Below are 236,847 nucleotides of genomic sequence, written 5' to 3'. Positions count from 1 at the left end.
ACTCTCCGATGGGGAAAGGACTCCTGCGGGCAGCTCCTGGTGCTGCGATGCCGGTGGGGAGGGGACACGCAGGCCGTGGCTGGAGTACAGAGCTGAGCTGTGCCTTGCTGCGGGAGGTGGAAGGAGCAGCTTCAGCGAGGCTCACCCAAAACGTGCCCTTACCTGGAGCTCACAGCACGGGGATGGAGGCTGCCACCCCCCCCCCCACACACACACGTCCCGGGTTTGGCCCCATTTCAACGGGGCTTGGCACCATATGGTGCACGCTTTATTTGTTCTGCCGCCACTCGGGAAGCAGGGCAGGGGCTCATTGTCTGCAGCAGGAGGTGGGACGCAGCGCGGGGCCGTGCCCGTGTCCCGGGTGCCTCCCGCTCGGCGCAGCGCGGACCCTCAGCACCCCGAGCCCCGCGGAGCTCCCACGCGCTCAGCCCCCGGCACGCAGCGGGACTCGGGCGGGTGGGAGGAACGCGTGGCAGCGCCGAACCTGACTCATCGCAGCACAGGCAGTGATCCTGCGACAGCGATGCTGGGCTTGCCCAGCACCAAAAAGTGACAGCTCGCTCCTCCCACCCGGCTGCGGGAGCGGGAGCGGGAGCCCTCCCTCCCCTGCACGCCCGCGTCCCCTCTGTGCGCCCGCACCCCATCCCGCAGCCCCCGTTCCCATCCAGAGCTGCTGTTCTGTCCCGCTGCTGCTCGGCGCTTGGCTGCTCCGATTCGGCTACAGAAATGGGGGAAGGGGAGAGGATGCTTAGAGCCTCCTAGGCCCATCCCTGCAAAATTTGCATATATATTTTTTTTCCCTGGGCCCTAAATAAGACGTTTCTGAGGGGAAGCGAAAGCGTCTCCTTCCATCCTCGTGGGTGCTGCGTGCTGGGACAGCAGCAGCCGCTGGTGGAGGGGATGTGGCCCTGTGCCCACCATGGGAAGGCTGCAGGCACAGCCGGGCTGCCCCCCACTGCTCCCTGCCCACCCCATCAGAGCCCTTTTCTCAGCAGCTCCACAATCCAGAGGCTCTCTCTCTGCTGACCCAGGATCAGGTCCCGCTGCACACAGGAGGAGCCCTGAAGGTGCCCGGCTGCACAGATCTGCACCTTTTTTCCTTTTTTTTTTTTTTTTTTTTGGCCAGAATTTCCAGCTCGTCCCTCCTCTCGTGTATAATTCAGTCGCATGAAGAGAAGCCGTGCGCGGAGGGGAGAGGATGGGGAAACTTGCAAAGTCAGCCGCGGAGAGGGAATCTGTGTCAGAAAGCATTACAAAGGGAGCGGGGGGATTGGCTCCAGTTGCTTCCAGTTGCTGTTTGTTTGTGCCAACCCCTTCGGAAATTGCCCAGCGCAACGCACGGCTCTTTCTTTCCCTGCGTCCCTCTCTCTCCCTTTATTGCACTGCAGACTCCGGCTGGGACAGCCCATCTCTGTTGCTATGGCTGCAATATGCTGGAAGGGTTTGGCCGGATGATAATTGCGAGCATCTCTCTCCTTCCTGCCTTGCGGTTCCCCGTCCCCCGTCCAGAGATTCTGGCGGATCCTCGAACCTCTCCGTCTCCCGCACGGCGAAAAGCCGCGCGGCGGGGTTTTAAGACGCATTCGATCCGACAGCGCTGTCTGTGCGCGGGGCGGCGGGGCCGTGCGGGCAGCCCCGATCCCGCAGCGTCGCCGAGGGCCCCTCCTCGGGGAGCGGGGGGGCACGGCTGGGGCGCGGCGCAGCTGATCCCGAGCGCGGAGCGCAGCTGAGCCCCGCCCGGCTCCCCCCCAACCCCCCCCCGCCTCCCACCCCGGCAGCTGCCGCAGCGGGGGCAGCGCGGAGCCGGCCCGGGGGTGCGGGGCGGCGTGCGGGGCGGTGCGGTGCGGTGCTCTCTCTCCTCCCCTCCGCCCCGCCGAGCTCTCAGATCCCAGCCCGGACCGGAGGCGGGGGATGAGGGAAATGAAAGTGGCAGGCAGGGGAGGGCAGGGCGGAGAGAGCCGGAGCGGGGAAAAAGGGGGGAGACGTGGGGGGATGGGGGGCGGGGGGGGAGCAAATCCCCGGTGCTGGGAGGGAAAGAAAGGGCTGCGCGCGGGCGGGGGCGCCGGGCAGGAGCTGGAGCCGCGCCCGGGCGGGACGGTGCCCGCAGCCCCAGCGCCGGGAGTGAGGAGCGGCGGCTGGGCGGAAAACGACGGGCTCTGCCGGCTCCTTTCAGCCCCCGGTGCCGCCGCCCCGCAGCAGCGGGAGGTTGGGGGGGTTGGGGGGGGATGCGGCCGCGGGGCACGGAGCGCCGCAGCGCGGAGCCGCGTCCCGAGAAGCAGCGCTGCGAACGGGAGCCGAGCGCTGCAGCAGCTGCACGGCCCAGGGAGCCGCGCCCGGCCGGGCTGCGCTGCGCTGCGGGCTCTGCCATCGCCCGGCACCCCGCGAAGCTTCCCATGGTGCCGGAGCCCGGAGCTTTGTAGGGCTGCTTGAGGAGAAGCCCCCGGCTGCGGGCACAGCTCCATCCCATGAGCTGTGCTGGCAGCGGGGGGAGGGGGGGGGGCGGCAGCAGCACGCCAAGACCTCGCCTTGGCTCGCTTTGCCCTGTCCTCGCCGTGGGGCCATCTGTGCCGTGCAGCTGAGAGCCGCAGCGGCCGTGCCGTGCATTGCCGTGCACTGCTGTGCCGTGCCTTGCATTGCCGTGCCGTGCCGTGCATTGCCGTGCATTGCCGTGCCGTGCCGTGCCGTGCCCTCCTGGGGCTGCAGCCACACTGCGGAGTTTTCCCCATCGTGGGTGCCATGTGATGGGTTGGGATGAGTTGAAATGGAATGGGTCGGGATGCGATGGGGTTTGGCTGCAGCCTTGGACCCATCGTGAGCACTGGGTCCCTCTGCCCCCGGCTCCTGCTCCCCTCTGCGCCGTGCCCTGTGCCTCCCTGCGCTCCTGATTACCATCTTGTTTTGAGCCTCTACAGCGGCTGTAATTTGATGCTCTCAAAGTTGGTGTTTACGAGGGACGAGGCAGCCATCAGAGGGCTCTTCTTGTTCTCCCAGTGAAAGAATATTCCTCCGTCTGAGCGCGTGCCCGCACCGTGTGCCAAGCACTGCTGGGTTACACCCGGCGCCTTCCAGACATGCTCACGGGGTCAGCACCTCTGGATCTACACAGCAGAGCCTGAGGGCACTGCATTGCTCCAGGCAGAGGCGGGGAACCACGGGGTGCTCAGCGGGGTGGGTGGCACTGAGCCCAACAGCACCCAGCCATGTGCTTTGGGCCTCCCACCGGCCAGGGGGTGTGCAGGGCAGCCCTGCGGGACTCATCAGCTCCCTGCTGACAAATCTCTTCACTCACAATAGAGCAGAGCACAACGCGGCTCGGTCCGAGGCCCCCCAGCATGGCTGCAGCCCTGCATTGCTACCTCTTCACTCCATGGGGCTGGGCAGCCGCCACCACCTCCACCACAGCCCCCAGACCCCCCCCAGTGACTCATCCACAGGCCTGGGGGGGTTGGGTGGGACCCTCCTGCTCTCACAGGGACTTAAACGGAGCCGGGGATCAGAGCCCAGCTCAGGTCCCGTGTGGGTGCGGGCCCTTTGGCAGCGCTGCTGCAGCACAGCGTGACACCGGGCAGCGCCTGCAGAACAGATGGCACCGCCTCACTGACAGCAAAGGACCCGCTGCCCTCCAGCCTGTTTGTCACAGCCGGGAGCGGGCAGCCCACCCCAAGGCCCTCGGGAGCGGGCTTTGCAAAATGCCATCGACAAGGGCAGGCTGTGCTCCAGGCAGCGAGCGGCGCGGGGATCAGCAGCAATAAAAGCTGTGCGAGCCCTTTGTGCTGCGCCATGTTTAGGCAGTGCTGTCTATCACAGGGCAGCAGACCCTCCCTTTTTCTTTTTTTCTTTTTCCCTTTTTTTCTTTTCTTTTTTTTTTTTTTTTTCTGTGCCCCCAGCTGATGGGAATCCCGCTGGGAGGGGAGCGAGGGATAAAGGCCAAGCAGCTAATGAGAGGGAGAGATGTTAATGGGGGAGCCCTGGAGTGGGAGAGGCTGGGGGCACTTGAGCAAGGGGCTGTGGGGCAGGTTAAAAATCCTACGGGAGGGGTGTGGGGAGGGCTGCCTGTGGTTACCGTGTGCCCTACATAGGTGGTGGATGGTGACTCCTCTCTCTGTATAGAGCCAGCTCTTCCGTAGTGGAGGCTAAAAATACCAGCCTGCCTGGTTCAGTAACCAGATGCCTGGAGGTAGCCCCCAATGAGCCCAGTGTTTCCTATCGTTATTATTTTTAATCAGCTCTGACGGGTGAACTGCCCCGACGTGGCGTGTTGTGCAGCGAGATGGGGCTCCTCCATCACCATCCCTTGGCAAAGGGAGGGAACAGGGACAGTTGGTCTTAGGTTTTATTGTGTTTTGAATAACTCTGGACAATGAGGAGAGGGTGGCTGATGTGACGGGGCTCCTGCCCCCCTCCAGCCAGGGGCTGACTGATGCTGCCTGAGTGGGGCTCAGTGCTGTGTGCCCGTGTTTCCATTTGCCCCAGCACTCTCAGGGCAGTGGCATAGGACTGTCTGGTGGTGGATGTGGTAACCATGGGTGATGCTCACGGCTCTGCCTTAAGGTGGTTCCAGGGCTTCTGCCAGGGAAGCCCACGTGGAAAAGGGCTCGTGGGAACTGGGGGAGATGGTAATGCCAGAGAGGTATGGGGTTGGGAGGGGGGTACTGCTGCTGAGAGCCATGGGCAGGGGGTAAAGAAGGGGAGGGATGCTTGGAGGGAGGGAGAGAGGGAGGGAGGGAGGAAGAGGAGTGGATCTGGAGGGAGAAATGGGGAAGGGATGGATGCCCACAGCGCAGATGTAGGGAGCCGTGCTTGGAGGACGAAGGGCGAGGTCTGGGGAGCAGTAGATGCTGGGGTGGGTTGGGATAGCTAAGGGCAGCGGGGGGCTGAGACAGGGATGGGGTAGGGATGGGACGGGGAGATGGGGCTGCGCCGGGATGGGGCTGCAGGCACAGCGCAGTGCTTTGGCGCCCCCTGCTGTCCACACCGCGCACTGCACGCAGCGGGGCGGGGGAAGGGGAGCAGCGCGCGGTGCCCGCAGTGCCCCGGGTCGGCAGCGGATGGGGGGCTTTGCCGGGGGTTCCGCTCCTCCCGCCTGGGGAACCCATCTCGAGCCCCGCGGGGTGGTGTGGGAGCATCGCTGCGGGGTGAATTCGCGAGGACAGTGAGCAGAGCCGTGCTGCTCGGCGGGAGCGAAGCTCGCCGCCCCCTATCCCGGCTACTGTCCTCTGCCATCCGCCATCCCACTCTGCTGCGAGACAAAGCGTGAGCAGGATTGGGGCTGGGGCTGCTTCCCCGATCCCATCGCCAGGGCACTGTGCTCGAGGGCCGGCGCTGCTCTGAGGTTCAGCGCTGTTGCTGCAGATGTGCCAATGGTCGGAGACGAGGACGGCACGAGGGCTCCTCGCCTGCTTTGCAGCAGCACCGTCACCACTGGGACCAGCGAGGGCGCGTGTTGGAACAAAGATGCTCCGCAGCGCTGCGCGTTGTGTCGGCAGCGCAGGGGTTAACGCCGTTTTCCCTCTCTTTCCATGGCGAACTCGGTGGCGTGGTCGGGGATAACCTCATTAGCGGCTGCGCTGCAACAGCGATGCCCCTGGGACAGAGCAGACCTATAAAATGGAGCTGCGCGCTGCGGGGAGCATGGGGAAATGGTCGCTGTGTGGCGAGGAGCAGGGCACTGCCCTCCGGTGTGGGGCTGGGAGTGTTGGGGCACAGCGGTGGGATACAGGCTGGGCCCATCGTGGTGGTGGGGGAGGGGGGGGGGCTGCTAACAGAGCTGTGTCTGTGATGATGCCACTGCCACCGGACCTGGACTGGAATGTTCCAAGGGTGTGGGGCAATGTGAGGCACTGGGATCCCCTCCCTTTGGAGGGGCTGCAGGGCTCCACCACCACCCTGTGCCCGGGCATTATTTGCTCTTTGTGCTTTTTTTTTTGTGCCATGGGCCCCCATTCTGGTGGCCACCTCCCCGTGCTGCAGGAGAAGATGGGTTCCTTATGGCTGAGCATTCATTCGCTCTGCTGATCGACAGCCTGCGGTCTGGCTGAGCAGCCCCAATTGTTCCCAGAGCGCCCGGACAAAGAAATGCCTCGAGAGATGGCACGGCTCGGGGACGGAGAACATGCTAGGAATATTTCTGCTGCCTCACACACCACCAGCCTTTCGTCCTCTTGCAAGAATGGGCGGCAGCGCTCCAGGTTCACGCATCCCCACGCCTGGAGCAGGGCTGCAGCGTGGCTGTTCCCATGCAGGCTGTCCCCTTGGCCCCACTCCGGCCACCACAGCCTCCCCGCAGAGACGGGGCCGGTGCTGGCTGCCCCGGGCAGGCTGTGGGGTCAGCACCATAATGCAGTGTTTGTTTCGGGCCGTAGAGGTCACGGAGGCCCCGCTGTGCGTAGCCGGGCTCTGGCCTCTGCTGCGAGGAATTTGCTGATCTGTGGGTTTGGGGCACCTGAACTTGTTCTTGCGATTGCTGCAGATTGATGTGGAACTGGGGCTGTGTTCCCTGCCTGCCCCCAGTCCCTGCGCTCACCATGCTGGTGCTGCAGTGCAGGGCTGTGCTGGGGGGCACTTGGCTGCTGGTTCCAGCTTTGCATCCCCCTCCCCGCCTGAGCCCCGTCTGCAGGAGCTGGGATGTGTCCACGTGGAGCAATCCCCAGACAGCCCCCTCCTGCCCAGGTCTCCTGATGGCTGCCGCAGTGGGAGCTGCCTGTGGCAGGAATGCAGTGGTGCTGCAGATGGGAACAGCAGGGCACTGGGATAGTGGAGGCGATTTGAGGTGTGCAGGCAGGGAGCAGAAACGGAGCCACGCACAGCACAGTGCCTGCATCACAAGGCAGATCCCATGCCTGCAAACCCTGGGTGCTGAACCGGGGCTGGGGCTGGTGCACCATCGTCCCATAGCTCCTCCAGGGAGGTCTGCCGGGCCCCACAGCCTTCTTTCCTGCAGCAAACACTTTCTAGGAAAAGCTCTTGGCATTCCTCCATAGGTATTTGTGTGTTCTGGTTGCTCCTGGTCCAGTTCCAGCTCCTGGAATGGGAGACCTGGAGTGCAGAAGGGATGAGCGTGGTGGGAGAGATCACCCTGCCAGGCAGGCAGAGGTGAGGGGCTCTGCCCAGAACAGAGCTGGCCATCTCCAGGGATTGCTGATCACAGCAGCACTGAAGCTGTGCTGGGGGCGATGGGCCCTGGGGGAGCAGCCCCCACATCCCAACTGTCACTCGCCCTCGTGGGACTCTTGTGGGATGCATGGGGCCTTGGGATGGCCTCATACCCATGGGGTGGTGCGGTCCTTGACAGCCTCTGGGTGGGAGGAAATGGGTCAAAAGAGCCCCAGGGGAGGCAGAGGACAGCAGCAGTGTGGTTAAGCTTCACCCCACACCGCGAGGGGCCCCGTTTCCCCCACTCCTGCTGTCCCACAGAGATTAGCTCTCGCAGGCGGCCGCAATTGGCAGCACCGGTACTGCAGAGACCCAGAGCTACCAGGAAACCCAGGCAGAACCAGGCTGCTGCCGGATTGCCCACAGCCCTGCACCCCTGCACTCACCTTCCCGGCCCCATGCAGGACGAGGCCACACCACATCTCCCAGCCTATGCCAGGATGTCCCTCGCCTGGGCCTGGTTCTATCACACGCAGCCCAACGCAGGGATGAACGGGGCTGTGGGTCACCATGACCCCATGCTCTCTGGGGACCATGGAGCAGTGCAGAGGTGGCCCCCACGCTTGGGGTCGGTGTTCTGTGCTGTGCATCAGCCCCACAGAGCTTCATCTGAAACAGGAGATGGGGATCCTGACCCGGTCTGAGCATCTTCCAGCACAGTGGGACAGGCTGAGCGCTGCGGCACCGGGGGGGTGAGGGGAAAAGGGAGGAATGGCCGACAGAAAATGTAAAGCAAAAACATTCCTTTTGTCTGCAGAAAGCACTCTGGGGCTTTTCCTGCCACCCAAAAGGGAGATGGAATATTTTGTAGGGTGTTATGTTAAAAAACAACCCAAATTCTTTATTACCTTCATCACGTGACAAAGCTTAAAATGCTCGTGGATGGCCTGCTATGTCAGGAAATAAATATGCAGATACTGCCCCCAGGCTTGCCAGCAGGATTCCCTGTGCTGTGCTCCAAGCACGTGATTCAGCCTGTCCTCACCACAGGCTCCAGTCCCTCATGCAGGATTGCATGAAATGCAATGTGGAAAAGTGCCAGGTCTTCTGCAAGCTGAAAAGACCAACGTGAAAGAGGGGAGGTGGAGATGGGATGTAAGGGAGGTTTCACAGTGAGGACAGTGGCACAGAGATGAGGTGGGTGCCTGTATGGTAACTGTTGAGTCGAGGCCTGGAGCACTGATGGAGCACCTGGGGAAAGGCCCCTGTCAGCCCTGGAGCACAGGTGAAGGCGATTCAGCAGTGAGACAGGAAGGGGTGGAACTGGCTGCACCTCTTGGACCTCATTTAAGGGCTGACTGCCCCTAGGAAGGATCTCTGGTTGGAGATTCCTCCCTTGTTAACCTGAAATCTCCTGATCCAGGTAAGCAATCTTTTCCCTTTCCTTACAGCACCTTTTCTATTGAGCTGATCCTGCCATTGTACTCAGGTCAGGCTGGGGGGCTCTGAGCACTGGTGGAGCTGTGGGTGCCCCTGCTCACTGCAGGGCCAGATGGCCTTTAAGGCTCCCTTCCAACTCAAACCTTTCTATGGTGATTCAGTGCTATTTTGCACAAGATGTGACTGGGAAGGATGCAATCATTCCATTCCTTGATACAAGGAGAGGCTCAAAGTGGGTGTGAAGTGGTTCAGCAGGCTGGATGCTCTCCTTGCACCCCATCCATTTCTGCTCCATTCTTCCTAGCATAGAAGCGATTCTTTGCTCTGTTTCTGTCTCAAGAGATCAAATTCTGATACAAACAGAAGGATGGGGATGGGTTTATTTCTTTGCCATTTTAGTACAGGTATCCACGTCAGACAATTTCTCATGATAGTATTAAAAAAGGGCCAGGTGGACTCGTAATGCCTTCAAAGCATTTGCCCAAGTTTTGGCTTCTGAAGGACTTCTGGCACAGCTGTTGGTTGCACAGCCTCATCTTCTCTTACCAGCTGGAACAGAGCAGATCTGCAGGTCCACAAGGAGAAATTAAACACCCTGCACAGATGACAGGTCAGGTCCTTGTAGCTTCAGCCAAAGCTTTCCAGTGTGGTTTTGGCTCTTTCCATTTCATGCAGGAAACTGTAGAACTGGGGCAATGTTAACTCTGTAGGCAAAAAAGAAATAATAATAGAGGTATAAAACCTTAGATGTCAGGTTGCAATGAAGGCTGGAGAAGCCACTCTGGTGCTATCACAGAGCAGCTCACGTTCACCTAAGCTAGGTTCACTTCCTTCCTTTGCCATGCTGCTGTTTCCCAGTGCTCCATGGCACACCTGCATCTGCTTTGTCAAAGACATGAGGGCTGCCCAGCAGTCGGTGCTCCCAAATGCTTCCCTGATTGCATCAAGGAGAGGCCGGAGGAGCAGCATCTCCCAGCAATGCTCTCACAGTGACCCCTGCTGGGTCTGCCCCCAAAGCTCCCCCACCTCCCCAAACACACAAAAGCTCTGAGCTACAGCTCGGATTTCAAGCTCTCTGCTGCTTTTCCAGAATGCTTAACTCACCTACATAGACATTTTCCATTTGGCTCCCTTTTTTAATCACCAGCTTCAGCTAGGGGAGAAAAAAAAGCAGAGATGTATCAATGCAGAAGCCTGTATTTCAAGCACCATGAATAGACAGGAATCTGCTCTGAGTTCTAGTGCAAACTGCTGCACAGAACACACATCTGTCGGGCTTTTCAAGAAGTGTCACTGCAGGAACAGATAAGGGAGGATCTCTGGGAAGCCCTTAGAAACCACGGCCTTCCCCCTCCCTCCCTGAGACAGCACAACCTGTGCTAAGATGAAGCTTTTCAGAGTGGGCTGCACTTTTGTGATGCAGCTCTTCTGAGAAGTAACAAACAGCAGCACGCCTGCTATCTGCTGGCAGCTCGCTCAGAGCACTGAAGATGTGCCACTGCAAAGCTCCTACGAGATCCAGCTTTCCTCTGCTTCCTCTGGCAGCCAGTTCCCCCCACAGCCCTGGCCACGGCTCGTTCCCTGACCATGCTGTGATTTCCCCCATGCAGGGCATTTACCTGTAAGAAGATACTTCCTACTTTTTCAAGTTCGCTGCTCCCGGCTGTAACTGTGATTCAGAGAGAGCAGAAGGGAGAGAAAGTTAGTTAAGCTGTGAAACAAAACCTCCTACAGCCCAAAGGTGCTGTTGGGTTTCCCAACCCGGTCAGTTTAAGTCTTAGCTCCGTTACCACCAAACTTCCACTCCATGTCTATCAGCTGGTTAATCATCAGTGTCTGACCAACAGCCAGGCGTGTCAGGGTGGGGGCATTCAGCTTCCACTGCAAGAGCAGAACACACCATCAGTTCAGAGGGGCTCCACGTGTGGTGCCTGTAATTTCAACACAAATCACAAAACAGCTGCCCAAGTGTGTGTGTGTGTGATGGGCCAAGCTAATGCAGCCAGGAGGGCTCCCAAGGATGAGGCCTGCAAGGATTTCCATCTGCCCCGTCACTTCTGGCACTGGCTGGTTTTGTTTGAACATTGGTTCTGTGTAACAGTATCTGCACAAAAAGTCATGTGTTCGTGTAAGTGCGTGACCCCGGGGCTCCAGGCATGCAAAGCAGAAAAACAATCAGATGGAAGCCACACGGCTGCAGGAATCACTGAGCCCACAGGCTAGAGGCCACAGCAAAGCACAGCACCATTACACAAGTGTTTCTTATCACTGGGGATTTTCAGCTCAAAATTCAGAGCTGGATTGGAAGAAAGCAGCTGGTGCATCTGACTGAGTTTCTGTTGGTTAGAAACAAGCAAGGAGGTCTTCGTACCTGCTCTGCAAAATAACTGGCTTTCTCTTCGCTGAGGCCTGTGGGAGAAAGCACACGAGGTTACTAGAGATGATAAATGTTAATTAGCTTTTATTTAGCGAAGTCACGTGACCTACCTAGAGCAACAAAATCTGCTCTGACTTGTTCGGAAGACAGATTTCTCTTCAGGGCACCTGAATAAACAGTGCAAGGGGAAAAAAATCAGCTTCTACTGAGTGGAACCAGTCCTTACTGAGGCAAACAGATGCAGGGATGGAGACCTTGCCATAGAAAGGCTGTTCTTGGACTGTTTTGAAACAAACCCCAGCTTGCCAATAGGCAATACAGTTGTGTCTGCTGGTATCTTTGCAGATGCCCAGTGCTTTAAAAGTCAGTCCTGTGGAAGTGCCTGGGAGAGAGAGGGAGAGATTTCATTGCAGGTAACCATGGTAACGGCAGCAGCAGTTGTGTTTTGAAGTTGCTGCTTTCTCTCCTATAGAAGCTCTGCTTGTTAAGGGGGAACTGTTAAGGCTGGCAGGCTACTAATTTGACCTACCTGCTGTGTTTTGGATTATGGGTGTGAACGTGTGCATATAACACTTTCCCCTGCTGTGCCTGCCTCCTTTGTTCCGGAGCGCAGGCAGCACATGGAAGTTTACAAGGATTCTGTTCTCTGAAGCCAGGAGCAGGAATTGTGAACATTCAAAGAGACTGGCAGCCCCACGTGGCTCTGTGTAGCACAGAGGCAAAGTTATCTGCTGTGTTCTGCTCTGGTGCAGCCCGTGGCATCCCGGAGCTTCTGAGAAGGTGTAACAGGACTGGAACCAGCGCTCGCAAACAGGAACTGTGAGGCTGAGTGCAGCCAGTGCACAAACAGGAAGGGAGAAAATGCTGATTCTGCACTGAATCCCTCCAAGGCAGTTGTAGGGAAGGAAACTATTCAGTGCTTCTCTGGGACAGGAGAAATGGCTTGAAATAGTAGGATGGAAGTTTAACCCGAATGCAGGAAGCCGCTGTGCGCGGCCTCGCTGCTGTGACGAACTCTGTGGGAAATGGGGGACTGAAGGGTATTTCTAAGCAACCATTGATAACGAGGATCACCAAGGCATGAATGTGAGTGAGGGAGGATGTCTGATGCAGCGTTGCGTCCGACAGCAGCCAAAACATCAGAGCAATCTCATACGGCAGAGTCCGAACAGGGCATGCAAAGGGAATTCTCCCACCCCTCTCCTCCAGTGTTTGTGAATGAGAAGTCACTGGAGGCTTGTGTGTTTTTCTAAAACAAGACTACAAGGACAGACATCACGTGTGCAAGGAACTGTGCCTGCTGGATCCCAGTCTGCTCCAGGGGGGCGTGAATGCAGCCCTCAAATGGTGCTTTGTTCTCATAGGAGTCACAGCGCTGGGTTACTGGGATGGAAGTGCAAAGATGTGGTGCCAACATAAGGCTGTGCTGGTTTAGCACAAATGAATTACAGGTATGGGTTGAACCAAGCTCTGTTACCATCACAAAGTGTTGTGCCTGCACTTAATAAGCAGGGGAGTGAGTGTAGCCAGGCCTGCAAAACGTGTATGTGGGAATGGTGTAAAGAAGACAAAGCCTGAGTCATTCAGTAGGGATGCGGCAGCAGGGGAGCACTTTCTGAATTTTTGATTCTTAAATGCTAAGCTATTTATGAGTTACTGTTGGCATCATTGTGCAACACAGTTCTGGAGACATGGGGCCTTTAGCAGCATGCAGAATGGACGCAGCAGTTTGGCCTCAGGGCAGCATATGCATACGTACCACTTACCATTGGGTACCAGAAGAATACTTTTGACAATGTTTTTCAGGGGGCCCAAGCTGATTTTATTCATGGTTGCAAAGTCGGAGAGCTGAGTCAGAAACCTTTCTACCTGCTCAAGAGAAAGAGCAATGACACAATCTTATCTCTGCATGCTTCTCACCTGAGAGCTGCTTTTGTGCTCTGTGCAGCCTTACCTCCTTGGGTTCTGTCAGAAAGCCGAAGAGCACTTCGGTCAGTGCTGAGAATTGCTGTGAAGAAACAGGGTGGTGTCAGGAGTGAAGCATCAGCATGCTTTGTTCCTCAGCACCTCACTTCATTCTTCAGCACCTCGTTTCCCCTCTCACCATGCAGTTTGGGGCTGATGTCCTGCCCTGACACAGCTCTTCCTGTCTCCTTGTGCTGGTGCTGGAGTTTGAGCTCCCAATCATCAGCAAGACCATCCAGTCCAACCGTCCTCCCATCGCCACTGCTACCACAAGCACTAAACCAAATCTCCTAGCTCCTCATCCAGATGCCTCTTGAACACTGCAAGGGATGGTGACTCCACCACCTCCCTGCGCAGCCATTCCAGTGCCTGACCATTCTCTGAAAGAAAAAGTTCTTCCTTATGTCTAACCTAAACCTCTGGTACAACTTGTGGCCGTAAATGCTGAGGTGTTCCCCCAGCCCTTGCCATGACAAGATGCCTATGGGCAGCATTTGCACATGGGCTCTCTTCAAAGACAACCTGAGGGGTTCGTGCACCCAGCACCAGCAGGCCTTTTGTGGCCGTTCCATCCCATGCGATCCAAACAGCAACCAACGGGAGAGGATGCAAACATCCACTCCAATGCACCAAAAAACCCACGGGGTAACCAGAGCGACTCGGCAGACAGAAGCACGGCTTCAAGGCCTCGCCGTCACCCCCGGGCCCAGCTGCGGGCAGATCCCACCGCCTCCCAGCACCGCCGCCACCGGCGCGGCCCGCAGCCCAGCAGAGCCTTCACACCGCGGGCCGGGCTCGGGGCCCCGCGCCTCAGAGCCGCTTGTTCGCCCTCTCCGGGCACCGCCTGCCCCCTCCTCCCCCTCCCCCCGGCCCCGCACCTCGGCGCTCAGCTGGTTGAGGTGCTGCACGTCCCCGCTCCCCGCCTCGGGCCCCGCGTCGCGCCCGGCTCTCAGCAGCCCCATGGCGGCTCCGGCCCCGCCCGCCCCGCCGCACCGCCCGAGTCAGTCTGAGCATTGGCGCTCGCACTTTCCACGGAGGGCCGGGCAGGCCGCGAGGAAGGCGTTGCTTCTACGGGACTTAGGAAAAAAAAAAAATAATAATTAAAAATTAATCGTTAAAAAGCTGTCGTGGGGGGGTCGGATTTTATCTATCTATTTATTCATTTATTAGTACATCCCCCGGGGATTGCAGCCAGCAGCAGGCGAAGGATAAAATCACCCCTTGATTATTCTCCTCTGTTACGTTACCCAATTTCTAGGAGAAAATCCCCAAACTCGGTGTGTTCCCCCTGAGGACCCCCAGCCCTTTTTCTCTTTTTCTTTTTCTTTTTTTTTTTTTTTTTTTTTTTTTTTTTTTTTTTTCTCTCTGAGAGCAGGAGCTGCAGGAGCAGCGCTGTGTCCACATGTCTGTGCCTGAGCCCTTCTGTCCCAAAAGCTGTTCACCTGTAAGAAAGCCTTCATGAAAGGCAAAATCACGCAGTTCACAATCGTAAACGCCAGCGTGGGATATTTCCATGGGTTTGCAAGCAAGGAGTCAGGCAGCGAAACATCACAGATGATGAAGAGTTAAGAGAGATTCACTCCGTGTCTGGAAATCACAGCCCTGCGCCCATTCCTTCACCCTCCGCCTCCCAGCTCAGCCCAGAGATCCCCACTCCATGCCCAGCATGGCGGGATGCCGCTCTGACCTAACAGCACTGTGGGGGTGGGAAGTTACACGTGGGACCGAGTGGCTGCAGGATTTGACCCTGGGTGTTCAGCACAGCCCAAAGCAAGTATGGGTTTTTCACCTAGCTATTGCTACGATGTATCGGGTGAAGTGGTGGAGTGGCCACATTCATTCATGGTCAAAAAAAAAGAAAGAAAGAAAAAGTGGAAAGAGGCAATCCTCAGTTTGGATTGCAAGCCAGGATCAGCCGTGCTGCAGCAGACTGTGACTCATCCTTAATTCCCCGTGTCTTTCTAGGGTGATGCTTTAGGAACTAATTAACAATGGTCTCAGTACTGGTGTGTGCTTGTGTGAGCATGCACATGGTACGGCAGAAGGGAGAAACCCATGGAGGTAAAGAATTTCCCAGGCAACAAACCAAATTCTTGGGGAAAGTTGAGTGACGGGATCCACGAAGAGGAGTTTAAATGGAGAGATGTGCTCCTAACATCCTGTTTGAACGATCAGTGGGAAATGCATCCACCCTGCTGCATGGGACACGGCTTTATGGCAGCGTGTGCTGAGCACCACCAACCTTCTGTGCTGAGACCTGGCTGTGGGGTTGGGCAGTGATTGTTGGGAAAGGATTTGGGGTTCATCTATGAAGAGGAGGCTGCAGGCCATCAGCCCGGGGTGCTGCATTGGGGCATTCTCATGCAGAGTGTTGCTGATGGGCTCGGAGCTGCGGGTGGCATCTGGGCGCTGTGCACAAATGATGTTATCCACAGGCATTGCAGCAGGAGCAGCAGCAAAAAGCAATGGGAGGAGGAGAGGTGAGGAAGCAGGGTGTTCCAGTGGGGTGCTCCAAAATAGGAGGAACCATGTGCCCTTCTTCAGATACTTTTTCAGCTTCATTTCACCTGTCCACCCTGGGCTTCCTCCCTCCCCTTCCCCTTTGTATGGAAAGCATCACCTCAGGAAGGCTCCCTCCTGTCTATTCCTAAAAGATCAAATCCCAGCTGACACATCCAGCTCGGGGGGCCTCAGATCCTTCCATGCAATCCCCCATGACCAGACCTGGGGCACATTTCTGGGACAGGAAGGCCATCAGCTGCAGCTTCCGTGGGGAAGGCCCAGAATGGTAAGAAACTGCCAACGATCCCAGGAATCACCCCAGCACCTTTCACCCCTCCAGGATCAGCTCTGTTTGTTCTGCTGATGCACAACGTCCCTTCCAGCTGTGCGGATTTGGGAGAGCATCCCTCCAAGAGACTGAGGAATGCTGACATTCTCCTCTGCTCTTGTGATGGATATTGCCCAGCTGGAGGGGGAGCACTGTTCCTGCAGAGGCAAATGGCACCTTTGAGATCAGGATTTCAGTTTCTTCTTGCAGCTTCATGCCCTTTCCTTTCTCTCATTGCACTCTGTGCTGTTTGCTCCCAGGGAAGTGCTGCTGCAGGAGCCCATAATTGCAAAGGCAGCGGCGGTGTGGCAGCACGGGCTCTGGGTTCTGCTATGCTCTTGTTGCCTTGTGACCACAGGGAAAACATTTCCTCTGCAGGGCTCTGCCCGCTGCTGCCTGCATTCACAGCCTGACGTTTGGGGCCTCTGCTCTTCAGGTTCGACTGCAGCAAATGCATCCTGTTTTCTAGAAAAAAAAAAAAAAAAAGAGGATTTTGTGGCCAGAGAGGCACAGAAGATTTTTCTTTGTGTGCCTTCTTGTTTGAAGTTCACACGCTGGTTGTCAGTCTTTCGAGATGTTCTGGTTACATGAGTGCCAATTGGTTTTTAATTTATTTTTATTAGGGAGTTACGGCATGTGGTCCTGGCCAGCCCACAGGAAGGGCTCGAAACGCCGTGTAGGAGGGAGAACACTTCCTACCTCCATGTCAACAGCAGCTCCCCGCAGATGTGAGCAGGCAGCCCAGCTCTGCACAGGCTGCAGGCTCCTTCCCACATGTGGCAGCAGGCTGAGGCTTTCCGACAGCTGAGGCAGAGCCTCCAGCGAAGCCCAAACCCTGCAGAGATGGCACAGGGCTGTTTGAGGATGTGGGCATGAGGCACAGAGCCCCCCTGGGGGAGGAGGACAACACACCTCAGGAGATGCACTCCCTGGGGTCACTAGGAGGGTTTGTAATGGTTTGCAGTGTTTTAATGGTGCTGGTGCTTTGCTCTGCTCGATGAAGGCTGAACAAACACCTCACCTCCACCAGGGCCTGGGATCTGCAGCCACCAGAGATAACAAGGATGCACTGCTGAAGGCTGTAGGGAATAAATCACAGTTGCTCAATTGCTTTATTTGTCTGGGATGTCCAGGCAAGCTGTTTGCAAAGCGCAGAGCAGTTTCCAACCCAAACCCTTTGGTGCAAAGTAAGAGACAGCAGGTGCCCAGAGGAGACAGGGCAGAGCTTTAGGAGGAAGCAACATTGGTTTGCCTGGCCAGGACAGCAAAGGAGAAATTTAGGAAGAGGTTTGGCAGGAAAGAATAAGGCAGATAGCCAGGATCAGATAGCTGCTGTGACCAACCTGGGCACAATTCCCAGCCTCTGGCAGATGCACTGGTGACAGTGGTGAGCTCCAATCCCACAGCTGCATCCCACTGCTGGTCCTCACTGGGGAACCTCAAGCCGATGGGGAACAGTGCTGTGATTTCAGTAGCACTGCTGTGACCCAGCATAGCCAAAGTGCCCAGCAGGGACCTCGATACAAAATCTCCTTTATGATTTCATCTCCTTTAGGTTCCTTTATAGGGACCTTTTTTTCCTTTCTTTCTTTTTTTTTGGCCCATAAAATGACATACTTACTTTCTTGATGGGTAAGAAATAAACTCGCAGCACCTCTCCGCGGCTGTGTGCAGCGGTGATGGGGTCAGGGTTTAGCTCATGATCTGCTCAGAGAGGCTTTGTTCAGTGCCGTGCCTTTTTCAAACCGTATGCACAGAAGTGCTCTCCTGAATTAAATGATAACCGAGGGAAGAGAGGGAAAGAGGCGTTTCCACGGGCAGGAGATTGATGGCAGGTCAGCGGGGCCAGCGGCGGCAGGAAGGTTTTGCTAGAAAGGGAGAGGAGCCCGAAGGTCCTTGAAGTAAGGGCTAATTCCACTCCTCATGGTGGCCTGGAAACACACAGAAGCATTTTGCTTCTCAAAATTTGGAAAAACCAAACAGGATTGCTTGGATTTAATCTATTCAGCAGAGCTGCAAATCAGCTTGAGGTTTATTTGGCGTGTGTTTATTTGAATGGTAATCTCCAGCATTCCCAAAGGCTTCCCCAGACCAGATTTCTCATCTCCTTCTCTTGTTCACTTGCAGGGCTTTTCTCTGCTCATGCAGCCACATTTTTCATGCTCGCGTTGTGCACAGTGGGGTGGTGGTGTGGGGAACCTGCTGTATGGGCCTGTGTAGGCACTGCGTACAGGTTGCTGACGCTTTGGCTGCCTCATTTTTCCTCCTAGCCTTGAGAGCTTATTTCCATCGCAGCAGGCTAACAATATTCCCTCTCCTTCCTGATATCCAGTTTTCTGCTGTACCCAGCAGCAATAACAAGGGAACAGAGAAGATTATACCCCACGTGGACTCGGGATGCTTTGTCTGGGGCAGGGGACGTGCGGACTGTTTTCCTCGTCCCCAGTGCAGCCTTTCCAAGTGCTCACCACTGCATGGGAAAGGAAAAGGAGGAAAAAATTATAAACTATTGCGAAACTTGTGTGGCTTTGTCCATCCACGCCGTGGTGAAGGGCCGTGGGCAGGGGGATGCTCAGCCCAGAGCACCCGGCAGGGCTGGGGGGCTGCATTGTAGAGCACTGTTAGGGCTGAGCCCCGGGAGGATGTTGAACCCTGGGGGGATGCTGAGACCCGGTGGGACGTTGAACCCCGGAGGGATGCTGAGCCCCGAGGGTGCCAGCATTGGGGGTAGAGCACCATTGAGGGATGGAGACACCCGGGGGGGTAGGGGGAGTGTGTGGAACCCCGGAAAGTGGATGCGAGGCATGGCGAGGCGGTGGGAGAGGAGCCTCGAGCGATGCGGAGAGATGTGGAGCGATGGGGGAGTGAGCGCTCGGGGCGCCGATGGCGCGGGGCACTGGTGGAATGCAGGGCACGTGGAGGAAACTCGGGCGGGGTGGTGCAGAGGCGCAGAACCCCGAGAATGCCGGGCTGCTTGGGGGGGAGCTGCGCGGCTCGGGGGCGGCGGCCGGCCCGGGGGGTGCGAACCTCGCCCTCCCCTCCCCCGCCGTGCGGCGTGGGGCGGCGGCGGCGGCGAAGGAGGAGGGGCTGCCCAGCACGGGCAGGGTTAAAGCGCCATGTAACCGGAGCGCGGGGCTGTCGGGGGGCCGGCCGGGGCGCGGGAGGCGGCGAGTGGCGGCGCGGCCCCGCTGGACGGCGCGTCCCGTCGCGGCGCAGGTGAGCGCGGGGCCGGGCACCGGGGGGAGAGCCGGGGGTTCCGGAGCCCACGGGGCAGGAGCTGCGACGCATCCTCGTGGGCGGCTTTGTTGTTCGCGGCGGCGGGGGACAATGGGGCGGGCGGGGACGCGGTACCGGAGCGCGGCGCCGGGTCTTTGCGGGAGCGTCCCGGGCCCCCGTCGCTCCGTGCCCCGTTACCGGGGCTCGCGGCACGGGGCAGAGGGCGGTGGGGAGGGACTGCGGGCAGCGGCCTCGCCGCCACTTGTTGCCGGCTCTCGGCCCCGGGAGAGCTGCGGGACTCGGCGACGGGCGCGCCCCGGGTTCCCTCCTCTCCCGGCCCCGCCGGCTCTTGTCGCAACTTCGCGAGTTACCGGCGCTGCGCTCCGCGGGGCTCGGCCGGGGCTGTCACGGAGAGGGCGGGCACTGGGCTTCTCCCGCGATGCCGGGACGGCCGAGGCACGGCAGACCACGGCAAAGCCACAGTGACTCGCGTTCCCGACGGCGAGGAGACAAGTGATGCCTTCGGGGCTGGGAGGGTCCGGGGATGCTGCGGTCATCAACCCCGCGGGCACTGGGGCAGACGGGAGGGCTTCCGGGAGCCCGGGTGGCATTGGCCGTGCTCGACATGAACACCTTTGTTTTCCTCCCCGTGGGCCGGCGATGTGTCAGTCCATCTTCTTTCTCTCTTTCTGCAGGAGAGCGGCTCCCGGTGGTGCCTGAAGCGTGAAGTCATCCCTCGAGCTGCGCACGGAGAGCAGCGGGCGGCCGGAGTCGGGGTGCGCTCAGCCGCGGGGCAGCGGCGGAGGGTGCGGGGGAAACACCTCCACCTCCTCCTCGCCCTCCTGCCGCCGGGCCCGGGGAGATCCCGGGGAGAGAGACTGCGGGGGGTGTCCCTGCGGTGCGGCAGCGCTGTGCCGGGGGCTGCGGTGACACCCTCGGGGCGAGGGGTCAGGGGACACTGGGAATGCTGTAGCCTGAAGGGGAGGACGGCAGTGTTTGAAATCGCTGCCCCGCAGGAGGATTTCCATTCCCGTCTTTCCCCGAGCCGCAAAGAAGGTCGGGTTGTCCCCGAGATGGGGAGGGCGGGTGGGAGACGGGGACAGCGAGGTGTCATTGTCATCACTCCGTTCCCTTTGTGCAGGGCAGCGGGGATGCAGTAGCCGCTACCGAGGGGACCCGGGGGCCACCGCCTGACCTGCCCGCCGGCACCGGGCACAGCGATGAGCATGGTAACGAGCCTCGAGCGGCTGGAGCAGCGGCTGGCCGTGATGGTGGCTGCCCAGGAGACTTCCCAGGCCTGGTCTTCGCTGGGAGAGGAGGGGCCGGTTTGTGGTTTTTTTGTTTTGTTTTGTTTCTTTTCTTTCAAGCGAGCTTTTACGGAATGCAAAGGGGCAATGGAGCACGGGGCGGGGGGAGGGGGGCAGGGAGGGGGCACAAAAGGGCTGCGGCGGTTCGGCGGGGAGCGGGGCAGGGAGGGCAGAAAAGGAAACGGGGGGGAAAATGGAGGGAAATGCCGCAGCCCGGCGTGCGGGGAGGGAGAGCGGCAGCGGGGAAGGGGCCAGGCACAGGAAGCGGGCAGGGGAGGGGAGAGGCCGGCACGTTAATGAGCATATCTGCCCCAATGCGCTCCCTTTCTTACTAAACTGCCAACCCGGCGACTCTTTTCTTCGCAGGATTAGAGGGAAATGTTCGGTTTCGGGGAGCGTTAAAGGCCATTTGTGTTGCGTGATCACCCGGAGCCGGCTGCAGAGCCGGGGTTGGAGGGAGCCGGCCCCGACCATTGGGGGCTTTTAGTTCTTTTTGTTATTCAAACAGGGCTTGGGTGATGGCTGCCATCCCAGCCATCGCGCAGTGCTTCCCTCCAGCCTTTTGATATGCATGCCCCTGTCTGGAGGCAAAGTCCGCCCGTCTCCCCTGCAATCTCTCCACCTACTGGGGAAACCGACCTGATAAGGGCCCTTCTTCTGTTTTCTTAAGAAGGAAAACTGAAAGCGGCCCGGAGCTGCCCCGGCCCCGAGCTGGGGCCCTCCAGGTGTGCTCTGCCCGGAGCTCAGCCGGACACAAGCGGGCATTCCCGGCCGCGGGATCCCTAAGCAGTTAATGCCATGGCACGGGCTTCAAGCAGCTTGGCAAACCGTAAAGAAGCTGGTATTGCAAAACTAGGGCGGGATCTGGAGGCAGCGGGTTTATTGTCTCCATGGGGTATGGCTGCAGGGAACGTCCCGGTCACCGAGGCAGTGTCATGGGCTGCCTGAGCGCCAGCTTCTTGGGGAGCCTCGAACATCAGAGCTGGAGTGCTGGAGTCGTTGGTTCTCCATAGGTCCTATGGGCTGTATCACCGTAGCGTCTGTCTGCTTGCATTCAGCAGGGCGAGCGCTGCGGTGCTGCTTTTCTCCTCCCCCCTGCCAGAGAGAAGCATGCGAGGGGAGTGCTCTGTTTCTTATTATTTTCGTAAGGCCCTATCTGCACATGTTGGTGTGCTTCTGCGAGGGGAGGTGAGGACAAAGAGCTCTCCAAGCTTGCAGCAGGCGGAGCTGAATGGACCGGGGTGACCGTGCTGGAGGTGCACGGCTCTGTGTCCTGGTACAGAAACTGGCATGGGGAAGAGAAGGAATGGGGATGGCTGCCCAGGCAAAGCCAAGAGTTCAACTAGCTTTGCAGCCTGTGTTTTGGTATAATGTTCCCTTTCCCGCTTGCGTATCAGAGGATGGTGATGAGATGTCCTTGAGTGATCCCAGGCTGTGCAGCTGGAGGAGTGCACGGAGCAAGCAGGCCCCTGGGGCTGTCCTCCCCACACCTCAGAGCCACGTGTCCCCATCCCTTGCTGCCTTTCTCTGTCACATTTCCTGGCACTGTCCCTATCCATCGCCTGTACTGAAGAGAGCAGCGTGTCTGCGCTCAGTTTATGGCATTCTGAGTTAGACATGTTTGTGAGATGCTCTGGTTAGGGTTAAGATGCTCTGGTTTTACTGGCAGCATCACTGCTGCCGATGATTTGGGGCTGGGGAGAAAATCCCCAGCAGTTGCTGTTGTGGGGCTGTGTCTGCAAGCATCCAGGGCAACTGGGGGCACACGGTGAGTCTGGGCAGCTCCTGGGAGTTCTTCACTAGTCTGGGAGCAGATGTGCTGCAGCAGTGGGATTTCTGTGCACAGCTGTAGGGCTTTATGTGGTTCAGGCTCCCGCCAGTGCAGTTTCCCTCCTCGTCCCTTTGTTACAGAGCTGTGTCTCTGGTGGGGGGAGGATGTGTGCCTGGGGTCCCTGCCCGGAGTGGTGGGGGCCAGGCACCTGATTCCCCTCGCATTTGGGTTTTACCGGGGTTTTAATGCAACCCTCTGCATCCAAAACATCAAACCCCGACTGGTCTTTGTTTGCCAGAGGTGCTGACAGATGATCTCAAAGCAGAAATCTCAATTGTTAGTGAAGCAGTCGGAGGCGATGCTGAGAGCGGGAGCGCTGGGGAAGGGGCGGCCCGGCTGGAGCCCGGGGCTGGGGGTGGGGGCTGCAATGCATCCCTCCCCCCCAGGGCCTTGGAGGGGTGAAGCCGTTCGCTCCCCGACTCCTCGAGCTGATCTGCGTGCTCCTGAAATGACGGCGCTGGCGAAGGGGCAAGTCGCAGCACAGACCCATAGCCAGGCAATGAGGCAGCTTCGTTAGCACCGTCCTGGGTGCCTCTGGGAGAGACTGGGAGCTTCTGGGAGCTGGCGCTTCCGAAAACACGATCCAGGAAGGGCACCCGCGGGGAGGCAGAGGCGGCGGGCGCAGGCGAGGCGTGTCCCACTGCTCCTGGAGCCCTCCGCTTCCAGCGCTGCTGCTGTGAAATGGCTGCTGCGGGGCAGGGGGTGCTGCTGGGGAATGGGAGAGGTCTCCGTGGCGGGAATGTTTGGCAACGCCCAGCTCGGGCTCAGCGTCGCTTTGCTCTTTTGGGGTCAATCTGCCTTTGGCCTCGGAGCTCCTGGCGGTTTCGGCTTTGCGGGGGTCTTGTGAAAGTGTGGCTAGTGTGGCTACAGCTGCTGCGGGGAGCTGGGAGCTGCCTGACCCTGCGTGAGGAGCAGCAGGGCCGGCTGACGTGCAAATGGCTGCACATGCAGATGTTTGCACCGGCCCGCATGCCTCTCGGGGGGCTGAGCAGGGCAGGCACAGGACTTTGGCCCCACGGTGCTGCTGGCTGTGCCCTGTCTGCAATGATCATCCACTGCTGCAGCTGTGGGTTGTGCAGGGCAGGAGCTCAGTGCGTGGGGCTGGGGGTTGGGGGCAGGATTGTCCCCACGTGCCGCATGCATGGAGGGCATGGGAAGGGTCTGAGCCACGGCTGGGCACAGCACGGAGCCTGGGAGTGCTCCATGGACACGTGGGGCTGGGAATAGCTCTGGGAATAGCCCTGGTGCTTCTCTAGGGGCAAATGTGTTGGGTTGCTGGAGCTGGTGAATCTGCAGGGCCACGTCCAGGGAGGTTTTGTCCAGGTGCCCATCAGCACCCAGTGTTACTGCAGATGCATCCCCAGCCAGAGCCTTCTGCCTGCCCTGGGTGCTGTAGGAGAGCTGCTAAGGGAATAGGCTGTGCCTGGCCTGAATAGTTCACACAACCTGCTCTGCCTTTCCCAGCCAGAGAGCTCTCTGGCTGGCTAAGTTTATGATCCCCTATTGCTTCCACAGGCAGCCATGAAAAAGGAGAAGAGCCATGGCCGGGATGAGGCGGACTGCAGGGCAGAGCTGATCCTTTTCGACAGGGACTGCACCGATCCTACTAAGGACACAGCTGCCCTGCTGCTGGAGGCCAGTGGGAAGCCCAGCACCCCAGGTAAGTGGGACTGGGGGGTCCAAGCTGTGTGCTGCTGGGGTCAGGATGTGCCCCAGCTTTATAGTGCTCGAGTTGTGGTGCCCAGATTCTGGCTCTTGGTTGGCCAGATTGTGGGAGAGTTTCTGCTTTGGAAAGGGAATGAATAGCAAACTTGATCAGACTATCAAAAGTGTTGCTCTCACTGCGTTGTCTGAAAGATGAGGCTTCAATCTCTTCCCATCCCAACACACCACTCTCATGAGATCAGCTCATAGAGCTGAGTCTGCTCTGCTCCCTTGCACAGATGCTGGGAGCCTGGGGCTGGCACCCCTGAAGAACAAGAGGGTGAGCAAAGACCTGTCCAAGGAGGAGCTGTCCTGGCCTCTCACACTGATGGAACCGCAGGAGGTGAGTGCAGATTGGAGATCAGCCCGTGACTGTGAGGCTTTGAAAAGAAAGAGCCATAAATTCAGCCGGGGTGACAATTCTGCGTTCCCACAGTGCCACGTGCAGGGGCTGCTCACTCACAGAGCCCTGCTGTAAAAATCTCACTTCATTTCGAAAGCGCTGTGCCGGATGCCAGAAGCATGCCTGGTTTGGGCTGCTGCAAACCGCAGGGGAAAAGCTGCCCTCAGTGCCTCCTGGCTGTGGGGTTGAGCACACTGTGGGGTGTGCAAGTTCTGTTCGGGGTCTACCCTGTGCCCTCATCTCTGATGCTGTCTGTGTCCCTGTGAGCTGCTCACCTCTGCTCCATCCTACAGGTGCGGCCCCGAGGCAGTGCTGGCTGGGAGAGCAGCCTCCGGCAGAAGCCCCCCGTCCGCCTCATCTTCCAGGCAGGGCAGACCCCCCACGAGATGCAGATCAAGGAAACGAGCAGCGTGGAGGCTCTCAGGGAACTGCCGGCTCCGCTGCGGGTGAGAGCTGAGGGACCTGGAGCTGTCTGCATGGTTGGGGATGGCCTGAGTGCCACATGCCCCGTGCCTCAGTTTCCCTCTGTGATGTGTGTGTGCCTTTGAGTTGGGTGCTTTGACTGCCTGGGGTGAAATGAAGGGAGGAAAGCAAGAGCTGGCCTTTTTGCTGCGTGTCATACGCACGAAGCAGTGCTCCCTTAGCTGCACCCAGCCCTGGACCCTCTGATCCCAACCGCAGAGACTGGGGGTGGTGCTGTGCTGTAGGGACAAGGTGGTGGGGGCTGCTCCCTGTTCCCAGTGGGTTCTCACACCGCTCCCTCCCACACAGAGCTCCCGGAGGAGGACGGCCATGCCTGTGCTCACCACCATTGACTTGACGGAGGAAGACTCACGGGACTCATCGCAGAGCAGCAGCACGCTGTCGGGGAGCAGCTCCCAGGAGGGCCAGAACGGTTCCACTGAGCTGGTGGCTGAGGAGCCAGAGAGCCGGGATGCAGGGATTGCGCTGGAGTACCAGGTAGAGGGGAGGCTGTGCTCTTCCAGCACCCCCTTCTTGTGCTGGGTGGAGGGAAGGTGGTGGGTCTGTGCCCGCTGGGTGCTGGCAGCAGGGGCTGTGCCACAGCACTGAGCCGTCTCTACTGTGTGCAGCTCAGCACTGCCAGCAGCCCTGAGTGCAGCACGTGCCTGCTGGGAGCTGTGCCTGCTGGGATGGGCGGCTTCCTGCCTGCAGAATGCCTTTCTGTTGGGAGATGCTGAAAGGGGAGGTGAAAGCAGAGTGATTTGGTGCCTGATGGCATCAGGGCAGGGCCTGAGACTTGCAGGAATTGGGCAATTGCTTTTGGCTGAATAATTAGGTGCCTAATTGCTGAACAAAACTTGAACGAGTGCTCTACTCATGAGACAACAGCTCCTGTGGGAAGATCCTGGAGCCAGTGCGGTGCCAGGCTGCCTGCTGGAGGTTCTCAGCCACACCAACTGTCCCAGTATTTGCTCTCTTTGCTTTGCCTTGGTTCCTGCTGTGCCCTGGGGGCAGCAGAGGAGGGTGGGTGCCCTCTCACTATGCAGACAGATGAATGGGTTGTTGCCCCATGAGCAGGAGCTGCCTGGAACATGGGACCCAGCCCCAGCTGCCTCAGAGCATTCAGGGGAGTCTGAGGACTGGCAGCATCCTTGCAGAGCTCCACACGAGTGCTGTTGCAGCTCTGCATGGTGCCCAGCCATTCCTCTGCACTGCAGCAGCCCAGGGCATCCTTGTGTGAGTGCTGGGACAAAGTGTGCATGCTTCTGGTTCATCTGTGTGTTATCCTTTGCTTTCAGGACGGGAAGGAATTTGGAATCGGGGAGCTCGTCTGGGGGAAGATCAAGGGTTTCTCGTGGTGGCCGGCGATCGTCGTTTCCTACAGAGCCACGTCCAAGCGCCAGGCGGTGTCGGGCATGCGATGGGTGCAGTGGTTTGGGGACGGGAAGTTCTCCGAGGTGAGCGTGCTGCTTCTGGCTGGGGGTGGGCTGGAGCCCCTCCTGTGCCAATCCCTGTGATCTGTGCCCATTTCTGCGGCTGCCTGTGCCTGGGGCTGGGTGTGTGTGTCCAGCTGCAGCCTCCCCGGAGCAGGGAGTGCAGCGCTTTGCAATCTGCAGCTCTGGGACGCTCTCCTGACTCTGATGCTGGCAGCCCATCCCCTTCCCATCTTCCTTCCTGGTTTGTCCCAGCTGTACCCCCTCACTCCGTGCCCTGCTGAGCACTGCCTTCCCACAGCCCCATGCTGGGTGCCATGCTGCAGAAGCTCAGTGCCAGCAGAGGGTGCACACAGCCTATCATAGCCACGTGTGCAATGATTCCTCTGTCCTCCCTTCCTGCTGCAGCGTGGCTTGCTCCATGCAAAGCTACTGCTATCTTCTCTGCCAGAGCTGTACCACGCTATATGGGGACAGGAGCAAGTCGTGTCACTGAGTTTTTGTCCCTCTGTCCCAGGTTTCTGCAGACAAGCTGGTAGGACTGATGGCCTTCAGACAGCATTTCAATACTGCCACGTTCAATAAGCTGGTCTCCTACCGCCGAGCCATATACCATGCCCTGGAGGTATAACTGCAGAGCAGAACTGGGCTCTATAGGGAGCACAGGGTGGGGGGCAGCTGGGAGCTGGCGTGGCCATGGCACTCCCAGTGCTGGAATCTGGCAGCTGCTGCTGGGAATGGGAGGGGACCATCCCCCCCCCCCCCCCCCCCCCCCCCCCCCCCCCGTGCCTTGTCACTGTGCTCCACTGCCCTCCTCTTGCAGGTTGCCCGGAGCCGCTCAGGGAAGACTTTCACATCTGCCCCTGGGGAGTCCCTGGAGGAGCAGCTGAAGCCCATGATCGACTGGGCACTCACTGGCTTCAAACCACTGGGTGTGAAAGGGCTGCAGCCACCCAAAAGCTCAGGTGGGCTGGTGGTAGGAGCTGGGCATGGTGCTGGGGGCTCCAAAAAGCACGCTGAAGCATTCTCTGAAATGTTGCTGTTGGCAATGAAATGTGATCTGTGGCCACCTTGGGGCTGTGGATCTGGGGGCTGCAGTGGAAGCACAGACCCCATGGGGAGGGGAGCAAACAAGGTCAGGGTCCCACTCAGCTCCTCCCTCAGTTCATCTGCTGAGAGGAGGAAGAAGGAGCAAAAATGGTAGTTCTGCCCTGCAGTGGATGCCAGTAGGCAGAGATGATCTCTGCTGATTTGCAGGGTTGTGGCATCCCATATGAGCACTGCACCCTGGGGTGAACCGGAGCCTCGAGGAAGGGTTCTGGGGTGGGACTGTGACAAAGCTCAGGGGCTGATGTCCCCATGTGTCCCCACTGGAGCTGCCTGTCCCTTGCAGAAAACGGGGCCCTGAGGAACGGCACAGAGGAGGTGCTGTGCCTTGAGCATTGTCCTCCCACCAAGAGGCTGAAGAGCAACCCCTGCAACAGCAGCAAGGAGCAGCGCATGGAGGAGGACCAGACTCGAGGTACTGGGATGTGGTGTGGGCAGTGCATGGGTTCCTAAGCAAAAAAACCCTCTATGCTCTGGCTGGCCTTAAAGGCCAAACTGTGACTGCAGAACTGCAAGTCAGGCTCCGTTACCTGCTCAGTATGAAAGTTACTTTATGGAATGCTAAATCTTTTTCTTTTGTTTTTTTTTTTTAAAGAACAAATGGTTTCCGAAGTTACAAACAACAGCGGGAGTCTGGAAGGTAAGCATTTGCCTGTTCTATCCTGATATAAGGGCTGGGAGTGATGGAAGTGCTGGAGGGCGGCACCAGAGAGAACCCATCGGTCCTTTTTTAAATGCACTGTGCTAAACTGGGGACAGGGCTGCAAGGCTGGGACCTGCCCACAGCTGAGGTTGATGTCCCCAGCCCCACTTGGTCCCTTGGCCACGGGCTGTAAGGAGCCATGGGGTGAGTGGAGCTCTCTCTGCCTTCAGACAGCTGCTTGTCATGCGGGAGGAGGAACCCAGCCACCTTTCACCCGCTGTTTGAGGGGGGCCTGTGCCACACCTGCAGGGTAAGAGCGGCCAGCAGGGCTGCAGCCATCGGGTTGGGAATGGGATGGGGATGATAGGGGAAACTGCCAGACCTGAACCTGCCATGCTCACCTCAGGGTCATCCCTTGGCATGGTCCCCTCTGAGTTCCCTGCATGCTGTGGGTGGTGCCCAGGGGGCACTGAGGATGCATATCTCTGAACTGGGGGCTGGGGGGGAGCTGAGTACAGATCCTGATGCTCTCTTCCCATCTGCCCTCTGCCAGGATAGATTCCTGGAGCTCTTCTACATGTATGACGAAGATGGCTACCAGTCCTACTGCACCGTGTGCTGCGAGGGCAAGGAGCTGCTCCTCTGCAGCAATGCCAGCTGCTGCAGGTGGGTCCCCCGTGCCTTGGTAGTCCCTGTAGAGCTTGGTGCTGGGCTGGGGGTCAGGGGGGAGTAGGGGACTACACTGGGGCAAAACAGAGCTGGCTGTACTTGGACAGGTCCTGGGGAGGGTGGTAGGAGATTTACCCAGGCCTAAGTCATCAGTCTGTGTCAGCAGCCCTAAATCCTAAGATGCTGTCAGTCGGGGAGAGCATCCTTCAAAATGGGACAGGGCTGCAGGAGAAGCTGGGCTGACACCCAGGGGTGCTGTGTCTGGGCAGGTGCTTCTGTGTGGAATGCCTGGAGGTCCTGGTGGGACGAGGCTCGTCAGCCAAGGCGAAAGAGCAGGAGCCTTGGAACTGTTACATGTGCCAACCCCAGAGGAGCTACGGGGTGCTGCAGCGCCGGCAGGACTGGAGCTCACGTCTGCAGGACTTCTTCACCAGTGACAAGGGGCAGGAATATGTAAGGGATGAGGGCAGTGAGCCTGGTGCACAGGGTTAGGGGAGAGGGGTTAATGGTCCTGGCCCTGCCTCAATCTCATCTAGGCCATCCAGGTGTGCTGGGCTCATCCCCCCCATGGATGCTCCCTGCGAAGGGAACTGGACTTGGGGAGCGTTGCAGCACTGCCCTGAGCTCCGCAGGGCTCTGCTGCAAGGGGAAACAGGGTCTCACAGCTGTCTTCCATTACAGGATGCACCCAAAATCTACCCAGCAGTGCCACCAGCCAAGAGGAGACCCATCAGAGTGCTCTCTCTGTTTGATGGCATAGCAACAGGTGAGGTGCTGGAAGAAGGTGCTCTGATAGCCTCAAGCCTATCAGAAAGCTTGGGGAGAAGGGGATGGGGCAGGTGCATCCCCATCGATGGAAGCAGGGAGGAGAGCAGGGGGTGGGGATGGTGCCCACAGGCTGTGCTGGGCGCACTGGCTTCACTGTGGGCACTGTGGTCCCATTGCAAAGCCCTCAGCCCCCAAATCCCCGGGCAGGGTACCTGGTGCTGAAGGACCTGGGCATCCAAGTGGAGAAGTACATCGCCTCCGAGATCTGCGAGGACCCCCTGGCAGTGGGCACCGTGCGGCACGAGGGCAACATCACTTACGTGCACGACGTCAGGAACATCACCAAGAGAAATGTGAGCTGCGCTGCTCTTGGCTCAGGGAGGGTTGGGTAGGTGCTGTGCCCCGATAACCAGCTCTGTCTGCCCGCTGCAGATCGAGGAGTGGGGTCCCTTTGACCTGGTGATCGGCGGCAGCCCCTGTAACGACCTCTCGCTCGCCAGCCCGCCCAGGAAGGCTCCGTACGGTGAGGCTGTTTGGCCCCACGGGGCTGGGAGCCCCCAGGCTGCCTGGGGCCGGCGACGCAGTTCTGCGGTGGCTCCGTCCGGGGATGCGTGCCAAGCGCTGTCTCCCCCAGGCCCACCAGAGCCCGTCCCCACGCCTCAGCCAAACCTGCGGGGCCGCGGGCGGTCCCCTCCTAACACCCCTGCTGGGTCCCCCCGCACGGAGGGCACCGGGCGGCTCTTCTTCGAATTCTACCATCTGCTCAACTACGCCCGTCCCAAGGCTGGAGAGGAGCGGCCCTTCTTCTGGATGTTTGAGAACGTGGTGGCCATGAGGGTCAACGACAAGAGGGACATTTCTCGGTTCCTGGAGGTAGGCATCGCTGCGGCTTTGGGAAGGGCGCAGGAATGGGGCACCCACACTTACCCATGGAGGGCTGCTCCCAGCAAAAAAAAAAGCCCTGACCCCTCTGCTAACTTGCTTTCCTTCTCTCGGGCTGCAGTGCAACCCTGTTATGATTGATGCTATCAAGATATCGGCTGCGCACAGAGCACGCTACTTCTGGGGCAACCTCCCAGGGATGAACAGGTAACGTTCAGCCATGGTTTCACTTTGTGGTACTTGCAAGGTTCTGTGCCGCTTGACACTGCAGTGGTGCTGTCCCCAGAGCTGCAGCCACTGTAGGGAAGTGCCACTGCTGTGCACAGTGCTTGGATGTGTGTGGAGATGAGCCCAGCTCGAGGCTCTATTCATGACTTACAGCAACCCCAAATTTGCTGCAAAGTGCAACACGATGAGTAGAGCAGACTGCAATTGCTAGCAGTCCTGCACTCCACATGCACAAGGCTGAGTTTTCGCTTACTAAGGCCTCAGCCAGCAAACAGGCTCATTTTTTTTTTTCATTTGTTTATATTTAAATTGCCAATATTTATTGGAATTGAAACTAATTAAAGCTGAGCCAGAGGCATGCAGGGATTTGAAAGTTAAACAGCAATTACTGAGCCATTGTCAGGCCGTGCCCTTGGAGATGTGGCAGTTGAACTCCCATCCAAGCAGTGGGAGCACCGGTGTTAGCCAGAGGATCCTGGGGCAGTGCTGGGAGTAGGTCTCATGGTGCAGGGTCCGTGGGCTCAAGGCTCCTCCGAAGGTGTTACTGGGAAAAATGTGCAGTGGTGACATGGGCTGACATTGAACAAACTGTGCAAGGTGCTCTGAGATGGGTGGGCAATAAGCACAAGCCAAGATTACTCTCTTTATTTTTGACCTTAGTACGGGAGCCTGGAGAAATGACTCCCTGCCTTCCCTTGGTTGTGGTGCCTGTCTGTGGTGCCACCAGGATGTGGTGGCTGTGGGGTGTGATGGCACTGAGGTCTGTTGGCACGTGGGGACTGTGAGGGGTGGCTGTGAAGCCGGGAGGCTGGATAGGAGCCATATGGGCACGAGGCAGCTGCTGAGCATCACCCATCCCTCTGCTCTCCAGGATCTTTGGCTTCCCCCTGCACTGCACCGACGTCTCCAACATCAGCCGCGGGGCTCGCCAGAAGCTGCTTGGAAGATCCTGGAGCATCCCTGTCATCCAGCACCTCTTCTCCCCTCTCAAGGATTACTTTGCCTGCGAGTAGCCCACGCTGCATCCCTCGTCTCTCCGTCACAACGCAGCTCTGCTGCCCGAGGAGGGCTCAGCCCTGTGCTCACCATTCCCAGCACTGTGCCCCCCGCTGCCGCAGGGCTCGGGAAGCGCCTTCAACCAAAGAACCTGGCCAGGTGCCTTCCTGATGGGACTACAGACAGCACTGCCTGGGAAATGATGGACAAAACGAGCTTTAATCACCCAGCACAAAGCTGCGTGCATCACTGATGAGGCGAGAAGTCTCTTCCAGAGCATTGAATGTTCCACTTGAGCCCAGAGCTGGAAAGCAGTGAGTGGTGGAGGCAGCTGCTGGCGTGCTGCAAATGTGGATACAGAGCTGCTCACCTCCTAAACAAGCATAAACCTCTCTTGAAATGACTGCCAAAAATCCTCAAGCTGCAGCAGCAGGTGTGAGGGCCCCGGGTCAGGTTATGTACACTGAACATGCAGAACACGCAAACCAAATCTTTTTTTATTTTTTATTTTTTAAGACCTTTTGTAAAACTTTACATTTTGTTGTTTAATGTCTATTGCTGCTTTAAGGCATTACATAAGAATGTGGAGACTCCTAGACCTGAATGTAGCTGAAACTGAACTGTGAGATGATAGAATTACTTTTCTAGTTAGGGAGATACTGTTTTATGCGTTCGGCTGTAGTTTACAGATATTCACTACGTCCTTTTCCAAGCATTTCCCTTTTTTTTTCCTGACGTTTCAAAATCCTGCTGAGTGGGTTGAATGGTTTCATTGGGGCTGGAAAATCGGGCTGCAGTGACCGGAGGGGAAAATGTTCTGAGAATGAGTGCATGGGGTGGGCAGGGCGGGCAGTGTTACCACCCCCTGCTGTCACCCAGCAGCAGCCAAGGTCCATCCATGGGTGCCACCGGGGTGCCCATCCCTCTGCCACCCCATCCCATGAATTTTGTTTCTTAAAGCCATGCGGGCTCCTCTCTGTCGCATCCTCCATTTCGTGTGCTGGATCTCGCATCCCTTCCTGTCTGATCAAAAGGAAAATAGAGAAAAAAAGGACTTGGGGAAAGCAAACAAAGATAAAAGGGGAACGAGAACGGTCCTGGCATTAAGCTGACTTGATGAGAATCGCAGTAGACAAGTCTTCCTTGGAACGCTGCCTTTTATGGCGCGCTCATAAACACGTTGCAAGGAGGTAGACTCAGAAATGCCTTTTTTAATGCTTTGTAAAGGTTTCTAACTCTCCCTGGTGCTATTTTTTTAGTTAAAGGATTTTTGATGTCCAAAGTTTTGTGGGTTTTTATACAATCTTTTAAAATAAGAGGAAAAGAAAAAAAAAACCATATTGTTTTGTTGAATGTGTTTCATATGGTGTTTTGGTTTGTTTTTTTTTGTGCTGGGAACTCAAAACGGTGCGTTGGCCGAGCAGTTTACCGATTTTCATATGGGGAAAGGAAAGGGATAGATGATTTCGCGCTTGCCACGCAGCACCGCCGTATTAAAAGACTGAAAGCCGTGTTTCTGCGCCAGCCGGCGGCGCGCATTGCGCGCACCGCGTTCATTCATCGCCTTGCCCCGCCGGCACGCGGCATCCCGGCGAGCGCTAATGAATGGGCCGCGGAGTGGGCGGGGCTAGCGGGACCCACCAATCGCAAGCGAGCGCTCAGGAGTGGGCGGAGCCGCACGGTGGCCCCGCCCTCCCGCACCAGCACGCCGTTCTTCCTGCGCTGCGGCCGCCGTGACGTTGCGCGGGTGACGTGAGCGCGCCGCGTGCGCGTGACGTGGTCCCGGGCAGCGGGCGGGGCCGGTTTGAACGCGGAGGAGACGGGGCGAGAGCGGGGCAGGTAACGGGCCGGGAGGGGCTGGGCGGCCGGGGGGACGCGGGGTCGGGGTAGCCGGGTGCGGGCGCGCGGGGCCGGCGGGCGCGGGGAGCTCGGGTGCGGCGTGCGGGGCTCGGCCTGGCTCCGGGCGCGCCCCTCCGCGGGGGCCGCGCGGCGGAGGAGGGAGGGGCGCGGGCCCTGCGCTGTGCTGCGGAGGCGTGCGGGCGGCCGTGCCCGCCGCGGGTGCTGCGGGGAGGCGTCGCTTTGTGGGGCTGGTTCGCCCCGCGGGGAGGGAAGATCTGAGCGGGTGGAGGGCAGGGAGGTGCTGGGGGGAGGGGGGGCAGCGCTGCGTGCGGGGCTCCGAGCCGCGATGGGGCTGCGGCGTGAGCGGGTGCGGCGGTCCCACCCGCTGCTCTGTCTGGCAGAAAATGGCTGTGAATGTGTACTCCACGTCGGTGACGAGCGACAACCTGAGCCGGCACGACATGCTGGCGTGGATCAACGAATCCCTGCAGCTGACGCTGACCAAGATCGAGCAGCTGTGCTCAGGTGAGGGGTGCGGGGAAGGACGTCCGGGTTTGGTTTGGAGCTGAGAGGTGGTGAAGAGGTCCGTGGAAGCAGCCGTGTGGCTGTGTCTGTAGTGGGAGCGGAGCTGTGGGCGGTGCTGGGCCTGCGTTTGGTGTTATAATGGTTTGGAGTTGTACTGAAATGGTTTTTAATAGTGAAAAAGTGATGGGAACGTAATGGGAAGTTAGGATCTTCTGATCTGCTACAGCAAAAGTGGGATGAGAAGAAATTAGGGTCAATGTGGAGAAAAATGCTCCTAAGAGAGGCTGTTTACTAGTGGGGAGCCCAAGTATTTAGCCTGAACAGGCAGGAGAAGTCCTGGGAGTGCAGTAAGGAGCATAAACGGATGTGATCCCTTATGGGGGAAGACCATAGGGAAGTGCCTGCGGGTTCAGACAGGGCACAGGGGTGTGAGGGAACACACTGGTGGGTCTGGGTTCACCCCTGGGAATTCCCACCCCCTCCCCTGTAGTGAAGGAGCACCTCAGCCTGACCCGGAGTCACTGTGAGCTGATCTGCCGGAGCTGAATGTCTGGTGTGCAGCGAAAGGGGAAGTGCTGGTGCTCCAGAAGTGAAGTCACATGTCATCGTGCAGGGAGGAGTGTGGGGGAGGAGGCTGGGTGAAAGGAAGAGAGCAATAATGGGCTGTGGGGCAACGCGGAAAGAAAAGCAAACCCAAGGCTAAGAAGGCAGCCTGGGTGAGAGGTGGTGATTTGAATAACTGCAGCAGGGAGATGAAAGGGCCCGGGTAGGAGAGGTAGGAGCACATCTCACACGGTGAGGTTGGAATAAGGCGGTCGGGGGCTGAACAAAAGGAGGCAGAAGTTTACGTTTGGAGCTAGCACTGCAGCGTGGGGATGAGGAAGGAGCGTTCCCAAAGATGGAGAGAAGGAGGGAACTGAGAATACACGTCGGGCAGGTATTTCTGGTGGCTTCTGTCTAATAAGGTGATGCAGGAAAAACTCGGGCTGAAGGAAACTGAAGATCTGCAGCCACAAAGAGGAGAAGCGATGAGCACTGCTGGGCTGAACTCAGTGTGCTCCACCTCAGTCTGGGGCCCAGAAGCTTTGCAGGGAGCTGGGCTGGCTCAGGGCAATACAGTGCACTGCTTCTTGGCCTCGTGCCCCTCAGACGTTTGCCATGCAGCTATTTGTTTTAAGTTAAGGCTCCCATTGCTCTCTGTGTCCTCTCAAATGTTTGATGTGGGGTGAGATGTCACGCTCAGAATGCTGTGCTTGTGTTGCTGATGACACACAAGTGTGCATCATCACTGCAGCGTAATTAACACAGTTTTAAGCTGTTTTTTTTGGGGGGGGTGTTGTGCAAAAGCTCATCATTGGGGGTGGCTCTCTGCTTGAACCACCCCCCCTATTACAGTGAGAGCTGTATTGAAGGACTTGAAGGATTTAAAATGAACAGGAAGGAAATAGTGTCTTATTTCAGTTCTCTGATTAAAGTATGACTTAAATACCATAGAATGGTTTGAGTTGGAAGGGACCCATTCCAGTCTCCAACCTCTGCAGTGAGCAGGGACACCCACAGCTCCATCAGTGCTCACAGCCCCCAGCCTGTCCCGAGTGCCTGCAGGGATGGGGCACCCACCTCGTCTCTGTGCCACTGCCTCACTACCCTCACTGTAAAAACCTTCTTTATATCCCATCTAAACCTCCCCTCCTTTATCTCGGTACCATTCCCATTATCCTGTCACACAGACCCTGCTAAAGTCTCTCCCCTCCTTTCTTACAGCCCCTTCAGATGCTGAAAGGAAATGTGATTCAACTTACTTTACTCTCTTACTTCTGAGAGCACCTTGAACTTTGTAGGTAGTATATAAGACACTATTTTAATAACAACTAAACATAATTTTTAGAGGAATACTTCTTCCAGTTCAGCTCTGTTAATGTTGATAAGAGTTCTGATGCCCATGAGGGATGGGACGCCACATTGAGTTGGATTTTCCCTCTTGGAATTACAGAGGTGTTACTGCTCTTGGGTACAAGAGCTCAAGCCATGGGGCCAGACCCTTAGTTCTGCAGCTTGTTTACAGCCACGCTTCCAAATCAGGCCAAGGGGTCCTGTTATGTCCTTTCTGTTCCCCTAAGGGCTTTGTGCCCTGGTTGAATGAGGCTGGGCAGTGTGCTGCTCTGGCTGATCATCTGTTGTTCATCATGGAATGCTATTCTTCTCTCTCACAGGTGCTGCTTACTGCCAGTTCATGGACATGCTCTTCCCAGGTTCAGTAGCTCTCAAGAAGGTGAAGTTTCAAGCAAAATTGGAACATGAATACATTCAGAACTTCAAGGTTCTACAAGCAGGTTTCAAACGAATGGGCGTTGACAAAGTAAGTTGGGTTGGAGTTGCTTCTCCCTGTTCCTGGCATCCAAACGGGTGGTTTGTACTTTGCAATCTGGGGGGCAGGGTTTGGTTGTTGGCTTGCAAATCTCACAAGTTTTGGTTCACACCTAAATTAATGCAATATTTACTAGAGCAAAGGTTGCGTTTGCAGTTTTTAATGCTGGAGATAGTTTCTTCCATATTAACTCAATTCAACTTATGTAGTGTTGACCAGTACTGAAACCTGAGAAATCATGTTTGAGCTTATGTGGCGTGAGGCTGTTCCTAGCAGTGCGTCCCAATAATCTGTTGGTGTGCTGCTCTTAAGGATTTCCCATTCCTCTTTACCAGTGTGTGTTGTTCCACCAGTGAGAATGGGGTCTTTGGAAACACGTGTTTGGATCAAGTGAGTGCTGTGCTTATGGAAGAGTGCTTTATGGAGGTAGAAGTTATTGGTGGCGTGCTTGGTGCAGTGCAGAGCATTCCCTTGCTAAAGCTGCTCCCAATGAAGAGGGCATCTCGTGCTGTGTTGGCCAGCAGCTCCAACACTGCATCTCTCCTCTCCCCCTGGGGCTGTACCTGGAGCAGTGTGCCCACAGCAGGGCTGTGCTCACAGGGAATCAAATGGGGAATCAAGGGAATGCCTTCTGCCCACTGCCAGACCTCAGGCTCTCAACTCGTGGCTTACAGGCAAGACTTCACAATTTACTGCTTTTTCTCCAAAATAAACAAAGAATTACATTTGCTTCCAATTTAAAAACCCTTATTATATAAGGCAGAGAGGTTCTTTCCCCTTACAACACGTTTTATTATTTATTGCTATTTTTTTTTTTCTCCAGATAATTCCTGTGGACAAACTAGTGAAAGGAAAATTTCAGGACAACTTTGAATTTGTTCAGTGGTTCAAAAAATTTTTTGATGCAAACTATGATGGGAAGGAATACGACCCTGTGGCTGCCCGACAAGGCCAGGAGACAATGGCACCAAACCTCGTTGCTCCAGTGGTGAACAAACCCAAGAAACCTCTCGGTACTGGCAGTGCAGGTAGAAACGAGTTCAAGATGATCTCGAGCCCTTAAAAACTGAGGGAAATGAGGCTGGGTCACTGTTTCAGTATCTAAAGGGGTTGTAAGAAGGAAGGGAGCAGACTCTTAAGCAGGGTCTGTGTGATAGGACAAGGGGAGATGGCTTGAAGCTAAAGGAGAGGAGGTTTAGATAGGATATAAGGGAGAAGGTTTTGACAATACAGGTGGTGAGGCAGTGGCACAGAGATGAGGTGGGTGCCCAGCCTTGCAGGCACTCGGGTCAGGCTGGGGGCTGTGAGCACTGATGGAGCTGTGGGTGTCCATGCAGAGGAGCTGCACCCGTGGGTGCACTGCAGGAGGTTGGGCCTGATGGCCTTTAAGGATCCCTTCCAACTCAAGCCATTCCATGGTTTAAAATTGGTGTATGAAGTTGTCGTGTCTCATCTCAAATGCTGGGCTTCAGTCTCTGAGTGAGTTACAGAGAGGAGTTACAGAAAGAGAATGGCAAGGGTTGGTGTCAGGGTGTGCTGAAGGCAGTGGACGTGGGGGGGGGGGGGGGGGGGGGGGTGAAGAAGGAACACTTCATTGATGAACGTGCCTTCAAATCGTGACGTGCCTGGAAGGGGGACCCCACCTCTGGGGGAGGAGGAGGGGTGTTCTGAGAAGAAGTAACAGCACATTTATCTTGCAGCCCCACAGAGGCCCATTGTTGCACAGAGGACCCCAGCAACTCCCAAAGGCAGCACTGGGATGGTCAAAAAGGCTGCGGGAGATGATGAATCAGCGGGATTGATTGAGCAGGTGTGTTGCCAGAATGACCTGAGGTACTGACCTGGGCTTTCTGTTGGATGTATAGGTATAGATATTTAATAGCATGAAATGGCTGTGCTGGGGAGAGACAGATCGCTTTCTTCTGTCTAGTAGGTTCATTTAAAGTGGCTTAATCAGAAGCCTTTGGTGTGCTGGCCTTGCTCTCCTGATAGCAGCAAAGCCCCTTTTGCAGTACAAGCCCCCAGACATTTAAATCTGCTGTGTCCCATATCGCACATAGCTTTGCTTTCAAGTATTTCCACAGCTGTGTTGCAGCTATCACAGCATTCCAACGGAACTATGAGCAGCTGCTGCGTCCCCGAAATGCTGAATGCAATGGAGCTGAAGCTGCCACCAGTGAGGGCTGCCCTGGAGGAATGTGTTAGCAGAAGAAGCTGCAGGCAGTTGGATTTTTACCCATGTCATGCAATAAGCCTTTAGAATTTCCATGTGGCATTGCATGTGTTGGGCTGGGTGTTGGCTGTAGAAATACTCCAACTTGAGAAATAGAACCTCCTCTTGCCCTCACAGCCTTTCCCTGATGTCTTGCTTACTTCTGAAATGCTTTGCTTACAAACACACCTCTGAGCATCTTGGGGGAACCCCCACCTTAAGGATAGATGCCTCTGGTGGGTAAATCATTATTGATTCTTGTGGGCAGATCAACGTGTTGAAGCTTACTGTTGAAGACCTGGAGAAGGAGAGGGATTTCTACTTTGGCAAATTGCGGAACATTGAGCTGATCTGCCAGGAGAACGAAGGCGAGAACGACCCAGTGCTGCAGAGGATTGTGGAAATTCTTTATGCCACAGATGTAAGTCGTCCTCCCCCCCTGTCCTGCCTCACTGTGGGAAGCTGTCTTGTTTCTTCTGCTTGTTTTCTTCCCTTTCTTTGTCCCCTTTAAATTTATGGCCAGATACCATTGTTATGGTCAGGCCACAAGCGTGGTTGGGCTCACCTGAGGAGTGTGTAACACAGAGGTCAAAGCTGAAGAAAGTGAGTTTGCTGGGGATGCTGTGAGTGGTTGACTGAAGGGTGCTTCATTGTCAGGATCCAAAGTAGGAATAACTAAAATGGAAGGAGCGTGCAGGGAGCTGGGAAGTGCTCAGGTGTTGGCTTCTCATCGAGCCTCGTTGTGTTCCCTGCAGGAAGGCTTTGTGATACCTGACGAAGGAGCGCCGCAGGAGGAGCAAGAAGAGTATTAACAGACCACACACTGTACCAGCAGAGCAGCAACATCGGAATTCTGTGCCCCAGATCATGTGCTTAACTGTAAAATACTCCACTTTATTCTTAGAGGACTCACTGGTTTCTTTTCATAAGCAAAAAAGTTACCTCTTCTTAAAGTGCACTTTGCGGAAGTTTCACTCTTTTTGCAGTGGGTTTGAGTTAGAAACTCTCTCACTCTGTAGCAGAGCAGTATTCACATCTAGGTGGTATATTTAGGGAGCAAGAGGCTGAACATTTGGAACTTGTTGGTTTGCTGGTAAACACTGGTTCGTGGAAAGACTTTTTTTGTACCTGAGGTGGTGTGTAGTAGAGAACGTAAAGACTGACTCGTGGAAAGATGGAGTTCATGTGAAATTGCAGCACGGAAATGATAATAAAATGCCTTAAGAGTATTTAAAATATGCTTCCAAATGCCAAAATTGAAGTAATGTGACAGGAGATTTTATGTGCTTCATCCTGGGGAGACGCTCCGCTCCGCTCCCCTCCCTGCTGTCCGAGGGGCTCTTAAACAAACCTCCATTCCTGCATAAAGCTGCTTACCGAGTGATTAGTTCTCAATGAAATAGGCCTTAATGTTGCCTGTCACAAGATTAGAGGGAGTATGAACAGCTGAGACACATAAATTACCTTGAGGACTGCTAAAGCATTTTTTTTACTATGGCATTGTGGCTGATGGCTTTGCCAAAACGTACTGTGTTTTCTGTATTAAAGAAAAAAAAAAGCTCCATAAATGAAAGCAGAGGGCACCAGTCTTACTGCCTACAAGGTTCTTCTGAAGTGCTTTCCTCCTTTCTGCTTCTGTTTGTTTCTGTTGGTGTGCTTATGGCCTCGCACCCTTCCCTTCCCATCCCAAGGTGCTCTGGTCCAACCCCGTGGTTGCAGCAGGGTTGGGCTGTGTGTGCAGCTCATAGAATGAAAGTGAATTGAGCACATGAGGATGATGATTTTCTCTTTTCTTTTGTTTTTTCTCAGACCAGGGCTTATCTAATAGTAACACTTGCCAGTTCAGTGGTCTTCTGGGGTCAAAACTAAGAGATGCTGGCTAACAGAGCTAATGTTATTGCAGAAAATACAGTACTGAGACTAACTTAAATATTAATATTTAAAGTACTTTCTTTAATTGTCCCTTTTTTTTTTTTTTTTTTTTTTTTTTTTTTGCTCTCATGCCCCCTCATTACTGTTGTGTTTGGCAAGATCCTGCAAGACTTCTGATCCCCCTCCACTACTGAGATCCATCAGTCCTGTTGTGCTGTATTCATTCGTTCCTGGTGGTAGCTTGTCCTAAAACGTGTGTAGGAGAGCATCTTATGGTAATTGTTGTGTAGTGCATGAATCTTTGTGAAATTCAGAGAAAAACCCAAATTCAGTGAATGCCAAAAAAATGCAAGTATCCAGCCATTGTTTGAAATCGCAGTGGTGCTATTTCTCTTGTGGCCTTTTAGACTTTTGTTGCCCTAAAACTCCATTTTACTGAGAAAACCATATTTGACTTGGATTTTTCTTGACAGGGTTTTTCTATTTTAAGCAGTTTCTAAATAAAGTTCTGTATTTCAAGAGTGTCATGTCTGCTGGAGTGTCTCGTGCTTTCAGATGTGGTCAGGCAGCCCTAGAGCTCGCAATGCTTCTCATGGTTGGAGCATTGAGGACCTGCAGTGTCAGCTCTCACCCTCCAACCCCTAGCTGTGTGTCCCTGTGGGTAGCAGGAATGCTGAAGCTTCCCTTGGAGTGTGCTGGGGGAAGCATTGCTGCAGTTCATCCCCACCACTGAGATGTTGTCCTCCTGCAGTGCTTTGTTCTGTAGGGTGGACATCACTGGTGCTGGAGCTGGGGTTGCACTGCAGGAGTGCAGATGTGGAACCCGGGGGCTTTTGATGCACATAAAATCTTCTTGACCATTACTTGGTTACTTGGAGCTCAGAAGCATGCTTCCACCGACTTGAAATGCTGCGTTATTCCACCAGTGATGTGCTGGGATGTGGGGCTGCCTGAGGTCTGTGTGGTGAGGATGAGGTTTGCGTGGGACTGCGGGGCACCCAGGTCAACCTGTGGGCTGTGTGGGGTTGGTTCTGAGCTCTGCTACTAAAAGCCAGCACATGTGCTCTGCTGGGAGTCAGAAAGCTGTGCTTTGTGAGACTGGACGCGCGGTCCTACCTGATGTGCATTGGAACTCAACTGAAACTGCAGTCTTCTAAGTCAAATGCTGCTAAGATTTCCAGTTCCTTACATCATTTCTGTGCCTCCAGGGTGGGGGGCAGCCTCGTGGTCAGCTTAAATGACCACATCTTAGGTAATGTTGGTACAATCTGTTGCTGGTGTCCTTTTTGGGAAGCAAATGACAATAAGCCCAGCTCAAACCCACAGACCTGACACAGCTGCTCTACTACTTGGTACAGTATGTGCTGTTAATCTGTTGTACTGCTCGCCTATGGAGCAGCCCAGCCTTCCTTAGTGTCTTAGTTTTGTCAGATATTTGAAATACAGGGGAATGGAAGGACCAAAAGCTCAGTCTCCATTCTGCCTGACTTGGGCTCGTGGATGTTTTCTAACTTTTATTGTTCAATTTTTTTCAGAATTCCTGGTTTGCAATGACAATTCTTACTGTAACTGTTGAAAGCCTTCAAATAAAGGCCAAAAACTTGCTGATGTTGTATCATATCAGTATTTCGTGGGGCTGCTTGAGATATGAGACTAATCTGGTGACCATCTTTCTTCATTTGTGTACCAGCACGAGGAATAATAGCGTGGGCTTATAGCACTGCTGGGATAACTCCAATGTGCAGAACTTGAAACCAAGGATACAGGCTGCTTGGTAAAGGTTGGACCAGAAGTCTTTGTGCTTGGCTGTTAGATGAGGTGTATCTCATAATGAAAGTTGGGAAGGGGAAAGCACGTAGCTGGCCTAAGATCTGGGAGGATGGGTGTACTTACATCCTCATTAAGACAACCTCTGTCTTCCAATCACAGCATTGTAGGGGTTGGGAGGGAACTTCATAGAGTCCAACCCCATGCAAATGTTTGTCTTTCCTCTGTAATAGAGAAGAAAGGAACAAAGTTCAACTTCAGCTTTGGTGTTTTCTGAGATCAGAGTTGAAGGCAGTTTCAGCTTTGGTGGCACAAGGGCTGATTTCTCTTCCCTCTGAGCACAGCTGACTGGCTTGCTGAACCGTGGTCTTCATATATGTACACTTATAATTGCATTTATTTATACAAATGCATAATATAGAGAATGCAGTTTCATCTTCCAGGACCCCGTTCAAATCTACAGGGCCAGGATAAGAGCATCCCAGCGCTCAGAACTGGCTGAGCTGCTCTCCGTGTCTGAAGAATGGTGACTGTCAGGTGAAGTTCTCAAGGCCTGGATATGGATGGGCAAAGTGCAACAGCTACAGCGGGGACAGATGCTTTGGTATGTGTGCTCACTGCTTTGGGTGTCTGGTATCTTGGAGAAGCACCTTCAGACACTTCATGTGTCATGGCAACGACACTCAGGCTCAAGATGTAACAGCAGAGCAGTGGCTGCAACCTGCAGCTCCATTCCAACTGCCTCAGTGAAGCTTTGATTAGCAAAGGGCATTCACAGCACGACTTCAAAGTTGCACAGGGGGTTCTGAGTGCAAAATCACTGCATGCATGCCTGCTGCTTTCCATCTGGCACGTGTGAGCAGCCCATTGCTGGGTATTGCTTTTGCAGCGCTTGGTTTTGCAGGTTTGGATGCAAATAGTTCTGCATGGCAACGGATAAAAGTTACAGGTAAGATTAGTGATAAGGACTTTGGTGTCTTCCTGCTGCTGGCTGCGATGTTTCATAGCTCAGGTAATGTCACTGTCCTCTGGTGAAGGATGAGGGCATCCTCCTGGCTGGCATTGGCTTAATGAAGCACTTCCTGATTTTGGAACGGTGTCCCTTATAAGATGTGCTGATAAATGCCTCCTTTAAGCAGGTTCTTTTTTGGGATTTGGGTTGGTGTGGCTGTTCTCCTTCATGGCTCTATGTTTATGCAGATGGAACGGCCCGATTAGGAAGATTGAAGAATGGAGGTGGCTCTCACCTGGAGAAGGCTGTGGTGAGTTTGGAGAGGGGGAGTTATGGCACATTCATGGGGGGAAAGGACTCAAACTGCTTGGGCTGAACCTCATGTATTCATGTGGGCAGCCTGCCAAGCCAGCTTTCCTAAACCAAGCATAAGGTAATGAATGAGGGCTGGGTGCTGGAGAGCTGCAGTCAGACCGCAGTGCAATCAGGGAGCTTCAGGCTTACTCATTTCGTAGGTTCTCTTGTGCTTCTTGGTTTTCTCTTGGCATGGAATTCCTGGACATCAGTGGGATCTTTTGCCTGCCCAGAGGGGACAGAGATGCTGTGGCCTTGGATTATGGGATGCAGGTGGAGTCACAGGAGATGGGGTGGAACGACTGATGTACAGTGTGAACCTGGGACCTGCTGGGAGAGGTCCTGCAGGAAAAGCACTGCTCACAGAGCCAGGTGCATCCCCTGAGCTGCAAACCAATGCTCTGCTCCTGGAGGCGACGCTGTGGGTGCAGCACTGAGCACCATCAGTGCATTACTGTCCTTGAGGTCTTCATGCAGTGCCTTCTCTGGATGTTTGTGCCATGCACAGCCCTGCTGAGGCTGAGGCATCCCCCAGGAGCTGTGTGCTCAGCAGTGATGGCCTCAGAGCCTTTCCTGTAAGGCAGTGCAGTATTTTTATTGCTTGTAAGCCACCAGCAAAATATAAATATTAATACCCCCTTAGTCCCTCCTGCTTTCTACTTGCTCTCAGTATTTAAATCCACTTTCTATATTCTAATGGGCTCTTTCTTTTTTGTGAAGCAGCATGCTGGGCTAGGTGGACGCCCCATCTATTCCCCTACAAGCAGAGCATTTGCTGTGAAACATGGAGGCTCAAACCCTGGTGCCATTAGGTGAAATCTTTCTTCTCTTCCAGATGCTCCTGGGGAACTGGTGCCACCAGATAAAGCTCATTCCTGAGCTCAAGCTTGTTGCCTCCTGCTCAGCAACTGATAAGGGAGCAGCGATGCTTGCTTGGCCATGAAATAACACAGGGGAACTCCAGTAAGACAGGTCTCAGCCTCTGTTCTGTAATGTATCTGTTGCACAATGGTACCGGGCGATGCTGCTGGCATCTTAATGTTGCCTTCCCTCCAGGTAAAACCGACCCGTACCAAACTTTTTAGGGCTGTGGGAAATGTGAATTAGGGAGAAAATGTGGAAGAGGCTCAGTTTTGTTTGCGCTGTCCTGCGAGTAAATGAAGCTTTTGAAAGCTCCTGCAGGAGGAGAATGAATGGGTGCAGGATCAGCTCCTATTACATCTGGGGGCATCCCCTGGCTGGGGCAGGCTGTGGGTCAGGGGGGCTCAGAGCTGACGGCTGTGCTGTGCTCACCCCTAGGATGCTCGAGGGCTCCTTGCTGCCTGCACGAACTGGGCATCCTCCTTGGTCTTCACCTCCCTCTATAGCTCAGTTTGGCTTTCAGTCCTGTTTCTCTGCCTTTTCTTGTATGTATTACACAAATTTCATTCCCACCATTTGAATTTATCTTTTCCTTTTCTTACCATCACTCCCATGGCTGTTTTTGTATGCTTCTCCTTCCTGTCTCATTCGTTTTCTCCCCACTTTTCTCCTCCTAAGGTTCCATGTGCTTGCTTTTCCCTTTCTCCAAAGCGCTCCAAAAGTAATGCCTCCTATTTTATGGTGTTGCCCCGTGATGTCAGAGGCGGATGTTGGTGGGATGTGGCAGTAGAGGTTGTACCTTCTGTGTATCTGAATACTCAATTCCATGTTGTTGCCATGTGATGGATGGCAGCAGAGGGGCAGTCTGCCGGAATGGCATCTGAGGTGGAAGTGAGGATGGAGCAAAGGTGTTACACTGAATGCCTCCATGCAGAAAAAAAGACACCTGCTGACATTCACTGATGTTTGGTGAATGCTGACGGAGCACAGTGAGGCGGTAGGTGATGCACTGCAGAGTGGAATGGTTTGCAGGCTCTTCATCGCTGCCTAAAAGGCACAACTCATGGTGGTGACCGTTAAAGAACGGTGTCACGTGGCTGAGAATCTGCTCTATCGAAAAGCGTCGCCGTGCTCTTTGTAGTTTCCGTGGAAACAAGCAGGAGGCATTACTTTCGGAACAAGGGTTCCGAGGCAGTCCCTCCTCGGGCCGCGCGGTTCCGGAGCGCAGCGCCACCAGGGGGCGCTGTTGGGCCGCGATTCACACGGGCGGCGCCGTCCCTACGCGGTGATGCCGTTTCGTTTTGCCGCTCGCTCTTCGCCCTCCAAGCGGCTTTTGCCACTTCTGTCCCGCTCCCCAAATATTCCCACATACAGGCAGCTTTTCGTTCGTTTTTCCCTTTGCCTCTTTTTCCTCTCTTTTTTTTTCCATTTTCCCTGATTTTCTATCACTTTTGCCTCGGGACCCCCTCTGCTCATAGCCCGGCGCTCTCCTCCTCCTCGCTGACCCTTTCACACACATCTGCCCTCCACAGCCACTGCTGAGCTCTGTGCTGTGCTGCAGGGGGCCCGCAATCGTCTCCACGCATAGCCGTCCACCTCTGCTCATATCCCACCAGCGATTGCTTTGAGAGAGAGGCATCGTCTGTTTTAATGGCTCCCTGGAGACGGCTGCTGTAGGCAAAGTGCCATGAAGGTGTTTTCTTTTTGCTGCTCTGTGGTTGAGACGATGCACGCTTATCATGGCTGTTATTTCTGATACTCGCTGCTTCGTTAGCAGCGCAGAGATTCGTGTCTTAATCAGCTGCTCTGCACTGATGGCAGCAGGGAACTGCAATGGTTCTGTAGGAGCTGCTGAGCAGGAGGCCCTACAAACTGAATTTCAGACCTCGCCTGCCACCTTCACAACAACTCAGCAGCATCACACAGTTGGGATTTTCCTGCTGCCCTGCTTTTTTTTCCCCCGTCTGACTTTAGTTGTGCTCACACAATTTTGCCACCCTGCGTGTGACGGAGCGCTTTGTCTGTTGGTAGGAATGTGCTGATGGGCGGCTCTGTCTGTGCTGTTTGTTACAGCACGGCAACTTCTGCGCATGCATCACCTTCCGGGGCAAGCAGTGTTGGTGGGAGATGGGCAATCCTCATGGGGAGATGAGCACTGATGAAGTATTTCAATATCTGCTGAGATCTAATGACTTCCTCGTTACTATCACAGCACTGCAGGTGCCCTTAATGCATTGTTTCTCCTTTAGCATTGTCACAGAGCCTCCAGTTTCAGTTTAGAGATCTCCTAAACTCGGTTATCATGCTGTATCTGATTGCTATCGCCTTCTGCTTCTGTTGTGAGCTAGCAATGAGTTTGTTCTTGTTTGCACAGCTGTGTAAGGAAGAGCTCTGGAGTTTCTTGCTGGAAAGTACTGGTGCATGCCTGATGTGACCCCAGGGCTGTGGGTGCTGGCTGTGCCCTTGGCAGAGCATCCTTTGGGTGATCTTTAAGGTCTCCCCAACCACAGCTGCGATGTGACGGCTCCCAGTGCCTGTGGCAGCTGATGCTGCTGTGCTGCTGGTGCTTATTGTTGGAGCCAGCAGACAGCATTCAGTGCCCTGTGACGTAAGGACAGCCGGGAGCATCAATGGAGGCTTTCACAGGACGTGACTCACCGCCCATGGAGGAGCCAGGAGGGATCCATGAGAAGCGTGCAAAAGGAACAAAAAGGTTTTGTGCAAGCTCTGAGCCAGGCTGATGGCAGGGAAACCCGGCGGGGGACCTCATCCACCCCGTCTGAACAGTGCTCTGTGTGTGCAGCGCTGCTGCTGCTTTGCTTTCCACTGGGCTTCGGCATCTGCCTCCGATGCATTTGGGAGGAGCTGAAGGGAACTTCAGCAAGTAGAGGTTAGCCTTCCTCCCACGGTGTCTCCCTGTTCTCACTTCTTTCAGTTCTGCTTTGCTTGGTTTCCTGATCGCTGGCATCGTTGTGCCAAGAGAAAACCCATGGAGAGGCAGTTGGTGCCTGCAGCCATGTGTGGGTCACGCAGCTTTGTGGGTAGGAGCTGTGCCCGCTGCTGCGAGCTGCACTGAGCCTTTCTTAAAACATACCTCCTCTACATCAAGCAGGCTTGTTTTGACACCTAATTAAGTTAATTTAGGTGGCTTAATGCAGTTCAGCAGCAGCTGAAATCACAGTCTCCCATCCGATCTGATATATCGATTCCACCGGTGCTTTGTCCGTAAACCTCCTCCTGTCTCTGTGCAGCTGTAATTGTGTTTGAGAAAGGGAAAATTATATCTGTGCCCACACACCCAGAGTGTGTAATTACTGCACTGAAATACCTCTGGGGTGAGCTGAGACCGCCCCAGGGACAGGAAGGAGTTCATCAGATCTTTTCTCTGTGGGTTCTGAGCTGTTTTAGAGCTGTTGGCTCCTATGCTCAGGTCTGGAGGGGATGGCAGAGGGGCTGCAGGGCTTCCCAGCAGCTGCCAACACTGCCAGAGTTTGTGGGGAACGGTGCTGCTGCTCTCATCAGCATCGCTCGTTCATTGAGGTCAGTGCAATGAGGAGCTCTCCCCTGTAGTCAATGTGTGCTTCCCTCTGGTTTTGGGCCGCTGGCAGCAGATGGCTCTGCTGGATCCAATGGAGGATCCTCTCCCAGGGGGTTCACGTGGAACCCAGAGCACCTTGCACCCCTGCAGCACTGTGGGCTCCTGCTGGAGCAGTGATGGTGGCAAAGCTCACCCAGCAGAATCCTCCTCCCTGCCATGCAGCGTGGGGCAGAACTTCAGCAATGCATTCTGCCGATTTTCTTACAGAGCCATTTCTGCCTTTCAGATCAAACTTCTCCCAGAACCCTCGAGAGCTTTTGCTCTGGAAGCAGCATTAAATGAAATCAATTCCTCATCCACAGGGATGCTCCCTTCCCTGAGGCCGTTTTAGCCAAAAAGTCCTTTTTAGCAGAAGCCAGGAGCAAGCAGTGTGAGCGTGGTTCTGTTCGGTTTGTTTGGGTTCCTTTGTTCTTTTTCCCCCCCTCTGAAACAATTTAAGTGTCTGCTCTTTGCTGAAGCAGTTGCATTTCTAATCACGTAAATTCAGAGCCAGGCAGGGCTGGGAGGGCTCTGGGCAGCCCAGCATTGGGTCTCAAAAGGAAATCAGTTACATATCTGCTCTGAGCCTTTCTGGTTTTTCTTCGCCCCTCCTCCTGATGTGTGAGTTTTGAAATGTTCCTTAAACTGCACGTGGTTCATGCAATGCAAAATGGAATTTTCTTCTGCCATTGGTGACAAACGCTGCAAAGCAAAACCAACAGCAACAAATTCAGCCTTGCAACGTGCTGTGGGTTCCAGGCCTAGGAAGAACACTTGTTTGTTTAACCGTATTCTTTCCTCCTCTTGGTCCTCTTTCCAAAAATAACCCGTCTCTGTGACCATCCCCCAACCTCTGTGGCTGCCTATTGCTGCTGCTGGGGTTCACAGCTCCATCGCCCCTTCTTCGCCAAGCAGACGTTTCATACCAGTGAAGACATGGAGTGGAGGAGAGGATCTGCTCTTTGTTTGCAATACGGGAGCGTTGTCGTGGTGCTGCGCTGCACAGCGCACAACCCGGTGTGCGGGAGGAGCTGCTGCTGCCCGACCGGAGCGGCACAGATGGGCGTCATTCTTTGTTCTAAAAGTCCGATGGTTTGAAGGGGGAGGAGGATTGCATCCCCTCTTGCAGAGCTGCACCTCGCGAAGCTATCAGGAATTGCAGATACGGATTAGAGGACTTGAATGCGAGGTGTGTTCGGTCACCTAAATCCTATTGGCACCGTTTGAGCTTTGTCTGGGTAATTGATTCACATGTAAATCGGATGGATAAATCCTTTACAGCTGAAATGCGCTCTCTTTTACCCGCGTTTCTTTGCTTCTTTCTCTTGAATGGCGCAGGACTATAATCTCACAAAGGGAGTCCTTTGCCAGGAGGGCAGAAGCCAGGTCCTATGGTGCTTGTTTCTTGCATTCCTCACCTGTTAATGGCTTGGCTGTCGCTTCTGGCCCATCACCTGCTTGTGCAACCCTCCTACGAGGCCAGGTGCGCCTTTATTGCCCCAATGTTAGCTAAGGGCTGAGCACGGGACAAATCTCTTTATTTTTAGCCAAGGAGCGGAATGCAGTTGTGAAACGGGTGCCCCGCTGGCAGCCCAGGTTTGTTTGCTTTGGGGTTCTGCACAGAGGGACTCGAACTGGCGGGAGGAAAAGCCTTTGTGAGCGCTTTGCTTTGTGAGCATTGAAAGCTATGTTTTTCCATAGGGCTTCGCTGATGTTCCATTAGGGACAGGGCTCCCACAGAGGAACGTTGCCTAAGCCTCCCTCCCAGCCCACTTCCATTGAACCAGCAGTGCCACAGATGGCAATTCCTGGAGGCAGAGCCTTGCAGCACAGCCCCTCACCCCCGCCTGGCAGCGATGCCATCATCCCCATAGATCACACACTGAGCTGTGTGTGGCACAGGGTGTAATTTGGTAATGCACATTGCCAGCTGCAAAATGCTGTTTTTCCACAACAACCACCCTGTGGCTTGGAATTAGATGATCTTTGAGATCCATTCTGTGCCATTCTATGATTCACTGAACATTGCCACACTATTAGCTGTGCATTTTTGCAGGCAATCCACGTTCTGCTCCCATCAAACTCTGCACCAGCAGAGCTGCCCCACTGCTGAACTGCACCACCCCCCACCTCACTTTGCTCACCACCACTCTTTGGTCTCCATCAGCTTTTTCCAGATGTCAACGAATGGCAATGGGGGTCATTTTTTCTGCATGGAGGGATTTCGTATCACACCTTTGCTGCATCCTCACTACCGTGTCAGACAGCATTCTGTCAGACTGCCCCTCTGCTGCCATCCATCACACGACAAGAAAACATAGCAGGATGTTGATGTTGGTGGAAAGGTTCAACCTCTGCTGCCATAGCACCAACATCCGCTGCCAGCTGCCACTGTGGGCCGACAGCTTAAGATAGGAGGCATTACTTTTGGAGCAGCCCTGCTGAAGAATGTGGTTTGTGTACACAGGTAACAAAGCTGATTTTAACCTTGATTTTTTATTTTTATTTTTAAATTCAACCACCTACAAAAAGAGGGCAAGGAAAACCCGAAGCCAGTGGGATGTGGGAGCCATGGAGGTGGGTGCAGCTCTCCTGGTGCTGGCTGGGGTCTGCGGTGGGGTTTTACTCCTCCTGTGCTTCGTCCTTGGTAGCAGCTGTTCATCCATGTGGGCACCACCAAAAAGTGGTGACATGAATGAGTTGCGATGGGGAAGTGAGGGGTGTTTCTTGCTGGAAAGAGAGAGAGCTTATGAAAGTCTGGGGAAGAGGCAGAAGCAAAGTTTTCTTTGAGTTGAAGGTCTGGTTGCAGCTCTGTCTGTTCTGTTTGAAAATTCACAGGTAGTGTGTTTGTGTCAGCAGGCAATAGAATCTGCTCCCCGTGTGCCCCTGGGAATGCTCAGCCTGCTTTGGAACCTAATTAATGCCTTGGCTTTGGAGATGCCCTTTGGCAGCATTTCCCATATTTGAACCATCCATGTGAAAACACATTTCCTCCCGCCCCCAAATCCCTGCTTGAGCCGCTTATGCTGCAATCCTGTTTGCTGGAGGTGTTCTGCTGATGTGATTTCTTTCCCAGTGCTTTACTTCTGCCTCTGCTTATCTGCCCGCTCCCCTCCGCTGTGCTGGGGGGCACTGGGGTGGGATGGCCCCATCCAGAGCAGAGCATTGCCCCTCACCTCCCCATAACGGTGTATGGGGGTCTTGGAACCCCTGAGGTTCCCTTGGCTTAGGGCTGAACTGATTTGTTTCTGCATTTGTGTAACAAAGGCTGCTGTGTGCCTCCTATCATCGCTGCCAGCTGTTGAGCATCAATATTTATAGGGTTTGTTATACAGCTTCTTGCATCTCCATCGTGGATATGGGGAAGGGAAGAAAAAAAAAGCCAATCAAATGGTTTGTGCCCACTGCTGCCATCGTCCAGAATGTGAATTTCTCTCCCCATCTCTATATGGGGTTGCCACGAACAGGGGATTTTGGGCCTGGCTTTGGCTGTGTGGAATACATCCATAAATCATACAGGGAGCAGCTGCCGCTCTCCGCCGAGCCAAAATGCATCAGATATAAAGCACTGCTCAGTTCCTCAGTTTGGTGGGGATAAAGTTGCTGTAGTGGAACGTTGTTACAGGCTGCTGTTAATTCACCTCAGGGCTGCTCGTAATAGCACAGCACAATTCCCCTGTGAGAAGGAGATGGGTGTTGTGACGTCAGGCAGGGATGGAAGGGAGGTTTTAGGAATCACAGCTTTGAGAAAGGAATAACTGCAGTTTGTGCTGTGATACGGGGAGAGTTCCCTGCTTTGTTGCTGATGGAAGCCCTGACAGTTCCAGGCGGTTCTGTCACAAATCCCACAGCAGCTCAGCACTGAATGAGAGGCTGAGTGCTGCTGATGGTGACCAGGATGGCTGCTGGGTTTGGTTCATCCTTGTGTGGTTTTCAGCTGTGTGCCAGGCAGGAATCCTGCTTCTGCCCAGCTCCTGGCTTACGGCTGCTTTCACCCAAGCAAAACAGCTTAGGAAATCTGTCCTAAATGTTTGACACTAGGCTCAGTGCCTTGCAGAAATGTCATTGGCACCGTGTTCAGCAGCGGGCCGTGGTGCTGCTGGTCTGACACAGTGCTGTCCCTTCAGCCTAGAGGGGAGGGAAAGCAATGGGGAAAGCTGCACTGTTTCCTGAACAAGGAGCCAACATCTGATCAGGGCTCTGCTTTTTTCCTTAGAAAATGAGGCTTCAAAATGTCCTATCTACTCCTTGCACAGTGGCTGGGCTGAAAAAAGTGAGAACTGGGTGGGTTTGAAGGCGTTACCACGCTGTAGGAGGACGGAGCTGCCGTGCTGCTGTGTTGTGTGGGGTCCTTCAGTGCCCAAGCCCCTTGTGGGCATTGGGATGAGCAGTGGGAGGAAACGAATTACAATCCCTGTTCTTATCAGATCCTGAGCCTGATGCTCTGCATCCCGTGCAGTGCTGCTGGTGGCTGCGGTCACATTAAGTGTGCTCCCTGCAATAGCCTTCCATTTCTGCTGGAAAAGAAAGAAGTGTTTGCAGCACGAGCAGAGCCCAGGGAGAGGAGCTCTCAAACTGTTAGAGCTGACCCTGGTGCGATGTGTGAGGGCTGCAAAGTGCCAGCATTCAATGAGAGTATTTCTTCCGAGCTGCGCCGCGCCGACTCAGGGAATCTCAGGGCTGCGTTTCCATTTCAGTAACGCTGCAGCAAATGAGGAGCTGGGTTTTGGATTCAGACTGCTCCAAGTAAGCCTCCCCAGCTCTCCCCTCCCACACACAGTGCTGCTGAGTGGGGCTGCTCAGTTCGCTGCTGTGCTGGTGCTGCTGGTCTCTGTGTCGCACAGCAGCTCCCTGCGGACGGCGGCCGCTTTGATGCCACTCGATGTGAAGCACATGAAAAAATCCTTCGCTTGGGTTCTAAAGTCTCACTAAAAAAAATCCAGCCGGGACTTTGATGTTGAGGAGACACCGCTCAAAGTGCCCCAACCCTCTGAAGCCCGCCTGCCTGCCCTTATCTCAGAGGCAGAGCAGCGAGTGGGCGCCTCGGGCAATAAAACAGCAGCAGCGGCAAAACTGTGCGCTGATTACTTATGGTCTGAGCATCTGCAGGCAGGAGAGGAAATCGCCCTGAGAGACCTGTGGTGCCTTGAAGGACCCTGTACTTTGTTATGGAGGCTGTGAATGGCTGCTTGAGGACCTTTCGCCACCGTGCAGCTGAGTGATGCCCCGTGCTGGGATGCTGCTGGGTTCAGGGCAGCTGTGCTGGGATGCAGCAGGACTGCTGGTGGCTGCTGCTGTAGGATCAGACCGTGCTGCTCTGGCATTCCCCGTGCCTTGCTGCTGCTGTGCGAGTGAGGGAGTGAAATTGGCCTCGAACCAATTTGGTTTTATTATTTTTTTCAGTTTTATTTTAACTTCTCTCAGCAGTGTGACATACCAGGGCCGGGTGTGTGGTTGGCTCCTGTGTGCTGTATTTGTTTTCCAGGGTGATGCTCGGTGCTCTGCAATGTGTCACACACTGCACCAAATTGCTTTTCACAGTTAAGAGGGAATTAAACGATCTCCTTTTTTGTCTATATTGCGTTTTTGTGCACAGGAATCAATCTGACCCCACTGTGAGTTGGTTTAGGAATGCTCTCCTGCCAGTGACTGCGAAATAATTTTCTGCACAGCATTCCCAGCCCATTCCTGTTTGGTGCTGGCTCTGACGGGGTAAGCAGGACTGTGCCTGATGGTGCCAGGCTGCAGAATAGCTTTTGAGTTCACTGCCTGCCCCATGGAGCAGCACCAGGCCTGGTACAACCCCATAGGGCTGGAGGGATGCGCCCGCTGTGCTGCCCGCCGGCCGCCGGTTCGAATCCCACCTCGGCACTTTGTGTGGTGAGCACTGGGGCTCCCTTAGAAATGGGCATTTATTTATATCACAACTAGTGGCAGGGCTGTGATTTACCCCCAGAGGGATGTCTGCACAAAGCATGGTGCTAATTCTGTATGCTGTGCTGAGGATGTGTCCAGAGATGCTGTGTCCTGTCTTCATTAAAAGCTGAGCGAGATGGAAGGCTGAAATCTTTGCTTACAGAAGACATATGTGTGTAATATAAGGCTGCTGCTAATTCTTCCCTGGGATTGATAGAGAACATCGAGGACAAATTCACTCAATATCGTGTTTGCTTCTGTAAATGAAGCTTCCCCGAACCTGAGGCAAGACAGAAACATGACTTGGTGTCTGTGCTGCTCTCTTTCAGTCAAATGGAAATAGCTGTCTTTATTTAAGAGGTCTCTGTTGGCACTGCGGTGCCGATGCTTCCTGAGACAATGCAATGGACAGAAATCTATTTTCCAGGCTGGAAGGAAAGCAGAGAAACAAAACAAAGAAAACACCAACAAATTGGAAGAATGAAGAGTGAGGAGGAATTGAAGTGTCCACAGAGTTCACAGTGCGGGTGACTGGAAGTGATGGGGGAAAGGCAGCGAATGCTGCTTGTGTAACACACAGCACTGGGTCTGAATGCAGGACTGCTCTGCCTGTGTCCATGTGCAGCACTTGGTAACAAGGTCTGTACCCTTTGGTTTGATAACATTCAGTTCACTGTACTTCACTAAGCTGGGAAAAGATGGTTTCCTGTCTATAGAATTCCTGGTGATGCTGATTTGTTGTTTATCCTTGTAGTGTTTGTGCTGTGTGCTCTGCTGTGCACCCAGAAGCCAGCACTGCTGTCCCTTGAACTCATCTCCTCCCTCAGTGCTATCTGCTCATCCTTCCTGAGATTGTTTCTACATCCTGAGTTCCATATGTAGGAAACTGCACAGGTGAGTGATCAGACACAGCCGCACGGAGGGACGCCTCTGACGTCTGTTCATGCTGTGCTGCAAGCCCCGTGGGCACAGCCAACAGAGAGCAATGTGTGCCCCAGGTCAGCATGAGCCTGGGCCTCCCCGAGGCTCAGTGCTGCTATGGGTGCTCAGCCTTGGGAGCTGCTGAGAGGTGTGAGCACGGCTGGGGGTTTGGTGGCCCTGGGATGGAGCCTGGTCCTGACTGCAGGGCTCAGTGCCTGCGGCTCTGCTCTTATCTCCGGGAGTTTCCATGTCCTGTTTGATCAGATCTTGCTGCTAGAAGTGAGCTGCTGAGCCCAGTTTTGGGATGATTCCTTCATTGCAATCTGAGCACTCCCATAAACAGGACGGGGAAATAACCCTCTGCTATGCAGGGCTATGAGGCAGCGTGAGCAAAGCACTGAAGAACATTGCTGCATGTTTGGTGGTGGCTCCTGGGCTGCGTTGCTGCTGCCCATCACAGTGGTGGAGACCTGCTGCACACACTGTGCTGTGCTCCCCAGGAGAGGGGAGAGCTGGGGCTTACAGCAGGTACAGCTGCACTTTGGCTGTTCTGGAACCAGGCTGGGAGCTGTTGGTCTGGCAGCAGCCTGCATTAGTACGTTCTCTGTATTTTCTCTTCCCCAGATGTTGCTCTAACAGCCCCGCTCCATTCATTTGCCGTTCCATTTCTATACCCGAGTGCTTTCTCCCTTTCCGCAGCGCTGCTCTCTTTGGCTGGCTCCTTTGTTTTGTTGACATCAGAGAAATCACTTTCCATTGACATTTGAGCAGAGCACTTCCATTCATGCCCTCAGCAGCTGCTCACCACCCCACAAGCAGCAGGCAGTGTTTGCTCAGGGCAGTGCTATCAGAGGGCACAATTCGTGCCACCAGGTTTAGTTTTTTCCTCTCGAGAGACAGTGCTCAGTTTATGTATTCTTAATACGGAGTTTCTATTTCCCCTTTGAAGGAGTTTTATGGGCTGAGGTTACTCTTTCTTTTTATTCACCGCATAACAATAAAGCAGTGTTGTGCTCCCGCAGCCTGCAAACCTCCAGCACGTATCTCAGCCATAAAACCCCGGTGCTGTTATTCAAACTGGGGCAGAAGAATTCTCCGTATTTTCATTCAGGTTGCTCACTCTTTTATTTTATGACACGTGTGTGGTTCTCCCTGAGCTCCTACGGTTCTTAACGCTGGAGAATAAGAAATGGCAGATTTAATCACGTTGAATAACGTATGTTTGTTTGCTTTAACACCGCTCTGCGAAGCGCCTCGGGGCTGCTTGGGGCATCCACGTGCAGTCTCTCTCCCCAGCCCTTCTGCTTTCCAGCCTTTGTGTTGTGACGATCTCTTCCTGAGTTCCTTGCGATGCTTCATTTTAATATATATTCCCTTGTCACTGCAGAGCTGAGCTCAGCCTTCCTGTAAGTGACACCTGAAGCATTGCTGCGAGGGGAGACTGAGATCCAGGTGAGCAAGAGGAGCAAAGGGTGGGACTGAGCAGCAGAAACCCATGCAGAGAGGAGGAACACCCGTGCTGGGGCACAAAGCACACTGCCTGCTTGCAGTGTGAGGCACTGGAGCTTGGATGCTGCCGTCCCAAAGGGCACAAGCTGCGATGGGAGCACACAACCCTAAGGGCAGCAGCGTGTGTTCCCCTGCCAGCTGCTCCCTGAGAGTGATGCTATCAGCTCAGCTTTGTTCTGCTGCGTGCAGCCTCGCTCTGCTGCACAGCACCGAGCAAAGCACCGATAGGATCTGCCCAGCCCTGCACAATGGAAAGTGCCACGGCACCCAGCCAGGGCCCGACCTCAGCCCTCCTTTGGGATCTGCTCCTGCAGCACTGCTGTGTCACACTGATGCTGCTGGCTTTGTGCATTTCTGTACAGCTGCGTTTCTCACTGTTGTTCTTTACAGATGCATTAGAAATCCATCTGAAGGTCAGTCTTAACAAAGCCGATGCTTATCAGCTTTCTCCAAGTTGCTTTTTTAATTTTTTTTTTAATATGTTGGTGAAGAAAATCTTTTTCCAATGCTGCATTTGAAACATCCTTGAGCACTGTTAATCCCACAGCTCCTCAGGGTGAGGAGATCCAGTCCCATCCCACCCCACAGCCCCATCAGCCCCCGGTGTGACCTGTGTGCTTCAGCTCCCCCAAAAGATGGCTTCCTTCCAGCATGGGGATCCCACAGGTCACCACTTTGGACACCTTTGTAAGGCAGAGAGGGGAAAAAGCAGTGCCCAGGTGAGTGCCCCAGGATGGGAAGGGAAGCTGCTGCTGGGAAAGGCAGCAGTGACGCGGTGCTGTATAAATCAGCAGCCTGGCAGCTGGGTGTTGCTGGCAGAGATGCAGGAGGTGCCCACTGCTGGGATGCGAAAAGGTGTGTCCAGGTGGTGGCAAATGTGATATAAGGGCAGCTGCTGGCACTGCTGCTGCAGCACCAGAAGAGCAGGCAGGAGCCGGGTGCTGTGCAGAGCCGGGCTGAGACGGCATCTCCCAGTGCAGGTGACAGCAGAGCTGTGTCTTGCAGTGCCATCCCTGTCCTTTTGCACTGCTCATGCCACCGCTTCCCCTGCTGCAGGATGATGAAGCCGCTGAAGCTTTTTGGAATGGTCATCTTCTGTGGGCTGCTCTCTCCCACCCAGGGGGTTCTGTCTGGCTTGTCCTGTGCCGTCAGTCCCAGGGCCACGCAACAAGGTAATGGGAGTGGTGGTGGTCCCATGGGGCCGGTATGTGGTAAAACCCCTGGCTGCTGTCATCGCTGTACGCTTCCTTGGGGCTGCAGGAGCCATCGCTGGGTTCACAGGGAGGGAGACCTTCTGTCTCCAGGACAGGGGTGGCATTCTGCTCCAAACAGCCACGCAGAACTTTAGGATTCTGGATCCTTTCCTCTCCTCTTTGTCTTTGTTTTCATTTCCCTGTTAGAGCAGCCGATTTTTTTTTGCCAACAGCCACGGTGAAGTTTAGCAGCCACCTTCATGTGCACAGTGCTCTGGCTTACTTCTTGTTGCTGCTGTTCCAAAAGCAGACTAAAGGAAAGCAAAACCAATGCCCTTTGGAAGCAAGCAGCAAGCAGTGGGCTGCAGCTGTGTCATGCTCCTGCTGAGCCCAGTGAGGGCAGCTTTGTTATTAGGCATTATAAGACATCACCCCCCCTATTTGACCACACGGATGTTGGAAATGGCTCACACAGGAGTTTGGGGAGAGGTGGGAGCTCACACGGAGCTGTTTTGCAGCGCTGTCCGATGCCATCATTCAGAACGGGCTTCTCCAGAAGCACCTGCAGGGCCTGGTGCTGCCGAACATCATGAGTGACGGGGGTCTGCTGAACTCCCCCACCATCATCACGGGGTGAGCAGGGCTGGGCATTGCAGGCAGTGCTTTGCCCTCGGGGTGCTCTGTAGGTTTGTGATGGCTGTTTGCTGCTTTTTGCAGGCTGCACCTGGAGAGGTCCCGGATGCCCACGCTGTCGATGGAGCTGCTGCCTGGGATTGGGATGCAGTTGGTCATCACCGTGCGCCTGGATCTCAGTGGCAACTGGTGAGTGTGCAGAGCTCCGGGATGCTGTCAGGTCTGCATGTGTCCCACAGCACAGTGTTTTGAGTCCTGCGTGGGTTCACCTATAATAAACCCACGTGTAGCAGAGAATGGCTTGTGGCCTTCACCACAAATTGCTGATGATGGAGGTTTTGCTGAGCGCCTCTGGTGAGCGGAACAGATTCCATCTCTCAGCCTCTCATTCGCCTCTTTCAGCTTGCTTGGCCTTCTCTCCGAGGTAATTGTTATCTCTGCGGATGTGACCGTTACCACAAACATCAAATGCTCAAGTTTCGAGTCGGGTGCAGTCCAGGTCATTGCTGATGACTGCTTCTGCATTCTTGGTGCTGTAAAGATCAAGCTGCTCTCTGGGTAAGTGCTCGTGGGTTGATATTTTCCATTGCCCTGGGCTTTATCCCATGATCTGGACTGGCTGCCAGCCCTGTGCCAGCAGAGCCAGGGAAGAGATTCCTTTCCTGCTGCCAGTGCTGGTTTCTCAATGGAAAATTGGCTGCTGGAAGATGAGGGCTGATGATCTGAATGACAAGGTTTAGCATCAATTCCAATGCAGTTCTGTTAGACCTAGCTAGTGAACTGATATCTGAGACATACTAACCTGAAGGTGGGGGGGGAGAGGTGCTAGGAAAGCAGCCCCACTGGTGTGCCTTGCTCTGTTCTCCAGTCTTGCCCTTTGGCTGCTGTAGCAGAGGGGCATTGGGCATTTGATCCATCAGTCTGACCACTGTGGGGCTGTGTGATCCCATGCAAGTGTCCCCTCTGCAGGGGGTGGGTATGTGTATGCCCAGATGTTTCATGGTGGATCCTCAGATGTGTCTGCAGGGAGAATCTCCTGTAAGTAGAGTGCTGCATGGCGAGTCCACACCATCTGCAGATTGCAGCACTGCTGTGTGTTCGAGCTCAGTAGTTCAGAAATGTATTGATTCTCAAGCTGAATGTCTCTGCACTGCCTGCAGGCAGCATATAACCCAGAGTGATCTATTTAGCAGCAGTGAGGGAATGCTTCACAGCAGATTTCTCCTCTTGTTATTCCACATGTAAATATTTTGTTTCCCATAACTAACATGGAATTCACAGCAACAACACCTCCCCTTAAGTACAGCACTGATTTAGATGCCAGATGGAGATGGCCAAGCTCAGGATACGCTGCGAGAAACTCTTCCTTGCCCACAGTGGTGTCTGCACACTCCAAGTGCTGCAGCCATGAGCCCAATCCTTCCTCCTTGAGGCACACAGCCCTTCTGCTCGTGGGACAACTGGGGCTGGGGCTGTGTGGACAGTGAAAGTCGTCTGCTTTGCTGCAGTGTCGGGGAGTTGTTGGTTTTTGGCTCTCATACATTCTCTTTTGTTTTCTTCCCTCCTTTCCAGCTTACTGTCCCTGTCAGTGCATGACATTGTGCTCAGCCACCTGACAGCAACTTTGCCTGGTTTGGTAAGTCTGAAATCAGCCTTCCTCCTGTAGCCAAAATGCTATTTTGAAATACTGGGGAGAACGCACAGCATGGCTGCAGTGAGCTGTGGCATGCCCGTGCTTTGCTCCCACGGTGGCAGTGTGCAAGGTGGGCAGCCTGGCTGCTGCTGGTGCACTTTGCCTGAGGTGTCCCCAAGCAGCCCAGGGCACCTCCACCACCCCAGCCCATCCCAGTGCCTGCTGGCTGCCCCATGGCTTCATGCTGTGGCTCAGAACCATCAGGGCTGCCAGAGCCGTGCAGGGCACACATGAGCTGTCCTGTGTTGTGTTCTATTGCAGCTGTGTCCAGTGATGGATATTGTCTTCAACATAGTGAACATCCAGCTCCTGAGCACTCTGGATGGTATGTCCCATGGGAAGATGTTTGCTGTGTTTGGGTGGTGGGATGCACACAGTCCCGTGCTGCTACCCCAGTGCTTTGGTGTCCTAAAAGCTCCAAGGGCAGAGATCGACTCTGAATGAGAGCATCTCACAGCCTTGGGTTTCAACTCCTATCTTTGAGCTACATCCTCAGCTCATAACCCACAGAGTTTCATTTGGGGACGTTTTGCCAATGCTGAGTGGCAGCGATTTTACAGAGCTCCCCCAAAATGCAGGTGCTCTCTGTGTGCTGCTCCCTCTGGCTGGGACCTGGGGCTGGGAGGAGCTGTGTGTTCCCTGACCATCACCAGTGTTTTCCCCATGCAGTGGTGATCCCTGTTGGCTCGAAGGGGACGGTTCACTACCACCTGGCTGGCCCACCATTCACCTCTGGTTCGTCCCTGATTATGGATTTAGATGTAAGTGAACACTGGATATCAGTGCCCTGTGCACCCCAGGCTTCATTCAGCACAACCAAACGGATGGGCTGTGCTGATGAGCTGTTCTGACAGCCAGCTAAACGTGCCAGCCCCTATCCGACCCCATCACCAGGTGATTGGGTGCTCTCTTTTGCTTTAGTGGCAAATTTGCTGCATTCTGCCCATGTTGTTTGCAGGCTGCATGGGATGAGCAGTTGCCACCCCCCTTGCACTGCCTGAGCCTGTGGTGCAGCATTTTGCTTTTGCTTTGCACTCTGTGTGATGGGTGACTGCTAAACCAAGCCAACAGATGTATTTTTTTTACTGCTGCCTCACGGGAAAAAGACTCAAAAAAACCAAACAGTAATTTCAAACAGGAGAAATTAAATAAACAGAGCTAGCAAGAAGCAACTGGCAGGTGAGGAGTAAGGGCTGAAAGAAGACTGAGTGCTCCACCTGACAGGGCAGCAGTGCTCTGTGCGTTCTTTAGTGCAGATGTCATCAGGATTGGGCTTTGCTCCCACAGAGTCAGTCTTCTTAGCAAATAGGTGACATTAGCACAGGTTTGTTGCAGTTGGAGCAATGCTCTGTAGGGTGACATGGAGCAGTGGTCTGGGATTTGGGCAAAGCGTGCTCGTTATCAGGGGCTTCAGTTACACACAGGAGTCCATCAGCTCCTTTCACACACTAAATCTGGAAGGAACAGCTCTGTGTGCAGTGCAGGACCACGTTGCTGTTTGCTCACAGGGCACGGTGCAGCAAATGGGAGGCAGCATCGTCCCGCACGACTCGTACGCCTCTGCCTTGCCCCCGCTGCTGGACAGGCTGCTGATCATCGGTGTGCGCCAGAGCTTCCTCAACTCCCTGCTGGCCCTGCTGCTCCAGATCCAGCCACACACCTTCCCCTGCTCGTCAGAAGCTGTGAGTGCCACGGTGCTACGTTGCACATCAGCAGCCCTTCCTGCTGCTGGTGGCTCTCACCTGAATGAGTGAGCAGCACTGCTCTGCACTGGGGAGGCTTGGGACTGGCTCAGGAGTGTGACTCAAGCGTCTGGGAGCAGACATGGGAAGTGGGTGGGTGGTGCTGGGACCTGCAGGGTGCCCACCTGGGCTGGATGCTTCTTTCCCTGCAGTTCTCTGGAGCCAACCAGCTGAGAGATTCCATTACAGCCCTTTATCCCACTGGGGTGAGTGACTTTGACTGGGTAAGTTTTGGGTAAGTCTTGCTGGGTCCGAAGCCATCTACAGAACGCACCTGGACAAACACCTGAGCCATCTCTGGTTCTCTGCAGCCTTGTGCTTCTACTTCTCTCTGCTGTCTGGTTTTGTTCTCTGCACTTGGGTAAATCTGGGCTTGTCCAAGGTGTGCATGACCTCAGGGGAGCCCCACAGAGCTGTGGGGCTGTGTGTGTCCATGGGCTGAGTGCAGGCAGCCACCTTCACGTCCGCCATCCCTGCAGTGCAACAGCTGCCCTGGGGCCAGTCCTCTGAGCATCCGTGTGGAGTCTGTGGGGAACCCCATCCTTCTCTTGGAACCCAACAAAGCCACCGTTGAGCTGTCGGTCCTGCTCCAGGTGTTCGTTAAGCGCCCGGATGGATCCATCATCAACCTGCTGCTCCTGAAGGCAGTAAGTGGAACACAAGGTGCCTGGGCTGCCAGCACGGATGGGGCCGTGGCGTGGGCTGACTTGCTCACTGTCTGCTTGCAGGACCTCAGTCTGAACGTCCGCCTGTCGATCTCCAGGGGCAGCCTGGTGCTGGCCTTCTCCCTGGGCAGGTAGCTTGTCCCCCCCCGTGGTGCCTGGCCTGGGGCTCTGCTGAAGCTCATGGTGCAGGGGTGTGGTGACACAGCATGGCAGGAAGGGCAGCGCATCCCACTGGGATGACCTGAGCAAGCTGGAAGCAATGGGAGCAGAGCGCAGTGTGGGAGTTCAGCCCCATTCCAGGCTGCTGGAAGCCTCTCCAAGGCAATGTTGGCTCTGGAGCTGCTGCCTGGGCATTTTTCAAATGTGGCCCCCAGCTTTCCCAAATCTGAGAATTCCACATCTGAATGGTGGCACAAAGTGGAGGAGTAATACTCATCACAGTGGTGGGAGAGTTTTAGGAGCATGGAAGGAAATCTGTGTCCACTTTATAACCAGGAGAGATGAGGCAGTCTGAAAAACTGTACCAGTGTCAGCTTGACTTTGATCCTGGGCAGCACTTCCAAGTGCCTGATATTGGACATGGGTGATAAAGGAGCAAAGGAAAATGCTATCGTTAGTGCCAGTCAAGGTATGATTAAAGGTTGGGAAGCATTTCTTACAGCGTGAGGTCTGAGGAATTCAAGCCATTTACCTTGTCAAAGGGTTAGATTTAGAAGCAACATTGGCACAGCCCATATGCAGTGATACAGACAATGGAAATGCATCAAAGGGCTTTTAATTCAATAGACAAAGATATAACAAGATTCAAAGGAAGCAGAAAAGAGAAACTCAAAGTGGAAATAAAGCAGAGGTTTTAGCTATGGAGATAACTGTGTGATTGCAGTGACAGATTGGGAACTTTGGCAGATTCTCCTGAGCTCATGATCCTTATGTTTGGGCTGGGTGCTTTTTCTAGAAGCTCTGCTCTCAGCTAAACAGAAGCTGATTCCTCTCCTAAGGTGAAAAGCTACCTGGGCACAGGAGAGGAGGGGGAGTCCCTCACCCATGGGCTGAGTAACGCAGTGCTGGGGGTGTTGGGCTGGGGGCTGAGCTCCTGCTGCTGACCCACTGACTGAAGTGCCATTGGCTTTTCTTTTCTGCAGAGTTTCCCTCATCTTGCAGTCATCTGACATTGGCATCAGTGATGTAAGTCCCCCATCAGGAGGGCCCTTCCCATGGGGTGTGGGGGGCACGGTGCCGGGGGTCTGAGCTATCAGCTGCAGCTCTGCACACTGTGGCAATGCTTTTGCTGCCTTTTATTATTCTTATCAATTATTATTATTATTGTTATGCCTTTTCTAATAATGCAAATGCAAAGCCTGAAGTTTGTGCTTATTCACCCTTGCTTGGGTTGAGCTCACTGAGCTCCAGCTGAAATGTTATCCCTAGAACTCTTCCCAAAGGAGGCACCAAATACAAACAGAAAGAAAAGTAGTTTTGATTAAAGAAAAGGCCATGTGCTGAGCTGAGCTCGCTGCTGCCGCACTGCTGCTCATGGTGCTGTTCCATCTCTGCCTCAGATCTCCAACCTGAAGCCACACCTCGTTAAGCTGCTGGTGGAGACCTACCTGCCACTTCTCAATGGTAAGGAGCCTGGGGCAGCCCTTGATTTGGAGCACTTTTGTTGTGGAGAGGGGGTGGTTTCTATATGGCAGGGGGGTTGCTGTGTCCAAGCTGAGGCTGCAGCTGTGCTCCCACAGCCAGCTCTCAGCACTGGGGGCTGTGTGTCCCTGCACTGGGTGAGGCTCTGTCTGTCTCGCAGCTGCTGCAGCCGTTGGGATACCCCTGCCTGATGTGTTCAGAATTCCTCTGATAAGGGTGGACTTCCAGATCTCGTTGGTGAGTGTCGGACGTGGCTCTGCCCTCCTGTAGGCATTGGTGTGAGTTGGGTTGCTGGGGTTGTTTCTGGCACGTGGGTCCTGCTGAGGACATGCTGCAGGGGCAGAATGTACCACCGACTTGGAACATCCTGCAGTCCTTTGGAGCACTGCTACACAAAGAGCCCTGAGTCATGCCAAGCTCTGAGCTCTGCAGAGAAAGGACCTGGGGCAATCTGGTGCCAACAGGGTGAACAGGAACCAGCCGTGTGTCTCTGTGTCCAAGAAGGCCAATGGTGGCCAACAGGGGGACCGAGAGCCAGCAGTGTGTGCACTGGTGGCCAAGGAGAGGCTGGGCAGTGACGTGGCCATGTTACTTTGCAGGGACTGTTGTTGATCCTCGTGTGAGCCATGCACTGTGCAGGCAGCTCTGGAAAGAAAGAGGGAGGAGATCCGGTCAGGATGAAGCGTTGGAACCAACATTATTGTCTTTCCTTTCCTAAATGTACTGCAAGGTTCTTGGTAATATTTAAGGCACTTTAAATTAAATTGGCTTACATGGTACTGAGATGCTCGCATAAGCCAACACCAGTTAGGCAGCTCTGTGTAGAAATATTTATTTAGAGAAATTAGGGCGAATTAGAGGACACGGTTGCAGAAGTGGCATGTGATGCTGCAGCTGAAGTGTTAAATTCCTTGAGAATTTGGTCTTTGGGAAAGTTGTTGTCTGTGTAATGAAAAAGGGAAATTTTGCATGTGGCTCTCCAATGCATGGTGAGAAGAGTCCAAAGTGCTGAGCAGGAGCTCGGGATACATTTGTCATTGATTCCTTCAGTAATAAACATGCATTCTTTTTTAGTGCTCAGAAGGAGGTTTGTGATGTTCTTGGGGATGCCCCCCTGTGCCTCCTGCTGGAGGATCTGTTCCTCTGTGACAGTGCTATGTTGGGGTTCGGTTTGAGCCCTTCCATCCCAAATTTCTAACAGCACTCTCGGATTGCCAGTGGCTCCTGCTGTTGGGTTACCCTTTGCTAAAACACACGTAGGAATCAGAATGAAACTGCATTTCCAAACCAGCAGGCATCAGCTCCTGTGTCACTCAGGGTGCCCTGGGGCTGGATGAGCTCTGAGCACCCACGTCCCAGCTCAGTGATGTGGGTCTAGCAATGCCAACCCGGTGCCAGGAGGGGCTCAGGGCATGGTGATCCTGGCCCTTTGCTGCCAAGCTAATGAACGCTTTTCCTACTGCAGCCTATTCCTCTTGGGAAGCTAGGTTAAGATATATTAGTCAAGGAATAATGGTTGCAGCTCTACCAGCAAACTTTTATTAGGAACAGTTCCTGCTATTGCCAACCTCGGGCATTAAAATCATTAGTCAGGTCCCCAGGACGAGCATAGAAACCTTCAGGTTTTTTCCCTCCCTGCAATAAATCACACTGGCTTGTTTTGTTTCCTTTCCTATCCCCGACTCTCTGAAATATGAGGTTTTCAAGTGCTTTTCAGCTGCTCCAAAGGCTGGAAATGATGTGGACAGGGAAAGCAGATGGATGTGTAATTAACACAGCTCCGTGGGCTGGGTGCTGAGCGCACTGCGAGTGGTGTGGGCACTTCTGGGCAGCACGTGGGGACCCTGTCCTCCCACCAACCATAGAATCACAAGGTTGGAAAGGACCTACAAGATCATCTAGTCCAAAAATGACACCTCTGGCACCGTGGCACGGGGTCTGACCGGTGCTCCTGCCCACCCACTCTGCTACAGCTTTGCCAGAAGCATGTTGGAAACATGACCAGCTTTCAGGCTAATATTAGAAACCATTGTATAGATGATGGGTGATTTTTTTCTTCTTCTTCTTTCTGGCCCAGCTCACCAGCTTTTTGGTTCCCATAGTAACACTAGAAGTGGAGGAATAGCCACAGGGTGTCTGTGGTGGGTAGGGGCGATGCTGTGCTGCATGGGGCTGCCTTGCATCCACAGAAATTAGTGGAATTTTGATGCTCCCTCGGTGAAATCTAAGGGCTGGGCATTGGTGCTGGCACTCAGTGAGATGGAGTTCGTCCATCTTTTGGTACGTTGAGGGGGAAAATAATTGATACCGTACAGGAGAATGCAACATTAAGGAGAAATGTTTAATTAAAGCACGGAATATTGTTACAATCCATCCTCCTCATGCACCAAGAATGCAAAGATCAGGGTTAGAGGAGGAGGACTCTAATGCAACGTTATCCTAAACGTGAGAAAGTGTTGTTTTACTTAAGAAATAAAATTCTTTGTGTTTTGTGCAGTGAAAATCCACAAAGCAGAGTGGTTTTCCACTGCTTTCACCCAAATATTGTGGCAGGTTCAGGCCATGGTGCTCCGCAGCTTCAGGTTGCATGGGACCAGGACGTATTCCTATAGATAGAGGGAAGCAGGCAGGGGCAGAGCACACCCTGCTCCTCCCAGAGCATGCTTTTGGCTTGTGCTAATGTGCTTAGTGAGGAATGCCCATGCAAAGCAAGGGAACGTGGTGCTGGGAGGATACAGCTCAGAGCTGGGAGGGAAGTGTCAGTCCTCTTTAAATCAAGTATAGCAGGAGCAGCTTAAATGCCTTGTTGCAGGGAGCACTTTGTGTGTGCTGCTCCTTACCTTGTGGATCACAACGCTGACGTCGGTGTAGGTGAAGTGGGACAGGTGAGGCAGCTGCACGCCTTCCCTCAGCACATCTGGGAGGAGAAATGGGGAAAGCAGACAGGGAAGTTCCCAGCAGAGCATTGCCCTGTGCCCAGTGCTGCCTGCAGGACGTGCCTGCTGCTCACCATCCATCCATGCCGGCACCTGCTGGCATACAGGGGCCAGGAACAGCTCCTCCAGCAGTGCAGCCTGCAGGGTGAAACGGGGCAGAGTCAGCTCCAAAAGGGAGAGGGAAAAGGCTGGGGCTGGCAGTGGGGTCCCGGTGTGCTGCCATGAGCACTGTGAGCACACACTGCCCTGCTGCTGGCCCAGCTGGGTTGTCTATGGTGTGAGGTTGGCTGAGGATGGCTGGGCTCAGCGCAGTGCCGTTAGGGGCCTGACTATGCTCCACTTCCTGGGGGGTTCTTGGGGCACCTACCGGCACCAGGCCCACATTGGAGGCAGCCAGGCTGAGCTCAGCATCCCTGCAAAACAAAAGGCAGCACCAGGCTGTTGCTCAGCAGCCCTTTGGCCCAGTGGCTGTGCAGTTTTCCTGAAGCACCTGTGCTTGGTGACAGGCACAGGCTCACACACTGGGCAGTGCCTGGCCAGCATCTCCCTGCAGCCAGGCACCTCCCAGCTGGCAGTGGCACTGCCTTTGCCCTGCACACGGCAGCATGGAGCTGGGGGTGCCTGGCCCTAGGGCTGCAATGAGGATTTGCTGTGAGTCATGGGATGCTTGGGGTGATGCACAGCAGCGGGGCACTGTTTCTGTTTTCCTCTCACCACTTCCTTTGGGCTAGAGCTACATCTGCAAAGACAAGCTATCAGAGCTAAGGAATTCCTCGGACTGCTCTGCCTCTCCCATCCCATTCTATGGCTGGGCCGTGTCCCCTGCAAGGCTGCAGAGCACAGACAGGTTTGTTACTCTATCACTGCTGTGGAGATCATCATCCGTGTGTCAGAGACGCTGAGCTGCAGTCCTGTGGTCACGTCCTGCAAGGAGAACAGGGTCAGAGTGAGCAAATGGTGTCACTGCGGGTCGGAATGCTGGGATGCAACGAAGCTGTCTGTGTGCTGCCCCTGCAATGCCCTGCTCACACCCTGCTCATGCAGGAGACCGATGGCACAGGGTGCTGTGCCCACTGCAGTGCTCACTCACCGCGCTCACACTTAGGAAGCTCTGGAAATCAGGTGAGCCTGCCCCGATGTGAACAGTGAGGAAGAGCTTCAGAGCTGCCCGGCCTTCCTCCAGCATCACCCGAGGAGAGCTTCGGAGCGCAGCGCTCAGCATGATGGGCAGGTCCTCATGGTACAGGGAGCCCACCTGCAGGGATGTGTTTCCAGCCTGGCTGTCCTGTGCTGGGGGGAGGGCAGTGGGGCATCGCCCCATGGCAGCAGGACACAGCCACGCACCTGAGTGATCTTCTGTGCCAGCGTGGCAGTGGTCAGCATGCTCTGGAAGCAAAATGCAGCTGAGGTAAGAGCACCAGGGGGGATGCGGTGTGGCTCCGACAGCAATTGCTGTCGTTGTGTCCTTTCCTTCTCCCTCGCCTGCTACTCACTGGGATGGTCATGTTGAAGGCTCCGGCCCTCTCGAGGCTGAAGTAGAGGCTGGTGTAGAAGTGCTCAGACAAAGCCAGGATGAGATGGGAAGTGCTGGAGCTTGCCAGCTCAGGCATGCTGAAGGGCACGGCGGGGCTGACCGGCACAGGGACAACTGCCCCCTCCACCTGGAATGTCGTCTGCAGAGACATGGGGAGGGGAAAAAGGGCTGGGGGTGCTCAGGGCATGCTGCAGGAGGTGCAGTGTGCAGCACAGAAGTGGGTGCTGCAGAGCCCTGCCTTACCTGCAGGGACAGGGCAATGCCCTGCTTGGAGAACACGGGGGCAGCCAGTGGCAGGTACTGGAGCTGGCAGCTGGGGGTGACGGGAAACAGCGCTGCAGAGTGAGCAGAGGAACACTCAGAGGGGAGCAGAGGTGGAAGGCTGTGCCTGCGACCCTCCTGCGTTTCCCGGAGGAATCGAATTCAGAAAGGGAGAGCAGGATTCATTTCTCATGACGTTCCGCCCTCCCCACTCCCAGATTTCTGGAGCCTGGACCTGCAGCACTGCTCACCTGTCAGCGACATCAGCTGCTCATTTGGAAAAAAGAGCAACTTGGAGACATCCAGGCAAAGCTACAGGATAAAGAACAAACCCTGAGAGGTGGGAGATGAATGCAGGGGCTGCCTCACTGTCCCTGGGTGCATCTGCTGCAGACCTTCCAGAACTTTGTCTCCTGCTGCCTCCTATCTGTGCAGATTTTCTCTTACCTTATCGACATTCACCTCTTTGTCCAGGATGGATCTGGAGATCTTGCTGGATGAAAACAGCAGAGCAGAGGAGGTTAGGCAGCACCAGCTGGGCCAAGGGACCCAAAAGGTGTTCAGAGATGTCGTTATCATTACTTTCAATCATCTGTTAAACTGTGACTATAGTGTGGAACCCTTGCTTTACTTGCACTAAAAATGTTCCTGCTCAGTGCTTGGAAACATCTGCTCCCTTCCGAGAGAATGAAACTCAATTAAGAGAGAGGTGAGGACAATGCCGCAAACGGATCAAAGCTTCTGCCTTGAGGCTAAAGCATTTGTGTTAACCTCTGTAACCTTTTAGGTCAGCGGTCAGCTCTCAGTCCTTCCACCTTCCTGCACAGCAATGCTTTTTGCTCAGTGTCTTTTTCCCTATTCACCCAACCGTGTGCCCAGGGAAACTTAGAGCCGACCTTTCTGCCTCCCTGGTGCTCTGTGCATGCACAGTGGGTCTGCAGGCAGAGGTCAGCAGCTGCAGGTTGCCATCGGGTCCCACGTCCACGTGGAGGTCAGCCTGGATGGAGAGCCTCGCCAGCATGGGCACGGAGCTGCAGGGGGAGGCAGAGTTGGGGTTGCCCCATGGTGCTGAGCTGTGCTGTTGCCCCACTGCCCCACTCTGTGGGTGGATGTGACTCACTGCAGGGGTGCGATGCGCAGCTCCACTTCGATGCCCAGCCGCAGCCCGGCCTCTGGGATGAGCGACAGCCACAGGTCAACCACTTTTACAGAGGTAATTCTCTTCCTGCTCAAGGAAACGTGGGTGTAAGGAGCCCTGTGCTGCTCCTGCCCCAGGGTGTGTGGGATTGGTGCATTGCACCTGAGGGTGGCATTGGGGCCAATGCCATCGGATCCCAAAGGAGGAGCCAGGAGCTTGCTTCTGTATAGATGTTTTAAACTTTAGTGTCAATTCCTTTTGCCTTTTTTTATTTTTATTTTTACAAAACCTCCATGTGAAGCAGCAAAGCCCTGGGCGAGGCAGAGCCAGGCACTCACCTGCTGGGGTCTGTAGAGCCAAGGAACAGGTCTGAAGCTCTCTGGGCCATCAGGTCCCGTCTGAGGGCCACCTCTGCATGTGGCTTTGAGACTTCAGCGACTGTGAAACAGAGCAGACACCTTATGAGATGCTCCCAAGCCCGTAATCCCATGCACAGGGGTAGATGGACTGAAATCTACCTGAGAAGTGCACTTCCCCCTCTTCCTAAACCCCACTGTTGTCAGATGATGGCTGAAAGCAATCCACTTCATGCACAGCAGTATCAATGTCCTGTCCCACTGACTGGCAGGAAGGTCCCCTCCCACCCCATTGCAAGCTGAGGGTTGCATACTTACGGTAGCTCAGTCCCAAGGGTGTGAGGATGCCCCCACAGTCGGGGGCCCTGGTGGGCTGCACAGGGTCCATGAGGGCCAGGATGGCACCCATGGTGCAGAGCAGGGGCACAGCACTGCCTGCAGGAGGGGGACGTGAAAAGCACTTTGGAATTGCTGATATACCAAAAGTTGTGGTGCTCTTAGGGTATAAAGAGAACAACTCAGTGAGTTCAGGCATCCCAGCACCATGCATGCCTGTGTCAGCCTTAGCAGAAGAGGACCTCTGCTCAGCACCGATGCTCAGAGACCCCCCAGGTACGCGCTCACATCGCTCTCACTGTATGAACGCATCTTTACCTTTTCTGTTTGCTTTTCCCATCCTCCCGAGTCCGTCTGTGTCTTGCTGTGGCTGCAACAAGGACTTGTGCTGGCTTTATATACCTACCTAACTGGGGCTGGGGGGGGGCAGGGATTGGCGGAGAGGGCTGGATGGGGTGCGCTGGGCGGCAGGGCTTTGTTTTCTGTGCCATTTTTATTGTCTCTCACAGACCTGATTACATTGGCCATCGACCCAGCAGGGTGACATATGGAGCAGCAGGTGCTCGGGCAGCTTGCCTCCATTGTGGGGCTACTGAGAGCACAGAGAAAGGTCCCAGCTCCCAACTTGGAAGCAGAGCCACTGCCGGAGGTGCTGCTCAGCCTTATTGCAGCATCGGTAATCCCAGCAGCACCAGGGATGTATTTATGGTGTTACCATCATCTAGAAGGGCACAAGGGTGTGGGGCTGAACTGATGGGACAGTAGGGTGCTGCGGTGCTTACATGTGGGTGTTCTGCTCCTCAAGAGCTGCTCTGGACATGGCAGTCCTCATGGAGGCTTATTAATGAGATGTCAGCTTCTAGCAGTGACTGAGCACGAAGGTGTCTCCCTGGTGTGATGGGCTCCTCGATGGAAGCCATCTATAAATCCTGTTAGATGAGATGTAAATCTCCCTGACTGCGCTTAGAGCCACTGAGTATATCACGGCGGGAGGTAACGACAGATTAAGCCCCATGACATGTTTTATATGGAGATGAAGAGAAGAAATAAATTCCGTGGTGCTGCAGGATCCCGGCAGGGCAGGCTCTGGGTGGCACAGGAACAGCCACAGCCTGCCTGGGGCTCCCCTCATTGCCCCCAGGTCCTCCCCTGGCACTTGCAGGAGCTCTGCCAATGTGGGGAGTGGGTGGCTCATCCCAAGGGACAGACACATCCCTGCTGTGTCCCCAGAGGCACAATTCACCATCACCCTTCTCGGTCAAGGAGATCAGTTTTTCAGATGCCACATGTGAAGCTCTGTGGGCCCTTCCTGAGTGTTGAGCAATACTCAGGAGCTCCACCCTTCACCTGCAGCTCCGGTGCTTACCCTGACCTTCAGGTTACTGGTGGAATTATTTGTGTTGGAAGATGGCAGAATCACCGAGGGATTAGTTTTCCATCACAGCAATTACCCAGCTCCTTAATCTGTTGTTTTCTCCTCTTTCTCAGCTAGGGCTCTGTATATAAGGGCTGGCAGGAGCTGCCTCCAGCTGATTGCCTCTTTGTGTTCCTTCAGCCTCCAGAGCTGGATGCACGCTGTGCCATCCATGACCATGCTGTGGTACATTTTGCTCCTTGGGGGCTACCTGTCAGCATCACAGTGTTCTGGAGACCCTGAGGCCATCCTTAGAATGGACATTGGAACCATCAACCGTGGTAAGCTGGGGCAGGGATGCAGGGATGCAGGGATGGGTGCTTGTTGCAGCAAGGATGTGTTACCAACCCTGTTCTATGGAGGTGATGAGTTTCTCTCTGCTCCAGCACTGTCTCCCCCCCAAATTGGGCCATCAGTTCTGAGCCTCTTGTGTGAATATTTCAGCGGTCTCCACCGTGCTGAATGACAGTGATGTTCTCCAGAAGCTGGTAGAGGGAGCGACAGAAAAAAAGGCAACCACGAAACCCATCAAAGGCATCTTCGTGTGAGTGATGCTGAGCAGCCTTTCACCGGGAGCCTGAATCTGGAAATCACAAAATAAAAGCAGAAGGTTTGGAAGTGTCAGCCCGGAGGCAGAAACAAATCACTGCCCGCTAACAAGCGTGATATTAAAGGTGGTGATTTTTCCGCATGGCTGTGTCTGCAAAGGGGAAAATATAACTTAAAGGCAACAAAGCTTGTTGGCTCCTATTTCCAGCTAGGGGGGGTGGGAGGGTTGCTTGTCCAGCAGTACCCCTCTCCCTGTGCTTTTCTTCTCTTTTACCCCAGGCTGGAGGTGATGGAGCTCTGTGCCATGGAGGTAGCGCTGTGGCTCTCACCTGGTGTGGGGGTCTCTATGGCTGTGCCAGTCCGGATGACCCTCATGGGGAAAAGGTGGGGGAATGGCAACACAAGGGGGCTGCTGGCTGCCAGGGAAGTGGCTTTTCTGTGCTGATGATGCTCTGTCCTGTGCAGCTTTATTGGAGGAAAAATGGAGATCCCGATGGCTGCCAACCTGAGCACCAGCAGTCGGATGGTGCAGGACATGCAGGGCTGCCCCCGGCTCAGCACCAGGCGCTGCCACGTGGCACTGATCCACAGCTGGGCCAACCTGCCCCACCGGTGAGGGGGGTCAGTGCCCAGGAAAGGGGTTCTGCAAAGCTCAAGCTCTTTTCACTATGAATATTCATTTACTGAAGGTCCTGGTTTTTTCCACTATGAAATGCCAGATGTGTTATGGTTGAATCCAGGCTGGTCCCATCTGTGTCACTCCATGCAGCACCCATTTTTGGCCAAAGTCCTTGTAGAAGTGCTGTGCTGCTTTCAGGCCTCTTTTAGCTTGTTTAGATGGCATTCCTGAGAAAAGCCTTCTATATAGGGAAATATCTTCCACTGCACATCATGCCAGCTGGGTGTCCTTAGCATCTGACTTCCTGGCATTTCAGTCTGCAGTCAGCACACGCTGCCTCATGGCTCTGCTGGCTGATGGTGTGTTCTCTGCCCAGCATGCTGCCCTTGATCATGAGCAAGTTCCTGGATAGCACCCTCCAGAAAGTGCTGCATGGCCTGGTGAGTGCTGCCCGGTGCTGCACAGCATCTCCTTGGTGTGCTCTTACTCCTGTTCCTGCTCTGCTGCTGCTGCTGCTCACTGTTCCAGTGGAAGTGAGTGGATCAGCTGGTGGGTGTGTGAGGGGATGCTGGATTTGGGCATAACTCAGCCAAGGTGAGCCTGTCTGGGTAATTAGGAGCAGAGGGTACCAGTGCTGTGAGGCAGGAGCTGTGCAAGCCTGACTTCCACAGAGCTGTGTTCCCCCCCTGAGCTGCCATGCCTCTCACAGCTCTCTTTTCACCCTCCAGCTGTGTCCAGCCATGGCCATGGTGCTCGACCTGGTGAATGCAAAGTTTGCCAATATGATGCGTAAGTTGGCACCTATCCACGTGTTCACCCACCTGTCCACCTCTCCATCCACACCCCTCCACCCATTAAGCCCTTGTGTCCATCCCAACCCCACACCTGGGTTGGACTCGGGTCACTCCCCAGTGGGGCCACTTGTGTGTCCCTGTTCAGGCCTGGGAGCACATGGCACCAACTGGCATCGCCAGCACTGGCAGGGAGGGAACAGCATGGAGCTGTTGTAGTGCTGCCAGCATGGTTCTTCTGAGCCCCCCCCGCCTTCCTGCAGATGCAATCCCTCTTGGGAATGCTGGGATGCTCCAATATGCCCTGCTGAACCCCCCCATGGTGAGAGAAGCTTTCATCCAGCTGGAGCTGAAGGTCAGATGCACCCGGTCCAATGTGCACAGCCCAAATACAGACCCTGGCAGTGGACCTTTGCTGACATTCCTCTGTCCGTGGGTCCTTTCAGGCCACTCTCCACAGCAAGGAGGGAGAGGAGGTTGCCCTGCGCTCAGAGCTGCCACCTCTCACTTCCCTCCCACCGAAGAGGGAAGCAGCCACTCAGCTCATCCTGGCTGCAAGCTTCCTGAGTGCTGAGCTCTCCATCATGCAGGCATTCTTCGGCCTGAACATTACCAATGGCATGGTGTGGTAACACCATGAGGCTGCTGCCTCCTGCAACCTCTCCCCACATTGATGCCCCCAGCTGCATGTCTTACATCCCTCTGACACTTCCTCAACAGGTTTTGGGGCTTGTCCCGCTGGTGACCACGATGCTGGGAGCCCTCATTCCTGAGGTGGGTGGACTTCATGCAGTCCCGCTGCTCTCTGGCCATCTCAGGCTATTGATGGTGCAAGTCAGTTTGGTGCTTCTTGTGTTTTATTAACAAAAGTGGTGTGAATAACACTGCCTGGTCACCATGGACTTTGGTGAATAGTCCTGGTGCTCAGCAGTCACCAGTACAATCCCCAGAGAAGAGAACTGGGAAGGAATGGGAATATGTCACCTTTTGCTTTGTTTTCTCCAGATCTCCAGCACGCTGCCTCCATCACGGCCAGTGGTGATTGAAATGCAAGAGACACAACCACTGCTGGTGACAATAACCCCAGAGAAAAGCACCGTGCACCTCTTCAGCACTGCCAAGTTCTGGGCTTCCAGTCCTGGCTCTGCTCCTGGATCCCTCTTTATCCTGGATGTGGTGAGCTGAAGCCTTTGGCAATGTTAATGGGATTTGGTCACTACTGCAGAGGGGCGACAGGAGTTGTGAGCGAGGGGCTGGAGCTGCTTCTGGGGATCTGCTTACATGCACACATATCCCATAGGGGACCCGCTCCCCTTTTCTCCCTGCAGCACTCTGAGCTGGGTGTGCGGTTTGCTGTCACAGAAGAGAGGCTGCAGTTCTCCCTGACGCTGCATAGGTAACAGCACAGGTCTGCCTGCCCGCTGCCACCACCAGCAAAGAGGCAGTGGGGTGCTGGGCAGCAATATGTTTCGCACCTAGCTGGTGCACTTCCATCTCTCCTCATGGGTTTTTAGTGGTTGGTACTGGCAGTTATGGGGGTCTTGGAGGAGTGTGAGCTGAGGTTGGAGGGGTGCTGCAGGGCAGGGCAGTGACCCCATGCTCCTGTCCCCACAGCCTGTCCCATGTGGCTGTGGTGAACTCCTCCATCGGTGCGTTCAATGTGAGTCCTGCAGGGTGTGGGCACAGCTCTACTCTGTGGGTCTGAGTGCTGCTGGGCTCGAGCAGGATTCCCTCCCCAGCATCCGACCCCGTTTCCTTCATTATTAATAACAAATGTATTGGAACTCTAAAGAAAGTCAAATTGAATGCTGAAGATGAACGTTTCAAAGGAAGATGTTGTAAACAATAGAAGAACTCTCAAAACCTTTTGCCCACAAATGCTCAGACCCTTCTCCCTGCTCGCAATGCACTCTGTGCATTCCTGGGAGGTCTGGGCCACAAAGCTGGGCTGCCCACTCCCCACACCAAGTATGCTGGGTGCTCGAGTGCCCAAATCCTGCTCCAACCCCATTGCAGCAGCAGAGCCACACAGGGGGTGATGGTGAGCAGGGTCTGTCTGTGTGCATGGGGCTGGGTGGTGATGAGGAGGCACCGGGTGCTCACAGTGCTGCAGGTGTGGGGAAGGAGAGACTTTCTGACAGCTTGCACTGAAATTTAGAAATTCTCAAATGTTCCCATTCATCTCAGGGTAGCAGGGGGGGGACGTGCAATTTTCCTGTGATTTGAGGCCGCACCGGGGAAATTAATGGAGGGGAGCCTGACAGGTGCGGCTGCCGGCATTGGGAAAGATGGGCCACGTCCATCACCACGCTGTGTTCCAGGTGCTGCCGCTGAGAGGAGTCCTGGCAGACATTATTCATGTGGCTTACGTGCCATCCATCAACAGTAAGCATGCTATGGCTACAGCAAAAGGCTCGCGTTCTGCACAGGGAAAATGGTCCTAATCTTTGCCAATAGATTGTTGTTACCTGCTTTTGGAAATGACATTGGCTGGCTGGCCTTGCCCTTGGGGGTAGGGAGTGATTAGCCTGGAAGAGCTGCTGGTGGGGCAGTTATCCCATGGCAAACGGTCATTAAAGCAGCCTGCCATAGAGTATCCATTCATCTGCTGAACTCCTACGGAAAGTGTGCCAAGGGATGGGATCTCATTTGTGCTGCTGTATTCAACCCAGCATGCCAGCACTGCCTGCTGTCCCCTGGGTCTGGTCCCCACATTCTGCCCCTCATACTCCCCCAACCACTTGCAGGAGCACTGCGAGGAGGGGTCCCACTGCCCCCACTGCTGGGCACCCCGTACCGGCGTGTGGAGCTCAGGAGGATGCAGGTAGGTGCAGCATGGGGATCCAGGCACCCTTGGTGGCTGAGCCCTCATCCTTCACACCCATTGCAGTGGAGTGATGGAGCTCTGCCTGTTGCTTTTTCTCTCTAACCTGCAGGATGGGCTGGTGTTGGATGTGCCTGTGGCGGAGTCCTGATGCACGGGGAGGGATGGCTGCACTCGGTGGGTGGGAGAGGGCTGCTCTCCTGGGGTTCTCTTGCTCTCCCCTTGGCTTTTCAATGTTTCGACTCTCTGGGCTAAAATAAAGAAGCATGTTGCCTAGTGATGGACTCTGGTACTGCTGGGAGTGCCAGAAGGGGTGCGGATTGGATATTAGGGGAAATTTCTTCTCCAAAAGAGCAGAGATGCACTGGCACAAGTTGCCCAGGAAGGTGGAGGGGTCACCATTCCTGTAGGTACTCCAGAGCCGTGGAGATGTGACAGTTTGGGATGCTATCAGTGGGCACAGTGGGATGGGTTGTGGTGTACTTTAGTATTTCAGGAGCAAATCCTGCCACAGCCATCGGCTGCAGTGCAGGTATTGATTCTGAGCGTATCGCTCATTTATTGCTGGATAATTACGTGTCATTAGGAGGTCAATAAACAGCTTCGATCCCCATTTCATCGAACCATCGTGAGTTGAACATTCATTCCCGGTGGCAGGTGGCTGGTGTGGAACTAAGATTGTATTTGAAAAAAAAAATCATTGCTTTTTTTAAGAAATTGTCCCAGAGGGCATCGCACTGCAAGGCTGGCTCTGAAAACCCCATTTGTTTTCCCCTGTGTGGTGCTGGGTGTCTGGGGGAAATGGTCTCAGTTCAGTGGGACAGCAGTCACAGCTCCCTATGAGGATGGCTGTGACGGTGCTGTTACAGTTCCTGCCCTCCTCAGTGCCATGTGAACATTCACAAGGCCGAGCCCATATGAAAAAAGCAGAGAAAAAAATTTCCCTTGTTGTTCTTGCATTAGCTAATAGAGGACCAAAGCCTTTGGGTTTGAATTTCTCTAAGATGAAATATAGATCTGATCTCTCCAAGGAGAAACCAGAGCTGTGCATCTCAGGTGGCACCCATTTGGCCTGCCATAATGCATGTCATACAGTGCCAGGCCATGGTGTCATGTAACTGCAGCCTGGGGTGGCTGCTAGGTGCAGCTCAGAGCCATTGGGCCCCTTCCTGATCTGGGAACAACACAATTCCCTCTGTGCTAGGGCAAAAGGGAAAGGATATGAGGGCCCTCACCCCAGTGGACGGGGGAGCCCATATGCTGACACCAGCTCCATCAAACTGGGATACCCCAGATCTGTTGCAGTCCCAATAGCGCATTTCCCCGCAGTCATGGAATTGCCCACCTTCAGATGGTGCCTGCTCTGCTCACATCAAGATCTCCAGGGCTGGTTGGGGCTGCTGCTGCCCACCCTCCCCACTCATCTCCCTGCTGATCCAGGCGTCAAAGCGATATTCATCCTTTTTCTTCTCTCTTTGTTCTGCTTTACTCTGTGTGTCTGACTTCCTTTGCTGATTTGGCTCCTGGTTCTACAGGCTTTGAGAATCGCTTTGGTGAGAGCTGGACCTTGAGATGTCATTCTCTTTATGGGAACCTGCGTTGGTTTATCTAAAATGTTTGGTCGTCAGAGACCTCTGCGTTCAGCAGTGCGAAGCCCCGTTGCAGTCAGGCCTGAAAGGTCACTGCACAGGAGCTATTCCCAACGCCCAGCACCGCGTGTTGACCATCATTGGGCCTTTCTTTACGGTCAGTCAGCCTTCCTAGCATGATTGATTGCCAAAGAGTGAAGCGGTTCAGGAGGGATGACAATGTGATACCATCTTGTTAACACTCTCTTCCATCTTATCAAATGCCACGATCTGGCAGTGACGGCCTGGCTTTGTGCTCTGGGGGTGTCCGACCGATCGGGTTGCAGCACAGTGACAGCTCCATAAGTACTTTGGCATCTTTGTCATCCCCTCCTTGGCCCCTAGCTAAGGTATTTCTTAAAGCTGGAATTAACGTGTGACAGAAGCTGGCTAATCTCCTGGAAATACTTATTTCCAAGTTTGCAGAAAGTATTAACTCTGAGCAAGCGTTTTTTCTGAGCTATTACTCCTCCATGTTGGGGATCAGCCCGTCTAACCCTGTCCTTAATCATCTCAGCAGTGGAGTGAATAGTTCACGGCTGTCACCTGGGCTGGGCAGTGTGTCCTCTGCCAGGGATGCAAGGTGCAGGCCTGCAGTGGGGCTGTGTGGGTCTGCAGCCCCCAGAGAGGGACTGTTCTGCACTGCCCAGAGCTGCTGCTGTGCTGCAACTCGAGGAGCAGCTCCACAATGCTGGGGCCAGGAGTGAGGGGACAAGGAGAGAGTCAGGGTGACTGTGGGTACACATGGCATGTGTTTTCCTGCCATCTCACCTCCAGTCCTGCAGCACGTGGAGGTAGTGATGGGCTCAGAAGCGATGTCTGAGTCTGCAATCAGATGGAATCTGTAAGTTCAGGGTATCCACAAACCACGACACCTCACCCATATGCCCTACGGCGGTGTTGCTACTCCCTGTTAATTCAGTGTCTCCTTCTATTCAACTATCAAACAGGTTCTGAGCCATTCAGGTCACTGTTGGTAAATGCTGTGTGAAGTCACAGGCTGTAGGCACATTGGGTCTTGCCTTGCAGGCATGGGGAATACCCAGCTCTGACACCAGCCCCATGGACTGCTGTGGCACGGGGATGGGTGCTGTATGGCTTTTTCTTCAACATCCCTAGCACATGACATGCACCCACTGCATGGTTACCCAATGTTTTGATGCAGCTTTCAGTCTAGGCCTTAATTTCAGATGGAAAAAAAGAGTGTTTTACCTGAGCATGACTTTACAGCCATGTCCACGTCTTGATACAGCCCCAAACCACACTGTTCTATCCCAGCAGCAGTGTATGCACGTCCCATGAGCACTGGCACCCAGCGCTGGACTGACGTCTGCTGCTACACCTATTGGTCATTGCTCAATGCTTTACCCAACTCCTAATATCTGTAAGGAAATATTTGCAGTGGAAGTCACCAGAAACCATGTCTTGTTTGCTTTGCTCCCCGCTAATTATTCTGGATGCCCTCGGTGACATCGTTTGCCTCATTCCTGTTGAAAAGTTCTGTATATAAGGATGCCTGCTGTGGGTCGTCTGCAGAAGGCAGGGACAGCGGCTGGAGACATCCTTGCTCTGCAGAGATCAGTCAGGTAAGAGCAAATTATTTCTCAAACAGCATGCTCTTAGCTTCTGCTTCTGCAAACCCCAGTTCTTTCCAAAGGAGAGGCCTTGATTTTAGCTTATGACTGTGAACTTTTTAACAAAAACTTATTCTTGCTTGCTACAAGAGATGGAGAGGTACCAGGAGCTTTCTCTCTGCTTTTGTCTTCCCTGAGAGGCATTCCTCCTTTTCTATCCTCCTTCCTGTTTCCTGCAGCCATCAGCTAGTGCTCACTGTCCAGCACTACATGATGGCAACTTCTTCCTCTACTTAACTAGGACCGAAAATGGCTGTTCTCTGGGTGGTTTTCCTCACTTGTGGCCTGCTCACCTCTTCCCAAGGACTTCCTGGGAGCGCCCCGGTGTCTGCCAGGGTGGATAAAGATGTGCTAGAAAGTGGTAAGTGTTTGGAAGAGACAGGATTTATCTTCATTTTGAGACCACTTCTGCTCTTTCTGTCACTTGACAGTACTAAGAAAATCAGAATCTGGTTCAGATCTGTTCAGGCTATGCAGACAATGCATTTATGAAGCACTTTGAACATGGCACTTAAGATGCTGTGCAGAGCCTGGAGCATCACCCCTGTTGTATAAAGGGGAGAAAAAGGGGCAGAGATGAGGGGAAGGTCAGCCAGGCTGACACAGCATATTTGCCTGCTGGATGTGCATGGCTCACAGTGACTTCTCACCCATTTCTTCAGCCATTACAGGGTCACTAGCCAACAGCAACCTTCTCCAGGGGCTACTGGGTGGTCTGCTCGGCCCTGATGGACTTCTTGGTGGTCTGCTAGGCTCCAGTGGACTTCTTGGTGGTCTGCTTGGTGGCGATGGACTTGTTGGTGGTCTGCTTGGTGGCAATGGACCTGTTGGTGGTCTCCTTGGTGGTGATGGTCTTGTGGGTGGTCTCCTTGGAGGTGGTGGACCTGTTGGTGGTGTCCTGGGCGATGATGGTCTTGCGGGTGGTCTTGTGGGTGGTGATGGACCTGTTGGTGGTCTCCTTGGAGGAGATGGACCTGTTGGTGGTCTCCTTGGTGGTGGTGGGCCTGTTGGTGGTCTCCTTGGAGGAGATGGACCTGTTGGTGGTCTCCTTGGTGGTGGTGGGCCTGTTGGTGGTCTCCTTGGAGGAGATGGACCTGTTGGTGGTCTCCTTGGTGGTGATGGACCTGTTGGTGGTCTCCTTGGTGGTGATGGACTTGCTGGTGGCCTCCTTGGTGGTGATGGACCTGTTGGCAGTCTCCTTGGTGGTGATGGTCTCGTGGGCGGTCTCCTTGGCGGTGGTCTCCTTGGAGGAACTGGCAACCAGGGTCAAGGCTCACTTCTTGGAGGAGGTCTCCTCGGCAAGGATGGTCTGCTGGGCACCGTGCAAGGACTCACAGGGTGAGTGAGAGTGGTAGATGTGTTCCCGAGCAGCGCTCCATCATTGGCCATGCCTGTGGTCTGGACATGGCGCTTACCTTCTCCTCTTAGGGCGAGTTCATAAATGAGGGTTGAGAAGTTGGGAGCTTCTGCCACGAGGCTGCATGTGCTTATCATGAGCTGGCCCTGGCTAAAAGGGAGCCCTATGTCCCAGGGTGCAGGGGACCCCAAGATCACAGCTGTGTGACCTCAGCACTGGGGGCCGAGAGGATCCCAGGGAAGTAAGAAGGAGCAAATACGTTATTTACTGCCCTTCCTTGTTCCAACTCCAGGCTGAGAATTGTGAACATCACTCTCCCCAAAATAACTCTGCGCTTCCTGCCAGGCGTTGGTCTCCAGCTGAATATCTACACCCAGCTGCTGATAGACGGCAATGGGTAAGGAGCATTCACTGGGGGCACAGCTCAGAGCAGAGGCTGCACCATCTTGTTGCAAAGCAGATGGCTAGAAAACCCTCTGAGATGTGCTCCCTTGGGCTGTGCAGCGCCGTGGGCAGTCTGCTCCAGCTCCAGGTGGAAGCAAACATCACTGCAAGAGTGCGGCTGGCCCAGGACAAGTCGGGGGCTCTCAGGCTGGTGGTTGAAGACTGCAAGACCCTTCTTGGAGACATCAATATCCGTGTGGGGTAGGTCTGTAGGGGAGTTTTGGGTGATATTTAGGCACTGATGTACAACCCTGCATGGTGCAAGCAGTGCCTCTTGTTCAAAGTACACTTATTTTTCAGCTGCTCACCATCATCCCATTTTGTTTCCTATTTTCCTGTTACCCAGACCCAAAGTGCCACTTGTGGAAAAAACCCTAAAGAGCGTCCTTGGGAACGTGCTGCCCAGGCTGGTAAGTCTGGGTGAGGAGCGTCACTGTTGTGGGTGGCAGGGCTGTTTGCACAGCTGCAGGCTCACCTGGGACACCCAGCCCCATTGCCTCCATGGCCCTGGAACATGAGCAAAGTGTTCATGTGATGGCCTCTGTGCACCCATGGCAGAGGCAATGCTGAGCCCTGCACCAGACCCATGCAAATCCCAGTGCAAGCAGGAGGGGGTGACGTGCCCCCAGCCCTGGTGACACCATGCAGCCATGCTGCTGTGTGCTGGGGGCCCTGACACCCCTCTGCCTCTCCAGCTGTGCCCCGTTGTTGACACCGTGCTGGGCGTTGTGAACTCATTGCTGGGATCTGTCACCTGTAAGTGCTGGTAGCCCCCTCCTGTCCATGTGCCCTACTGAGCTCTGCCCTGCACTTAGCAGTTTTTGCTGCAGAACAGTGCCATAACCCCTTGTCTGGCTGGGCTGGCTGCACCCAGGGGCTGCCTACAGAACGGGGTCTTTGGAAACCACAGTACTTGTGGGCAGCTCATCCTTGCAGGTTAGAAGATCTCCTCCCTGTGTCTTGCAGCTGTGCTCCCTCTGGGAGCTCTGGGAAACCTCCAGTACACTCTGTCCTCCCTTCCCATCATTGGTGACAAGTCCATCCAGCTGGATCTGAACGTAAGTGCTGCCTTTGAGTTTTTGGGTTTGGGTAACTGACCTCCATAGGTTGGCTGCTTGTGGAGGAGTGCTGGTCCCCAGCTCTATGGCAGGGTGTTCACAGTGCAGCACAGCCCAGCCAGCTCTGTGCTCCTGCCACAGCTGGGTCTGTGTCTGTTCCATATTTGCTAATCCTTGAGGGCAGCATGAGTCAGACCGGCTGGACGCTGGCTAATTAAGTGTGATTGCAGCACTCACGGTGTCGTTCATTAGAAAAGCCCTGTGTTAGCATTTTGTACAAGAGCAATGGGTCGCCATTTATGCAAAGGTTCCATTTGTAAGTGGTTTGTAAAAGTTGGGTGTGTAATTAATGGGGATTATAATTGCACAAGAAGGATTGTCAGTGTCTCTTACTGATCACAGTGCTTTACGCAGAGAGCTGCAGCGAATGCAATCACTGCCTGTGCCAAAGCAGTAGAAACCAGCAGTGCATTGATTATTGGGGTGCTGATTAATGACACGGGTGGCACCGCTCATGTCAACCTCCTGCTCTGCTCTGTCCCTGCAGCTCCTCCTCAGGGACGCGGAGGGCAATGTGGTGGAGCCAGCAGGAGGTCTGTCAGTGCCTGTCACTCTGCCGCCAGCTGCAGGTCCTGGGACACAGCTGGGGCTGTCGCAGGGCGTGCTGAGTGCTGTGCTGGCATTGGCACAGCGGCAGGGAGCCTTCAGCATGGACATCTCCAGCTCGGCGGTGGGTTGGGGCTGGGATCAGGGGTGCTCCCACCGCCCCCCGCTTGGACTGACCCCATCACTGCTCCTACAGGTGCCCAACAGCATCCCGCTGACCACCTCAGCCCTGCTCTCAGCCTTCCCCCAGGTCAGCCCCCTTTGTAGTATCAGTGATGTTTGTGTTTCTGAAGCCCAAATCCCAGCCGTGCCAAGGCTCTGATGGCATCTCTCCCTCCAGCTCAGCACCGTATTGCCTGGGTCGCTGCCTCTGGCACTGCGTGTGCGCCTGGCTGACACACCTGTGGTGGCCCTGAGGGACGGGAAGGCCACTGCCACTCTGCGAGCAGCCATCGATGTCCTTGCACAACGCCCTGGCTTCCCCCCACAGACCCTCTTCAGCCTGGACTCAGTGAGTGCCCTGAGCCATTGCTTCCCCTGCACATTGGCAATGCGCTGCCTGGTGCCACAGTTGTGCCCATAACCACGCAGGTGAAACTTTTGGGGAATAATTCCCAATCTTGGGGGGATATCTGTGATGCCACCTGTCCAAAAAATGTTATTTCTAAGCACAGACAGGTGTGCTTTTCACGGCCTGAGTTACTTCCAAATATTCCGGCTTTTCTCTGGGAGGAAATAACTCCTTTTCTTCTATTGTCACAATGGCAGGACATCGTTCTGGACATCACCCCGTCTGTCTCTGGCGGCCGTCTGCACACCGCTCTGGCTGTGGACAGGTAGAGCCCTGCTGGGGGCACAGAGGCTGGGTCTGAGCATGGGTAATGGGGCTGTGATGTGGGTGTGAAGAGCTCAGAGCTGCCCCAGAGGAAGAGCTCGCCTGAAGTCAGGAGAGTCTTTTGAAGAAATTGAGTTGTTTGCGTGGTCAGAAAAACATCTGGACTGAAAGGGGTGTGAGCACTGCTCAGAGCACTCAGTGGCAGCCGTTCCGGTGGCACTCCTCCTTGTTTTTATCTTTTGCAGAATAAATCTCAGACTGGCATCCTCGCGGCTCGGCTCCATCAATGTAAGTACAGGGCGCAGAGCTCAGCTCTCCCCAGCACCGCCACTCTGGCACTAACTCATACCTCCTCCCACCACAGGTCTCCCAATTGGAAGGATGGGTGAAGGACATCCTTGCAGCTGCATACGTGCCTGCCATCAACAGTACGGCAGGGGTGAACCCCCTTTCCATGCCCAGCCTGTAGCCCCCTCCCCAGCTGGCACTTCTGGGGTTTCATCTCTGATGAGCTGCTCTCTTGGCCTTGCAGATGCTGTGGGTATGGGGATCCCGCTGCCCAACATCCTCAACACCAACTTCGAGAACGGCCAGGTGGACGTGGCTGATGTAAGACTCACATTTGTGCTGGCCCCATCCTGAGGAGCTGCTGTTCCTCCTACGGGGCTTCTCTGTGCAAAGATGCACCGGTCAGATGTAGAGAAGAGCTGGGGAAACCCAAGGGAGAAAACTGACTCATTTTTGTCCTTCTTCCTGGCAGAACACTTTTGTGATCAACCAGAGCAGAGAGCTCTGAAACCAGCTCATACCAGAGGAGCCTCCACTTCACTCCTGGGGTGAGACAGACGATTCCCCACAGAGCCCTGGCCATCCCCAATTGCTTTGTTTTTATTTTCTCCTGAGCACCATTTCAGGTTATCACCGCGGCCTCAGACAGAGGGCTGCTTCTGCTCTGTCCATCCTGTTGCAGCCCAAATTGTGGTATGGAGATGCTGCTCAGCTGCTGGATGTCAGGGGGGACTTTTTGTGGCCAATTCTAACACCCAAAGTCTGGAATCGCAGCTGTTGTTTAGGCACCAGCGTTGCTCTCAAATTGCTCTTTCAATAAAATCCTTCACTGCATCAATATTTCTTCCTGAATATTCATTGGATGTGTCTCCAGCTGCCAGAGCCCATTAGTCTCTGCAGTGCCCTGCGCCATACGGCCACGGAAAAGCAAAGTGGTTTGAAGTGGGGGCCTTACCCATGGCAAAGAGTTTGGTAAGCTGGCACCTTGGGGAGCACGTTCCTGAAGCTCAGGGCTGTGAGCAGAGGCGGGGAACAGGGCTTGAACCTTGATGGCAGAATAGGAGCAGAGCAGGTGGGCTGGGAAGGAGCACCACTCACAAAGGTTCCTTTGCCTTTGGAGCCGGACACGAGCTGAGCTCTGCGTTCCCACTGCTTTGGTTTCTGGATGTATTTTGCCACTGTTACATAAGATGCACTGGGTAGCTTTAGCTGGGCTCTGAGCAATGTGTTTTATCTTGGGAAGGCATTAGCCTTCCAAGGCACCAGGACAAAAGAACTCCTGTGATCTGTGGGCTGACACCCAACCCGTGCTTCTCAGGGCTTTCCTGTGGCTGCAGAAATGCGTTCAGGGCTGGGGCAGCTGCACGGGTTGGGAGGGTAATCCTGGGGAGCTGCTTCTCAGGTTGAGCAATAAAGGAGCTGAAATGTCTCCCAGGGCTTGTCTGGCTCCTATCCATGTGCTTGCTGGAAAGCTGGGCAGGGCTTGAAAAATCACCCACAGGTGTGCATGGTTTGTGTCTGTATCCTGGTGCAGATGTTGGCTGAATGTGCCCACACAGCCATGGAACAGGATGGTTTTCCAGCATCTCCTGTGGGCCTGGTGGCAGCTTTGTGCTCCTGAGGTTCAGGGATTTCATCCCTTCCTCTGAGCTCTTGGCAAACAGCACTGCTGATAAGAGGGGATCCAGTGACCTATTGCACAATACTCAGCCCCAGTGCACAAATCCTTGCTTATACTGGAATATAGGAAAACCGCAAATGCTCCTGGATGGGCACAACCCACCAGTCCACCTTTATGTAACTCTAGGCATCCCTGCATCAGTTTTGCTATATAAGAACCCCCCTGTTCCTCACAGGGAGGAGGTGACAGGTGGCTGAGCTACAAGGTCCCCCGCAGGCCAGGAGTGGAGACAGGATAGGGCCAGGTAACAGTGGTGCAGCTGGGGTGCAGATCTTTACCACCTCCCTTATGCTGTGCTCTGATGAGTGAGAAAAACAACACAAACATGGGGAAGCTACCAGTCATGGCAGAAATGTAGGTAAGTGATTCTGGTTCAGCTGAAAACTCAGAAAGAGGATACGAAGTAGAGCTGAAAGGCTGTATTGCAGTGCAGTGAGTTTGCACATGGAGTGGGGGTCAGCAGGGGAAGCTCAGAGCAATCTCTGGGTTATGGGTAATGATTTTGAACAGCAAGTTTAAACTCGTGTCACAGCGACCGGAGATGGAAAGGAGTGAGTTGCTTGGCTGCGTGTGAGTGGCAGCAAGCACACAGGTGTTGTGGCTGTGCAGCAATCCTGCCTGCAGACATGCCTACGGGGGCCCTCCCTCTTTATACCCTTTTTCACAGTGCATCCAAATCTGTTTGCTGTATGGGGCTCAAACACACGAAGGCTTTTGGTTCTCCTAAAGATTTGCTGTTCACTGAAAAATGTGTGGCTTGCTCAGAACCCCTCAGGGGTTCCTCTCCTCCCAGTTTCCCTCCCCAGGTTGCTGTTGGTGTCTCGGTGCCAGCAGTGCGAGCTGTCCCCTGCACCCCCATCCTGCCACACCAGAGGACACCATGCTGACAGCTCTGAGCATCGCTGTGCTCTGTGCCCTGCTGTCCCCAGCCCTCAGCCAGCTGCCAACAGATGCTGTTCTCCGCCTCAACAAAGGTGTTCTGAGTGATGGTGAGTGTGATAACAGGATCCTCGGTCTGAGGTGCTGTGCAGCCCAGTGAGGCTGGACAGGGAGGGTGTTGGCATTGGGGTGAAGGAGCCTGAAGGTTGCATGCATACTTTCTCCTCAGATTGAATCCTGACTCTTTCTTTTGGAAATTTCAAGTAGCCAGGCTTCCAGAATTACTCCCATTTGAGAGGGACAAAGCAGTGATGCTGCTTCTCTAGGGGCTGCTCCTCTGCAGAGATGTGAGCCCTTTGCCTAAGTGTTTGCTACCATGTCAGGCTCTTCACTATGCCAGGCCCCTCGCTGTCCCACCTTCACATTCCCCTGGGCACTGTGCTCCTGCCCCAGTATCTACATGGTACCTGAGCCCTTTTCCTGGGCTGGGCACAAATATCACAGTACAGGCAGTGACCAGGATGGAGAGCACAAACCTCTCCATGACCCACACCAAGACCCCGTGTGCTCATCCCAGTATGGCTCTCCAGCCCTTGCAGGTTCCCTGCAACGCGGAGCAGCCCTGCAAGGAGCCCTTGGAGATCTGCCCATCAGCAGCATGGATGGAAGCAGAGCACTGCAGGACGGCCATGGAGGGGGCCTCCTGGGTGGCGGGGGGCTGCTTGGCGGCCTGCTGGGTGGCGGGGGGCTGCTTGGCGGCCTGCTGGGTGGCGGGGGGCTGCTGGGGGGGCTGCTGGGCAGTGGGGGGCTGCTTGGGGGACTGACGGGTGGCCTGCTGGGTGGAGGTGATGGTGCTGGTGCTGATCTCCTTGGTGGAGGACGCGATGCAGGTGGTGGTCTCCGTGGCAATGGGGATGCTTCCTGGGTGGCCTCCCGCAGCCGTCCACCTCCCAGAAGCTGGTCTGTTCCCAGGGGGTCCCTTCCTGTGGATGTGCCAGGTGCAGCAGAGGGGCAGGGGGCTCTGCTGGATGATGGAGGCCCCTCCGGCTCAGCTGGGCTCCTTGGAGGAGGCTTGCTGGGTGTCCTTGGGGATGGAGGCCTGCTCAGCACAGTGCAGGGGCTCACGGGGTAAGTGCGGCTCCTGGCGGAGCTCTGAGTGCTGTTGGGTGCAGAAGCTCAGGTGTGGTTGGGTGGTGATGGTCCAGTGTTGGTGCTGCCTGCGACGCCCCTGGGTTGGCACTGAGGCTGCATAAGGACCTCTCAGAGGTGCAAGGGTTTGGAGCCTGGAGTTGCTTCCCATAGGGGGAGCTCAGAGCCGTGCATTGCTTCCAACCCGCTGCTGGGCTGTCTGCAGATTTCCTGCTTTAACTCTTGAAGCCCAGCAGAAGCACAAAGACAAGCAATCATAAGGCAGCCAGAGCACAGATTCTGATAAAACAGGAAAACAGCTGAGAAAATGGGGTCCCTTTGCTGTCCACGCAGGCTGAGGATCGTGGAGCTGACTCTGCCCAGGGTGTCCCTACGGCTCCTGCCCGGCATCGGCCTCCACCTCAACCTTTACACGCGAGTGGCCCTCAATGGCAGAAGGTGGGTCTGGCTGTGCCTCACTGCCCTGCCAGCCTGGCTGCCAGGGGATGGAGGGCTGAGCTGCTCCTGCTCCCCCTCACAGCCTCCTGGGTCTGCTGGACATTGCTGTGGAAGTGAACATCACCTCGCAGGTCCGGCTGACCATGGACGGCAGCGGCTCCCCCATACTGGTGGTGGAAAAATGCAACACGCTCCTCGGGGGCATTAAAGTCAGACTGCTGAGAGGGTGCGTGACATTCGGAGGGACGCTTCTGTCCCTTGTGCTGTGTTTGAGATCATTCCGCCCGAGATCGCGTGGGGTCCTCTGAGGTGTAACCATTTGTCACGTGAGGCACAAAAAGCTCTCGGGCTGAGGCTGCTGCTGCTCATTTAAGGAGCCTATATACCAGCAGATAAAAGGCAGCACTAAATTTCCCACTGGCTATTTTGGGATGCCAATTAGACTTATCTCATGCAAAATCCAAGCATAACAGTGCACTTTGCTGCTGCAATTGCCTTTCTCCAGGAGGTCTGCTCTGCACTCATTTCACAGGGAATTGTTTAAAACTCATTTACCTTGCAGCAGGTTTTTTTTTTTTCTTTCTTTTTTTTTTTTCATGGAGATCCTTTGTTTTTCCACAGCCTGCTCCCAATTGTGGATAATTTATTGGCTAGTGTCCTAAACAGGCTTCTGCCTAATCTGGTAAGATGGAAGGAAAAACCTTCATGGTGCAGCTCTGCATCAGCCAAGCCAGAGCCAGTTGGTACACCTGATGTGGGGCTGTAGGGCTGTGCCCAGCTCTAAGCAGCTTCTCCTCGTCCCTCCACAGCTCTGCCCAGTACTTGATGTTGCCCTGGGACTTGTCAATGATCAGCTGGGGCTGGTCAACTGTAAGTAGTGGAGCCCCTCACTCTGCCTTTCCCTTGGGTCGTGCTGGGTGCATTGAGGCTGTGATGCTGCAGCCCCTCTGCCAGCAGCAGGGAGCTTTCAGATCCAGGCAGAGCCTGCTTGGGGCGAGCTCTGTGCTGCAGAGCTGCAGCAGCCACCGAACCACATCCCTTCCACCAGCACTGGTGCCACTGGTGCCACTGGGCAGTATCCAGTACACCGTGTCCAGCCTGCCGCTGGTGACCGGCCAGTTCCTCGAGGTAGACCTGAATGTAAGTCCTGCACCTTCTCCTTCTGCTCTGTGATATCTCAGGGGGTTGGGTACATCTCCTGGGCTGTGCTTGTGGTCACACACGTCAGACCTGAGGGGGCTGTGAGAGGATCGCAGAGGTCCTGGCTCCACGCCCTGCTCCTGCGCTGCTATCGTCACGAGGCTCACATTTCATGAGATTCTGGAGAAGGAAATGCAATGGGATCTGACTTGGGTGTGCGTGCGGTGATTTCACATCCATGGGACATGAAGTTAACCGTAAAGGCAAATATTGCAAACCGCTGCAACCTTTTGCCTCGTGCTTCCTTCCCTGTAACTGCAGACTGTGGTCGGAGGAGTAGCAGGAGGTCTGGTTGACTACCCACTGGGAAGACCAGAAAGTGTCCCCATACCTCCACGGGTCCCCATGCCGCCTCTGCCACCGATGCCGGACACCAGCTCCTCCCAGCTGGGCCTATCTGTGAACTTCCTCAGTTCAGTGCTGGCTGCCCTGCAGAAGGAAGGAGCCCTGGATCTGGACGTCTCCAATGCTGCGGTGAGCACTGGAACTGCCTGCCTCTTTCAGAGAAAGCTCAGGTCTTCAGCAAACTGCTCTCGATTTGCAAAGCTGTTGCACCTTGTCACTGTTGATCAGGATCTCTGATCCCTGGGAGTGATGAGCCGTGTAGTTTTTGTGTATCACTCGGACACTGTAGGAGATCTCTGCTGAAAACCAGCACGCACCCATGCAACGTTTCCCCCTTTTGTCTGTGACAGTTTCCTGAGCTTCCACCACTGACAACATCGACTCTTGGAGCCCTGGTTCCTGTGGTGAGTCCTGGTTCCACCACACACTGCAAGCATCTCAGTATAGGGAGCACCCAGAGACAGGGCAGCCCCTGCCTCATCATCTCACGTGTCTGATGGAAGAGCTTTAACTTTATTCCCAAGCCAGAAACCACAGCAGGCTACAGCTGGGTTTGTCACCTTGTCCCCTGCACCTGCCCAGTCACCGAAGTCCCTTGCAGAGCCCCACAGCCAGGACCAGACATTCCCAGCAGGGTTTGGGGCACCCCGGTGACTGAGCTCCCACCTGGCTTGAGTTCAGCGGTGAACATCCTTGAGCTGGAGCAGCGCAGGAGCAAATCCATCCCCGAGAGCAGCAGATGCTGCCCAGCAGGCAGCTGGCCCCATCCTTACTCTATTGCTCCCAATGTGCTTGCTCTGCCTGGTCACCACAGGCTTTCTGCCCTTGGATGCTGCAGGTTCTTAAGGCGTACCCTGAGCTGTGCGAGTTGCTGCTGAAAATCACAGTTCCCAAAGCACCTGTGGTGACCTTAAAGAAAGATAAAGCTGCCATCCAGCTCAAGGCTACGGCAGAGGTGGTGGCCATCCACTCAGCTGACGTGCAGAAGTTTCTCTGCCTTCTGAATATCGTACGTACAGAGGGGCAGCTGTGCCAACGTGTGTTGGAGCCCAGCAGCAGGCAGCTGCCTCCTGTGTGGCTGACCCACACCTGTCCTCTGGCTGCAGAATGCGTCCTTGATGGCTCAGTTTGCTGTTGAGGCCAACAAACTGAAGATCAGCACCGGCCTTGAGAAGTAGGATGCTGCTCTCTGCCTTTGTTCCTGCTGGTGTGGGGTGGGATGTGATGGTAGGATGGGCCTTCGCCCTTCACTTTGCCTCTGCTTTCTTCTGCAGAACTGAGCTCTCCTTGGTGTCTTCATCCATTGGAGATTTTGATGTAAGAACATGAGCAGCCTCAGCAACGAGTGACATCGACCGCAGAGAGCAAAGTGCCCATAGGGATTGGCTGGGAGAATTAAGGGCCAATTATGCAGTGTCATTTGTGTTGCATTTTTAATGGGACCTTTCTTTCACCTCTGCAGATGCGTTTGCTCCATGGATGATCCATGAGCAATCTTTAGGAAAAAAAGACCATAGACCTGTGTGGTGAAAGACAGAATTGGGACATGGGAACCATCCCGCTCACTGGCACTACTTGGTGTTGGGGCACACACAAACAAAGTTGGGATCCCCAAAGCAGTTGTGGCACCACTGCAGCACTGTGGGTTTGGTATCAGAGCTGAGGGAGCTTTAGCATGGTGCAGGGAGTGCGTTGCTCAGTTTGCACCTCCAGTTTGTAAGCAGTTTGCATGAATTGGGTGTAGAGTTGGAGCAGCAGTGTGCAAGGAGTGCCCCTACACCCCAAGGACGGGGTGAGGCATAAGGGACCCCTCTCCCTGTTGTAGATCTCACTGCTGGAGACGCTGATCAACGAGGTCTTCGATACTGCCTTCCTGCCTGCCCTGAATGGTGAGAAAGCTTTGGTGCCTCATCCACCTCCAGGGAACTGAGGCACACAGTGCTGGTTGGGGGGCACAGGAGGAGGGGGGCAGGCAGGGCTGTGCTAACCATGCTGCTGTCCCACAGCTGTGCTGGGCCACGGGGTGCCACTCCCACGCCTGCTGAACATCGACTTCACCAACGCTGACATCCACATCATCGAGGTGAGCACAGCCCTGCAGCCCCCCTCCTCCCCGGGCCCCACATCACACCGAGCCCTCTGCCCCACCAGGACCTCCTCGTGCTGTCAGCATGAGCCACACGTTGCCCAGCTGCCCCCAGGATGGGAGCCCAGCCTGATGCTGCCCACCAGCACTTCCCTTCACGCCAATGCAAGCAAACCAGCTCCTCTGCAGAAACATCACATCTGCCCTTTGTAGCTTTGAATACAGAAGGAAACACGGGTGGTCGTTGCCTCTCAATGTTGCGTTCTGGTCTCTTCCTTTTGCAGATGCTCAGCAGGTTGCAGTGGGCTCTGCATTCTCACGTGGGCATGTTACACATGATGTATGTGACCCCATCCCAACCGGTCCGTGTAAAGCCTCCTCACCTGCCTACAGCACTGCCCCATTTCTGGGGAAGCCATTGAGCACTGCTGGGCTGCGGGGAGCACATTGGGACTGCTCTCACACTGCTGCCTTCCAGCCTGTGTGCTCTGCCAGCCCCAGTCCTCCCAGAGAACCCCCCAGAGCTGGCATGGGCTTTTCCTGCCATCTTTCCCATTCTTTTTCCCTTCTTAGTTCCCTCCCCAAACCGCCCAGATCTCCCTTTGGGACACAGCCACCTCCTGCTCACCTCTGGTAGCGCTTGGTTCTCCCCAAGCAGTGACAAACCCACACACCCTCTGGTTGGCAACGACCTGTTTTGATCAGCCTCTCTCAGCTGCCATGCACAGTGTGCTTGCCGGGGGCAGCCTTCCTCCTGCTGTGTGCAGACACGGGCGCTCAGTGCTGGCAGCACCTCTGGGTGTACGAGCCCTAACGGCGTTCGTTTCCTTTGATTCCTTCAGCAGCATTGAATCATTGATGAGAATTAATTTTTAAAGCCAGCAGAGCTCTTCCTTGTCAAATCCCGCGTTTATTTTCGTGCTGTTAAGTTTATTACACTGACCGAGCTGGAAGAGATAAGCGGAGCTCTTTAATTGTTCTCGTTGCCCGGGATGCAGAACAATTCTCAGCATCTCAAATCTAATCTCAGCTGTCTGCTAAACCGTACCAACATTCTGCATGTGGGAGATGCTCCGCTCCGGTGTGAGTGCCACCAGCCAGGTGGGCACGGCTGACACCTGCACAGACATTTCCCTGCTGTCGCACACATTCTCTCTAAGAGCTCTTTTTAAAGGCCTGAAACAGTTCTGGCATCCTCTTACCATGCTGCACACGTCCTGCAAGGACCCTCTGACAAATCCCACTGATTTTATTTGACACCGCTCTCAATCGAAGCAGCTCCAGCCTCTATCTTTCTCCTCTGCTCAATGATCTCAGCTGCAGGAGCGGTGCATCATTACGTGCTGATCAAAGGGAAATGCAGAAGGCAGACTGGTGAATTAAAGTCTGATTTAATTGTGCCAAGAACTGTCATAGAGGGATTGTTAAAACGGATCTGGAGCAGGTAAAGAAGTTGTTCCGAGTGACCTAAATAACATTATTTCTCGGTGCTGATGCGCTGCAATATGCAGATCCAGTGCTGTCTTTCACCGAGGAGACGCTGCTGGGACAAAGGTGGGTGGTGGTGGAATGGAGACCACAGCACTGGTTCACTGACACCTTTCTTCCTCCTCAGCAAACACAGCGTGGCAGCCTCAGGAGTGGCACAGGGAGGTCCCACTGGGTGACCCACGGGGACATGGGCAGCTCTGACACGGCAGAACAGGCGCTTAAAGGATGAGTGGAGCAAAGTGGGAAAAACAAACAACCTGGCCACGGGGAAGTGAAGCTGATTTTGGCTGCGCTTTGAGCTTTAATAACGCAAGGTGCTCTTCACGAGGTACAGAAGGACACAGCTTTGACACGTACCATTTTTTATCTGGCTGTGCCCCTTTAACTGCTCTCATTTCAGGGCCGTTCCGGAGCAGGTTGAAGCGATCCATCTCCTCGCTCCAAGGTCCTCCGCCTCTTCTCCTGCTCATTCCACAGCGCCGTTCCTCTCCCTGCAGCCTCCCTGCGTGGATGCTCTGTGCCAGGCATGGGGATGATCCCTGGTGTGAGATGTCCCTGCTTCGGGAACCATCTGACAGCAGTGGGATGGGAGCATGGCAGTCCGTGGTGCTGGGGGTGTGGAGCGATGGGCACACAGGGCCACGTTTCGGTGACGCAGTCTCTTGGCAGGTACTGGGATGGAGATGTGGACGCTGTGGTGTCTCACCCTTCTTGGAGTCCTCTTACCCCCCTGCTGGGGGCTTCTCAGCTTGGGGAGCATCCTGGGCTCCAGCCCTGCACAGCCTTCGAATGGTGAGCTCAGGGTTCTGTCCCTGCGGTGCCGGTGTGTGTTGTGTCATGAAGTGTTGGTGCTGCATCTCCATGTTTCAGCAGCTGGGGGAGACCTTGGGGGTGGCTGCTCACGGGGGGAACCATGCATAGGGGCTCTGCCCACCCCCAGCAAGTGCCCTGGGGTCTCCCCTTCTGGAGGACAAAGCGCCCAGCACAGAGCATTGATCCCTCTTTCCTCTCCTGAGCCACCCATGCCCAGAGGATCTCCCATGGAGCTGATGATGACACCTTTGGCTTTGGAGGCTGCGGGGCCCTGGCAACACCAAACTACCCACATTGGGCTGCTGGCAGGGCTCACCCCACTTGTAAAAGGGCTTTAGATAAGGATAGATGTGCCGTCCTGCATGGTCAGAATGAAAGGCCAGAACCTCTCCAGCAGCATGAGCCCCAGTAGGATGGAGGATGAGGTGGGATGGTGTATTTGCTCACAAACTGATGAGCAGCACGAACCCATGGCTGGCAGTGGTGGTGATGTTAGCAGTGAGGTGCCTGGCACAGACCTGCCAGAGGTACAGCTTTGTCTGATGCAGGACATCAGCTTCACCTGGGGTGGATATTCCTGCACAAGGGAGATGGGTCCTCCTGCTCATAGAGTCCCTGAAACAAATTTCCTCCTCAATGAAATTCTTCCCAGCAGTGAAAGTCTCCTTGGTAACTGGGATTGCTTGCTGCAGGAGGTCTGCTGGGCACCGGCCTCCTTGGGGAAGGTGGGCTGCTGGGCACTGGGCTCCTGGGCAGGAAAAGCCTGAGCACGGATGGCAGCGAAGGCACTGAAGGTGAACCCCAGAGCGCGGGGCTCCTTGGCACAGGGCTGCTGGGTGAGGCAGATCTGCAGTGTGCATACTCTTGGGGGAGGAGGGCTCCTGGCAGCCAATTTGGCACAGTGACACAGTCTGACTATTGCAGGAGGACAGCCTGGTGGCAGCAGTCTGCTTGGTGCGGGGCTCCTCGGTGGGGAAGGACTCCTTGGCAGTGGCGTCCTTGGAGAGAAGGGTCTGCTCGGCACGGGGCTGCTCGGCCAAGGAGGCAATGGAAGTCTGCTTGGGCTGGATGGGCTCCTGGGGCAAGAAGGACTGCTGGGACAAGGAGGGCTTGGAGAACTGCTGGGACAAGGAGGGAGCAGTGCTGCTGTCCCTCAGCCATCGCAGCGCTTTGCCTGGTGAGTGGGAGCAGACGCACAACAGTCGTGCTCACAGCAGAGCTTTGGTCCCTACACTGACTTTGTGACCTGGTGACAACTCATGTGAGCCTGGGGGTTTGACACCACAGTGCCCCTTTCCCACTCTTGCACATTTCAACTGGGAATAGCCACACAGGGAACTTGTCCAGGGGCTGCAGGACTTGTGCCTGGCTCCCAGCTCATGGGCTTTGCTTCCCGGCAGGCTGAAGGTACTGAACCTGGAGAGAGCCCGAGTGTCATGGAAGGTGCTGCCTGGGGGCGAGCTGGTTCTGAACCTGTATTCGAGGCTGAAGATCAGCCTGCCGGGGTGAGTGGGACACTGTGGGGGGACGGGGGCTGCAGAAGTGTCTGCAGATGTTATTTTTTAGGGAGCTGTGCATCAAATAGATCTGCAGTGATTTCAGATCTGCAGCTTCGCTGGGCTTTGGTCTCTTCCATCGCCATCAGAGCCGCAGTGGCTCTCTCCTCACTTTACAGAATATTTCTCTTTCTGAGCGGATCTTTGCTGGAAACCAACATCACGTCTCACATTGCGCTGACACAAGACAGTCCCGGTGACCTCAGGCTGGTGATGAAGGATTGCAGGAACCTGCTCGGAGGCTTTAAGGTCACCCTGCGGAAGGGGTGAGTGCCACATTCACTGGTGCTGTGCTGTTTCATGGTGCTGTGCAGCTTCTCAGTTGGAATCCCCAGGGTGATCTGTGAGGACAGACACACAGGGCTCCCCCTCCTTCGTAATGGGCTCGGCCAGAGCTGCCCATGCTCCCCAGGGCAGGATGGCCCCATGGGCAGTGGGCAGGGTAAATGGGAGGTGGAGGTTCAGCCATCGGGAGACCATGGGGGTTCTGCTCACAGAAAAGCCACTTTTCTGAGGAATCTGTATAAGGAGATGGGATGCTGTGAAATAGTTAAAATAATGGGCAGGATGAGGTGTGGGTCAGCTCTGTGCCATGGGTCAGCCCTTTGCTATGGGTGAGCTGTGGAATGTTTGCAGTGGGTACAGATTTAGATGTTAAGGGTCAGATGATGCTGAGCAGATACAAAGAGCCCGGAGTGCCGATAGCTCCTGTCGAAGCCTGGGGGAGCTGTGGGCTCGCAGCATCCTTTGCTGTTGTGGGGAGGGAGGGCGGTGTGGAAGCTCCCAGCATCAGCCCCAGCGCAGCATTTCAGCCCTGTCTGCCTTCTGAGAACAGGCACTGACAGCTCCATCCCCGCCTTCTACTCCCTCCAGGCTTCTCACCAACGTGGTGAGCGGTTTGCTGAACTCCTCTCTCCGCTCCTTCCTCCCTATGGTGGTGAGTGCATGAAATTCCATCACCGTCAGAAGGCGCAGCTTAAATGAAATCACCGCTCCCTGCCGTCGCTGCGCAGCAGATTTACATATCCAGATCCTCATATGTATGTGCATGCACAGCCGCACGCCCACACCCTATAACTGAATTCTGCAGACTTCCTTGATCTTCCTCACGGTCAGGATTTATTTGTTAGGAGTAATTCAAATTCCATCATGCAGCGTTACGGGATAATTTGTAACCGACTGCTTGGCGAAATGCCTTCTCGCACGGAGAAGGTGCAGTAAACAGAAGTGACAGCCTCACTTAGGAAAAAGGTGCTGGCTGGAAAATCTGTTATTCTGCTAAATAGGATCTGGGCCGTTCGGAGAAGAGGGCTGAACAATTTATAGCCTTCTTTTTCCGCGGAGGAAACGATGCTCTGGATTGCTCTGTCTTCATTTGAAGTCTGTGAGACTCAGATGATGGTGCTGAGATGTTTCCACAGCTGCCATACCTCACTGAGGTCGTTCCTCTCGTTGTGCCGTTGCAGTTTTGCCCGTTAGTGAACGCTTGGTTCAGCATCATCAACACCGAGCTGCAGTTTCTCAACCGTAAGTTGTCAATGTGCCCACGTGAACTCACAGAGCAGCAGATGGAGTGTCTGTGTGTAGCCCATGGGAGGTTTTCACTACTACCCAAAACATCCCCTGTGGGCTGTGCCATCCAGCAGACATCCCCAGGCCAATGGCTTTCAGTGCCTGTGGACCCTAAAGTGTATGAGACCTCAGAAAGACGAGAGCGTTTTCCCCTTGGCACTGGGACACCCCCACTCAGGGATGCATTCCCAGGCACGGGGCAGTGGGGCTCAGGGCAGGACGTGGCCCTGCTGCCAGCCCTGGGCTCTGCCTCTCCTCCCACCCCTTTGCTTTCTGCAGGCGTTGTCCCTTTTGGACTCCTTGGGAAGATCCACTCTGCACTCTCCAGCTTGCCGCTGACCTCAGAGAACTCCTTGGATCTGAACCTGCAGGTACGACCCCGCTGGTGTTTCAGGCTGTGGGTTTGGCCACATCTCACCCCTGTCTTTTCCCCGTCTTCCTCCACTCACAGCTCTCCTCATCTGTTGCAGAATTCTCCATTCCCAGCTGTGTTCATCGATTGGCTGCTGCGCAGTGAGTGCAGAGGAGGCCTTGGGGACAGGGGAGAACATGGAGATAAGGGACATCGGGATGGGGACGTAGGGACAGACAGACAGAAGGACATAGGGATGGGGACAGAGGGACAAAGAACAGGGGGGCAGGAGGATGTGGGCAGCAGGAGGTGATGAGTTCTGCACACTGCTGCTCTGTACAGCCCTGGGAAAGGCGCTTCACCTCTTATAAAAGGATCTCATAATATTTACCTAGTGGGAGTGAATAATGGTTCTCGGGATGCTGTGAGGATTAATTAATATTTGCAGAGGTGATTGGAAGAGCTTTCAGCTTCATATGCAGGCGAAGTTAATATAGAGAGGAAGGAAGGCAGAGTTGGAAGCCATCCCAGCTTCCCCAGGGCCCAATTCCTCAGGGCAACAAATCAGCTCAGTGCACAGAGCCGGGCACAGGCAGAGCACAGCAGGGCCGGGGGCTCATCGGGCCGGGGGGGGGGGCTCTGACCACGCTTCTCTCTCCCAGCTGCAGGTATTGACCCCAGCAGTGGGCAGTAGGTGAATGCTCCCCTGCCCTGTGGGCTCCAACGTTCTGCGCTGGGGGTGAGGCTGACCTGCACCCCTCTGCTGCTCCTCGCAATAAAAAGGTCTTTTCCTCATCTGCATTCAGCACGTGGTTTGGGTTCTTTCCAAAGGAGCTTTGAATTTGTGAGGGTTTTGCTACTCGCCTCTCCTCTCAGCTCCCGGAGTACGGTGCAGTCAGGGGCAGAGCTGCAGAAATGCGGTCAATGGGGGGAATCAACTTTCCCCTCTTTTGTATGTGTGCAGATTTATTCTGCCCCTGTCCCCGAGGTTCCTTTATTCCTTTCTCCCACCAGCAAACTAGCACTGCCTGAACACAAACTAATGCTGCTGGAGGCGGGGAGGACACCCAGACCCCCACACATTGAGGGCTGTGGGGCACAGCAGGGGGGGCTGCAATGAAAGGCCTCAGGTACAGCTGTGCCCCTCCCCATCACAGCCACCCCATGGCCCTGAAGCACTGACCTGATCCCACTCGAACCGGTGCTCCAGGTCCCCAAAGCCCCAACTGCTGCTGGCCCAACGAGTCCCACATGAATCATTTCTGATGCTAGAAAAAAGGTTATTTTTCTGCTAAATTAGGTACCCCCAGGGTGAAGCCATGGGGCTGTGGGTCTCTCCACGGCTCAGGGATGGGGTTGCAGGGCAGGGGAGAGATGGAACTCACTGCTGTGAGCAATGCCTTGGGGTGCTGTGCTCACAGGTCTTAGGGAAACAACCTGCAGAAGATGGAGTACCTCTTTTAGGTTCACATGACCCCTATCGGCTCAACAGAAAGTGAATGCTGTGTTTGTTTCCTCGCCTCAGCCATTCCCCTTGGCATCTTCGTGGATGCAGAAAGGGGAGGAGGACCGTTCTGTCTGGCTTTTCATTTTCACAGCAGTGCTCTGAATATTAATCAGCCTAAAAACAGTGCTGTAGGCACTGCTGCAAATGACAGATCTTGCAGTTGGTGGCACTTTGCTGTGTAATTTCTGCATGCAAGTCAACAACAGGGGCTGGGCAGCTAATTCTCCCCGTGACCTGACTTTGCAGATAGCAGACGTAACACCGAACACAAGCAGCCCTGAAACACCCTGATAGCTTCATTAGCAATGCCACTGTGCAGCAGTTGGTTCTCAGATCGGGGTTTTCTGACAAGGAACCAGGAGCCCTTCTTGTCCCCATCAACATGAGAACTGTGAGCAGGGGAGCCCTGAGCTGAGTGGGAGCTCCAGCTCCCTTTGCTGCACAACAAGACCTCAAACCACAGGTACACATACCTTTTTTTTCCTCCCCAAACCCAAAGGGCTGCCAGCATTCCAGACTTACTCTGTGCAGATACACAGCATTGGGTGCATGGTCCGTGAGCACTGGGCTGCCCTGTGCACGTCCAGTGATCAAATAGCGTGGCCAGGAGGGAAAAAGTGCAGGAAGATACAGAGCCATTAACAAAGAACATCAGAAAATAGATATCAAATAATGACACCGCGACAAGGGCTTATTAACAGGAAAGTCTAAAGATAAAACTAATTTAAAGCTGATGAAGCAGGACAGCTCCTCTTCAGGAGGACGGGGAGTCAATAGCGAGCTGTCAGCGCAGGAGATAAATTGCTCACAAAGGAGAAGCTGCACGACTCCAGGCCCCAGGTTTGTTCTTGGGGCTGCTGTGATGTGGGCCCGGAGAACACAAATCCTTTTGTTGGCTCTGACCTTCCTGCAGTGCTGCAACACTTGCTGTGCGTTCATGCTCTCATCCCCCTCGCCCAACTGCAACACTCTGCAAGCAGAAGGCGTGTGGTTTCATGCTGTGAAATGCATGTGTTGGGAGCTGCCTCGGGGCATGGCTGGAGCCTGAATGCAAATATCAGCCCAGCACTGCGGGCTGCGCTTGGGAACTTACCACCAAGAGCCTCATCAGAACCAAAGAGATGTGCAGGTGTCACTGGGGCTCCTCCAGCCCCACAGATGTACAGAAGCTTTGTTCCCACTCCCTGGAGGGACCCTGCAGCAAGTGCTGAGGCTCCAGGACAGGCTGAGCTGCAGGAAGCCCCGAGAGGGCAGCCTAGGCCAGCAGGACACAGAAAGAGATAGGAGCTCGATGCTCCCACCAGCCAGACTCAAGGAGCAAATCATCTCACGTGCCATACGGAAACCATGTGCCTTCCAGCCCCAGAGGGAAGGGGTGGGGGGGACGTTCCTGCTTTCAGGCAGTGTCAAATGACTTAACTCTGCCTCCAAGGTCACTGTAAGCGCTTCCTAATGGATGCTTTGCTGCCTTAAAACCCCAGCCTTCATTCCCGAGGCCTATAAAAACTAAGGAGGCGAGGTAAATGGTAAGCACTATGGCTCCCTGGGGAGTCTGTGCAGTGAGCGTTATCACCTCCTCATCAAAATGTAAAACCCAGCTCTCCTCCTCATTAGTCTCTCACTCTTAAAATAATGATTGTAAAACGACCACAGCTGGCCTCAAATCTGGCTGGCAGGAGTGGGGAGAGCACACTCAGTCTGCATTTCTCACCTGGGAATAGGTGCTTCTAAGGACAGGTGAAAACGAGCTGTGAAAGGCAGCTTTTCAGAGCACAGGCTTTGGCCACAGCTTCAAGATGCATGGGAGAGCGAGTTGAAAGAGATGCCACAGGGCAGTGAAAACTGGGCCACTTAGCAGGTGGCTTTTATTAGCAGGAACAGGCTGGCTTTACTCTTGTCACAGCTGGGAGATGTGTTTGCACCCTGCCCCTCCGTTGGAATTCCAAGCCCAACAGCTTCTTGCTGCCCCTTCCTTAAGAGCCCACTGCTAAGCTCCTACACACTGGGCAGCAGAGCTCCAAGCCCCAGTTTGTGAGGCTGGGCGAAGGCTCTGAGTTGGAGGTGGGGTGGCAGGACAGTATTTCTCTGCACCTCAGGACCCACTCACCAGTGCTGACTGCAGATGCTCTGTGCAGATGAGACTCAGCTCTGAGTTCATTAAAAAACGTATTTGTTTCTTAAACCATGGCCTAACAAATATTCCTTGAACCACACTGCTTGCAAAGAGATACCATTATATCCCAGGTAAAGTCTTCTCTCCTGCTCAGCTCTCCAGCAAAATGGTTTCATGCTTGCTAAAAAATTCCTAAGTCCATGCAGGTGCTCCTCTATGGAGCGTTGGTCAACTCTTCCTTCAACATCCCTCTGGGCAGAGCTTTTTTACAATGATTTCTTTTAGTAACACTAAATCAATACTGAAAGGTGTGATTTTTCCCCCTCAAACCTCAGAGGAGACTTTGCTTACAAGCGCAGGTTACAGGCATTTGTTTTAATCTGGCAGAGCAGGCTGGAATATGACACAACAGCTAACTGCAGGCTCTGCTAAAAACAAGCCACTGTAAGATGTGCTTACAAAGTTATCGGCCTTTTAAATGGGCACAGTTTCTTTCCTCTTGCAAAGCAAAAGGAAAGACTTACCACAGAAAATGAGTACAAAGCTGTAGTTAAAGATTTAACAGGCTAGTGAGAGAACCCTCAGCTGGAAGACAGTTCCTCCCATGCATTCATTCCCTTAGGCCTGGAGACAGGGAAATCCCTTCCAACAAAAAGACAAGCAACCCCAGAGCAAAGGCAGAACTGTATTCCCTCAGCCCCCAACAAAACATACTAAGCATCACTCATGTTCACTAAAAGACATTTTATATTCCACACTTTGGTGCTACATTCCATCATACAGGCACAGCTCAGGGTCTTACTTCCCAAGTATTTTGCAATCGAGGAGGTTATCGTTATTTGGAAAGAATCCATCACAAGCTTATCCTGTTCTTCAAGTAGCCTGTCTCCTCTGGCAGTTCTCCTGTGATCCTCTGGATGTTACTGGAGTTCTGTTTCCCTGGTGCTGTCAGTCTTTGCAGCTTCCAAATTCAGCTGGGCTAGGAGCAACGACCTGCTCTGCAGACAAAGCTCTCAGGGCTGGGCTGCATCAGAGGACACGATCAGAAGGCAAACCTGCAGCACTGCAAAGGTGAGCCAGGCCTGACAGCAAGTGAAAGCACCAAATCACACAGTACTGGGGTTTGGCACACGAATGTACAGCTTCCATCCCAGTCCATAAACTTGCACAGATTTAGAAGGGGCATGCTGTTGCTGAATGGGAGACAGACCCAATTATGGCAAGATAAATAAATAGATCCTGTCTCTGCCCCATCTCCACTTAACCAAATTTCTTGTTTCTTTCTAGAGAAAATAAGCCACTTCTGCCCACTGGCAGCAGGGATACCTCAGGGACAAGCTGCAGAGCGGGAGAGGGTGGTACGACAGAGCAGAACTCCCTTCAAGGTCTGAGAGCTGGCAGAGGTTACCTGAAAGAAACAGAATAACATTCCTCAGGAATAAAAAGGCTGAGGAGGATCCATTCTAATTTTAGGCTCTCCGGGCCATAGCTGCTGTAGGAAACAGCACTGTGCAGGGAAAAACAAGAAGAGCCTAAGGGAACAAGAATTACAGGCAGGTCACCTTCACCAAAACGTAGTCCCCAGGCTGGGCTCTGACCAGAGCCTTGCAGCCCCCAGCATCTTCTGTGTGGGCATCAGGGAAGATCACCTTGATGTTGCCATCATTCCTCCCACACAACTCGGAGGCAGAGCGCTTGCTGGGCTGGAAGGAGAACAGGAAACATTACTGGCATGGCAATAGCTTTGACTAATTATTGCTGGGCTGTACTGCATCGGGAACTGAGCACCAATGTCAGTACAGAAATCCAAATTCCACATGATTGAGCATGCCACATAACAAAGCCCTACGGACAGAGTTGCTGTTGAGACACTAAAGGCAATGTTTGAAAGCCTGCACTCATTCCAGTTTAGACAGAGGCATCTCTTGCACCTATCCCCTTCCTTTCCAGGACCACCAGTCCTTGAGAAAGCAGCCTCACCTTCACAAATGTATGAAAAATCCAACCTGTTGTTTGTGCCTTGCTACCAAGCCATAATAAATCACCTCGGCTTCATCCCGTTACCTCTTCACAGACTGCTGTACAACACCCCAACTATGGAGAGCTTCCCAATATTCAGACCAAGGTTTTTAAGAAGCAAAGTCACTGAAGCCCAAAACAAGAAGGACTGCAACTTTACTTGGCACCACTTTGTGCTCAGCTGAGTGCTGTGGAAAAATCAAGCTGAACACATTGTCTCAGATACCACAGAATGCATTGGGTTGGAAGGGACCTCAAAGTGTCAGGACCGTGTGGGGAAAGGCAAGAAGTGAAGGCAGAGGTGACGACTGCAGTGCACAGCCTAAGAGCCTCTTGGACAACACGAGGGCAGACAGACAGCTCTTACAAACACGCTCACCCCCTCCACCAGCACCAGCTGGGCCTGGCCCACCATCGCCTCGTTTGCCCTTGCAGCCTCCTCTCGAAAGACAGCGATGAGCTCCTCCAGTCGCCTCCGCTTCACATCTGCAGGCACATCATCCTGCAGCCGGTGAGACGCCCGAGTTTTCTGCAAGCAACAGAGTTTTTGCCACAAGAATGCTTGTGGCTGTGTGAAGCACAAGACCTGCAGCTGCAGATGGGCACTGCCTGACTGTTCGCAAGGACAGGAAATGGATTCTACCACCTCTACTCTCACTGTGCTGAAGGATGATCCATAATCCTTTTTTCTTGATGTTTCCCAATCTTCTGCCCTCTTCCCCCATCAACAGCTTACACTTTGGAGCATTCTAATAAAAACTTGTCGACTGCTCAACTTTTCTCCTTGAAATACCTTCTGAAAACACATCAGTTCTCTCCAGACTTGATTGACAAAAAGTCTCTATAGCTGGGCTCAAGTCCAGCTACATCAGCACAACTTTTCATCAGCAAAAAAAGACGGACCTGCAGCCAGTTCAATGCTAGTGTGGCTGCTTTGTTGCAATTACTCTAGGACACCTGCAAAACCAGGCTGCCCTGTCAGTATTCAACCCTGATGCTTGCACAGGAGAGCTGGAAGCTTTTCTGGCATAAAGATGGCTCTTGCAGCACCAAATACACTTGGAATGCTGCATGCAAGCAAAACAAGTTTGCCAAGATACCATGTTTTTAGGTATTATTTTCAACAGATTTTGCTACTGTCTCACTGTGAGAAACAGCACTTAAGGAGTTAAGATGTCCAGAGAAAAGACTCTTCTCCATCAGATCTTGCACTCACCTGCCTCATGCTGTAGGCAAAGAGGAAGCCCACGTTGTAGCGCACTTCCCGCAGCAGGGACACAGTCTGCTGGTGATCTTCTTCTGTCTCCCCACAGAAACCAGCAATGAAATCACTGCTTAAAATCACTCCTGTCACAGAGATGCAGATTTACACTTCGCTCAGGGAAGACAGGAACACTTCATTCAAGAAAGGTCAGCTGTGCTGAGCTCAGGTCAAGCTACAGGGAGTCCCTACCTGGGATGGTGTTGCGCACATGCTGTACAAGCTCTAAATATGCTTCTCTTGTGTATCTGAGATGAGCAACACAGGGATTTGTCAATCAGAAAACTCTGAGATTGGTGAGGAGAAAGCAGCACTGTAAAGCAGGCAGCAGGGCACAGGGCTCCCCATGGCCATCGCTCACCCCCGCCGCATGGCTTCCAGGACCCGAGTGCTTCCACTCTGGGCTGGGAGGTGAAGTTGTTTGCAGATGTTGTGCCGCTCCTGGATAAGCTGCAGGACCTGTGAGGTGTATTCAGGCACATTCAGGACACAATATCACAGGCAGTTCAGCTCTACCAGAATGCTAAAGAAAAGAGTCTTCCCCAGATAAAAGACAGCAGATGGAAAAACTGCCAGCTTTGGCACACACATTCCCCTTCCTAAGCTCCTATCCTGTGATTCTTTGTTACCTCCGGGAAGGAAGCACAACCCACCTCTAACATTTCACAGCTGTCTGCCTGTAAGATAGAGGCCCAGGTGTTTATTTCATACTTGCCTCATCAGGAAAATCCTTGGGGTGTGGAGAAGTGAAACGAATCCTCATTTCTGGATCAATTCTAGAGACCTGGTCTAGAAGATGTGCAAAACGCAAGCCTCCTGGTTTAGCTTTGTAGACAGTGCTAAAGCCACGGCTGAGGACTGGGGCAGCAGCTGAGTGAAACTGCACCTCAGACATGTCTCGAAAGCTGTTGACATTCTGACCCAAAAGGGTCACTTCTTTCACCCCCTACAAAGGCAAACAGAGAGAAAAGAAAAAAATATGGTCCAAACAGGATGGCTAAGCTGCAATGGCAGCCATGGCTCCACTCTTACTTCACGAGAAGACTCCAAGGGGAACCTTCTCTTCCCTGTCTGTCTCAGAATATTACAAGGGGAATGAAACAGCAACTGGTGGAACCTCAAACAATCTCATTCCAGAGATGAAGCTGTCATCGGTCAAAGCTACCACTGAACATTCACTGAGAACCCACACAGCATTTGGGACAGCTGGAAGCAGGCTCTGCCCCACCTGATCTGAGAGTATCTTCACTTCCTGCAGGATGGACGCGACGGGGCGGCTCCTCTCTCGGCCACGTGTGAAGGGCACAATGCAGTAGCTGCACATGTTGTCACAGCCCCGCATGATGGATCTGCCGGGAGGTGAAGCACGGGTCACACTGTGATCGCTCTGCAAGAATCATCCGTGCTCAGTCCTGCCCTGCTTTGCCCTGTTCCAGCACTGCTGCCATCAGCCAACTCACCTGTGTGCAGCACACACAGCTCTGAACACAGCACTGCAGCTTTCTCTCATGCATCATTCCAATTAGAGCTGACTTCTGCTCGCCCCCAGCTAATACTTCACAATTTTCCATGCCCATTTCCAAACAACTAACCCAGAAAGCAACTGATCTGACACAGACTTGCACTGCAGTCTGGCAGTGAGGCAGGATCCTTCTGCACTCTGCACCTGCACAGGGTGAAACCTATTTCTCTGTGCGCTAAGGTCACACCTAGCAGAATCTGACTTCATTACTTAGGAATCTTAGTATAAAATCTGAACAAAAAGAAATAAAACCAACAAAAATTACAGTGCATGGAGGATTAGAAAAAAGGAGACAGCAAAAGGAAGGGGATGACAGAAGGCACAGACTTGACAGGCACAGACATCAGTGGGACAGAAATCACTTGCTGCAGCACTGTGCTTAAACAAGCAGCATTCTCAGAGGAGAGCAAGAGAAGCCTGCAGCCAGCCAGAGCACGGGTCAGTCTCTCCAGCACTCAGTCAGACAGCAAGAAGACAGCAAACACACAGTCTGGTAGGCTGGTGCCTCTGGGCTGGGGGATTGAGTGCAGCCAGGCATTGCCTCTCTCGGTAGCTGCTGTCACTGACACGACTGCTCAGCACAGCAACATTTCCAAACCAGAATGACAGAAATACACACAGAAAAAAAGGTACTTACACAAATGCTGTTTTGCCACCTGCACTAGTCTGGACAGGCAGAATATCTGCATAAGTCTCATCTAGTGATAACAGGACATTAGCAGCTTGCTGCCCAGATTCAGCCACGGCCAGCAGCCGGGGAAGGTCCCGATACGCATCAGGGCCCGCCACAATATCGACCAGCTTCTCCCTATGAAGAATCTCCTCCTTAAGCCTCTCAGCCATGCATCCTGCCACCAAAGGAGAAGGATTCTTATGAGCAAGCGTCCACCTTCAGTGAGCACTCTGCACCCTTTCCCTAGCTGCTCTCTCCCAGCAGAAAAGGCTGGACTCTAGCAGAAGGAAGAGGAAACGCAGCATGATGGCACATGGCACAACAGCCTGCGCTCCCTGCTGCTGCACATCCCACCTCATACCTAGGATCCCAATGCGCAGAGGCAAGCACGCCTGGCGCCGCCGGGCCTTCAGAGCCTTGAGGTGCTGCAGGCGGTTCCAGATAGCCTGCTCAGCCTTGTCCCTGGAAGCCAGAACGACAGGAGTTATTCCCATTACTGCACATTAACAGTTCTCCAACCCAGAGCTGCTTGAGAGCATCTACAGTGTAGAAATACCTCAGGGATTTTTGACAACTGAGATCATACAGAGGAAAAGTAGGACTTCACCAACAAATAGGAGCTACCTTGCAGGTGACAGTGCACAGAGAAAAACACAGTTCCCTATATATTTATATCCCGAATCAACCCCAAATGTGTTTCCCACCAGGACAGACCTTATACTCCTACTACAGTCACTTCAATAGGAGACCAAAACATAAAATCATACAAGCACAAATGTGTGTGGATCTCATGAAGCATATACATAGCACACACCACCAAAGAGCTTTTCTCACCATACTGTAATCTATTACACAATCCATGCTATATATTGTAACATCAGCTAGCTCTACTCTAAACAAAATACACTGTTTGACATCTGTGTGCTGTTTTCATCATGTAATTCACTTTCTTGCCTTGGTTTTCAAATTGTAATTCCTTAAGAGCTACCAAAAAATAGCAGTGACAAAAGTTTCCTTACCTAACAGAACAGGTCACAAGTAGAATCACATCCGCCTAGATTGAAGATCACATAAAAGGAAGGAGAATTTGTAAAAGCCATTTGTAAAAAGCCTAATGCCCTGCACATATAACCTGAAGTACAACCTGAAGAGGCAGACTATAAAAATCACTTCACTCAAAGAAAAAAGATCTGCCTAAATGCTCAGTGGATTTCAAAGAACAAAGTCACAAGAAAACTCAGCAAAGCCTTCATCTGAATGGCAGAAGTAAACCCGAGATGAGTCAGGAGCATCCTGCTGTGCCCAATCTACTCTCCAACTGAGAGAACCCAGCGGTTTAAAGGAGTAAAAACAACCCACAGCCTTTCAGCACGCTTGTTAAGTAGCTTTCTCTCCTGCACAGAATTTAGACTGCAAAAATCCCACTGCCCTGTGTGACCATAACTCACAATAAAACCTGGGACCTGACCGCAGTGTGAAGCCCTCTCAGGCCTTCCTTACAGACAGCTGCCAAAGCGCCTCACCTCATCTGCTTCCTTTGTCCTGGTGTAGCCACTCTTCTGCAGGATAGCCCAAGCAATCTCTGTGTCATTGACGTTCATCTGGCAGCCATAGGTCTCCAGGTACACTGCAACAAAGACACAGACGGGTTGATCCAACACTGCTGTGAATCTCTCTCATCTACAAGCTGTTTCTGTGACTTTTTCCATAGGAAGGAAGCATCAGCTCCACAAAAGAAGAGATTCAGGAAAGCTGTATAAGCAGTACATTCCCTGATGGGGAGAAAGAGCAAGCCAAAAATACAGACAGGCTCTTAGTAGCACTTGGAAACCTGAGTGCCTCAAAGCGCATCACTGCAATACTGCAGGCCTGGACTGCAGCTTGCAAAGCAGCAGTGAGTACTGCCACATGCGGGCACTGAAAGCCTCCTCTCCCCAGAGCTGGGCACAGCCCTGCAGGCAGCCAGGGCAGCAGGGAGAGACCGTAGGGAAACACAGCGGGGAGGAGGAGGCCGCCGGGCTGGGCTTTTCATGCTACCAGAACCACTCTGAGCCCAAACCCCACAGCCTCGCGCTGCTTCGCCTGCGGGCACCGTGAGCTCCAGCAGCGCTCGTAGCTGGGCTAGGCTCGGCTGGGCCAATACAGGGGCACACCGACCTTTCCCGAGACCGGAGGTAGAGCCCCGCCCCGCCTCCGGCTCCGGCTCCAGCTCCGGCTCCGGCTCCCCGGCGGGCGGCGGCGCGGCGGCCCCTCTTAGGAAGTGCCTTAGGTCCGGCCCCGCGGGCAGCTTGGCCCTGCGTCCCTGAGGCCTTTCGCTCTGCCCACAGTGCGCTGCGCGGGAGGCCCCAGGACGGGCAGCGGCCCAGCGGAGGGACCCGGCCGCCCGCAGCGCGCGCCCCCAGACCCGCATGGCCGAACCCGGCGGGAAGGCCGTGCTAGGCCGCGTGAGCAGGCCGCGTTGCCATGGCGACGCCGCCCGAAGAGGGGCGCTTCCCGGGAGCGGCCCCGCGGTGCACCGCCCAAACGATTCCCCCGCCCAACGCACAGCCCCGCCCTCGCGTTCCGCGCCGATGCCGTTCCGCCGGGCGGAGCCGGGTTCCTGCGGGCAGCCACGCGACGGGAAAAAATGAAAAGATGATTTCTTTTTTCCGTGGTGTTTTAACACGACGAGGGGAATAAAAATATCCCCCAAAGGCGCTCCCGGCCACCTCCCTTCCCTCGGGGAACGTGCTGGGAGGCAGCGAATAACAAACACCTCTGTCACACTGCTTGCTGGTTTCACCGCGATGTGTTTATGTGAGGGCTCCGAGCGGGGGCTCCCCTGGGCTCTGGGACCCCCCTGGCCGAGCGCAGCACCACTCAATGACGGCAAAGCACAGGGAGAAAGCAAAGGGGCAGCCGGTCCAGGCTGTGGTCGGCCCCAGCGGCCGCTGTGCGGCTGTGGCTCACAGGGACCTGGGGGATACAGGGTCCCCCCCGGCTGTGATGGAGCCCTCAGCCCAGCCTGAGCCGTGGGGTTTGGCTTTGGCCCCCGCCCGCGCGTCTGCGGTCTGTGCTGGGCCGGCTGTGAGTCAGGCTTGGCAGGGCCGCTTGTTTTCTGTCTCAGCAGCGGGGATGGCGGGGGGAGCAGCTGAGGCTGCAGCTGAGGCTGGGAACCTAAGTGGGGGACGGGAACAGGGTCCACCGGGAGGGACAGCGCGGGGCAGGCAGAGGAGCCGTCCTCGTGGCGAGAGCCCCTTTCGTCATCGTTATCTGCGCTCCCGGGGCGTGTAGTGCACATCTGCTCCGAGCAGCAGGAAATTCTGGGAAAAACAGAGAGGAGGGGGTTGTGAGGCATCTTTGCAGCTGTTTTCAGCCCTGCTCCTCATCACCCGCCCGCTTTGTGCTGCTGCCATCTTCCGTGGCTAATTTTAGCTTCAGAAGGGCTCTGAAGATGTTTCACAGCTACACCCTGCCAGCAGCATCCAGCATCCAGCCCATGGCACTCCTCTGGGACCTCCCCAGGCCCTTCAAGGCATCAGATTCCTTCTGCTCCCGGGACTGGCTTTGTCCAGGGCCCGCATTACTCACCTGGTGAAACTGCACAAGGATATTGGAGAGCTGTATTCGGTCTGGCAGCGGCAGTGGGAAACCTTCAGCTAACCTCTCTGGAAAAGACAACAACATGGCTATGTTAGGACCAGAGCAGGGAGCTTGGGGCTGTGCAGACAGATGTTTCCTCCAGCCCTTCCCTCTCCCTCCCAGTGCTGTGGGTAGGCAGAGTGGTTCCTTCAGGCTACACGGAGGTCTGGGGCTGCATGTTATTCTGTGCCGCCCCTTCCCAGACCCATGGCAGCCACCAGCCCTGCTCTGGGCTGATTTGCTCAGCAGTAACAAAAAGCAGTCAGTGGGGGAGAGGGTCTGGAAATCATTAGGATGTGTGTCAAACTCATTTTTTCCATTGTGTTCACTTCTGAATGCACGTCACAGCACGGAAAGAGGCTCCTGCACTCAGCTACCCACAGCTCGCCTCTGCCAGCCCCAGACAAGCTGGGCACTTTGCTGCATCCTCCTCTTTCTGAAGGTTCTACCCACTGAGCAGGCCTGGCAACAGAGATTTAATTAACAAGCTGGGCCTGCTCAGACAGAGTGACATGGCTGGTGACTGTTCCCACAGCCCCATTCCTCCCAGCAGGTTATTACCATTAACACGTGGGAGCAGGATACTGGAGGCACATATATTCATTATTGACTGCAGCATTCGTACCTGGAGTTGCAGAGAGAGAAGAAAGGAAAAGAGCTTTAGCAAGTGACCAGACCCTGGAAGGCAATTAGGAGGAGGAAAACGAAGGAGCTTTGTGCCGTGCTGGTGGGGTGGGAAATGAACAAGGCAAGGGTGACTCTGCTCCTGTTCCCAGGCTGAGACACAAGTACGCTCCCAGGTCCCATGTTGGTGTGAGAGGAGGGGTGAGCCGCCTCCACAGCCCCCAGCAGGCTCCCTCCTCCATGCTGGGGGTTCTGATCATGGTCAGGAACAGCCTACCTGGAAAGTGCCAACATCTGAATGCTTCAGAGAGAGCTTCATCCTGCACAGAGAGACGTGGTGCAGTGCAGGCTGCCCCAGGGAAGGAGGTGTCCCCTCCGTGCCCGTGCCAGTCCTGCTTCCTCCAAAGCCCAGCTCTTTGCCTCCATCACAGATTTCATCCCCAGCACATTCCCAACTCACTGCCCCCAGCCACCACTTAGCAGCAACTCCTCCTGGAGCTGTCCTGCTCCCAGCTCACCTGCCCACGCTCAGATTCCCAACGATGTGGCCAGATTTCACATCAATGGTGGCGGACACGTTGCCTGTCTGGAGAGGGAGGCAGAGTTCAGTGCCCACCAACCTCACTCCAAAGCAGGCACAGGTGGAATTGTTCAGACCAGCCAAAATGCAGAGACCCGTGTGCACCCAGTGTGAAAACTCGCATTTGTGATCTTAAAGGGCTACCCATCCAGGACTGGCAGCCCCATACAGCCCAGGTCCCAACTCACCAAACTGAGGAGGAACAGATGGGCCAGGCTAGTGTTGGGAAGGATGGCATAAGCTTGGATGTCCACAACGGGCTGGAGTGAGATCCCACCTGGTGTGATGCTCAGGAATGGGGCAGAGGGAGCAGACAGCCTGAGCTTCATCAGCATGTTGGGGTACATCGTGTCCAGCTGAAAGGGAGCAGAGGGAGGGAAGGAACCATGGCACATGCATGGGAGCACAGAGCCTCCTGTAGCTCCTTCCCGCGCCACCAGCCCATGGGGATGCTGCACCCGGAGGGGTTGAGCAGCCCCCCCTCTGAGTTTGCTCCTGCCCATGGGGAACCCAGGGCTGTGCTCTTGGGGAACGTCTTGTGCAAAGCCTGTGCTGGGTAGAAGCTGGAGGACAGAACTGGGGCTCACCTGGGGAATGAAGGCCGCAAAGGTGGAGGTATTCAAATCGAATTCAACACCCTTCGGGATCTGTGGGAGGAGGATGGTCACTGCTGGGCAACGCAGCACAGGGCTGGGGCATGATCAGCCCCTCATGTGTGTACTTCATGTGTGCATCTTGCGTGAGCACCAAGCACATCTCAGCCTTGCACTGTGCTTGCATGCAGCTCCACAGGGAAGCACAAAGGAGATGCAGAGGAGCCCTTGGATCCAGCCAGTCCCATCCCGCCTGCCCTCCTCACCATGGAGTCTGTGATCTCGAAGACCAGTGCCCCAGCTGCATGGTAGGCGAAGCCAGCAGTGTTGAAGAAGTAGCTGGAGGCCCCAAAGTAAACCATGCGGTCGTGGTCAGGAGGGAAGGCCAGCACTGGCGGGGGGAAGGGAACAGCACCACGATGTGCCAGGGAGAAGAATTCACCCTGCAAAGAGGAAGTGGGTGAAGAAGGAGCTGGGGGGTATTTGTGGCAGGCAGCTGAGCCCAGCATCCCACCTGCCTCCTGCATCAGCCACCTCGAGTCTGCCCAGGGCAGGCTCTCACCTTCAGGTCTACATCCAGGGTCTGCGCAGTGGCCATTGGTGGTGCCACCAAGGAGTAATCGATTCCAGCCTTGGCATCTATCTTAGCCGTGACTGCAAGACATGGGGCAGAGGGATGAGTGAAAGGCAGACGGCACAGCAGAGCCGGGAGCAGCTTGCCTCTGCTGACATCTGCGCAGTGCTGTGCCCTGGCTTTCCCGAGCAGCAGAGAGGCAGGGGTTTCGCACGCGTTTGCTTCTGTTTAGAAATAAAAGGGACATTTCCCTCCTCATTTCCAGCCACGCAAACTAGTTCCTGGCCTGGAGACGCTGCCTGGGTCCCCTCAGGCCAGGAAATGCTGGGAGGGAGCGCTCCCTGAGCCGCATGCAGAGCCGTGCAGTACCTGGCAGGGTCTGGAGGTAATGCTGCAGATTGCTGTTAACAGATCTGACCACGCTGTCGCAGACCTGGGGAGGCAAAGGCAGTGGAGCTCAGCAATGTGGCTTCTGCTGGAGTGGGAGCCTCAGGCACACACTCTGCTCAGCTGCCCAGTGCTGTGCGTTCTTCGCAAAACTGGCTGAAATGAAAGAGTGCATAGCGATGTTTTCTTCTATTCCAGGTGACACATCATTGTATTACTGGAGATACAGGCAAATTTATACCTGCAACCATCTGCCTAGAGCAGGATTCCCACCCAGGTGAGTTGCATCAAAGCTCTTGGAAGGAATCTCAATTGTGCCTTCCGACTTCCTGCAGTCCTGCAGGAGTGCATTGTGCTGAGCAACCACGACTGGGCAGAAGAAACTGCAAGAGTTCATCTGCCCCCGTGTGGGGCAGCCCTGCGCTGTCAGGGGAGGAGAGCAAAGCCCTCTGCAGCTGCCATCTGCAGGCAAAGGCTCAGCATTAGTGGGGTACTTAAATGCATGCTGATCGCTGGGCCAGGAATTTACTGCTGGGAACAGTCCTGTAGATGGCCAGGATCATCTGCACAGGCTCTTCCAGTGTCGTAATGGCACGGGAACCCCCATGCAGGATCAGGCCAGCATCTGGCCTGCTGGCAGCAGGGTGAATAGAATAGAATATGGAGTATGGGATTGCAAGGGATGGCATGGGAGCACTGCCCAGCTCTGCAGAAAGGGCTGCTGGAGTTGGACCAGGCAGGGACAGGGCTGTGCAGGTCCATGCAGTGCTCCCAGCCTTCTCCTTCACCCTGCCTCACATGCAGAGAAAGCCCCAAAGGATTCACCCCAATGTTTGGTGAAGGGGCTCAGCCACGCTGCCATGACAGCTTTCTGAGCTGCTCCTTCCAGGAGGCACTGCAGCATGGGAGGCCCCTGCACAGCCCCACAGCGCCCACTGCCAGCCCATCTGCTGCCACAGCTCTGGGTGCCCCCAGAGAGCCCAGCGTGGCATCAGCCAGAGCCAAGTGCCAGGGCCAGAGCCCGACCTGCAGTAGGGTGGGATTTGTCAGCTCTGCAGCTGCCTCCTTCCTGAGCAAGGTTCATGGCCAGGGAGGCTGCGGCTTGTGCCAGCGAGCCTTGTAGCAATTATTGCTAACAGCTTGTTTCCATGTTTTGTTGCAGGTCTCCAGCATACAGGCTTTCGTACGGGGCTGGAGGTACCGGGGCTTCCCTGGTGCCCCCCGTTTAAACAAGATTACAAGCAGCTGAAATGCAGAGATGAGAATTTCTACCCCATTGGTCCCAAACACATGAATGAGTGCAGGCCAATGAAGGGGCAGCTCTGAGCAGGTTTCCTCTGCTACACTGAGTTTGGCTGAAGCATAAGATCTAATTAACTGACCACATGGAAAGAAAAGTCTTTGTTAATTAGCAGCTGATTATACCGGGCTTTGGCAAATGCTGCAGCTTTAGAATCCAGCCCGAGCCACACGATGCTGCAGGGACCATGGTTGGCATGTTCCTGCTCCTCAAAGCCTGCTTCCACCAACCCTGCAGCGTGCTCTGGCTCTGGTTAAATCCGTGTGTGTGACCTGAGCCCTTGTAACATCTGCTGCAAGCAAGGGCTAAAGATGAGCAGGCAGCCTGGAGCTCGCACGTACCTTGCCCTCCAAGATTTTCTTGAACCTGGACTCGACAGCACTGTGGAAGAGGTTGTACAGCCACCTGCAGAGAGGAGCGGAGTCAGAGGGTGCAGCCGAAGGGTTTGAGCAGGAAAGGGAGACCCTGGGGCTGCAGGATGCATGGGAATGTCATCCCCACAGCAATCTGGAGTTAAACATTGCCTCGGGGTTTACATTCACTACCAAAGCTGCTTGTAAAGAAGATGTAAACAAGTCTCGTGACTGCCTGGAAGCTTCACCCTTAACTGTGCAGCCACGGCAGGGCAAACTCAGAGCAGATCTGAGCACATGCAGTTGCAATGTGCAGAATAGGAAGGAAGCACACTGCCAGCAGCACCGTGTGAGGGACAGCAGGTACCCATCTGACAGCCACCTTTTCCTCTCCACTGGCCTAACGTGGGGTCTCTGGTCCTTTGCCGTGATGCTACGTACCCGAACTTGCCCGAGAAGTGGACGTCAACACTGGAGATTCGGGTGCTGCAGGCAGAAGTGCTCACAGTGGGCTTCCCCGAGGCATCGCTGCCCAGCTTCAGGTCGATCTTGATGTAGACGCTCTTCACCTTCAGGTTGAAGGATCCGTGGTCCCGGCTGCAGGGGAGGGGGGACAACAGGGGACAGCCTGCCTCCAGCTGTGCCTCATAGTGAGCATCTGGAGAGGACTGGGGAGGCTTTTAAATCCAGGGAAACCAACTTGCATGGGAATATAAGCTAGGCAAGGCAGCCTTTCAACTGAAAGAACTAAAAGCAAACAGGGGGAACAGCAGAGAAGGAAGAGAGCTCTGCCTTGTGATTCTGTGCGACCTGGTGTAGGGAACCTGCTTTGGCAGGGGGGTTGGACTTGATGATCTCTGGAGTTCCCTTCCAACCCCTACAATTCTGTGATTCTTGCCCCACAGCAGCTTTCCCAGCAGCAGCACTCTGCCCAGCTGCACGCCCCAGTGTGGGGAGAGGCACCTGAAGGGCTCCCCACGGCCAGAGCTCACAGGCATTGGGATTAACACAGTTGTAGCACAGCTGCGGGAATCAACAGGTCTGGAGGTAACAAAGCGAGAGCTGCCCAAAACACAAGGGCAAAGGAGAAGGGGAAAACCTGTCCAGATCCAGAGAGGGAAAGGCAGAGCGAAGGGCCTGAGCCAGGGGAAGGGCACCCACATGAAGTGAAACTTCACCCGCCAGTTCCCATCCACCTCGGCGAAGGCGTTGGAGATGGCGACGTGCAGCCCCACGTTGGGGACCAGGGAGATCCGAGAGTAGGGCAGATGGAAACTGCGGAGGTTCAAGCTGAAAGGAAATGTAAAATGAGAAGAGAAATAAAGGCACCTGAGTGGGATGTATGGCTGGGACAGAGCAGTGTGGGCACTGTGCTAACCACATCCCTGCTCCCTCCCTTACCCATGAGCAAAGCAGAGCCTTTGGGATCACAGTCCTTTCTTGTGCCCTTGCATTTGCCAGAGGTCACCGCTCGGGCTTCAATTGCCCACACCCACAGTGCTGCCTCCCAGGGTGCAAATAAGAGCATCTCTGCCTGCACCATGCTGTGGGTGCCATGGGAGAACCTCTGTGTCCTGCAACCCCTCCAGCCCTGTGTGGCTATGTGAGGGCTCACCTGGAGATCTCATAGCGCACCTTCCCCAGGTGTCGGACTGGAAAGTCACCTGAGATATCTGACAGCTTCAGCTTGGCCAGTTCCTTCTGCAGGACGGTAATCCCATGCTGGTGGGCTGTGGGGGACAGGGTCACAGCTATGTGCTATCCCAGGGAGCTGAGAGTATGCCCCAGGAGCACAATTAAAGGCTTAAAAGGGAATGTTCGAGGAATGGCCTGGCTGCTCTGCACTGTGTGGCTGGAGCTGGAGCTGGCTGCAGCACAGAGCAAGTGTGGGTATTGCCCAGAATTGTGTAAGTCCTGGGGATGGTGCTGCCCAGGCAGCACAGTGGGGTGGGTGCCATAACTCTGCACCCATGTGGGCAGGGGGTCACGTCCCTTCCCATGCAGCTGGTAGACCTGCAGGGTCAGTGAGCTGTGCACGCAGAGCATTTCGATCCATAGCAGCACACTGCTGGGACTGAGGCCCTGCCTGCCTCGATAAACCCAGCACGGAGCCCATCCATCTCTGTCACCACGCTTCTGGCACCTCCCCACCTCCTCCCCCAGCTTGCTGCTGGGGCTTAGGGCTGCCTGAATGTGAGACCCTGAGCCGGACCCCAAGCCCCATCAGCCCTATGCCTCCTCGATCTGGTGCCCTCCTCCCCCAGCACCTGTGTGCAGCCCCCTGGACTGCAGAGGGGACAGCAGTGTGAGCAGCCGGGTGCATCAGGGCAATGTCAGCACCCAGCTCTGCACCGCAGCCGCCAGCACCTGCAAGAGAGGACGGAGATCAGGAGCCAAACCCACCATAGTCCAGGCCCGCCTGGGTGATCCTGACCACGAAGCCGGGGTTGGTGGCTGCAGTGAGCGCCAGGCACGCAGCCAGCACCGCTCCAAACGCCGCCAGGCTCCGTGCTGCCATCCCGGCTGCTGCCCGGCGCTCCCTGTCGGTGCGCCTTTATACCCGCGCCAAAGGGGAACCACGGGTGAGGCAGGATGCAGGGACGCGGCCGCAGCCCGAGGGGCCTCCCCGCAGCCCTGTGCTTCCTGCTCACCCGCTGCCAGCTCCCGTGTGGCCAGGGAATGGCTGCAAGGAGCTGGCAGCCTCTCCGCAGCACCCACTGGGTTTGTGGGGCGCTGTTATGGCTCTCTGCTGTGCCCTGAGGACAGGAACCTGAGCTGCCCCGCTCCTGGGGCTGCCCAAGGTCTCCCACCTTGGGCTGCCTGCAGCTCCCCCACCAGCACCAATGAGAGTGATGGAAGAAGCTTTAGGCTGCTTTCATTTCCCTTTCTGGAAGCAGCAGGACATGGCACAGGAAGTCCACAGGAGCTGATGGGGGCAGATCTTGTGCTGGATCCAGGGAAGTGCTCTGGTTGCCAGAGGCAACATCCCTGCATTGAACGCTTGTGAAATGCAGCTCTTTCTCAAGCACTGTAGCCTGGTATGGCCGTGCCACAGAGCAGCTCGAGCCACAGAGAAGCCTAGGACAGCTTTGCTGGAGCCCCTGGCACATGGAAATCAGCTCTCAGCTCCTGCTGTCCTTCCTCCCAAAGTTCTGGACAGAAGCATTTGCAGTGGACCAGTGCATGGTCAGGGCACACAATGCAGCCATCACGTCCCCAGGCAGCCAGCTCAGTGTGTTCCCAGCCAGCTCTGCCCAGGATTGCAGGCAGGAGAAGAATCTTGCACCAGGGCCACACATGTCTGGGTCTGCTGCACTCTGGTCTGCTACATCCTGTGCTGTGCACCTCCAGGTCTGTTGCTGAGGCTGCATCATGAGCCCCCGAGCAGCAGCAGCTGTGGGACCAGAGCAGGCACACAGAGACAACGTGGGACTGGTGCTGACTGGGCCACCAGAGTGGGACAAACAGCTTGGGAAGAGCCATGCACCACGGAATGCCCACACACTGCCTGCACCCATCCCCAATCCACCCCGAGCCCATTGTGCCCCCAAAGCAGAGGAGAAGCTCAAAAGCCAAAACCCCATTTCAGCTTTTTGCTGGCTCCTGCTCCCCGAAGCCCAAAGTTTGTGCTGCAGAACAGTTTCAAAACACCATTTCAGACACACACTAAGGAACCAGAACCTTTTCCATGAGGAGGAATGAAATTTCATGGGGAGCGACGTAATGAGGAAGCATAAGCACAAAGTTTTCCTTCTGGGCTTGAGCAAGCTTTAAAGTTGAACTTAAAAAACCTTTCTCACCGCACAAAGCCTGACCAAACAGTCCCATGTTTGCCAAGGAACAGCTGAAAACACCTCTAACGCCAGCACCGAGCTGCACAGCTTCCTCCAGCCCCATGTGCTGCCCATCACGTGGGGGCAGTTCCGGGTCCTTCTCGGGGCTCTTTCCACATCTCCTACATGATGCAATGGCCAAAGCCATCCTGCAAGCATGGGGCACTGCGGGTCAGGCTGTGGATCCGCTCCATGGGTGCCACAACCGCAGTGGAAATTCCCTGGGGCTGGGCAGCACGTGCTGCTCGCAGGGCATCGCCGCTGCCCGTGATCTGGCTTTGACTTGTGGCCGCAGAGCCGAGCTGTGGTCTGGCAAATGCTGCCATGGGGAAACACAAGGGAAAAACCCAGGGGCACTTGGTGAGAAAAGTGAGAGCACTGCAGCTGGTTCAAAGGGAACTTGGAACAGGTCCACAGCCAGGAAGAAAACTCTCTCTTTATCTGCTTCCAGGCAGCAAGCCCGCTGCCATAGAGGGCCACTGTGAGTCCCTAGAGAGCTGCAGGGATCTCACTCACATTTCTGCAAAATGCCATTGGCATCGGGGTGCTGGCAGTTGCATCATCTGGATGCCAGGAGCTGCACGATCATCATGCTAGGAGCTGCCATCCCAGTGCTGCTCATCCTCACCCTCTGCTCCCTGCCCTGGAACCCCTCTGTTTGGCAGCACCTGAGCACACAGCCAGGCTAGTGCAGGGCCCTGCACCACTGTTTTTCCAGCTGCAGGCTCAGTGTGACCCGGTCCCAGCTGTTCCTGGGAGCAGAACAGGCTCTGGGCCAGCATGGAGTCACCAGCTGACTCCAGCCCTGATGGCTGCATCAGAAGCAGACAGTTGGAAATGCTCAGGGACACCAGAGCCAAAACAACAGGGGACACACTGAGTGCAGCGAGGAATGTTGATCTGCAGAGGAGGACTATGGCTGTGGGGACACAGCTGTCAGCAGCAGGGCTCCCGGTGGGATCCTGGCCCCAGAAAGCCACCCCCATGCTGGGTTCCCCATCCTCCCTGTGTCCCAGAGTCACGGTGACATCACAGGTTGCTGCAAAGCAGTCCTGCAGCCAGGGTGTCCCCCACCTGCTGAGAACTGTGCCCTCCATGTTGCCTTCTGACACCATGTCTGAGGGCCTCGGGTGGGGGACAGAAGGGGATCCAGAGAGCAGAAGGGGGCGAGTTTTCAGCAAAGTAAAAATAAAAATGCACAAATGGTGACCTCAGGCAGAGCCCAGGGGACTGAATGGTGGCTCTGTGCAGGCAGCAGGGCAGGGTGAGGGGCTGTACACAGCCTGTCCCACAGCTGCTCGGGGAAACGGGGCATGAAGAAAGGAAGAGGAGGGTGAGCTCATGGGGTCAGGAGCCACGGGGCACTGGGGGCCTCTGAGCTCTGTGGGACCCCGTGTGGGACAGCTCAGCCTCCAGCAACCCACTGTGCCCCCAGGTCTGGCTGTCTCAGGGCAGCGGGGGGGCACAAGGCTGGGGGGAATGTAGGGCTGGATCCTATCCTGCTGAGCACAGCACTCTGATGGGAACGCAGCTCCCACCAGGCCTGCTGTCACAGCATCATGCCCTCCTGCTCGCCTGTCCCCGTGCTGCAGGGGCACCCAGCCACCCCCCTCCTGCCTGCGGCCGCTGCAGCTTTCCAAAGGTTCTGGAGCCAAAGTGAGTTCTTGGGCTCACTTCAGAGGTAACCAGGCAATTAGAGACGGCCGGAGCATGAGCTCATACTCCCTCCTACCCTCGCACGCAGTGAAACTATAAAAAAGGCTGAAGCAGAGTCTGTGAACCGGCACAATTAAAGGAGCAATTGGCAGCTGATGCGGGGAAGGGAGGAGCTGCCCGGTGGCCCCAGTGCAGGAGGGTTCCTGGGGCTGCACTCAGCTGAGCGGAAGGCTGGTGGGGCAGCAGTCAGGCTGTGGGTCTGGAGCAGTGTAGGGCTGCAGTGCAGCTGTCCCACATGTGCTGTCCCACTCCGGGCTCCAAGCTGTGCCCGCAGACACGCTGTTGTGGCTGCAGCTCATGCACAGGGATGGAGCATCGCTGCCGAGCAGCAGCCCTCTGCCTTACGATGCACCAAACCTGCGGCTTTGGCTCGCGCACTGAGTGCTTTTGTACAACTTTTGGTCACTCAATCACACGTTGTGCCCTCAAACAGGTACTTTCCAGAGTTGAATCATCCCAAAAAGCCGTGAAAAACACTTTTCTTCTGCTCTACTTTTGAGCCAATCCAGGAAAGGAAGCCCCCGAGTTTTGAATACAAAACAGCGAGAAGTGTTTTGTATCAACACAGCGCGTGTTTATTTAGAAAGGGAAAATCCACCGCAGCTCGTCCGTGCCTGCGTGTACGAGCACACGCTCACAGTCGTGCATTTCTCCCCGCGTTGTTCCTCGCAGCCCGGGACGGGACGTGCTTTGGCCCCGGAGCCGCTCCGCTTGCGGGGACTCCGCGGGGCGGCGACGCAGAGCGGGGCGGTGCGGGACGGGGCGGTGCGGGACGGGGCGGCGGGGCCGCATCCTGTGCGGTCTGCCCGCACTCCTCGGGCCGGCAGCGCGCCAGCTCCTCCCGGGGCTGCGGGACGGCCCCACGCGGCCCCACAGCCGGAGCCTCGGCGTCCCTCCGCCAGCCCCTCCCCTCCTCCGCTCTCGCACTTTTTCTTCTCTTTCTTTCTTTTTCTTTTTTTTTTTTTTGCTGTTTTTTTTTTTCCAGCAGAACCGCGGGCGGGGGGAAGGAGCAGCCCGTCCTCCGGCTCCGGGCGGGCCATGGGGCGGGGGGGGCCGGCAGCTCCGCAGCGCCCGCGGGCACCGGGACCGCACCGCGAAGCCGCAGCCACCGAGGAGACCCCGAGGGCGGGAGGAAGCGCCGGACCCCGAGGAAGGACGAGGGAAAGCCCCCCCGGGCGCGCTGCCGCTGCCCGTTAACCATGGTAATGCCTTCTGCTTTGCTATCCTTTCCCCCGCACCTGCCGTCGGGGAGCCCCGACGAGGCGGAACCGTCGGGGGGCGGCGGTGTGCGGGGCTCGGATTGCCCCGCCGTTCTGCCGGCACCGCGGGCCGTGAAGCGGGGGCCGCTGCCCCGATCGGGGCCGAATTGAGGCTGAGCGCTGCGCTGCTCTTCTCCGTTCCCCGGTGTTCCTTCAACCCCCCTCCCCGCGAGATGGAGCTGAGCTGTGATGGGCTGCGGGTCCGGGCGTTCTCACCCCGCTCCTTCCCGATGGGGGGAGAGAAGAGGCTGTGCGGTCACCTCGTGGCTTCGGGCACGAGTTAACCAACCTTCCTGCAACCAAAACACCACTGCCCAGCCCGTCTCGTGTGGATAAATCACCGCTAAAAGTTATGGGTGTTTGGGGAGAAATATCAATCTCTATTTAACAGCACTTTGGCTTATTAAAATGGAAATGGCTTTGCAAATGTAAATCTTCTTGTGCTCCCTAATGCCTTTTGTTTCACTCCCTTGCAGCTGGAGGAGGGAAGGGGGCTCACTGGGTCCCGTTTGGTTTCTCCCCTCTCCCCACTCTCACCTCAGCCCTCTGCAGGAGCACAGAGCTCTGCGCCGATCTCAACCCAAAGCCTCTCCCATGATGAAGTGCTCTGTGACACTTAACAAAACATTTCTGGACACTGTAGGCCAAAACGCCCTTTGGCACAGCCCGGGGTGCATCCGGTGCCTCCATCCGTCGGCCAATAGTTTTCCCCAAGATGCTGTTCCCACTGCTTTAGGGAGGTCTGTGCACTTTTAGCCCGTTCCCAGGAAAACAAGCTTCTACTGATCCGCCCACAGGCAGATCAAACCCTTTGGTTGGGTTTCATTGGGGGGAAGATTCTCCTCTTCCATCTCACTGTAGGGCCATTCCCCCTGTCAGACACCCTGCATTGTCTTTCCATGGGGTGAGTCCAGACTTCTTCCCTGGCGCCTTCCCATCCCAGACTGGGGAGCAGCGTGAGGTCAGGGCAAACTTCCTGCTGCCCCAGAAAGGATGTTGGTCCACACAGCACCAATCTGCCCCTATGTCTGCAATCCCTGCTCTGGGGCTCAGCTCCAGCATCAACTGTGCCTGGAGCCAGAGCTATGAGAAGGTCACTGCCTGCTTGTGGCCGAGCTGAGTTTGCATGCTTCTTGTGGCATCTCTTCCTCGCGTGCTGTCGCAGCTCTCTGCTCTGCAGCCATGTGCACATTCACCCTTGCTCTCCCTGTGTTGCAGCTGAGGCTTTAGATGAACCTTCGGATCACTTCCTCCCATGCACGGCTGTGTCTACAAGCTCTGTGCAATGAATGTCTTTGCAAAACTGGGGAAGCAAAGTCAGCAGGGTGATCTGATGCATGACCCTAACCCTATGCCTTTGCCCGTTTAGAAAGCTGTGCTTTGCTGGGGATGGGGCTGTGACTGGGCAGCACTCTTCTCAGAAAACCCTCCAGAGATTAATTTGGAGTTCGTCATATCCAGTGAAGTGTCTGAACCCAAACATCCCATCCATCTCCAGCTGCTTGGCCTTCCTCCTCTCCTCCAGCCTCTGCATTCCTGGGATCTGCTGAGCGCACATCTCTGCTTGGACTCCGCTTAACCCCTCAGCTGCTGCAGGGCCACTTTCCCCACTGGGGGCTGTGGGGTGCAGCTGGGCTCTGAGGTGTGCTGTGGGCTCCCAGGGGTGGCTGACAGCACCCTGCTTTCCTCCCGCAGGACTCGCAGTCCTTGGATGCAGCGGTGCAAAGCGCCCTCCGCTCCCTCTATCCGCCCTTCGAAGCCACGGCCCCGACTGTGCTGGGCCAGGTGTTCCGCCTGCTGGAGAGCAGCTACCAGGGTGATGGGCTCTGCTGCCTGCTGGATTTCCTCATCCCTGCCAAGCGCCTCTTCGAGCACGTGCGGCGGGCGGCCTGTGTAAGCGGATGAGCTGCCCCGTGCTTTGCTCCCCCATGCCCCACTGTGCCCTAAAGCGTGATGCCCTGCACAGCCGTGCCCTGCCCTGGGCTGCACATCCCATCACCATGGGGAGAGCACCCAGCTCCCTGGGAATGGCCACAGGCTCAGCACGGTTTCACGAGTGGGATCTCACTGCCAGGAAGCACCGGAGCCGCAGAGGCTCTTGCTGATGCCCTGCATTCTCCCTCCCTTGCAGGCTCCCTACTCCAACTGCATCTTCCTGCACGAGGGCTGGCCCTTGTGTCTGCACGAGAAGGTGGTGGTGCACCTGGCACCTCTCAACCCACTGCTGCTGCGTGCCGGGGACTTCTACCTGCAGGCAGAGCCCTGCCAGGAGCACACAGCACGCATCGCCCTCAAGCACCTCTCACCAGACCTGGACAGCGTGCAGGAGACGCCCATCCCCGAGGCTGCTTACGCGCTGCTCTTCACCAACGAGTGGCTGGAGGAGATTAATTGCAACCATGCTGGGTCCCCCCTGCACACCTGCCTGGTGGCCACTGAGAATGGCATCACCCCGCTGCCGTGGAGCAAGATTGCCTCACCAGAGTTTGTCGACAAGCCCAAGGCTGGACCCAGTGGCACACCTGTGGGTGCACCAGGAGGCCCCAGTCCGGAGCCAGCAGCACCAACTGAGCCAGTGGCATCGATCACACCCACACCCCATGGCACAGCACAGAGCTCAGTGCCCCACAGCAACATCGCCGGCGTCGTCCCAGGCTGCAGAGACAGCCGGAAGCCAAACCAGGGAAGGTACCCGGGGTTGATCAAGGTGGAGCAAGCAGGGTTGAGGCAGAACCCGACCACTCTGGCCATTCCCAGCCTGCAGGATATCATCAGCCAGAACCTGGAGGGGGAGTACGTGGAGCTGCTGCAGCTCACCCAGCAGGACCTGGGCCTCCTGGCCACATCCCGCTCTGCAGCGGCACAGCCCTGGACAGGCTCCTGGCCCTGTGGGGGAGTGCTGAGCTCCCAGGAGGGTCCCTGCACCCCGTGCCAGAGAAGGAGGCTGAGCGGGGAGCCTGGGCCGCACGGCTCGCGCTGCCGGCACCGCGACTCCTACCTGGCCGCCCTTCAGAACCCAGTGAGCTTTGGCCCCGCGCTGATGGCAGCCATCCTGGAGGAGCCCGACAGCTCTGCACCCCTAGCTGAGCCCCTTGAGCCATGTGGGAGCAGGGCCAGCGCCCCCTGCCCCCGCAGGGCTCGTGCCAGGGGCTCAGGAAGGCAGGCGGTGGGGCAGCGCAGCCCCCATGTGCCCTCAGCCCCCACTCGCTCAGAGGCAGCAGGCTCCGGCCACAAGTTCTCCTTCCTGAAGGGCCCTCGGCTCGGGGACAGCGCAGGCAGCCAGCATGAGGGTGGCTGGAGGAAGGTGTCTGCCATTTACTCACCCAGGATGGGCAGAGCCAAGCCGGCCGGGAAAGGTGATGACCACGCGGGGCTGCGGGGTGCCACGGTTCTCTGCCCCATCGCATGTTGTCAACCCCTCTCCTCTGTCCCCATGGGCAGGTGCAGATGTGGCAGCTGCAGCCCCTGCAGAGGAACGGTCCTTGCAGAGCACCATCAGACAGAACGGCCCCTCCGTGCTCTGGCAGGAGCTGCACACCGGGCTGCTGCACTCAGGCATCGTCTGCCTGCCAGGTACAGGGAGCAGCTGCCTTCTGCTGGGAAGCGGTTTTGGGGGGCAGGTCTCAGGGCTTTGCTCCCAAGAAAGCCCCCACCTTGGAAATTTCCCTTCATCCGGGCACAAAAAAAAGTCAGGCAGCGTGCTCTGAGCAGCTGACACGGCTCCCAGCTGCACGCAGCCCTCCCACACCATTCCTCACAAATGAAGCTTTTCAGCTTTTAGCTGCCAAACGGCAAACGTTTGGATTCTTCCTTTTCCCAAGAACTGAAAACCTGTGGCAAAAACATCCTTGTTTTCTGGGGGGAAATCATCCTCATCATCTGAACCATGGCATTTCCAGGGCTAGTGAGCATGCGAGGGCCCTCGGGGGCTGGCGCAGCCCTCGCTGCCCCTCTGCGGGGATCAGGCACAACTGGATTCAGGCAGGTCTTGTGCCTGACTTCCTGTGAAATGCCAGTGTGAGCTGTGCAGAGACCCCAGGGCCGGCTGGTAGGGAAGGAGAGGTCAGTGTCCTGCTTCAACTCTGCAGGCGGCACCGACAAGCTGGGCAGGGCTCTCCTGCAAGTGACCACCAGCAGCAGCGCCTGGGGGGCCACGTGGTGCTCAGCTGCCGAGCTGGCAAGGCTGCTCCTCTGCCTCTGCTCCCTCCCAAGGTAAGGGCTGAGAGGACCTGAGCCCTCCCCCCCCCCCCGTTACCTGCATCCTGAATGCATCCTTTGGGCACATCTCACATGCACCCGTTGGGCACGTTCCATTTACACCATTTGGGCACATCCCACAGGCTCCTTGCCATGTCCACACCCCCCACTGCAGCCACCCCTGGGCGGGGGGTGCGTACCCTGTGCCTCTGCCCAGCACTGGCAGTGCCTCCCCACACTGTGCTGAGCTGGGGTTACCAATGGGGATGAGGCCCCAGCTCCAGTGCTGCTGTTTCTCCTGGGGACAGGCATTGCTCTGCCTCCCAGCAGGGTCGAATCCCAGGGAGCATCCTCTGCTGACCTGTGGGATTTGCCTCCTTGTTACTGTGTTGTGTTTCCATGTGCCAGGAAGGATGTGAAGGACAGCGGGCTGACAGCCGTGGTGGATGCCAGGAAGCAGCCTCCCTCTCCCACCCTGTACTCCGCTCTCCGCTCCATCCAGGTATGCTGGGGTTGTTCTGTAGGTGCCAGCTGTGTGCATGCAGCCCCTGTTCCATGGCAGCTACAGCACCAGCCCTTTTGAGCCCTCACATCCCATCCCCCCAGCTCAGAGCAGCCCTACAGGCAGCCCAGCCCTGAGATGCCCGAGGCTGTGCTTTTATCTCACTCACAGATTTTCCCCGTTAGCGCCATGGTGTGGATTTACTGGGACAGATATAAGCATCCTGCAGCATCATCACCATGCATTTATTTAGGAAAATCACATCTCTTACTGCCTTCTCATCCCCAGATTCCCCACAGGACTGGCAACTCTCAAACAACCCCCCCTTTGTTCCCAAAGTTGCTGCTCAGTCTCTAATTCTGGGCACGTCCACAGTGGTGCGGGCAGCCCCTGACCAGGCACAAAGACCCCATTTCCTCTGAGCAGAGCCCCCCATGCAGAGAAACGTCACTGGTATGAGGGAAGGAACTTGTTCACGGGCCACTTTCCATGGGTTCCTTCTGCCAGCGGATGTATTCTGTGGATAGGGACAGCGATATGGGGACTGGTACCATTTTTTCCCTTGGTTACCCATGGCTGTGGTTGACTTGGATCCAATGGCCAGGGCAGCGCAGCAGGGCGTGCAGGAGTGACTATCCTTCCTTCACAGAACATCTCACCGGGTTGCATCCACACCGTGCTGCTGCTGGCTGAGAAGGAGCCATCTGCTCCCCGTGAGAAGCTGCCTGGGCTGCAGGTGAGAGCTGTCTGCCCCATCCCCTCCTCGTGTCCCTCTGTTTTATCCCACGGCAGCAGCACCCCACATCCCATGGGGTGACAGCAGCCTCCCAGTTTGGAGCACCCTCCATCCCCTCACTGGAGATCCCGCTCCCCACTTTGGGGCTCACTGCTGCCGTGGCTCTGCTGAGCTGTACCAAAGGTTGCCTGGTGTTTCCCCATCACAGCCATCAGCCAAACGCAGGTGTCAGGGTGATAAATCTAAACCTGAAAGGGTTTATTGTTCATCCGGTGCTGCTCACTGTAATTAATATCATGTGAAATATTAATGAGCCCGATTACCTCGTGTGGATGTCATGGCAGATTACTGCAGTCCCAGTGATGTCCCAAGCATTCAAACACAGCAGAGCCGCAGGGGGGCACAGCCGGAGCTGCACTGCGCACTCAGGGCCGCAGGGGAATGAGGGCCACGTTCCCCAGCTCCAAGCTGCCCCTGGGGGACGGGACCCGTGCAGTCCCTCAGGAGCTCCATGCCCTGCAGGTGGAGATGCTGACATCACTGAAGGCTCTGGGCCGCTTCGTCGACAGCTCCCAGGTGACGGCGGAGCTGGAGGGCAGCTTCCCCTACTGCCACGGCGAGTGGGTGCAATTCTTCCAGGTGTCCACTATCACACCATCAGCTCCTCCTCCCTTCCCGCAGTTCCCCTCAGTCCCCAAAGTGCAGAGCACAGAGCAGCCTTCCCGTCCCATCCCTATCCCCAGCATAGGACAGCTTGCTGCTGGCCTGGCTCCTGCCGTCACTTCCCCATCCCTTCCTCACTGGCTTTCACATGATGTCCCCAAAGCACTCCCCACTCTTGTCAGTTGCTCTGGCAGTGATCCTCTTGCTCCCCACTGCAGCCCCTGCTCCCGTCCCACTGCCTGCACATCCCTGCTCACCCCTGTGCTTCCCAACAGAGGCTGCAGCCCTTCACCGCCAGCCTCGGGCGGGCATTGGAGCTGCTGCAGAGCTGCATCCAGGAGCTTCAGAGCACTGATGGTGCGGCGGGGATGCAGGTACCGGGGCTGTGCCCATCTCCATCCCTCACTGCACAGCCTGAGCTGCCCGTCCTGCAGCCCCCGCTGAGTGCAGTCTCTCGGCAGGATGCGGCCGCAGGCATCGAGAGGCACCAGGAGCTGATGCGCAGGGTGCTGAGCGACCCGCAGCTGCTGTGCCTGCAGCACGAGGGGGGCGCCGTGCTGGCCCGGCTGCGCAGGGATGCTGCCCGGCTCCGAGCCTCACCCCACGTCAGGTACGGGGGCAGAGGGGCCGGAACCACCTCCCCGCCAGCAGCACCTCCCAGCGCTGCCACCCATTGCCCAGCACCCTCCTGCCATACTCACACCCCGTGCAGGAATCCCGCTGGGGAACCGCAGGGCGCCGGGCTCTGTGCTCCGAGCTCCCAGCGCCTGCAGCCATCCCACGGGCCTGTCTCAGACAGAGCCACTAGATGGGGCCAAGCCCCGGTGCTGCTGCACATGTCCAGCGGTGCCGCTCCCATCCAGCAATGCCCATCACGTCCAGCGGTGCCGCTCACGTCCAGCTCCTGCTGCAGACACCCAGCCCTGCGCTGCCAGCCTCTGACCCTAATCTTAACCTTAACCCCAACCCTAACCCAACCTCAGCCCTAACCCTTCTCCCCCATGCAGGGCTGGCATGGACGCGGCCGAGGCGCGGTACGCACAGCTGGAGGAGGAGCTGCACCTCCTGGTCTCGCTGTCCAACAGCCGCCTGGAGCGGCTCAGCGCCCTGCGGAAGGTGCGGGAGCTGGAGGGCGAGCTGGATGAGGTGGGTGCTGGAGCAGCGTTTCCTCAGCTTCTAGCAGTGGAGGAAATGCAGATAATGACAGGATTGCCCTGGGTTTTAATTATTGGTGCTGTGCATAACCAGGCAGTGCAGGGAAGGGAAGGGCAGTGCTTGGGGCCGTCCCACTGACTCCCACCCGCTCCCCACAGGTCAGGCAATGGCTGGATGGAGAGGGAGCAGCGCGGCTGCGTGAGATGGGAGCTGAGGAGTGCAGCTCTGACAGCTGTGAGAGGTCCACAGAGCGCTGGAGTGAGTTCCTGCTGCAGGCAGCGGTACGTATGGCCACCTCTGGTGTCACCTCCCAGCACAGCACACTGCCCAGCACTGGGCACAAACATCAACATGCAAAATTAGAAGGTTCCGATGCCCTTACAGACTTTGGTGTACTCAGCCCAGCTCTCCCAGGCTGGGAATGAGACCTCTGTGCAAAATGAGTTTCTTTCAGCCATGGCTGTTGCTCCCAGCTCTGCTACCCTGGGGCTGCTCCCTGCTCACTGCTGCAGTCAGGGCCCTTAATTTCTCATTCTGCACAGGGAAGAAGCAATACAGACCCACTCAGGGCAGTGCAGTCTGTGTGGTGCAAAGCCAGGCCATGCGGAGCAGAGATGTGCAGAATGCCCGATGCTTTGCTGCCTCTCACCTGCCCTGAACAGCCTCTCCGCATGCACTGAGCACACAGCTCTGGCTCTGGCGTGGAGCGCTCTGAGCTGAGAGCTGCACTGAGCTGAGAGCCATCAGCACTGCTCCCGGTGTGAATCTCACTGCTGTGCCTACCTGCAGGCCCGGCACCGGCACGGCCTGGCTCTGTGTGAGCAGGCAGACAAGCTGCAGGATTCTGTGTCCCCCGAGGCTGAGCCCTTGCAGGCTGCCGTGGCCCTGATCCGAACGAAGCTGATGAGCTTCCAGCAGCGCATGGAGCGGCGGCAGGCAGAGCTGGAGATGCTACACGAGCTGCGTCAGTTCTCCAGCAAGGTGGGTGCACGCTGCCCGGGCGCGGTGCAGGCAGGCAGCAGGACGCGCAGCACCGTGCATTGTTTTGCAGATCACTTGCCTGAACGCGGGCTGCAGGCAGTGCTCGGCGAAGGCGAAGCACGGCGGGGTCCCCGCGGGGCGGCCCGAGGCTCTGCAGCGCCTGGAGAGCTCGTTCCAGAGGCTGTCGGTGGAGTTCTCCACGGAGAAGCTGCAGGAGATGCGGGCGCAGCTGCGCCGGATGCAGAGCAGCAGCGGGACGGGGGCCTGGACGGCAGCGTGGCACAAATACCAGGAGACGCGGCAGAGCCTGGAGGCGATGCTGGCCGAGCTGTGGGAGGGGTCGGCAGCCACCGCTCCGGGCCGTGGGGCCGTGCAGGCTTCGGGGCAGCCCTCAGCCGGCAGCTCTTGCGGCCGTGCCGCGGGCACGGAGCGGCGCGATGCCGCCCGCTCACCTCCAAGCTCCCCACGGCCGCGCTGCAGCTCCCTCCCGACATGCGGCAGTGGAACCCCGCCGCGCACCGGCAGGAGCCCATCCCAGCTCCGCAGCCCGCCCTGCTGCGTGTCCCCCTCCCCACCGCGTGCCCCCCTCTGCGGTCAGCCCCCAGCACACGGCTCAGCACGTCCTCGAGGCGATGCAGCGCAGTACTTCCAGGTCTCCAGCCATAGCAGCTTCTCCTCTGAGGACTCAGACACGCAGAACTCTGCCGAAGAATCCCCAGCGACGATCTCAGCTGTGCCTCAGGACTTGGGGCCTCCTGGTAGCCCCCAAAAGCCCTCCCCAATTGTGTATCTGGAGAACCACCGTGCCACAGGGCTGGGCAGGGCAGACGCCAAGTGAAGGTGACCCCCAGTCCTGGGGACGCATGGGGACGAGCCCTGCTCAGGGGTAAAATGTGGGCACTACTGCTCAGAGCCCATTGGTTTTTCAGTCTTTCAGCATTTAACACTCCATGAAGTAGCCATAACCCCACTTAATGGCCCTCACCGGGTTAATTGTTAATCTGCCAGGCGAGGCGATCCTCCTGCAAAGTGCATTTATCAGCACCAGGGCTGGCATGCCCATGTCCCATGATGGGCTGAGGGATGCAGAGCCCCATCCATGCCCCTGCAACCACGGTGCCATCCTGGTGACGGTGACAATGGGTGCTTTTTTTTTTGGATGCACTCATTAATGTGCCACTAATTACATTAATGCCAATAAAGCTCCTGGAGCAGTGGTCGTGGAGCACAGTGGGGAACTGCGTCCTGCTGGCTTCTGGGGGCCGGTGCTGCCAGGAGCCCCACTGCACACTGTAGATGCCACAGCCACGGTGCCGACCCTCCCAGCAGCTCGTGGTCGGACTCACCACCAAAAAGCCCTACAGCAGCTCACGGGAGCCCTCTCCCTGTTGTTAGGGTTGGGAGAAGCAGCTCTGTCTGCAGTGCTCCCTCTGTCCCACTTGCTCCCTGCAGGTCTATAGCTGATCCCTCCCATCACCGTCCAATCCTTGGGACTTGGCTCTGCCTGCTCCATCCCACAGCCCTGCATGGGACACACATGGTGCAGGAGAGCAGGCGGGGCTGGGATGGGGTGACCATGAGCTAGCCAAGGGAACTCTTGCAAAATGCAATATCTCACATAGAGTTTGGTCCAGAAAAACACAGCCCTACTCCCAGCTGTCATATGGGCACGGCTCGCTGTCCCACACGGCGCAGCTCCCCAGCATAAAGGGCACATGGTGCCCATCCCAGAGTTTGTAAGCATCAGTCATACCCCCCTCCAGCCTTGTTTGTGCCAAATGCACCAAAGTGGGCTGGTCCCCATGGGTAGGTGCTGGCGGCACAGCGATCGCTCCCATGGCATCTCTTCGATCTGCTGACCCCACTCCTCCCCACTCATTTCCCTGGTAACACTCCTGCCAGTGCCTCCTGCAATCCTGATAGCTGAGGTCTGTCTCATTCCTTTTGGCTTGAAAGGAATTACCCCATAGAGGTGTGGGTGGCCCTGTGTGACCCATTGGGATGAGCCCAGCTGGTTTGCTCCATTTTCCAACTATCCCCACAGTACAAGTTCCTCTGAGGTCCATCCATGCTGGAGTTGCTCTTCATCTCTTTCGCAGCACCGCCGCAGTCCCAGTGCTGCTGGAAGACAAAAACACTCATTGACACCTTTGTCATCTTTAGGATGGATTGTTCCAATTAATTCTGGGTGCCTCTCAGCCCGCTGTGAAAGGGTGGCTGCAGCCAAACCGGGTGGCAGCAGAGTCGGTGCCATCATATAATCCAGGAGACAAAATCCCCCCAGCAGCCCCGAGTCAAACCCCATAATGGCTGCAGGCTGCTCTGCTGGCATACAGCAACAACACTGCAGGGCTCTGAGAGGAGCTCCGTGCTGAGATGTTTCCCCTTCCTCATGTAACCATGAGCTCAGCACTGGGGTCTGCTGTCCCACCGCCCAGCCCAGCCTGGCCCACATGCTGTGGGTTTTCCACGTTGGTTTGGAAGTCAGAGAAGAGCAGCGTTTCCCATGGAGAAAGAGAATCATCTCTCAAACCCGGTTACAATCTCTTCCCAATAAAACAAACAATGGTTTTCCTGTTGTTCTTCTTTTTCCAAAAGGAGAAAAAAATCCATAATTATATGATATTTTGCAAACCCTGAGGTTAATTGATAACAGATAGGAGAGCTTCCAGCTCCTCGGCAGACAGAAAAGCATTTTCTTGTGATGCTCGGAGCTCCCTGCCCACCTCTGTGCTCATGGTGGGGTGCATCCTCCCCAAAAGTGTTTTTGTAACATTCTGCACAAATTTTTCTTAGCTCCACTGCTCCTTCAGTGCCTGATTTATGGCTCCGGGTCTGACCAATTAAGCTATAACCTTTCCAGAAAGGCAAGTGCAGGAGTTAATCAATGTCTCTTTCCCACCCAGGAAATGGCAAAGCCATTTGTCAGGAGCTGTGGGGGGTCCCCAGGAGCTGCGCTCCCCAGCGGGGCCACGGCCCACCTGCACTGCTGTGTGGTATGCTTCCTTCCAAACCAAAGGGATGAATGAATGATGGGTGCAGAAGGAAGAAAACAGAGCTGGGCAGTGGGTTCAGGCGGGCACTGAGCCCCCAGAGCTGGGCACAGGGTTCTGTGCTCCTGTTATGGCAGCCCCTGGGCAATACGGGGCACAGGATGGGGGCCTGGCACAGAGCGTGCTGCTCATGTCCAGACCTGTGCTCACTGCACACAGCCAAGGATTGGGGCTTTGGTTTCTGCAGGTAAGCAGAGTCCTGGTGCCTGGGGAGCTGAGCTTCAGTGCTGCTCTGTGTGGTGCCTTTGGCTGAGAGGAGAGATCCCTGGGCTGCATTACTGCATCCAGGCTCCTGCTCCTGCCCTAAACTGGGACAAATGCAGAGGCCAAGAAATTCCTGACAGCGGGGGCAAAGATGGCACCAAGTATGGAACACCAATGCCCAGCACAACCCCAACCTGACCTGGGGGGTCCTGAGCCCTCCCCCAAAGGTGGCACACAGCTGTGACGGGAGCTGCCCTGGGCACAGGGCTGTGGGGCACTGAGGTGACACAGGTTCATCACCAGAGATGTGAGCACATCATTCATCCCAGCGCCTGGAAAATGCATCTCAGAGGTGCACTGCCACAAATCAAAGCCCTGAGCAGGGAGTGGAGGCTGTCCCGATCCATCCAGAAAACAGCTGTCAGAAACCACAGAGGTGTGGGGTTACTGAGGAAACACGAAGGCATGGTGCGGAGAGCAGGGCTGGGGTTCTTCCAGAGAGCTGCTTGGAAATGACACCCAGCAGCTGGAAATGGGCTCACTATGGGGGGAAGCCATTCAGCTCACAAAGAGAGCACTGAGCCCTGCTCTGCACAGCTGGCACCCGATGCCACACGGTCCATGGGCAAATCCCAGGGCTGTCAGAGCGCCGGGCCTGGCATGGAGCTCAGAGCTGGATGAAGGGGGTCAAGGAGGGTTGGCTTCTCCTCATCTTAAATAGAAAACACCGGTTGGGCTGTAGAACAAAGGTCTTGAAATCACGCATTCCTCCCTGAGCCTCCCCCCAGCCGTGTGGCCCAGCACTTTGCTCCCAAGGCTTCCAGGGAAGGCGCTCATGAGCACTTTGCTCCCAAGGTTTCCAGAGAAGGCGCTCATGAGCACTTTGCTCCCAAGGTTTCCAGAGAAGGAAACTGGCTGCCCAGCTCTCCCCTTGGGGCTTCTCTTGGCACTCCTCGGGAATGGATTTGCACAGCTCAGCTTTTGCCTCTCCACTGCTGTCCTGCACCACAGTGGGGTGACGCTGGGATGATACACGGATGACACCGGGTGACACCGGGCTGACATCAGGGTGCCACCAGAGCACACCGCACCCCTCAGACCTGCCCATCCCAGACCCCCAGCACAGCTCCCAGAGCCCTGTGGTGGCAGTGGGAGCTCAGGACACCCCCACCCACTTCTGCCCCCACCCCAGCCATACAGAGAGCATCCCAGGGCGGAGGAGCCCAGCACAGGCTGAGCACTCAGAGGCAGCTGACGGCGTAGCTCAGGGCTCGGGGAAGACACTGTCCCTTTCAGGGTTTGTTTGCTCTCCTAACTCAGGATGTGCCTTGCGTGGGGCTGGGTGTAGCTCGCTGCACACCCAGCATAGCAAACAGCCGGGACACGGGCACAGCCCCTTTGAAGCTGCTCCAGCAGCGGGTGGGAGCGGGGCAGGCACAGCCCTCCGTGGAACACCTTGAGCACATGGGCTATTTTGGGCATCCAGCAGAGCAAACTCCCTCTTAATGCATCCTTGTCTTACTAAGGAGAGTAAAAATAACACCATCAGCACGGCCACCTCCCGCCTGCAGCATTTCCACTGCAGGGCAGACAGAACCCCCCTGTGTGCAGGGGTAAACGGAGAGGGCACCAACTGTGAGTGGAGGGATTCCTCCTGCAGGGATGCAGGGTCAGAGCTGGCTCCCACTGCCCCAAATGGGAGCTGAGACACAGCTATAGCCCAGGTACCACCACTACTCTGTGCTTGGCTGTGCAGGAGCCATCTTTGTGCCACCAGTTCCATGCCATCAGCCCCAGCATCGCACCCACCACGCATGCAGACTCCTGCTGGGCAGCTGATCCCGAGTTGGGGCAGAGCTGAGCGAGAAAAATCTGTTTCAGATCACTCCAAGAATTCGGTGCCATCACACGGCTGTTTGTCATGCACCAACCAGAGCAAATCAAACACATCCGAATGCTGCACCCCGGGCTGCAGAGTTTATCCAGAGTTCACAGGCAGTGAGAAGGAAGCGAGGGCTTGTGTGGACAGAAATGAGCCTGCATCCTTGGGGTGAGCCTGCGTGCATTGACACTGCATTGGCACAAAACTGCTGGTGGCAGAGGCTCCAGCACACTGCAAGTGGAGCTGGGAGTGGGGTCAGCTCGGGACAGGCAAAAACCTGCTGCCAGGAAGGACCCCAGTGCCTACAACCCTACAGTGGGGGGAGGGCATCCAGTGCCTGGGAGCTGGCAGCCCCCACAGCCCCCACAGCCCTGCAGCCCCTGCTGCCCCATGGGAATAGTCAGCCCTGCACTGCCTGTGGGGCCAGCACTGAGGGGGCCAGTAGGAGAGGGGGGAGTTCCTTCCCATTGCTGCCACAGCCTCAGTGTGCACACACAGATGATGGAGAGATGTGGGAAGGCTTCAATTAAAGCCATCTGCCCGATGGAGAGGGGGGCTGCAGAACCAGCTGTTGATGCAGAGCACACGGGGCTCTCAGTATTTCCCATGGGCTCGGGGTCTCCGCAGTGCTGATAGGGTTGGGGTGTTGGCAGCGTCAGTGGGGTTGGGGTCCGGCAGTTCTGATGGGGTTCAGGTATCAGTGATGGGGCCGTGGCAGCCTTGGGGCACACGGGGAAGGCAGGGAGCGGGCCGGGCGCTGTGGGGCTGCTGGTTCACCCTCGGAGCCCTCCAGCAGATCTTCCCTCAAGCATCCTCCGGGGCCGTGTTTACGGGAAGGGGGCGGCTGCGGCGGCTCCGAGGCGGCTGGGAATGGCAGCATATGGAGATAAGGGACGGGGGAGGAAAACTTTATAAGGAGAAAACATTCCCGAGCTCCTGGCACCGCGGTGGGGGCCGCGCAGCCCCTCTCCCCTCCCGCCTCGGCCCTTTTCCCGGAAAGCGCTGGGGCTGCGAGAAGGGACGGCTCCGGGGAGGGGCGGCAGGTGCGGGGCCGACGGGGCTGAACCCCCAGCTCCCCCCCTCCCCCTCCAAAGTCCCGTGGGTTGGGATTATTATTTTTTTCGGTTGTTTAAAATAGGTGGGACCAAACCCACTCGGTTTCCTGGAAACTTCGTTTTCATTCCCCCCCGGCCCCGGCCCCGGGGGAGGGCGCTGCGCCCGCGCTATAAAGGCAGCGGGAGGCGGCGGCACCGGGACCGGGACCGGACGGGACCATGGCCGAAGGTAAGAGCCCGCCGCCAGCGCGGGGCTCCGGCCCGTTCCCGCGAGCCGCGATCGGGAGCGCAAAAGGCGGCAGCGGTTCCGTCCCCGGCCGCGGCGTGCGGGACGGAGCGACGCTGTGCCACGCACGGGGCTCCGCGGGGCGCTGCGGGACCGGGGTCGTGCGCCGCACGTCGGCCCGGTTGGAGGAGGCGGTCCTGCTGCAGAGCTGCTGCGCCGGACGGGAGTCTTCCTCCGAAGGGCTTCTGGGAGCTCCGTGCGGGGCGCGGACAACCCGCACCTGTCCCGGAGCCTCCGGGGGCCGCGCTGCGCTGCGGGCGCACGGCCGTCACACCGCCTTCTGAACGCTGGCGGCCGGGGGAGAGTTGCTGCCAAACTGTGCAGGGCTCCACTTTGTGCTTTGTGCTAAAACCTGCGGGGTGGCCGGGAAAAGGAGCAGCTGCGGCTCTGCACGCTTGTTTGCGGTGTCCCGAATGCAGTTTCTTCTTCGGCACATCGTCAGTGAGGTTCTTGCTCACACAGCGTGCCGTGGCAGCACGGAGCAGCGCTCCTGCTCACAGAGGGGGAGGTGACCAGGACGAAGCTCTTCCTGCACTCTGTCCCCACTGCAGGGCCCCATGTGGGCCTTCAGCTCTGCACCCGCACGCTGTGCTGCAGCAGACTGCGCCCAGAGGATCCGGCGTGGGGTTCTGTTCTGCTCTGGAAACACAGCACTTGGGTCAGCTCTTTCCATCCAGCGCTGCCCAGGGACGGCTCTGAGATCACTGCTGCAGAAAGGCACAGCTGGGGAGAGCTGAGCGAGGCTGCCACGGCCCCGGCCACCCCACGGGCCAGCTGCTGCTGAGCTTGCTGTGTGCTCTCCAGCGTTAAATGCTCTCATTTACTTTGGCAGCTCCTTTCCGTCTGCCTGCACAGCATTCAGGGGTCAGCGGCCCTGAATGATGCTGAGCAACGTCGCGTTGCTGCGGCGCAGCGCTGGGCTGCAGCTCTGTTCCCAGCACACAGCCCTGTGTCCAGCAGTGTTGCTGCCCTGCACGCAGCCTGGGAACCAATTGCTGCCTCTGTCACTGCATCTCTGCTCCGTCTGTCCCATTTCTCAGCAGTCACAATGCAGGAAAGTTGCCCGCAGCTGAGGCACGGAAACATCTCTGGCATTCCCAGCACTTAGCCAAGTTCCATATCAGAGTGCTTTGGAGGGGGATGTAGACAGCAAACTGGCACAGAGCCTCCCAGAAAGAGAATGAGCACTGGGCTTTGCTGTGGCGCTGGGTACGGCAACATGCAGAGCATGGCTGTGCAGTGGGGACGCTTGGGACCCAGGGCTGTGCTGGGCACGGCGCTTGCACAGGGCTGCCTGGTGCAGAGGGGACTGCTGAAGCCCCACAAAGACTCAGGCCGGGATTAAGGAGAAATCCCAAACACAGGGCAATTGCTCAGGGCGCGTCCACACCCCCGGGGCTGGGATCTCCCTGTGTGCATGGGGAGATGCTGCCGGGCAGAGTCTCACGCAGTGCCTCTCGCAGAGCTGGTGCTGGAGACGTGGGACCTGCAGTGCGAGCGCAATGGCCGCGAGCACCGGACGGCAGAGATGGGCAGCCAGCAGCTGGTGGTGCGGCGCGGGCAGCCCTTCACCATCACCCTGAACTTCACGGGCCGGGACTACGAGGAGGGGGTGGACAAACTCGCCTTCAACGTGGAGACGGGTGAGTGCCGCAGCTCCCATGCAAGGGTTGAGCTCAGGGTGCCCCCAGCATCCATGCACTCCCAGGGTGCAACCGAAGCAGGCCTTTGACCAGAGGCTGTCTGCAGAGCTGGGGCCCGTGCGCTGCTTGGCTGTGCCATGTGAGCCTGCATGGACAGCAGGATGCAGGGGTAGGGATGGGCACCACTGCCAGCTGAGTGCCCACACCCTGCATAGGGGTTAGGCTGAGTGCAGCTATGGGCAAACAAAGAGGAAACTCTGTCTGGGGAAAGAGTTATTTTAGGGATGCTGTATCCTGCTGAGTCAATCAGGCCAGAACTCATAGTGAAACTGCACCACGCTCATGCTGTGCAGAGCAAGGTTTCCTGGGAAGCTGAGCCCTTCCTTGGGGTGATGCTGCAGTCATTCCCTGCATACCATGCATGCGCTGTGAGCTGCATGTTATGGGAGCCCTGGGTGCAGCAGGTCAGAGGCTGCAGGCTGGCTTCCAGCCACTGTGCTTGCACAAAATGGGCCAAGGATCCGTGGCTCCAGCCAAGGCACAGCCCTGCTGGCACAGCCTCGACCAGCACCCTCGCCAGAGGCTCTACCCCATGGGGTTGGAGGGGAGAGGGCAGGTGCCAGATCTTATCCCCTGGGGACAACGAAACCACCCCAGGACATGTGCCACCTCGTGTGCCACCTCCTACAGGACAGAGGGGATCGGCTCAGTGCAAAAATAGCGCCTGTATTTTTAGGGCTGATGGACTTGCAGAGCCCTGCCCAGGCCCCCGGGATGCTGTGGCAGGACAGCAGGTTCTGCAGCAGGAGGAGGCGGAGGCAGAGCCCAAAGCTGCCAGAAAGACAGGGATAGCTCAGCCCAGCCTCCCCAAAAGGGCAGAGAGGAGAAACTGTGTCACTCTCATGAGTTCATGAGTATTCTTGGTGGCTCACTGCTGTGCCGCCCTCGCTGTGGCTGCTCCGGAACACAACGGCCACCAGCCAAGCCCATCAGCACCGGCAACCAGGGCTGGGCTGGGGCTGGTATCCACGCTCCCAGGAGCAGCTTTTGGAGCCGGCCACGTGCAAGCGACTCGGGCTCAGCTGCGGGGCCCCACGGCTCAGGGGGAAGGCAGGGATCGCTGTGTTCTCGGCTCGAGCGCTGCAGCCGCTGAGCTCATGGCTCACCGTGGGCTGTGCACGTGCAGCGGAGCTCCTGCTGAGAGCAGCTCCGTGCTGAGGGCTCCAGGCTCTGTGCCAAAGGCTGCTCTCGCACCGTGACCCGGCTGCTTGCTGAGGGGCAGCCTAGCAAAGCCTCACCCTGGGCTGTGAGCAAGCCCCTCAGAAACAAAACCTGGTGGGGAGGGCTCCATGCCCCCATCCCAAAGCCTCTAAGCCCTGGTGGCATTTGCACGGTTTTTCTACCTGGCTCCACTCCTGGGTCCCAGTGGGTGGCTTCTGTCCCCCCCCCAGCAGGCATGGGGACACCCCTGCACTGCACAGCCCTGCACGGGATCCCTGGCACTGGGGAAAGCTGATGTCCCCTTGCTTGCAGGGCCCTGCCCCATTGAGACGTCGGGCACCAGGTCACACTTCACCTTGACTGACTGCCCTGAGGAGGGGACCTGGAGTGCAGTGCTGCAGCAGCAGGACGGGGCTGTGCTCTGTGTCTCGCTCTGCTCCCCCAGCAGTGCCCGCGTGGGCCGCTACCGCCTGACGCTGGAGGCCTCCACCGAGTACCAGGGCTCCAGCTTCCACCTCGGGGACTTCGTTCTGCTCTTCAATGCCTGGCACCCAGGTGAGGCTCTCGCCTTCCCGACACCGGAGAGGTCCCAGGGCTCTTTCCCCTCTCTACAGATCCCTGCAGCAGGCCTCAGCCCCTTCCTCTGCTCAGGACACAGCTCCTCATATTGGCACCCAGTACCTGACGTCCCTAGCAGCAGCTCATGGCGGGGAAAAGGCTCCTGGGAGCTCCCAGACACACAGCAATGCAGGAGGCAGCATGCAGACCTGCTGGAGGTTAATTACAGCTGGCAATTGGCAGTCATTTGTTCACATCCTTCCCCTGCCCCAGGAACAGCCCTGCGCTCTCCCATGCTGACCTTGGCTGAGGGACCAATTTCCTGAATCCTGATGCTTTGTGCTGGCTCTGGAGATAAGGGCTGCAAGGAAGCTTTGCTCACCCAGGGCTGTGCTGAGTGCTGATGCCGTGGACGTATGAGTTTTGTTCCTGAAAGCCTTTCCAGTAAGAGGTGTTGTTTCCAGCAGTGACCCTGCACAGGTCCTGATGGCTGTGAGCACTCCCAGTTCCCACCATTTGCTTCTCAGCCACGGAGGTTCCCACCCCTGGGGAAAAAATCCGCTGTGTGAAACAAAGGGGAGGAAAGTGAAAGAGAAGTCAGAAAAGAACAAAAAAGGGAAACAGAGGCCCACTGATGATTTCCCATCAGCTCGGGTCAAACTGAGTGGAAATTCTTGAGCAGCCTTTTTGGACAGGAGCAACCCGAGCCCCTGGTGCCCTGTTCCAGTGCCCCATCCCTTGCTCTCCCCGCAGACGATGCAGTGTACCTGCAGGAAGAGGACGAGCGCCGTGAATATGTGCTGTCCCAGCAGGGGCTCATCTACATGGGCTCCAGGGACTACATCACCTCCACACCCTGGAACTTCGGGCAGGTGAGTGCAGCACGGCCCTGGGACACCCAGCACCACACAGCAAACAAAACCTCACTGCTGAGCTGCATCCTGAACCTGGGAGCACACGGGGAGCTCAGGGCTGCACGCTTCTAATCGGTGCCACAGGAGAGCTGGTGCTTGATAGCAGCTCCCCAGGGCCGCGCCGGCCGTGCTGATAACGCAGCACCGTGAGCTGTGCTGCAGCACCCAGCACTGTGTGGGAGCCCCGGGGGCTGGAGGGGTGCAGCCACGTCCCCCAGCTCCCAACAGGGCTGTGTGCTGGGCAGCACAGGGCCGTGATTGTCAGAAGACCCTAAGCCCAGACCCACCTGCAGGTGGAGAAATAGGTAGTTTTCCCTTTGAGATTTCTTTTCTCTCCACTCCTGAAAGCCGTGCTTGGCAGCAGGATGGAGCTCCTTATCATGGCAGCACAAATGGGACAAAGTGGTGCTGCCACTGCGCTGTCTCTACCCGCAGACTGCATGCCTCACCCGTGTTTTCTCCCCTCTCTCTTGCACCAGTTTGAAGATGAGATCTTGGCCATCTGCCTTGAGATGCTGGACATCAACCCCAAATTCCTGCGGGATCAAAACCTGGACTGCTCTCATCGCAATGACCCCGTTTACATTGGCAGGGTGGTGAGCGCCATGGTGAGTGCAGCAGGGCTCTGCAGACCAACCCTCTGCAGCACCTGTAACACACAAGCTCTCAGCATGCTCCTCCATCACAGCCACGTGCGTCCTGGTGCATCCCAGTGCAGCTCTTGCATCCCTCCATGCTGCCTGATGATGATGGCAGCAAGACTAAGCTGGATGAAGGCGCTCCATCCAGCCTGCTCCTGGGCAGTGCGCTCTGTCCCTTGGTACCCAGGGGCCACACAGTGCCATCTCCTCATGTCACCCTGCAGGTCAACTGCAATGATGAAGACCATGGGGTGCTGCTGGGGCGCTGGGACAACCACTATGAGGATGGGATGAGCCCCATGGCATGGATCGGCAGCGTGGACATCCTCAAGAGGTGGAGGAGGTTGGGCTGCCAGCCTGTCAAGTACGGCCAGTGCTGGGTCTTCGCTGCTGTGGCGTGCACCGGTGAGCACAGCCCCTGGACCCCCTGTTCCCCCTGCCAGCCACCTGCCACCCCACATGCACTGCAGGGAGGGCAGCAGTCCATTCACCTCAGCCTCTGAGAAATTAGGTTCTCTGTTATTCCAATTTGTCAGGAAACGGAGGGAAAAAATGATAAAGAACTTCTCTGGCTTTGCAATTAGCTCTCTGCTGTGCCAAGGACAGCCCTGGCCAGGAGGGAGAGGCTGAATTTGTGGCTCAGGAGAAGAAAAGCAGTGTTAAGGTCAAGTTTGCAGTGAAGTAATGAATCCGCTGAGATCAAGATAATTTCAGTGCCACCATCATAGTCAGTTTGGGGCAAAAGAGAAGGAAAATCCAAGGCCATCCTCTGCTAAGTGCACAGACGTGGGCACGCTGCAGCACTGCCTTTCTCCCTGGGCTGTGAGCGCGTGCACGGTTATATATTTCATGTCTGCGAGACTCTGTAGAGAGAAGAGAAATAGCAGAGAGCTAAAGCAGATTTTCTGCAAATCAGAAGAGCTGACAGCCCTCCTCTGGAACATTACAACTGCTGCTCCCCAGGGTGTCTCCACGCAGCAAGAGGCAGCACTGAGATCCGATGGAGGCTGCAGCACGCTGCCTCCACGCTGCCCCCAGAGCACTCCCAGTCTCTCTTGTGCCTGTTCCCCACCATGCTACCAAACCCAGCTGTGTCCCAGCGGGTTGCCACCCCTCGTGGCACTGTGGGACCAGTGGGATGCCCCAATACTGCCCTGCTTCCCGCAGTTATGCGCTGCCTGGGTGTCCCCAGCCGTGTGGTCACCAACTACAACTCTGCCCATGACACCAATGGCAACCTGGTGATCGACCGCTACCTGAGCGAGGACGGCGTGGAGGAGCGGCGCTCCAGGGACATGATCTGGTGAGTTGCTGCGAGCGCTGGGACCACGGCATCCCCAGCGTGGTTGGACGGGGCAGGAGCTGCTCAGCACCACGCTTCCCTTGCAGGAACTTCCACTGCTGGGTGGAGTGCTGGATGACCCGGCCTGACCTGGCACCTGGATACGATGGGTGGCAAGCGCTGGACCCCACACCCCAGGAGAAGAGCGAAGGTGCGGCACGGCCGTGTCCCCCCATGCCTTGCCCTCAGATGGGGCGGCCCCGTGGCTCCCATGATGGCTGGGTCCTGGGCAACAGCAGCGGCCCTGCTCCCTGCAGGGGTTTACTGCTGCGGGCCGGCCCCCGTCAAGGCCATCAAGGAGGGCGACCTGCAGATGCAGTACGACATCCCCTTCGTCTTCGCGGAGGTCAATGCCGATGTGGTGTACTGGATCGTTCAGAGTAATGGCGAGCAGAGGAAGAGCACCCACTCCTCAGTGGTGGGGAAGAACATCAGCACCAAGAGCGTCGGCAGGGACAGCCGTGAGGACATCACCCACACCTACAAGTATCCAGAGGGTACGGCAGCCACGGAGGGAGCGCAGGGTTGGCGCTGAGGAGGGGCAACGTCACTCTGCTGACCGGAGCTCTTCTGCACCGCAGGGTCTGAGAAGGAGCGAGAGGTGTTCAGCAAGGCGGAGCACGAGAAGAGCTCGCTGGGTGAGCAGGACGAGGGGCTGCACATGCGGATCAAGCTGTCAGAGGGCGCCAACAACGGCTCCGACTTCGATGTCTTCGCTGTCATCAGCAACGACACAGACACGGAGCGTGAGTGCAGGCTGAGGCTGTGCGCCCGCACTGCCAGCTACAACGGCGAGGTGGGCCCGCAGTGCGGCTCCAAGGACCTGCTGAACCTCACCCTGCAGCCCCGCCTGGGTAAGGCAATAGGGGGGTACCAGGTGTGGGGGCCATGCTGCAGCACCAGCAGCCAGGAGTTGTCCCAGCGCCAAGTCCCAGCTTGTGCTGGCAGCTTCCCAAAGAGGAAATTCTTCCTGCAGCCACCGACCGCACACACTGTGCACACAATGGCTTGAGCAGCAATAATATCCGTGCAAATCTTGGCCTGGGCCCGGGCCAGGGTACTGTGGGATGGGCAGAAACCGCTGCAAGGCACGCACCCAGCTCCCAGCCATGAGAAGTGCTTCTTGTCCTCATCCACACTGCACTAGCACCCGTGGGTCCCTGGCTCAGCGCACTCCAGGCTGGCAGAATGCAGCACTTGTGTTTAATCCTGTGGCACAAACGCAGCCCTGCTTTAACCCAGAACAACATCCCATGGCAGCCCTGAGCTGCCTCTACTCTGACAGCCCCCACAGGCTGCAGCACTGACCCATCCCACAGCAAGCAGTACCTCCTCGGGGTTCTGTTCACATTGATTTACAGCTGTGGCTCTTAAATCTTTGCTTAAAGAACATTGCTCAGGCAGGAGGCTGGTGATGCACTTAAAGCAGGGCGGAAGTTCCTGCTCTCACACACCCTGTGTGGAGGCAGCAGGCGGATGAGCAGATCCCAAAGGACTGCATGGGGTTTTCCCAGTGGCTCCGGCCCCCAGCCCTCAGCCGGTGGGAAAAGCAGCGCTGAATTCGGGCTGTGCCCAGCATTGCTGACGTGCTCAGCATCCCCTCTGCAGAGGACACAACCTCTCTCATCCTCACATTATTTGAGTCAGAGCTGTCCTGGCCCGAGCCCAATGCACTGCTGAACTCTGGTTTGCTGTTCTTACAAATTAGCATTGCTGCCTGGTAATTAAACACCACTCTGATTTATATCATTTTTCTACAGAACCTTCAGGGTTTGGAAATGCCATACAGCTGATACACCAGAGCAAGCTAACTTTTAATGCAAGCCAAGCTTTCTCTCCTACAGGAGTCCATAACAAATGCAATCAGCAGCTGCACACTGGGATTCATCAACCAAACAATGTTTGCACCTCATGTAGCCCAGGGAAAAGGATGCTGCCTTTGCCCTGCAGGCACCTGCATGCTTGCAGACCCTCCTGCAGCTCCTCTGACCAACCCTGTGTGCTGGCTCAGGAGCAGCACTGACCCTGCTCTGCTTTGCCTTCAGCACAGAGCGTACCTTTGCGCATCCTCTATGAGCAGTATGGGCCCAATCTGACCCAGGACAACATGATCAAGGTGGTGGCTCTGCTGACTGAGTATGAGAGTGGTGACAGCGTGGTGGCCATCAGGGATGTCTACATCCAGAACCCGGAGATCAAGATCAGGGTGAGCGAGGCCTCAGATGCTCCAATCCATGGGAGCTCAGTCCTGGCACAGTGCTGCGGTCCAACCATCCCTTTTGCTCACAGATTTTAGGGGAGCCGATGCAGGAGCGGAAGCTGGTGGCAGAGATCACACTGGTGAACCCACTGGCAGAGCCGCTGAACAACTGCACGTTCGTGGTGGAAGGCGCCGGCCTCACTGAGGGGCAGAGGATCGAGGAGCTGTAAGAGCCAGGGCCGGGTGGTGGGGAGGGAGCTGGGGGGTCCTGGGGCCCACGGCAGCTCCACTGGGACAGGGTGGGAGTGGGGCCGAGCCAGTCCCAGGGCTCAGCAGCGCCATAGGGGTCCTGGGGGTGTCACGGCACAGGGGAACGGGGACCTGGAGGGACCACACTTGACTCCTCCACCCCCCCCCCCAGTGAGGACCCCGTGGAGCCACAGGCAGAGGCCAAGTTCCGGATGGAGTTCGTGCCGCGCCAGGCCGGGCTGCGCAAGCTGATGGTGGACTTTGAGAGTGACAAGCTGACAGGAGTGAAGGGCTACCGCAACGTCATCATCGCACCCCTGCCCAAGTGAGGGCCCCCCACGTCCCCACACCCTGCTCCAACCCTGGGCAGTGCTGCGGAGAAACAACTGCAAACCTTAGCCTGACCCGCACTGAGGGCACAGGACCCTGCACCTCCAAGTGCCCAGTGCCACCACAGCCCCCCTCCATCACCGCCACTCCCAGGGGCTGGGGGACAGCGATAACCGTGGTACTGACAGCCGCCAGGGCCGAGCCGTGCCTTCTGCTCCTCTCCCTCCCCGTGGAGGTGGATGCAGCCCCAGCTCGGGGCCCTCCTGCAGCAGCCCAGCAGCAGCCTCACTCATTTCCGCAGCTCTAAACACGCCCCTGGGACGCAGAGCACATTTCATAACGCAAACAATAGAAAGACAATCTTCTCCCGCACCGGTCGCGCAGCAGCAGCATTCACGCCTGCCAGTTAAAATGCTCCGAATGCAATTTGGTAGAGAAAAGATTGTATACTGTGAGCACGAAGCTGTTTATGTGCTATATACACATATAGCATAAATCTATTTATAGCTCTATAAATACATACTGCCTAGAACCCTGCTGCATAGGTAAAGCAGGTTATTTGCTTTAATAACTGTTCCTGTCACCGCAGAGATGGTGCGGTGAGGAATGGGACGTTGCCTTGATGGGAATTAACTATGCAAGCACTGAATAAAACCTCTATTTTTCACTTTTAAAGCCATGCCTGCCTCGTGAGCATCCTTTCCACCGGAGGGGCCCAGCAGGGCCTCTCCTTCCCTCCCTCCCCCCTCTCCTCCTGGCTTCTCACCTTCCACGCAGCACTGAATCCAAGGGGCAGCACCAGGTCCATGGGACAGAGATGAAGAGTGCCCAGCCTACAGTGTGGGAACCACAGCTTGGGGGGGGGCAACGGGACGGGGTCTGTGCCCTCCCCCTGCAGCCAGCCCCAAGCACTGGCATCACAGAGCCTCAGGGATGGCCGCTCCAAAGCACGGCCCCAAAAGTGCCCCAGAGGGTTAACAGGCACGAGCCCTGCGCCGCTCTCCCTTGGCAGGAGCATTGCTCAGAGCCAGAGATGATGCACAGCCGTACTTTAAAGAGCATTTGTTACACGCAGCTCTGCTGAGCCAGGCTTCAAGCTGCTCAATGCCTGGTTTAAAAATAACCGGCTGCTCCTCTGGTTCGAAGCTGGGTCCTGATAAAATAAACATTAGCACAGCTCTTTCTGAAGGTCACTCCCATCCATCCGAAGCACAGCGGAGCAGGGCTGCTTTGACAAGGAACAAAGCTCGCATGGCAGACACCAAATGCTGCAGTTATGGTCCAGCTCTGGGGTTCAGCTCGTCCCAGGGCTGGTTTCTCCTGCATTATCCCCAACCACCCTGCAGCCCACTGCACAGGGCCAGACAAATCCATGCCGTGGGCTTTGCCCTACGCATCTCCCAGCTGCCCCAGAGCCCTGCACCCAGCTGCCCAGCAGTCCCTGAGTACAGCACTGCACCACAGGCACGGCCACAGCCCTCCCTGCTGGGCACTGCTGCTCTGCAAGCAGCGAGTTACAGATGGTTAAACATTGCACCCATTGCCCAGGAGAATTCTTAATGCAGCATTAGCCCAAGTGCCAAAGCAAAGTGAGACCGTTCGCACGTGGAGGAGTGGTTATTAATACACCACCGCTCACTGAGATGCTGACTGGCCAAGAATCAGCTGTAAGCTCATTTCAGTCCTGAGGACCTTTAGCTTGGCTTTATTGATGGACCAAGACAAGGAAAAACCTCCCATAAATCACAGTGCTGCTGATAGATCTGGGGGACTGTCAGGTCTCAACAAAGCCCTTTCTGATGAGCATGGGTGGATTTTCACATTCACCCATGGTGCAGGCAAGAGAAAAACAAACCAGACGCAAGGAACAATGCAACACAGGGGTCCTAGACTGGCACACCCTTCACCCTCAGTTCTCTGGACAGCACACAGAGCATCTTACCACCCATTTGTGACTGCTGCAGGGGAGTAGATGGCCGTCACTCGCTGTGCAGTCATAGCAGAAATCCCACCACCTCCCTGGAACTGCAGCACCAACACATGCAGCAGAAGCCGCACTGTCCTGCAGCAAGAACAGAGGGTACCAGTGACAGAACCCCCAGAGCACTGAGTGAGGCCAGCCCTGCACTGCCCTCCCCTGCAGGAGGCTCAGAGCCCATCGCCATCAGGACCCACTGACCCTCAGAGCCCAGCCCACAGGTGTGCAGAGCTCACACTGCTGCACTCCAACTCCAGGGCCACTCAGACCAAGGCTCCCAGCCCAGCCCTCCCACCACCTATCTGACCGCTGCCTGTGTTGTGAAACCACTGCTGGTATTTCCTGGAAAACAGAGCTTGGAATTTGAGTCTATTTGCCATATTTTAAGAGGAACGTTTTTATTCTTCTTCCCTGTAAAGAAATGACTACATTTCGCTTAGCTACTCAGACAAGAATTTACTTTCTAAGGCAAGACAAAGGTAACGCACTCGATGCTAATGCAAATTCCTTTACCTTCACATTGCAGTAAAATTGAACCTCCAGGCCATCTAGCTTCCCTGTTCTTCTGGGCATAGCTCATTTTCCTTACTTGCTTATCCAAAAATCTCCAGAACACGACTAGCGTCATCTGGTAAATTCCAAACTTGCAAATGATAGCAAAGTTCAGATAGGAAAGACGCAGCTGACACCTCTGGCACTTCCCTAAAGGCAAGCAAAATTACAGGAAAGCACTTGTCCCAACCTCACCCCTCTCAAGAGACCACCACAGCATCTATGCAATGACTCAAATCTATACATTGTTTCACAATATCTGTACTTTGCTGGTTTGCTTTGTTTTGCAGAGCCCTGAATGTGAAGCCACCTCTGACCTGACTTCTTCTGAAGCTGCAGCCCTGGACAGGCTCTGACCTATAAAAGAAGTTGCCCAAGGTATAAAACCTGTTGACACATACCAAACTTGAAAAGTATTTGGGGCATTTGCTTAGCCTTCAATTCCCTAAGAACAGCCCGGCGTCTTCGTTTTCCCACTGCAGACACTTGGCAGCAGCGCCCACCTTCCTTCTGGCACTACGTGTCCATTGCTGAATTACCCCCAGACCATTCCTAACAAGATTCACCACCACCCTTTTACCCACAAGGGTGGAGACTCGCCGTTAAGATGCAGCTCCTATTCTGACAATCACTTTTTTGCCCACCTCTACTTCCTGTTATCCTTCATACCCCAAAAGCTAAGCTGCTGCTCCAGCTGTATTGCAGACAAGCCCAGAGCTGAGCAGCTTCCTTTATGCTCTTTCCCTACTTGGTTTCCACACACAAACTGTTTTGTGGGGCTTAGCTACACCAGCCTTGCTTCAACGCCCCAATTACAACCTGTCATCCCACAGACCTTAGCATTAGTTCACCAGAATCCAGTTCTCACTCCCTATATATGTGTAAGCCAGCATGAGTTTGTTACACAAATACCTGGTGAGCAGGAAGACCGAAGGGAATACAGCCCAATGCACTGAAGCAGTTAACTGCATGGGAAGCTGCGAAATAGGCAGATAGGTTTGGACAAATTTGGTCCAGCTCTGCAAGAAATAAAAATAAAAATAGAAAAATCTCAAAGGCAAGAAAGGACATGCAGTACTCAGCCACATTTCAGGTCACCGAAACCTCTCCAGTCCTCCAAGCAGCATACAAAGGCTGCTTGCCACTGGAAGGAATCATTTCAGTCTCCCTTCTCCTCACAGAAAGCAGATCAAACTTCCTGCAAGTCGATTACAAAAGCAGACTAAATATAGCCTCCTTAATGAAAGATTTGTAAGTTGCTGAAATTGTAAGCAGCTTTACTGACACTCTCCACGGCACATGAAACAATTACCAAGTTTGCCCAAAGAGACTATTGAATAGCAGTTAATTGGAGTGAAGAACCCATGAGCTCCCCCCCAAAACCTCTAAGAGAATTAATACACAATAAGATGTGAAGATCCACCTCCTCTAAAGCAGAAAGGCTTTGATTTCACAGCATCAAAACCCTGCAGGAACAGCAGCAGCTCTCAATGCTTGTACAGGAAAGTCAGTTTCCCAGCTTCTGGGTTTGGTTTCAGTTTGTTTGTTTCCAAACCTAATTATTTACTCGTCCTCCACACAACCTGAATCAATGTACGAGGAGTTAGGAAGCCAGCATCCCATACCTTGTGCTCATCAACCAGAGGTCAGTTCTGAGGAGCAGGCACTGTTAGAAGGCACGGATGACAGCTTGGCTGCTCAGAATAATGCTCACATCTTCCAACTTGGCTGTAAGGAGCATCCTGCACTCTGTGCCCTTTAAATACAGAGGGTAAAAACAAAGCAAAGCCCACCGTGTGTCCGAGCAGCTCCTGCACTGGGAATAAAGCAAGTAGAAGCAGCACTGTTCAACGACACCCTCTTTATTCAAAAATATAGATCTATGAGACATTTCAGAATATACTGCTGTCACAAACGGCAGCCTATATGTCTAAATTAATTCCTAAAACAATTCATATACAGATTTTAGCATTAAAAAAAAAAAAAGACACACCTTGGGGAAATCTGTTCAACCTTGAGAGAGTGTTACTCAGTTCACCAGATGCCCTTTGCCCAAAAAGTAAAACAAAAGTAAAACCCATGAGACTTCATTTAAATTAAGCAAAATAAAACACACGCACGCTTGGAAATAAAAAGTCAAAACATTTCAATCATAAAACAGAAGACAGACATAACCACTTTCTCACACGAGATCTGCCCAAAACAACAGCATGAGGTGGCAACACATCTCCAGCACATTTCTTTTTTTAGGACAATTTTGATCTTTTGTTTCCCATTACAATGGACACGCGTTCAATCCATGGCCAGAGCAATTACTGGTGAAAGCAACCTCAGGGTGCCTCCACGAGTTGAGGCAGGAGAGAAATCCACCTTCTGGTTTGGGGTTCAGAGCTTCAGTGGGTCATTTTGTTTCCCTTGATTTTATTTTATTTTTTTTTTCCTTTTTAATTTTTGGCAAAAGCAGAAAGAATTGGGTGCTTTATGTAAGCGTCATTTGGTCCACAAATGGTTGCAAAGATCAAACCAATTCATGGAAAAAAGAATTCTCTGCCATCGTAAAAATTCCTGTAAGTGAAAAAGGAAGCGCATTTCTTGGCTGGGCAACGAGGGTGCAAGAAGTTTCCTTTTTACAAAACAAAACCAAACGAAAAGTGAGGCGTCAGTAAGAAAAGCACACGAGCTTTTCAACAACCGAAGGACCAGAGACGTGGTGTTATTTCACTGAATGCAAATAAGCTACTGAATACTCCACAAAATAAATTAATGAGAACGCAGACCAAGGTTTGCATTTCCATAGGTATCTCCTCATGTCTTTGATAGCTGCAGAGCACAGCGAGGCACAAACACAGCACAACAAGGTCACCAATCCCAGCCTCTCTGTGACAGAGCCTGTGTTGTCAGACCAAGTGTTTCCAGAAGATTCAGGTGTTCTATAGAGATATTAAACAGATTTTTATCCCAAATAGGAATGGTTTTCAGTGATGAGAGTCCAGCTTGATAGACCTAACACACAAACTGAAATCTAACGACACCCATGGCAGCTAAAATATTAGCTAGCAAATTAAAGAGTACTCTAATTTTTCCCCCCAAATAATAAAATCAACTCACAATCTGTGATACAAAATCAAGTACGTCCTTCTAATACCTACATGCATAGATACAGCACATGTGCATACTGGATGTGCACATGGGCCTACTTTCTAGATTAAAAAAGTGTTTATATCACATTTAACTTCTGTTCATCAAATAACTTGACTAAAGCTACAGGGAGAATTCATAGAATGCTTTCAGCACGACGACCTTCAGAGCAGATCTGCCACTGGGACGTGACCAGTTACAATCCACCATTCCAGCCTCTCAGTTAAAGCAAAGCTTCTGTGATCGTTTATTTTGTATAATGAAGAGGAAAAATATAGCATAAATCTAAGGTAGCTAGAACAAAATTTACTTCCACTCTCGTTTAGGTAATATCCAGTTCTGCATGGCTCAGCAGAGCTTAAATTATGAAGCTCTCTAATTCACAAAGAAAAGCTGTTTATTTTTATTGCCTGTGGTGAGTTTCAATTTATGTTCATGCCAAATAGGAACTGTTTTTTATGTGAGGCCTACAACAGCATGAGGAACTGTAGATTTAAAATGTTTGTGCCATTGCTCAGTAGGTGCCTTTGTCCTTCAGTGACACGATGCAGTACCTGCAGACACACATGCACGCAGCCCTACAAAGCCCACCAGCCACCACTGCTTTCAGATGCGAGGTGCAGAGACCCAGCAAAAACAGGCAAGACGTTCTGAAACAACACAATGGTTTCACAGAGGAAAATGTCACACGGTCAGCCTTTCTTTGAACACCTTCCAGATATATATGTACACGATTCTCATGACTTTTGTGGGGTAACAAGTGCTAAGAGCAAACAAACTAAAGAGGAAGGAAAAATTATGAGAGAAGATTGCTTATACGGACTATCCCCACCCCCTTAAGAGCTCACAAAACTCGCTCTTTATCCTGCCCTCCTTGTGAGCCAGTGTACACAGAAAGAGGGTGAGCATGAGCAGCCAAGAGGTTGAAAGCAGGGTCTGAAAGTTCTTTCCTACTGTACATCTGGGAAGACTGGATTTCCAGTCAACAGTCTTCTCACTTTTGCTGGTAATAATGGAAACGAGGGGACACCATTTGTTCTAGTCTGTTGAAAACAGGTCACCAGCAGACGGCAGAGGTGCCAGACCTCCTGTGACGTTGGGCAGCAGTGACAGATCTGGAAGGCTCTGGATGTGAGATTTCAGCTCCTTGCGGACCTGGGTTACCCGAGCGAGCTTCTGTTTGTATTCCTGAAAGAGACAAGAGAGCAAACGTCAAACACAGGTTAACATACAGTGCTTTTAGTTAAGCCAGGATTTCTTTTTTGTCTTTATTTTTAAGAGAGGATGCTGGGAAAAGGTGGCAAGGTATTGATTCTCTGTGCTGCTACTGCACGACTGCAGAGCTGCCAGCTGCACCCAGACACACAGCCTGCACCAACAGGAAGTCCACAAGCATCTCAGTGCCACTGATCCTGCCACGATGCCTGAGCAGAAGTTTGTAAATGCCCCCCCAGCCACTGAGATCTGGGAGAATATTTGTCACAACTGCCATTCTATAGTTGCTCTATTCCTACATCCTTCTCCAATTTGTGCAGAGCCCAAGGAGGAAACTGACAGAGCATTCTTCAGGCACATCCCACTGACAAAGGCAGCAGGCTGAGGAACACCACAGGTATTAATGGCCTGCTGAAATGTTCTTCCTCCTACCCCAACTTGATGAATTCTGAGTGTTTGGTTGTGGAATAGGGACTCCTTGTTATGAGACAGACAACACATGTTAGCAACCCCAGCAGCTGTAACATTAGACTGACATGTGAGCACAGAACACAAGTGATCACTAAATATAAACCAGACAAAAGTTTGTCCACACTGGATTGAAATCAAGCAAAAGGCAGTTGCCAACATTTTTAGAATTTAATTACAGCAAAAGGAGAAGAGCAGTAAGTTAAATTTCCCCGAAGCAGCAGCTTGCAAGTAGTTTTCCCACAAATGAGTTTTGGATTGAGTGTGAAAATTCCATTTTATGGACAGTTCTCCTCCATGTTTTTATAAACAATCCAGCCACAGGACTAATGCAGACTAAGCAAGTTTGCAGATGGTACTAAATTAGGAGTTGTTGACTCCTGTGGGAGTGGAAAGGCCTTGCAGAGAGATCTTGTCAGATAAGAGATAGGCAACCACCAGCTGTGCCTGGGGTGCTGCTCTCAGACAGAGTGCTGCCCTGAGTGCAGCTGTGGTGGGACTCTGATCCACACAGGTCCCTTCAACCCGGGATGTCCTGTGATTCTATGCATTATTTACCATCCTCAGATGTCCCTATACTCCAAAGCAGAGCAGGTAACAGCAGTCAGTACTGCATAACAAGAAGACAGAAGAAGAGCCCGGACCCTGATGCTGACAGACCCTTACCTCGGTACGTTTAAGAGCAGACCAACACACACTCCAGTTATTTAACACAAATCCCAATTAAGGGTTTATATCTGCATGATTTTCAAAGTTCTGTGACTGTCACATAAATATTTAGAATCACAAAAACCAGCTGTTTAAATAAAAAACAGCATTACATAATTTCTTCTGGAAAGCACTGATTTTTACCTAATTATGTGTGTCAGTGGGGGGGGAAGCATCTCCAAAATGAAATGGGAAGAATTATGTGCAATAGGCTTCCATAAAGCCCGTCGTATCATTAATACGCATTTCTTAATTACTTGGCAAAGAGAACAATTTACCAGAGAACAGAAGTTTGTCTTTGAAGATCAAATGGAACTAGTGCACATTAAATCAAAATATGTTTCTGAAGGCTTTACAACTCCAATCCAATCTTTCTAACCTTCTCAATGATGGAAATTCTCTTCACCTTCTCCAAATATCAAAGCGAGCAGTTCCTGCAGGGTTACAAGCAATGAGTTTACATTCTCTCTTTCATTACTTTGAATTAGAACAGTGAGAGCAGCAGAACTGATGGTAACAGCTCAGAATACACTTGAAACACCTATTATAAATATATTCCATACATTTCCAGCCAGCCCCAAACTAGAGGGCCCTTTAACACCTTTCAAACTTAGGTTCTTTTACAAGGCTCAGGGAGTTAATGTAACAGCTCTGCTAGCATGCAGGGGTTAATACACTGAAATAATTACATTCAGAGCTCTAACAGATACATGAAGTCCAGAGGGGAACAGCAACAGCAACAAAAAAAGCCACTGGAGAAAAGGTGGGCTCGTTCATTTAGGGCTGCTAGGTTTTGGTTTGGTTTCGTTTCATGGAAGCCAACTCAGGATTCAAATAAGAACGCACCCAACATCCGCAGTCCTGCCACTCCAGGAAATATTTCAGCAGGGGAACAAGGGAAGAAAACAGAATTATGAAGACAAAAAAAAAAAAGAAAGAAAAAAACCAGATTTTTAAGCATGAACACAGAAGAAAAACAGATAAAGATGAAAGCCATCGAAGCACTGAATTCCTACATCTAACATTTCTCCAAGAGAACACAGAAGCCAAAGCTGGGAAAAGAAAGAGACTGGAAGCTGCATTCTGCTCAAGACTGGGATTTCACAATTCAGGTGAGATGGGGTCACAGCAGAATGCCAGCTCCTGCACATATGGAAGAGACAGCAAGAATTCTTGTCTTCCAAATGCTTACAGAAAGAATGGAGAGGAGGCTGGATTTAGAGTGATTTTCTGGGGGAGGAGGGGAGCAGGGAGGTGACAGGGCAGAATTAAAAATAAATCAGTGATCAATAACAATATAATTGCAATTCAGAAGGGAGAGATGGATACCAAGCCAAGAAAAGGCAGCACTTCCTCAAGAATGACAAACTACCAACAGTGAGTAACAGCAGAGTTTTCCCCCTGTAGCAACTCCTATTAAAGATAGGAAAAAAAAAAAATAATCAAGAATAGCAAAGGAGCCAAAATCATCCAAGTTTAGTAAATGGTGTAGAAAGCACAAATTCTAAGCCAAGAAGAGATCTCCAGTGCTGCCTGAATTGCCTAGATCCACGTGCAAGAATACTGTAAAAGCAGATAAACCCAATGCCTACCTCCACTGGAAGACTAACAGCAGTCGTGCCTGAAAGTAGCAGGGCAGGAGGAACAGGGCAGTGCTGGTGGACAGTCTAGATGACAGTACTCTACTTTCAAGCTGAAGACATTTTGTGTGATTACCTTTTTTTTAAATAGATAGTTTGAGCCTGATTTTCTTTCTAAGTAACTATTTATGAGAGCAAGAATCTTTGAAATGCCCTTGCTTGTTATCCCAATTCTCCGTAGTCTTACCTTACCTTATTGGTAGGCTAATGAAGGTGTTAACTAGCCCACACAAAAGTTCTGGTTAAAGCAGTAAGGCCTAAATCCCATCTGTTTAAAAAAAAAATACAGGAAAAAAAGCCAAGAATACAAAAAGACCCATTGGGAAGATGCAGAACCAGCCTCAAATACATCAAACACTGGCTCAGAACGGACACTGTTCAGGAATGGAAACAACATTCTGAGGGAGTAATCCAGGAACTCTGATTTCCTAGAAGAGCTGGGCTCTCACTGGGCAGATCAGATACACAACTGACCACGTCACAGAAGTGCCTCGTGTGTGCTTCACACTCCTGCTCCAGCACCGAGCTGTGCCAGCTGCCACAGTGCAGTGAAGGAGCACAGAGGCTGAGCACCAGTGCAGGGGCAATGGGGGCTGCAGGAGGCACAGCACAGCAGGACGGAGAGCCTCCAAGAGGCCCAGCTACAGCCACCACCGCCCCGGAGCTCCAAAGGCCGGCTGCAACATGGAAGAGATGCTACCAGGAGATACAGCCCTGCATCCTCTTACCTTCACAGGAAGCACAGGGCATATTTATTTGCATTTACATTTGCCATGCTCAGGAGCACCCCTCTGCTCTGCTCAGGAACACGCAAGCAGGGGCATGTAACCTCCTTCCAGGCACAGTGGTTTTCCTTTCTCCCTACAGACCAAGTGGTGGTCATGTTCTGCATTACAGAACTGGGAGCAACATGTTTTTCATTTAGCTACCTTACATGACAAGCTTCGAAGCTGCATATTGCAGATTCTTGCATAAGGTCCATCTACTCCATAAAAATCCACAAGAAATGAAGTGCACTTACAAGAAATCACTGCTTGCTGAGATCTTAGTTTGGACTCCATGCATCTAGCTAATTGCCTTGCTGCAGAGTAGGTTTTCATTAAGATTAACAGTATCTGGATGCTATTTGCCTTTTTTTAGGCAAAATAATGAGATCTTTGCTGTAAGCAGGACTTTGAGACAGAAAAAACACTGGCACTGTGCCACATGAATGCCTTTGCTAATCAGTATTCCTTCTCAGTACGCAGAGCTCTACATCCACACCGTCCAAGTGAATTGGATGTTTAGTCCCTGAAATAAACATGAAATCAGAATTAAACACCACTGAATAAACCTGATGGAAGCGTTTCATTCAGAATAAACCTTGCTAGAACATTACCAGACTGGCTGGTATTGATGTGATAGGAAATCCTTCCAAGGAGCGCTGCACAGCTTGGAGCACTTGGGGAGTTACATAGTGCAGACTTCACTTGAGCTTAAGATTTTCTCTAGGTCAAGCAGCAACACGTGGAATGCCATCACATCAACTGTAACTTCTGCAAAGCATCGAGTTAAGCATTAATGACAATTCAGAAAGTGACTAAGAGCCCTCGGTCTCTGTTCTGATGTGCCATAGGTAAATCAGATATACTAAAGCAAAAGACCAGAGATTTCAGGGGGAAAAATGCAGCAGAGGCTCAACAGATCTGAAAGCTGCACAGTGAGTGAGTCAAGCAGTAACTGCAGTATCAGGCCCGTGGTTTCTGGCTGAGGGGAAGCACTGTTTAAAGTGTAATTCAGTGTCGGATATTGAACAACAGAACCCACCACAGCATTCAGTAAATTAACCTAAAGGAATATTTGTGCTTAAAATTACATGCCTTGTAATAGGCTGTTTGACATCAGCGTTGGTTTGCTCTGCAGTGTGCTGCCAGAATTGAAGAAATTCTTCCTTGCTGTCCCTGTAGCTGCTTTTAGGCTAGAATCAAATCACTACAGTCTTTTTTTTTCCCCCCCTCCAAATAAAGCAGCCCTAATTGTCAGGCTTTCAATTTTTCAACTGCACCCTGGAAATTGCTCTCTTAAAAGCAGTTTGTCCATGTGCTGCGATCTCCAGGCTCTGTGCTGCCTTTCTCCCTTCCAATTACCAGCATTTCTCAGCACTGTTTTTTCAATCCTTACTCATGCCAGACCTCACCTGTGCTGAAGGGTAATTCATTGCCCAAGGCCACCTTTCTCAGCACACTGCCCCTTGGTAACAGCTTTTCTGCAGCTGATGACAAGAGCTCTGCATCCCGGGGTTTTGGCATCACTCAGGATTTTGTGCTTTAGTCCTTCAGGCATAAATATACCCAGTTTGTACGATTTGAGAGTTTGCTGTGCTTCACAAGGGACAGTATTAATAGGGTCATTAAAGTGTAGCTCTTCACATAGCAAAAAGCTGCTTTTCAGTACAGAAGGATTACCTGTTTTCATTACAATCACAGTGAAAGACATTATATTGCAAGTAAAACACGACAAATATCCACAGTGATTCTTGAATCATATATTTATGTATCTTAAAATAATACTGAGTCACACTAACACCAGAAACCCCCATTCCCCCACTGATATCCTCGACTAGATTAGGATCCCTCCATCTCAGAACACCTTCTCACTTGAGAGCCACCAAATTTACTTCCCAAGAGTCAAAACTCACACCAGCAGTACCAGGGATTCTCGTAGGTACCTCGAGAGCACAAATCATTCAGTAAGAAATTTAAAACCAGGTTGTTTTCAGTCCTTTCCTCATCTCAGCCTTTGGTGGAGAAAACGTTTTGTTTTCCTTACAGCTCTTCCTAACAGCCGCAAGAATTTCAGATATTTCCACTAAAATGTTCATTAGCACTACAAAGGAAAAGCAGGCCCTTATCAAGCGGTGCTGTGAGAACATCAAACGCACCGACAAGCAGATATGGCCTCATCTGTGATCAACAGCTTCCACTATTGATTAACCCTGCACAGCTCAGGAACAATGGGGTGCTTTCATCAGCAACATCCCCAGCTAAGAATTGAGGCGAGCACAACTGGTGCCTTCGTGTTAAATAAATATCAACCAGCAGCATCTCCTACAGTAATTTCAGACTTCTGCAGGACCAAGACCACCTTATGTTGGCAGAAGGACAAAGACTATCTAATCAGTCATTACAATCATTCTTGAGTTTCTGATGTATTAAAAGCTTGTTTACTTTTAACAGCGTACAAACAACCCATCCTGCTACCCCACAGGATTATTCCTATCAAAGTAGCTCACTCACTGAGCTGCTTAACCTTCAATTTCCAATTTCATTTACTTTGTGTCTCTGCCAGAGTTAGCTTTCAAATAATGGGCCTCATCAGCATCAAGCCACAACAAAAAACCACAACTGGACAACGCTTCAGTCAGTGCATTGGAGACCTTAAAGCTGCCTCGAGCAGACCCAAGTGTATGAACTGTTCCTCCATTTTTTGGAAAACACTGCTGTGCAACAGTTTGCCATTTGCCTTAGAAAACCTAAACAGCGATGTATCATGTTTAATTTTGTTTTAAATATATGTATGTTCTACTGGACAAGATTCGTTCTTTCAGCAAGGAAAAACCTGACCCAAGATTTCCACTAGCACTGAGCCAATCTGTGCCAGAAACAATTTGTTGTTATGGCATCTTTCATATTTGTGTTTGAAAGTGTTTTTTAATGTCTCAGTCATAAGACAGATGTTACATTTGAAGAAATTCAAGCTAAATGAGCTAACAATCAACTAGCTGCACTTGCCTGGCTGATTTAGAAACACGATGCTTTGCCAGAGCAAGACTTTTCACAATCACAAGACGTTTAGAAACTCCAACATAAACACACATGACAAAGAATACATTTGAAATGAAGTTTACCTCAGAACAATGTTGCCTAGCTGTCAGAAAATCAGGTTTGTCATGACGGTAAACAGAACTTGCAATTGCTACAGCACAGTCTCCTTCCAGAAGACTTTGTCCTCTACAGCAACTCATGTCCCACCCAGCAGCAGCTGTTCATAATAATCAGCAGCCGACAGTGTAGAGGAAGCCCTTAATGTGCCGCCAAGGGGCAGTTTAACAGATGGCAGAGTGACATACAACCAAAATCATTAATTAAACTTCCATACCAGTCCCAAGGTGCACTGCTAAAAACTTCTCTGAGGAAGAGCACTTGAGATGAATGGCTGCCTGCTGCAGCTCATGCACTCGCCATGGGCTCGTGGCTAATGCTCAGCCCTGCCAGAGCGCTGCCATTTTCAGCTTCAGGCCCTCCTTGCTCAAGAGAGCTATGGCAGGAAAAGCAAGTCTTCAGCTTTCGGTGTCAGCCCAATTTGTACTCTGCTATTGCAGCTGTAGGTAAGAACAGCTGTTAAAGGGTGGCTGCCAGGAGATTTTGCTTAAACTGCATCTCTATGGGGTAGAGGTTAGAAGACAGATGAAGCACCCAGTCATAAGAAAACTAAATAAATAAAAAAAGCAAGCTACCAACCAACCAAAATTACAGGTGGCTATGCCAGAGGGAGCTTGACTTTTTGGGAATGGAGACTGCACTTAGAAAAATGAGGATACCTGAAGAAGTGTGTTCAATGTACCTATATTTCTTTAAAAACAGACAAGCGATGGGCCTTCCAAAGCCAACCTGTAGTTAAAATACCAAACTTAACTTGTTTTCTCCAGCGTTTTTATACCATTCCCCTCCCTGTTTTACTCTAAATGAAAACACCACCGACAGGCATCGTCTTTAGATAAACACATACACCTGGAGTCCAGCGGGAGCATTCGCAGGGACAAGCAGCAGCAGCACCGGGTCCCTCAGTACTCACTTCTAGCTTCTTCTCCTTCTCCGTCAACACGTCCTTCTGATTCTGCGTGTACTCGATCAGCATGCGTGCCAGCTGGCGCCGGTCCTCCAGCTCTGCTGCCAGCCTCCCGTTGTACTCAGCCAGCAAGAGGCATGCTTCGTCCACGGTCTTGGAAAGGCGCTCGGCCGCCTCTTTGTCTGCAAGCAGGAGTGCTTGGTTTTAAACTTGGTCCTCTAGATGACTGATTTCTGATAGAAGGGCTACGGCTCACTGTGCCATTCATAAAGATGCCTCTGGCTCTGTATGAAAACAATTCTGACTGCAGAGGACACGAGGGAAGCAGGCAGGGCTAGAGACCCAAGAACGGTGCTTTTCAGCAACGGGTGGGATTGACTACATTCTGTTCTCGCAGAGATGCTAACAATATGGGAGGGAGCCGTACAACCAGGTTCATTCAACTGATACCTCAGGCTGTACTGCTAGGACTTATCTGAACAAATTAGATGGTGTGCATTTAATACTTTTCTATGAAAAAGTCCTAATAACCAATACAGGCAATCACATGAATCACCACTCTTCGCAGCTGGGCACAGCAAGACTATCTTTCAAAGAAATGATTAAGGGACTATTCATAATGAGTTATAAATTAAACTACTTCCAGGAACAGAAGTCAAACGGGTTTCAAATTACTTCTTAAAAACAATTGCATAAACTCAGTTTAAATAAAGAGTGAAAGACTTGTGAGAGTAGCGAGCTTCCCTTTCCATAGCTATCAGTGTGTACATGTTTACTCAGGACAATTCTGATAAAACTCAAAGGTATGTACCGTTCAAGGTGCTCAAAATCAATCATCTGTTTGAGAACTCTAGCTCTACTTCCTTTACATTCTGCCAAAAAGCCAAGAACGGCCAAACAAGGACACAAAAGCAGAAATTCACCCCCATGCACTGTGATTATTCACATTAAGGTGTTGCTTTTTTTTTTTAGACCAAGGTTCTTTCATCTTCCAGTTTCATACCTGTAATTTTCTCCAGTAATGAAACATCCTGAACTTCCTGAGGCAGGGAGGCAATTTTTTGCCGCACTGTTGCATCCCCTGATGCTGCATTCTCCAGGTCCTGCAGGGCTTTGATCAAATCCTCTGTCTGCAAGACAAGATAGGTCACAAATGTACACGAAAGATACAACAAATGTAACTTCTCTGCCATTTCCTACAGATGTGTCCTCTCCCATCTGAAATCACCTACTTAAAAGGAACCACTTCCAGAATATTTTTTGCAAGTAATCTTTCAGCAGTTGCATCCTAACGCAGGAAGTATGCATTCAATTTGCAGTACTCCAGCACTGAGGCAGTTTATGCACAATTAGAGGAGGATCATCACCTTCAAGACTCCACAGCGGAAAACTTCTCATTCCAATCAAGATAAGTGACTGTTTGAGCCAAAGCCTGAAAGTACCACCTGCCCTTTGCACAGCATCAGATTTGGGCTGCTTCTGAACATCTTTCTGATGCCTCCTCTTAAAGTGCCAGGAGCCCATCTGCACGCTGCTGCTCAATTCCACAGGCGCATTCTGACACGCAAACACACAAAGCCCCTTCTATCAGTGAGAACCAAAGGGCTTCATATTTCCACAGTTACACTTAATGAAATCTCCTAAACTTCTGGTAGGGAACCAATAGATGGAGCAAAGTTAAAGTTCACACTGCCCTGATTTAAGACACTGCTACCCTCAGTTAGGAAAACTAGCTCTTTGGAAATGCAAGGCACTCTCACTGCACTCCACTGCATCCCCTCAGCTTCACCTCTCAACTGTTTTAACACATCAGCCTAAAAATACACTCATACACTCAATACATCAGCCTAAATGAATACACTCAAAAGATATCCTGGTTTAAAAATGATGTGGATGAGGACAGCCTAGAGAACAGCTCTGCTGACCCCACGTACCTACCCTAGATAGCTCCAGAGAGCGGAAGGAGGAAGGGAGACTTCGTAAGCAGAAAGAAAAAGCATTTCATTTCTTTGCTTAATGCAAGTTTTTGTAACTGCAATGCTTGCCCTGGAAATAACATTGATATTTAAGCAGCATTTCAAGGGTTAGTTTGAAAACTGATAAAAACACTGAAAGCTTTTAAATAAGTACTTATGAAAGGCTTACCATTTTATCTAGGGGAAAAAAAAAGAGCTTATTGCTTAACAGTTATAAATTCTTTGGAAACTGCTAACGACATCCAACAGTAACAAGAAATATTTATCATCAAGAGAAATCAAAAGTTGCGAGGCCTCTGGAGCTAAAAACAGCAAAAAAACCACCTCACTTCTTTCTTTGACAACTGTGATTTATTTTTATGTTTCAAAGTTTACACTCTACCAGATGGATAGCATAATTTTTTGTATCCTTTTCAAATGAACATATGTTAAACCATTGTGTAGCCTTAAATGGTCAGAACAATCCTCTATTTCATTCCTATTGTTTCCACACCCCTTACATATCAGCCTCAAAAAAAACCACCTGATTCTCCCAACCAGCTCCCATGAAACCCAGCAAAGTTTGAGCTTTTACATAAAAAACAGAGATATGTCCGACCAATTAAAAAGAAAAAACAAAAAACCTAGTTGTGTTAGTGTTAAAGCATCAGCTTTAAGAGATTACACGTTGACTTCAGAAAGATTTAAGATGTAGTTTGTTCTTCTAGCAGTTCTTTGCAATTCTTTACTGGTATCTACACTCAGATCTTAGCTTGGACTACCTGACATCACTTAGAATCGGCACAGGGTTTCAACACGGAAAAAGAATCTGTTAAATTTCACGTTAAGGTCTCAACCCCCAGCTGCACTTCCTCATCCAACGCATTGTACTTGTTGGGAGCTCCACCTTGTGGTGGGACCACAGGGAGGAGACCTGCACCACTTCTCCCACTCCCACCCCTTCCCACCTACCAGCAGTGGCCCAGCGCTGGGGTCCTGGGGCGAGTAGCTCCCAGGGTAATCATCATCTTCCTCCTCTTGTATTTGCTGAAAAGTCCGCTTCAAAGACGACTTCTTCTCTTCTGCAACTAAAGACACATGAGCAACTCCTTTGGATACCACATCTGCCCACGATCACAATCTCTACTTCAAAACCAACCATACCCTGCGCCCCGAGCCTTAGGTCTCTCTAAAGAGAAGGATGGCCTTCAGATAGGCTCAGATAGGCTCCAACACTTGCACCATGTTCCAAATAATCAAATACAAAACAGCAACAACAGGCTGATTTCACCCACACAGATCTCTGCACACACACACACACTCAAACTACAAGGTTGCAGTCTTCCTACCACAGTGCACATCTTTGAGCCTCCCGTGTTGGAAGAAGGAAAGGCACCTAAATGCCCTAATTTACCTATAAATGGCAGGTCTTCAACACTGCTAGGTTTCCCCAGTTATACTATGTATGCTGGTAAGGATTTTCTACCAGTAGAAATGAAGCATGGATCCCAAGATACATAAGGACAGAAGAATTTCAAGTTCTTCCCTGCACCAAGCATACGCTCGCTGCAGTCCCACAATCAATTGAGTAACTGCTGGTTATTCAACCTTTCACTCTTCCATCACAACAGACTCCAGGACAGCTCTGTCAAACTCAAGCTCTGCAGTATGATGTGATGGCAGCAGCAGCTATGGGCAGAGCACGAACCAATCTCCCAGCAGGGAACCTATAACACTTCAGAAATAATTTCATAAAGCAAGACAGTGGGGTGAATGAACCTTAGCATAGCATATCTTGCCTTGAAAGAAGACAGTTTATTAAATGAGTCAGAAGTCTTAACACAGCCTTTGATCCAATTACAGAGCCCTCAGAAGACAGACCATTCCTCAGACTTGCCACCACAATTTACAAGTCAGGCTCATTTGTAAAGAAGCAGAGGACAGAGTCCAGGGAACATCCTTGGATCAAACCCAGCCAATGGAGCCCTCAGCATTTACCACTGGTATGCACTTAGCATAAAGTAATTAACCAACAGAAGATAAACACAAGATAATCAATACAAGAATGAATGACCACAGTGCACACAGAAGCAAAAACATGAATGAGAACGGGGATTCAAATTGCTGAAAAACAGCTCCTGCTGTGCAGCCAACTGTTCCACCACAAGACACAGTTTTATGTTTGGTAACAACTAACAGAGGATCTGGCATTCCATTGAATTTTGTCTGAATAAGTTTGACTGAAAAGACTCTACAGAAGACAGGTGCTTGGCCACCCACAGACTTCAGTAACAGCAGCCAGCTGGCATGCCCCAAAAGCAGCCATCCCATGATGGGGGCATGGCAGCCAGGGGACACTGAGGCCAGGTGAGAAAGGAGCAAAGCAGGCTGCCCTCCAGGACCATTTTGGGCATGAATAGCACAACAAGTGTGGAGTGGCACCTTTTTTCCCCCCCTTCAGCAGTGGTAAACATGGGCAGTAAAAGACCTCCCTGAAGAACATGGAATTACCATCTCCATTTCATCACAACAGAAAAAAAATACACTTATGTGCAAACTCAAGAGCATATGGTGGAAAGGGACCCCAGAAACAACAGGATGCCAGGCATAAACTATAAATACCCTGCCTGGGTAGCCTTCAAAAAAAACTGGTCAGAAATAATCTATCCACTGCAATCTACATATATGAAAATGCCTCTCAAATCCAACAAGAAAGAGAGAAAGCACTAAGAGCATCTAACACCGATCAGAATACAACAGCAGTGAATTGCACACAGCTTCTGAAACAATCAGGATATGCCCGTGGAAGATGGAAAGATCCTTCCAGGAAAATCAAGAGCCTGCTGTGGACACCAACATGAAGACGACAGAAGCCATTACTCAAGTGGATTTCAGTTCTCCTGCTTCCTTTGGGGTCTTCCTCACAGCTCAGAAATTGAACTGCTCCCTAAAAGCCTCCAAAAGAGCAAAGCACTTTTTCCTCCAAAATAACTGACAATTGCTGTCATAACAGCTCTGCAGTGAATCTCCAGATTGCTGTTGATCTTGTTGCTGCTGTAGTGCCAGGAAAATCCAGAGAGAACTGTAAAGGTATTCCTCCACCAACTGGCTTTTCAGTCTTCAAATCATCTCTTGTGGCTCGAGAAAGCTTACAGTGTCAAATACTTCAGTGGCAAAGAAAGGCTTTGCCTACAAGCTGGCAAAGCAGATCTTCCCACCTAGGCCACCCACCTCCTTGTTCTCATCACCTGCAGGCTGGTTTGAGAGGCAAAGACACTTCTTTGATTTCACTCGGGATCACACGCACAGCAACGAGAAACTGGCTGTGGATCCTATGTTGAACACAGGACAGGAGCACACAGAACAGGAGAACTGGGAATTTAAACCTTTGCTCTGTTAAAAACAAGCATCTGATCGGATTTTTTTTAATCTCAACCCAGTACAAAACGAATAAATGTCTATCTGAGGCCCTGCTGCTAAGGTAAGAAGAAACAGGCTGCACCGCTGGAACATTCACCAATAAACCTTAAAGATGTCTTTCCTCTCTGACACAGCAGTCTCCTTAATTTTGGCAAGTTTCACAACTCCAAACACAACTGGTGCTCTTTAACCAGCACAGAGCCACCCTCTTCAGAAAGCAGCACAACTCAATCATGCTGCAGTGTGAGAAAACGTGGAGAATCATCTGCACGCACCAGTTGCCACCCCTCAGGCTGAACCAAAGCATCTCCTTGTCACAGGACCAGATGCTCTGATGTCGTCACAGTTTTGAAGAGCCTTAAGTCTGCAGCAATCTGAAGATGGTGACACTCCCCATCTCTGAGCTACATCGACCCCGGATGCTCACAAAAGCAGGCAGACAGAAGGGCTGTGGAGGCCCATCACCTCTCGTTGTCATGACACATGTGACACCTGTAAAGCTGTCATCCACCTTGATTACATTCACCAATTTGAAAACAGAATAGAGTAACTACATCAAAGCCTTCTGCAATGCAGACAACTGACCAGCAGACACCAGGCAAACCCCAGCTCACCTAAAGGCTGCAGACAACCCATGTGGAACATGAGCTCACCACGATGAAGCTGCATTTGAGAACACGACAGCCAAAACAAGGAAAGAAATCTCAGAACTCCAAGGGTTTTTTCAACTAAGGGAAGAAAGCTGATTTTAACAAAACCAAATGAGAAAATCCACCACAGAGAACTGACAAAGCAGCAATGCTCACACTTCTGAAAAGGCCTGGGCTGTTCTCTCAAATGAAAACCACATATTTGTGCCTTCAAGTTCCCAGCCAAATGCTAAGGTCCTCACCAACTGAACAACTGCATTTTCACTCTTTCCCACAAAGCTCTCTCAGAGCTGCACTTCCTATCAACTGTTAAGTCCTTAGGATAACAGTAGCAGCACTGATTGATTCCATCCAGCAGCCAATGATACTGAACAACAGTTCATTGCCAGTTCACCTGGAAGTCACAGCTGTGTTTCTTGGATGCACTGTATCATTTTGTTTAGCTAAAAAATGAAACATTTATCTAGGTGACCTAAGAAATCAACAGTTTCAAGCTAATCAGTTTGAAAAGAACTCAGGAATGTTAAGTTCCATCCTTTCCTGAGAAACAGTTGTCTTAGGCCTCGTGCCCAGTCTGGAAAGAACACAAAATGAAGGATTCCACTTCCAGACCACAACTGCCTCAGCCCTCCCAGAACTCATTTCCCCACCTCCCAGCCCCAGAACAGACCTGCGTGGGAGGCCCTGATGGAAGAGACAAGCCCTGGGGTCAGGTCAGCTGCTCCAAAGAAAGGTCAGGTCAGGGCTCCAAAAGAAGCAGACACTAGGGATGAAGGCTTTTGTTGTAAGCTGCTAAAGCACCCATTCAGTAATTCTGCCTGAAGCACTTGAAAACCCTCCAAACTGCAGCCTTAGATGCCTTCACATACTTTGCTCGTGCCCTCACGTTCATTCCATACCATTACCAACCTCAGCTTGCTATCTTCCTTGTTTTTACCATCTAAGAATGGCCTAAGAGTACTTTATTAATAATGAAGCTGTCTCACAAAGCATCATACCTCCTCTATGGCAGCCAAGCAAAATTCTGTCAAAGCATCAATCTTCAGCTTACAGAAAGATGCTGACACCACCTTCAGCTGCAGCGAACAAACTCCCTTGACCAGAGCACTCATTTGTAATGAGCTTCACTTTCCACAGCTCAGGCATCCTGTTGCCACCTGCTCCTCGTTACAGTAAACCCAGTAAATACAGTCAGACACCCCAGAACAGGCAGTATCTGTCAAAGCAGTATAAAAATACAGTAAATACAACAAGTGTACACTAAGTTTCTCATCTTTCTGATGATAAGAAATTATTGGAAGTTATTACTTTCTCCTCAAACGACTCCAGCTGGTATAAGAAAAAAAGACACAAGCCTCTGGGACTATATACCAGCTTTCATTCCAGCTTTCATATATAAAAAAGCCCTTGCCAAATCGTAATAAAATGTAAATATGCAGAAGGAACCACCATAATAACCCAGCTAACTACTCACAGACATTTAGAGCAGGACAACGTCAAACTGCTGTGAACACAACAGTTCCCTCCACCCTGCCTGCTTGTTGTCACACCAGCCCTGGTGCATTCCCCCACCTGCACGTGCAGAGGCAGAAATTACATGCAGGCTCACTAACAGCTACAGGGCAGCACACCTGCAAACCAGAACAGCAAGTTTTATGGAGTCACACTTCTCTCAAGACAATTCTGACCAATCTCCATGACCAACCCTGAAAGCAACGCAACTACAGCAACCCAGAGCTTAACTTCTCACCATCACTCTGTGTTCAAAAAAGAAAGTAAAATACTCCACAAAAAGCACATGCACTTACCTTTAGTTTGGGGACTATTGGAGTCTTCCATAGAAAGTTTCAGCTGCTGTATGAACTCACTGCCATACACACTTCTTTCTTGCCAGATGTTAAGCAATCGTTCCAAGGGCTTTTTGCAGCCCTCATCTGCTTCTCTGCTCAAAGATCAGAAAATAATTATTCTTCAGCTGAAAAACACATGGAGCATTTTAAGAGAGCATCTTCCAAGCTAGCACCTGCATCCATGGCAATGCTCACACATTTGGAGAGATTCTCTCTGTCTAAGACAGACTCTGTAAAACACATTTGTGATCAATTTTTCCCCTTCTGCTGGAACCAAAGATTGCCTGAAAGCACCCCACATTCCCACCCAATGTATGGGCAAGAACAGCTTTCAAGGAAGGAGCCCAACATCTCTCAGAACTTCCAAGAACAGTTAGTTATAAAACACCTTCAAGTTGACATGCTTACAATTCAGTGCTGACTTCAAACAGTTGTTTCAGTCAATAACATCCCAATTAAAAAGCAGGTTGTTTGGCTCATTAGGCACTCACACATACTCATTTAGCACACTGAAAGTTAGACAGCCATCCACAACAATATACCACTAAATGCACAGAACATTGAAGCTCTTGTTTAACTGAGATAATAAGACTTATTACACTATTTAGGGAAAATCTTAACTAAGCAATAGCTTATCCTTACTAGAACTGCAGCTGCCTCACATCTTCCCTTTTATGTATGAAATCCTTCCTTTATCTGGCAAGGAAGCCAATGATCAGATAACCATTAAAACAACCAATAAAACAAAAGAAACTACACCCAAGCCAGAAGAACGATGAGGGCACTGCAACCTGAGATACTAGGTCTGTTTTAGAGACAGAAGAAAAGGCATTCATTAAGCAGCTCCAGCAAACAGATGCAACTGTTCAGTTTTATCTACCCATGGAACAGAACTTCAGGATCTTCTGGTAACGATTAAAATAAAGCATACAGGAGCTGCACAGAAAGCACAGATGTCTGGATGTGAACCAGTTGCCTCACAACTTTATGCACATTTCCCCACAGAGAAATACGACCACAAAACAGTTCCTAGGTGCAAAGCAGGCTGAACCCGATCTCTACTAGAAACAAGGTGGGAACATTCCCAATGCTTCCAAGAAGTCAATTAATTAGACTTAGCATGACAAGAACACAAATCTATTGAGAAACGTTGAGAAATACGTAATGCAACAACATACCTGGCAACATGAGAAAAAGCATCCACAAGAACAGATTCGAATTCCCTGGTAAATTCAGGACCTTTCCTCTTACTGTTCTGGATGACATCATTTGCTAAGTATAGGAAAGTAAGTTTCCTACTTGATTTTGCTGGGAGGGGGGAAAAAAAAGAAAAAAGAAAAAAGAAATTGCATTTATTTCTCATTTTTTGACCCAAAATCATTAGCATTATTTTCAAAGTGACTCACAGGTTTTTAGCCTAAAAACAAATCTAAAAAGATTTCAATTTTACCATGACAAATCAGAGGCTTTCAAGTCAAGCAGTCCTTAATCTCTTCAATTCTGTGTTTTACTTTGGTTTCTCCTAGCTAACTCAAAACAAACATGAGTTTAAGCCTTTTTTGTATAATACCTCATCTCTGAAGAAAACACTATGTTTAATTCTAGGAAAGTTTAAAAAGAGCTGCTCTAACCCACGTGTAATGTAGTAAGATTCTTTCTGTTCATCAGATTCGGGAAAAAAAAAAACACAACAATTTGGTATGCAACTAATTCAGAACTAAATGAAAGGTGAATACTATTGCAGAAACTCAGATGTCTTTTTTAGACACTGCTGTTTTGAAATAACTTATCCCATAGCTTCTCCCATTGTGGCACCACCAGACCTTATTTCACCACAGGCAGAAGCCATGGGAGATGCTGCTCTCTTGAGCACAGCAGTAGGGAGAGAAAACAGAGCTCTTGTTCTCACAGCAGGCCCCACTGAGACCTCTGGAAGCTCATCCTGGATGGAAGGGGCACCAACCAACAGTCGTGTGGAGGTTCCTGCAGCATCACACAGGATGTCAGAGGTGGCAGCAGCTGCTTTCAGAGCTCCCTCAGGAACACCACCAGTGTCCCCATAAACTCACTGCAAAGTTTTCTGGGAAGTCAGTGGTGCTTCCTAAGGAAGACTTGAATCCAGCTCTAAGCACAGCGAGTACAGAGCATTTCCGGACAGCGCTAACAAACAGTTTCACAGATTTCTATTTTTACTTTGCTTAACTCTGGCTGCCTTTGTACAGCTCAGCAACAGAGATCCAAACCCACGATTTAGCAGGTGGCATCACTGCCCAGAGCATGAGGTTGGAAACATATGAACTGTGAGGCCTCTTCCAACCCAATCGTTCTATGGCTCAAAACCAGAAGCCTCCATTCTCTTTCCAAATCCCCACATTCTGCTCTCCGCATGAGTTCTAGGGCCGGGGAGCATCGCCTCAGGCCGCAGCCGCACAGACCCGACCCCGGGCAGGCAGACGGGAGGCGGCCCACGGTGGGGATGGATGTGAAGGTGAGCGGGATGAGGGGAAGCCCCGGGCAGGGCTACGGGCCCGCTCCGCGCCCACCTTTGCGGAGCTCCCGGTGCCAGACGGAGACGATGGGCCCTGCGTGCTTGCGGTGGTGGATGAGCCACAGCGACAGCGTCTGCACGCTCTGCTGGGAGTTGCTCAGCTCCGACAGCTTCTTCTCCAGCGCCGACTCCGAGAAGGAGGACATGGCGGCGGGCCGGCCCCGCGCCGGGCCTGCTCCGCCCGGGGGAGGGCGCGACGCGGCCGCACCGACAGCAACCCGGTGCAACAAGATGGCCGCCCGCCCTCTCACCCCGCCGCGCGGGGTCAAAGGGCAGCGTCTACGGGGCGCCAGAAGGGCCAAGCGGCTCCGCGACCGCCGAGCGGGGCGGGAGGGCGCCGTGCGGCGCATGCGCGGCCCGCCGACGGAGCCCGCCAAGACGCCGCGAACGCGCGCTGCCTTTTAGTAAGAGGATGCGCACGCGCATCGCGAGCAACCGCGACTTTTCTGGCGGCGCTCTCCCCGCTGATCTCTCTCGGGCCGTTTGTCGCGCCGACGACCCGCGCCGCGCCCCCGTCACTTCCCGCACGCGGGGGCCTCGCTACGGGAGCAGGTAGGCGCTGCCCCGCCGCCCGGCCCGAGGCTCCGTTCCGAGGGGCGCCCCACCATGGCCGTGTTCGACACCCCGCAGGAGGCCTTCGGGGCGCTGCGCCCCGCCTGCGTGCAGCTGACCAAGGCCCAGACGGTGGAGAACGTGGCCCAGCTGGAGGCCCGGCTGGCGGCGGTGGGCGCGGGGGCCCTTCAGGAGCTGCAGGAATACGTGCTGTTCCCGCTGCGCTTCGCCCTCAAGGTGCCCGGGCCCAAGCGGGAGCGCGTGGTGCAGCGCGTGCTGCGGTGCCTCCGTGCCGTGCTGCTCGGCACCCGCGTCACCGACCCGCGGCTGCTGCAGGAGCTGCTGTCCGAGCTCTGCGCCTGCCTGCCCGCCCCGCACGGAGCCCCGGCACCGGCCGAAGAGCTGCAGCTGGCCGCGCTGCAGGCGCTGCTCGCCCTGATGCGTTCTGCTCAGAGGGATGCCGTCGCCGCTCTGTACCGGCCTTCCTGCCTCCCGCTCCTCGGCTTCGCAGTATCTCTGCTCCTGGGTCTGGCGGAGCGAGAGAGGGCGAAGCAAATTAGGCTGTCCGCTTTGGAGTGCTTGCAGGTCCTGCTGCTGCAGGGCGAGTGCCAGGAGCACCGGTGGCTACGCGAGGAGCAGGCGCAGCGATGCGGGGATTTATTTGCTTCTTTTCTGCCCGGCGTTTCTCTTGCGCTGTCTCGGATTATTGCTGGCGATGTCAAACAAGGGCACAGAATCACTGTTTCTGCCATCAGACTCTTTTATCAGGTCGTTGTCTCGGTAATGGCTGATGAGCAGCTAGCCAGAGTCCCGAAGCAGAAAGAAAAGCCGCCGGCAGAACAAAGTAGGATAGCAGAACTGATTGTCCATAGAGGGCCTGAGTGGAGCAAAAGTACGTCAGAAAAACTCTCCCTCCTCCTTCATAAAATCGTCGAACTTTCTTCGGTCCACTCTCACTGGAGAGTGAGACTGGAGCTGGTGGAACTTGTCCATCACTTGCTGAGCAACTGCAGGCTGTCGCTGGTGGACTCGTTCACCCACCTTCTGAAGGCCTTGGTGGGGCTGGTTAATGATGAGAACAGCGAAGTGCAAAGCAGGTGTAACGAAGTACTGCAAGGCATTGCAGAGCAGCAGGTGATAACACAGAACAGGGCTCTCGCTGATGTTCTCTCAGAGAACCTCCATTCCCTTGCCACAGCCCTTCCTCGCCTGATGAACTCTCAGGATGACGCAGGCAAGTTTTCCACTTTGAGCTTGTTACTTGGCTACTTGAAGCTGCTGGGCCCCAAGATTAACATTGTCCTCAACTCTGCATCCCACCTCCACCGCCTGTCCAAAGCACTGATGCAGGTTCTGGAGCTGGATGTGACGGATGTGAAGATAGTGGAAGACAGACAGTGGGGCTGTGTGGGTGGGTACGACCCCTCAGGCTCCGTGCAGCACGGCGTGCAGAAGGGCAGAAGTCAAAGAAAATACTTCCGCTTCTTCACAGAGGAAAAAATTTTCCAGCTCCTTCAGCAAGTTTGTCGTGTTCTCGGCTACTATGGGAACATCTATTTGCTTGTGGATCATTTCATGGGGCTGTACAGTGAGTCTGCTGTGTACCGAAAGCAGGCTGCCATGGTCCTCAATGAGCTGATTGCGGGAGCTGCTGGCATGGGGGTGGATGTCCTTCAGGAAAGGGAAGTTTCACTGAGCATGGATGATCTCAAAGCGTCCATAACGTCCATTCTTGAGGAGTACACAGACCAGGCAAACTGGTATTTGGTCACTAGCATTGACACAGAGGAAATCGGCCACGAGCAGCTCTCTGTGCCACGCTCAGGACTTGCTGCCCTCCCAGGAGCTGCATGCAGCAGCATTCTGCCATCCCCAGACCCTCACGTAACAACACGCACCATGAACAGCAACGTGTGGCAGCTCTGCATCCAGCTGGAGGGGGTCGGCTGCTTTGCAGCTGTGCTGGGGGGAGAGTTCCGCCTGCTTCTGCTGTCAGCTCTCTACCCAGTGTTGGAAAAGGCCGGTGACAGAACTTTGCTCATCAGTGAGACAGCACAGGGGACGCTGGTAGACATATGCGAGGCCTGCGGTTATGACTGTGTGCAGAGTCTGATTAATGAGAATTCTGACTATCTGGTGAATGGGATTTCCCTGAACCTGCGCCAGGTGGCACACCAGCCACATGCTGCCCAGGTCCTGAGCACGATGCTGAGGCACTCGGATGCCAGCTTGCTGCCACTGGTAGAAGACGTTATCCAAGATGTCCTGTCTGCACTGGATCAGTCTTACAGTGACCAGGCTTCTACCTTCCTCGGTGTCCTCCACTCCTTAATGGCAGCTCTAGGTATCTAAGTGATGTTTACTTTGCATAATTCAGTGTTGCTGTGACTAAGGGTCCCTGGCTTTGACATTTGGACTCGCCATGGGAAGTTTCAAGTAGCTGAGGTACTGCAACATTTACTTATGGGCAATAATAACCAGTTTCTTTGCTGATGGGTAATAATAACCACTTTCTGGCCTGCAGAGTTATGGGGGTGTGGTTCAAAAAGGGTAGTTTTACTCCTCCCATAACTGTTCTGTAGAAGCACATGGGGTGTATTGCTGTGTCCAGCAGGGTTTTGACAGTCACAGGAGGTCCCAGTGATGCGACAGCTTCTGCCTGATTACGCACTTCAATCCCACACTTAAAAGCCATGTTCATCTCAAGGAAACTGTGATAGCCTGTTGTCTTGCAGGAAGGAGTTATGAATGCTTAGTGACACACCAGTTCTTTTGCAGTCCAGTGGTTTGGGCCATCCTGCAGCAAGGAGCACCAGTGGAAGCAGGCTGTGGAGGGGCAGAGCAGGACTGTGTCCCAGATACAGCAGGAGATAACAAGTCAAGAAATGGAGCGATTCTTCCTCGACTATATTAAGCAGAAGCAGATTGCAGAGGGCAACCTTCCTGACTCGGGTGACGAGGAGGCAGGTCAGTATTAGAGCTGAGAATCTTCAGCTTAGAGAAAGATGGTGATTTCCGAGGCTTCCTTTCATCAGTTGAAGGTCTCTGGGTGGGGTTGAAAGGTTGATGTGCTCGTGACAATCCCAGGTTTGCTCTGAGCTGATTGCAGCTCCTGTGAGGTGCTGCTTGGTGTTCTTGCTTTATTATGTTCTTGGGGGAGGAAAAAAAAACTGTATTTCCTCACTCATAAATGACCACTGTAACAGAGTCCAGGACCCAAACTTATCCCTTTTCAGAATCCTGTCACTAACTCGTGACAGAATCCTATTTCAGCTTCCTCACCCTCCCTCAGGAATCCCTATTCCATTTTCTCCTGTCTCATAATGCTGCTACTTCTTTCCCACCTGGCCTTGGAAGGCCCTGCAGACACTCATGTAGGGAACTCTGTAGTCTTTACTGGGCTATGGTGCGATCCTGACCTTTAAATACTTCATCTTTAAATATCCATGCTTTTCATTTTTAATAAAAATCAATGGGAAATAAAGAAGTCTGTGGTGAAGAGAGACTGCAAATGTCAGACCAATTGCATTGTCCAGTGAAGAAAGCAAAACTTCCTCAGTCCCACAGTCTGAATCTGCCATTTAAGTCGCAGAGCTCAAGCATATACTTGACTATATCTAAACATGCTCAGAAATGCCAAAGGTCTCATTTGGGAATTTGCAGAGTAGCCGTGGGTGGCTTTTCTGATCTCCCAGAATTTCCAAGTCATTTTCATGGTTTCAGTAACAGTTTTGTCCTCCAGACGAGGTTCCCCCCCTTGCTGAGCCCGAGCCAAGCAACTCTGATGCAGAAGGAGAAACTGCACTGCCCAGCCATGCTCAGCTGGCCAAAGATGTGATGGAGAGGTGCATCCATCTGCTGTCTGACAGGAACCTCCGTGTGCGGCTGAAGGTGAGTGAACAGTGGTGTAGGGGCAGGTGGTGCCCCTGGAGGGGTTGGTAGCCTCCTCAGTGTGCACACAATGCACGTGGGGCTTCCTGCTGTCTCAAATTAGTGCTGACATATTCAGGACAGGCCCTCCAAGCGTCAGCAAGAAAAGAGAGAGAGTTTTCTGAAAGTATTCTGTGCAAGGAATGGCAGCCAGGCTGCGTGTGATCTTAAGGGTGGCTTTGTGAGAGCACGTTTCCTTGGTGCTCACAGTGAAGCCATCATGCCTCAGCCTTTGGTGGGGGAAGGAGAAGCGTTTTTGTCCCATCCTCCTACTTCAGGCTGTAGACTTCACAGACTAACAAATATTTCAGAAGTTGCTGGGGTTGTGATAAGCAAAGCTAGAAGCCTGGTTTTTTTTTTCTTTCTTTAAATTATAAAATCCTTTGAAGGTGTCCTCCTTTTAAACTGCAAAGCAAGACAGAAAAATGCAGCACTGAGGCATAACCCAGATTCTTACTACAGCAGCCTCAGCCCTATGAGGTGATTCCTGCTGCTGTGCAACAGGAACAGTGGGGTTCTGAGCACAGCTCAGCCTGCAGGATCCGGCTAGAGATCCTGTCCTTATTTCTGCCTGGCCTTGTACCCCTGCATGAGTTACATCACTGTGCTGCGTGTTGATTTCAGAGCAGGCCAATGCTCTGAGCAGTGCTCAGTTGTCCCAGCTCCTGCTGAGGTGAAACTGTACCCTTCTGTGTTAGCATCTTTCTTTGTCCTTGCTCCCTGCTGTGAGGCTGGGCATCCACCTGAACGCCTGGCGCCGCAACGTTCTGAAAGTCCATTTCCTATCCCTTGTGCACAGGTCCTGGACGTGCTGGAGCTCTGTGTGACTGTGCTGCATCCTCACAGAAACCATCTGCTTCCCATGGCTCATCGTGTCTGGCCAGCTCTTGTCACTCGGCTGATTAGCGATGACCCTCTGGCAGTGCTGAGAGCCTTCAAGGTACAACAGTGAATCTTTGCCAACAGCCTTCAAGCTGGTGCTTAGAAGGCAAGCAGCTCACAAGCTATTGTGGCCAGTGGGAGAAACTCTGAGTTTATGGAATCATTTTTGTGATTTTTTTAATGTGGTTCAGAAAACAGGATCACCTCCCTGCACTGGGTAGGTTTGTAGCCCTCTTAACCACAGCGTGTCCACAGATAAGATCTTGATACTGTACAGTGCAGCTTAGCCTTGCTGGAAGCACAGTCTCAGCAACCCCCTTTGGAAGTCTTAGTCTGAAGAGAGGGGAATGTTTTGCAATTGAAACATTGGCAGGGGAGGGAAGAGGTTAAGTGCAGACTTAGCCTCATAATAACATTTTAAAGGATTTCCTGGCCATGCCAACTGACAGCATTCTCTTCCTAAATCACAAGTTGCACAAAAAACGCAGTGCCTGAGGTTGACAGCTCCAGAGTTGCCCTGGGCTTACTCTGCTGTGCAGAATGAGACTCATTTTCAAATCCTTCAGTGTGAATAAAAGGAAAGTTTTGATTCCCCAAATTCAAGAAGCCATGCACTGGAATTTCAGAGTAGCCATACGTCACATGTGCCTGCTCTAAAACAAGGGCAAGATCACCGTGCAGGACTAACTCTTGAAAAGCATCTTCCATCAGAGGCTCCTCCAGCAGTTCTGAATAGGCCCTCACAAACCACCCTTACCTTTGCCTTGCTAAGAGAGAGGAGAAGACCCAGGAAGTTAGTGTGAAACTGAGCAGCAAGGTGCAGCTCACCCAGCCTCTGTCAAACGTTTAGCTTCTGCTTTACGTGGGAGGTGGTGGCAGGTGTGGTCACATTCCTTCCCCCTGTAAAGATAATCAATAGAGAACGTGTTGCTCAGAGAGCTGCTGCTGAGTACAGTAATCTGGAGCAGCCAACTCACAGAGCTGTGGGTGCACTTAACCTCCAGTAACTGAAGTTTCTCCACTAGGTGCTGTGTACCCTGGCACAAAAGTGTGGAGACTTTCTGAGGCAGAGGTTCTCCAAAGATGTCCTGCCTAAGCTGACCAGTTCCCTCCTCAGCCAAGCTGCAGCGAGTGCTAGAGCTGGGCCTGTGTACAACCACACTCTTGCCTTCAAGTTACAGCTGGCTGTGTTGCAGGGACTGGGTTCCCTGTGTGAGAAGCTGGACATGGGTGAGTAGCAGGGGAAGTGTGGACTGTGTGATATCCCTGTGTGCTGTAACTCCTCTTGTCAGGACTAACCAGGCCTGCACTGGATTCCCACTCTTCTGGTGCCCCACAGACTGATCTCCAGATCTTCTCCAGATTCATCCCATCCTGCTGGGCCTTAATCTGTCCTCTTTCTAGAGGGTCTTGTTACTCTTTACTCCCCAACAGAGAGTTTCCCAGTACCACACAGAATCTGACAACTCGTCCTGTGCGTGCATTAGAATGTGCATTAAAACGTGTGTGAAGTGGAATGTTTGAGTTGCTGCACTCAGACCTGCTGGGCAGTGCTTTGTTCTCAACTGAACACCAGCACCCAGGTGAAACTTCTGGCTAAGCTGGCTGGTTCCATTTTGAGGTATCTCTCTGGATGACCCTTTACATGCAGCATATTATTCTTCTGTGGAACGAAACTCTCTGAAATTCTTCTAGGTTAAATTTCTGGAGCTGACTTTGATGGGGGAGAAGGCTTGCTGGCTGGTTGCTATTTTCCTCTCTCAATACTCTTGATTGCTTTCCTGGCTCCACAGCAAGATTTTCGAGAGGAGAGGTCAGAAGAGCTCTGGGTCAGACAGTTCAAAGGCTCAGAAGCCCATTGCTGCCAATTTAGAGCAGATTCTATTAGGTGGCAGCAGCTGAGTAGGTTACCTCCTACCCTTCTTTTCTGTTCCATTTCTGCAGGTGAGAGTGACCTGAATAAAGTGGCAGATGCTTGCCTGGTTTACCTCAGTGCCAAGCAGCCCATGAAGTTGCAAGAAGCTGCCCAGAGGTAATGTCTCTTAGATGCACATCTATCTGGTGTACAAGTAATTTGGGGAGAGGGAGGAAACACAGTAACCCCTTTCCTCTTGCTCCTTTCTCATTCCTTTTTCCAGCACATCTCCATCTGATGTAGAAAAGAGTCTCTCATAGAATTTCTCAGGTGTTACTCAAAATAAATCATCCATGTGGATCAGACCTGGCAGAACAGCTCTGCCGTAGTGTCCAGCTAAATGGCTTACCTCTTCCACCTGCCAGCCCATAGCGAGGCAGGAAAAAAGGCCTGTTCCCCCCAGGCTCAGCCAGGTGGGCCTGTGTTGCTTAGGTTGCTGTCAGTCTTGGCACCAGTCTTGCTCTGCAAAGGCTGGGAGAGGTTAAAAGAGCACAAACAGTTTAGGTGAACAGGCATTAGCCCTATGAAATGTTGACAGACACACTTTGCCAGTTGCTGTTCAAAATCCTGCTCGACATGTTCCTGCTGTCAGGATAAGAAATCACTGCTGCCATATGTTGTCACCTGGAAACAAGGGCAGACATTTCAGCAGACAAAACGTGTCCAGTTACGGAACACAGAAAGAAGAATAAGAAAGCCACACGTCTCTGTTTCTGCTGAAGATGAGGAAGAGCCACCCTCTTTGTGTGGCCACCTTCCCTCCCCTAATGGGAGAGGCAGCCCGCTGCGAGCAGGTTCAGCAGGCACAGCACATTTCAGAGGGCAGGCTGTTAAAAAGGGAAAAGCTGTCAGCTCCCTTTCACCTGAGTGCAGACCTCCCAGGGGTGTGGAAGAGCTTTTGTGTGGCTGGGCAGCAGCTGAGACAGACAGAGCTCTCAGAACTGCAGCCATACCTTTGTTTGTATTCCGGAGTTGGTGAGAGTCAGTTTATTTTTACCTTAGTGGCTTTTATGGCATCGCAGCAGGTTTCAGCAGCATTTGTTCTGCAAAGGGGCTCTTTGCTGTAGGCTTGCATATCCTTGATACAATATAACGTTCATCTGTGTAAGCAACGCCGGCGTGGAAAGCAGAACGCCAGGATTTATCTGTTTGGAAACTTAAGCTTTTAAATCACTAACAAAGCAGGCTGAAAAGCTGTGTAATTTCTCACACGCACGCTAGGGATGGAGGGGGGAAGGACTGAATTAGCCATATGATGTGCATTTAGGCAAGGGCAAATTATCAGCCTGCTACATGAAATATTCTGCAATTGAAATGCTTCTAAAAACAGATAGAACAGAACTAATCTTAGCTGCAGCCCGAGTGCCAGCACGCATCACATAACTCAGCTTTATCACTACCAAAATCATACAGGGTAAAAGGATGTCTGGAGCCCCCGTGCCATGCTGATTTATGCTAACTGGTTTTTGCTCACCTTTTTGGTTCCTTATGCTACTCATGAGTTGTGACCTGCCAGGAGGAAGGTCAGCTCATCCAAAGCCAGCTGCAATAACTCCCCTCATTGTCTCAGCCCGATTTTAAAGTGAAGGTTCTGTAGCGAAGTGCTGAGCAGCAATTTTGGGCCAAGGTGCTGCCATCACCGAAAAAAATAAATAGATTTGTGTCTTCCAGGAATGTTACGGTGCTCCAGGGAGGCCATTTAATCCCATTTATGGGACCCTGTAGTTTTATTGGATGAAGCAGTGGGAGTAAGTGAATTTGGTAAATGCAGCTTTGTGCAGAACTCAACGGGCAAAAATAGATGCTGGGAAAAGAAGAACTGCAGCGTGTCTGAGGCAGGGAAAGCAGGGCTTTCCTATGGCTGCTGGTGGGATTCCAGGAGATAAGCATTACCCAAATCTTGGTTTAAGAAACCGAAACACCAAGGTTTGGGAACATAGGGACAGCTTTGCTTTGATGGAAAATGAGGCAGCATGCCTTCAAGGAAGGTGAGCAGACATTGTGCAGCTGAGGGGTTGCGCTGTGAGGGGTCAGGAATGAGATGGGGGGAAAACAGTGCAAACCAGAACGTGGATTTGAGCATCTGATCCACTTCCTGAATGGCATCACCCCTAAGATCCTCAGCTTGAGGAAAAACAGAACATCAAACCCTGAAGGAAAAAAAGAGAGATGAAGAAATTGTCACTGGCCCATGTCAGCGCTCTACAAATAGCTGGGCATTTTTTCTCCGTTTGAAGTGACTGTTTTGAAATTTACACTTCTTTTTAATAAATGTTTACAGTCTGTCAAGTTTCCCATTTGACCTTTCCGTCACCATTCTGGGGAGGAATGCTTTTTTCTGAGGCACAGAAATAATTTCCCTGCTCGTGCTGAAGCCTGCAGTGACCCATCTCCAGTTATTACCCAGCACAGCTGCGAAAGCCAGGCAGGCTGGTTCTTCTGCCAGCCCATTTGTGCCATGGCTTTGCTCTGAGCCTGGGCAAAGCCCAGTTATCAGAATAGCCTCACTGCCCTGTGCCATAAGAACCTGTTGGAACAAATTGGAGCCATTTGGGGATCTTTTTAGATACCATATTTGATTACACAGCATTAACGACATCCTTTGCTTTGACTGTGCAGCTTATTGGATTCTTACTAACAGCTGTCATTTGCAAGCTGGGCTGAAACCCACTAAGACAGCCACCTGCACGTGGCAGCACTCAATGAAATGATATTGAACTTAAAAAAAAAAACCAACAACAGAAAACAAACCTGGATTAACCCCAGGTTTGTTTGCCATGGAAACAGGTTGCTTAGATACTACCCAAAGAGTTAGTTTGGAACTGCAAGAGTCCAGTTGTTCTTGAAGCTGCTGCACAGCAGTCCGGGTTACAGGAGATGATCCCAGGCCGTGAGCCATTGTGGGCAGGAGAGGCAGTGGAGCTCTATGGGGAGCAGCAGATCCCTTGGGGAAGGGTTGGAGACCAGGAGCTCTGTGCTGTGAATATAGGAGTGGAAGCTGGGGAGATGGATGGCAGGAGCACAGCATTCCCCATTTCCACATTGACTTCCCAGTGATTCATCTTCCTTGCCTGCTGTGATCCATCCCAGGCAGAAGGAACAGGGGTGATTTCTGTGCAGCCACCCACCGTAAACCAGGGAGACAGAGGGGACCTGCTGCTCCCTGCAGTCAGCACAGTTTGCTCCCACCAGCACAGCCAGCGAGCACCAGGCAAGGGAAGGAACTCTGCTTTCTGCAAACGCTGTGTAGAAGGGGGAAAATGTAGAGGCAGTTCATAAGAAATCAGAGTGGGAGAGACTGGAAGACAGACCCTCAGAACAGCATTCAGCTCTTAGAGGCCCAGCCTGGAAAGCTGTGTAGGTTGCAGACAGAGCCAATGCGTTCCTGAGCTGCTTATAATGACCCCACTGGATGTAAATGAAAAAAAAGCCTTTCTCCTTACTCATCTCTCCTTTCTTCCCATTGCTTTCTGAAGCGTTTTCCACCACTTAATGCGTGTGGACCCTGACAGCACCTGGCTGTTGCTGACTGAGGTGTGCTGCCCACAGCCATACGAGGCTCCTCACGCCAGCCTGCAGCCTGTGAAGCTGCGTGGGATGGGGAGGCAGCGCGATGAGTTCACCAACAACATCCTGCTTCTGCTGGAGGAACTGCAGCAACAGGAGAGTGCAGGGGCACAGAGGGCACCTCCTCCATGAGGACCTTCACAGCAGCTGGCAGAGGAGAGGAGAACCGCCACCACACAGCGCTCAGCTGGGAGAATCCCGTCAGCGATGCCCAGCGTCATTGCAGGGGAAACCACGGCCCTGTTTGGGTCCTGACTGAGGCGCCTTCCCCGTGGCTGAAAGGTTTTCTTTAAGCAGTGTTTGGAGGTGAGGTGGGTGCCTCGTCCCAGCTCCTCTGGGTTTGTACTTTGCACGCAGTGCTGGAGGAGATGGGAGGGTCAGAGCACAGCTCTTTCCAGATCTGCAGGACAAAGAGTTGTTTTCCAGACATGATTTCCCAGCACTCGGTGGTTGGGTGACATCCCTGCAGCACCAGACCTGCACCCCTTGCCCTTACGGCTGTTGTGTCCCATCCCCACCTGGAACATCACTGCCATCTGAAAACTAATGCTTAACCCTCCTGGAGACCACGTTAGAAATCCTCTTCTGATATTAACTGAAATCAAGAACAACAGCTATATCCATTTACAGGGAATGCCTCACCAGTATTACTGAGAACAGCATCCTGCTTTCCCCTTAGCAATAGCCAGGTTTTCCCTTACAGTTATTTAAGCCAGGCCAAATGAATCGTGCTGCCTGATTCTTGCCGTTGAGCCGCGGCAGATCCTTTAGATAAACAGCCAGCCTTGATTTACAACTTGCAAGTGATTTAAGAGTCCCCCTTATTCCCAGATTGCCTGCCATTTCTTGCAGGCTATTTCTCAAACCTCTCCAATCCTTAACGCCCACCCCAAGGAGAAGCATCAGGCTGCTGGCTGCGTGCATGTGGCCAGACGGTGACATTTGGTGCAAGGCTGCAGGTCCTGCTGCACTCACCTGGGGCTGCCCCGAGCCCTGCAGGCACTGCTCCATCCACCCCAAACTCATCAGCCTCGTCCCACGTGGCCTCTGGCAGCCAACTGAAAGTTTGATGCTGGTAACACAGAAAGGCAGATCTCCACTCTCATTTCAGAAGCAAGCTCAGAAATAGAAAATGCAATGAAATAAATGGGTTGTTACATGGGACCAGCTTTGTGTGTTATTGCCAGGGATCCTGGCTGAGCATCTGGAGTGCAGTGCAGAGGCTGCTGAGGTGGTTTCTCTCACCTTGGTTTTGCTTAGGCTTTGCTCCTGGTTGTTTTTCCATGAGGAACGCAGCTCAGTGGCTTTTCACCAAGAGGTCAAGGCTGCAGCTCAGCTTTTACCCTTCGTGCTTCTTCCTAAGTACACACAGCTCTTAACATCAGGCTGCATTTGGTCCAGGGGAACCTTTCAGAGCTGATCACCCAATGAGGGAAGGCAGGAGAGGCAGGCAGGCAAAACGTTCCCTTCAGTCTCCAAAGCCCTCCTGGGATTGCTGCAGGATTGCTGTAGCACTGCTCAAAACCCATTGCCCAGGCACAGCCACCAGGCCCGCCTGTGCCAGAGCCCTTGGTGGCAGCAGTGCTGCTCCTCAGTGCTGCTCCTCAGCAGCTGGAGGCTGAGCACACCGCAGAGACCCACGAGGCCAGGAGGCACCGGCTGCAGCCACCTCACCTTGTCTGTGATGCAGAACAGAGTGAGCCTGCACACAGGTGGCAGCGCTGTGCCCGCGGGTGCAGCTCCCAGCCCCGCTGCACCCCTCTCTCCCCGCTCCATCTCCTGCTCCCAACGTTTGCCATCAACTCGGCGAAATGAATCTCTTCCAATAAAAGCTGTTATTTTTAACGGCCTGCCTCTAGGTTTTGCAAATTGCCACGCCAAACAGCCATTTGTTTGCTCGCCGTTTGAGGTGATTTGCAGCCTGCTCCTCTCCTCAGCGCAGCCCCAGCTCTTCCCTCTCCTCCTGCAGACGCTTATTACCCGCTGGCTGATCCTCCCCTCCCACCCTGACATGCATTCCCTGGCGGGGAGCAGCCGAGCACGACGTGCAGAGATGAGCAGAGCCACTGCTGCCCGTGGTGGAGCAGAGCTTCCAGCAGAGCCCCACGGCTGGGGCTGCACACATTTCTGCCCTGACAAAGTGCCGCTGTATTTATGGGCTGCGGTGCTGCTCACTCGATGCGATCGCATCTCCTGTCCGTGGTGAAGCCCCCAACTCCAGCTGCACGCCCCCGGTGCTGCTGACACCAGGCTTCTGTTTCTTCAGTGCATGACAAATTGTTTAATATCAGCACACCGAGAGGGAAATGGAGCTCCATGGCTTAATAAACAGCAGCAGAGCTGAGCTTTGAGCTTTGCCAACAAAAAGCAGGAAAGAGCTCCTCCAGACCACAAGGCAGAGCCCACCCAAATGCCTTCTGCTCCAGTGCCCACCCCAACCCCTCTGCTGCTCCCGGTCCCACAGTGCACAGCAGCCCCAGCAAGGCTCAGCTGTGCTGTGCTCCCTTTTATCCCCCCCAGCCCCTCCAAGGACAGAGACGCCTGCAGGATTCGTTAAGGAGCTTTATTAGCTGCAGGTGGTGCAGGCTGAGAGGGGGGTGCGAGGGCAATAGGACCCCAGGCCCTCTCCCCTCTGCAGCCCCCTCCCCAGCGGCGGTGCCCCATGGTGGGGTCCCAGGGTGCAGGCAGTGGGGTGGCAGTGAGACCCCCCCCCCTCCACCGTCCTTCCTGCACTGGGCTCAGGCCTCGGCACACTGGGGCAGCTGTGGGGCAAGCAGGGGAGAAGGCAGTATATACAGTCCCTAAAATGGCCGCTGGGATGACAGACGGGCTGTGAAGTGGGGTGAAAGGGAACAAAGCAACTAAACGGGGCCTCCTACGGGGGGTGCGGATGGGGTCCGTTCTGCAAAGCACGAAGGGGAGCAGAGGGGGGGGCGCGAAGCCGGGAGGGGCAAACCGGAGCGGGGGGGGGGGGGGGGGGGGGTGGAGCCCAGCGTCGAGGTCAGTCCGTGGGGCAGCGGCAGTCCTACAGCACGCAGGAGGCGTCGGCCGCGCGCTTCCTGAGCTCCCTGCCGGCCTTGTGCTGGTGGTGATGCAGATGCGGGCCGGGTGGCTGCGTGTCCTGGGGATGCCCGGCGCCGCGCGCCGCCTCCACGCGCAGATACGCCTTCACCTTGTGCTGCCGCGCCGAGCCCTCGCTGGCGTCGATGACGCGGCACTCGTACGTGCCTTCATCCGCCGGCTTCACCCGCGACAGCCGCAGTTTGTGCGAGATGTTGCTGCCGACCACCTTCACCACCTGCGGCGGAGCGCGGCGTCAGGACCCCCCGCGGCCCCTTGGGGACCCCCGGCCCCCATCCCTCGCTGCTGCCCGGAGTTTTGCGCCGGCTGAGACGGACGCTCGGCCGCGCCGCTAATTAGCTTTTCTACCAAATTGATTCGCTCGCGGTATTTATCGCCCAATGAAATTTAAGACTTATTCACCAGCCAGCGCCGCGGCTGCCGTGGGGTTGGGTCAATAAATCAGATTGATGGCCCGCCCTGAGGCCCCCGGCTCCGTTCCCTGTAATCACACGGGACGGCACGGGCCGTTTTTCTACTCGCCGCCGTGTGTGTTGGCTGAGGGCTTCGTGTTTGGAAACGGGGCCGGAGCTGCTGCCAAAGAGCCACAAGTTGCCCATGGAATGGGAGCAGAGAGGACTGGGGGGTCCAGCACCACGGCGCAGGGCTCCTCCAGCACAGGGAGGGATGCTGCGGGTGCCCGCTGGGCTCCAGGCATTAATTCTGGGAGTGTTGCGTGGTCCATCAGGAGGAAAGTGACAAATGGGCCTCAGAGCTCAGGAAGCCACGCGGCGAATCGATCAAAGGGGATATTGTCTCCCTGGGGCGTTCATTACCAGCAATGGAATTTACATGTGCTAATCCCCACTGATGAGGAGGGACAGCAGTGCCCACACGGTGCAGGTTGGGCTCGGCGCCGCCCAACACCTTTTTGCCCTTTTGCTGGGATGACGCAGCAGGGCCAGGCAGCAGCACACAGCCAGCAGCACGTGTTTAATTGAACTGATTGGTGTCTCCTCATTCTGATCCCATGAGCACCACTGGATCGGGAGCACCAGGGAGGAAATCCGACCACTCTCCCCAAAGGATGGCACCCAGTGTGGCACTGCTGGGCCCCGCGCTGCCCAGGTTGGGGCAATGGGGACAGAAAGAAGCCCCTGGGTGCAGCAGCCCCCCGTGTTCCATGCAATGGGTGCCGGCGTTGGGGGCTGCGGTGCCCCCAGGCACAGACCTCATCAGAGCCGCGATTGGAACTCACGCTGATTTTTGTTGCGTCCTTCCCAGCCTCCTCCTGCTGTGATGCTTTTAGCTGCTGGGAGAGAGGGATGGGGGGAGAAGGGAGGATATCAGTTGGGCTGGAACGGGGAACCGTCGGCCGATTCCCACCCCACGAGGAGCCAGGATGGGAGTGGGGCCAGGAGTGACCCCCATGGCCTCAGCACATGGCAGAGCCCACACAGCTCTGCCAAACGCACAATAATGAGGGCTCATTAAGATACCGAAAGCCGCCCTCCTTTTATTGGGCCCTTATCTCTGTGCAAACAGAAAGGGAAACGGAGACAGCCGTGTGCCAAGGCCGATAGACATGGAAATGGGGGGAAGAACGGAAGGCCGCGCGATGTGCGTCCCCCCCCCAGCGCCGGCAGCGGCGTTACCTGGCCAGAAGCCCACGTCTGTTTGTCCGTCCAGTCCTTGTGGGTGCGGACGTACCACCACTGGATCTCAAGGGAGTACGACGGGGAGCCGCTGCCGCGGAAGGAGCACGCCATCTCCACGTCCTCACCCGCCTGCGCCGTCACATCGTGCGGGGTCTCCGTGAACAGCGCTGTGTGGGCAGAGCGGGGCTGCGGGCACCGTGGATGTGCCGTGCCCAGAGCCCCAACCTGTGCCCCCCATCCCTGTGCCCCCCAACTCTGGGACCCCCCAAGCCCCTCTGCCCCTGTGCAGGACCCGAAGGGGAGATGAATGAACGCAGCGCGATCGCATCCCCGCCGAAATCGGAGCATAAATGAAAAACAAATCCTTGTTTAATGCGGCCCCCAAACAGTCTCCCACATGCCATATGGTTTGCTTTCCTCTCTCAAAACAAATATTGTTCAGAGATGTAATTAGAATTCTTTTCATCTCCTCTGGAGAGATCAGCGTTCCTCTGCATATCGGTCTCACTGCGGGGGTCACTGGGAGACGGCGCAGCCACAGCACGGCGTGGGCATGGGGCACCCAGGGCTGGCACGGTGCTGTGCCCCCTCCCCACAGGCACTGCTTGGAGTTGTGGCAGTGCTGAGACCCCCAGCTCAGCTCCACACCCGGGCCCAGGAAGGATCTGTCCCCACCAGGGGCTGCTGTGGCTCCGGCAGCCATTCAGTCCCACGGTGCCCACACAGAACTCCCTGAGCATCGAGCAGCCCTGGGGCTCCTTACCAAGCCTGATCCCATCAGAACACGACTTATTATCAGCATGACAGAAAAGTTAATGCCTCTAATATCGCTCTGTCCCCCCGGACGCGTGGCAATCCTATAGACTTATAGCTTTGCTTTAATCCATCTTAGCAGGGAACGGAGGAACGCACGCGGTGTGGGAGCTGCCTGTGCCCCGTGTGGGCTCAGCACTGCAGCTGCAGTCCCTCCATCCCTGCACAGCAGTGGCAGAGGTGCGTCCCTCCACACTCCGACTTCCAGCAATGGGCTGGGAGCAGGAAGGTCCTTTGTGAGCAAACCCCACAGCAGCCCCAGTTCTGCCACCCCGGCGCTGCTCTCCCCATCACCCCACAGGGCCCTGCTGTAATGGCACGGTGCAAGGTGCATCCCCATCCCCATCCCCATCCCAACCCCATCCCCGTCCCCTTCCCCAGCCAACAAGCAGCTTGCAGGGCTTGTTGGAGCTATGGCACTACAGGGTGTTGCAGTGGGGCAGCCCCCCCCAGTCCCCAGCCCATCCCTGTCCCTGACATTGCACCGTGTCCTCACAGACGGAGGGAGGGGGGGCTGCAGGGCCCACGGCTCTGCTGCTTTATGGCCGCTACCTGTCATAAACTGAGCAAATCAGGATCGATAAATCTTCCAGGAAACAAAAATCAGGGGAAATAAAATGAACTCAATGGGGAAACACAGATAAACGGAATTGAAAACGCCTGCTGGGACGGCTCCGTGCGCTCATAAACCGCAGACAGAGCGGCTGCTGCCCCCCCACCGTAGGGCAGGATCGACCCCCACAGCCCCCACAGCCCCCACAGCCCCCTGCCCCATGGCCACGGCCACACCAGTGCCTGGAAGCAGCTCAGGGCTCCTCTCAGGGCCCGCAGCCCCCAGCCTGGTGCTCACAGCAGCGCGCATCCCGGTGCTCAGGGCCGTGCAGGGGCAGAGGAGCTGCAGACCCCAGACCTTCAGTGCTGGCAGTGCTGCGGCTGACACTGCTGTGCTGTTTGTGTAAACACGCACCGAAGGGCGATTAAATATGTATTGGACATTGGCAAAAGCATATTAATTACTGTGTTAGTGCACCAGCTCGCTTCGTGAATTATTTACCCCTCTGAAACAGAGCGGCCCCCGTCGCACCACTGAGCTGCCAACGCTGGGGATAAACCCAGCCCTGCTCCAGCCCTGCAGGGTGTGGGGCTCAGGGATGGAGATCTGGGGCCGACGGATGAAGATTTGGGGCTGATGGCTGCAGCTCTGTTCTGCAGCCCCTGAGCTGGGCTGGGCCTGCAAGGAGAGCCCACAGACACCTCCTGAGCCCCCACGTGGGGGTCTGGGCACCATCACCCCCCATCTGTCCCCCAGTGCAAAGCACAGAGGGCAAAGAGAGGGGGAAAAGGGGTTTGTGGAGGGGGAGAAGTGGCCCCGAGGGTGCGGCAGGGTGCGGGGCACAGGGGGTGGGGGGAATGCAGGGCATGCACGGCTGCTGTGAGAGCTGCTGCCCCCCTCACCCCCCTCCCAAGCTCTGCTATTGTGTTTCGGGCAGCGATCAAGTGTGGCTGATCCTTTCTCTTCATAAAGCTCCAAGTCATAATTCACGGTTTATTATGGCTGGGTGAGTCAAGACACTCCGAGCACTAATTGCCAGCAGGGCCACGCGCTCTGCTCATCCTGCCCCCCTCTCCCCCCTCCCCAAAACCCCGCAGCAGAGCGCAGGAAGGGCAGCACAGGAGGGCACACAGCTGTGTGTCCCCCGCTTTGTGTCAGCACCCCGGTGACGACCGACCCCAACCTCAGTGGGACCGACAGCTGCAGGGGCTGCGGTGCAGCGGTGTCCCCAAGCAGAGCCAGGTGCTGCCCCACACTGCAGGGTGAAACCGCCCTCCTGCTCCCACCCACCAAATCTCCTCCTGACAACTCTACAAGCAGCAACGGCCACCCCTGGGTCACCCAAACAGTGAGGAACCAACACCATGCAATGACCGCTGCACCCGCCCAGAGACCCCAGAGCCCCCCAGCCTCAGCCATGGCCATGAAGTGAGACTTCTTCCCGCTGCACGGCCGTGTCTGGCCCAGCCCTGCAGCACCGGGGCTTCACTGCTGCAGGGCACTGCTGCACCTCTGCCATCGCCGTCCTGCAGAGCTCGCAGTGCCTTCAGGCCGAGCCAACCCAGAACCTGGGGGGATTTCTGCCACTGCAGCCCCACTCCCACCCGGCACTGGAGCTCCCTGCTCCCACAGCAGCCGTGTGGGGCTGAAGCTCTGGCCGTAGCACTTTGCTCCCAAAGGGAACAAGGAGGAGCAGTTATTTGATAGCAGAAGTGGCAAAAAAAGAATTAAAAAATGGGCCTGGTCCTGTGGCTCCTGGAGGGACCCCGGCAGCATCTGGCAGCCCGTCCTGCACACATCATGCACTCCTGGAATGCATCTGTCTGTTACGGGGCGATTTCCCCACTGAGGAGAGCACAGCACAGCAGGATCCACCCGGGGGTCCCTCAGCACAAGCGCTGCAGTGGGGAGCTGCCAGTGGGGCCGAGGCGAAAGTGTGCAGGGAGGGGATGTGGGATCCACAGTCGTGCACGGAGCCCAAAGCAGCCGACACAGAGGCGGTGCCCAATGTCCCCAGCACAGCCCCGGCAGCAGCGAAGCCCCCGGCCCTGAGGGGGTCCCATCCGCAGCCCCACCTCCTGGCACCGTTGGCTCAGCTTAAAATCAGCCGTCGGCGTCCTAACGTAGTAATTCCCAGCGCCTGGCCGTCGCCTGCCAGCCTTCTTCAAGGGAAAGGAACGCGCAGACATTTGATGAGGAGAGGTGTCAGAAGTAATTGCGCTGAATGACTGCACGAGCAGCAGCAGGAAAAACACATCGGATGGAGAATTCCCACCAGGAAGCATGAAAAAATCCGGCACAATGCAAAGTGTTTATGAAAGTAATTGATAGAATAATCATTGGCGTGTGAGACAAAGGAGCGGGGCAGCACCCCGGGGAGCCGGGCCGGCGCTCCCGCAGCCCTCAGCCATTCAGCCAGCGGTTATTGATGGGAGCCGCTACCGCTTGCAAATGATGCAGGGAAGGAGACGGGGCTCTCCCGCCCGCAACGCGCGCTGCTTACCGAGCGGCTCGGGGCCGGAATCACCACCGGGCAAAGCGCGCTGCCCCGGGGCCACGGAGCCTTCGCTCAGCCCCTCCTGCACCGCCTGCGCCCGGGCCGAGCCCAGCGCTGACATCCCCCGGGTGGCGCCCGGAGCTCAGGGGGAGCCGAGAGGCCGCAGGGGGCGAACGCAGCCCCCGGTGGCGGGGACCCATCCGCCTCCCTCCTGCCGAGCGGCGATTGATACGGCACGCGGCTCTCCTCGAATTGGTATTCACCTACTGAACACGGATGGCTTATTATCCATGACCCACTTACTCACTGCTTTTCAGTACCGTTAATAAAGGTTTCTGTTGTGATTAAGGGAGTCGCTGCGGAATCGCTCGCAGCCCAAAGCCGTAACGGGGCTCCGAGGTGCGCTCCCCACCTCCACGTCCCTCCCCTCGGTCCTTTCTCCTTCACGGACACCATTTCATCGCTTTTTTTTAACGATTGCTGAATTTCTGAGCGGTGCGGTGCGGGACCCGCATGCCGCTCACCCACCTCACCCAGCCCACGGGCCGCAGCCCTTCGCCTTCACCCCACGGAGCGGGGACAGATCTTCCCCCAGGGCCGGCTCCGGCCCCAGCCCGGCCCCACCAGCGGCTCCCGGGGCCGGGAGGGACCCCCGACGGCCCCGAGCATCCGCAGTCGGTTGGGGTCTCAGCCCCCCGCGGCGCGGGGCAGCGCCCGCTTCCGTGATGCCGCGATCCCACGGAGATCCCGGCGCCGTCCTCCGGGCGCTCCTCCGGCGGATCCGCGGGGACGGATAACGCGAGGGGACGGAAGGAGCCTCGAGGGGAGACGGCGCTCCCGCTGCGAGAAGCGTGCGGCGGAGCGCGGGATGCAGACGGGGCTGCACCGCGCCCGGCGGCGGAGGCCGAGGGAACGGAGCGGCGGAGCGCAGCCCCGATCCTCCGCCCTCGCTCCGCGGAGCCGCCGCCGCGACGGAGCGCTCCGTGCTGCCGAAACCTGGCCCCGCCGCGGCCCCCGGGACCCCTCCGCCTCCGCCGCCGCCGCCGTTCGGTCGCGCTCCGCCGCGCCCCGGGCAGCCGCACCGCCGGGACCGATCCCCGGGCGCGCCCCACCCGCCGGCCATCCCCCGCCCCGCCACCGTCCCCATCCCCGGTGCCCGCCCGGTGCTCGCGCTCACCGCTGCCCTCCGCCGGGGCGTCCCACGGGGGGGGCCGGGAGGCGGCGCCGAGCTGCAGGTAGAGCCCCAGGTAATGGAAAATCCCCACGGCCAGGCCCAGGGCGCCCATCGTGCCGCCTCCGTCCCGGGGGGGAGCGGCGGCGCCGCCGGGCCGAGCCGCGTCCCCGGGGCTGCGCCGCGGTCCCGGCGCCGCCGCGCTGCGGAGCTCTTCCCTCGCTTTGCGGAGGGCGCCGCTCGCCGAGGCGGTGCAGCGGCTCAGCCCGGAGCCTCCCCCGCCCGGCGGAGGGATCCCGACCCGCGCACACCCCCAAAGTTTTTTTCCCACGGTTCATTCTTAAAGTGCGCGGGGCGGGGCGGGGCTGAGCGAGCGCGGAGCGGAACGCGGGGTCACGGCGATCCCCGGCATCGGGACGGCGCCCGGCGGCAGCGGGAAGGGCCGCGATTGCCGGCACCGTTCGCTCTCCCGAACCCCCCGCCCGGCTCCGTCCCCCCCCTGGACCGCCGCGGCGACCCCCGGACCTCCCCCTTGCTTCTCGCCCCTCCGCCCGCTGCTGAGCCCGCACCCCGGGGCTGCACCGGGTCGGCCCGGCACCGCCTGCGCCGTTCGCGTTCCTGTGCTGAAACGTTCAGAACGCGAAGAGCCCGAAGGCGGCGGCCCCGCAGCCTCAGCCCCGCACCGCTCTGGGAGGGGGGCACAGCCGCACGCGGGGAGCGAAGCCGTCTGAAGGATATTTCCTCCGCGATAAACAGCGGCAATCAGATCGTTCAGGTGTTCCCTGCACCGAGATGACAGATGCTGGCTGCAAAGCGATTCTTTACATTGGACTTGAAAATGCAATGGAAACACAACACTCCTCGCTCCCTCGCGAGGATCCTCGGGCAGCGCCGCGGTCGATTTTCCCATCCCGGCCCTGCACGGAGGGCCCGGGGAACGCAGCAGAGCCCCGAAGCCGCTCAGCAGCCACCATAAAGCAGCGGTTGTAAAACAAAACGAAAAGAAGTTCTGTGCGCTGCGGTGCTTTCCGCGTGTCAAAATAAAGCCCACGTAAGAGCAGAACAGACAGCATTGATCTCTGCTCGAGTTCATTACTCCCTCTAGAGTTACACGCTGGGGGAAAGAGGGAAAGAGCGAGGTGACGGATGGGCCGGGGCGGCGGCTGCTGCATGGATGGGGGGCTCGGTGTGCAGCGCTGGGGGCTCACACACACAACCCCACCGTGGGACCCACCTCAACCCCTGCCAGGTCCCCCCGTGCCACAGCGCTGCCCCCACGGCTCCACGAAGCACCAAACCGCCGCAGGAGAGCCATGGGATGCGGCTGTCCTGGCGCCCCCAGCACAACCAAGGCTACCTACTGACCCCCCTGTGCTTCCCTTCCCCTCCTGTCATCGCACACACTTAAATCACGCCCCGAGGAAGTAAGGAGAACATCGATTTCTCCCGGAGCTGGGAACGTCTCCGTATGCAGAGCCAAATGAAGCCCCAATTCCAGCCGATTCCTGCAGCTGCAGCGGGGTGAGGAGCTGACAGCGAGGCGGCCGCGGAGAAAAGAAGAGCCGCGCGTCCTCGTATCTCGTGCACACGTGGAAGGTTTCATTTTCCTCCTCAATTTTAATTCATCAGCGATCAGGGCCAGAGCAGATGCTGCCCGCTATCGCTGCCGCGCAGCCCCACCGAGCCCCACACACCGGGGACGGCCGCTCACTCCGCAGCCGGGAGCAGAGCCGGCAGCTGCCCGGTGGGGGGATGCTGCACAAAGAGCCCTTATCTGCCCACGCCGAGCCTCCAACGCAGCCGGCAACCCGCGCAGGGCTCCTGCTTCAGAGGAGCACGCCCAGGGCCTCGCTCTGGAGGATGAAGCGTTTCTTATCTCCGCTCCTGCCAGCCTTTCCGCTCGCTGTTTCATTTGGCGGACGCCGTTGGTTCCGCTCTGCACGGCCCGGCCACCCACCCCGGCTCCGGGTGCCATCTGCCACCAGCGCCGCAGCACCAGGCAGGCGCTGAGGGGGAGCAGCGCCCCACACCTCGCACGGATCGGAGCGGAGAGGAGCAGCACGAGGAGCGGTGCCTCCCAGGCTGGGGCTCAGCCCCACTGAGGGCTGCCTGCTGGGGGAGCAGATGGGGCCGTTCGTCTCGCTGGTGGGCAGAACAAACGGAACAAACGCCCTCAGCATCCGTACGAGCGCTGTGCTGATGCTCGCTCGGAGACTTGGCAATCCTCGTATAAAAGGATTCCCTTCCGCTGCTGAAGTTTGACAGCCCTGCATTATTAGATTATTCGCAAAGGTCTGCGTGCGCTGCAGGAAAACAATGCCACCGACACCCCAAATCACAACCTCCTCCTCCACAAAGCGGCCGGCAGGCGATGAGCTGCAGACAGCACGTGCTGGAGGAGCGCAGACCTTAAAGGCACGAGGGCAGCAGGGGGGGGGGGCACAGGACACAGCTCCCAACCCCAGGGGAGCCCCACACCAGGCACCGTCACCCCAGGCAGCAAAGGCAGAAGAAAATTACTTGGCAAGAATTATTACTTTCGAGAACAATTCACGCTCATTTCCAGCCCATTAACTCCTTCCTCCTCTGCAGAGCCACCGTGGGCTCCCAGTGCACAGCAGTGCCGTCACGGGTGTCAATCATTGCTGCAGCGCTCCCAGACCACTGCTGTAAGGACCAAAGTATTAAACGTGCAGGAAGAAATAAGACCCCCTTTCCCCCCTCCTTGCTATTTACTTCATTAATCTTAGATACAAGAAGCTAGAAATGAAACAAGTATCTTCAGTGACTTTTACTTGTGCTGCTGAAGGCTCACTGCCCAGTTCTGACAGCATCTCCTCAATTCAGTGCCTCCTGTTTCCTCCCCAACTGGAGCCCAGGGGAGGAGCAGGGCTGTGGGCTGAGGCTCGGTGCCACTGCTGGGTACCACAGCGCTGCGCAGGGCGGGGGTGAAGGTGATGCTGCAGAATCTCCCCCCTCTCCTTCCTTCCTGAGCACGGACAGGGCGGTAGGAAACTTGCAGAGTGCCTCATCAATCATGTTCTTTCTAATTAACTTCTAATTTACCTCTTTAGTCAAATCTGTTTACAATCAGAGACAAGGAAACACGGCCCAAGGAGAGGTGCGGTGCAGATGGGGCTCCCTGCCCTCACGCTCTGCTGCCTCCATCCCGTGCCTGTCCCCCTGCTGTGAGCCAACCCAGCCCCAGTCCTGTGTGCCTGAGGTGCAGCCCACGTGTGGGGCTTTGCCTTACAGGGACCTGGGTTTACAAGCAGGCAGAGCAAGAAGTCGGCATACAGAGACTGCCCAGCAGAGGATCCCAATGTGTGTGCAGGGGGTCTGTGCCTCTTAACCACGATGGAGATAGGGAGAATAATTTATTGTCTGTTCTGTAGAAGCCTGGTGGAGCACACTGACTCCTGTGAGCCATCCACAGGCTCAGGTGGGGTGGATTGAAGAGCTGACAAATGGCAGAAAGGGGGAAAAAAGCAGTGACAGAAACACTGCCTTGCAAAGCAGGAGCACCACGGCAGCCTCACTTCCTCCAGCAGTGCTGGAGAGCTGGCAGCCCGGCCATTAGAGCAGGGAATTATTTCCAGTCTAGCCTCCATATTAAGTAACTCAGCTAATGCATCTGGAATGGAAAACACTGAGGGGAAGGGAAAGGAGCTTTCTGAAAGCAGAACCCAGCAGAGCAGCGAGGGGAGAAGCAGCCACAGTCCTGCACAGCCTGCGAGCCAGGCTGACACGGGCAGACACAGAGCGATGGCACTCACAGCGTGCTGACATCCAGGCCAAAAGCAAACCCCACAACCCCATCGGGCACTCAGGCACCTTCACGACTATTTTCAATAGCTCCCCACTTTCTCCTCACCCAAGGTACGTCCCCCACTTTTCCACGTTGCTTCACGTTTGCTAAGTCCCTCCTGTTCTGCCTCAGAAGCGCCTCCTCACCTCCCTTCCCTTCTCCTCTGCCTTTCAGGTGTGGTGGCACAACACCGGAGTGCCTTCCAGCAGGGAAGGCAGCAGCTCAGCCACGCACAACACTGCATGGGAGGGAGGAACCCCAGGAGTCGTGCAAAGTCAGAAACTGAACAAAGCTGAAGGGTAGAAGGAAAAAACAACAAACCAACCTTTTTAAGGAAGAGGTGAGGGGTGAAAATGACTTTAAAAAACAAGGAATGAAAAAGAAATGAAGAATTCAAACGAGTTCGGCACCAAAAATGTGTTCTGCAGCTCCCCGTGGCTGCTGGAGCCACTATTTCCATGCTGAGCCCCTGAATAACAGCATTTGATGCCACCCGGGCCAGCAGTGCCTGCTACAGTCATGATTGAAGGCAGCCTTTAAGCTTCCCTGACAATGCATTTTTCTTGGAGATAAAAAATGAATGCTGCCAGCATGCAAATCTCCCTAAATTAGGCAGGGCCCAGCTTGCTGGAGCAGCGATGTTTTGTGATGACAGTCATTAACTTTAGCAGAAGGAAAAAAAAAAAAAAGATGCAGGCAAATAGTGTCAGGCACTTCTCATCCTGGGAGCTGCTGCTCGGGGAGCGGTGGGACCTGGCAGGCCAACGTCTGGGATTACACTGCAAGGGCAGCAGGGCAGCACAGAAACGAGCTGCAGGCTGCCATCACTCACATCACTCCGTCCTCCCCCTGCTGCCCCCCGGTGCTGGTGGGGCTTTTCAGGCTCTGCTGCTGCAGGAAGTCAGACTCCCACTTCCAGATTCAGAAGGCTGACTTTTGTAGAGCGCACACAGACGAGGCCCAGCGGCTGCTGCTCTGGCAGTGCACTGAGGAGCAGCCAAACTGCACACAGACCCAAGCCCTCTGCCTCCCCAGCTCACACTGGCGCAGCTCCCTGGCTGGTATCACACTCCTTGCCACTCCTCCAACAAGCACATGGTTGTGTTCCTCCACGCTCTGGTCACAGCAGTCTGATTTGAAGGAAAAAAGTCCTAAGCTGCCCTACAGCAAGGTAAGCAGCTGTAACCCAGCTCGCAGCAGACGCCTTACAGAACGGACAAGGGAATAAAAAGAAAAAAGCAAACTGATCTTTAATATCTCCAACATCTCACGTAGAATAGTTTCATAGAAACATGGCTTTCGTCGTGCAATCGAGGCTGGAAGAGAGCAGCAGCAGGAGGGGAAACAGAGGCCGCGTCGCCCCGGGAAGCGCAGAGCTCAGCCCTGAGCCTCAGAAGTTCTCCAGCAGGTCCACGATCCGCTTCTGCTCGCTCTCACGGAACTCCTGGTTCTTCCCATCCCCGATGTTCTCTGCATACTCTGCAGGACAGAAAGCAGCACAAACAGGCTGTGAGCCACACAGGCAGCGACGGCCGACCTCTCCTGCGAAATCCGTGCGCACCGCAAACGAGCGGATGGGAATTTATGTGAGATGATTTTCTTTCCCCATCTCCAAGCTTTAAAGCTTTGCCTAACAAACATCCGCCGACCCTCATTAAAGCTTTGGTAGCAAAGAGAGACTTAAAGAGGAACACGATGCTCTCGTCATTCAGCAGCACTGGGACGTGCAGCGCCCCAAGGGCAGACTGTGAGGCCGCCCCACCTCGCGGTAGGAGCAGTCAGCAGCGCCTGGTGAAGTGCAGAGCTGTGGGGCTGGCTGCTTTCAGCCCGAGAAGCCCAGCACAGAGCTGGTCTCCCCTGCCACCAGCAGTCCCCGGGGAGGTCAGGCTGTTACACATTTGTTAAACTCCCCTAACTTCAGGTTTGATGTGTCCATTTTCTAAGCAACCTGAAGGAGGAGTTCTGTAGAACTGGTCCAAAGGAGATCAATTCCCCAGCCTATGAGTGTTTTTAACCCTATGGAAGGAAACAAACCAATTAAGATTCAACCACAAAGAAAACGCCTTGCCTTCAGCTAGATCCTGATCAAGGCTTTGCCAGCCCACATGGCCAAACACAGCACGACAGGAATTCCCCTGCAGCTCTCTCCTGACATCCACCTAAAGCTCCTCGCTCTCATTCCCTCCCCAGCTTGCTCCTTTCTGTCACCAGAACCTACATATTCAAAGATGGCTTAAAAAGGAAAAATGAAAAGCAGGTTTGGAGCTGTAAAAAAAGCAGGGATCTGCACAAATCTCAGTGAATCAGGTGCAGCCTGCCTGGTTAGATGGTGTTTTCCAGCCTCCGCCCTCTCTTTTTCTTTCCCTTCCTCCTAAACAAACTGAACAGCTTGTATTCAGCATCTGAATGGTAAGTTGCTGGAGAAAGTTTGCTTTAATATTTATACGTTCAGCACTGCTACATGCCTCTGAGCTCTATCAAAGCCTTTATTATAGGAGCACTGAAAGGAGTGAGGACAGGGAGAAGTTAGCTGATGTGGGAGACTTCCCTCATGTGTGCATTCTCTCTCTCTCTCTCCACATACAAAAAGCAGAATTCTTTGCCAACGCCTCAGGAAGAAGTCCTTTTAATATTTATCAGCTGCTACAGTACCTGTAACAAGAGCAGGCAGTAGCACTACAGCTTGCTGCGGGTGAATCCTGCTTCTTCTCAGTCCTGGAGAAGGGGATGAAGGCAGGGAAGTGTCCCTCCAGGTGACGGAGCAGCTCGCTGTGTCTCACTAACAAAGCAGCAGCAAGCTCCCGGCTCTGCTCCCTATAGCCACCTGCTGAGCTGCCTGCAGGGCAGCCCAGGGGCAAAAGTTTGGCTGCACAGCGCAGGTGGGAGCTGAGCCCCAGCACAGCACAGGATCAGGAGCCTAGGAGATGAGGTGAGCGCTGGGCTCAGGCTCCCCTGTCCCCTTCGGGCAGTTATCAGAGCGCTCTGTGTCGCACAGATCCCCAGGGGGAACAGGCACTGTCCACAAACACTTCTGTGCTTTGTCACTCTAAGTGCCTCTGAAACAGATGCAACTGCCTTTGTTTATTGCAGCCCAAGGGCGATGCTCTCCTGGCTGCTGCTGCTGGTGGTGCTGAGCGCTTGGAGGATGAGGACAGCGTGGCTGCCTGGTGCCTGGCTGCTCCCGGTGGCAGGGAGGCTGCCTGCAGTGACAGCCACCAGCTGTGGGGGCACAGCACACTGGCAATGGGGCTGCTGTGTGCCCCCAGCATCTGTGCCCTGCTGCTGATCCGGCAGGCACAAGCAGGACACGGATTCCCTTTGCCTTCTCCAGTAGCTCCACATTTTTCCTCCCAAGCATTTTGGTTTCATGGGCCCACGAGCCCAGGGCAGGCTGTTATTGGGGTACCAACAGTGGTTGATATTGATTTGACAAGAGCAGATAAAACCCTCAGAACTGGGCTTAAAAAAGAAAATAAAATCACCATTGAGATTTTCTGTATTTACTTGCTTATTTAAAATTCCATCACTTCAGTGAGACAGCAAAAATCAGACATCAGCTCCCTTTGCCTACAGTTAAACAGAGCTTACACATTGCTGTAGCTACACAAAGGGAAAGGACCTGAGATCGGTTTCTGCTTCATTAGACAAAATACAATGGTTACAGAACAGTAAAAATCAATAAGGAAATATTGAAGCTTGTAATGGATATTGGAAGCCATAAAGCCTGCACATACAGAGGGACCACAGGCCAAATTTAGCATCGTCCTTACAGCATCCCTGCCACCCCTTGCTGGTTACACATGCTAACAGGTTGGCTCAGCTCTCCATAGGCCCCAGAGGTGCCCTGGGGTTTGCAGGGACTGCTCCCTGCCCCAAGCACCCCTTCCAGCCACGGCATGCACTGCTCAGCCACATCTCCAGGGGATGAGCTGACTGTCCTGCTGCAGGGATGCTGATCTTCAAGGGAAAGAAACTGCAGGGCAAGTGGTCAGCCTGCAGGAGTGCAGCTGATGAGTCTCCAGCACTCCCTGCCTGCTCCTCCCCCTGGAAGTCCTACCATACAGAAACAGTCCTGCTTCCTCGCCTGCATCATAAGTAATTCTGAGCAACCCCAGGGGATCCATCAGCTGTCAGGTTGCCAGAGAAACATGGAGAATATGTAGGCCATAAAATCAAACTAAAAACCAAGCACCTAATTAGTATGCAAAAAATAGAAAATAAAACCTGAACGGAAGAGAAACACCGAACGAAAAGTACAAATAAACTGGCCCTCACCTGTCCTGAGAGCAAGCTGCAAACCAGCTCAGAAACACTTCAGCCCAGGGCAAGGCTCCCTCATTTAGAACACAGCCTCCTCTGTTTCAGTTCCAGAAGCTGCTCAGTGCCCCCAGCAGGATGTGCTTGCAGCCCCCAACCAAGCTGTGCCCAATGGATCAGCTCTTCTGGAGGCAGGGCTTTGACTGTGGTGTAACCCCAGCTACAGCTGACCCAGTCTTTGCTGACGAGGTACTCAATAAAAGGGCTGTAACTACTAACAAAAGCTAAATGTGACCAGCAAAGATGGCAGATGAGCTCTGTGCAACCCCTGCCTGGCAGGAACCTCTGGGCACCCCAGCCCTGCGCTTCCCAAGGACCCACCAAGAAGTTCCTTCCTAAAGTTACTGACAACTGTGACGGCACGAATCTCAAAGCTCTGCCAAGTGTGACAGCTGGGGAAGAGCTGAAGAGAAAGCCCCAAATAATGCACCCATCATTCCTATTATTAACGTGCCATTTGAGGTCTCTATAGAAAGCAAACACATCCCTGCTGACACTGCTGTACAATCTGTATTTCTCTAAGCAGCTCACCAGACACGATAACACCATTACAACAGTTTCACAATGCAAGTCACTGTGAAAGAAGGAATGGGATGAAGTGTTCATGCAGCTGCCCCCAGTCAGCATGTGAGCCAACAGGCACAGAGGGGAACACGGGGTGTGCTGGCACACGAGGTGCAGAGCAGGGAAGGCTCTCAAGCATCTGTGGCCTTGGTCACACATGAAAGGAGAAATGTGCCATGTTCCAAGGTGCAAATGGGCATCTGGAAGCAGGAAGCATCAAACGTTGCTTCTGGGGAACTTTCTGGGGAAGAATGAGGCCAAAGAGCTGCCTGTAGCTCCAGGTAATCTCATGCTGTCAGAAAATCACTCTTTTTTTAATTTTTTTTTTATACCTGCTATCATTGCTATTCCCAAAGAAAGCAGAGAGACTGAAACAACACGGCCCCAAGCCCAGAATCCCAAGCATGCTGACAACTTTTCTTTCTCTTCATGAGAGAAATCCTCCTCTCCAAGACGTGCACAGCCCCTCAGGAGCACAGACCTCTGCTACATGAGGAGAGGCACCCCCAGGGGCGATGGATCAGTGCTGGCAGCTCAGGTTGGGCTGCAGACAGAGCCCTGATCCCTGTCCCCTCCCCCTCAGTCTCACTGTCTGCTTCTGCTGAAGGACAGCAGGCGACAGATGAGAGACACAGCTCACATAAGCACTGCTCTAATTCAACATAAGCATTCAAAATAACAAGCAGTACTTTAGAATCAGGACTGCAAATCACAACAGCTACATTTTAAAGCTACAGAGGATACTTTAATGCTATAATCCATATTAATCTGACACTAAGAACAAGACAAATACACCACGGATACCAATATGGTGCAGATGGTAAAGAGCAGGGCCATGTTAATGAAAGATGAGACTCCACTATTCTTTCCTCTAGCATGTGTATGCACTTCTCTTAAATATTTACTCTAGCATTCTAGCGTGGGCCAGTCAGTCTGCAGCTGACAGCAGCATGAAGTGCTGTAGCATTACGTGACAGCAGACAACAGCAAGCATCTTAACTCCAAGGCAGGGCTCTTATCAAGGATTTCAGCCCTGGTCAGATCTCACATCATAATTGCTGCTCAGAGATGCTCCTGAAATCTGGGAGAACGGTGTGTGAAGGCTCATCCTACAGAGCCCTGACCAAACTGTCCCTGGTACAGAATGAAACACGCACAGGAATATCTCAACTCACCCTTCAGTATGTGTCGAACGATTTTAATGGAGCTGCCCCTCATGTTCAGAATCTGATGGACTCTCTGATGGATCTGATCAGGAAAGAGAAGGAAGGAATCTTCATCAGAACACAAAGCCATGCACAGCCCCACTTTTTCCACTCTTTTTGAGTGGAAACCACAAGAACCACGAAACCCAGTTCAGCCTTGCTGGTCCAAAGTCCCAGAGCACTTAAAATATTCAGGAAGGTACAATGGCATACATGTAAGTAACCACAAGATACAGCCACAAACCCCAACACAGCCATGCCAAAAAAAAAATGCAGTATTTCACAGAGGTCAGGAAAAGTCCCCATCTGCAGTCTGTGTCTCTAGAGGCCTTCCAAGAGATATTCCCTTTCAGCACTCAAGCAGTGGTATAAACAGGGCCTTCCAGTTTCTAACTGTGACCTTGCTCATGGCAGTCTGCATGAACTCAGTGGTAACCATCAGCTCCTGTACCTACTACTGCCCTCCTCACTGCTGTAACTTCACAAAGCTGCATGGACACAGGGCAACAAGCAAGATTCCTCCCCAAAAAGGAATTAAGAGGCAATATTTGCAAAGATAGCCTTGCTTCTATCATGCAATATTTTTCATTATTATATCACGTAACCAATATTTGCAAGGATTAGTCTCATTTGTATCACAGATGGAAACACGGCGATCCATCAGCTCTGTACACAGCTTTACCTGGGGAACATTGGCATTACAGATTTCTGCCATGATGTAGGAAATGAGCTGCAGAACAAAGAGACCAGCATCCAGGCGGCGGAGATAGAATTCGTCTTCCATGTCATCATCTATTATCTCTCCTCGGCGCACCATGTCCTGGAAAGCAACGCACAGAAAAGGGGTCAAGGCTGCCTCTCACAGAACTTCCCATCACTCACAGTGATGAGTGATGCTGGTGATATTTGCAGTTCCTTAAGAAATGCTTTGTTCTCCCAAAACATCCATACACTTCTTACCACAGAAGTACTCCCTTTGATAATGTATTTAAATCCACAAAACATTTCACTCAATTCTGAACACAGTCTTGTCTCTGCTGGTGTGAAGTGTGTCCATCCACAAGCTAACGTTTTAATTTCAACACAGAAATTACACTTCTAAACCCAGTGATCGGAGACTGTGAAGAGGAAACAGACCAGTTCTTTGTCAAGGTGGAACAAAGCCCATGCTCCTTTACTGGCCATCTGAGGGTGCTGTTCAGCAGTGCAGAACGCGACTCCAGCAGCTCAAAGCCCTACAGACCTCCTAACTTCATCACTGACTGCTGGATAAGAAATCAGGTCTCAACTTCTGCATGGTACAGTTTCACTACTCGCAGCCATTCTCCTCCAAAGCCGTTGGCAGGGCACAGCGATGGGGCTGAGCCTCCAGCTGCAGCCAGCACAAGAGCTCTGCTTCCACAGGATGGTTCTTCCTTTGCCTGCACAGAGGGTGCTTTGCTAGAGGCCACAAAGAGCCCGAAGGCAGAACGCAGGAGGCTGCTCCATCCTCAGACACAGCACTTGCTGGTTCACAACAGCAGCAAAGCAGCCCAGCAACGAGCCCTGAGCAGCTCCCTGCAGAGAGAGGCCTTCCACGTCACAGGGTGAGCCCACCCTGACTTTTCTCAGCGACCAACAGAGTGCAATCACTGATGTCACGTACGACCTTTTGCATTTCGGGGCTTTGGTTTTTGTTTTTGTCTTTGGATAAAGGAAGCAGCTTGTCACACCCTGCGAGCTCGCTGCAGCCCGTGTGATTTATTATGCAGCAGGCTGGCAGGTGGGCACGCACCAGCAGAGCAATATTTCCTCATTAGAGCCATCACCAGTGAGAGCACTGTACCTGTAATGCTCACAGAGCTTCCTTCACGCACACACGCTCCAGGCAAACACACACAAGGTCACCAGCACCAAAGCTGATTTCAGCCACCAGATCTTCTCGTTTCGTCCAACCAAACCCTTCTGTCTGATCACAGGGAGAGTCTTCCAGGCACGGGAAGGAACATCAGCCCTGCACACTGGGCTTCACCATACACACATCTGATTAAGTGACTTTGAGCTGCCATTTTTGTTGCTGCCTCCCAAAATTGAACATAGAAAGCACAGGTGATGAAATGCTTTCCCATTCCTCCTAAGAACCCAGTTTGCCAATGAGAGGATGAGGCAAGTTGAAGGAACAATGCCTAGTTACCAATGCTGTAAAGCCAACTGCACAGGCTCAGGATGCCTCAACACTGGTATCTGCATGACTGCCATTCACTCCAGACTCTCAAAATCACAGGCACAGGCGTGACTGGGCAAAACCTGCAGGCAAGCTCCTGCCAGAAAAGAAGAAATCCAATTTTGTGCAAGCAGCAACTTTCCTCACCCTAGGATGCCAAACTGAACGAATCTGGCCAAATCTGGGCTCTGAAGCTGAAGAATGTTGAGTTTGGCAACCAGAGGTAGGCAGCTATTCAATGAAACATCCAAAAACCTCGTTTGAGGAAAAAGACAAGGCACTCACTCCCAAAGCCACTGCTTATGCTCTCAGCGCACACAGGCTCAGTGGCTGTTCTTCTCAACAGCACTAAACTCCTGAACAGAAAAACATCGAGAGGCAACGAGGATTCTGAATCGCCAGAGCAGGAAACAAAGGCCATTTCTGCTCTGCATTCTGATCCCAACACTGTGATCACAGGAGCAGAATCCAGACAAGCGCCGATTTGATTACGCAGGGAAGGCAGCAGCCTTAAGAGCCCCTCTCAACACAGAAGCAAAATAATTTTGCGCCAGTGAATTAAGCAGATACGAATTAGAACACAGGTAGAGTTTTAGGTGCTTTTTTCCACATCCTTTCTATTATTAAAAACAATAAAAAAACCACCAGCAGCCTCTAAATGCTAATCTGCCTCCGTACAGTACCAAATAGCCACCTTTCCACTTTGTCTCTCTTTCAAAGCTGTCAAGTCGCTAACCTCCAAATGAGCACTCAGATGCCATTTCTAATCTGCCAGCAATATGTGCTGAGATGCCCCTTGCTGATGGGAGAAGACAGCAATGAGATGGGCTTCTGTGAAGCTAAAATGAGCTTCTCTCGCACTAATGAGGCAGGACTGACAGGCCTCAGGGTGTCAGGTAAAGACTCAAAAACTGAAGATACAATGGATCAGCTGCTGCTACACCAGGGATCACATCTGCTCCACGCAGCCAACGCATCAGGGCCCAAAGCATTCTCTGCATCCTCCTCCTTCCTCAGGCATCAGCCACCATTCCTCAGCAAGGCTGAGAGCAGACTTTGCTCGCAGCAAAGCAATCCTTCTCACAGCAATTAAGCTAATTGTGGCCTTATCTTCTCTGATCACTTCTGAACAGATCCCACGGAAGCAAACAGCCGGGTAACAGGAGATGAAGGGATGCTCCCCTGCTGGACCACGTTCTGTCTCGTCGTCCAGATTCATGATGCAGTTTTACAACAACTGCTCTTTGCAAAAAGCTGGCTTAAAAAATTCCTCCCCTCCCTCCTACTCTCAGCAATTCCCACGCCTTCACTGCCAGTCTGAAGGGCTGAGCTATAAACCAGATCACTAAAAGAAAGGAAAGGGAAGAGAACTGCAAGGGCAGGAGCTTCTTATGCCGGCTGCACTACTGAAGATAAAACTCCAGGTATGATACCTTCAATCATTCTTTGTATAATCAGGTTTCCACTTCTTGTAATGCAAGACTTACACCAGGATACTCTGTCCATCAGACTCAAATCTCTCTTTCTCTCTCTCCTCAGGATAGGCTGAACCTGTAAAATCTCATTGTCTCTCTTTTTTTTCCTCTCCTTTGGGGCAGCATAGGATCCGTATTCCTGGCTTCTGGAGTACTAACAATGTCCTCAACCACCAGAGGAAGGTCAAAAGCCCCCCAAGTGACAAAGCCTAGCTTCTGCAGGACTGTGCTCACACATCCACTTCAATGATTCATGAGCAACAACTACAAACACTAAAGCAGCCCATAAATCCTATCAGAGGCAGGCAGCTCCCTGGGCTGATGGGCAGAATGACAGCTTCTGCCTGCCTCTGCCTGAGGAATCCACCAGAGCCTCTTCAAATCTCAGCAGACCATTTCCCACTGACCATTTTAGAATGCTGAGTACCAAAGAAATCCATAACCCCAGGAGCGTTCCAAGTGAGAAGTGAAGCTCAACATCATATTTCATGAACACCGTGCCCAATATTCTAACCCCACTCAGGATGTTGGGGAAAAAAATAAAAGGCAATTTATTTCTGGAAAGCAGAAACGTACTTCATAATGACTGCAAATAACCACTAATGCACTCTGAAACCCTGGGCCCCAATCAGAACTGGAAGGCACACAAAGCAGAGCAGATACATTTCTGACCCCTTCTGATGGAGGAGTTCACCAGCAGCTACCAGAACAGGGTGATTCTAAGTTCCTGGTGCTTTATGTTATTGTCTTACAAAGGATAAGAGTTATCAGGTAATATTTAGACAGACCTTATTCTGTACTATTCAGAGAGCAGCTTATTCACCTGCTGCTTACTGCCCTGCCAGCGCACACAAAACAGAATAATAATAATAATAAAAATCTAATGCTGCTTTGGCATTTCTCTGTCACTGGGGACCTGTGCGTCGGAGAGCCCAGAGAACATTTGTGCTGATGCACTCCCTGCTTAAAAGACCTCACAAGGCAGCTCTAACAATAATAACAAACTTTGAAAGACTCTGTTCCATGCTGGAACAGACAAAGATGTTAGTTCTGCTGGGAATTACTTAGTTTGGGGAAAAGTGGAGCTGTGGGACGTGTGATGATAGTACTGGATGTAATTCAAGTTTATGGACCTGTCACCAGAACACAAACAACACGGTGCACATATTTTAGGGCATTTAATCTCACAACTACTCTGAGAAATAGGAAAACATTTTATCTCCCAGCTGCGGAGTGGGGACACAAGTGAAAATAGTAGCTTGGTGACACGCTATCACCTGTGGTGCTTAGAGGTGATCAGGATTGGAACTGGACAAACTTCCACTCTAGTCCAGCCCAGCCTCCAAGCCTTCTAATCTTTACCACCAGGCTCTGAACACTGCTTTGAAAACCAGCGTCCTTCCCATGCGGAGTACAAATCCACTTCTCAGGGGTGACATGAAGCATGAGTAAATCTCAGCACAACACTTTGATATTTTCTGTTGAAATATATTGCAGAAGGTCAAAGCACACGTGGGATGTTTCTGCCAAATCCTATTACCAGCACTAATAGGAGCGAAGAACTGAGATCCATTTATGGCAGCCAGGCCAGCCCGCAGAGCCCTGCAGCAGGGCAAAAGCACACTGGCTTCTGGATACGAGAGGAAAACCAGAACGCTTACGTTTTCCCTTCTCCTGTGTCCCACTAAACATGAATGGAACATTATTATTAATCAAATAGCTTCTATACAAGCTGTTTCACACCCAAACGACTCCCTTCAACCCAAACCCCCTGCTCTGTGCTGGCTGTTTGCTACAGGTGTTAACATCTGTAGCTACTTCAGGACTTCCTTGGATACAGAGTACTCACACACTGGCTCTGCGTGCTGCCTTTAAGAGCTCTGTACAGCAGCTGCCCAAACACTGTGAGATTTCAGCCAGGAAAAAAAAAATAGCTTTGCTTCTTGAGTTCTAAAACCCACACAGCAACATCGAAACACAGAGAATAAATAATTTCTTCTGTTTTGAGGTGGATGAATGGAGAGCAGAGGGATAGCAGAAGAGGGGAAAGGCCATTTGTCTCCAGGCCACCGTCCGTTTGCGAGGTTGCAGCTGTCCATATGGAGCCCAGGCGCTGGCAGCAGCAGCTCCATTCATCTCTCAGCCCCGTGCCTTTTGCTGCTGAGCTCCGGTGCCCCCCAGCATGTCTGCTGGTGCTCAGAGCAGCAGCCTTGGCAGCGTGGGGACGGCTGTCTGTGAGGCTGTTGGGGGCTGCAGCCGGGGCACGCCGAGTGCCCACAGGGGGACGGCGCTGCGGTGATTATCTCCGTCAGCACTAATCAATCTCATGCCCTCCTCTGTGCTGATACAGATAATCTTGTGGGAAGCACGCCAAGCTCGCTAACAGCTCTGCAAGCTGCTTCCTGACTCCGACAGCTCGTTCTCTTCCACAAAGTCTGTTCCAGACTCAGTTCCAAGAAAGTACTGTGCGATACCCAAGCTCGTGTCATTCAAAACGATTTGCTGCTGGTGTGCTCAGAGAGCACCAGGCTTTGGCTCTGGCCTCATCTAGCTAATCAAAATAGAGGTTTCCTTGCAGGCGATCAGAACTCTGCAGACCAGAGTAGGAATCCTCGCACATTACCATGTAATTGTCTCTCTGCATTTCACTTACTCTCCATCTGCCAAAACAAGCAACATCTCAGCCAAGTAGAAGTGAAGGCACAGCAAAGCACAGACTTAAGCCCTCCTAGTAAAATTCACCCTAAGAAATGGCAGAAACACTGCTGAGAGTGAATTCCCAGCCCATCTCATCTGAGGGAACCAGAAGCTGGAGGCAATAAAAGCTGAGGGGTAACAGCATAGGGATGAATCAGGGAGGGCAGCTGGCAGATCAGCAGCTCTGTGCAGTGCAGTGCCCATGCAGAAGCAGCAAAGACATGTGGTAGCACAACTTATGCAATACATACATGTTTCTCTCCATCAATCTTCTTATCAGCTGCCTGCATTGCATCCAGGTACTTAAAATACAGTTCCATCAGCCTATCAACCTGCAAGGGCAGAAGAGATAGACCTAAGCAAGAGAAAAAGAACAATGCAATCATCTTATCCTTAATGCTATGCTGTTTTCCTCCCAGCTGCAATCTTTGCAAAATAACAGGTAATTCTGTCAATCACAGGAAGGAATGCACTGGAAGGCTGCTGCAAGCACTGGACAGATGAGCATGCTGAGTCTGTGAGCATCTGAATGTAATCCCATATCACAATACAGCCTCATCAGCTCCAGCTAAAAGGAAGCAAACAGATGTGTTCCTGACTCTCCCTCTTTCTCTCTCTGTGTTCTGGTTCTCCAGCTCTTCTGCTTTTTTAAATGAACTCTTCTATCTAAAATGGATGCAATTGTCAAACTTCTGTTAAACGCATGAGATACCTTGGCTTTCCTGCTCCCTGTATCAGGCAACTGAAACCCTTCCTAATGACAGGAAATGTTCTGCAATTGGTAGAATGAGTTATGAAAAAACACCTTTAAAACACACTGATGAGAAATACAGAAGAACCAGCTTTTCCCCAGCGGCAGAATTTACAAATCCCCTGAGAACTACAGGTTTGCAAAAGCTGCTGTTACTGTTTCACAGCTATTTGATCCATCCACTATCACCTAAATACTTTGGATAGAATTTCCCAGACTAAACACCACCAAAGCAAGGCATTTTAGAAGACGAATGGAGAATGCTAAGTGTGTACTATTGGAACTGCTACAAAAGAGCTTCACTAGATAAAACAGGCCCCTTTCCCTGCCTGGTCCTGTCAGAGGCAGCACAACATGTTACAGGGTCAGCCCTCAGCAGAGAGACACAGCGCAGCACCGGGAGCCCCTGCTTCCACACACATCAGGAAACAAGAGTGCTTATGATGCAGGAGGCCAAGCACTAGAGGCACTGCCTGTTCTCCCATTTGCAGGCAGCAACACAAACAAGAGAACAACGCCATATGAGCGTACAGGTCTCCACATGCAGGAGCAGGGGCTGCTTTTTAGTAACTCAGCACGTGCCTGCAGGCACCCGGCCTTACCAGGCACCCTCCCAGCACTGCTGCCCGCTGGCTGCAGGCAGGGCAGCAGGCACACAGCAGCACACTCACTCGCTCACCTTCTCACTGTCGTTCTCTGTAAACTTATTCAGCAGCCGCGTCCTCTGCTGCCCTCTCAGGTTTCGCAGGAGGGAGGCCAGGATGGAGCAGACATGTTCTGGAGAAACAAAATGAAAACTGCATGCTGAGATCAGAAGTAAGGATTTATTTTCTCTGTAACACGCCATCAAATTTACTATTACCACTCCCACACATAGCCTCGATGAGCTGGGTTTCCTTTCCAGCACAGTGAGCGGGAGCAGCACAGCAGTGCAAGCAGCAAACTGTGTTTGTGGGGTGTGTGGGCAGCTCCCATCCACAAGCAAGCCAAGAAGGCTTCCCCAGCCCTGCTGCACTGACATGGAGCACAGATTCTGTATCAGTGCAAGCACCCAGGCTGGCGTGCAGCCCAAGAGCATGACACAAAGTACCACCTACATACAACCTAAGCAACACCTCAGGGATATTTGCTACTGACAGTTCCAGAGCTCCGGCACCTCTGGCACAGGTGGCTTAGTGCACCCAGTATGGGGCCATGGGGGTGACCCTGAGCTCCTGCACAGGTGCCAGATGCACACACCATACAGATAGAGGCTGCACAGCACTGCCATGGAACCACAGGAGATTCCACTCCCATGCTCTGCTGGTGCTCCAGTCCCTTTACAGCATTACTGCAGAACCAGGACATGCTGCTCAAGTGCTGGAGCATCCTGCAGGCTTACCTGCTCTCACACGCCCTAATAACTCACATTTGTAAGGAGAAGCCTTCTAGGTATCTCAAAACGTTTTGCAAAGAAAAATCTTATTTGGAAACACTGACAGTGGCATGAAATAACAATGTTACCAATCTGCAAATGGGGGCTGGAAAGGTCCAACCCCAAACGCAGAGCCCAGCAAGCAGCAAAAAGCAAACAAAACAAAGCAAACAAAGCTTTGCATAGGACAAAATTCCAATGACTGAGAAAAGCTCATTTTTGTGATTTCTTGTAACAAAGAATGCTAACTTTAACTGATGCACATACAACACTGCGCTCTGCATCACGGCTCATTCAAACAACAAATTCCTGTCCTGTTTGGAAAAGCTGATGGCAAAAGTAACAAATTGGCACGATAAAGGTCTGGTTAAGCAGACTGATGCACACCCTGGGTGTTCGTTTCAGTAGGCCATCAAAGATGCCTCCTGCCTTCTGACTGAAGGCCTTTCTTTCACCAAAGACATTTGCTATCAGGTTGCTGTTCTGTTGCTGCCCTTTCAGTTCTCCATGCTCAGGGAACTTATCTGTGCAGGTATTCATTCCCAAGGGCTTTGCCAACTTTCAACGTGCGTCGCAGAAGAGTAAGAGCATACTGACTAAGGAACAGGTTCTGCTGCCGTCGTTTTTAAAGGTTGTGTGCAGCTGACAGGCTCCAAGGGAGGCTTCCTTCCTGCTGGAGGGTGAATAGGCAAAAAACCCACAGCGATAGGAATTCTCATTTGGAAATTGGCTGAACTAATTTCTCAGGTTATCAAATTAAGTATTCCTAAGTAAAACTGACATCTAAGTCAAGAGAAGGCATTTAAATTAAGATGAATTGAACAAACATCCTTTTATAGTTCATTAGACTCTCCAAGTGAGCAAAACTAGACTGCAATAACCGTATAGAGAAAGAGCAGAACATGCAGCCCATCAAACAAGCTCTGATTGCTTCGCCACAGCCTCTCTAATTCAGAAGGAATTGCTGCTCTCTATTTTTAGCTCACTGAGTCTGCTCAAGAATTTCAAGTTGGAATCCAGCACTTGGATCTGACAGTTGGCTTGGGAAGTCCAGAGCCCCAAATCCTTCTGCCTTTATGGACAGCCGAGATATGCTGACCAGCTCTGTGAGCGGTTTTGAAACACAGCATTCAATACCACATCACCTGCATTCCAAAAATCTGCAATACAGAAGCATTACTTCCAATCTCACCCCCAAACACACCTGAAGAATTACCCAGAGCCTACGCACACAGCACTGCTGGGGAATGCATCCAGGCACCAGGGGAGTCCCTGCCCCCGGGGTGCCCACGTCCCAGCAGAGCCCTGCAGTGCTGCACACAGTGCTGATCCCTCAGAGCTGCTTCACCAATGCCTCCACTACAAAGCGACCCCAGTTAATCCTCTAAGGGGATGCTTCTTCATCAGACACACTGACACATACAGGAATGCTATCCCAGCAGAAGATCAGTCTTATTCTTACAGAAAAGACCAGATTTGGCACCACAGCATTTGAGTTTATTTTAATAAAACTCATTCTGAAATTCAATATATTAACGCCCAGCATTTCTTCTGAATATTAGTGAACAAACATTCTTCTGAATATTAGCAAAGGCCATTTGCACAGATAACCCCATTTTCCCAAAGGCAGATTTGCTTTTTTCTATTACAGAAATAGGTCCCTTCAGGGAACTATTCCGATCTCTTTATGGCTCCCCAAGCTGCTACCTGATGCTCGCAGCAGCCAATGCTGCACATGGATGTCAGCTGCAGATGAAGCAGAATGAAAAGTTAAGTCAGTGGCACAGGCTGCAGACCCAGATCTCACTACTCAGCAGCCCATATTCTAGCTCGAGCCTTCTGTGGGTAAGAAGAACCAAATAATTGCATTTTCATACAACAGATGAAGATTTCAAAGCACCCCCAGCCTCCATCACTTCAGCACAACCACAGAACCATCCCCTCAGCATCGCCTTCCAGGAGCTGCCTTGCCAAGCCATTACCCTCATTAATGTAATGTTAGCAACTTTCTGATGGTGCTCCAAAACAAATGCACTGTTACCAGCTCACCACTGGCACATTTTTCAAGAGGAAAACAGCCGCTTGCTGAATTTTGTCACTTCTCCTCAGCACCCTGCCTGCCAGGAAGGAACAACCCGCTGCAGTCTGCCCAACCTGCCCCAGCTCTGCTGCTGCCCCAGGCAACAAGCTCCACGTGCAGGGCAGCAGGAGGCATCCCCTCCCCACCTCTCCTCCTGGGGATGCTGGGTGTCTGATTCCAACTGCACTGACCTGGTGCCGAGGTTAAGAGCTCCCTTTTTGTTGCTGTTTTCCAGCTGCTCTCCCACAGCTTGCTGCAGCAGTTAAGGACGGATACTGGGCAAGCCTGAGACCCACTCACACCTCATGAGCTCTTGACAATATTCATCTCTTACAGAACCAGGAGGAGTAATGAACAGGCACAACATCTCAGGCATCACTGGAAGTATTTACAGCTTCTTCCAAAGAGTAGTCAAGGATTAACAAAATGGAAATGGTGATGTTACCAGAAGCAGGCTGGCTGTGACCCCAGATTCACAGGGTCTCACAGTAATATTCCAGAGCACATTTTTGTTTAGACAGAATTTTTCAGGAGAGAGAGGGAAGAATAGAAAAAAAAAAGCTACTTCAAAAGCGTGCAGTTTATTTCTGCAATGCTTGATGTTCATCGAGTCACACTTCAGTGCCCAGAGCCACAAAAACACTTCTTTTGAGGTGACATTTGTAGTTGCCTCATTACTCTTTTCAAAAGAGTTTTGCATCAAAGAGTTAAGAGCTTCAAACAACAGACCCTACAGGAGTAAAATAACTTATTAACAGCACATGAAATGGAATTGCCAGGAACTGCTGATACCAAAACAAGCAGGGCAAGCATGTCATCAGCAGCCAGCACAGCAGCAGTGAACAGGCAGGCTGCACGGGGCTGGGAGCTGCAGCAGCAGCGATGGGGCTGGCAACAGACCTACCTTCATGCTCTTTTTCAGTGGTTCCAACCTTCTTGATCTTCTTGGGTGATTTCATGAAGAGTGGAAAGATGGTCCTCAGGCCAAGAATGTCAACAAATTTGTGGCAGTTATCTGTGCCCTCGGGTCCAATCATGGCGTGATCCAGCACCTTCAGGGCACTGCTGCGGGAAATCTTCTTTTCTCTGTGGGGGGAAAAAAAAAAAGAAAGGTGCAACTTAAACTTCCCAGGGACATGAAGAGCTTTGGACTACACTACTTCAAAGAGACGGCAGGAAAAGGGAAATTAATGTGACAAGGGAAGTCACAGAGAGCCAGAGAACAAGCTCTGAGCAAGATTCCCTTCAAGGAGCCAAAACATGACGCCGACAGATGCTCTTTTCACAACTGCAGCTGACGACAAGCTATTATCTTCTCATTTCTTTTCATTATTTTTATTTCTACTTCCTATTTTCTTTTTATTTCATTTTATATTTTACATATATATATATATACACACACGCATACATATATTTATTCTCTCTCAACTACCGAGGAAGTTATTGCTTTACTACCTTACAAACATTAGCACAGAACAGGCAGGGGAGCCTCGGTGGGTACACCAGACAAATACTGTCCCTCCACAAGGACCAGGATTTAGAGTTGGCAATAATTCACTTTAATAAAGGAGTGTGCCTGATGAGCGCAGCCTGGTGGTCAGCTGGAAGGAAGAAACCCCCACCTTCCCTATACAGAAAGCTGAGCATAAAGTACTTCTCAGGCTAGATAATACAAGAAATGTTTTCAGGGGAAGTAATTGCATATTGATCAGCATTTAGGAAGGCTGCACAGAGCTGATCTCTGGAATATTCATTGGGTTTAAGTTCAGGCTTTTAGAGATCAATAGTTGCTTGACTGGACTGTCTAGAGTTGATTTTATTTGAAATATTTATTCTGCTGGAGGGCAAGTCGTTTATCTTAGTCTCATCTCGGTTTATTGAGGTAACTTTTAGCTGAACACTAATTCAGAGACAAGCACACGAGTATCACCAAACAGAGAGTGACTTCAGTCTAATAGAGAACCCTGAATTACAGCTTTATTTACAACCATTGTTTCCTCCTTTAATGCCTCCATGTCTCAGGGAATTTATTACTCTAAAAAGAAGAGGTGCTAACATTATTTGGACTTCCCATATTAGCACAATCTCTCACCAACATACAGGCAAAAATTACCACATTTCATGGGAAAGCTCTGTATAAATTGGCTCTGTTTAATTAACCACAAGACTTCAAAAAGAGATGGTCCAAGTTTCCAGAGGGTCATTAGGAACAGCAGGACAAGAAAACATTAAAGCATTTTAATAATCATGAAAAATAGACCCTGAAATAATTATTGCTGAGCTTTGAGGAACTGCACAGAGCTGTCCATTTTCACCACGTTTTTGCTACACAAGAGCAAATGTTTTTGTGAGGGTCACAGCAGAGCTTCAGAGCAGGAGGTCACGTTGCCCAAGCGACGCACTTTCCCGTGAGCTTCAGATAGTAACAGAGAGCCATGCATTTTCCCTAGGCAACAGAGAATCTTCTTGACACATCCCCCTAGGGAATCCAGAGGCTGCATCCCCTCCAAACCCTAACACAATTTTACAGCAGAAGCAATAAAAGCCTCATGTCAGCATGCACAGAACTGACACTAAAAGCCTGCTCATCTCTCTTTTGGCTTTGTAAGGCAAACTGCTTCTAGGTTACTAAGGCAAGGCTGGAGGACTGTGTGCAAAGAAAAGTGTTTCCTAACCCCCAGATAGTACTGAAATTAAATCTACGTGACATCTGCAAACTTTCCAGTGCTGCCCAGCCCCTGCCAAACCCTCTTGCTCCCCCCTTGCTTTGTACAACGATGCTCCATCCAACACCCTGCCTCCATGGCAGCAGAGATGCAATCAAATAACGGGAGACATCACAGCTCTCACCCCAACCCCAAGCTGCTGCCTGCCCCCTGCCACAGCTCCATCCTCACAGACCTCTCAGCACCCCCTGCAGCTGCCACCTCGCATTGCAGAGCCACACAGCGCTGCGTTCAGGTGCCACCACTGCCTGCCCAGGAGCCCACAGAGCAGCAGCACATCATGCTGATGGCCACACACTTGAAGTCTCAGCATAATGGGCAGTGGTGCTGCTTTCATTACTGCCTGGGAGAATCTCCTGAGCACGTTAAATGTTTGGCTGAAGGATGCTGTGCTTGCCCACAGTTCTGTGCACGAGGCCATCAGCAGAACAACGTGGCGAGATGTATTTGGTCACAGCTGATACAGAATCCTGTGTTCTCTAAGACAGTAATGGAGATTCTGGCCTGATATCTTTATTCTCACACAGCTTATCTATCTCGAATCGTTGTCAATAAACTTTCAACTCTTTGTCCTTTCATCTGCACAGACTATGGAACAATGATTAACCGTCTTTAGAGGAAATACAAAAATAACAGATCTTTCCCCCCAGCCTTCAGAGGGAGAGAAAAATATTCTGCCCTGTTGTGGGTAAGGTGGTGAATCACAGCTGAATGACATCTCTATTCTTTGTTGTTTATCATGAACATATAAAGGTACAGAAGTGTGATACTCGCAGGCAGCTCTCCAGATAACAGCCATCAAAGTGTTCTCTGTACGTACAAAGTAGCCTGCAGGCTCCACGGCCACACTGTCCAAGGAAATGGGAGCACTGTGCAGCACACAGACTGCCAGCGACAGAAATTAACAGAATCAACTGTCATCTTAATGACCAGCAGACACTAAACATGTAAGAAAAAACACAAGTGCACACCAAACGCCCGCAGCATCAGTTCTTTGTCTGAATCAGCAACAAAAGTACCAGATTAACACTTCCAGCTCCAGTCCAAAAACACCATTAGGAGCAAGAAGCTTAGCATGTCCTGCTAGGCACTGCTCTGTCTAGATGAGTTTTTCCAAATGTGGAGTCCCACCCACATGGCACGAGAACTCCAAGTAATTAGTTCTGCAAGGCTAGCTCAGCAGCTTAGTACTTGAGGCAGAGGGAGGCTTCCCTCTCATCCTTAGTTTTGGAGCTTTTCTTTAATTAGCCTCAGGAAAACTCAGTGTTCCTATTTGAATAATCCACACTTGGTTATTTATTCAGCTCCCTGCTGCTGCACATTACCCAGCCATGCGCTGCAGGAATACATCACTTCTCGTTGGTGTTTGCTAACCAGCCACTGCATGCAGCTCAGCACACTGAGGAAAGCGAGACAGAGCCCTGCTGTGCCCAGTCCTGAGAAGTCTCGGCTCAGAAGACACAGATGCAGGCTAGGAAGCAAAAGTTGACACAGCAGAGAACTCTAGGGATTCAAGGTGTGACAAAACACATCACAAGGAGAAATGAATATTTATGCCTATTTCACAAAAGCAATTTTTGTATCAATGGCCACAAGAACTTCTCAGCTTGGATGACAAACAACACAGTGAAACCTGAACTGGGGAACAAAAGGAAAAAACATTCCTCCTACAGACATCCAAAGGTTCTCTGTTACCTTACAAAGGTCCTGAATCCTGACAGCATTAGTGGCCTAATGTATAACATTCTCTCATCTGGGTGTCTGCCGCAGACCTGTAGCTTACAGCAGCTATTAAATCCACTTCTTAGGAAAATTTAAAAAGTAGAGTTTGCATCTCTGAGAAGGTACAAGTAACGTGCTAGAAGTCAAGCACACTAAAACACAAATTTTATAAACAGAAGAGTACAAGTATCTTGCTAGAGCACATGGTGGTGGGTCAAAAGCAGGCAAAAAAATAAATCACCAAGTGACAAAGTACCTAAGCATGAGATTCATCAGCTGGAGACCCTCGCCTTTTAGGAACCGATCCCGGTTGGAACTGAGCATCAGGCAGGAACAAAGAGAGTCAAACAGGTTCTCCATCATTTCCTGTTCTTCTGCTGTACTGGGGTTATGTCGTTTAAACACCTGCATGACAAAGAAAATGATTTCATCACAGTGCAGGGCTCAGTTTGACCCACACTGTTGCAGAGTTTTAAGCATCTGACATGCATAAGCCTGCAGTCATCCAAACAGCAACCATACACCTGACTGATGCACTCTCTTGTAGCTCCACTGCCCTTTTTGCTGTCCTGACTGTATACCAACAAATGAGCAGCAGCCTAATGCATGACTTGAAAGATGATGCACGGCCTCTGAAGAGAACCACAAACTCACTGAGAACATAATTCACAAAACTACGTGGATAAGCTGGTTACAAGAGAACTCCCAGGCTAATGCATACCTGAAGGATCTGCTCTGCAGCACCCTGCCCCACCAACAGTGCTACTGCCTGATTAAGAAATGTAAGCAAACTAAGAACACGTTACCTTCAGCTAGCTCAGTGCCAGAAGCAATGCACTTGGAGTGCTCAAGATGAGCAAACTTGACCCATCCCTCCCACTCTCCTCACAGCTGCAACAAAACAATTTAACTTCTATGTAATTCCACATTAATGCCTTCGAAACAGAGATTGCCTTCACTTACCATAGACACTACATTTATTTGGCAGTTACTCAGGAATTGTGTCACCACTAACATAACGTGCTCCCCCATTTTGGTACCCATAGACTGCTGGGACAGCACTGCACTCCAGCTCTGTGCCACCTGCCCAGCCCCAGCCTGCGGGTCTCCTGGCAGCAGGGAGGATTACTCACAGATAACTGCTGAAGCAGCACATCGATCCCATCCAGCTCCCCGAGCAATTCTCTGTTGTCTAGACGGGAGTGGGGGAAGGGAGAAAACAGAGAAAAATGAAGCTAACTGTCAGATTTTACTGCCATCTAACACTGATACATCAGCAAACAAAATCGATACGGCTTGACAGAGTACAAAAGCTGCAGAGAAATAGTGGGCGCATGCGCACACAAAAGCACGCATGGGAGTGATAGCACAAGCATAGGGAAGCCAAAGGCAAAAGGATGCTGCCGTGATCTGAAACCAGCCCAGGGCCCATCCTAAAAGCACATCAATGCCAGAGGCAGCTCTCACCGTCATTATTCTGGAGCAAAATAGCCAGCACCTCACTGCAGTACAGCTTGTTGGCATCAAAGGGCATCTTAGCCTGTTGGGGGAAGAGTGAACAAAAGACTCATCAGGGACTGCTCAGTGTTCCATTGAACTGGGGAATGCACCAGTCAAATCACTGAGTGCATAAGCAATGCTAAAGCAAAACATGACAGCAGTAATTTTGCAGTAAGAACCAACAGCAAAACAGTAACGAGCCGTTCTGATTCGGGAGCAGTAGGCTGCGTGCATATGTGGAAAGTCACCTCCAATCCTTCACACCATCCTACATCATTAGCTTTGTCTGAGTTGGCTCAAAAAAACCTCGGAACATTCTCCAGTTGTGGGCACCACAGAGGCTCCCTCCTGTGATAAGACTTCGTGTTGTGCATATGGCTTATCCCTATTCTGATGTCTGCACCGGCCACCAAGAGAACACGTCACAGTAATGTTAAACAGGAGCTGCCAGTTGGATATGAAAACCAAATGTCATAGTTGGGTTTAGGCTGCACAGTCACATAACGTCCATTTCATACGTCCCCTCCATATGCAAATACATTAAAAGGAAAAAAAAGCAAATGAAAAAACAGTGATTATTGCTTCTCCTGGAAGAAAAAAAAGTAAAAATCCCTGAAATGGGACTCTGAACAGGAGCCAGGGTTCTTGTGTGCTGCCCAAGATGCTTCATCTACAGGAGGAGACTGATCTTTAGTCAATCAGCTCATGATTGCTACTCGTTTGCTGCTACTATAAAATGTAAAAAGTAAAAATGCCTTCTAAAAATTGCCAGTAACCAGCCTTTTGGATTCACTGTTCCAGAAAAAAAAGGCACCAAGTACTGAGTGCAAGGCTTACCCATACCATTTGTCACCCACAATTTTTCCCTCCAGCACACAACTACCTGCAGCTTGATTGAGTAACCCTGGCTGCACGGGGCGACCACGGGCAATTATCTCAGCCTGCAACCAAAAGAAAGGGCACGATCCAAATGCCTGCAACAGGAAACGTGAGAAGCAGGAGGATCCCAAGTGTCACAAGTATTGACTTTAAATAAAGCTTTCCATTGCAACAAGCCCTAATCACACCACGGCTGATGGTGTTTATAGCAACCATGCGGCGCCTCCAAGCAGCTGCTGGCACATTGGGCATTGCAGCAGGCACTTGGTGGCCACCAGCTCCCATTACAGCACACACCAACCGCTGTCACACAACAAGCATTAGGAAATAATGCCCCATTCTTTCCAGGCTGCACAAAGCACCACCAAGCCCTGCTCGTGTTTGGAGAAGCGAGCTATTGCGCCCTGCATCTGAGCTTTCCGAAGCAATTCCGACCGTCAGAACACAATTATGCAACTCGAAATGTTGTCAGCAAACAGAAATTCACACCCTGCGCCGTGTGCCAGGTGTCCTCATCAACCTCCAGACAGAGCCTTCATTTTAAGAGTCGCCCTAAGATGGCCTTCAGCCGCACGGCGCTCTGCCCAGATGCTGAGATACCGCTTTCATCCTCAACACATCTGTCAGGGCGAGAGATTCAGGACCAACACTGCCAACAGCAAAGGCTTCTGGGCAAGGGTTTTATTAGCATGCATCGCCCCACAACGACAGCTTGTAAGCACGAAAAAGCGCTGCCTGATCACACTTCCCTGAGCCCAGAGGGAGTTCACACATGCCAGGGTGAAGGGAACGCACGCATTCAGCGCCGAGTTTCGCAAGCCTTTAACATTCATGTTCTGGTGCAACAAGCAGGGGAATCCAAATTGTGATTATTTTGCTTTCCCAAGTTTCTAAGTCTTTCAGCTGCAAGAGTAATTATAAGGCAGGCAGCAGACCTGCACTCAGTACATACCTGCCTGGAATAAAATTAACTTTGCCTTTTGTATTTAAGCAGAAGGAATATAATTATGTTACTACCTGTAGTGAGAAATTGTGGGTTACTCCTGCTAACAAGTATATGAGGGGCACAGAGGAGTCTATGCATGACCACAAAGCTGCATTTCTGTGATACAGAGGGGGCACACTAGCTGTACAGACATATAAATGTGGAGGTACTACTGCCTTGCTAGCAGAATTCGGACAAGGCTCAGAATCTATTTGCTGTCTTTTCTTCACTAGCTCTGCAAGAGAGTTAAACTATCAATTCCTTTCCTACATCTTTCTATGGAATGTTTAGGTGCCTCTTCCCAAAAGACAGAGTTCAACTGTGTAACTCACTGCTAAAAATATCAGCACGTAAATGCAAAGTCAAATGCAACCTATTTTACAGCTGGAGGAGAGTTCTGAATTCGCCATATTCACAGATGTTAGAACTTGTCACAAAGATACCCTGCATAAACTGAAAGAGCCAGTAACATCCCAGGCTTCTAATATTATGCCAAACACCTCCTCCAGCACATCAGCTCCCGGTCCAGTGGCTTGTCAGTTTTCATTGTGTGTCTCCCAAGTGACAACAAGAAAATAAGCTCACCTTCAGCCTCTTGAGCAGCCACTGCATGAGGCCCTGCTGCGCAGCTTCTGTGCACATCTCTGGTCGGAACTCTGCCATGTTCTCAACGATTGCTAAGAAGAAAGGCACAGAAAACATCCATTTTTTCCCCCCGCCTGCATATCAGCTCAGACCTTTATCAACACAGCTTTGGCAGGCTCTTCCTGCTCTTGTCAAAATAGCATATTTGCAAAATCATCTTTTTTGAGCGAGACGTCAGCCCAGGTAAATAATACTGTTTCAGTTTTTACACTGCCAACACAGTCCACCTTCAGATGACACACCAGCTCCTGCTGGAAAATGCTTGAGATACCTTCCCTTTACTGAAGGAGCAATTCTCATTGCAGAGAACAATTTTAACAAGATTTTACTGCTGCTGCTATGCAGGAACACAAGTGCAAGCCCCTTGCTTCCAGTCCCTAATGCATTCTTCCAGTTCCCAGCAACAGCAAGGAACCAGAGGGATTCCAGTCCTGAATGACTGGAAGGTGTGGATGCTGGTGTGCTAACAACAGGAACACACTGCAAAACAGTTACTGTGCTGTGCAAAGGCTGGTGAACAGAGGGGTAAGGATGTACTTGTATGAATTACAAAAAGTTTTATTATCTGAAAGTCAAATACATTGCTAAGACACATACAGCTCTCAACTGGGTAAGCAGAGCTCACAAACAAGTACGGAGGAAATACAAGGTCAGCACAAGGCACAGAAATCCATCTGTGTATCAGCACGCTAACATAACAGCTCTGGGTAGAGGCATCCCACCAGCACACACGCAACAAATGTTAGCTGAAAAGATTACACTTTGCTGCAATTCACAATTGTGCTTGGAAGAAATTCACCACAGGTTCTCCACTTCAGTGCTGGCAGCTCAAGGGCAAAGCATGTGAGAAGGAAAGAAAGGGGAGGGATAACCCACCCCCTTTGTACAAAACACAAAGAAGCGAGAGGCTGCGCAACAGCCGCTTACCAAGAGTGTTGTGGACACCATCAGCTTCCTCCTTCACACTTTCATCCAGGCGCTCTAAATTCTGCACCAACAAGGCCACGACCTGACCCTCCACCTACATTGCCATGGTCACAGGCAAGATAAAAAACACGAGAGCAAAGTGAAAAAGGGAAGATGACAAAGGAAGGCCTACTAGACAAATAAATATCAATAAGCCCTGCTGAAACATCCTGCCAGACGTGATTCTGATCAGGTGACATTAACAATCCTGCTCTAAAATCTCAAAGGTAGCAAAAGGATTCGCCAAGTAAGTCTGACACCGTGTTTGTCCTAATTAATTAAACAGGTTTTAGGTTTCAGATTAAACAGAAAAACATCTGGAGGGAAAACATGAACCCTGTCAGTCTTATTTCCTGCATCAGCCCTAATTGATTCATAATCCCACAGAATTCTTAAGGCTCCACAAACCACCACATTCTAGCTGTCAGCTCCACCAGCATCTCCACCTTCAGCAGCGTGCAGCTGGTCTGCCTGCACTTTGTTACATCTCCACCTTCCTGGGCACAAAAAGCTGAAGGAACAACGCTCACACGTGGAGATTCAAATGTGAAAGATGAACGATCGCCAGCTGAAGCCTGACATTTAAATCCTGCTCAGATGAACGCACCAAGCTGACTTCAGAGAGTTAACGAAACCCTGACAGCAGAACAGGAGCAGAAACCCACGCCTGCAGCCGGGGTTGCAGCCCCTCACCACAAGCAGTCTGCACTTACAGCTGCAATTGGACAGAGGCCAGATTGACTTTGGCTATCTTCCCACTGTGGATGCGAGCTGGGAAAAGTTAGACAAAGTAACATTTGCAATGCAAAACATTGAACTGGTTTTGTGTTCAGTGAAACCATGGGAAAAAAAAATACAAAGTAGCCTAAAACATTAGAACTAAAACTAAGAAAAGTAATCTAAAAAGTAGATATCTAAACATTTCTCCCAAGAGATGCCTGACCTGCTTCTTTCAGGGAGAACAATACAACAACTAAAACTTGGCCATTACCTGTGGGCTGGCAACAAGGCAAACAGAGAAAGAACTTTGCTTCATTTACTCTCTCCCCACACATTTTACAGAAAACACCTCCTATACCAGCTCCTCTCTGCCATTTCATTCACCCAGAAACCTTTCCACAAAGGCAGAATAATTAAGAACAGCCCAGAGCCAGCTGGAGGGACCCAGCTCCAGGCCAATGTCATTAACCTCTGGAGGTAGCAGTGACTGGACAAGAGGGGCTGTAGGAGAAAACACAGTCACCAAACAAAACAATCAGAAGAAAACAATGATTTCCTGTCTTTCAATTTCAACCTAACAGTTACAGAACAAGACAGAGTCACAAGGTTTAACAATTGCAGCAACTCACCAACAGCTGCCTGAAGGCAGAACAGACATGGAGATCTCAATCCTTGCTGGGCATTGCTTCTCTCAGCCTGGCATCCCCCTCCCCCTGCCGAGGGACAGGAGGCAACCAGCAGAACACCAAGCTGCAGGGAAGCCCATCAGCACAATACAAGGTGCTCAGATGCTCTCTGCCTGGTAAACTCTCTTAAGACCAAGCAATGCACCTTCTATTACACGTACATCATTTTCTGGGGTCACTTCATCCCTACAGCACAGCGACCATAAAACCTCTGCCACCCTTAAAATGCATTAGTTCTGTTACATGGAAACTTCCCAGCTTTTTACTTCGTGTAAAGAAAAAAGCATAACCTCAACACAGTGACGTGTTCCAGTTCAACTACAACTAGGCCTGAACACACACCTGAGCCAGGTAACTTCAGCACGGTGCTGGCACTGTGTATGCACAGCCATGGCAAGATGGCAGCTCAAAGGATTCACTGCTCAGTCATTAAAATAACGTGGAGTTTACTACTTACCAGAGCGTCTATGAGGACTTCAGCTCCTTCTTCACTCTCATGGAGAGTATCTATATCAGTCAGCTCTTGGAGCAAGTCTACCACAGCTATGGAAACATGTGCTAGATGTTAAGGACAATCAACACAGCAAACACATTCAATATTATTAAAAAAAACCAACAAACAACACATTGCTTTTAGGCCAGTGAGCTCATGAAATGACACAGAACAGTTAACTCACTATATAGGTGGGGCACAGGAACACCAGAACACCAGAACGGGGGAATCTAACAACTAGAAATGATGAAAATGAACGTAACTGTGTGCATCCTGTGCCAGGATATTTTGCTGTACTTGATAGCACTAAATTTTTTTATGTTTTTCAGTCAAAATTTCTATAGTTGGCTTAACTAGGCACCATCTTGCACTCTGAGATTGAGCACAACCCAAAAGAAAGGCATTACAATAACCTGATTAGGGTACAGTGCTTTCAGTGCTACCCAGCTAACCCGATCAGCAGACACCTAACAAGGCCACAGCACGAAGCAGAAGCACCAACCCCCTTCTGGCTGGCCCAATTAGGACAGCACACTCCTCCAACCATGTACCTCTCAGGAGCAGCAGAGCTTCTGCCAGCCCAATTTCCACTCATTAACACTGGACTGCATAACACATGGCTCCCCTGACTGCTACACAGCTCTCTGGTACTAGGAGACGTATTCCACCTCATTAGAGCCACTTTCCTATTCTCTCAGACACTCCGATCAATCTTGCCCGATTCCCACTAGGGCAGAACAGGGTATGCAGTTTTCCACATGTCCTATATAACAACTTTGTGATGAATCTCTTTAAAATTCATAGGCTAACAACCCAGCCTCCCAGTTCTCCCGTTTGTGCATTTGCTCAGCCATACACGCAGTGACAGGAAGAGTATTTTAAAACATCTTTTACAGCAAGGTTACAGCCGTGACTTACCAGGAAAGACTGTAAGAGAGCTGCCTGTCCCACTCCCGAGCTAGCCTGTGTTGGGCACTGCTGAAGATGCTTGCCAGTACAATTACTGCTCTCATCATACTCTACAGCAATCCTCAGACAAGCCAGAGCTATCTGGACATTTTCATGATAGGAAGATGTCGCTTCCAGTTGCAGCTGCCATCAGGAACCAAACAGAGGGTGGCTGTGACTTACTGGGCAGGCAGTCACCTGCACTTACACAAAAACACGCTCAGAAGTGGCAGAGTATAAGTTTTGAAAGCAAGCTAGAGCATGTCTCAATAAGCAGGTTGTGTGAAAATAATCTGCCTTGCATTTATGCTGCAAGGAATCAACTTCTAAGCAACAAAAGCTGAAGAAACGGGCCATTAGGGACCGCATGAAGTTCATCAATCCCTTTTCCTCCTAAAATTGCTAACCACAGGGCAAATTCCTACCTCTCCATTAACTGACATGCAACTTGCAAACCCATTTAAAAAATTCAATGGCAAAACTGACAAGTCCTCACCTGCAGCTGTGACTCTAAGACAGCTTTTCATGGCTGAGGGAACAAAAACTGTGCTTCTGTGCATCCCAGCTACGAGCCAGCCCAGCAATCCCAGCCACAATCACTGCCATGTGAACAAGAAATTTAGGATAGCACGTTAATGCCATACACACAGTACCCCAAAAGATTCTGGTTCTGGCAAAAAAGAAAAAGCAATTAAACTATGGTGACCATGGAACTGGTTACGCATGGTAGGCGTCTCCTACTGTACACAGTAAATTGTTAACAACCATTTAATTGGAAGTAACTCTCATTACAGATGGCAGATAAGGAAAGCAGTGGTGGGTGCTGCTTGTCAGGGACCAGTACTCTACCAGGTCAAGGTTAAGCCACACACAAGATAAAGCAGCCAAACACAGAAAAAGATTTAAAAACTCGGATGTGCTTTCTAATGGAAACAGTGTTCTCTAATGGATATGCAAAAAAACATTGCTGTGCTGTTTTTACATTCTGATCATTGCACCCACTCAGGAGGAATGAATTATGACTTTTCACTATGTAGTACTACAAGGAAAAGCGTTAGAAAAAGAACCAACATCTCTACCTCAGACCACAACATTTTCTTCTTAACGGTCCTTTTAAAATTGCGTATTTCAAAACACCTCAGAAAGACTGATGAGTACTGTCCACTTCTTTACAGATAAAGAAAAGTCAAGAATTAATGACTTTCCCAAGGCCATGAACAACAAAAAGAAAAAAACACAAACCTCCTGTGGTCCCAAGTCAAAGTCCAGTGCCCTTCCCACTCAGCTTCAGCGCTCCTTCCATTCACTAACGTTTGTCAACACAAGACCTCTTCAATCATGTCACAACATTTCAGTTCAATCTACCGTAGAGCGTTTTACAAGCAATGCAGATTGAGCCCTATTTAAAAGGCTGCACAATGGTAGGCAAAGCACAGTTCTATTTATCAGCTGAAGGCTGAGCACGAAGGCACAAGGATATTCAGAAAACAACAGTATTTAATACCAGACTACTAAAACTTCAGCAGTATGGAGTGAAAATTCTCAGACATTTTCAGAGGACACACAGGGGTGAGGTTCAGTGACACAAGCAATAACTGCTCGTGGAGCTGCCATTGATATTTACACCATCAGAGGACCTACCCACAAATTCCAGCTTTGAGAACATCACACCAATGCTAGGGGCACATGAAAGACTTTTCACGTGTATAAATCAGGGTGCAGCACTGTGGTGAGACAGTCCACGGCAAAGAGCTGAAAGCATGAGCTCAGCCCTCTATAAAAACAGGTAAATTAGTCTCATTTTTACTAGGGACTGTTCCAGACAAAGGCTGCACACAGTTCAAGGTTATATGCTGTTAAGCCCATGCTTCAGTTTTTGCTGTGCTGTTTTGCTGCGTTGCTTCAGCTACACCATTTGTCTGTTCATACCCCGGCACAGCCACTCAAACTTAGGCAAAAGGTTCATAAAACAAGAAAGGAGAACAAAAACACTGGGGAAAAAAAAAATCAGAATCAATATTACTTGAACAAAGAAAGCCTCGTTTGAAAAAGAAAAAAGAAGGCATAAATTCAGTGCAGCGGAAAAGAAAAAACACACAGCAGCAGCCTGTGAAAGCAGGCTATAAGAGATTACAGAGAAGTGCAGAAAGCCTCTGGCAGGAGAGTTGCTTTAACCACTGGAGGATATCTGTGTTGTCGTGTCCAAGCAGCCCGAGGAGAGACTGCACTGCATTCAGCTCCACCAGCAGGTGGTACAGGTCCGGCATCGTCGCAATCACATGCATCTCCTGAATGATGTCATTTAAATCCAGTTCGGATTCCATGAACCTGAGGCAAGACAAGAAAAGCACATCGTTTGTGCTCCACAGACACAGCCCTCCTCCAAAAAGAGAGCAGCAGCCTCTCATAAGATCCCCCATAAGCCTCAGTCAGCCCAAAGCTACACGTTTAAAAACAAAGCGACCTCTTCAGATATCTAAAAGGGAAATCATGAAACCTCGTTTCATTTCTGTGCTCCCAAAATAAAAGCAACATGAACTAGATTTTTAATTTCACAGTCTTTTGTACAAACAGCAAGAATTTCATGAATCAGAACATTCCCCTTGGTTGCAAATTACTTTTTTCATGTCGGAGTTGAAAGTTTTCCCCCACCATCTACGGGTCTCCATCAGAAGTCTCAATAACATCATTTTTAATTAACAAAGTTAGTTTCAAATGCAGTTTCTGAGAACTAAATGGCAATGACTGTTGTTACATAAGTCTCGTGTAACTGAAAACAGTTACGTGTCAAGAAGTCAGTTTAGGGCTGGAAGAAAAGCCAAGGCTCAGCTGTGGTGCAGAGGGGCCAAACACAATCTTACTTCTCCGGATTGTCAGGAAACTTGATCCGCAGCTCCTGGTTTTTGTAAGATCTCTTCTCAAAGGTGAGAATCATCTTTTTCACCGAGCTTTCATCCAGAGGTTCCTCCTAACCAAATTGGAAAGGGCAGAAGACAGAGCTTAGCAAGGTAACCTTCAAGGGGTGCACACAGCACTGAGACCGTGCCGCCTGAAATGAAGCATCAGGGAGAAAAACAGCCGTCTGCAGCGGCCCTATCTGGCACCATCAGCCCCAGTGAAGCTTTCTGCTTCTGACAGAACATAGTAAATTTACATTAGCATCTTAAGCCCATGGGCAATTTCTTTCCAGAAGTTCATTGCACCATGTCTTTCCACAGATCTACATTTAACTGCCCTGAGTTTATGCTCTTCTGTATTTTTCTCACTTGGATAAGCCTTCACTTCTATTTTAAAGTCTTTTTCAAAAGAGAAAAAAAAAAAAAAAAAATCAATATTTTACTCTACTACTTCCCTTTCATTTTAGAAAGTCTTCTAAAGCATTTCCCAATTGGCAGTGTGACACCAGTGGTACATCTTCAGCTCCCTACCTGTTACCCACAAATACAATCCTGTTATTTTCCTTGTTTCCTGATTTTAAGGCACTTCTTTTATCACCATCACTACTACAGAAAAGTTCTCAAAACGAAACAAAGCAGGCCTCCACACCCCTTCCACCACGCTTTATATCCTGCTCATGGTTCAATCAAGACTCGCTCCTGGTTTTAAGGATTCCGCATGGAATGACTTGAAGCAACAATCTTAAAGCAGATAAAGAATTTCAATTTCAAACTCCATTACAATAACAACAGCAGTCCATGGGAAGATAGTTAAAGTCTGCCACTATTACTGGATTTTCTACTGCCTCAAGTCCAACCTGCCACAGCACTTCAGAGTTATGCCACCCCCCCATTCTGCTAACAATACTGTGACACCCAAACCATGTTCTTCCCCCAACAATTTCAATCCACAACAGCACTATCACAGGTGCTGACATTGCTTCCCTTTATTTCATTTGACTCTGCTTCCTCTTATAGGTATTACTGTAATGTCTCCATTAGAACCAGCTTTTCATGCGTGCCATATTACGGTGCCCTACAGATTAGTTTGCCTCCATCACATTTACTGACACAAAGAGCCTTTTGATGGCGCTTGGATTAACTGTGTTCCAAGATAATAAGAAAGAGATGGGAGTTCTAAAGGAACACTGGACTCCCAGCCCTTCCAATGGCTGGGTGGGAGAGCTGCACCTGACAAAGACTCACACAGTGCAGGAATCCACACGACTCGAGCTGCTCAGCAGGGCTTCTGCCTGCAGCCATTCATCCTGGAGCTCAGATGCTACAGAAATCCAGCATTATCTTCCTCAGCTACCAACTACCAGCAGCTAACTGCTATGGCAATAGCTCAACACCAGAAACACAAGGGAGATTTTCAGACACGAATGCTAGCAACACCATCCGCAAAGGAGGGCGATATTAGACAGACCTACAAGATTCTGCAGCAGTGTATTTATTTCAAATTAAAAATATAAAATCAAACAGGACACAGACAGGGAACATCTTTTCGATTCTACCAATCCATGTGTCACGCTTATAGTGATCTCTTCCCTGGCCCTTGGCAGAAAGGCCAGCGCTGCATTGGATTTCTGTCTCCAAGGCTCGAAGTCATTTGCCCTTGACAGCTGCTACCCCCCTCCGCTGACCCAAGACCTTTCTTGTATAGAAGAATGTTTATTTGCAGCTGCTGCACAGTTAGAAACAGAAGGAGACGGGGAGCAGCTGCATGCTTGAGAGTACTGATGAGAATAAGAGTTAGAAAATATTTTCTGGATTCTGTATAGTTTTCTAAAAATACAATTTAAAAAGTAATTCGCACCTCCTCACCTAAAACAGATGAAATCTTTGCTCTCTCCCCTCCCACTCCCCTCCCTTTAAGAAGCTATCCTTATGCTGAAGGAATAACCCCACCTCAGTGGGCACATGCCCAGCCATCCTCATCATCCACACGGTACAAAATGACATCTCAGGGAAGCAGTTCAGTTTTCGCTCATTTCCCACACAACACCCACAATTTACCTCTTCGTCCTCCTCTTCTCCATCCCTTTCGATTATCTGAAGAAGTTTCTTCTTCTCGTCATCGGTCTCCTCCTGCACAGCCGACTCCTCTTCCCTGTGACGCCCGTGCTCCCGCGCGCTCACTTGTTTCCGACGTGCTTTGATTTCTTCCTCCTCTTCATCACGGGGCCGCTTCGTCCCTCGGTTGGGCTGCAGTCAGAGAAACAACGTGAGCACAGCCCTCCTGTGACCCTCACAAACCGCAGCACCAACACAACCAGGCGTGCTGAGGAAATTCGGACAAGTCGCTTAAAGCACTTCCTTACACAATGCCAAACTCTGAAAACCAGAAAGGAAATGAATTTAGTTAAGGGGAACATCATAAGTCGAGATGGATGGCTCTGCCAAGAGCTGTGTCAACACCCTGCCTCGTTTGATCTATGAACGTGATTCGTGGGAAAACATCTCCATAGGGAACAGCCTGGTACTTACAGATGAGAAGTGCCAACACCGCTCTGCGGCTGGGCAGCCTGAAGGCTCCAGAATCAGCTGGGACAGCAGAGAGCTTCTGAGGAACAGCAGAGTGACATGCTTAAGCACACAGGAGGGAAGTATGACCTTCTTACCCACCGACTCCATGAGCTCATGGAGAATGCTGGCGTGCAGCTTAACGGCCCTTGATTTTCCCCATCCCTTTGTCTGAAGTTTGCGAGTGCTGTGTGGAGATCAAAGCCCAGTTTATGGAATGCAGGACGGGAGCACTGCTGCTCGCTGCAACTCTGCAGGGCTCTGGCACCAGAATAAGCAGTGGTTTACTTGGAACAACCTATCATTTTATTCTACAATTTCCATTTAATTGGCAAAATTAAACATAATTTGCCAAGGACAAGAAAACATCCATTAACCCTAATCCCATGTTTTAATTTAGACTAGAGGGGATGAAAGTATTTGCAACAGAAGGAAAAACTCTCTCCAAAAACGATAAGGATATTACATTTGGTCTTGCTCACTCTTTCTGAAGGACAACCAAGTACTTTATGCTCTGTAGCTACAGGAAAACAGGATTTAACTCATTACTATTTAACAGCAGCATGTGCATTCAGAACATTGAAAGCAGAATGCAAACACGTTCACACTTTCTGTCAGCCACTCAAGTTGCCTGGAAGATGGTTTCTTATTTTATCAGGCCTAACATTTGTCCAACCTATTTGCTAAGGTGCCATCTGCACAAATACCAACCCTCTGCTGGTGGTTTCTGTCTGACCCACCGCAGTCACAGCAAACTCACACGAATGCAAGGCCAGCTTTTAAATCAAACCAGAGCTGGGATCAAACCAGAGAGGAATCCAAAGGCTCACAAAGAGAAGGAGTGCTGGCAGTCACAGGAGGAAGCCCTGCAACATTCACCTTCCATGTTCCTCAGTTAAAGCTCCAGAAAATCATTCCTCGTTCTCATTTCTAAACATTAAAAAAGGAAAATCCAATGAGACCGGAGCAGTAATGAGGGACCAAGGGAGCTGTGCTTTGTCAGATGCAAAGTAATGTACCACGGGCAGGGACTACATCAACAGAACAAAACCTAAATTAAAACTCCATCACGAAACCAACCCCATTTCCTCTGAGTACACAATCCACAGCAGCAGCATTTACATCCTGTTTCAATCTCAATTATTTTTATCCTTTTTTGTATTTATGCATTGTTGGGGGGGAGGGGGGGGGGATCCTATAACACATAACAGAAGTCATTATGATAAATTATGGAAGTGCCCAGCATGCAATTATTAATGCTGCCAACACACTGGCAATAGACAGTAATTGAATTCCCAGGCAAGCGTTATTAAGCAGGCATTAAGGTTTTTCCTTTTGTTATTGATGTTATGCTAAACCTTACTGAGAATACTGCAATTTCTCCACCCGGTGCTATTAACACTAAGAAATCAAGGCAGAAGTGAAGCACCTGTGTTCCTGCCCGATACACCAGAGATGCACAGCCACGAGCAGCTGATTTAAGGCAAGCATTAAACTTCTGCTCATTGATTTTCAGCTTTGTTTTGCACTGCTACTTCCTAAAGGACTGTTAGCAACCAACAGGAATTAAGCACGCGCAGCGCTCAGACCGCAGCGTTTTGCTAAGCAGCACACGCTGAGCTTAAACACATTTCTTTAAATCACTGCCGAGCTGCACGCACCCAACTTCCAGCTTTCTGGCACGAAAAGGGAAGGTTAATTGTTTAATAAATAAAATAGCGGATTTTTTATTTTATTTTATTCTTATTTTTTTACTCGGTTGTGCCAAGGTGCGTTTGGCACAAAGCTGGAATGCATTGGAAAGCGCACAAGAAAACAATTCTTAAATTGCTTTATTAGTTAAGCTTAATTTTGTTCCTACTGAATGCAGTGCGCTCACAGTAATTTATTCAGAAGACATTTCCATTTAAATGCAACACCGAGATCACCACACACACACACACATAAATACAAAAGGTTTTTAATAAGAAAGCTGATGTTTATCAAAAGCAGTGAAACAACAGCTGCCCAGTGGTACAGAATTCTCCTCCTGTGTCTGTGCTGCACCACCCGCACTCGGGGCTCCCCAGCCCACGCAGCACAAACGTGCACTCCTTCGTGTGCTGCACACGTGAAGATGCCCCAGAGCTCAGAGTGAGGATCAGCTCGGGGCTGCCTTGCCCTCCTTGGGGTAGCGGCCGCATGGAGATAAAATATCTCCTTCCCTAGAGCTCACCTTCAGCATCAGGGAGCTTTGCAGAAACCTTGCCAAAGGAGTTTCATATTACCAAGGCATTTACTTCGTAAGTAACCTTGTTACCGTGAAGCTCTGAAAGTATTAGTTCATGAAATCTGAAATAAATCTTCGTAAGTGACACAGCTGCTGTGTGGCCACGCCAGCCAACTGCAACACACACAGAGCAGCGCTGCAGAACGCAGCTGTTGTGCTGGGGCTCCAAAAGCAAACCTCACACCTCCACAGCCATCTTCTGGATCTTGCTTCCAACCAGGCTGCTGCCAATCTCACTTGGCACCGAAGCACAGCACCTCTCGGTGACCCATTACAGACTGAGGCAACTGGACCCAGGACAGCGTAGTAGCCTCAGGAATCCCAAGAACTCCAAGTGAAAGACAGGAAGAACAGAGCTGCACCTGCATGGGCAGTTTACTGATTTAAGAGAATGGATCCCTTCCCTCTCTACCCTTCCACACTGTAAGGCACACAAGTCCCCGAGGCAATGTGCTGCTATGAGAAGCACACAGATAAGGAAAAGACACAAAGACAAAACATGAAGTTTCACCTCCTTGTTCTAAATTACAGCTACCACATGAAAATATGAAACAAAAATATATACAGTGACCAAAAGCTGCATGTTTGTTTGGAGGGTACAAAGACCATCCCTGGTCCTGCAGGTGCTTATTTGTTCTTAACTAATGCAAAAAGGGATGAGGAGAGAGATGGCAGCCACTACAAGCTGCAGAGGGACTCTAATGGAAAGCATCAGAGGAATAAACACCAGAGCTGTGCCAAGAGCACGTACGTGGCCACTGCACAGCTCCCTCACTGCCTCCTCTCAGTCTCTATAGGAGCAAACATGTTCATCAGCAACCCTCAAAACTGAAAACTTGCCCCCCTACAATACCAAGTATAAGCTGTATCCAGAAGCAGCAGCTGCTAAAACTACCAGCCCTGCAGCTGCCCACCAGGACACCTTTGAAAGCTCAACACAGCAGTGCTGTGTCCCAGCTCAGCACTCAGCTGCAGCCACCTCTGTGAGGCCAGAGCCCGATGTGCCACACAGCCTCAGCAGCAGGGCAGGGAGGCACCCAGGTTTCTTCGGCTGATTTTTCCACACTTCCCAGTTTGGTGGCCAAAGACACAGGTGGAAAAGAGAGCAAAAGGTCTGCACGCAGCTGCAGGAACCACACCAAAGAAACTCCCAGCACGGGGTCACAGGCAGGAGGCCATCATGCTCTGGCTGGGAGGCGCAGTGAGAGCAGCCAGCAGCTCGGCTGCCTCAGCCATCAGACACATCCATTATGTCACAAATCCACAGCAAACTGCCTGGGCCAGCAGCTGAAATCACCGTATCCCTCCAACACGCTGAGATCCACCCCACCACAAGCAGTGTTCCACCAGTTCCACCGGCAGGACAAACCTGCTGCACAAATCGCACCCCTGCTACTGCTTCCCCTTTTGTTCTTCCATTTCACAAATATTTCATTAAAAAATTAGCAGTGCGTAATCATCGCTCAGTGCTGAAATCTGCATTTAACGAGAACTGAAATAATCTCCCTTATTCCCTCCCACGCCAATTGAAAGAGATGCCTGAAAATAACCAGAGCTGGCTTTGTCCCTGTAATTACCCGCTGTAATCAGAAACCAGACACGGAGGATCTGGGCACAGTCTTTCCGGGCAGAACAGCAGCAATATTTAATCATCAGTTTAGACCATCTGCAACTGTTTTGCAGCAACACATAAAGTTTATGGATTTCTGAGCTTTGTGTAAGCTGCCAGGTGCTGGGTCTGTTTATTTGTCCTTTTTTTTTTTGCTGCAGGAGGTTCCTTTCCTCATTCTGACAGACACTGAGTGCCCAGCTGGCAGCACAGAGCCTGAAATCTTCCATGCCAAATCTGGCACTGAGGGAGAACATCCCGATTAAGCAAGGGCACGGATGAAGTGTTTAGAGGAGAAAATTTTGAAACAATGTAAAATTGGGCTTTTTTGCTGAGGGAAGCTGAGAAGACCAACTCATTTGCAGCAGAAGATTAAAATCAGACAGCAGCCATCATCACCCAGCCCTCCCTTGACAGCCACTGCTGCCCTGCAGCGAGGATGGATGAAGCTATCCCAAAGCAGCACACTGCTCCATGCGAGGAGAGCATCAGACCTCACACTGGTTAACCTCCATGCAGGCAGAACCAGAGCAGGGTGGCAGCTGCCTCACAAGCCATCCTTCAGCCTTGTCTTGGTAGCAGCAGCTCTGTCACTGACCCAACTCCATCCCACCACACAGCAGCATGGACACAGGCACAACACAGTTCTGGTAGCTCTGAATTTTATGAGAACATACACAGGGCGGCCCTGCTGTGCTGCCTGTGGGACAGCAGCTGCAGGCAAAACCCATCACTCCCTGCTTCCATTCCAACATTTCAGCCACAGATACCCCACAGAAGGGGACTGTGTCTCCCCAGAAACAGAGCTGTTGCACTGCTTCCTGCTCCCCACCCCTCTCACCTCTGTTCACCTTTCCACCTAATTCCAGATGTCTGAATCTGGGGACATGTGAAGTTCAGCTCTTACTCTAATGCCCTACCTCACCTCCTGACACAAAATCATTTACGTCCTGGGAAGAGATCTGGAGAGCACAAAGTCAGGACAATGCCTTCAAGAGCCATGTCAGTTGAAATTTAAGGAATAACCTCAGCAGCTCCTGCTGCAATGCCTGGCATCCACAAAGCAGATTTCCACCTCCAGCTTCCACAGCACCCACACCATGCTGCCATGAGCAGCGACCCAAGGGCAGGAAAAGAGCCCAACACAGAGCTGTAGGGAAACCTAAGAGATCAAAACACAAGCATGCACTTTGCTTCACAGGAGATTGGAACTCGGAGAACTTCAATATTTTCAGAGCAAGAGAAAACCAAGAAAAATCCAAACTAGAACTTGATTAAAAATTTATAATGAACAGAAGTTCAGTGCAGGTTTACCTTTACGGGAACACAAGAAATGATCATTCTAACTTAGTACTTAAAAAGCACGGGAAAAAAAAGCAGAAACCAAATGTGAACAGAGCTCAGAAGAGCAGGGCAGCACGGCCAGCACTGCGTGCACTCAGCAGGAGGGACAGAGTGCAGACAGAGGGCAGCCACGGCAAACCCCAAACTTTAAGGGAGGAAGAAAACATCGTCCTGGAGCTGACACAAGTGGAAATCTGATGGAGTTCTCAGATAAAGGCATTACGATACCACGGAGAAAGAAAAGAGAAGGGAAAGTTTCTCAGACCTAAACGCAGTTTAACCTTTTTCCTCCCAAAATACCACGCTCTGAAGCTACAGCAGCAGCCGAGCAAAGCAGGCGCAGCGCCGCGCACACCGCGAGGCCTTCCAAGAGAGCGCAGCCAGCCGGGGAGCAGCCGCACCGCCACGCAGCTCCGCACCGCCCGGTCCCAGCCCCGAGGCAGCCGGAGCGGCAGCCGCAGCTCAGTGTCAGCGGGGTCGGGGCCTCCCCGGTGCCATCCCGCCCTGCCCGCCGCACCTGGTAGCTCAGCAGCTCCCCGACGTCCATAGCGCCGACCGGGCCCCGCCGCCGCCAAACTGTCGCCAACCACCGACAGAGCGCGACACCGTGCCGTAAAGCGAGCGGCGCAGGCGCGCCGCGAGGGCGCCACTCTGCCGGAAAGCGAGGCGTAGCGAGCGCTGCCGGAAAGTGAGTCGCAAACCGCCGCCTCGTCGCAAAGCGCTGCCCCGACACCTGCGGGATCCGAGCCCGGCTGGTGATGCGACTGATACAGGGGCGGGGGGCGGCTCAGCTCGGCGCAAACCTCACGGAATGTTTTTCAGCTGTTCCTGAGCGCCTTTGAGCAAAAATCGTTATTCGTAGCCCAACGGCGGCTGCGGTGGCGGCGTTAGCTCGGCGGGAGGGCGCGGGGAGGAATTAAAGACATCCATCACGTGCGAGAAGGGCCCAGCGCCCCGCCGACAGCGAGAAGTACTGGAGCTGCCGGCCTGCGAAATTACAGCCACAAATCTGTGCTTTGGGGTTGAGATAAATAGCAGATAATTGTTGGCTCATTGGCTTCCCTTCACCGAGCGCTGGGAAAATGGCTGAGAGCTCTGGGGGGCTGTGGGGGGCTCTGAGGAGCAGCAGCAGAGGCCCCAGGGGCTGGCAGTGAGCACAGCGCAGGGCCGTGTGATGCGGCTGCCACTGGAACAGCCTTCGGCTGCTGCCGGCTCCTCCTGCATGTGCTCCCGTCTCAGCTCCAACTCAGCCTTATTGCAGCCCAGGAAACCCAATTCTCACTGAGCTGCTGCAGGGCAGGATTCAATAACACAGTGTTTTCATCCAGCAAGGGCAGCGGGAGCACAGGGACAAAATATTGAATTAAAAAGCAAAACCAGAAGCGAAAAAATACAACAACAACAACAACAAAAAACACCCAACCAACTCCGATAAACGAAAGGACAGACAGGAACAGAAGCCCTTGGCACAGGGCATGGAGCTGCTCCAGCGCCCAGAGCTTCAGGAGGGCTGTGCTGCACCCTTCAGCCAGGGATCGCGGCCCCATGGCACTGCAGAGAGAATCCCTTTCTTCGTTTGATTCCTGGTTTGGCTTTCAATCCAGATGCCTCCAGATCTAATTCCGAATAAATAATTGTACTGAGTAACCCTGGTCCCCCGGTGATTAACTAAACACACGGAGGCTTGCTGAAATTGAATTAGTGGTGTGCGCTCAGCCGTTATTGCCCTCCCCACATCATGCATATTAATGAGGGGTTATTAAGAAATGTAAATGATGCCTCAGGGGGTTGGGAGTGCAGGGGGGGGTTCGGGGCGGCGTGGGTTGATATGACAAACCATTAGGAAAACAGCCTGATTGAAGCCACTTTTTAATTATGTCAGATCTTGCTCTTTCTTGGGTGCAGCGGCGTTTCCGGATGTTTTCGTTTTTATTAAAATGAGACAAAAAAGAACAAGTCATAACTGGAATGTTAAATTAGCATTTGCAAAGCAGAAAATCCGCTGGCGCTGAGCAGCTCTGGGGTGAGGTGGGGGCTCTGTGGGGTGGGGGGTGTAGGGCTGTGACCCTCTGGGCCGAGCCCAGCCTGCCCTGTGCTGGTTTGGTATCACTGGCCAGGGAAGAGTGAGCGTGCCAAAGCTCATGCATTTTAACAGGCTCTCTCAAGCACTCCCCACACCGTGGAATAAAAGCTGACAGGTGCAGCTGAGTTAATCAGAGTGGATAATGGAGGGAAAGAAAGAAATCTCACACCAAATTGCTGCAGGAATCGTGAGCCTGGGCTCAAAGGTATCCAATTAAATGAGGATGAAGCTTTAAGGCA

The 236,847-nt window shown here is 53.2% G+C and overlaps 16 protein-coding genes across 30 annotated transcripts; 9 read left to right on the top strand and 7 right to left on the bottom strand.

The window, feature by feature from the left end:
- Positions 1-8,894: 8,894 nt before the first annotated feature.
- Positions 8,895-13,859, bottom strand: COMMD7 (COMM domain containing 7). The gene is made up of 9 exons (XM_048963374.1): positions 13,753-13,859; positions 12,864-12,917; positions 12,676-12,778; positions 11,020-11,076; positions 10,904-10,941; positions 10,323-10,413; positions 10,152-10,201; positions 9,637-9,685; positions 8,895-9,236 (listed from the first exon to the last, which is right to left on the bottom strand). Exons 1-9 carry the CDS (start codon positions 13,834-13,836, stop codon positions 9,160-9,162), a joined length of 603 nt encoding a protein of 200 aa, XP_048819331.1. The 5' UTR covers positions 13,837-13,859; the 3' UTR covers positions 8,895-9,159.
- A 4,995-nt stretch (positions 13,860-18,854) lies between these two features.
- On the top strand, positions 18,855-32,389 carry DNMT3B (DNA methyltransferase 3 beta). 3 transcript variants are annotated; one of them, XM_048962729.1, is made up of 21 exons: positions 18,855-18,920; positions 19,616-19,696; positions 20,062-20,245; positions 23,574-23,718; positions 24,002-24,105; positions 24,459-24,611; positions 24,937-25,125; positions 25,926-26,084; positions 26,578-26,685; positions 26,884-27,025; positions 27,454-27,582; positions 27,763-27,807; positions 28,041-28,120; positions 28,364-28,476; positions 28,749-28,932; positions 29,161-29,245; positions 29,455-29,600; positions 29,680-29,770; positions 29,882-30,120; positions 30,251-30,336; positions 31,229-32,389. In XM_048962729.1, exons 3-21 carry the CDS (start codon positions 20,141-20,143, stop codon positions 31,368-31,370), a joined length of 2,445 nt encoding a protein of 814 aa, XP_048818686.1. In that variant the 5' UTR covers positions 18,855-18,920; positions 19,616-19,696; positions 20,062-20,140; the 3' UTR covers positions 31,371-32,389. The 3 variants fall into 3 exon arrangements, with proteins under 3 accessions (XP_048818686.1, XP_048818683.1, XP_048818685.1); XM_048962726.1 differs by having other exon boundaries at positions 29,680-30,120; XM_048962728.1 differs by lacking the exons at positions 18,855-18,920; positions 19,616-19,696 and adding an exon at positions 19,898-19,976 and having other exon boundaries at positions 29,680-30,120.
- Positions 32,390-33,060: 671 nt separating this feature from the next.
- MAPRE1 (microtubule associated protein RP/EB family member 1) lies at positions 33,061-40,688 on the top strand. 2 transcript variants are annotated; one of them, XM_048963281.1, is made up of 7 exons: positions 33,061-33,192; positions 33,594-33,717; positions 35,931-36,076; positions 36,909-37,098; positions 37,786-37,895; positions 38,566-38,718; positions 39,053-40,688. In XM_048963281.1, the coding sequence occupies exons 2-7, from the start codon at positions 33,597-33,599 to the stop codon at positions 39,107-39,109; spliced, it is 777 nt and encodes a 258-aa protein (XP_048819238.1). In that variant the 5' UTR covers positions 33,061-33,192; positions 33,594-33,596; the 3' UTR covers positions 39,110-40,688. The 2 variants fall into 2 exon arrangements, with proteins under 2 accessions (XP_048819238.1, XP_048819237.1); XM_048963280.1 differs by having other exon boundaries at positions 33,062-33,192; positions 36,909-37,113.
- Positions 40,689-42,122: 1,434 nt separating this feature from the next.
- On the top strand, positions 42,123-64,615 carry LOC125701386 (BPI fold-containing family B member 4-like). Of its 3 annotated transcripts, none has more exons than XM_048963384.1 (21): positions 42,123-42,314; positions 42,400-42,540; positions 43,137-43,198; positions 44,078-44,214; positions 54,024-54,235; positions 54,351-54,490; positions 55,905-57,198; positions 57,738-57,852; positions 57,937-58,041; positions 58,255-58,410; positions 59,425-59,488; positions 59,807-59,870; positions 60,215-60,306; positions 61,054-61,227; positions 61,440-61,493; positions 61,767-61,934; positions 62,016-62,083; positions 63,095-63,137; positions 63,512-63,575; positions 63,754-63,830; positions 64,193-64,615. In XM_048963384.1, exons 7-21 carry the CDS (start codon positions 57,084-57,086, stop codon positions 64,214-64,216), a joined length of 1,383 nt encoding a protein of 460 aa, XP_048819341.1. In that variant the 5' UTR covers positions 42,123-42,314; positions 42,400-42,540; positions 43,137-43,198; positions 44,078-44,214; positions 54,024-54,235; positions 54,351-54,490; positions 55,905-57,083; the 3' UTR covers positions 64,217-64,615. The 3 variants fall into 3 exon arrangements, with proteins under 3 accessions (XP_048819341.1, XP_048819342.1, XP_048819340.1); XM_048963385.1 differs by having other exon boundaries at positions 42,123-42,540; positions 55,905-55,969; positions 57,083-57,198; XM_048963383.1 differs by having other exon boundaries at positions 42,123-42,540; positions 55,905-56,745; positions 56,846-57,198.
- A 1,533-nt stretch (positions 64,616-66,148) lies between these two features.
- LOC125701133 (protein TENP) lies at positions 66,149-70,494 on the bottom strand. The gene is made up of 16 exons (XM_048962730.1): positions 70,473-70,494; positions 70,137-70,253; positions 69,801-69,900; positions 69,445-69,549; positions 69,221-69,355; positions 68,772-68,817; positions 68,576-68,636; positions 68,307-68,398; positions 68,023-68,202; positions 67,874-67,915; positions 67,620-67,784; positions 67,386-67,453; positions 66,897-66,942; positions 66,604-66,667; positions 66,434-66,510; positions 66,149-66,199 (listed from the first exon to the last, which is right to left on the bottom strand). The coding sequence occupies exons 1-16, from the start codon at positions 70,492-70,494 to the stop codon at positions 66,149-66,151; spliced, it is 1,371 nt and encodes a 456-aa protein (XP_048818687.1).
- A 260-nt stretch (positions 70,495-70,754) lies between these two features.
- BPIFB6 (BPI fold containing family B member 6) lies at positions 70,755-76,502 on the top strand. The gene is made up of 16 exons (XM_048963578.1): positions 70,755-70,830; positions 71,710-71,849; positions 72,013-72,112; positions 72,397-72,501; positions 72,583-72,729; positions 73,113-73,176; positions 73,465-73,525; positions 73,791-73,882; positions 73,974-74,150; positions 74,248-74,301; positions 74,533-74,703; positions 74,856-74,923; positions 75,142-75,187; positions 75,849-75,912; positions 76,275-76,351; positions 76,464-76,502. Exons 2-16 carry the CDS (start codon positions 71,723-71,725, stop codon positions 76,500-76,502), a joined length of 1,392 nt encoding a protein of 463 aa, XP_048819535.1. The 5' UTR covers positions 70,755-70,830; positions 71,710-71,722.
- A 128-nt stretch (positions 76,503-76,630) lies between these two features.
- Positions 76,631-84,709, top strand: LOC125701482 (BPI fold-containing family B member 3-like). Its single transcript, XM_048963577.1, has 17 exons — positions 76,631-76,640; positions 79,491-79,565; positions 79,855-79,974; positions 80,276-80,951; positions 81,263-81,367; positions 81,475-81,615; positions 81,761-81,824; positions 82,110-82,170; positions 82,381-82,472; positions 83,020-83,202; positions 83,275-83,328; positions 83,419-83,589; positions 83,847-83,914; positions 84,159-84,201; positions 84,278-84,341; positions 84,446-84,522; positions 84,674-84,709. The coding sequence occupies exons 1-17, from the start codon at positions 76,631-76,633 to the stop codon at positions 84,707-84,709; spliced, it is 2,040 nt and encodes a 679-aa protein (XP_048819534.1).
- A 2,710-nt stretch (positions 84,710-87,419) lies between these two features.
- LOC125701481 (BPI fold-containing family B member 4-like) lies at positions 87,420-92,068 on the top strand. The gene is made up of 15 exons (XM_048963576.1): positions 87,420-87,606; positions 87,829-87,889; positions 88,244-88,348; positions 88,431-88,574; positions 88,970-89,030; positions 89,158-89,218; positions 89,397-89,488; positions 89,810-90,022; positions 90,244-90,297; positions 90,732-90,902; positions 91,000-91,067; positions 91,168-91,210; positions 91,719-91,782; positions 91,900-91,976; positions 92,045-92,068. Exons 1-15 carry the CDS (start codon positions 87,420-87,422, stop codon positions 92,066-92,068), a joined length of 1,425 nt encoding a protein of 474 aa, XP_048819533.1.
- Positions 92,069-102,107: 10,039 nt separating this feature from the next.
- Positions 102,108-109,389, bottom strand: CDK5RAP1 (CDK5 regulatory subunit associated protein 1). Of its 2 annotated transcripts, none has more exons than XM_048963189.1 (14): positions 109,016-109,389; positions 108,382-108,485; positions 107,878-107,912; positions 107,220-107,320; positions 106,823-107,033; positions 105,892-106,012; positions 105,379-105,609; positions 105,025-105,122; positions 104,856-104,911; positions 104,619-104,749; positions 103,782-103,931; positions 102,946-103,086; positions 102,710-102,791; positions 102,108-102,576 (listed from the first exon to the last, which is right to left on the bottom strand). In XM_048963189.1, exons 1-13 carry the CDS (start codon positions 109,266-109,268, stop codon positions 102,711-102,713), a joined length of 1,713 nt encoding a protein of 570 aa, XP_048819146.1. In that variant the 5' UTR covers positions 109,269-109,389; the 3' UTR covers positions 102,108-102,576; position 102,710. The 2 variants fall into 2 exon arrangements, with proteins under 2 accessions (XP_048819146.1, XP_048819147.1); XM_048963190.1 differs by having other exon boundaries at positions 102,108-102,465.
- Positions 109,390-109,560: 171 nt separating this feature from the next.
- Positions 109,561-117,438, bottom strand: BPI (bactericidal permeability increasing protein). 2 transcript variants are annotated; one of them, XM_048963191.1, is made up of 15 exons: positions 117,294-117,438; positions 116,506-116,620; positions 116,052-116,180; positions 115,332-115,487; positions 114,879-114,942; positions 113,220-113,283; positions 112,839-113,074; positions 112,543-112,719; positions 112,271-112,330; positions 111,872-112,039; positions 111,622-111,689; positions 111,381-111,423; positions 111,041-111,104; positions 110,429-110,505; positions 109,561-110,160 (listed from the first exon to the last, which is right to left on the bottom strand). In XM_048963191.1, the coding sequence occupies exons 1-15, from the start codon at positions 117,406-117,408 to the stop codon at positions 110,107-110,109; spliced, it is 1,590 nt and encodes a 529-aa protein (XP_048819148.1). In that variant the 5' UTR covers positions 117,409-117,438; the 3' UTR covers positions 109,561-110,106. The 2 variants fall into 2 exon arrangements, with proteins under 2 accessions (XP_048819148.1, XP_048819149.1); XM_048963192.1 differs by having other exon boundaries at positions 109,565-110,160; positions 112,839-112,930.
- Positions 117,439-121,448: 4,010 nt separating this feature from the next.
- KIAA1755 (KIAA1755 ortholog) lies at positions 121,449-132,454 on the top strand. 2 transcript variants are annotated; one of them, XM_048963377.1, is made up of 14 exons: positions 121,449-121,641; positions 123,394-123,591; positions 123,830-125,054; positions 125,146-125,271; positions 125,787-125,910; positions 126,304-126,397; positions 127,047-127,133; positions 127,656-127,772; positions 128,072-128,170; positions 128,258-128,406; positions 128,804-128,942; positions 129,110-129,232; positions 129,741-129,932; positions 130,003-132,454. In XM_048963377.1, exons 1-14 carry the CDS (start codon positions 121,639-121,641, stop codon positions 130,768-130,770), a joined length of 3,444 nt encoding a protein of 1,147 aa, XP_048819334.1. In that variant the 5' UTR covers positions 121,449-121,638; the 3' UTR covers positions 130,771-132,454. The 2 variants fall into 2 exon arrangements, with proteins under 2 accessions (XP_048819334.1, XP_048819333.1); XM_048963376.1 differs by having other exon boundaries at positions 125,140-125,271.
- Positions 132,455-136,033: 3,579 nt separating this feature from the next.
- On the top strand, positions 136,034-146,189 carry TGM2 (transglutaminase 2). Of its 2 annotated transcripts, XM_048963275.1 has the most exons (14): positions 136,034-136,114; positions 136,210-136,355; positions 137,876-138,055; positions 139,589-139,831; positions 140,588-140,706; positions 141,228-141,356; positions 141,614-141,794; positions 142,557-142,692; positions 142,779-142,882; positions 142,989-143,228; positions 143,313-143,585; positions 144,777-144,937; positions 145,021-145,157; positions 145,353-146,189. In XM_048963275.1, exons 2-14 carry the CDS (start codon positions 136,346-136,348, stop codon positions 145,507-145,509), a joined length of 2,070 nt encoding a protein of 689 aa, XP_048819232.1. In that variant the 5' UTR covers positions 136,034-136,114; positions 136,210-136,345; the 3' UTR covers positions 145,510-146,189. The 2 variants fall into 2 exon arrangements, with proteins under 2 accessions (XP_048819232.1, XP_048819231.1); XM_048963274.1 differs by having other exon boundaries at positions 136,075-136,355.
- Positions 146,190-149,886: 3,697 nt separating this feature from the next.
- Positions 149,887-170,720, bottom strand: RPRD1B (regulation of nuclear pre-mRNA domain containing 1B). 4 transcript variants are annotated; one of them, XM_048962883.1, is made up of 8 exons: positions 170,455-170,720; positions 169,090-169,219; positions 167,870-168,003; positions 162,964-163,079; positions 161,040-161,166; positions 159,977-160,218; positions 153,949-154,003; positions 152,257-152,366 (listed from the first exon to the last, which is right to left on the bottom strand). In XM_048962883.1, the coding sequence occupies exons 1-7, from the start codon at positions 170,603-170,605 to the stop codon at positions 153,953-153,955; spliced, it is 951 nt and encodes a 316-aa protein (XP_048818840.1). In that variant the 5' UTR covers positions 170,606-170,720; the 3' UTR covers positions 152,257-152,366; positions 153,949-153,952. The 4 variants fall into 4 exon arrangements, with proteins under 4 accessions (XP_048818839.1, XP_048818838.1, XP_048818840.1 ...); XM_048962884.1 differs by having other exon boundaries at positions 160,043-160,218; positions 170,455-170,719; XM_048962882.1 differs by lacking the exon at positions 153,949-154,003 and having other exon boundaries at positions 149,887-152,366; positions 160,043-160,218; positions 162,964-163,073; positions 170,455-170,719.
- A 145-nt stretch (positions 170,721-170,865) lies between these two features.
- TTI1 (TELO2 interacting protein 1) lies at positions 170,866-183,662 on the top strand. Of its 2 annotated transcripts, none has more exons than XM_048963270.1 (7): positions 170,866-173,355; positions 173,790-173,978; positions 174,754-174,902; positions 175,741-175,881; positions 176,849-177,053; positions 177,768-177,855; positions 181,215-183,662. In XM_048963270.1, exons 1-7 carry the CDS (start codon positions 171,066-171,068, stop codon positions 181,435-181,437), a joined length of 3,285 nt encoding a protein of 1,094 aa, XP_048819227.1. In that variant the 5' UTR covers positions 170,866-171,065; the 3' UTR covers positions 181,438-183,662. The 2 variants fall into 2 exon arrangements, with proteins under 2 accessions (XP_048819227.1, XP_048819228.1); XM_048963271.1 differs by lacking the exon at positions 181,215-183,662 and adding an exon at positions 177,962-181,199.
- A 620-nt stretch (positions 183,663-184,282) lies between these two features.
- VSTM2L (V-set and transmembrane domain containing 2 like) lies at positions 184,283-191,244 on the bottom strand. 2 transcript variants are annotated; one of them, XM_048962722.1, is made up of 4 exons: positions 191,064-191,244; positions 186,021-186,190; positions 185,624-185,677; positions 184,283-184,603 (listed from the first exon to the last, which is right to left on the bottom strand). In XM_048962722.1, exons 1-4 carry the CDS (start codon positions 191,170-191,172, stop codon positions 184,331-184,333), a joined length of 606 nt encoding a protein of 201 aa, XP_048818679.1. In that variant the 5' UTR covers positions 191,173-191,244; the 3' UTR covers positions 184,283-184,330. The 2 variants fall into 2 exon arrangements, with proteins under 2 accessions (XP_048818679.1, XP_048818680.1); XM_048962723.1 differs by having other exon boundaries at positions 185,624-185,674.
- A 4,846-nt stretch (positions 191,245-196,090) lies between these two features.
- On the bottom strand, positions 196,091-236,291 carry CTNNBL1 (catenin beta like 1). The gene is made up of 16 exons (XM_048962731.1): positions 235,043-236,291; positions 228,797-228,985; positions 226,703-226,809; positions 226,030-226,169; positions 222,858-222,955; positions 220,956-221,049; positions 219,969-220,060; positions 217,487-217,559; positions 217,153-217,211; positions 216,276-216,424; positions 212,476-212,657; positions 208,757-208,854; positions 207,578-207,658; positions 201,634-201,771; positions 200,922-200,994; positions 196,091-196,344 (listed from the first exon to the last, which is right to left on the bottom strand). Exons 1-16 carry the CDS (start codon positions 235,070-235,072, stop codon positions 196,256-196,258), a joined length of 1,692 nt encoding a protein of 563 aa, XP_048818688.1. The 5' UTR covers positions 235,073-236,291; the 3' UTR covers positions 196,091-196,255.
- Between the last annotated feature and the right edge of the window lie 556 nt (positions 236,292-236,847).

This window comes from Lagopus muta, chromosome 16 (assembly GCF_023343835.1).
Source record: "Lagopus muta isolate bLagMut1 chromosome 16, bLagMut1 primary, whole genome shotgun sequence".
NCBI lineage: Eukaryota > Metazoa > Chordata > Aves > Galliformes > Phasianidae > Lagopus > Lagopus muta.
The sequence above is the reverse complement of the archived record's forward strand: the minus strand, read 5'-3'. Positions and strand labels throughout refer to the sequence as shown.

Coding starts and splice junctions, on each gene's coding strand:
- COMMD7 (XM_048963374.1), bottom strand. CDS start 13,836: ATGGGGCTGCTGAGAGCCGGGCGCGACGCGGGGCCCGAGGCGGGGAGC. Junction 11,077..12,675: donor TATTCTTCTGGTACCCAATG/GTAAGTGGTACG, acceptor CTGTTTATTCAG/GTGCCCTGAAGAGAAATCTG. Junction 10,414..10,903: donor CCAGTTATTTTGCAGAGCAG/GTACGAAGACCT, acceptor CTGCTCTTGCAG/TGGAAGCTGAATGCCCCCAC.
- DNMT3B (XM_048962726.1), top strand. CDS start 20,141: ATGAGCATGGTAACGAGCCTCGAGCGGCTGGAGCAGCGGCTGGCCGTG. Junction 29,601..29,679: donor GGAACATCACCAAGAGAAAT/GTGAGCTGCGCT, acceptor TGCCCGCTGCAG/ATCGAGGAGTGGGGTCCCTT. Junction 30,121..30,250: donor ACATTTCTCGGTTCCTGGAG/GTAGGCATCGCT, acceptor CTCGGGCTGCAG/TGCAACCCTGTTATGATTGA.
- MAPRE1 (XM_048963280.1), top strand. CDS start 33,597: ATGGCTGTGAATGTGTACTCCACGTCGGTGACGAGCGACAACCTGAGC. Junction 36,077..36,908: donor AACGAATGGGCGTTGACAAA/GTAAGTTGGGTT, acceptor TTTTTTCTCCAG/ATAATTCCTGTGGACAAACT. Junction 37,896..38,565: donor CAGCGGGATTGATTGAGCAG/GTGTGTTGCCAG, acceptor TCTTGTGGGCAG/ATCAACGTGTTGAAGCTTAC.
- LOC125701386 (XM_048963384.1), top strand. CDS start 57,084: ATGATGAAGCCGCTGAAGCTTTTTGGAATGGTCATCTTCTGTGGGCTG. Junction 61,228..61,439: donor TCCCCTGCTCGTCAGAAGCT/GTGAGTGCCACG, acceptor CTTTCCCTGCAG/TTCTCTGGAGCCAACCAGCT. Junction 61,494..61,766: donor CAGCCCTTTATCCCACTGGG/GTGAGTGACTTT, acceptor CCATCCCTGCAG/TGCAACAGCTGCCCTGGGGC.
- LOC125701133 (XM_048962730.1), bottom strand. CDS start 70,494: ATGGGAAAAGCAAACAGAAAAG. Junction 68,637..68,771: donor AAGAGGTGAATGTCGATAAG/GTAAGAGAAAAT, acceptor TTTATCCTGTAG/CTTTGCCTGGATGTCTCCAA. Junction 66,668..66,896: donor CCAATGTGGGCCTGGTGCCG/GTAGGTGCCCCA, acceptor TTCACCCTGCAG/GCTGCACTGCTGGAGGAGCT.
- BPIFB6 (XM_048963578.1), top strand. CDS start 71,723: ATGCACGCTGTGCCATCCATGACCATGCTGTGGTACATTTTGCTCCTT. Junction 73,526..73,790: donor AAAGTTTGCCAATATGATGC/GTAAGTTGGCAC, acceptor GCCTTCCTGCAG/ATGCAATCCCTCTTGGGAAT. Junction 74,924..75,141: donor TTCTCCCTGACGCTGCATAG/GTAACAGCACAG, acceptor CTGTCCCCACAG/CCTGTCCCATGTGGCTGTGG.
- LOC125701482 (XM_048963577.1), top strand. Junction 79,975..80,275: donor TAAAGATGTGCTAGAAAGTG/GTAAGTGTTTGG, acceptor CCATTTCTTCAG/CCATTACAGGGTCACTAGCC. Junction 80,952..81,262: donor ACCGTGCAAGGACTCACAGG/GTGAGTGAGAGT, acceptor TTCCAACTCCAG/GCTGAGAATTGTGAACATCA.
- LOC125701481 (XM_048963576.1), top strand. CDS start 87,420: ATGGATGGAAGCAGAGCACTGCAGGACGGCCATGGAGGGGGCCTCCTG. Junction 91,068..91,167: donor ATCAGCACCGGCCTTGAGAA/GTAGGATGCTGC, acceptor TTTCTTCTGCAG/AACTGAGCTCTCCTTGGTGT. Junction 91,211..91,718: donor CATCCATTGGAGATTTTGAT/GTAAGAACATGA, acceptor TCCCTGTTGTAG/ATCTCACTGCTGGAGACGCT.
- CDK5RAP1 (XM_048963189.1), bottom strand. CDS start 109,268: ATGCGGGTCTGGGGGCGCGCGCTGCGGGCGGCCGGGTCCCTCCGCTGG. Junction 107,034..107,219: donor TCTGCGCATTGGGATCCTAG/GTATGAGGTGGG, acceptor CTTTGGTGGCAG/GATGCATGGCTGAGAGGCTT. Junction 103,932..104,618: donor TTGCCTACAGCATGAGGCAG/GTGAGTGCAAGA, acceptor TGTTGCTTGCAG/AAAACTCGGGCGTCTCACCG.
- BPI (XM_048963191.1), bottom strand. CDS start 117,408: ATGGCAGCACGGAGCCTGGCGGCGTTTGGAGCGGTGCTGGCTGCGTGC. Junction 113,284..114,878: donor AGAAAATCTTGGAGGGCAAG/GTACGTGCGAGC, acceptor TTGCCTCCCCAG/GTCTGCGACAGCGTGGTCAG. Junction 111,690..111,871: donor ATCTGTTCCTCCTCAGTTTG/GTGAGTTGGGAC, acceptor CTCCCTCTCCAG/ACAGGCAACGTGTCCGCCAC.
- KIAA1755 (XM_048963376.1), top strand. Junction 123,592..123,829: donor ACGTGCGGCGGGCGGCCTGT/GTAAGCGGATGA, acceptor CCTCCCTTGCAG/GCTCCCTACTCCAACTGCAT. Junction 125,911..126,303: donor TGCCTCTGCTCCCTCCCAAG/GTAAGGGCTGAG, acceptor TCCATGTGCCAG/GAAGGATGTGAAGGACAGCG.
- TGM2 (XM_048963275.1), top strand. Junction 140,707..141,227: donor CACCCTGGAACTTCGGGCAG/GTGAGTGCAGCA, acceptor CTCTTGCACCAG/TTTGAAGATGAGATCTTGGC. Junction 143,586..144,776: donor CACCCTGCAGCCCCGCCTGG/GTAAGGCAATAG, acceptor CTTTGCCTTCAG/CACAGAGCGTACCTTTGCGC.
- RPRD1B (XM_048962881.1), bottom strand. CDS start 170,605: ATGTCCTCCTTCTCGGAGTCGGCGCTGGAGAAGAAGCTGTCGGAGCTG. Junction 161,167..162,963: donor CCAGCGCTGGGCCACTGCTG/GTAGGTGGGAAG, acceptor CTTGTCTTGCAG/ACAGAGGATTTGATCAAAGC. Junction 152,367..160,042: donor AGAAGGAGAAGAAGCTAGAA/GTGAGTACTGAG, acceptor TGTCTCTTTCAG/GAATACAAACAGAAGCTCGC.
- TTI1 (XM_048963270.1), top strand. CDS start 171,066: ATGGCCGTGTTCGACACCCCGCAGGAGGCCTTCGGGGCGCTGCGCCCC. Junction 173,979..174,753: donor CTCGGGTGACGAGGAGGCAG/GTCAGTATTAGA, acceptor TTTGTCCTCCAG/ACGAGGTTCCCCCCCTTGCT. Junction 175,882..176,848: donor CAGTGCTGAGAGCCTTCAAG/GTACAACAGTGA, acceptor TTTCTCCACTAG/GTGCTGTGTACCCTGGCACA.
- VSTM2L (XM_048962722.1), bottom strand. CDS start 191,172: ATGGGCGCCCTGGGCCTGGCCGTGGGGATTTTCCATTACCTGGGGCTC. Junction 186,191..191,063: donor CGCCCCGGCGGAGGGCAGCG/GTGAGCGCGAGC, acceptor CTGCCCACACAG/CGCTGTTCACGGAGACCCCG. Junction 184,604..185,623: donor AGGACGCAACAAAAATCAGC/GTGAGTTCCAAT, acceptor GCTCCGCCGCAG/GTGGTGAAGGTGGTCGGCAG.
- CTNNBL1 (XM_048962731.1), bottom strand. CDS start 235,072: ATGGACGTCGGGGAGCTGCTGAGCTACCAG. Junction 212,658..216,275: donor CTGATGAATCTCATGCTTAG/GTACTTTGTCAC, acceptor TTCCCCCCACAG/AGAAAAGAAGATTTCCCGCA. Junction 208,855..212,475: donor CACTGAAAAAGAGCATGAAG/GTAGGTCTGTTG, acceptor TTGTTTCTCCAG/AACATGTCTGCTCCATCCTG.